The sequence below is a fragment of the Apodemus sylvaticus genome, chromosome 5 (genome assembly GCF_947179515.1).
Source record: "Apodemus sylvaticus chromosome 5, mApoSyl1.1, whole genome shotgun sequence".
Taxonomy (NCBI): domain Eukaryota; kingdom Metazoa; phylum Chordata; class Mammalia; order Rodentia; family Muridae; genus Apodemus; species Apodemus sylvaticus.
Window position 1 is genome coordinate 148,659,818 of NC_067476.1, and position 288,358 is coordinate 148,948,175.

The window sequence follows — 288,358 nt, forward strand, 5'->3', positions numbered from 1 at the left end:
AGCGGGACTCAGGAGCTTAATGCGGTTGCACTGTGTCGGGTGGTACTCATGACACCTTCAAATGGTGATCTGGGTGGGAGGTAGCTAGGTATCTTACTGTGACAAAATAACTCTGATAAAAGCAATTTAAAGAGGAAAAGGTTTTTATTTTGCCTTGTGAGTTCCAGGGCAATAGAGTCTAGGCAGCAGAGACCCCATTCCATTGTCACAAAGGAAGCTGGGAGAGATGTTGGGTGAGACTAGACACCCTCAGACATTGCTCTATTTCCTTGGCAAAGCTCCACCCCGAAACGTTCCATAACATCCCCAACAGCATCACCAACACACATTTGAGTACATGAGCCCACGAGGGACATTTCTCATTCAAAACCACAGCAGCCGCCTTTGTCAGAAATCAAATCGCTGTGGGATTTATTCTGGGTCTCGGGTTGATCTGTGTGGCTGGGTTTTCAGCACTGTGTTGTTTCGCTGCTATGTCTCTGTAGTACACACTGAGTTCAGGCATTGGGATGTGTCCATTATTATTGCTAACCCCCCATCAGGATTGCTTTGGCTACTCGACTATTTAGTTTTTCCACATGAATTTTACCATTGTTATTTCTATTTCTGTGAAGAACATCATTTTAAGTTTGGTGGGAATTGCACTGAATCTGTAGATCGCTCTTGGCGACAGTAATTTTTACAACATTAGATCCGCCGATCCGTGAGTGTGAGCAATCTCTCCACCTCATGAGTCTTCAGTTTCTTTATTTAGCATCAGTAACATTTCATTGTAGAGGCCTTTCACTTCCTTGGGCAAGTTTATGTTTTCTTATGCAAATGGGCTTATTTTCTTTATTTCTTATTAATGTGTTTATTGTTGGTATATAAAATTTTATTGATTTTCTTTCTCCCCCCCCCCCCCCCCAGATAGGGTTTCTCTGTGTAGCCCTGGCTGTCCTGGAACTTACTCTGTAGACCAGGCTGGCTTCGAACTCAGAAATCTGCCTGCCTCTGCCTCCCAAGTGCTAGGATTAAAGGCGTGTGCCACCACCGCCCAGCAGGGGGATTATTTTCATACGTTGACGTTGTATCTTTCTACTCTGCTGAACATAGTTTTCTAAGATCTTAGATCTTAGATCTGAGATCTAAGTGTGGGGATCACATCCTCTGTATAAAGGGATACTCTGAGTTCTTTCTTTTCTCTTTGTGTTCTTTCTGTTCCTTTCTCTTGTCTTATTGCTTTGGCTAAGAATCCTATGCTATTTTGAGTAAGAGTGGAGCGGGTGAATAGCTTTGTCATGTTCTCGATTTCAGTGGAAATGTCTCACAATTTTTTTTTTTAGTCTGCCTATATTATGTTGACATTTATTCTTTCTAGTTTCTTCAGGGCTTATATCCCGAAGGATGTTAAATTTAGCCAACGGCCTCCTCTGCACCCATTGAAGTGATCACGTGGTTTCTGTCTCTGAGTCTGTTTGTGTGTTCCATTGTATTGATTAATTTTACATGTTGAAACAATCTGAAAGGAAGCCAACTAGATCATAGTGTATGATTTATTTTGAATCTTACATGTTTTGGCATTTTTCACTGGGTCTTTGTACCATGTATATGCCTGATGCCTGTGGAGGGTCAGAAGAGGGCACTGGATTTCCTGGAACTGACGTGGATGACAATTTTGAACCCCAATGTGAGTACTGGAATTGAACCTGGGTCCTCTGGAAGAGCAGCCAGTGCTCTTAATTGCTGGGCCATTTCTCTAGCCCCAGTGTATGTTTTGTTGTTGTTGTTGTTTTTGCAAAAATGCATTGTCAACTTGAATTTGCAAGCATTTTATAAGGAATTTTTGTATCTATGTCCATCTGTGAAATTGGTGTGTTGTGGGATAACCTTCTGGTGCACTGTGTAAGGTTGTCTTCGTAGTATTCAAATGGTGATTTCTGTATTGGCAGAGAGTTGAGTACTGGCTGGCCTCTGGATAGCTCATCACCTGCCTCGGTATTTTGTAAACATATACCTCCCTCACTCTCTGATTGGCTTAAAGAAGGCAGGATAGGAAGGCAGAACTTCCTGGTAGAGAGAAAGGGACCGTGGGAAGACTCTGGCGCAGGGATTTTTCCCAGATTGACACGAAGGTGGAGGGAACAGGTGCTGGGACTGAGTGAGCATTTACGGGCCATGACGCGGCAGATGTGGACAGGAATATCCAGGCTGATTTAAGTTAGATGAGCTAGTTGGGAGATATCCAGCTGCAGTACCTTTTGTAAATAATAGGCTCCTGTGCCATTACCCGGGAGCTGGTGGAGAGAGTCTGGCGACAGCCTTTATCTTTTTGTTCTTGTGACTTTATCTCCTTTTGGTACCAGTTATAGTGGCTTTGCAGAATGACTTGCTAATATTTCCTTCCCTTTCTGTCTTGTGGAATACTTTCTGGAGTATTGTTCTTAATTATTCCCTAAAGGTCTGATAGAATTCAGCAGTGAATCCATCTGTTGTTGCTGACAGGTTGATTCTGCTGTTTTGATCTTCTTGTTTCATGTTTGTTTGCTTCAGATATTTTCATCTTTGGCTGAAGAGATGGCTCAGCAGTTAAGAACACTGACTGTTCTTCTGAAGGTCCTGAGTTCAAATTCCAGCAACCACATTGTGACTCACAACCATCCACAACAATATCTGATGCCCTCTTCTGGAGTGTCTGAAGACAGCTACAGTGTACTTACATATAATAAATAAGTGAATCTTTAAAAAAAGATATTTTCAATCTTTTTGGTTTAATCTTGGTGGGTTGTTTGTGTCTAGAAATGTATCCATTTTTTCTGGACTTCTAATACATTGGAATATGTTTTCAAAGTATTCTATAGTTATGCTCTGACATCTCTTGGTGTCCACTGTAACGTCTCCCCCTTTACTTTTAATTGTATTTATTTATTCATTTTGGGTCTTTGAGACAGATTCTCATGTGGCATAGACCAACTTCAAACTCAATTAAGACTCTTTAGATTCCTAATGCTTCTGCCTTTACTTCCAATTGTTGGGATAGAATAGATGAACTCCAAAATGCCCAGCTTCTAATTTTATTAGTTTGGCCTTTCCTTCTCTTTTATTTGGTTAATTTGGTTAAGAGTTTGTCAGTGTTCCTTATCTTTAAAAAAATAACTCTTTGTTCTTTTAGTTTCTGTTTCATTCATTTCTATTCTTGTCTTTGTCTTTATTTTCTCTGTCTACTAGTTTTAGGTTTGGCTTGTCTGTGGTTTTTGTTCTTTGTCTTCTGAAAAATGAGTTGAATTATTAGGTTGCTTATGTGAGTTCTTGCTGATTTTTAAAATGTTTTTATTACTACCTATTAATTATAGACAATAATGGATTTTGTTATTGCATTCTCATGCAGGTGTATAATGCATTTCTGTCATATCCATTCCCTGCTGGTCCCTCCAATTCCTGCTGGCCCTCCTCCTCTTTGCAATTAGGCCTGTTCTATTCTTGTGTGTGTGTGCATGAGTGACCAAGAGAGCAAGTGAGAGAGTTCCAGTGGTTTTCATAAAGTTGTTTAGAAGATCCTGATGAGAATTTGTTTATAGAAACATGGGTACTTTCCTGACACCTATGGCACTGAGGAAACTCTCTCTCTCTCTCTCTCTCTCTCTCTCTCTCTCCCCCTTCCTCCCTCCCTCCCCCCCCATCAACCAGCAACCAATCCTCAGGTAGGGGTGTGGCCCGTGACTCTTCCCTTTCACGAGAGGATGTGGGTGGGCCTGTCATCTGCAAATCTTTTGCAGGTAACTTCAAATGCTATGAGCTCAAGAGTGCAATAGCCGGGCCATGCTATTCCACACTACCCCTGCCTACCCCTCTCCCCAGTCTTTGCATTGCTTCTGCCCTTCCTTTTGTCCCTGAGGCTTGGAGGAGGTAATACAGATGAGCCATTTGTGGCTGGGCATGCAACAGTTACTTATTCTACACAGTTTGACCAGTCATGAGCCTCTTGCATTCATCCCTGGCAGCTGCAAAAAAGAAGTTTTTCCTGACAAAAGATGATAATTGCTCTAATTGATGGGGACAATATAGTTGTTTAAAAAAAGCAACTTGATAGCTACATTGTGTCTATTTAGGAAAAAAAAAAACACAAAACAAACCAAAAGCCAACCAACCAACCAAAAAACAAACACGACAAATAAACAAGCAAACAAAACCCAAACAAATCATCAGTAACTTCCCCACTAGTGCTATGGACTCCTTCCATAGAGATTTACGTCCATGTTTATAGAACCAGACTTTGAATTCCTTCCTGGAGACTAGGTAGCTAATCCAAGCGGAAAGTGGTTGGTTACCCCTGTAACAGATTTGCCACTATTGCAACAGTGTGTTCATGCTGCTGTTGTGGTATGAAAGTTTCACAGCTTAATACAATTGTTGATAACACCTCCCCAGCAGCCTTCACAGCCCTGTCATCATTATGAGTGCCAGTCCCCAGGGCGGAGGCTTCCGGAAAGGGTCCTACTTGTTTTCTCTGTATCCTATGACTCAAATGTGTGTGGCATCTTCAAAGCTCTTGATCTTTTGATGTAGGTTATCATCGATACAGACTTCTCTCTTAAAATCGCCCCTGTTATATCCCAAAGCTTCTCTGTTCATTTGCATTTGATTATGGGGATTTTAAACCCGATTTCTTCAGTATTCCGCCAAGCATTCTGGTGTGTACTGTTTATTTTCTGTGTTTGTGTACTTTCTCATAGATTGCCTTATTGTTGATTTATTACATTACCATTTGATAAGATATAAAGACTAATCTTTATATTTCTCAAGACTTAAGTTATGTCCTAGAATGCTATCTACTTCAGAGAAAGTTCCACAGGCTGCTGAGAAGGATGTACATTCTGCAGCTGTTGGATGAAATACTCTATAGATGTCTTTTAAATCCATCTTATCTGCATGTGAAACTTCTTAAGCCTTTTGAAAATAATTGTTAAGTTATTTTTCAGAGCCAGGCATAGTGATGCAAATCTTTAATCTCAGCACTTGGAAAGCAGAGGCAGGTAAATCTCTGTGACTTCCAGGATAGCCCTGGTTACACAGAAAGTTCTGGGATAGCCAGGGCTACATAGAGAGACTCTGTCTCAACTCCCCAGCATGCTCAGAAACTCCTAAATGCTGGATATTAACTTTAAAAATCCTTGCTGATTTGATAAGCAAAAGGAGTTTTCTCAGTATTTTAAATTGTATTTCTGATGTGATTAGCTCTTTAGAAAAATGTATGTGTCACATGCTAGCTTTAGTTTTTGCTTTTTAATTTATTATTATTATGTTGTATGTTGATGTATGCGTGGGATGTATACATGGCATGGCGCATATGTGTAGGCAGAGGACTTCATGAAGCTGGTTCTCTGCCTCCATTTTTGCACAGATTCCAGGTAAAGGTTGTCGGATTTCCCCTGCAAGTGCCTTTACCCAGAGAGCTAGCTCACTGCCCCTCCCCCCAGTTTTTATTATTATTAACTAATAATAAAATATCTTTATGGGCTATGGTGCTATGTCTCTGGTACTTTCCTACCTTACAGACTGATCAACTCAGAGTACTTAGGTATATATCGTCTTAAACGTTTATTATCCTTCATGTTGAGAACATTCAAAATCTTCCCAAGCACTTTTGAATTAAATTGCATAACAATTAAATGCGTACTGTTTCTCTCACTGAGTGACAGAACAGCAGGACTTGTGCCTCTCAGGTGGCCATGAATCTGTCCTCAGTGACAAATTTCTTCATGTCTGTTAGTTACTTTTATTTTCTTCTGCAGGCTGAGTGTCCTGTCCTCTGTTCCTTGGGGACATTGACAGTGGAATGATGTCTTCTTGGTTTTGATGGAGAAGAAATGCTAGACATTATGTCTTTGTTATATGGCAAATACTTTTTTTTGAATTCACGTTTTGTTCACAGTGGCTCCTGCTCTACGGAAGGTTGGCATAGTGATGTTGAGTGTGCTCTTTCCCCATTGGGAGCATCTCCTGAGCTTTCTTACTCAGAGTGCCTTTCTTTCCTGGTTGCAGAAAAAGATTGCTCTATATTTTATTCTAGTTTCCATGTCTTAATTAAAATAATAATTCTTTGATTCTTTAGGGATTTATTTTGATATGTGGTGGGAGGCCTTGGATTTTTTTTCCTGCCCCAAACTGCGAATGAATTGTTCCTACATCCTTAATTGGGCATCTCACAAAACTTCCCATTAATTTAAATGCCACTTTAATCGATACTAAATTCTAACATGCACTGGGGTGTGTCTGCAGGCTTTTTACTCTTTCATAGTGATGTCTCTTCGTCTACATTGTTTTTTTAGTAATTATTATTTTACAGCCCATTTCATAGCTGGTAGATAAAATATATTATTTATGTTTGTGAAAAATTTATTATTCACTATGCTCATTTCTCCATTCATAGTTTAGACTCAGGTTTTTATAAATTTCAGTATGTTGCTAGCTGAGCTCTAATTGCAATTCCATTAAGCTTGCACATGACTCTGAGAGAATCAATAGTTTGTAGCGCTCTTTCACCATTCATGTGTAGGTGTGTTATGTAACTGCTCAGGACTCACTTAGAACTCTGCAGTCTAGACTTGCTGCAAATGCTTCTGCATGGATCTCAGAGACTGTACTCCTAGGGAGAAGATCAGTCAGTCTGTCCATCTATCCATCTGTCCATTAGTCCATTCATTATCTATTTGTCATCTATTTACCTATCACGTATTTATAATCTATCATCTAAGTATGTATCAATAATCAATCATCCATTTGTCATCTGGTCATCATCTATTGATCATGTATTATGCATTCATCTATCATGTATCAACCAATTATCTATCATCTAGCTATTAATAAAATATCATGTAGTATCTATCTACCTATAATCTATCAGTAAACTTTATTATCATTGATCTATTATATATCATCTACATATCTATCAATCTGTAGATCAATTATTTATCTATCTATCTGTCATCTATCTATCTATTTATCTATCTATCTATCTATCTATCTACCATTACAGTTATTTAGTTATTTACAGCTGGTATCATTTGGAGAAATTCTGCCTTTGGGGAGGGGGATACTTGGCAATGTGCAGAGATAGCTTTATCTGTCACAGCTGGAGACCAGCAACTGGTATTTGATGGACAGAGGCTTATGATGTTACTAAACATCTTACAGTGACCAGGACAATGGCTATATGAGGCTGTCCTCTGATGTCCACACAATGGCCAAAGCATGCATGTACCCATATGCACACACGTGAGCAGGGGCACACATACACACTCATATACAAACACACACATTTGGCTTAATCTTCCTCCACTGGTGGGTATTGTGTTGATTTAGTTTATGGCAACTGAGAATAATGCTGCTGTGAACATGGACATAGAAATACCTTCCCGAGGGCTGGGGAGGTGGCTCAGCAGTTAAAGCCTTGGCTACGTGAATGTGAGAACCAGAGTTACGATCCTGGCACCCCTGTGAAAGCCAGACATGGCCCGCCACACACCCGCGGTCCCAGCACTGAATGGGGCAGAGACAAGAGAACACTTTCTGTTTGCTGGCTTCCAGCTTAGCTGAAAAGAGGAGTGTGAGGCTTGGTAGGAGAGACCTTGCCTCAAAGGAACAAGGAAGGGGTGTTCAGTAGGAAGCCTGATGCTGTTCTGTAGTCTCTGTGCACACACAAGTACACATATGCACATACTGCATACAAACAAATCCTTCCCTCTTCTCTCCCTCATCCTCTGCATCTCTCAGAGGCATGCTTTGGGCAACTTGCATGCATGATGGGGAGCATTACTTGGGTACACAGCAATTCTGGGTTCAATACTCCAAGGAACCACAGCACCATTTCCACCTGCAGAGCTCACAGGCTCTGGCTTCTCTACATCTCCAGGGCCTGTTTATTACCCCTGCCTAACTGTAACTTTCTGCATCACGCTGGCCATCTTTCCAAGTGTGTATGGTGCAGTCTTTTATCATTCCTGTAGAAACGCCTGTTCAAGCCCGTTCCTTTCGGAATCTGACTTTTTCTGACTCAGGTGCTCTTTATTACGTCTGTTTGTTTGTTTGCTGTGGAGGGCACTCGTGCCAAGCTGGGCATATGGAGGTCAGAGGACACCCTGGGAGTCAGTTCTCTCCTCCCACTCGGTGGCTCCTGGGGATTGAACTCAGGCTGTCTGGCTTTCAGACAGGTAACCCTACCCTCTGAGCCATCTCACTAGCCCAAGTTCTAAGCTTTTGAACCTGAACCTTAAAGTCTCGCCCTGCTTGGGCTGAGACTGTAGCCCTGCAGTAGGGTACTTCCTAGGATGTATGATACCCTAGACTCAATTTCAGTACTGCCAAAAAAAAAAATCACAACAAAACAAAAGACAAACAGAAACCCCCCACAAAGCAGAGTAAAATAAAACGACAGAATGGTGTGTATATATCATGTTGTCTTTTCCTTTTTATTGAATTTTTTTAAAAAAAGATTTATTTATTTATTTATTTGTTTTACACTGTAGCTGTCTTCAGACACACCAGAAGAGAGCATCAGATCCCATTACAGATGGTTGTGAGCCACCATGTGATTGCTGGGACTTGAACTCAGGACCTCCAGAAGAGCAGTCGGTGCTCTTAACCGCTGAGCCATCTCTACTGCCCTTGAGTTGTTTCCTTATGCTTCGTTTTAACTGCTGGGTAGTGCTCTGTGACGTATACATATCTCTACTCATCCTCACTATTGGTACTCGAGGGTTTCCGTGTTCATTAGGACAGAGCCTCACTGAGGGTCCTTGCTTGTTTCTGTGGATCCATTTTTAAGCAGTCATGATGTAATTTTTCCATAGCCAGTCTGAGTTCTCTAGAAGGACAGTACTGTCTCAGAGAAAAACAATCTTTTTGTTCTCTCAAGGGTTTTGAGTCCAACCTGTTTCCGGTCATTCACTCTGCTTAGAAATTTAAGAACAATGGCACACGGCCGTGGGGACAATGACTATCCTTATTTTGTCAGTGACATTGATGAGCTAGCCTTCTGAATTTGTTTGGGTTGCCTGGTCTGGCCTTTAGGGTTGAGATAAATGTTATTTTTCATATTTTAAGGTATGATCTCTTTGTGTTTGAGTTTGTTTGAATGATTTTTTTTAAATATAGATTAATGCCATCATAGGGTTTTCTTTTTCTGGATTATTATAGTAACAACTTCTTATTATTTAGTTTGGAGATGAGCAGGTGGGTACTCAGACCCACTTGGCCTGGGGAGGTCACTAGGTAAAGTAGGCTGGCCTTGAACCTGTAGTGCCCTCCTGACTCCCCTGAAGGGGGCGGGGTTAGAGACGTGTGTCACTCACCTGCACAAGTAAACTTTTACTACCCTAGCAACCTTGCGGTTCTGAATGGATCCTTCTGGTAACTGGCTGCAGAGCTGTATTGCTCATGTTTTCTTTTGTGCTTTTGTACACGGTAGACATTAATGATGATTGGCTTAGATGAGTCATCTCTGACTTAAGTCAGAGTGACAGGATTTTTCCTTTTTTTTTTTTTTTTTTTTTTTAGAGACAGGGTTTCTCTGTGTAGCCCTGGCTGTCCTGGAACTCACTCTGTAGGCCAGGCTGGCCTCGGACTCAGAAATCTGCCTGCCTCTGCCTCCCAATGGGATTAAAGGCTGTGCCACCACCTCCCAATTTTTCTTTTCTTTTTTTTTTTAAAGAGGACATTATTGAGATAATTTGCATTTAGTGAAATGCACAAGCCTTAAGCATATGGCATGATGAATTTAGACAATATGCACAGCATAGTATTTACCACTAAAGCAAGACACGGAGTGGTTTTACAGAGCCGGGAAGCTCCCTTCTGGCTCTTCCACTCATCCTCTAGAAATCATTTCTCCATGGGATGGGGAAATGGCTCAGTGGATAAAGTACTTGTATACCAGGACCAGAATTTGGATTCTTAGAAACCATGAAAATGTGGGTGGGTTTGGTAGTCCCTGTGTCATCCCAGTACTTGGGAAGCAGAGACGGGGCAAGCTGGGCAAACTGGCTAGCTAGACTAGCAGACACTCATGTACCCATACACGTTTGAACACACATACACATGTGTGCACACATCATGCGTGTATTCCTAAGAGAAACATTGACCATTTCTCTGATTTCTCTCAACAGGAATTTGTTGCTCAAGAGCATCGTGCAAATGGCGACTGTTCAATCGCTCTCTGTGATTGGCTTCTTCCATTCCACATGGCTTTAAGATGTCTTCAGAGCATCATGTCAATAGTCTGTTTAGCTTTGTGAAATGAGCGGATCAGATTTTTCACCTTGTGTTTTTTTTTTTTTTTAAACTCTCTGAAGGCTTTTCTCACGTGGAAATAATTTGCTGTGTGTAAGGCTGAGAAAACTCATCCAGGAACTTACAGGAGGTGGGAGCCACCAGTGAAGACATCTTTTAGCCGGTTCCTTTATACTGTCCCTCTGGGTGGGACTTCTCTATCCAGGTTTGTTATTAAGACAAATTTTGGTATGTGATATCTTTTGTTTGTTTTTTGTTTTTTGGAGACAAGGTTTCTCTGTGTAGCCCTGGCTGTCCTGGAACTCACTCTGTAGACCAGGCTGGCATCGAATTCAGAAATCCACCTGCCTCTGCCTCCCAAGTGCTGGAATTAAAGGCATGCACCACCACTGTCTAGCGGTATGTGATATCTTTCCAGAAAATAATCCATCCCATTGCGCTTTTGAGATTATAGGCATACAACATATGCTGAGTCTTCTCAGAGTGTTTAAGATTTCTTTATTTTATGAATGAGTACACTGTAGCTGTCTTCAGATGCAGAAGACAGACCCAGAAGAGGTCCCATTACAGATAGTTGTGAGCCACCATGTGGTTGCTGGGAATTGAACTCAGGACCTCTGGAAGAGTGGTCAGTGCACTTATCCGATGAGCCATCTCTCCAGCCCTCTCAGAGTGTTAAGAACTATATAGTTTTCTTTTTTACATTTATAACATTTATGCTTCCCTTAACAATACATGCAGGGTTTTTTTAAATGAACTCTGAAATTTATGTAATTCTACTTTTTAGTGACTATTATATACTATATATTACAAACCAATATGATTACTATCAGTGATGTGTGCTCTATGCCCCCTCCATACATGATCCTAAAGTTATTGCTTTTATATCTCTCTCTCTCTGTGTGTGTGTGTGCATGTAAATTAGTTTCAGAAGCCAACCTCAGATGTTGGTCCTTGCTTTTCGCCTTGTTTGAGACTGGGTTTCTTTGTCTCTCACCTCTAGATTATCTGGATTCTGAATGCTCTCCTGTCTCTGTCTCATCTTGCTATAGGAGCGCTGAGATTATAAATGTGTACTACTGTACCCAGCGTTACATGAGTTCTGGGGATCCAAATTCAGGTTCTCATAAGTCTTCCAACAAGACTTTCATCAGACCCTAGTGCTACTTTTATTGGCACATGCCTTTAATCCCAGCACTTGGGAGGCAGACGGATTTCTTAAGTTCAAGGCCAGTCTGGTCTACAGAGTGAGTTCAGGACAGCCAGGGCTACACAGAGAAACTCTGTCTTGAAAAAGCAAAAATAAATAAATAAATATAAAAATAAAAACATCAGGAATAGCAGGCTGCTATTCCTTCTGGAAGTTCTGATGGATACTCTTCTTGCTGTATCTGTTCATGCACATGTGTCTGCATGCACATGCATGTGTGCTTACGCACACACACATACATGCCCCTGTGTGTATTCACAGGGCCAGAGGTCAACTTCAGGTTCATTCCTCTGGAGTCTTCCACCTTTGTTTTGAAACAGGGTCACTTTAGTGGGACCTGAGGGTACCTGAGTAGGTTGGGCTGACTGGTGTTGCCAGTGCACGCCACCACACCCAGCGTCCATGATCGTGCTGGAGAGGAACTCAGCTCTCCCTGCCTCAGTGACATTTACTTGCTGAGGAATCTCCAGCCCCGGCTCTCGCCTGCCTGCTCATCCCTCTGTGCTTGCGGATCCAGACTCTGCTCTCCGAGTCTCTTAGTTTTCAGCTTCTTCTCTCTGGAAATTTCCATCTTTTGTATACTTCTATTTTCTTTATAGCGTTAGTTTTCGTTTTGGTTTTGGTTAGTGTACAAGGTGACAGCTTCCACAGTTCATTTTCACACATACTCTGTTGTGTTGATGCTCTTACCCCCTCCCGGTCCCACCCTATCGGGATCATCCCCCCTCTTCCTCCTCTAACCTCTCTGTTTTCAGGTCATGTGGATTCTGTTTCTGTCTTGTCTTACCCCAGCCCTTAAGACCTGTTCCCAGTTCATGCTCCCCTTTCTAGTCTCAAAACCTACTGCCCCCAATATACACATATAAAAAAAAATAAGGTCTAGACTCTACATGTGGGAGGAAGCATGTGACATTTGCCTTTCCAAGCCTGAGATACTTTACTGAAAATAGTAATTTCCAGGCCCATCCATTTCCCTGTAAATGTCACAGTTTCATTTTTCTTTATGACTAGATAAAATTCTATCACATATATATGTACCATGTTTTTTTTCTCGTCCATTTATCTGTTGGTGTGCACCTAGGTTGGTTCCATTTCCTGGCTAATGTGAATATTGCATAGTTATTATGATTATCATATTTGGTGTTCTTTGAGACAGGGTCTTGTTATTATAGCCTAGGCTGGCCTTTAACTTGAAGTCCCTTTGCCTTCATTTCCAAAATGCTGAGATTACCATGATGGCTTACTTTAATCTTTTATAGAAAGATTAAAAAACAGTTTAAAAATATTGGTTATTTTAATTTTTCATTACAAAAGCACATGAATAAAAACCCCTTTTAAAATCATACCCATTAAGCCAGCCTCAGAATGACACAGACATTGTATATTTTGTCTCACATGTGGTCCCTAGACTTTCTAAAGCTACATACAATCCTGTGTGTATCTGTGATGTGAAAGTAGAAACGAGATTATCTAGAGGAACAAAGGAGACTAACCAGGGGGGAAGATGCGGATGGGGAGAGCAAGGTGGGGGGGAAGCGTGGGGAAACATGCTCAGTGTGGAGACTAATGGGGGGGGAGGTGGTGGGTGGGGAGAGAGAGCAATGGGTGTGTGTGTGGGGGGGGGGGAAACATGTTTATTGTGAAGTGTTTTCTTACAGAAAAAAGTCTTTATGCATCCAAGCTCCGTGTACAATGAATATACAGAATGGAAAGTAAAAAGAGAAAAAGAAAAAAATATTTTTAGTTGTTTTGTCTGAATTAGGATTCAAATAAAGCTCCCACATTCGCTGGATTGTATCTTGTAGCTCTTTCTTGGCTTTTGAGTCACTGGGGGAAGCCACACCTTTGTTCCCAATGCTTCTTCTATTTAAAAATAAATGAATGAGCTTGTGGACGCGGATCAGCAAGTAAGGCCTTACTACACACGGCAGAAGTCTGGGGTTTGGGTCCCGAGAGCCCACTTATAAATGCCAGGTGGGCATGGGAGAGCTTGCAGGTGATTCCAGCTTTGGAAGGCGGAGGCAGGGGTCCTTGGAGCAAGCTGTATCAGGAGTTGGCGTGTTGACAAGCCCTGGGTTGGGCTGACCAACCCTGCTTCAAAGAAGAGAGCAAGGATGATTGAGGAGGATTCATGGCATTAATCTTGAACACCCCCCCCCCCCACACACACACAGGAACTTACTGAGAAACAGTAAAATAAATACAAAGGCAGAAAACAGGAGAGAAAAAGACCAGAAAATGAGTGGAACAGAGTAAGAGCTTCAGGACACAGACAAGAGCAGCTGAAGGATGAGGATGTGTAAAATCGAGTGGGGAGCATCACAGACATCGTTTCGGGAGGATGTGCAGAGGGGTGTGGCCCCAGCAAATGCTTGGTGAAATAGAGCCACACCAGTGTTGCCTGTATGTCAGCAGGGGTTGGGGGGAGGTATGCATGTATGTGCACACGCATGCGTGTACCTGTGTGGGCTTGATGTAGGACACGGGTATCCTGCTCTATCGCCACCTGCCTCATTTCTCCAAGGCAACACGGTATGTTGCCAAACCTGGGGTTTGCTCTTTTTTTTCTGGCTGGTCTGGCTGGTCGGTAAACTGCAGAGATTCCCCTGTCTCCAAATCTCCAGGGCTGCGGTTACAGGTTCACTCTGCTGTGCTTGGCCTTTTACATGGGTGCTTGGCATTTGGCTTTCATTCTGGCGCAGGACGGGCTGTTAGCCACCGAGCCATCTCCCTCTTCTCCCATGCCTTTGAAAAGTTTTGTTTGTTTGTTTGTTTTGGTTTTCAATAAGGATCATATGTCTGAAATTTTGGCTTACTTAGAAGAAACTCAGTGTCAAGGCTGTGCAGAGCGAGTTAGCTGGTGACTTGCATATTGCCTGGTTGCAAAGCAAGAGACTCCCACCTTGTGTGATAACAGAACAGGAACAGATGGGCCCCCGCGGAAAGCCTGTCAGTAGAAACATAGCAGCCCACTCTTGAAAGTGTGAAGAAGGAAAACGTATTACTTACTATATAGTTCCTTCCTTTCTTTTTTTCTTTCTTTCTGTTTGTTTTGTTTTTTGTTTTTTGTTTCTTTTGAGACTGGGCTTCTTTGTCTAGCTCTGGCTGTCCTGGAACTCTGTAGACCAGGCTAGCCTCAAACTCAGAGATCTACCTGCCTCTGCCTCCTCTGCCTCCCAAGTGCTGAAATTAAAGGCGCATACCACCACAGTCCGGCTGTATTAGTTACTTTTCTGTTTCTGTGATAAAACACCATGACTAAGGCAATTTACAGTAGGAAAGCTTTATGTGGGCTTACGGTTTCAGAAGAATGAGGGTCTGTCACCATCACGGTGTGGAAGCACAACAGCAGACTGGTATGGCTGTAGGAGCAGAAGCCGGAGAGCGCACTTCTTGAGTTGCAAGCACAAAGCAAGGGAACAAACGAAATGGCATGGGTGGTTAAAGTCTCCAGGCCTGCCTCCAACAAGGTCAAAGTCCCTAAGCTCAAACAGCACCACCAAGCAGCCCGTCTTCAAAGCATATAGAAGGAAAACACATTACTTACTATATTAGTCTGTCTGTCTTTACTTCTTTGTTTTGTTTTGTTTTTGCATTTGATTTTTTTCAAGACAGGGTTTCTCTGTGTAGCCCTGGCTGTCCTGGAACTCACTCTGTAGACCAGGCTGGCCTCGAACTCAGAAACCCACCTGCCTCTGCCTCCCAGAATCCTGGGATTACAGGCATGTGTTACCACCCCCCGGCTCTGTCTTAACTTCTTTCTGTTGTTTTATTTATATTTTTCGAGACAGGGTTTCTCTGTACAGTCCTCGCTGTCCTGGAATTCACTCCATAGACCAGGCTGGCTTTGAACTCAGAGATCCACCTGCCTCTGCCTCCTAAGTACTGGGACCAAATGCTCAAATGAGTAAGAATATGGGGGGCATTTATCATTCAAACTACAACACTTATGACAAATTTATTACTTATTATATTAGTGTTTTTGAGACAGGTTTCATTGTGTAGCCCAGGCATAATTTTCCCACCTCAGCTTCTTGATTACTGTATTAAATTTGTTTTGGGAGTTATGTAATTTGTAAGGCACTATCCCTAAGGTGAATGATTATTCAATTAGTTTGTGTGTGTGTGTGTGTGTCTTTATGCATGTATATATGTATGTGTGTGTATGTATGTGTGTATCTATATGTGTTTGCATGTATATGTGTGTATTTGCATGTGTGTATGTGTGTGTACATGCATGTGTGTATGTATGTATATGTGTACTTGTGTGTACAGGTGTACCTTCACATGTGTGCATACTTGAGGGCTCAGAGACTGATGCTAAGTGTCTTTTTCAATCATTCTCCACTCTTTTGAGACAAGCTCTCTCATTTATGCAGCTAGATATCTGGCTACTGAGTCCCAGAGTCCTGTTTGTCTCCACACTCAGAGCTAGGACCACTGGAGAATTTAACTAAACTCAGCATTTTTACACCAGTGCTCAGAATTGAACCGAGGTCTGTATGTCCACCCAGAAACCACTTTACCAACTGTACCATCTCCCCAAAGCCTCAATTAACTTTAACAACAAAACGTGCAAGGCAGACAATGAGCTCAGAGAGCTTAAGCGACCTGTCTTAAGTTCAGAATTTGCCAAAGCTGGGATTTGGATGGAAGTCTCTGGTTCTTCTGGCCTGGCTCTCATGGTCACCTCATGGTCACAGGATGGACGGAAGATGAGGTGACGATCACAGGGAGTGACCTGTGCCAGCTGAGTCTTCACTGTGTTTAGTGACACTTTCCTAACAGCTACTCGGCAGTTTCTTCACACCAATCACTTGCCAGCCTTGGCTGTGTGGCCTCCCCTCTTGGCAAAGCAGCAGGGAAGTGTGGTATTTTAACGGGGTATGTCGAGAGGTACCAATGTTCTGTTGGGAAGCAGATTGGAGTGGGTGCCCGGGTATCTCTGTGGAAGGCGGGGGCCAAAGCAGGCAGTATGTGCTAACCAGATACTGTTTACACGGATAGCTAAGTCTCCTTTCTCTTGGCTTCGGAGGCTGTGAATTATTTTCCTGGAATGGGATCAAGCTTTCAACATAATGCATGCATTTAATATTTAAATACCATGAGTTAGCTGGCTTTTTTTTTTTCTCTCTCCCCAAGTCAAGATTATGAGGATGAGATCAAATCTTGTTAAGATATAATCTGAGTTGCTTTGCTAATAAAAATAAATTAATAGGGGTCTGGGGAGATGGCTCAGTTAGTAAAGTGCTCACTGTACAAGTATGATAGCCTGAGTTTAGTTCTCCAGCACCTATGCGAAAGGCGGGTGTGGCTGTGTGCACCCGTGTACACAGCTTCACTGGGGAAGTGGAGACTGGAGGATCCTGGGAGTTCATTGCTCAGCCATTCTAGCCGAATCAGTGAGCTCCAGATTCAGTAAGAGATTGTCAATCAAAAAATAAGGTGGAGGATTGGGAAGATGGCTAAGTAGGCGAAGTGCTAGCTATACAGGCCTGAGAAGCTGAGTTTGGATCCACAGTATAGGTGGCAGTGCACACCTGTAATCCTAGCACTGGGAAATAGAGACAGGAGGATGCCAAGGACTTGGGGGCATCTAGTCTAGCCAATCAGTGAGCTCTGGGTTGAATGAGAGAATCTGTCTCAAAAAATAAGATGGAGGTAAGAGGAAGATGTAGGCTTAAGCGTCTCAGCACCTACTTTAATTATTGTTCTCTAACGCTTCAACCTCCCCTCTAGCCCATGACCCACCGGAAGTAGGGGAAAAAGGTTAATAGGAAACGGGGGTTGCAGACCTATTTAGAAATAGTTCTTTGTGGTAATTCCAGTCTTCGCTGTCAGCAGTCCGGTCTATTCACAAACATCTAACATGAGTCAGTAGCAGTGGCTTGATCTAGAAGCAACCACAAGGCTCTGCCAATCTGCATGAGTCTGCGGAAGCAGCAAGAGGCAGCTAGAAGGTCTATGCCTTTCTCTCTACAAAGCCAGAATAAGCGAGGATCAGTGAGGAAAGCAGGGCTAGCCAAAGCAAGAGTGTCATCGGAGAAGCCCAGCGAAGACCAGCAAAGAGTTGCAAGGTAAACCAATGCAAGAGCATTGCCCACTGTCTCTTGGGTTATATTTACACTTTTCCAAACATCATGTGTCCTCGAAAGCATCTACTCTAGCAAAACATCACATGCCCTTTCACCAGGCAGCATCTAGCAGAATACCACATGTCTATTCTCAGCAAAACATCGTCTCTTAAGACAGTTTCTAGAAAAACATCACATGACACAGATGAATCTCCAATGAAACCAGAAATTCCCACTTCAGGAGACACTTGATATTGACCTCTGGCATGCACACTTGTAGACACATGTATGTACTCCTCCACACATGCCAAAGGGATGGTGTTTAGTTTTTAAAAACCTCCCTACAAGTGGTTACCTGTCAGTTTCCAGACTTTTCTTTCCTTCTCATTCTAAACTCATGACTTCAACCGCCGTCACTTCTGATGGACCCTTCAGCCCACAGGATGCTGGAGAGAACCTCTAGTTAGAACTACTCATGCTGCAGAAGGGGAAACTGAGGCTCAGGGAGTCAGGGAACTCTCTGATAAATACTAAGTCCTTTTACCCTCCTGGTTTTTCTAAAGCTGGGATTTAGATAGAAGCCTCTGGATGCTTTAGCCCTGTCCTTTGAGATGGAAGTCTCTGTCCTTCACGGTCACTTCAAGGCCAGAGAATGTCTGCAGCATGAGATGAAAGTCACAGATATGCAGAACTAAAGTCAAAAGATAGTGTGAGCCAGCCCAGCCTGTACTGTGTGTAGTGACACATCCCTGAAGTCCACCCAGCAGTTCTGATGCGGTTACCTCAGAAGGCCTGGGTTTCCTTAGAATCTCCATTCAAACGTTGGCAGAAGCCTTTGTTCAATTCTAGAAAGGAAGAAGTGAGCTTAGCTAGAGAGGTCACCAGCCAGAGGGCATGGCACCGCCTTGTACAGCCCTTGTAGAGGATGCTCCAACAACTCTACTTACACTTTCTGAGCCCACACCCCCTCACTTCAGAGAAGGAAAAGAGAGGGGGGAGGGGAATGGAGGTAAGGAGGGAAGGAGGGAGGGAGGGAGATGGGAGAACAGGGAAGGAGAAAACAGTCTTTAATCCCAGCACTTGGGAGGCAGAGGCTGGCAGACCTCTGTGAATTCAAGGCCAGTCTGTCTACAGAGTGAGTTCCAGAACAGCCAGAGCTACATAGATGAACCCTGTCTCTATAAAACAAAACAAAAGTAAACAAAAAGAAAACCTTTTCTGTATTGTCAGGCGTCCTTGGGGATTGCACCTATTGAATCCTTATTGCTTCCCCTTTACCTCTCTTTGGAGCAGATGTCAAATCATGCATCTAAGACTTACTGATGAGGGCATGGAGGACAAATCTAGACTCTGTCGTGAAGCTTCATGGTCTAAGGAAGGCTAAGTCCCTCTTGGTGAATGGCTTGGGTTTTGGAAAAATGTAACAAACCTTGTTGGAGCCAGAACTTTCTTTTTGAAAATTGTTTTTAACTTTGCCACACATGTGCCTGTGCCAAGGTGTGTGGGTGGAGGTCAGTGGACAGCTTTTGGGAGTTGGTTCTATCCTTCACAATGTGTATTCTGGGAGGCAAACTTGGCCATTAGATTCGGTAACAAGTATCATCACCTGCTTGGCTGTCCCACTGGCCCTGAACCTAGAACTTTCCGCAGGTAGGTTCAACTGTGTGGAAGGAAGCTTGGTTAGTCTTCAGGCGGTGGAGACTCTAAAACCACAATCCATAAGAATGCCTACAGGGCTTCCCCAGGGTGCTGGATAGCTTTCTGTCATCTTGACATAAGTTAGAGTCACCTGAGAGGAGGGAACCCCAGTTGAGAAAATGCCACCATAGGCTCCTGCTGTAGGCAAGCCTGTTGGGCATTTCCTTAATTAGTGATAGATGGAAGATGACCCAGCCTATTTTAGATGGTGCCAGGCTTGGCTGGTGGTTTTGGGTGCTAGAAGAAAGCAGGCTGAGCAAGCCATGAGGAGCAAGTCAGTAAAGTCAGTAAGCAGCATTCCTCCATGTTTTTTTTTTTTTTGTTTTGTTTTGTTTTGTTTTTTTTTTTTTTTTTTTTTTTTTTTTTGCATCAGTTCCTGACCTGAATTCCTGGGCGGACTTTTCTCAGTGATGGACTGTTGTTGCCGCCAGTGGCCACAGACTGTTACCTGGAAGTACAAACTAAAACAAATAAAACAACATAACTCCAAACTCTTTCCTCCCTGAGTTGCTTTTGGTCACTGTTTTTATCATGGAAAGAGAACCCTATTAAAGACACCCAGCTTATTTGTGTAGTTAGCGTATGAAACATTTCCACATGTGTCCTGAGTCGTCTCCGTGGTCAGACTGGGCAAAGGCTGGGGGCCAGACATGGAGTCTGCTCTGTCTTATTCACAGCAGTACACTACTACAGGGGTGGCAACCAGTGTTGGTTGAGTTGAAACCCAGAGGGTCCTCCTGCCTCAGGCAACTTAGCTCAATCACCTGCTTTGACAGGAAGAAGGGAAGAGCTCAGGTCATATTACAAGGCCAAGAGGTTTCAAGAAACCCAAATACCCACCCCCACCCCAGCTCCACCCCTACCCCCACTGCACCCCCACCGCACCCCATAGCATACAGGATTGACTGAAGCATTCCATCAGCCTGCACTTGCAGAAGCTTGGGGGCTGGGGCGAGGAGAGAGCAATGTTGTCACTTTAATTGCATTGGCATAAATATTTGATATTCAATAAATTAGATCTGGAGCAGGGAAAACATTCTTGCAAATGGATTTTTTACCTGGAGCCCAGCCCCATTAGCAGAGGAGAGGAGGGCAGCCTGCCCCGGGGCCGGTAATTAACTCAAGTGGAGCAGAACTAAGCATTTCTGACAGCCTTCCTGGTCTAGAATTAACTGTCATCTCAGAGGGAAAAAGAAACTGTATTGTCACATTAAGGTTTTCGCAAGGCTCCACCGCCACTGCTGGGCTGGGCTCCATCTCCTCCTGATGCCCTAAGATGTGTTTTCATCATTAGAGACAAGTTTAAAAGCGACTAATGATGTATTTTATATCCACGTACCTGAATCACAGACTTCACCAAAAGAGAAGACATTAGCATGGTAATTCAATTTTTTTCCCTCCCTTTTGGCAGATGTAATGAAACAAGATGCGGTGAATGCCGTTAGAAGTCACAACACTGTGATATTTGAAGATAGCACCGTCTGGATTTCTTTCCCCTCCTCTCTGTATCAGGACTTGCCTATAATGAGCAATAGCTCAACCCGTGTCTGTCTTCGCTATCTCCCCCTAACCCCTCCCCCACCCAGCGTTTATGAAAGTAGCAATTGCTTCTGAGAAAGAGAAAACCGCTGGAGCTTGAAGCCCCTGCTAGAAGCCACTGCTTGCCTCAGTCTGTGGAAACCCAGACACTAGAAATTGGAGTTTGGCCACATTTTGCCTTGCCAATGTGTGCTCAGGAGTTTTATTTTTATAAGGTTGGAGAGTTCTCTGAGAGACTGAGCATACGGGCTGGAGAGGGATGGCTGCATGCCTCTGTGTGTGTGTGTGTGTGTGTGTGTGTGTGTGTGTGTGTGTGTGAGAGAGAGAGAGAGAGAGAGAGAGAGAGAGAGAGAGAGAGAGAGCTGGGGCAGGTGTGAGTTGTGCAGCTGTTTACACAGGCTACACATACCTGAGACTCCTGGGTTCTGCCCCTTTCCTTAGTTATTGGCACCATTTCCCTTCTGAGTCTCTGGACGGTCTCCTTTCTTTCTATCTGGCTGGCACTCACCTTGACCTGGACACTGCCTTCTGTCTGTCTTACTCCCTGTGCCGTGATCCCCCCCTGCCCCCCCCCCCAGCTTTCTTCCTGGTGTGAAGCAGTGACCCTGACCCCTCCCACCAGCTTTCTTCCCAGCACCCTAACCATGGCCCCCTGACCTTGGCTGCTCAACATAATCTTGAGATCTTGTGCTGAATAAACCAGAACACACATTGTGGGGTCTAGTCAGTTTGGATGCTCTTTTGGGTGACTTCCCCTTTGAGTCTTGGAAAACACCAAGCTTGGCCATACCCCTTGGTTTTCTTCTGCACCTCAGCTCTTCCCCTGTTTAACTTCCAGAATCCTCTAAGATGCACTGACATGTCACATTCTCTGTGAAACCTTCCCTAACTCCTGTAGTCTGAATTATGAGTATTTATCCATCCATTCACCCAATCATCCATCCAGCTATCTATTCATTGATCCATCCATCCAATCTCCATCCACCCACCCAACCATTCATCCATCCATCCATCCATCTACCCGTATCCATCCATCTATCCATCCACCCACCCACCCAACCATTCATCCATCCATCTATCCACACATTCATCCATCAACTCATCCATCCATTCATCCATCCATCCATCCATACATACATACATACATACATACATACATACATCTCTTCAGCAAGTACTGAGTGCTTTCTGGTATCTTGTTTTGGGTCATGGAGACAATTTAGCAAAAAGAGATTTGAGGAGTCTCTGCATGGCTCAGAGAAATGGGAAAGGGTCTCTAGAGAAAATGGAATTTGTGAGTGATCTGAAGGTGTGCAGGAGGTAACCATAGTAGGGGTGATGGCAGATAAAGGGTTAAGTTGGGTCACGGGGGGGGGGGGGGGGAGGGGAAGGCTAGAGAGCAGGAAGGAGTGAGATTCTGTTGGCTCCTTGCAGCATGTTGTATCTGCAAACAGAGGTTACTCAGTATGCATTAGTGCAGTGAAAGGCCAGGGCTAAAGGGCTATGGGAGTCTGTGGAGCACAGTGGATGAAAAATCAGAGGGTAGAGGTGACAACAAGGAGTCTCCTTGTGCTTCCCAGAGCACATAGGTAAAAAGGAAGCAGAGCTCAAGAGGAAGTAAGTACTCCCATTCCCCAGATGCAGAAAATGGGGCTCTAACCGGCTAGCGAGTATATCCATCAGGAAATTGGCAGGGCTGGGATGAACACAGGCAGGGCTCTGGAGTACACATGTTCAGTCGATGAACCATGCAGCCTTGGCCCGAGCTACTGCTTAACCGGAGCTGGATGCTCCTGTGTGCTCTCTCTCAGCAGCCAAGCTGTGGCTTAGGTCTAACTCCCTGGGGTATAGGAGACTGGAGGACCAGGGAGAACTGAAGAAAGATCTGAATTTGCAATAACATTCAAGAGAGAAATAGGAAATAATTTTTAAAAGGGAGTTCAGAGTCTATTAAGAATAACACGAGCGAGCCTTCTACATTGAGGAATGCAAGGCCTCTGAGCCACTGAGCCTTTTTTGAGTGCTGAGCCGGGGAGATGACAGCCAGTGCAGCCTTGAGTCCCGGTGCCTCCTTCCGAGGCTGCTACCTATGCCCTCAGGCTTTGGAAGTATCTTAGATGCCTTGCCCCTCATCTTGGCGTTTTAATAAGCTTTCAGCTACACGTGATAAAAAGCACCCGTCTAAGCATTCAGCGTCACAACTGGCTCTTTTTTACATTAATTAATTGATTAATTAATTAATTTTTTACACTCCATATTTTATGCCCCCCCCCATCTACCCTCTGACTGTTCCACATCCCATACCTCCTCCCCACACCTTTGGCTCCTCATGGATGTCCCCTCCCACCCCACCTGACCTCTAAACTCCCTGGGGCCTCCAGTCTCTTGAGGGTTAGGTGCATTATCTGAATGAACACCGTTGTTGAATTAGGGAAGGCTGAAAGAAGCTGAGGAGAAGGGCGACTCTGTAGGAGGACCAGCAGTCTCAATTAATCCAGACCCCCCCTTGCATCTCTCATCAAACAACTGACTTTTTAAACAGTAAATCCTGTTTTTAAAAATATTGCAAAGGGCCAGGTGGTGGTGGCATGGCGTGTGCCTTTAATCCCAGCACTTGGGAGGCAGAGACAGGTGGATTTCTGAGTTCAAGGCCAGCCTGGTCTACAGAGTGAGTTCCAGGATAGCCGGAGCTACACAGAGAAATCCTGTCTTGAAAAACCAAATATATATATATTGCAAAGGTAGTCCTGAGTTCTCATGTTCTCTACACCTGATTTTCTCTGATGTTAACATCTCTCATCACAATACTACACATGCACGGACTCGTGGTTAGGAGTAGAATTCCAGACTGCATTTGGATTTCACTAACTTTTCCATGCACGTCTGTCTGCTCCGGGATCCCAGGCTGCATTCGGTTCTCTTGACTTCTTGTCTTCTCTGGGACAGTTCTCACTCTTTTCCTATTTGTTGTGATCTCAACAGCCATTTTTGCCAAGTGTATCTCGATTGGTGGTTAACTGGAGTTTTGTTTGAGATTTGACTGGAATTACATGGGTTATTGGGAGTAGACACAGACGTCTGAAGCACATGGTGTCCACATGACTTCTGCTGGGAATCCAGAGCACTTCGTATATGTCCATGTGTGTGCATACATGTGTGTGTGTCGGTGCCCATGTATACCAGTTAGTTTTTGTTATCAACTTGAAACGAGTCACTTGGGAAGGAGTGATCTCAACTGCAGAGTTGCCTCTGTCAGATCAGCCTCTGAGGTGTTTTCTGGACTGCTCACTGACAGAGCAGCCCAGTGTGGGCAGTGACACCCAGGCAGGTGGCCCTGGCTTGTATAAGAAGGGTGAGCAGCGGGGTTCTGATTTAAGTTCCTGCCTTGAGTTCCTGCCCTGACTGACCTGGAAGTATACAATGAAATAAATGCTTGTCTCCCCCAGTTGTGTTTGGTCATTGTTTTTATCCTAATAACAGAAACCTAAAAAGAACTGTGTGCAGTGTGTGAGGCTGTATATGGTGACCCAAGGACAACCTTGGGTGTTGTTCCTCAATCACGATCTCTCTCTCTCTCTCTTTCTTTTTCCTTCTTTCCTTCTTTTTTTCCCTCTTTCCTTTCTTTCTAAAAAGATTTTTTTTTTACTTTTATTTTATGTGTATAAATGTTTTGCCTGCATGAATATCTTGTGCACCACCTGCATGCAGTGCCTGAGGAGGCCAGAAGAGAGCCTTGGGTCCTCTGGGGCTGGAGTTACAAATGGCTATTAGCTGCCACGTGGGTGCTGGGCATTGAACCAATGCTATTAACCACTGAGCCGGGCCCTTGGTTTTGCTTACTTGCTTGCTGGCTTTGAGTCAGGGTCACACTCTGTAGCCTAGGTTGGTGTTTTCAGGTCCCTCTGGTTTGAGTGCTGGGATTACAGGCGTGTGTTATCATGTCAGATTTACCTTGTTTTCTGAGACAGGTAGGCAAGGCTGGCTAACCAGAGAGCCCTAGGGATCCATCCACTTCTGTTTCCCAGTGCTGGGATTGCAGGCCCACGCCAACATATTCAACTTTCATGTGCATTCTGGAGGTTGCAAGGCAAACGCTTTACGGGTTGGAATGCTCCTTAGCTCTGGTTTTGGTTTTTCAGAAGCTAGGTAGCTCTGACTGACCTCAAGCTTTCAGTCCTCCTGCTTCCCCCTCCCATCAGCACGCCCAGTCGGATGACACTGACAAAACTGCGTATGCCTGCATACCATCAAAGCACGATAAAGAAGATTTCCAGCTTTATCCAGAAAGGTTGTAGAATCTTCCTAGACTTCCCACGTGTTTCTCCCCACCCAGTCTCCGCCCCTGCACAGATAACTGCTGTGTACCTTTCTGTCAGTTTGAATGGCCTTGATTGTGGGTGGGCTGCATGGGAGGAGGAATCACACACACACACACACACACACACACACACACACACACACACACCCTATCGTTCACCTGCTGTTTTGGTTCTCTCGACTTTTGAACAGCAGAGTGCTTTTGAGACACACCCCAAGCTGATGGACACATGGGTGGACTCCGCCCTGTCAGGGCTGTTACAGATGGACCTGCCTAATACATTCCTGTGCACTCTCTCTGTGGACATTTTGTGTTCTTTTGGTTCGGAGAGCCCAAGAGGTGGGGGAAACTTTCACCTCCTCTCTTTAGCTCTCCTCCCTCTCGCTCCTGAAGACTTTCTAAAAATACCTGCCTTTGCGCTCTCTGCAAATGGATGACGGAAGAATAAAAGCCTTTAAGGGAGCAGAGGAAAAAGCTCTTGCCAGGAGCTGGACGTTTTGTGCATCAGCGCATCTCATCTCAGGCCCCTGATAGTGGCACAGTCCAGGTCCCTGTGTCCATTCTGTCCCCCTCACTGGTCTGAGCGCCTCCATTCCTTACTCCTGCCTACCCCAAGCCCTTTGCCATGCTTTCCAAAGGTCTTCCCCAAAACAGTAGTCAACCCCAACCAGCCATATGGCATGGAGCCCCCCCCAAAGCTTTCTTCCCTCTTAGGAAACCCCCCCCCAAACACTCACTGCAGCTCTGCCCACCAGCCTGCCCACCCTCCACACCCCCAGGCTCATCCCAGCTTTAGTGTCTGCATTGGCTTGTTCCTCTCCCAGGAAGACGTGTGTGGCACACTCTGGCTCTTCAGGACTCGACTCTGCTGTCTCTCTGTGGAGGCCTTCCTTCCCGACCACAGTCCAGGCGTCAGTCCCTCTCCTTCCTGTCTGCTCCCCCTCCACACCACTGCTTTCTGTTCTATGGGCTTTTTCTGAACTTTTCAAATATGGAGTATTATACAATATGTAATTATTAATCCCTGGTTGTATCTCCTGCCATACTGCTTCCCTCCTTCCTTTACCTTAGATTCATTCTGTAATCTGTCTGTCTCTCTTGCCTATCCCCACCCCACTCCTTTGGCAAGCTAGGAATGGACCATGGCTTTGCACATGTTATTTAAGAGCTCTGTCCCTGAATCCCATCCTCAGCCCCGTGCCTGGCTACTTTCATGCTCCCAGAGCCCAACCAAGGCAGAACACAGTTGGACCCATTCCTTTCTGTGACTCCTACTAGTCTATCACACAGCGGTAACACACTTCACCCATTAACAAACAGCTCCACTCTTGGCCTCTCATGAGCTTGCTGCTTTGGGTATGTTTGTTTGGATTCTCTTGGCTGTGCACATAGGATGAGGCTCCTTGGTCACACAGCAGTTCTAGGTTTAGCCTTTGGAGTGACCTCCAACGTGCCTCCAAAGCAGCTGCGAGGTTCTGCATTCCGACCGCCAGCCTGTGCTCCTGTTGGGAGGATGCATCCTCGCATCCTCGCATCCTCACATCCTCGGTGGCGGCGGCGACATTTGTTATTTTCCATCCTGTTTTCTGCCACCGGAGTGGCTGAAACTGTTTCTCACTGAGCTATGGGCTATGTTTCCCTCACGACTCGTGGTGTTAGCCATCTTTTCAAATGTGCTTCCTGGCCATTGTAGAAATGCTCATTGGAATCTTATGTTCATTTTAAAATCAGACTGCCGATCCTTTTGGTTTCTAGTTATAAAGCTTTCAAGTATTCTAAATATTTGTCCCTATCAGATATGACTTACAAATATCTTTTCCTATTTTGTAGGATTATGTTGTTCTATTTTAGATAGAAACCCTGAAAACATGGGTTATAAATCTTTCTGAAGTCTAATTTTAATTTATTTATTTTAATTGAAAAAAATTATACAATATATTCTGATCACATCTTTCCTCTCCCTCAACTCCTCCCAGATCCTCCCCACCTCCCCACCCAGAACACAAAACCAGAAAACAAAACCAGAAAACAAAATATATAAGCAAAACACCCAGAAAGAAAACAAAATTCCCAAACAAAGAAATATGCGAAGTCTAATTTTTTTAAAAAAATACATTACTTGTACATATGTTCTTTCTTTTAAAAAGAAGATTTATTTTAAAATGTTATTTCTATGTGTCTGAAGAAAGACTTCAGATCCTCTAGAGATGGAGTTCCAAGTGGTTGTGAACTCCTGTGTGGAACTCAGCTCCTCTGGAGGAAGAGTGCATGATCCTGACTGCTTCCATGTTGTCTCTAAGAAACTGTTGTCTCGTCCAAGGTTATACAGACTTATGTTTAACTTTCCTCTAAGAGTTATAACTTACAGCTCTTGTCCACTTCAAATTAATTTCTTAGACATAGAAAAGCAGGGGCTTAGCTTCATCCTTTTGTTGGCTATCAAATGATCTTGGCTTCTTTTGTTAGAAAAGATTGTTTTCAGGCTGGAGATGGCTTAGACGGTAAAGGCTATTGCCACCAAGCCTGATAATCTGAGTTTGATATCAGAACCCACATGGAGGAAGGGGAGAACCAGCTCCTATTAGCTGTCATTTGACCTACATATGTGTATTGTGGCATCACACATACACATACGTGCACGGCTTACCACAGTAATTCCATTCCCAAGGGACCCAGTGCCTTCTCTGGTACTTTGCAGGTGTACACGCACACATACACACACACACACACACACACACACACACACACTCATAAATAAACAAATGAATAAATCTCAAAGGTTAGCCTTATCACTTTACAGGATTCGGCAGATAGGCTAGTCATGACAGTTCTCTCAGAGTTGAGCTCTGAAAGCACTGGCTTGCTCCAGAGTTTCCAGTGTCTGTTGCTCTCTTTGAAATTCAGCTTTTTAAAAGATAAATTACAGGACTTGGGGAGATGGCTCAGTTGCAAGCACGAGAACCTAAATTCAGATCCCCCAGCACACACACACACACATACACACACACACACACACACACACACACACAGAGCCAACCACCATGGTGGCATGTAACCATAGTTCCAGTTCTTAGTGCCCAAGAGGGAAGTAGAGACAGGAGATGCCTGGAGCTCCTTGGCCAGCCAGCTTTGCTAGGTCAGTCCAACGAGAGAGCCTGTCTCCAAAACAAATAAAAGAAAGGTGACCTCTGGCCTTCACGTGCACCTCCATACACGTGCATACATACCTACACAGACATGGGCACTGTACACATGAATGCACCCATTAACATGTGCACACACACACAGACACACACACACACACACACACAGGCTCACACATGTACACACATACCAGCACTTGCTGAGCTGGTCTTTGGTCTTTTGTTATAGCAACCCGAGTGGGCTTGAGATACAGGCAGGGTCATATATATATATATATGTGTGTGTGTGTGTGTGTGTATATGTATGAGTATATACATATATGTATGTATGTATGTATGTATGTATGTATGTATGTATTGGCACATGAGGCACATGTGCATGCCACAGCAGGTGTGTAGAGCTCAGAGGACAATCTTCAGGGGTTGATTGTCCCCCTTTACCATGTGGGTTCTATGGACTGTACTCAGGGGTCACCAGGCCTGGTGGGAGGCACCCTTACTCACAGAAAGCTGTCCCAGACTCACCCTCTCTAGTTACCCCAATTCTGGTGCGTGTGCAAGGTCTAGGGGGCTGTGAGTACAGCTCGATAGCAGAGAGAGAGAGCCTTCCTCGCTGTGCCGCCAGCTCTGCCCCGTCTATTTGGGTAAGAGCAGCTTGGGATCAATTATAGATGAGGCTCTGCAGGAGAGGAGTAAGAGGGCTGTTGTCTACTTTGAAAAATTAATGGGAGCTGATTAATACAGAGCGCAGACCCTTCTTCCTCAACACAGAGAAGCTGTGGTCTGGGCAGGAGCTCAGGTGAGGTAGCACACTGCGTGTCTGTGTCCTGTGGGGTTTCACTCTAGACTCCTCTGGAGGAATCTGCCTCATTGACCCACAAGGATGCTAAAGCCCGTCAGCCCCGAACAGTTTGCCCAAAGAACAGTAAAGTGAGGGTGCTCACTTATTACCATTTTTGTTTGTTTGTTTTGTTTTGTTTTGTTTTTTGCTTTTCGAGACAGGGTTTCTCTGTGTAGCTCTGGCTGTCCTGGAACTCATTCTGTAGACCAGGCTGGCCTCGAACTCAGAAATCCACCTGCCTCTGCCTCTCAAGTGCTGGGATTAAAGGTGTGTGCCACCACTGCCTGGCATCACTTATTACCACTTTTAATTTACAACGTTTAATATGAAAAATTTAAGCATTTACACAAGTTGATACATAAATATAATTTAATTTTTTTGAGACAAAGTCTGAAGCAAATGAGGCTGTCCTCAAATTAACTATGTATCTGAGGCAAGCCTTGAACTTGTAATCCCCCTGAGTGCTGAGACTGTAGATGTGCACCATCACATCCAGCTTTGGATCGTGTGTGTGTGTGTGTGTGTGTGTGTGTATGTATTTGTACCTGAGAACTTGTATCTGCTCCCCACTCTGGTCCCAGCCCTGGCTGTAGAGAGAGATAGCAGAAAGGGCTAGGTGGCTGGCGATCAGGGATGAGCTAAAGATTCAGTCACTATTGGATCATTGGGCTCAGCAAAGAGCCAGTTCCCAACCCATCCGACTTCCTGTCAAGAGATCCTCAGAAATGCTTCATCCTGTCACCTGACCTCTCGAGTGTCTTCAGTGACAGAGAACCCACTACCACAGCAGCGGCAAATCCACAGGGGGAGCCTCCATTGCTTGGAAGCTCTGTTCCCACTGAGGGACTCTGGTAAGACTCCCGTGATGACAAAGGCTTAGGCTGGAGTGGAGATTGCTGGGTTGGCATTGCTATGGGTAAGCCTGTCTCCAGTAGGAAGGGGTTGTCCCTGCTTCCACTCCGTGTATATGTCTGTGGTGTGTGTTTGTGGATGTGTATGCTTTTGTGCAAGCAGGTGTCTGTGTGTGTGTGTGTGTGTGTGTGTGTGCGCGCGTGCGCACACACACAGACACACAGACACACACACCTGTGAAGGTCATAGGTCAATATCAGGTGCCCCTTCAGTTGCCCCCCACTTTAGCTTCCATGGTTGTGTCTCTCACTGAACCTGGAACTCACTAATTTGACTAGAATGGCCACCCGGTGATCTCTAGGGATCCTCCTGTCTGTGCCTTGGGGACGTTTTTTTTACACGGGGTGGTAGGAACCGAACTCGGGTCTTCTTGCTTATGTGGTAATTTACCACCTAAGCATCTTCCCAGAACTCCTGTGTCCTTCTGACTTACCATTCTAAGTTTTTCACCTGCTGGGAATCAAACCTAGAGCCTTGCCCATGTTAGGGAAATGCTCTACTACCAAGCCCATATGAGGTAAGTACTCTACTACTGAGCCCATACTAGGTAAGTACTCTACTACCAAGCCCATATGAGGTAAGTACTCTACTACTGAGCCCATACTAAGCAAGTACTCTACTACTGACCCCATATGAGGTAAGTACTCTACTACTGAGCTGCAGCCCCCCTTTCTCTAAGAACACGCTTTAAGGCCTTGGAGAAACCGAGGTCCTGGTTCCAGTGGGGACATCACTCTCCCCCGTGGAGTTCACTCCAGCTTCTCAGCTGGCTGGCTCCCTTGAAGTGTTCCTTGGGATCTGGCTCTCTGTGTGGAGCCTGACCCCAAGACCCACCTCCAAGGCAGCCCTCAGTCTGCAGGCTGTGGCAGCCGGATCCTTATGCTGGGTCCTCCCATTCTGTGACATCAGCCCATCCGACCCAGACTAGCCTCCGACTTTGTGAAGAATTTGAAACTGCGATCCGTGAGGCTTTGTCTCGTGTCTCGAGCATCTTTCAGATTAGTGGGGCCTCATGGCTGGAAGAGCATGGGAGGACATGGTGGGCCCCTTCCCTTCAACTCCAGCTGGGTGGTTGAGGGCAAGCTGGAGCCCAGGAAGCCTTTTTGGTTTGGAGATGACTAATCTGGCTCCGGCCTGAGAATAATTCCAGTCTGGCTGGCTGGACGGCCCGTTTCCATGGTGACGGTTGTTATTGGTAACTGAATAAGCATCTCGGAGAACAGCTCTGGAGGTGATGGCTTTCCCTTCCAGTTGGAATTGAGAGGAGCCAGGCTTGTGCTGACGGTCCTCTGCATGGACTCGCTGCTGCAGTGTGAGGTCTGGCAAGTCGACGACGCCACCTTTCCATGCCCCCCTGAATTCTGCCTCCACAGAAGAAGGCACAGGGCAACTTGCTCTCTATTTTCTAGTGTCTTCAGAGATGCTGAGGAACACAGAGACAGCCAGAACTTGAACCCTGACATGGCTGGTCCTGAATTGCTTGCTATGTTGCTCCCCTGCCTCTGTCCTCATGCACACGCACGCACACGCACACACACACACACACACACACACACACAGAGCCTCATCAGACCCTCCCCAGTGACACTGTCAGCCTGCTTAATTGTGTGTGGGGACAGTTAGCATATCCCATAGTGACTCCTAGGCCAGAGGCTATGCTAGAAACGGCTAGTCAGGGAGACTCCCTTTGATGAGGCGGCCCCATAGTTATCAGGGAAGCAGGGCTGAGAGATCTGATGGCCTGGTCCTTTCTCAAATTCCTTGTGGCCCCCTCTACATTTCTTCTCCCTCCCAGTGAAATGGACCAGTGCCTGGAAGGGAAGCCAGACATGAGGTGGAAGGCCTCTGGCCATGGTGCTAACTCTTCTCCCTCTCCCACCTCCCGGTCTCTTTTTCTCCGTTCCTCACTCCCTTCTTCTCTCCCTCTCCCGTCCTTTCTCTCCTCTCCTCTTACTCTGCAAAAAATCATTTGAGCCCCGTCTCTCCTTGCCGCTTTTCCTGTGAACTTTGCTGGAATATCTGTCAGGTTCTGAAGCCATGCTGCCGGCTATGGGGAGTGGCAGCAGAGAGCCTATACTTCAGTTCTTGAAGGTCCTATGGCAGCAAAAAAGAAGCTGTGTGGGGCTGGCCGGCCACCTACATTCAGCCTGTAGTACCCTTCTTTGGATGGGCATTCATCTGGATCTGTTTCAATGGCTTCTGGTGGACCTGTCGCCTCCTTCCACTGTGAAACTGCCTCTCCTGGGCTCTGGGATCCTATGGGGTTCTCCTTTGTCTCTTAGCTGTCCCTTCCTGTCTCCATGGGCTTCTTTTTCTCCCTGGATGTGATTGTTGGGGTGGCCCCAAGCTTGGCCCCAGGTGGCACTACCAATGGCACCTTATTTCAGTTCTTACCTAGTCTGCAGCAACTCAGAGGGAACTTGCCAGCTCCCACCTCTGCTCCAGGCTGTCGACCTGTGTCACTAGGGACCATATCACAGCTCCTAGATGACCCCAAGGCATCTGAAGTCCATTAATAATTGAACACCTTCCTCGAGCCTCCACAGACTCCTGTGTTAAAAGCATTGCTCCTGGGTGTAGTGCTAGTAGGCGTGAAGGGACCTTTAGAAGACAAGGCCCAGTGGGAGGTCTTTAAGTCATTGGAGGCATGTTCTTGAAGGCAATCATGGGACTTTGCCTGGTGCTTTATCTCGCTTCTTGGCCAGGGCAGGTGAATTTTTTTCCCACCACACTAATGATGGAATGATGGTGTTTATCTTCACTGCGGACTGCAGAGCGATGGGACAATGATTGTGGCATCGAGTCAGAATAAGTTAGTTATCTGTTGTTTGGTTATGGTGACAGAAAGCTGATTCACCAAACCTTCTCTTCCCGCTGTCTCTCATTTCCTGCCTTGGGGACAGAGCTGCCCTTGCAATGGTCAAGGCAAGTGCCTTAATAAGGGTTTCATTGCTGTGAACTTTTTTTTTTAATTACAGTAGTGTCCTGCCAGACCTACTCAAACCGCCACAGCAGGAATGGGGGCTCTTCCTCAGACTTTCTCTTCCTCACTCCTACAACTAATCCTTCACCAATACCTGCTAGTTCTCTCTGGAGAGACCTTCGGCTCTTCCCCTATGCTCACGCCTTTGCGACACTGCCTCAGTCTGCGTGGCGGGTGCTTGCTTGGAATGGTTATGCAGCCTCTGCAGTCTGGGACCACTGACACTGTAGTTAGAATGTCTTTAAAGTTCAAACAGAGCTCCCAGCCTCTGCTCTCCTGTGTGTGTACCTCCCACACGCCGCTCTGCTTCCGTGGGGGAAGGACTGTGGTGGTTTTTAAGATATGGAGGCAGATGTGTCCACTGCTTTCAGTTAAGACAGGAACCATTTCAACTCGGGGAGCAGGGCAGCCATGATCCCGTGTGGCTCGTGGGGTGGAATCAGCAAAGTCTTCCCCTGGGTCCAAAGCTCATAGGGCTGTCCTGACTGCATTCCCTCCTGTTCCTGTGGATCAGATGTGAGGGAGGCCCTGTGTGGGTCTCTGGTGTGTTAGTATTTAGGAAGAACCTCTTTGGGTAAGGGGCGTGGTGTGAGGGCAGGCAAAGCCCTTGATGGGTAGGGATTCTCTGACCTCTCTGCTTTTATACTGTACTGAATAGGTGCCCAGTTAAAGCCTGCCCACCTCTGTGGGTCTCTATGTAACCACAGCTGAAGGTCAGCAGGGGGCTCATGAATGGCTCTGTGATGCAAACACCAGAGAGAGGGATGCCATCAGAAAATTAACAGATGACAACCTCCACACGTTCAATTTCTAACCCCCTTGAAAGGATCTTTAGGCATCTAATTGACACATTTCAAGAGACACACTGACTAGTTAGACATCAATTGACACCCTTATTAAATATCAATTAGCACATTCCCTAACTTGATATTTAATTAGCTTGCCGGAGCTGTTCTTTTAAGGGCCAATTAAACGCCTGGAGTATTCGTACATGCTGATCCCACTGCTAGGCAATTGCCCGCAAATCCTCATCCTAAGTCCTTCGAAGCAGGCTTCCAAATACACGCCACGACCAACAGCCAGAATTTTAAGATTGATCATTGAACAGCTAACAAGCCGTGTTCTCACCCATAATTATGAATAAAAGTCACAAACAGTTCTTAGACTGTGGTTAACTATATTTCCTGATTGTAGAAACTGTTAAGACAAACAATCCAGGCCCTGGCCTCCAGGCAGAGCTGTGATTCCTTTAATTGCAGTAATATAAAGTATATATACCTATCATAGACTAAAATTCCCAGTAGAGGACACCATGAGGTCACCGGGACAGAGCCACAGGAAGCAATCATAATGGCCCATGGGTTGGGATGAAGTGGGGTAATTCATCAAAGAGGGATGGTACACAGGGGAACATTGTTTTCTGCTGTCCAAGGATGTCTTGTGGACTAGTTTAGATTAACTTCAGACCATAGCTTAGCCTGTGGTTATTACAGGGTTCATATGATAATGATTCGTGACTTACCAGAGCCTCAGTCATGGGCAGAAGTTACTGGAGGTGGTAAGGTCCTTGTTACCAACAGGGTGTGGGAAGAAGCTAAAGGCCTGTGTCAGTCCCTAGGGAAGTAGGCTCTGCTCCCAGGATTTATGCCTAGGGACTTGCATTCATGATTCCTCTGACTGGAAGGCTTTGCTATGCTAGACCCACTGTGTGCTTTTACTATTGCTCTACCTACTGTGTGGTTTTACCATTGCTAGACCTACTGTGTGCTTTACCATTGCTAGACCTACTGTGTGCTTTTTACCATTGCTAGACCCACTGTGTGCTTTTACCATTGCTATACCTACTGTGTGGTGTTACCATTGCTAGACCTACTGTGTGCCTTACCATTGCTGTACCTACTGTTTGTTTTTACCATTACCATCACCTCTCAGAGAAGACTCCTTAGATCACGCACTCAGGGTGAGGTCCATTATATTCCACCCACCAACTTCAGATTCTTAGGTGTGTGATAAGCCACACAACAGACAGTAACAGATCAGACAAGAATACTGTCTTCTTTTTTCCCCTGCTAGACTAGCAGCGTAGCCCCGAGGACATGGGCAGGAGAATAGGATTTAGGGTTAAAATACCCACAGTGCTCCCAGTCCTAACCTATATTTAACAGGCCTAATTTTGTATGAATAGTGTCTATTAAATAATTAACATCCCTGAAAATAGTCTGGGCTCTTTTATGCCTTTTTATTCCTGGAACATCAAACCCTTTCAGATCATCATTAATTAAGACTCTTGATGTCCCCCAGAGGTAGCCAGACACCTGCAGAAACTTGGTAATTGGTTTTGAAACCCGAGACAGTCTGCATTTCAGAGTCTGCCTGATTCCAGGGCCGCTGAGGCAGTGGGTAAAGGGCTTAGCAGGAAAGATACAGGCATGGGTCTCTTGGACCGCTGGCGCCAGCCACGCACCGCCCATGTGTACGCCCTTCTGTCCACTCTCACACCCGTGCCACCTGACCTTGTGACAGATGGAATCCTCTCCCTCTGCACATGGAAAACATCGGTTGCTCAAATCCTTCTTTCTTCAGAAGTCTACCAGCTCTGCCTGATCCACATCGAAAAACATTCCCACACACCCGGGTCTGGATGGGGATTCACCCTAGGCTTAGTTTTATTTTTATTTTATGAGAGAGGTCTCACTGTAGAACTTTGGCTGCCTCAAAACTCATGATCCACCTCCCGCGCCTCCCAAGGGGTGAGCTTGTAGGTGTGTGCACCACGGACAGTTCTGGGTGAGCTTGTAGGTGTGTACACAGAGCATAGTTCTGGGCTGCTTTATAACTAGCTTGGCTGATGTTTTTGAAGCCGGTTTAGCTGCAGTGTTCCAGGAGGGAATTGAGGGTCTGCTGATCTGGCATCTGAGGGACGACTGAGGCTGAGCTCCAGAGAAATTTCAAGTTGTCCAGTTGCTGAAAGTTTCTGTTGGTGTCTTTATTATCATCATCATCATCATCATCACCACCACCACCACCATCACCACCACCACCATTATTATTTTTATTATTTTATTTTGAATTATATAGAGAAATCTCTCTCCTACATCAGTGTGCATACACATCACATTGTAACTGTCGAGATCAGGAGACACCTTGCCACAGTCCTTTCCTACCATGCAGGTTCAAACTCAGGTTATCAAACTTGGTAGCAAGCGCCTTCACCCACTGAGATACCTTTCTTGCACCTGTCATTTTGTGTCAATTTTGTTTGGTCTTGATATAGATCCTGGATACTTTAGAACCTGTGATCCTCCTGCCTCAGTGTGCTAAGTGCTGGGGTTACAGTGTGTGCCATCACCCCGGGCAGTGAGCTTTTTCACGTTTTCATACCCCTCAAGGCCTGCATGACAACCACCCCTGCCATTCATTAATTCAACTAACATTTACTGAGCACCTACTATGAACATTGTGCAGTTTAAGGCACTGGAACCTTGGTGGTGACATAGAGAAGCTCATCAGAAAGTGACCTCCCACTACTCTTGAGATGTGATCCAGGTTTTATTTGGGGGGGCAGTCTTTAGCCAACAGTGTCCAGGGAAGGCCTTTCTGAGGGAGACATTTAGGGTGTTCGAGTGTGAGGAAGGTGTGCACTAAGGTTTAGAGGGAAGGAAGGCTTACTCTGCATATGGAACCGAAAACCTACATTCATGACTGAGTGTGGAGAGTTGGATACCTGAGCCCAAAGGAGGCCGGGCAGGAGGAGCAAGGAGGGCATCATAGTCTGAGGAGAAAAAGAGAATTCCTTCAGAAGGGAAGAAAGACAGGGTCGGGGGTGAGGCAGCCTCAGCCTGATACGAGCGTGTACTCTTTGTATATCTGTGAGAAAATAGCTGATAAAACCAAGGAGAAACACATCTCCCCACCCCTCTCAGCTCACAGTTTCAGAGGGCTCTGGCCATCATGGGGGTGGGAGTTGGTAGGTCATCTCATGTGGTGGCAGGAAATAGAGAGGGAGACAGGAAGTATCCAAAGTTAGTTCTCCCCAGCAGCCCGCTCTCAGAACCCTCTTCCTCAAGCTGGGTTTCCAGACACCCTCCCCAGCCCCTCCCCCGTAAACCAGCACTGTGGTGGTTATGTTAAAGTAATTAAGTCTTCAGGCCGGCAGACTCTTTAAAGGTTGTGTTTCAAAGTTTGCATACCGCAGAGATGTTTTTCTTCTGTACCTTAAAAAAAGGAAGAGGCATGTGATTAATTTGTTTTGAATTAATCACCTAACACGTCGCACAGTTTGTTGACAAACATCAGTGAGTGACAGCATCTCTGAGAAGGAAATGCATAGGGGATTGCGGATTGGCATTTAATCGCGTCGCGTTCCAGGCGAGTGAGTGCTTTGTGCCTGAAATAAAGTCTTTGGCTTATTGACTAATTTCGAGAGTTTGTTCCAAGTCAACCTTAGATCGGCCGATCGGAAGGATCTGTTTAAGGAGCGCACAGTGAGACCAGTAGGCCCCTCCCCCGTCCTGCTCTTGAAATGCCAGGCCGTGTCATGTCCGTTGCTGTCTCTTCCCTTGCAGTTGGACTTTGAGGGGGAGAGGAATCTGGAATGTTTTATAAGGACTCTGATCAGAAGGCTTCCACAAAAGGCAGGCTCAGCGAGTCATCTTCCCAGACGCGCTCATTAGCACGCACTTCCACGTCCTCGTGCTCAGGCTCCCTGTCCTCAACCCGCCCTGGCCCTGTGCGCGGATGTAAATGAAACAGGGAACAAGAACAAATGTGAACACGCTGAACTGTCACCGACGACGCCCTACAAACGGCAACAGAGTCACAGCAGCGGCAAGGATTGTTCGGTGTTCTAGTGAAGCTGGTATCGGCTGTGGTGACAAGGACGGCAAAGGCTGTTAGAAGCGCTAATGCTAGGTGTGTGTGAGAGTTGGCCCAGAGAGAGGGCTTTCCACCTGACCCGCTGTGTGGCCAGGAGCAAATTGCTCACCCCTCTTGTGCTTCATCCTCTTCCCTCATCTGTCTCCCACATCTGCTCTGAGGTGAACTCAAGTTTTGTCACGCCAAGTGGTTAGAGTGTCTTTAAGCATTTGAAAAAAAACCGTTAGTATGGAAAGTCATTTGGGGACTGGGGAGATGGCTCAGTGGGTAAAGTGCTTGCTGTGCAAAGCAGGGGGATCTGAGTTCAGATCCCAGCACCCATGTAAGAAGCTGGGTGTGACGGCCGTGCTGGGGATACTGAGACAGGAGGATCACCACCATCATTATGGTCATGGTTAGTTATGGAAGCCTTCACTGAGGAAATGGCTTTGTGGTGAACTATGAAAGAAGATTCAGCAGCAGTTAGACAACAGCAGAGAGGACAAGCATTCTTGTACATAAGCCTTGTGTGTGTGTGTGTGTGTGTATGGTGTGGTGTGGTGGTGGTGGTGGTGGTGGTGGTGGTGGTGGTGGTGGTGTGTGTGTATGTGTGTGTGTGTGTTTAGGGGGTGAGGGGTGGGCAGGATGATGGGGGGGGGATTTGATTCGAGTAAGGCCAGAGAGACAGGCTGGAGCTTCTGCAGGGAGATCTATGCTCTTGGGATGGGTTTCCATCCCAAGAGCAGGAATTGACAATGAAGAGTTTGAGTAGACAGGAACAACATCTGCTTAGCAGTATGAAGGCTCCACTAGTAGCTGTAGAAGCTGATGATGGTGAGGTAAAGGTGGAGGTAGGAGTCTAGAGAACATGGTGAAGAAGCTAAGAGGTGGACCCCACAGGAGTTGGGAATGTGAGGTGGCCAGTCAGGAGCGTTTCGGTTGCTTTTCCAGTTACTGTGATAAAATAATCTGATCAAAGCTATTTAAGAGGGAACGTCTATTCTGGCTCAGGGCTCCAGGTTACACTCATGGCACCGAGTCACGGTGGCAGGAACTTGAGGGAGCTGGCCATGTCACATCCACAGTCAAGAAGGCAGAGAGTCACCAACCCAGGCCTGCTGCTGCTTGGTTTCCTTCCTTCATTCACACAGCACCTAGGGAATGGTGCCGCCCACAGTGGGCAGGTCTTCACACCTCACTGAACAAGATCAAGATAATCCCTGACAGGGACAGGCGTGCCCAGAGGCCCATTTCCTAGATGACTCTATATTCTGTCAAGTTGACAACACTAACCATTGCAGTGAGGGAGAGGAGGAAGGCCATGGCAGTGCTTCTCTGTTTGGCTGCTTACCCACTAGGTGGATTGTTTAGCACCTGGGTGCAAGGGTGGTGGGGGATGGGTCGCTTCACCGCTCTGAGCTTCAGCTTTGTCATCAGTGACCCTAGCCTTTGTGAACACACGTGGAAGAGCAGTCAGCAAGCACATGGCCTCTTCCTCTAAGCTCACAGGGGCAGCTGCGCCTCTGCTGTTGAGGCCTTTGGCAGAGCGGAATGGAGTCTTCACACATCTCTGCATCTCCTTTTCCTTAACTCTGAAGTAAGACCAGAACCAGTTGCCCACAGGTTCTTGTGACCCAGCAAGAGGATGAAGTGGGGGGCTTTATGTGGAACCAGGCAAGCCTGAGTGTGTGGGACATTTCCTCTTTCCATGTTCTCTTGTCTGTTACATGCCCTCACATATACAGCCATGTGTGCGCAACATACATGAACACACTCCAGCCAATTTCATATCCCAACATGTATGCACCCACAAAGATTCACAGTATCCAAGTCCACACACCCACTAGACAGGCAAAAGGAGACTTGGCTCGGAACTGAACATTGTTAAATTCTATAGGAATGTTCCTGTCGGGTTAGGGGATTAGCTTAGTTAGTAAGGTGCTTATTGCACAATTATGAGGATCCGAGTTTGATTTCAGCACCCGTGAGAAAGCCTCTATCCACATAAACACTCATGTTCGCATTTATAAACATATACACACCCCACACAAAGCATGAAAATATTAACCACAGGGTCTTTTTTTGTTGTTTTAACTTTTTCTTCCAATAAGCTAGGCTGTTGACGGCCTAGCCTATTTGACTCTTGGATTGACAGCTGTCAGATCTTTCTCTCATGCCTGACTGCCTGGACTAAGGAGCTGGTTGCCAATCTAGCAACTCCTCCTTTGATGACCTACTAGAGGGTTGTTCTTTGAATGCTTAATGGGCCCATTGGGAAGACCTCTCCTCAGTACTTTGTAGGACACGTGCCTTAACCGCAGCTGCTGGTGAAGTCAAAGCAGCTGCTTCAGGAAACCTTGCTCCAGTCAGGGCTGCTCTAGGCAACTCGTGCCGGCTTTGGAAGACTCCATGCTAGGCCCGTCTAACCTGGAGACCTAGAGGCCACTGTTCACTGGGCAGTCGTCCACACTCAGGATGAAAGGGGACACTTCCCAGTGCTTAGCCAAAGGCCTGCGGCTGGTGCGCTGTGAAGCTTGTGACTGGGTCATTTCCAAGTGCCTTGGTTTCTCCTTTTTTAATGTGATAAAATATCCTGACAGATTTCCTGTCAGCTGCTGGAGCTCTCTGTAATACAGCTATGCCCTTTGATTAGTAGTTTCCCCATTTTCTTTGTATTTTAATTTCTTTGAGGACTATGTTTCTGTGACTAAAGGTTATGAGTATGCACAGCTGGAAGTTGAATTTGTCAGAGCGTTTTGGTGACTTTTGGGTTCTGTGCCATATCTAGCAAGACTTTTCTTGTGTAATATTATAAAACTATTTACTTGAATTTTTAAAAATACCTTTAGGGATGATGCTCTAATTCTGTTGCGGTTTATCTTTATAGAAGACATGGGAAAGAGATTCAACTTATTGTCCAGTATTTTTCTTCTTCCCTAGTTTTCTTGTTCAGTGAGAAATTGTTCACAAGAAATTTAATGCTTCCCTGGTGAATGAGGCAGTACCCCTGCATCCCGGAACCCCACTGTCTTCAGAACTCTTCCTGTGGGTTATAGGTTTATTGCTCTGTCCATTCGTCAGTAACCAGGTATTCATTGTTGTAGTAACGAATATGTTAGTAAAATTTGTGATATTAAATATTTTTTAAAAATTTTGACAAAAGCAACTTAAAGGAGAAAGTTTGCACTGACTCTACCAGAGGGGTTACAGCGGAAGGCACGGAGGCAGGAACGTGAGGGTGGCCCATCACAACGCGCATCGGCAGACCGGAAATAGGGAGAGAACAGGAAGTGTGGCCAGGCTGTAAAACGTCAAAGCCCGCCTACTAGTGACATACTCGCTCTGGCAAGGCTCTGCTTTCAAGTTTTTTTCTTTCTTTTCTTCATTAACTTATTTACTCACTTTACATCCCGATCGCACGCAGTTCCCCCCTCACAGTCCTTCCCCATACCCCCTCCCCTTCTCCTCTGGGAAGGGGGAGGTCCCCTCTGGGTACCAATCAAGTCACTGCAGGACTAGGCACATCCTCTCCCACTGACGCTAGACAAGGCAACCCAGTTAGGGGAACAGGATCCACGGGCAGGCAACAGAGTCAGGGTAAGGCCCCGCTCCAGGTGTTGGGGGAGGACCCGCATGGAAAACGAGCTGTACATCTACTACAGATGGTCTGCTTTCTAATTTAAAAAATGTTTATTTTTCTTTTAATTGCACGTAAATGTGTGTGTGTGTGAGAGGGGTGTGGGATATGCACATGTGCGTGCAGGTACTTGGCAGAGGCCAGAGGTATGCATCAGATTCCCCGGAGATGAAGTTAGGGAGTTGTGAGCAGCCCCACTGTAGGCGCTGAAAGCCAAACTTGGGTCCTCTGCAAAAGCAGTGCCTGCTCTCAACTGCTGAAGGCTCCACTTTCTAAAGATTTCATTATCTTCCCATACAGAGCCACTTGCTGGAGGCCGGGTGTTCAAGTACATGAGCCTCTGGGGGGTACATTTCACTTTTAAACCCTAACTTCAAGGATTGTGTTTAATACACATGTGCGGTATGTGATTGGTGGATCCAGAGCTGCGCATATGTGGATTGTGATCGGTGGACCCAGCATGTGTGGGTTGTGATTGGTGAACCCAGAGTTGTGTGCCCGTACATGCGGTTTGTGATTGGTGGATTCAGAGCAGCGCGTATACGTGCAGCTTGTGATTGGTGGGATTAGAATCTACGTACCTTTGGCTATAGAGGCAGACTGTTTTCGATTAGTCAGGAAGCTTCTTTCCTATGTAGAATTCCCACGTTGTAACATTAGGTCCACTAAAGGCATCTCCTGGGTAGTCTCTGCTTGGCTTGTGTTGTCAGCCTGAGAAATCTAGAATCCTTGGGAGATGAACGACTCTCTGGGCACATCTGTGAGGGGTTATCTCGAATGGTCCAAGGTTAGGGTCTCAAATGTCTGTGAGGGATTATCTTGATTACTTAACCGTGGGTGGAACCATTTCCTGGGCAGGGGACCCTGGTCTGTGTGACGAGGAGACGGCTAGCTGAACACGCATTCTTCCCTCTCTGCTTCTTGTCCTCGGATGCAGTATGACCAGGAGTCTGAGCTCCCCACGTGGCTCCCCTTCATGATGAACCACAGCCTTAACCCGTGAGCCAGAACAAGTCCAGTCTTCCTTAGTCCCGTTCATCAAAGCTTTTATCACAGTGACAGGGAATGATGAAGACAGTCTCTGCCTACTGCAGGTACAGGTCTGTACCTGGGTAGAGCAGGCGGGGCTAGCTGCGGAAAGAGCAGCTGCTGATTGGCAACAGTGGTGAACAGGCGGCTAAAGTTCCAGATTTGGTCAAAGAATTCTAGACAGAGTTACATATTAAACAAAACAAATCAATCAACCAAACAAACAAAAAATCAAAAACAAAAAAAAAATCAACCATCTTAGTTACTTTTCTATTGCTGTGGTAAATCACCATGACCAAGACAACTTAGAAATCAAAGTGTTTCATTTTGAGCTTACAGTTTCAGGGAGTTAGAGACTAAGACCATCACTGGGAAGAAGGCAGCAGTCAGGCAGGTATGGTGCTGGAGCAGCAGCTGACAGCTCACAGTTTGATCTATAAGCATGAAACAGATCTCTCTTTCCCTCCCTCCTAACCTGGGAATGGTGGTGTCTTTTAACATTTCAAAGCCCGCCCCCAGTGGTAACACCTCCTTCAACAAGGCCACACCTTTTAGTCCTTCCCCCAAAGAACCTATAGGGGCCATTCCCTTTCAAACTCCCCCCCCCCCCCCCCCGGGGAACCCTTAGATTTACAGTGGGAGACAGCTGAAGAATTCCAGACAGCAAAGAAGACAGTATACAGGCAGGACCATGGTGCAAGCCTTGGTTGTCAGGAGATTTCAGACAGCCACCAAGGGCTAAAGCATTCCGGATCCCGATATCAACACTCAGAAGCCCTGAGAGGAGCTGTGGGTGTGGGCATTTTAAGTCTAGAAGAATAAGACCCTGCCTGAGCAGGAAGCCACAGGCTGGGGATGCTGGAGCTACTAACTAGTCTCCAGTTCTCAAGGCTTAGAGCCTGAATCCCCAGGGTTTGGAAGCTCAGCTGAACAGTCTTTGGAAGTCAAGGCCCTCAACACTAACGGACTTTCTCTTTTCTTATCAGTGATTCCTTTCTGGGCAGAATGAAAAGAACCCCCAGCTAGCCAACTGTGGCAAAAAGAAAAACTCTAGTGTGGAAAACTCTAGGGCAACAGCCTGGTGTTTATTGAAGTCGGATGCTTACCAAATCCAGAACTTTACAATTTCAGCAACTCCATTAAAAACATACAACGGAATGTGAAATGGATTTTTTTTTTTGCACCACATTCTATTTATTGCGACACATTTAAAATATCCTCACTTCAGCATGCAATCCGAGTAGAAATTTATTAATGAGATCTTTTCTGCTCTTGTATTTTGGTAGTGTCTTAGACATCTCCTGTATATTTTACCCTGATGCTACCCACAATCCAAGTGTTTAAAAACGAGTGGTTATCAGGGCTGGAGAGATGGCTCGGTGGTTAAGAGCACTGATTGCTCTTCGGAGGTCCTGAGTTCAAATTTCAGCACCCACATGGTAGCTCACAACCATCTAGAATGAGATCTGATGCCCTCTTCTGGTGTGTCCAAAGATAGCTACAGTGTACTCACATATAATAAATAAATAAATAAATAAATAAATAAATATTTAAAAGATAAATAACGAGTGGTTATCATATTTGACAGCATTTGCTGTGTGGTCTGAACCTGGATTTCACTAAGACCCAGTGACATGATCTGGGGAATGCATCCTGCTTACAAAGGTTGTCCACTCCCTCATCATGTACATGTGTGAGACATGCAGGTTCTGCTCTCTGCAAAGTGGCCCCAGCCGGTCTCCTGGAAGAGATCCTGCCCTTTCCCTCAAGCGAGGATGGCTGCACAGCTTCTAACCTGGTCTAGGAGTGTCAGTGACATCACTAGGTTCGTGGTGGGGAGTCCCAGCAATCTGTCCCTTTTCTTCCAACTCACAGAGTAGTCTGAAACCAGAAGTCAGGACAGGCTGAGGTGGGTGGGGTAGCGCTGTGCTTCCCTAGGGAATATAGGAGAGGCAGACATCGTAATGGGGTCAGTGAAATCATTCTGCCTGATTCTGGCATCAGTTGCTGTGGTCAGAGTTCACTGGCAGTGGACAGATGACTCAGATCCCACCCCGTTCTAGCTGTGACCGAGTCCCGCTAATCAGCTGCCACCATCTTCTCTTCAAGGCTAATGATGAGGTAATGAGTCTGCTAGAAAAGTGGGTCAGAGGCCCATTAACTCTTGCTCACCTGTGGCTGTAAGCCTGCTTCACTGGACGGGTTCCAGGATAGCGGAGATCTGGAAGGTGGGACCCTTTGAGAATTAGGTTGGAAGACCCAGCCTTGCAACTCTGTGAATCCGGAGTATATAGGTGAAACCGGAGCGCTCCCCCACCCCCACAACTTCCTGGACTTTCATCTCTTACTCCTTTGCCAGGCCCTTGGATAGGAGGCTAGCTGTCAGCTATGTAGTTAATAGGCTAGATATGACTTCACTTAATCTTCTTGGCCTCCCCATGGTGGAGGCTGTGCTGCAACTGCCCCATTTTACAGATCAGGACACTGAGGCTTGGCAAGGAGAAGGAACCCACTCCGAGGGCATCTGATGTTTGCACCTTGCAGACTGCAGCCCTTACTCCTCCCCGACAGCTTTTATCTGCATGGGTAAGGGGTCAGATTGAGGGGGTCAGAGGCAAGGTCATTTAGACCTTTGTGCATCCTGCCCCAAAGGCACTTCTCAGGTGGTGACAAACCCCTTTCTCTCTCCTCATAGACACACAGCTGGCGTCCTGGCATGGTCCAGGGAGTTGGGTGAACAGGAGGCATCGGCATGCTTAGGGGAAACTGAGGTGTTCTGTTTCGTGTGTAAGGATTCTGGGGGTGAAGACATACATAAAAACAGGCAGCTGATAGTCTTCCTCATGCTCCCATTCTGCTCTCCTGGCCTCACAGCATCTGTAGACCGGAGGGAACATCCAGTGAGTCCAGACAGTGGCTTCCTAAGCTGCTCACCTTGACCCAGACCTGTAACACCGCACCCATTTTACTGATAAGGAACTAAAACTCGGGGCTCTGGCAGCATCACCTGAAACCGCACAGAGGTGGCAGAGACCTAGAGATCCATTATCTCCAAGGACTCCTGAGAGGTGTAATGCAGGCAGGCAGGCCGGGTGCTCACAGGAAAGCAAGCTGGCCAGTGAGCTGGCGAATTCTGGGATGCTGCTAACTGATTCACTGGTTCCCGGCCCATCAAGCTGGTCAGGGCATCTGTGAAATGTACACTGGTCAGAGGTTGCAAAAGCAAATGTCTATGAGGGACCCAGGAGACAAAATATAGACATGGCCTATTGATGGAGAAGACATGTTGTGAGCAGCAGGGCCTGGACCCTGGAGAGAGGCTGTCCCGGCTAAGGGTCGCTCTGTGCCAGGTGTGTTGGCTACATACGGTGTTGTCATGGTTACATACAGCATCATCATGAGCACAGCATCTGACACATAACTTGAGGCAGGAAATGTTTATGTTGGCTCATGTTTTCAGAGGGTTCGGCTCATCATGACAGAGAACGTATGGTGGGGAAACTCAATGTATGGGAGCAGGAGTGTGTGCAGGAGCGGGAGTGTGTGCAGGAGCGGGAGTGTGTGCAGGAGCAGGGGAGGGGTGACAGATGGGTGGATGAAGAGAGAAGGAAGAAGAGGAAGAGAAGGAGGAGGAGAAAGGAAGAGGGGAGGGGAAGAGAGAAAAGAAAAGAAAAGAAAAGAAAAGAAAAGAAAAGAAAAGAAAAGAAAAGGAGAGAAATCTAGAGAAAGCTAAAGATTTGCATGTGGTTGTACACACAAAGGGAGAGGAGAGGGAGAAGGACAGAAACAAAGACACAGACAGAGACACAGAGACACAGACAGAGACTGAGTATCACCTTCCAAGGGCCACCAGCCAAGGCCTGCCTCTAAAGGCCCCACAGCCTCCCCAGATAGTGCCACCAGATAGTGCCACCAGATGTGGACAAACCATGTGGGGTCCATCTCAGCTCTAAACCCAGCAATAGAGCTGGATCCCAGGAGCAGAGGCAGATTCACCATCGCTGGCGGCTCTTAGCAGCAAGTGCAAGTTTAGATTTTCATGGAGGAGGTATTGGATTGTAGAGTTAAGGGTGAGGGAGGTTTTGAGGCCTCCAGGACCCCTGATCTTTTGCACTCTTCAAGGCCAAAGATTCCTGTCTGAGCTCAGGATGGCTTCTCCGAGTATATCTGTTCAATCATCTTTATTATAATTTATACCATTGTGTAATATATATGCGTGAGTGTGGGCACGTGTGTACAACATGTGTCTGGAGTTGGTTCTGCCCTTCCACTTTGGTACACACGCTTACATGCAGACAAAACAGCCATACGTAGAACAAAGAAACAAAAGTTAAAAATATCTGCTCTGAGTGGCTTTTACCTGAAGTACCTGTATCCTGATGCTGGAAAGGAGGATTCCCCAGGTTTCCTGGCCAGACAGCCTAGCCTAATCAGCGAGCTCCGGGTCCAGTGGGACACTCTGCCTCAAAAGATACAGTGAAGAGTGACTGAGGAAGGAGAAGACCATTGTTCAGGCTTACACAAACACACATATACACATGAACATATACACATGTACTCACATACATATATGCACACATGCATGCATATGCACATGTGAACACACACACGTGAACACACATGCCCACATGTGTACACACACGTGAACACACATGCCCACATGTGTACACACATGCCCACATACATGTGCACATGTGTATGCACATGCACACATGTGCACTCACAAGCATACAGATGTTAAGAACAGATTGAGTAATTGATTTTCTTGTTTATTAGCATACTAAGCAGCAGGCTAGGATCAGGCCTGATTCATCTGAGTTCGGAGGCAGCGATGAGTGTACACAATCTTTTGAGGACCAGCAGTGACTGTTCCGTGGTGTGACAATATCTAGTTTCTTGCAGAGACTAATCTAGGGCACTGCTGGTGGGGTAGCTGTTGACATCTACTCCAAGGGCAGGCTGATTTGCAGTTAGATGTTAGTGAAGGGACAGCGGTATTCCTTTGTATTCTTTGAGTTCACCAGCCTCTCCTGTAAGATCTCTTGTTATGGATGAAGTTAGTGGTGATCCGGGAAGGGGGTGAGCCCTGGGGTTTGGAGCACAGAGAAGTGCTGATGACCCGCATGTCCTCCATGATTAAAGTGAGGGCAGCGGTAGCTGATCCCCAGCCCAGGCCTTGGCTATAAAGATGAAAACCGCGACGGGCTGCCCTTTCTTCCCCCTTGCACTAGCGAGTCCCAGAACGTCCTTTCTCAGGGAGACCAAATATAAACAACTGGGGATTATCTTGGGAACAAGATGTTTGTTTGCTTTTTAAAATTGCAGACATGGCAAAGCGCTGAGGCCCACAACTGCAATTAATAATAATTTTGGTCAAGTTCTCCGAGGATGAAGCTATAGCTCAATATTGGAGTCCTATCTTTTTCTTGTTTTGTGTGTTCAGGTGACATAGGACGTTTTTTTTATTTCACCTTGAGTCATAGGGATTTGTACGTCTTTGCTGCCCTAGGATCTACAAACAATATATGCTTCATTTAAAAAAAATTCAAAATTTCCAGAAAGGACAGTCAGTCGGAAACAAGGACATAATATGCCGAATCTGTAGTTTCTGGGCATGCGTTGCATCACAATCATCACGCTCTTCTTTGCTGAACAGCATTTGGAGAAAACACTCTACAGAGTCTAGGGATGTGACTCAGTCAGTAGAGCACTTGCTTAGCAGGCATGAAGCCCTAGGTTCAAACGCTGGTACTGCATAAAAGGGCTATGGTGATGCTGGTCTATAATTCTAGGAGGATCAGTCACCCAAGGTCATCCTCACTATATAGCAAATTAAAGGACAGCTTTGGAAACATGAGACCCTGTCTCAAAAAACAAAATCATTCTGTAGCTGGCACCTTTCACTTAAGATGGCAGAAATCTTGTGTTTACGCATGTTTCACCTTTGCAAGTAAAACATGCATTTCCAGAGGAATAATGTTGGGCTACATTAATCTTCATGGAGCTAATACCTTGCAATAATTTATATATAACCATGGATTGCTGACTAAATAAATGCACATATGAATTTGTTTTAGAAAAACATCTCATAAGCACCCTTCTGCTCTCATTGATCAATATGCCATTGTTTCTAGGTGACACAGGTCGTTGTTTACTTCACCGCGAGTTGTAGGAATTTGTATGACTTGACCGCCCTGGGATCTACAAACAGTGTGTGCTTAGTTTCCCCTTCTTGCTCCCGGCTCTGTCCTCTCGTCCCCTCCCCCTCCCCATTCCCTTCCCTGCTTTCTCCATGTGCTCCTGGCCGCCTCTACTTCTCTACTCTCTCTACTTCTCTCTGCCTCTATTACCCTCTTAACTCTCCTCCCCATGCCCTAAATAAACTCTATTCTTACCAAAAAAAAAAAAAAAAAAAAAAAGGAAAGGAAAGGAAAGAGAGAAGTCACAGGATGTGACAAGCTTTCTTAATGATGTTTCCAATGCTTCCATCTCATTTTTGTTTTGGACCAATCAACCTGTTTTTTTCTTTGTCTTACATATTCTTTAAACTCTGAGTAAGTCCTATCTTGAGTGGCAATTGTCATGTCGCCCTTTATACCAAACTTAACCTCTCCGCAAAAAGATCTTCCCTGGTCTGCCACTAGTATTGATTATGTTATTTGTTTGTCACTTTTAAGCACACTTTAGTCTACAAGAATCAAATCCATTTGAAATACACCAATGGTACTTCCCCATTCTTTCTACCAAACTATCCTAACATCTTTTGGATGTTTTATTATTTTATGTTGTGTGCTTTGGTGGGAGGGAGTTGGGGGGGTGCTGGTGCATGCATGTGAACATGCAGGTGCTCCCTCCCATGTATGTGCATGTAATCATGTGGGTACCCCTCCTATGTGTGTGCATGTAAACATATAGGTGCACCCCCATGTGTGTGTATGTAGACATATAGGTGCACCCCCATGTGTGTGTATGTAAATATATAGGTGCACCCCCATGTGTGTGCATGTAGACATATATGTGCACCCCCATGTGTGTGCATGTAGACATATAGGTGCACCCCCATGTGTGTGCATGTAGACATATAGGTGCACCCCCATGTGTGTGTATGTAGACATATAGGTGCACCCCATGTGTGTGTATGTAAACATATAGGTGCACCCCCATGTGTGTGTATGTAGACATATAGGTGCACCCCCGTGTGTGTATGTAGACATATAGGTGTACCCCCATGTGTGTGTATGTAAACATATAGGTGCACCCCCATATGTGTGTGCAGAGGCCAGAACAGGCCATCAGGTGTCTTCCTCTATCCCTCTCTGCCTTAGAGCCTTGAAGCCGGAGCTCTCACTGGATTGGAAGCTTGCCATTTTTGGTGGGCTGGCGGTCAGCAAGCTCTTGGGATCTCCTGGCTCTGCTATCTGCCCTACCACCTTCTTATAGGCATATATAGCCATGATGGGCTTTTTTTTAATGGGGATTTGGACTCAAAGTCTTAAGTCTGCAGAATAAACATTCTTAGCAACTGAACCATCTCTCCAGCCTTTCAGGGAACGTTTTAAAGGGCATTTTGTCCTAAATAATTTCAATCTTACGGAAAAGTTTCCAGAACAATATAAAAACATTCCCACCTCCCCATTCCATTATTATTTTTCTGACTCTGGAAGGCAAGCTGCAGACATAAGAGCCCACCCCATCGGCTCTACACACCGCAGTGTGCATTTCCTCACACAAAGCAAGCCCGTTCTCTTCAGAACCACCGCACACAGCCCTCCAAAGGAGGCTTACATCCAATCAAGCACCAGTGTCTAAGCCACAGGAACCGTTCAACTGTGCCTTCTCTTCCTTCAAATACGGAATTATCCCCAAGGATTGCCACTGTGTCTTGCCCTTTCTCACTTGGGGGACATTTCCTGCATTCTTCCTGTCTTGTGAATCCTCCACTGTCTTGAAGGAGGTATAGGTCTCCCATTCTCAAGCATGGCCCTCAGCATGGGACTTTCTGTTTCCTTCCACCCAGATGCAGGCTGCTTTTCCTGGATTCAGAGATCAAGGGTCCCGTGAGCCCCTTCGTGCCATTATCATGTCAGGAGACACATGGTGGCCCACTTGCCTGCAGGTGTTAACCCTGATGATGCAGCCAGGCTGGCATCTCTTAGCCTCCGTTTCCCTTTTGTAATTGACACATCTGTCATAGGCAGGTGTTCAGAGGTGATGCTGACGTCTGCCCTTGTTAAATCTCTTCGGGGACTCCTGCTGAGGAGCTGCTTTTGAGATGGTTGCCAAGTGCTGACTCCCTGCTCCCGTCATGCCTTCTATCTGTTGTTTACTTGTCTACCGCACAGCAAAGCTTTTCCAGTGTGTGTGTGCATGCATGTGTGTACATGCACATGTGTATTTCTATCAGCGAGAGTTCATACATGTCTACTTTATAATCTATTCTCCTCCTTATCTGTTTGATGCTCACATGTTACAGATTTGGCCCTTCTAGAACACAGTGGCTTCTATGTCCTAGCAGGACTTCCATCTTTCATCAGGCACATCCTAGCTCTCTGGCACCAAGAGATTATCAAGAGTCATCTTCTCATCTTGCCTTTTCTGCCTCTGCCTTGGAATCAGCCGTCCCTTTGAGGAGACATAGTTTTATTTTCCGGATCTTTAAAACTAAGGTCTGGGCACCCAGTCTGCTTGCCATCCCTGAGGGGCTGGCGCATCTATGCTTATGTGTGCCCACAGATGTGCGCTCACACATCTCCATCCATCAGTTATCCCTGCGTCCATTCACGTGTGCATGTTATAGAACTCCAGCTCGCACCAGTGTCTCCTATGCTGACCCAGAAGCCCCATTATTAATTGCTTAACCTCATTTTTTTTTGTTTTTTGGATTTTTTTTTCAAGACAGAGTTTCTCTGTATAGCCCTGGCTGTTCTGGAACTCACTCTGTAGACCAGGCTGGCCTCGAACTCAGAAATCCGCCTGCCTCTGTCTCCCAGAGTGCTGGGATTACAGGCATGCACCACCACTGCTGGGCTATCCTCATTTTTTATTTGTAAATTTCTCCTCAGGTCCATAAGGCTGCACGTATGAAGAGTTTACCTTTTGACTATTCCATTCAATATATTTGTGTTGTGGTAGATGGCTGGAAGTTTAAACTGCAGCAGACAAACCTCAGATGAGGAGAAATATTGTGAGATGGACATGTTTGCCTTTTGTTTTGGAGATGTAGTCTGACTCCGTAGCTCAGGTTGCTATTGAATTTGTGGCAATCCTCCTGCCTCAGCCTCCTAAGTGCTAAGACAAACACGAGTCACCATACTCCACTAAAATTCTTTATCACTGGTGGCAAACTCGAGCATCTTGTCACGTTGGCTCTCAGTTCTGTGGCCTGTGCACATATTCCATTCTTGGTTCTCTGAGTAGTTTAGCCATTTTCTTACTGCACTTAGTACAAAAGAGATTTTGAATCTTGCTCATATGCTACCTTTTGTCTTTAATTTTGATTATAGTATTTGTTGACATTTTAATATCTGCTTAGCATATCCAAGGTCCTGGGTTCAACCTCTTACAATGCCTCCCAAAACTCACATATAAACTCAAAATAAAACATATTTTTAGAGTGTTGTAATTCCATTTTTAAAAAGATGTATTCATTTTTTAAAATGTGTATGAGTGTTTTGTTTGCATAAATGCCTGTGCACCACATCTATGCCTGCAGCCTGTGAAGGTCAGAAGAGGGAGGCAGCTACCCTAGAACGGGAGTTACAGTTTGGGGTTGCTGTGTGAGTCCTGGGAACTGAACCTGGGTCTCTGGAAGAGCATCCTATGTCTTTAACTGTAGATCTGTCTCTCTAGCTCCATTTCAGGTAATTTGAAAAGGAACCTCTTAGGATAATCTGCTCATTTGATGCTGTATTTCAGAAGTGGCTGTAATGAATATTTGGGGTGCATTTGTAACTCACTCCATCTCCGCATTGTCTCATTAATGCTCTGACAGCTCACTGAAACAGGTGTCATTATGCCCATTTCCTCGTGAATGTCACTCCTCTGCGGCAGGCAGGATGCTGCGGACCAGATCTGGTGACTCTGAGTTCTGCATTTTTCCCAGTGTTGCACACTCCCTTTCAACAAATGAAATAATAACCTCCTCACATGCTGTAGAGGGCATTTGTCAAGGAAATTGAATTCTACAAGACACTTCTCGCCATATCTACTCTAGCTAAGGGCATAGTTAATTGAACTTAATTGTAACGACTACCCAGAGTCTTTAAGTTTTATGATTATTTTTTTCCCATCTTGCTGTTAAGGAACTGCAAAATAACAATCTCACCAGCATTAAAAGCAGGTGCTGTTAGAATTGTAATTATGAACAAACAGGGGTTCCCTCCCCTGCCTGCTGTGAATGGAAAAGAGAAATCTAGCAAACCTGTACCTCGTCATGGTTTGAGTTTTCAGCCTGTCCCTTTTTCCTTTTCAAATGTGAGACTGGACAGTCAGGATCCACAGAGGCAAAAATGCAATGATTCTAGCTCAGTTATGAACCAGGAGCAAATTACCCAGTTACCCTGGGCTTCTCCTCCTTTGGCAGAGAATGAAAAGAATAGAGTTACAAACTTTCCCTGCCTTCCAGCTTTCGTGTTCAGGAAGTCAAGATCTGGGAACGGATCCCAGGCTGTAGCTCAGGTCTGGGGTGTGTGCTATCATTAGGTGGCACTGGGCAAGTGACTTCCTCTCTCAGTTTGTCCAAAGAACATTGCTAAGATAAGTGTACATTTTATCCCTATATCCAAGGAATGCAGGGGACTGTGGGAGGGAATCTGAAAGGCCAAGCTGGGCCTTCCATGGTAGAACTCTGGGGAAAGGTTAGGTCTGCAAAAACTGTTTATTGTCAATAATATTCTGAGATAGCCCTTCTCATATAGCTTCCAGAAGGATATTCCTCTAGGTGAACATTGTTAGAAACAAAGCTGTATGCCTTTACACATCCTTTAGGCTTGTATGAAATGGAAATCACATGCGTATGCATAAGCAACAGGTTTCATTTCGTGTAAGGCAGTGGATAATTTTAGTGGTGTGAAGGAACCATCCTTATGCATATTGGTACGACCCAGTGGCAGTGTAAGGACACGGGGTGGTGGGACCATTGATGATGGCCCCATTGATGATGCCCCATTGATGATGACCCCATTGAAGATGGCCCCATTGAAGATGGCCCCATTGATGATGGTCCCATTGATGATGGCCCCATGTGAGCATGCCCCTTTAGGCTATTTGTCTTCTGGGGTCCCCTCACGGCTCTCATGCCCAGTGTTCTTGCTCCCCCTTGCACTGAGGGCCTGTTCAAGGCTCTGAGAAAGGTCTGAAGCACAGTGAGCTTTAGAGGATGCTTTCCAGAGCGCATCCTACTTTGCTTTTTGTTGCTGTGATAAAGGACATGAGCAGAAAGAGCATGAGGAGGGAAAAGGTTTCACAAGGCATTTTTGGGTCACACTCCATTACTAAGGGAGTCAGAGCAGAGAATCAAGGAAGAGTAAGTAGAAAGCTCAGAGGAGTGCAGCCTGGTGTCCTCCATCTATCCGTCTGTCTGTCTGTCTGTCTGTCTGAGCTTTTCTAATATGTCCCAGACCAGCCTGACTAAAGATGCAAGCTGGACCCTCTCCCGTCACTTAGCAATCAGCACCGTGATCCATTGATCAGTCTGATCTAGGCAATTCTCATTGAGATTTCTTCTTCCCGAGTGACTCTTAGTTGTCTCCAGTTGACAATAAAAATTAATCAGGAAAGCCAGGCAGTGGTGGGACATGCCTTTAATCACAGCACTTGGGAGGCAGAGGCAGGTGGATTTCTAAGTTCAAGGCCAGCCTGGCGTACAAAGTGAGTTCCAGGACAGCCAGGGCTACACAAAACCCTGTCTCGGAAAAAAAAACCAAAAAAAAAAAAAAAAAAAAAAAAAATCAGGAAAACACACTTCTTGCCAACTTTGTCACACAAACCCATCATTGTTAAACTTCAGCCTTTCCTTCCTTGCTTGTCCTCAAGATATCATGTTAATATCGTGATATAAAATATAGCACAACTTTATAAATCCCACACTCTTTAAAAACATTCCAATGTTAAAAGTTTCGGGCTATCTACAAATCCAGAGTCACTCAACTGTGTGAGTTTGTGTCAAAGTAAAAACAGACTATGTACTCTTTATTCCCAAAAGGGAAGAACAGGGACACAGGAGCAATCCCATTAAAGCAAATCCCTAAATCAAGCAGCGTAAAAGGCCTGGTGTGTGTCATCTGAGACCCACCCCTCTGGCTCAAAGGCATAGGCATCTCCACTTCCTCAGATCTGCCACTCACACGTAGCCTGTCCTCTAGGCTCAAGCTGGTTCTACTCCACACCTGCTGCTGTCCTAGGCGGGCATGCCAGGGTCCCGGTATCTCCCATAACCTGGGCACTCTACTGGAAATGAGATGGCACCTTCACTAACTGGCTTTCCTGGCCTCTCTTCAGTGGCTCCAGTCCTGTCACATGATGCCAAACCTCTGCTTCTCTCCCAGAAGCTTTCATGTCACTGAAACAAGCACCCATAGGAGATGCTCACACAGTACCAAGTTCAGCTACCAGCTCGATACACAGCTTTGTCCAGCTCCTGAACCACGGCTTCTTGGTGCTGAGAAACCGCTTCCCAGACTATCTCCCTTTAATGATGATGATCTCTTTTTGATCATAACTGGTTCTTTAGCCCCAGCTTACCAGTATCCATTGCTCTAGTGATAGAGACATGGGTTTCAATTCCACAGATAGATGTTAATCCATAATACAGCATAAATTACCCCAATAGATTCTTGACTTCTGAAACTTTGCAAGCCCTGCTTCCATTTTCTGCATTTCCTTCAGTATTGTTTTCTTTTAAACTCCCACCAGAACAGCCCATGAAGTGCTGAGCACCCCAACTGCTTTTTCAGCCCTAAGTTTCAAACACTTCTCTGATCCTCCCACCAAAACAGCAAGGTCAGTCTCGTCCGCTGTAGCTGTGGTCCAAGTCCTGGTTCCAGTTTCTGTTCTCATTTGCTTGCTGGTGCTATCATAAACACCACAACCAAAAGCAACTTGGAATGAGAAGTGTTTCCTTTAGCTTACACTTCCAGGTACAGTCTCCCATGGAGGGAAAGCAGGGAGTAGGGAGGGAGTGTTCCTTTATGGTTTCTGTTCAGTTCCTGATAACGCTCCTGCCCTGACCTCTCTTAGCGATAGACAATGCCCCAGAAGTATATATTGAAACCATTTTCTTCCCCAAGTTGCTTTTGATTATGGTGTTTATCCCAGCCACAGAAAGCAGGCAGACACTCTACAGCAGTGGCTTCTTTTTCCATGAAACTCCTTGTTTCCACAATGGCACCCAGGACACCAGAGAGCCACAAATTCTGATCCATCAATCTTCCCCAGCTTCTCCATTCAATTGGTACCCTGCCTGGTCCCGGCTCTGCCCCGCAAATGGTCCAACACAATTAGCATGGCCCCGAATCTTTCCCGGACTCAGTTTCTCCAGGAAGGAAGAAAAAAAAATAAAAGGACAGAAAGTTAAAATGAGTCAAGTATTGCATGGACTCCTTCCCTTGGATTTAAGGGACATGCAGCCTCTCAGAATCAGGAATTCCACACCAGCCATATTGGATTAACTCCAGTTCTGTTTCTCAGCTTCGTCTTCTCTGTAGATGGGCACATCCCCCATTCTGCGTGGCTTTATTCTTCTCTAAAATGGGTTAACGCTCTTTAGGAGATGGACGAAGGCCACAGACAGTTTGTTACAAAGCAAGTGATGTGTGTGAGCCACCAAGGCTTCCTCCCTCCCTCAGTCCCGCCTCACCTTGCTGAGTGCTGCCCACCCCGCTGTATTTTTCCACCCTGGCAGCTGCTCCTCCTCCACACGTGAACATTGTTTGGGAATCCAGGCTGCAAGATACAAGATGCGAGCTGAGCGGCCAGTTGCAAACCCGTCAGCTCCCCCAGCTTCCGTCGCTGGCCTACAAATGTCACGTTCATCCAAATAGCAATTTCAGGGCAAGCTTATTTCCTGATTTGTTGGCGCTTCTGAAAAATTAAATGGAGAGAACATTGATGTTCCAAGGAACACACTGAACTGATCGCAGAAGCAGCCAGCTCGTCCCATCCCCCAACACCCTAAACAAGACGCCCCACACCTGCTACCGTGTGTGTTCTTTCCCCCAAAGCAGAGGTGGTCAGATTCTCAAGTCTGGGCCAGAGTTTCTGTCCTCTGTCCCCTCCTTCACTTCCATCTGGAACTGGGTGCCTCAGGAGAAGCTGAGTGCCAAGGGACTGGGGTGACAGTAAAGGCACGTGTGAGGACTGGGTTCATTTCTTCAACCTTTGTATAAAAAGGTAGGTGTGGCTGCACACACCTGCGTCCCAGTGCTGGGGAAACAGAGAGGAGGAATCCTGGGCTCACTGGCTGGCCAGTTTAGCCTTATGAGTAAGAAGCTCTATTTCAAAATATACGTGAACCCCATCAGAAAGGATACTCAAGGTCGACCTCTAACCTCCACAAACATAAAGGTGCATGCACACCCACTGCCACACATGAACACACACACATTCACACTCACACGCAATAATCTGTAAGCGTCAGTTCAACAAACCTCAACCAAGTCCACATTCCTAGAATGACCATAAGAAGCAATGCAAAGAAACATTTCCAGCCCACTCCCATCCCCAGCCATAGCTCCTTAAATCCAGAAACAGCACAGCCACCCAGAAGCACAGAGTGAGGATAGAAATAGTCCGGACAGGAGTTAGCAAACGTTACAGTGTTGCCGTGTTTGCTTTGGTCCGTAGTCATTTGCCACACTCCCCTCCCCCACACTTCCTGCTCATTCTCTTATAAGGAAACAATAAGAGTCTTTTAAAGGAAGGAAATATAACAGGTACAATTGGAGCAACCCTTATCCCAATCCCCAAAGGCAACCGCTGTCAGTCCCGTGTTTGACTGGAAACATGTCTCCCCCATATTTGAAGACTTACTGCATCCTGTATGCTTGGGAATAGTGTGCAGTGAGGCCGGGCAGGCTCTTGATATTTGCATAAAATAATGCATAGAATATGTGTCTCTTTGCAAAATAGCTTTACTCAATGTGCACACTTTAAGATGTATTCACCGTCTTACGAGTAGATACAGACCATTTACCTTCATATACCGTCCTAATGTAGGGATGTTTTAAAATTCGCTCTGTCACTGCTAAGTATTTCCATTGTTTCCTCTTTCCTTGTGTTACGGGCTGAACAGCAATTGTTTCCCCGACTCCAAGTGGTGGGGCTATTTTTGAAGGGTCTGGAAATTTTAGGAGGTGAGGTCTTGACGGGTCACTGGGAGTGTACCTTTAAAGATTACACTAGGGAGTGGCAAGATAACTTAGCAGTTAAAAGCACTTAAGCTCTTCCAGAGAAGCCCAGTTCAGTTTCCAGAGTCTACATTAGATGCCTCACAACTCCTTGTAATGCCAGTTCCTGGGAGTCCTGACTCTTTATCTCTTTATGCACCTGTGCATACACAAACACACACACACACACACACACACACACACACACATCTGGTTCCTTCTTTCCTCTCTGCTTCACATTAACTGTGAAGGGAGGAACCTCCCCTGCCACATGCTCCCACCACCATGATGTTCTGCCCAAGCGCAGGGGACAAAGAAGACCTATGCTGAGCCCTCTGAGCCCATGAGCACACATGAGACCAACTTTCCTGAAGTCAGTCTCTCCAATGGGTTAGTCATTGTGATGAAACCATTAACTAGTACATGTCGAATGCTGTCAGCACTGTGGTGAAGAGCCTTGAGTTTTTACAAAGTATCGCACAAGGCTCACTTGTACCTGACAGCGAAACCACGAAACCATGGGATGTGCATATCACTAGATGGTGCTATTCTCAGCTCCCACCTTTCCCCCTTTTGTTTGTGTTTCCATCTTTGGATGGGATTTTATTTGCCTCATTCTAACATGGCACAATGTTCAGCTTTAATTGCCAACTTGACACAACCTAGAATCTCTTTGGAAGAGAATATTAGGGACTACCCACACTGGGTTGGCCTGTGGGCATATCTGTTGGAGATTGCCTTAATTTAATTGATGTGGGAAGACACAGCCCACAGTGGGTGGTTCCACTCCCTAGGCATCAGTGGAATAGGGGTTCGAGTGGTGATGTCCTGAACTGTACAAGAATAGAGAAATTGAGCTGAGCAAGAATTTAAGCAATTGAACATGTATGCATTTTTTCTGCTTTGTGGGTGTGTCTGACCAGCTAACTCATTGGCCCTTCTAACTCATTGCCTTTCTTCTACAAAGTGATGGATTGTAGCATTGCATTGTAACTAAAATAACTTCTTTCTCCTCTAAATTACTTTTTTTTTCCAGGCTAGTTTACAGCAACAGAAATGAAATTAGGACCTGTAAAGAGATCTCCTTGTTGATTCCCCAAACTTTACATTTTGCCCTGTGTCTTATAGCCTTGGAATCTTCCTACTAGAATTTACTAGAAGCCAGTAAGTGTGTGTGTGTGTGTGTGTGTGTGTGTGTGTGTGTGTGTGTGTTCGATGACTTAGAGAAAGATTTAGAAACCTACAAAACCAGAAGAACTATGGGCAGGAGACTTTAATGTTTTAATAAAATCCCTTTTTAAAAAATGGGCAAACATGGTAAATATTCTAAGTGACTAAATTATCATGTAAAAAGAGACTTGACCTTGACGAGATCCAATGAATGCAAATTAAAACAACACTCAGGCATTATCCCTTGTGTATCACTGTAGAAAAATAATTACAATTTTATAATATCTGTTACAGTAAAGGTGTCAGGAAAGAGGTACTATTTCAAGAAACATTTTACAAAGAAAACTTGAAGGCAGACTTGCATGCCTTAAATGTTAATTCAAAGGCTATTTTCAATCTAGACTGAAACAGGCAGAGTGGTGTTTGTTTTGTTTATCCTGTAGCTCAGGCTGGTCTCAACTGTGTTTTGTTTATTGTATAGCTTAGGCTGGCCTGATTTCACAGAAGAAATAGTCCATATACCTTTAAGACCATTTACAGACAAACTCAAGATCAGGGTTTGTTTCCCACTGGAATTATCTTCAGGATTTTCATTCTGTTGTGTTTTGCCCAAAAGTCTGATTTCCTTACCACTTTATCAGAAGCTAGACTCAACCAAATATATCAACACTTTAAAACAAACATGTAGTGCTCCAAAGCTTTGAGATTGTGTGGAAGAGACCTTGCAGTCTGGGTTGATGGCCCTGGTCCTCAAATGGCACCCGGGAGAAACCACAGAAGTGGGAGATGCTGGGGATTTGAGAGACCCAAAGCTCTTATGACCCTCTGGAGAGCACAAGGGAGCTGCAGTGTGTGTATGTCCATTTGTCTATATTCTGTCCATGCACACTCATGTAAACTGGAGGGTAAGGGCTAGGCAGACTCAAGGCAACGACAGAGAGGGGGAACAGAGGATCCTCAGCCCTGTTGCTTACTAACACCATTAGAAGTTTAAAATAAAATACTTGCAGCCAATGACAGCGACACAGAGGAGAAAGTCCCTCCTGCTGGAACATTCCTGCGTGCAATTTACTCTTTCCTTTGCAGAGTTTCACAGTGTAGCCCAGGTTGGATGGGCATTCATTATATATGTCAGGCTGGCCTCCACTGTCCCAAATGACGAGGTTAGAGGTATGTGTTATCACACCTGGATGGAACTCATTTTCAGATGTTTCAGCAGAAGAACACACACACACACACACACACACACACACACACACACAGGTGGGGGTTGCTAGTAAATGTAGTTTTTGATGAATCCATGGAGAACTCATTACAGTATTTTAAACTGTGCTTTGTGGATTCATCTCTTTCTTTTCTCTCCAAGCACATGGTTTATAAGACCAGCACCCACACATAGATCTGTAAGTCTCCCAGGCACTGTGATTTACTTCAGCGATGCGAGGTTTACACGTGACTGCAGCAGAACCAGGTGGGAACCCACTGGGTTGGTGGGAAGCCTTTGGTTCTGCCTTCTTCTGAAATGCCTTGGTGTGGTGTGGTCTCTGGCTCCCACTTCCCCACAGAATCTGGATTCAGCAGCTCAAGTCTCCATTGTCAATGGACTGTCCAAATGCTGTGCTGAAGTGACAGTCAGAGACCATGCTGTGGCATTTCTGAAGGAGCAGCATACGAGGAGGAGCTGACGTGTTCTGTGGTATGCCAGCTCCTCTACCTCCACGCCCATTCCGCTGCTTAACTGAAATCCATCTGAAAATATGTGGGCAGAGGCTGGACCCTGGAGTCTCACATCTACCCTTCACCAGAGCAGCTGGTGACTCATGGAAACATGAACTCACAGGTCAAAATGCCTAGACCCCATAGCAGAATGTCACTTGTGTAGACAGACAATAAAGAGAAGATGCCTTTTCTGTGGCAGAATTTTTAAGAACTGAATTTATGGATTCAGTTCTAAATCATGATTGAAATGGGAATGATTTTAAACATATGAAGAAAAATGGAAAGTTATTGAGAAGGCAAGTGGAACATTAGGTATGAGAAGTGTAATATGTAAAGTAGGCAAGAGATGGATCAATGGCAAGATGGAAACAGCTGAGGGACAGATGACTGAAATGGAAGATCAGGTTAAGGAAATCTCCCGAGAGATCACAGGAAGTGATAAAAAGGAAGAAAAAAATTCATTAGTGCTTTGAAATAGGAAAGATAGAAGTGGTAATATTTAAACAACAAGATCAATGCAGTAGCTCTTACTTGTAATCCCAGGAAACCGAGGCAGGAGGATTGCCAGTCTGAGACCAATTTGGACATCTACCGAGGCTGTCTCTAAATCAGAATAAAACATAAGAAACAGTTAAAAAAACACTGAAGATGCAGCTTTCAACAATCAAAGGCTGCAGTCGTCAGCTTAGAAAGGCTTATGGGATTTCATATGCATTCTACACCACCATTAAGGACGGAAAAGACAAATTCTAACTGGTGTTTGGATGGAAGTAGACTGCCAACAAACAATAACCACAGTATTAAGAGGACTTTACAGGGCTGAAGAGAAGGCTCTGTGGTTAAGAGCACTGACTGAGTCCTGAGTTCAAATCCCAGCAACCACATGGTGGCTCACAACCATCCGTAATGAAATCTAACGCTCTCTTCAGCTGCGTCTGAAGACAGCTACAGTGTACTTACATATAACTAAATATAAATCTTTAAGCCAGAGTGAGCGGGGTTGACCAGAGCAAACAGAAGTCCTGAATTCAAATTCCTAGCAACCACATGATGGCTCACAACCTTCAGTACAGCTACAGTGCACTCATATACATAAAATAAATGAATGAATGAATAAATAAATAAATAATTTTTTTTAAAAAGACGACCCTAGAAGTAATATGGAAAATAAAAGAGACCCCATATGGATATTGTCAAATTTAAGAAATAAAGGTAAATTAACTTGAGTATGGATCAGTTTAAAACTTATTTTATTGTTGTCGATGTTGTTGTTGTTGTTATTGTTGTTGTATGCCCATGTGGCACAGTGCACACAAAGAAGTCAGGAAACAACTTTGTGGAGTTTGATTTCTCCTTCTATCTTCTCCTAGATTCTGGAGATCAAACTTGTCAGGCCTGTGTGGCAATCACCCTTACCTGCCAAGTCTCCTCACTGGCCGTGAGTGTGGATGTAAGTGACATCTAAAAGAAGGCAAACACATTTAACGTTTGAAACAACAAGAGGAATTTTCCTTTATCCAGAAGAAAGTATAAAAGGAAATAGGAAACCCTTATAAGTGTAAAATGTGAAACATATTCTAATATAACATTAATTGCAACACATATAAATACATTTAAGTCCCTAGTGAAAGATGCAAATGTCTCCAAATAAAATTTTTGTTTGGCCTGCTTTGGTTTGAGATAATGTTTCACTGACCGTGTGGTCAGTTGCTTTGTGGCTTTGTCACTCTTAAATTCATGATCTTCCTGCCTCAGCTTGCTGGATGCTGGTATTACAGGTATGTGTCGCCATTCCCAGCTTCAGGTTAAATTTTTTAGAAGGAAGAGACACTTTTTTGATAAGGCACAAAAAGACAAAGACATTGAAAATATGTAGATTCTAGGCCAATATCAAAAGAGATCTAAGATGCCTAACTTTAATACACAGCAGGGTAGCACTGAATGTGTAATCCAGTAAACACATCAGTTTTTAAGGACAAAAGGAACAACCACAGAAAATGTAACCCATACAAACAAATATGCATCTAAAAACACACACACTAAAGATATATAAAGCAATAAATGATAGGGCTACAGAGAGAGGATCATAATTCCTCATTTATAGTTGAATCTTTATTATATTTTTCTATTATATCAATGAGGTAGTCTATAAAAAGAATCAGAAATATTTTTAAACATCATTTCTCCTAATGTCCTGAAATTTTATACTTCATCCTGGGCCTGTGTTTATCCATGGGTACCAGTGGTCTTCTGCCTTGTTGAGTCCTTTTGGGCAAGACTTGTTTTGTGGCTGGTAGACTCTCTCTATTCTCTCTGTAATGCCTTTTATTTGGGTGGCTTCTAATGATGACTTTTCTACTTACCTTCTCTTGCCTGGATTCTAGATCCTTGTCTTTTTAATCTCCTTTCTGGAGATTTCCTCTTCTATATTTTCCGAGCCAGCTGCCAACTTTTAAAAAATTCCTCCTATCATATTTTTAACTTGAAGAGTACTTTCTTTTCAGATCTCAGAATATTGCTTTTCTTAAAATAGAATCCCGTTCTTATTCCGTGTTTGCAATACCTCATTCCTCGGAGGAAACTAATACTCTTTTAAAAAGAGAGCTCCTTCTCTAAGCATATCTGTTCTCTGAACAGGCCTGGGTCAGCCCTGAATGCCAGCGCAAAAACATGAACAAAGCATGAATGTTCCTCCTACAACGGTGTAGATTACAAGTTCAGTGCATACACTGATGAGCTATGATCGCTGTGCTGGAAGGACATTTTCTCCTGGAAATTCTAGAGGAGATTTCATCCTTGCTTTTAGAGATTGCCTACATTCCTTGTCTTGTCCCATCTTATGTCTGTTTCCAAGGCCAACAGTGTATCTCTGTGTCTTGTCTCTAGCTGTCCCTTCTCTCCACAGGACAGCAAAGCAAGAGTCAGGGGTTTGTTGGGATCTCCAGGGCAGTACTGTGCAGTGCATCTCAAAAATCAACTAACTTGACTTGTGTTGTAGTCATAAGCTCACGGACATGCTGTGTGTCATAGCATACTGGTTCTCAGGATCAGAGCACAGACTTTTGGGAAGGAACACAGTCTACTTGACATAAGCATCTTAATTTTGTTCTGTTGCTCCCGTGTCTTCACGTGAGAAGTTTGCCTCAAAGGCCAGGCTGTTTTTAGACAGCGGCTTGTATCAGAGAAGATTCCTGGAAACCCCCATAAACAAGAACGAAGGTGATCACCTATGTTACTAGAGGTTCAAGGACTGCTCTTTGCTTTGTAGCCCCCCCCCCCATGTCTGAAGCTCAGGGTCTTTCCTGGGAATGAGGGATCCCCTGTAGACTCTTACAGCCTTTTGCGTGGAGAAGGAAGATCTGCTCATGTTAAAAAAAAAATACAAACCAGATGGAGAAGATACATGAGCAGTTCAAGACCCAAAATGTTGACCCAGCTTTCCCAGGTCTATCAGCAATGCCTGGTGTCCCTTGTTCAGAGACTAAACATTCTATTCTGTCTTCTACTAGGATGTAAAGACTCGGGGTGGAGGGAAGGGACAACTATTTCTTAAACAGATCCCCAGTCATTCCTTGAGTGCTTGGTCAAATCTTCTTGATTCCTAGACAGCAATGAACAAGGTAGCTGACTCCTTAGTGTAAATTCAGCCTGTTCTCAGGTTTATCCTTCTTTGAGTTAAAGCTAAACTCTCCAAGTTCTCCCTTGCTCCTTCCTTGTCTCCATTTCCACTTGAGGGACTTGAGATGTGTTTGTGTTTGAATCTGTATTTTGACTCTCAGACATTTTAATCTCAATAACCCATTATGTCAGGCCATGTTTTTGGTTGTTTAATTTGTCCTGATGGCGAATGTGCTTGGTTTCCACAGACAACCATTTCCTGTATTGATTTTAAAGCGAGCTTTAAAAGGCTTGTTTACAAAGGCACCTGACACTTGCAATGGAGAAGTGATACCTTCAGGAATAATTACTAAATCTGTGTCAAATGTCTCTGCCTTCCCCATGCACCGGCTCTGTCAGCTGACATCTTTAATCACCGCAAACTGGCATTGATCGTGGCCACTTTGGGCTGATGTTTATTCGTCAAAGAAAGACTTTTGTTTGAAATAGAGAAACCGAGAGTGCATTTCCATAATATGAGAGATTATTTCAGGGATAGTCTTTTTCTGAAAATTTTGGAAGTGTGTAACATTTGGAGTAAGTTCCTTAAGTTTTTTAAAAGTTAATTTTTACTGGCCATTGTTGGCCCTTATCTCTCCATTCCAGGAGCATAGGCACTGTATATATATATTTGGTGTGGGCATAGTATGTATTTGAGCATGCATGTTTTTGTATGTATGGGGGTACATGTGTGTATTCACGTGGATCTGGAGGTCTTGATTGTGCCCACGTTGTCTATTGAGGAAGAGTCTCTCTCTCTGGACCCCAAGCGAACAGATTTCAGTCTGCCTCGATAGCCATCTTGCCCTGAGGATCTTCGTCCTCTGCCTTGTAAATGCTAGTCTTACAGGGAGCTGTCACATCTGCCTGGTTTCTATGGTGGCTTTGGCCATATGAACCCCAGGTCTTATGTTTTTATAGCAAGCACTTTATCCATCAAGCCATCTCTCCACCTAAGTGTTGAAGTTCTAAATATCAATTATATTGATGCCTCTCCCTGTTCTGCCTCTGGTATTGATATCTCCCATGATCTTCAGTTTGCACATTCACTTGGAGACTCTGGAGCAGCAACTGATATCTAATGGGAACCTCGAACTTAGCAATGTCCAACCTAGAGTGCAGAACTGTTGGCTGGCATCCTCCTGTTCCCAGAACCGATTCCTCCTTCAGTCCCTAGCTTGGTTAGGCTCAAAACTTACTGCTCATGTTGAAACATCTAAGAGTTCTAATTATTCTCTTTTCCTCAGCAACTGCTGAACTCCTTCATCCCACATTCTGTCAGCCTCTCATACGTAACCTCCTCTAAGACTCTCCTCATCCTCTCTCCCACTCTTGCTCTCTTAAAGCCTTAAAACCTGCCTTCCAGCATCTCCCCTTGGTTCCATAAAGCCTGTTCTCTTCTGCACAGCATTAGTTGTAGGGATTCTTTGGAAACCTAAACTCTTCACTCAGATGTTTCCATTGGGTTCTCTCCCCCTGGACCATGTGTCCTGCAACAATTGCCCTTCAGTCTTCAGTGGGTCATCGGGACTTTTACTGAATATGTATCCCAACCACACAACCCAGGCTGGGTGACCTCTGAAGTTGCTGGTCCTTGACTGACTTCTGGTAGCTGTGACATTCAGAGGTACCATTCAGAAGGCATTCGGACTCACAGTCAGGCCCCTGGCTTCTCTTTCCTTGGAAAGGCTCTCCGTAGAGCATTGGCACACGTGGTTTTCTTTCCCATTGGCTCTCCTCACGTCTCCCTCCTTCATTTTGTTCACATGTGTCCTCAGATGCCACAGTTCTAACCCTTCTTCTGTACACACAGGCACCAGTCCCTCGGAAACCCTCCTCTTCTGCCCTTTTCTTCTTAGCACTGACCGTCTCCGGAGAGTGCGTCTGCTAGAGCTCACACATTATGCTACTTCTTATTCCTGATTTCTGTTGGTACTCCCACTACAAGATCGGCCTCAAGAAGGTGTTCTATGATCCATAACAATCTGTTAGATGAACGGATGGACACGTGCTCCTGTGGAAGCCCCCGTTCTCCATCTGGTGGAGGAGGGCCTGGCTCTCTGCTTCCTCTCTTCAGCCTCCCCATTTCTTTCCCCACTGCCTCCCTGACATCTCGACTCTGACAGTCGGACATGCTCTCCCTTTACCTCAGCGCCTTGTTACTTCCGGCTCAGTTGAAGATTCTGCATCAGCTTTAGTCATTTTTAATATTAGTTTTTCACGGTAAAAAAAAACCTCAATAATTATAATTTCTTCTCTAATCGAATGTTTCCTAGGTTTCACTTTTTTTTTTTAAACTTGAAGCTTAAATTGTTCTTTCAGGAAATAGTTTTTGTCAGATGATGATTGAGTATGTGTGTGTGTGTGTGTGTGTATGTGAGAGAGAGAGAGAGACAGACAGACAGACACACACACACACAGAGACACAGAGATAGGCAGACACACACAGAGACAGAGAGGGAGACACACATAGAGAGACAGACACACACACAGAGACAGAGACACACACAGAGACAGAGAGAGGGAGACACACAGAGACAGAGAGAGGGAGACACACAGAGACAAACACATACACAGAGAGACAGAAACACACACAAAGACAGACAGACACACACAGAGACAGAGACAGAGGAGACATACACACACACACAGAGAGAGAGAGAGACAGAGAGAGAGAGAGAGAAAGAGAGAGAGAAAGAGAGAGAGAAAGAGAGAGAGAGAAGTATAGAAGTTGTGCCAGCATCACACAAAATCCCAAGGCAAATGACGGGAGGATTATTGGTCAGGAGCAATATTATTATTTCTTTAACACCTGCTAAGGTAGCCAAGAGGAGATTTCAGAGATGAAGCGGAGGAAAGGCTACAGACCTCACAGAATGGTGTGGTTCCAAGGTGCTTTCCAACATCATGTGTAAGGAACTTTTTCCCTAAATATATTTACTAATGTCATTTAAGGTGGGGCCTGAGGGAAATAAGTAAAGCTAGTGGAGGCCATGATAGACCCATGATAGACTTAGAAAAGGAGCAAACACCTGAGTTAGCCTGTGGACACAGTGTGAAGCTCTCCCGATACCACCACATGCTCTTAGATGCCCAGCTCCAGAACCGTAAGAGAGAAATCTTTGTTTATATAAAGTGTTCTCCACAGCATTCTACTTCCCCTTCTGCTGCAGTAATAAAACATTTTGGCCAAAAGCAGCTAAGTGAGAAAAGGCTTTATTTGGTTGGCTTTTACTTCCGGGTCACAGCCCAGAAGTGTGTGACCCAAGGTCATTCCCCGGGACCCATGTGGGAGCAGGAGAGAACAGTCACCTGCAAGTTGACCACTGGCCTTCACACGTGCTTCTTGGTGACATCCATTCCCCCAGTAAATAAACGCAAGAAAAATAGTTTCAAACTGAAATGTTTGTGTCACAGAGACCACCGTGAGAGCGAACATAGAAGCCAGAGATTCAGATGAGCAGATACAGTGCTTCCCAGGCAAGCACAAGACCTGAGTTCAGATCCTTGGCAGCCACATGCAAATGCAGGACATGCTTGTCATCTCAGTGCTGAGGGTGGAGAGTGAGGACAGACAGACCCAGGGGACTAAAGGTTCAGCCCAGCGAGCTGATGCGGGCCCCGAGTTCCAGATTCAGTGAGAGAAAATAAGATGGAAGCAACAGAGGAAGCTATCCGACACTGACCTCTGGCCTCACATGTGCATGCACAGGCACATATATATATTTGTATACCACACATAAATACACACACCACATACAAATGCAGTTCAAAAACAAAGTAGGGGTATATAGCATGGGAGAAAAATATATCTGATGAGGAACTTGTAACTAGAATATATAACAAGCCCCTCCGTTTCAACTCCATGCAAAGGGTATTAAGATTCATTTATCCTAGCCGGGCGTGGTGGCACACACCTGTAATCCCACCACTTGGGGGGCAGAGGCAGGCAGATTTCTGAGTTTCAGGTCAGCCTGGTCTACAGAGTGAGTTCCAGGACAGCCAATGCTACATGGAGAAACCCTGTCTCGAAAAAAAACCAAAAGAAGAAGAAGAAGAAGAAGAAGAAGAAGAAGAAGAAGAAGAAGAAGAAGAAGAAGAAGAAGAAGAAGAAGAAGAAGAAAGATTCATTTGCCCTGTATGCAGGTATTGATAGAGGTTTACAGCGGGTAGAAACGTCAGCCCTCCATCCTCCCCATCATTGTTCCTGTCAGCTCAGAGCTCAGATTTCTCCCTCTCCACTCCAGATTTCTGTTGCTGCTCTCTCCTTTCTCATCTGACCCAAGACTGTGCAGTCAGGGGTGTGGCTGTGCAGGTGAACAAGTGGGAACTGCTATGATCCAGTCGGTGCTAGACGATGTGTTGATTGACACGCAGGGCTCAGGCTACATGGGAGTGTGTAGGGACAAAGAGTGAGAATTTAGGAAATGTCCCCGCAGTGTCTGGGCTTCTGTCTGTCTTCCACAGCTGTCCCTGTGAATCTCAACAACTAAACAGCTTTCTCCCCCACCCTCCACCCCCCACCCCCAACCTCCAAATCAAATCCAAGAGCCTGGATTTACATTTTCAAGTATATGGGCAATTCCAGTGTGACCCAAAACAAGAATCTCTGGGCTGTCTTTTATGATGCCCCAGTTAACAGTTTTTCCTCTTTACATTTTTCCAGCACCACAGCCTAGGGCAAGTCAGAACCACAGCAAACCCAATGAGCTTCTTAGGTTCTTAGGCTAACAGTCACAAAGACCTCACAGCCAGAGAAGACACAAGTGTCCCATAATTAGAGTCCGGGGTCTGTTCCTGGGGCTCACTTGTTCTATAACAATGGCCTTGCTCAGCCCTGGACCACCAGGCCTACCCAGCTCAGCCCCTCCACATTCCAATCTCCTGAGAGAAGACTCTCCTCTCCTCTCAGCTTTAACCCTCTCCTGCCAAGACTCCAAGGGCCAGGGCTGAGGTTGAGGAGCCAGGAAGAAGTGGGAACAGACTCCAGGGGTGAGTGGCTGTTTGGGGATAGCCTGCACTTAGCACTTAAAGCGAATTAATTTCTTAGGATCTGGCAAAAAACAACTTAAGGGCAGGGGCATAGTCATCCATCCCCCTGGGGATTCTGGGTGGGCTCAGGGTTTGAGAGGCACCGAACAATCCTTACTTCCTTCAGATGGAGTTGGCTGCAAGGGCAGGGGCTTCCTCCTGAACATATCTGTCACTCAGCCCATCACAGGAGCTTCCTGTCCGGATGAGTGACCCAGTCCCAGGAGGCAGTATGTGTCTGTGACAATAAATCACAGGGCATTCTAAAGCCCAGGTCAGATCTTGGCTAAACTCTGCCCTTGCCCCCTCCCTTCTCACCCCTGCCTCCATTCTAAATCTTAATAGTGGCGGGGGGGGGGGATTTTGAAGATGCTTGATGCTTGGGGACCTTCTCCTGCTCCTGCACTCCATGGCTGCTGTGCCCCCACTAACCTGCCACATCTCTCTCTCCTGATAGTGGCATCTGAGAGATGTCCTGCCATTGGCCTGCTACAGCCAAGTGCTACTTTAGCAGAGTCCTTCTCCCAGTGTCCTGCCTTCTCCATCTTGGCCTACTTTATTTCCCTGCTTCTTTCCCTCCATGGTTTTCATTAGCGCTTGTAATCTTGCTCACCTGGTACAAGCCCAAGTATGGCATGGTTTCTTTTCTGTCAGTGCCTGGCCTTCTATCTAAAATGGTGCGGAATGTGTTATAAATGCTCTCCCCAGCCCCTCTCTCTGTGTATATATACATCTCTCTCTCTCTCTCTCTCTCTCTCTCTCTCTCATACACACACACACACACACACACACCACCTACCTCCCACATCAATCATTAATCAAGAAACTGGAGGATAGGTTTACACACAGACAGGTTGGCTAAAACCAACACACAAAGAAATAAGGTGGGATGTTGTTAAACATCCAGATCTTAAGGAAGACTTAGTCTAGGAAGGATGCACAGTCCACCTGGTTTTGAGTTCAAGTCCTCCCATGCTTGAGACTCTGTGCACACTAAGCAAATGTTCTTGTGCTATAGCACTGCCCTCGGTTAGAATGCTCCATGTGGATCTGTGGGAAACTTAACAAACTGACTATGAATCTGAAAGAACAGAAAGGAATCGCCCGAAACATGACCTTGAGTGACATTTGCTTGACCTACTTAGCAAGTTAGGTGGTATTGGAAAAGGATACAATTGAAAGTCAGGGACCTGGTGTTAGGTGTGGACTGTTCGGGGTACTTACTCAGTGGTGATGAAGGTGGAGCCTGCATCTGAGGAGGAAACAGATAAGTTGCTCACTAATTTATATTTAGAATTTAAATTGGCTAGCCATTTGGATAAAAGAAAAAAAAAGGAAGGAAGCTTTCTTGTCTCCCCCACAAAATAAACTTCAAATAGATCAAAGATGAAAAAGAAACAGAAATAACCCACACAGGGTAGAAGAAACAAAGGGGAATTATTTTAGTGATCTTCAGAAAAAAAGTAAAAACAGAAGGAAAAGATTGACAGATTAAATGGCACAAAAAGAGAACGCTTCTATAGTTGAAAAGAAGTCATAAGGTTAAAAGATCCGTACTACTGTGGAAGAAAACGGGATTTCCAATATGTACGAGTGGGTTAATAGCACCAATATTAAGTTTTGATTTGGAGATGGGAATAAAAATTGGGAGCTAAGTAAAAGAAACATGACATGTCCTCTGACCTCTGCATGTGTGCCATAAACCTCTGACACACAAAACAGTTAAATGGAGTGTAGCTGTTTTAGAAAGTAGTCTGTCCTCTATCTCCAGCCATCCTGCAGGTGTCTGCCTGCTTCTAACCTTCCCCCAGCCAGGCCAGGCTGATCTTACTTCCTAAGTACTAAGAATAGAACCTCCCCGCCCCCAAACATCCATGTGCAATACCCCCTTCTGATGGTCTCCTTTGGACTTGCTCGGCACCAGACAGAAGAAGCCACTGGAGCACCTGTCTTCCATCCATACTGGCTTCTGATCTGGAAGGAAGGGCTAGGACTAGTGGACAGGAAGAGGTGTCCAGTCAGAGGGTAGGATTGAGAGCAGGATTGAAAGGGGGGGGGGGGTGGAGCACACACTAAGCCTATAGTGTGGGAGGACAAGCCAAGCAGAACTGGGGTACCTGAAGGGATGCCTCCTTCCAGATCCTCCAGACCCCCAGTGTGCAATGATTAGTCCTCTTTACTACAAGAAAAAGTCCCTCAGACCAGCCAGCCAGCTCCCTGGGTAAAAGTACTGCCACTAAGCCTGATGACCTGAGTTCGATCCCCCAGCCCCTACCTGTATGGTTAGAGGGGAGAACTGGCTTTCGGCAAGTTACCCTTGGATCTCCACACATTCACACACAGACACAATGAAAATCATGCTAGAAAACAGAAGGGTCCCGCTTATCGTTTGATTTTCAAGAAATCATGTAATGCACAAAGCCCATCTCGAGACATTATTTCTTCTCTGTTTCCTTCATTTATTAATAACGGTGACTTTTCTGGGAACTCATTCCAAGCCGTGCCACTTGCTCTCAGCACCGGGATCCTGTTCATGTGTGTTCGTGGGTTTTACCACGGTAGGAGAAACGCTTGGATTTAGAACAGAAAACCACAATTAACAGGCTTTTCTGCCAACTCTAATCTGCTGCTTTTCAGGGAGGTCACAGGAACCTGGAGTGTGGGACTCAGATTTATAGAGCCCCATGTGGGCCAGGCAGTGTGCCAGACATCAGTAATAGGGTCCTGACCATAACTGTGCCTTTGTTAATTTAATATAAGACCCAAACACGGGGCCACACAGAGTCCAAAATGAAACTGCCTTTGGACCAACCCAGTCTATTTCAAAGCTGTTGAAATCTACTGCCTTTTGGAATTTTATTTCTGGTACTCAGCAAAACAGCAACAAACCCCACAAAGGGGCAGGTTGGAATCCTACTATAAATGCAACTATTTACTCTTCTGCAACTTTGTAAGAATTCCAGTGTGTGTGTGTGTGTGTGTGTGTGTGTGTGAACACGTACCAGCCCAGGCGGGGGTGGGGTGGGGGGGTAGGAGGATATTTTCCAGGTCCTAGCTTCTGGACAGATAAAAATGTAACAAACAAGGAAAGGAGTAGATTTTAAAAGACCTTAACCAATCTACACTTTGTTACAGAGTTTCTGAGCAATAACAGAAGCATTCCAGACCCAGCCTGGCCAAGTCCCAGCCCTAGAGAATAAGGGCCCCTCCTCCAAGAAGTCATTGAAAGAAATCCAAAAGTCTAACCTGATGTTCTCATACCCCCTCTGTCTACTTGGGAACAAACTTGTGCTGTGCTGAGCTGAGCTGAGCTGTGCTGTGGTCTTCCCTGAAGAGTGCAGACATCTCTGCGAGTTCTGGAGACAGTAGTTTTCATGTAGGGGACTGGACAAGGCAGCTCTGGACAAAGGAACAAATATGCCCCGGAGGCTAGGCCTCAGGGAGATGAGCTGAAAGGAGGAGAATGGTTTCAGGCAGTGCTTGATAAGATAATCTGAATCTATTCCCAGAGACTCATTCATACATCATACAAAGGGCCAACAGACACATACTTAGGTGTGCCAGGTTCTATGCTGGCCCCTAGAAACAGTTTGTGGCTTCAACATGATTCTGCCTAAGTCAGAACTTGCTGCCTTAGCTTCTACCACATCGCTAAATCAGAGAGAGAAACTTGAAGTAATTCTATTGGGCTTGATGGAGCAAAGGGTAAAGGGCAAAAGGCAAAGGGCAAAGGGCTCCTCCTGCCTCATTCTGCAAGCAATAGCCATGGAAGCCCATGCTTCTGGATGCTAAACAGAGGCTGCAGGTCAGACTTGGGGCTATTTTCTACCTGTGAGTTCAAAGAACCTAAGGCTAGAAATCAGGGTGCTGGTCTCCCAGTCTTGCAATCATGGGACTATATATACACCTGTTTGTCTTTGGTTTCAGCCTTGGGGCTGGGGTGGGTGTAGGTCCAAGGAGAGATGAAACATGAGCTCCCAGATCTTGTTTGGGAAGCCTGCTTTGAGCAAAACCCTTATGCTGTAGGGTCCAGAGGCTACCAAGGGCCAGCAGCATCTAAGACCCATTTCCACAGCAGGGCCCGTCTGCTTGTTAAAACTGAGAGCCTGTTTTCTCACTCATGGCTGCAACTTTAGGAAATTTGATTAAGACTGGGATCCTCATTCCTCTTCCAGGGAGACCTCACAGTGGGTGCTTTTGTTTGCAGGAGCAGGAGTGGGCCCCTCTGTGGGGGTTTTGTACGGCAAGTAGCACACAGTGAAAGAGAGGAGAAGAAAAACAAAAAAGAAATAGGAAGCCAACTTTGATTCAAAGAGGGCAATCGTAGGGGACAGTCTCCCCACGGCAGGCTGTCAACAGCTGAGGCACCACTGGGCCAGTGGCCGCTCAGACAGGGGGGACGTGGGCTCCTTTGTTAGAATGGACTGAATAGGATGTCCCTGCACCCAGACCTGGCCTCCCGGCTAACAAAGGGCCCCTTTGTCACCCTGGGCAAAGAGTGCTGCTGAGGTTGCCACAGCAACTCAGGGACACAGACTTAATGTGTGAGTGACATTTCAGATGGGAAGCGGGCATTCAAAAATTCAAATTTCTTTATGTAGAGTGGTCTCCTTTCCTGGGTATCTTAAAGGGGCTACAGAGCAAACAAAAGCAGAAATAAGGTAACATGTAATATGCCAGCCGAACCCAGAACAGAACATCCCACTTTCTTTCTGCGCTCTCCTTTCTGAACGAGAAAACTGAGTGAAAGTTTTGTTGCAGACATTGTTGGGGGCCTCGGTGACCTCTCGGTTTCCTATCCAAAGGGTAACTGGACACCGTTAACGGGGTGAATTTGAAAAGAGCATCGTGTAGAATTCCAGCCTGTGGACGTGGGATATGTGTTCATTCTTCCTGCCAGACCATGGGTTAGTATCTTCCTTAGTGGCTAAGAGGTGGAGTCTAAGATGTGCTCATCCAAGCAGTGAGTGGACAAGGATACCTGATGTAACTAGTTCCTGTTAGTAGATACTCTAGAGGTGCCGGGCGATGCGATAAGAAAAGGCAAAGACTAATAGTGATGTGTTGCATGCTTGAAAGTTGCTGAGATTAGATCTGAAATGTTCTCACTATTAAAAAGAGCTCTATAAAGGTACGAGGGCATGAGATTTATCTACCTATCTACCTACCTACCTATTTATCTATCTATCTATCTATCTATCTATCTATCTATCTATCTATCTATCTACCTACCTACCTATCTTTCTATGTGTATGTCTGTATACATACATATGTATGTATATATATATGTCTGTATATATATGTCTTTCTCTATATATATGTTACAAATATATGCAATATATGTATATATCCCAATCAAACTTGGAGGAAGTTAAAAGAAAGACAAAGTGAAGAAATAATTAGAAAAGAAGAGGAGTCGATCTCTTTTTCCAAGGTGATCATGATATTCCATATAGAAAATAAGAGAGAAATGACAGCAAAAAGGATGAGAATAAATAAAGCTTGGCAAGTTTCCTGGATACAGGATAAACACCCAACACTTCTATATTCTTGTATATGAATAGAAAAATTAAAAGACAGTTGTGTTTTGAATATTTCAGACCTTGAGTTCATTTAATAATGAAGTGTAATTCTAACTGAAACACTGACCCTTTTGTTTCTCAAACTATCTAAGAAAGATTAGACAGATGCAGGGAGTCTTAGGACTCCACAAGGAATACTTTGTATTTCCTAGTACAGCAGGTTGGCCACTCTGTGCTTCTGTTCTGTATTTCAAGAAGTATTAGAAGTAGGATCTACTTCCTGGGGTGATTGACAAGATTGGCAGAGGACGTGGACCTACAGAACTCCTACACACACACACACACACACACACACACACACACGCCCAGGCACAGGGCAAGCAGGACTTCCTGGCTGCTACTGGTGCTTTGTATTTTCCTCTAGATACTATGTGGCCATTTCTAATTTTTTTTTTTTTATATTTAGTTTTGCTGATTCCTTTCCCACATGGTAACACACAGCCAGGCATTAACATCCGATTTTGCAGATGTGAGAGCTGAGAGGGTGAGAGTGTTGGCTTAAGTCAAGCAGGGAGTTGAGCAGAGATCAGGGTTTGAATCCAGTACTCCAGGTTCTTTGTTTTGTGTTCTCTGTAGTGGGCTGAAGAAGTGACCTTGTGCCAAAGTCTTTGCCATATGCATCAGCCCATTTGGTCTTTTGCCCAGTAGACATTGTTGACAGAGGCCACAAGCTGGCTTGGCCACTTGTCAGAAACAATGAACAGATAGAAGTATTGTTGGCCCTCATCGGGGAGTAGTGTCCAGGGCTCTAGCAATGCCCAACTGCCTCCCTCGGATAATAAGTGCGCACTTCGAGAAAGTTCCTGAGGGGATGTTCTTTTGCATAGGTACAGAGATCAGAATTCCACTTCCGGGTTGCACATCCCCAAGCCCTGGGGTTTATACTCTTGGCTTATACTCTGCCAAATGGACCCTGCCATTGGCATTCCAGCGTGCCATCCAACTTCTGCCTCTTGAGTCCTACAACTGTTTACCTTCAGGATAGCTCTGCTGCAAGTTCTTCACATGTAGTTGCCAGGATAAGCTGCCTGGGAAAGAATTTTGTCTTAATCCCAGTTATTAGGGCTTGCTAAGACCCCAGGTCCTTGTCCCTTGAATGGATAATTCTGTGGCGTATTTGTGCTCCTCTGTCTTCCCGAGACCCTCAGTGGAGTTCAGACCCGATTGTTCAGAGTAATGCACTTTTTCTTGACACTTATTTCTCTTGGATCTTCTTCTTCCTCTACCGTGTGTCCTGGAATCACTGTTTAGTACACTCCCGGCACCAGGATCCTTGGCTCAGACACTTCCTATCTCTTGGCTTTTGGAAGACTCTCCATAGGATGGGGGAGGTTTTCTCTATGGAGCCCTATTTTCTGACGACCAGGTCAGCATAATATGTTCTACTATACTCATGCTGAGGTTAGGTCTTAGGTATGTTTGCTTCAGGGAAGCAAGATGGGGACCAGTGCTTAAATGTGACTCCCTTCGCTGCCTTCTGTCTCCTGGAATTTATAAAAAAACACCAACAACAATCAAACAGGGGCTTATCCTCCTCTTCCTCCTCCTCCTCCTCCTCTTCCTCCTCTTCTTCCTCCTTCTTCTCTTCCTCCTCCTCCTTCTTCTCTTTCTCCTCCTCCTCCTTCTTCTCTTTCTCTTTCTTCTCCTCCCCTCTTCCTCTTGTGTGTGTGTGTGTGTGTGTGTGTGTGTGTGTAAGAAGGTCCTCAAAGACTCCATCTCAAGCATCTTGCCTATGTCAGCCCCTGTATTAGACACAGTCACCAAAGTGGGGGGAACCATTGTTCCTCTGCTGGAGAAGCTCACAAGGCACACTGTTGTCACGGTTTGGCAAAGTGGGCACTGTTGGTACTGTGTATAAACAGTTCTTAGAACAGTTAGAACCTCACAGTAGTCACCCAGCAAACAAGTTAAACTGGGTCTTAAAAAATGAGTTAAGTTTCGCTACTTTTTTTTTTAATGGATGAAGCAAAAGAAAATAGAGTTAAATATCATCTTGCCTTTTAAAGTCAGGGTCTCACTGTGAAGCCTTGGCTGTCCTAGAACTCACTCTGTAAGCCAAGCTAGCTTCACATTCACAGAGATCTGCCTGCTCTGCTTCCCGAGTTCCTGTCTCTTACACTTGCAGCCTGAAGCAACCCCTACCACTTTGGGTAAAGTGAATCACATGGTCATACTCAAATTAAAAAGCAAAGAGAGATTCAGTCAATCCTACTACATGCTTGAAAGAAGGAAGATTCTACAGCATACCTAAAGCCTCCCAGCACTGAGCGCCTAGGTCCTGTGCCACCATTGCTTTCTAAGATGTCGGCCATGTTGAATGGGAGTCATAACATTCCCTGGGTGAAGGAGCTGTGGATGGAGTAAGACTCATTGTCCTTTGGGGAATCCTATGGGCATTACCCATGTCTCTTTTTTTCAATCTGATGCTTTGCTTCCTGGGGTCTCACAAACCCTGCAGGGACGGTCCTGTCTAGGATTAATCAATCCCTATCCCTACAGAACATGATTTGCCTATAGGCATACTTTTCAAAAGCAAACTAACAACCTAGCGTCCTTGCTTCCAACCTCCCTTTCCCCTGGCTACCTGTACTCAGAGTCACTATTTACCTGCTCAGATTACCCAGGGACCAGGTACTGGCCAACTAGGAATAGGCCCAAACCCCTATTGATCCACTGACAGTATTCAAACCAGTCAGCCCTAAACCGGTAGAATCAATGATAAAAGTCCTTACGAACAGTCTACTCTCTTCCTTCCCAACTGATACTCATGCTTCCCTGGAGGGTCCCCCACATATCTCTAACACAGTGTTCTCTCTCCTCTCAGGAACCATATGAGACTGCTGTCATTTTAATAATACCCATCTCCTGTTGTCCTGATCATATCTAAATAATAATAAAACATGCTCAAATACATCTGCATGTTGACCGGCAGCAAAAGAAACTGGAAGCTGGAAGATTCATAAAGAGACTCCCCCAGTCCTGAGCTGCTGTAGGCGAGGGACAGCCGAGCTGGCCTGCGTCAGCTTGGCCATTCTCTCTCAGCTTCCTACTGAAGTTAACAGGAAGAGAGGAGGTTTCAAGGTCCAGTCTTATCCTGAAGCGAACAAACATGACTGTGGTGTTCCTTGGAGGGGGTGGGGCGCCCTATCTGACCAGGCAACAGAATAAGATAAGGCCATTACGATAAAGCCAAGCTCAGGGAGCTGGCTGTCTTCCCTGGTAAGCTTCACCCCAGACTTCTCCGTGTCCTCTTGGTGTCTTCCTTCTCTGGGAAGGACTGACAGGAGTGACTGCTGCTGGCAGATTCCAGAGAAGTCACAACAGTTTGGCTCCTAGGAGCCTTCAAACCATGGTAAACTTTGTTGACTTTTTTTTTTTTTTTTTTTTTGCTAGAGTTGATGAGACCAAGAGAGCCAGAGCGTGGAGGAGAGACTCGGGGTTAGCTGTACCTTTGGGTCTGCCATCAGCTCTTGGGTATGAAGCATCCCCCATGGACCTCATGTGGCACTCTTATCTCCTGACCTCAAAGGGCAAGATTTGTCAAGATTCTCTCTCTCTCATTCTCTCTCTCTCTCTCTCTCTCTCTCTCTCTCTCTCCAGAGATATTCATAAAATACAAAGCAAAGAAAAATGAAACACACATACACGTGCACACACACACACACACACACACACAAGTAGAGCAAGCACACAGTTCCTGGTGAGTATTGATTCTTCTGTGCTCAGAAGGGAGAGTACGTTGGGTGCTGGTGGCTGCTTCTCTCAGATTTTATTTTTCTGATACTGGCCAGTGAGACAAGACAAGAAAAAGCAAGGAAACATACAAGGATTGGAACTTAGGAGCAAACTTTTATTTTATTTACAGACAGGACAGAGCATAGCTCTAAGGTTTTTACAAGCCAAAGAATCCAAGTACAAATGGTTAGAGTTAGTGAATTTGGCAATATTTCTGGTTTTTGGAATATCATGTAAAACTGTATTTCTAGTATGTTCCAGGTCTATATGGTTGAGAAACAACCTCAAATTTTTGTAGCTTAAAACAGCAATATGCATTTATAATCTATCGGTCATGGCAACTGAACATCTTATCATCTATCTATCTATCTATCTATCTATCTATCTATCTATCTATCTATCTACCTACATACCTACCAATCACCTATTTATCGAGACAGGGTCTCCCTATGTAGCCCTGGTGGCCTTGGGACTCACTTTGTAGATCAGGCTGGACTTGAACTCACAGAGATCCTGCCTGTGTCTTCATTCCAAGAGCTAAACATTTTGGGTTCAAGAAAGACCATAATCTTTTCAGAGCTTCTCTGATAATTCCAGACCTCTTACATGGTAGCTCTCAGCTCCAAACAGGAGCCGGCTGGGAAGCCAAGCAGGTGAGACTGTGTTAGCTTTAATGAACCAGCCTCGGAAGTCACAGTAGTCACTAAGAGCCACTCACCAGAATCAGCCTTTTCTAAGAGGGAGGATATTAGACCCTACTCCTTGGGAGGAGTGACAGAGGATTTGTGCAGGTGTTAGAAAGCCTTGACCATCATATTAACAAACAAAATAAATAATTGATAATAGCATAAAAAAGGACAAAAACCCAAGTTGCAAACCTAATAAAAGATGTGCCAAGTTTTCACATACAGAACATCGATGGGAGATCACGTAAAGGAACCTGAAATAAGTGGGTGTACCATGTTCATGGATGAAAATAATGCACACAGAAAACACCCTCTCCATCCAAATTGGCATAGCGATTCGATGTGAGAACAATGACAACCTCAGCTGATTTTTACTAAGTTACAAAGGTCAGTAGCCAAGGTAGTCTTAAAGAGCAAAGTGTGTGGACTTATTCTGTGAGACATTAAGATTTATTACAAAGCTGAAGAAATCCAGCAGGCTAATGGCACAAGGAGAGAAAAGTAAACAGGTCAGAGAGAGCACAGAAGCCATCCACGTGCATATGTGATGGCTTGATTTGTGATACAGCAATGCAAAGGTGTGTGTGTGTGTGTGTGTTTCAGTGACTATTGCCAGGTTAGTTGGGTATCCAGATCTGGGAGAGACAGAGAGAAAGAGAGGGAAAAAAGGTGAGAGGTTTGTGGGAAATTCCTTTTTGATAAGGCTGAGCCTGGTGTTTCTAGAAAACAATGACTGAAGTTTATTTAGAAACTCTTTCCTGTCTGGTTGTAATTTCCCTCTGCTGTTCTCTGACCTTCGCCGGAAGCCCAGTTCCCATACTGATCTTGCGGTGCCTGGATTTCATGGTTGTTGCAGTCCTCACTCCTGGCCAGGACCAGCCAAGTCCAAGAAGCAGTACAGAGCATGAGTTAGTCTCAAGCTGTCTCCTAAGTGGGCAAGAGGCTCAAGCTCTTTTCTCCAGTTGTTCTTCCCAGACAGGCCTCAAATGTATTCCAGAACGGGAAGCCAGGAACTGGATGGGGGTGGGGTGAGGGGAAGGAGTAGAAGGCAGACCCTGACAGTTCTTCCAGCCAGCAGGTGTCTATGGAATAAGGGTGTTGTCACAGACGGACGGCAAGGGGCAGATTCACACTGCTTCTCTAGGATCCAAAAAGCTTTGGATGATGGCTAAGTGTACTGGGCTTCTGAGCCTTCCTGTGCTTAACCACTAAGGGGGAGGGGACTTTCCACAGTCTCCATCCACGCGCTTTCAGTTCTGGATGCTCTCCCTTTCTGATGCCTCGATTTCCTCACATATAAAATTAACCTTTATGCACTTTGTTACCCCGTTGTTCCCTCTCTGAATATCTCAGATCAGCTTGAGGTGTGTGTGTGTGTGTGTGTGTGTGTGTGTGTTTGGGGGGGGGGGCAGGGGACTATTCTAAGACCCAGGTAAGGCAAGGGGCCCAGGCCGACAGGTAAGATAGTACCCATCTCCAGTTGGGTGCTCCTTCAACCACTTCCTACTTGCCCTGCAAGCCGGGTGGGGATTGATACTGTACCCAATATTTGGGGCTGGGAATGTCCCATTTCTGGACAGGGTAGCTTAGAGATTTCTGTCTCCTTTCGCTCTTGGTGACAAAAGGCGGGACAGGAAAGGTCCACTTGGACTGGCAACTAACTCTAGGGGCGGAGGGCTGGGCGTAGACCAGGGCGACCGGGGGCCCCCTCGCCCTCGGCGGCTCCCGAGGCCGGAACAATAGCGCTTGCGGGCGAGGCGGGGGAGGGCGTGGCGGGAGGGCGTAGCTCCCCTCCGGGCGCCGCCCCCCGGCCCGCCCCCCGCGCTCGCACACGGGCTCGCATAGGGCTCCCACGGCCGCCCGCCCAGGCACTGCCCGCGGGAGCCGCCGCCGCCGCCGCCGCGCCCGCCATGGACGTCCGCCTGTATCCCTCGGCGCCCGCGGTAGGTGCGCGGCCCGGGGCCGAGCCGGCCGGCCTGGCACACCTGGACTACTACCACTGCGGCAAGGTAGGCGACAAGGTAGCCTAGGGGTCCCGGGCTGGAGCGTGGGGGCAGGAGTCATCTCGTGGCTGCGGACGTAGGCACTCTGAGGGCGCACACGGGGACACGCACACAACAGCCCGGACGACGGGCACGTGCCACTCACACCGCTACCCTCGCGGTCACACACACGCCCGGAGTTGTAGCTCACGGGCAGAAGTCAGCCCGACAGCTTCCCATAAGACGACCGAGTGACACACTCACCCACGCTTCGCATTCATTCACAAGCCGACGCGCAGCCGACTCTCTGTCACCAAGCCAGGCGGCACCACACACAGCCTTCACCGTCCCACATAAGTCACAGTGCCAGTCATTTATCCCCAACCACACTGAGCCTCTCGCCCACGTACATGGCTACGCTAACATACAAGTCACCTCATCTATCCACACTCATACACAACGCTGCTACTCACACTCCTATCTGCTGTCACATCCAGTGACAACGACAACGGGGAAACAGCCACACAAAGAAGTAGCTCCGACAGTCACAGCTCAGACCCACAATGACCCACAAGTGCACACGGTCGGTCACCCAGATCCATCCCCTGGAAGAGAAGCCTCAGCTACAAATTGCCCTGACGGCCACCCGGGCACACCCGGGCACACCCAAGGGCAGTCACAGGCTCCAGCACCCTTCACTGCTCGCTCCTACCCCTTGGTCGTCCATACTCGCGCGTCGGGGTTTGAACTTCTTGGTGCTGAGAATTAATTAGGCCGTTCACTAATTGGCCTTCATTACCCCATGGCGCCTAGGATTCTATGCAGGTGCCGTCCAATCAAGGCCTGTCCCTTCCCTGGATCGGGGAGCTAGCGTCCCTCCAGGCTGGGCCCTCCCCACCATTTTTCTAGGCTCTCTGTCCTCAACTCCATCCAGGGCCCCACAGCGCGGCGCCTAGGGGAGGCTGTGCCTGGATCCCGGGACTGGAGGCGTCGGACCCCAGCTCCCCTTCGAGCCCAGCGGGCACGGTCAGGGGCAGCGACGCTGTCTGAGTCCCCTTCCCTAGCAGGGAAAGGAACTTTGAAACTTAGTTCGGACGCCAGATGGTCGATGCGTCCCCGGGTCTGTGCGTCGGTCGGGGTCAGGCTGGAGCCGAGCGCGGATTTTCGTCACTCGGAGCCCGGATTGAACAGCGCGCGTGGGTCTCCGGGCGGTCGGGACGCAGACGCGCGGGCTCCGCGGCGCTGCGTGGTGAGTGCGCATCGGAGTGGCTGGATCCATGGCCCTCTGGGGGTCTGTCCCCTTCCCTACAGGCTGTCCGCCCAGCCCCCGGTTGCGGGGATGTTGCCGGGATACTGCAGGAGCCGAGCGTCCGGCAGATCGCTGGGCCTCCGGGGCTGGGCCTCAGCAAGTGCATCCTCAGGGCCCTAAGGGAGCGGCTGCCGCCCGGAGCCCTCAGCACTTCGCCCTGGTCCGGGCGGCGCGGGCCACGCAGGCGGGGGTGGAGGGGGCGTCCAAGGGCGGAGGTGGGCGGTGCGCGTCTCTCGGAGGGGGAGAGCAGATTATCTTTTGTGCGCTGATCCGCAAAGTTGGAAGCCTGAGGGGGGTGAGGGGGAGAATGGTGCCTTAGAGAGAAGGCGGGTTCCGGAGCCGCTTCCAGTGTTGATGGTGGGAAAATGGATTAAAAACAGCCAGTGGAGTTTTACAAGAAGCTGAAGGAAGGGTCGGCAGGTCATCTTCTGCCCTTGGCTTTGTTTAAAATATCGAATGGGGTTCACCTTCTGGTTTAGAGGCCGCGGTGAAGATTGGGGATTTATGCCTTAAAGTCTGGGTACCCTGGCTGGGGGGGCGGGGTAGGGTAGCTGGAAGAGGTGTTTTGGAAGTGAAGTATCTGCAAACCCCACCAGAGTGGGGCTAGACTGTATCCCGCTGCCGCCTTTGGGAAGTAGGACTCTGCCGAGCCTCGCCCCCCCTCCCGCCATTGCCCCCCTCCCCCGCCACCGCTTTATTCGGAAGCTTTAGAAACCTCTGACTCAGCATCAGAACCTCCGAGGTTGCAACCTGCTGGGAAGGGCGCAGAAGTGGAGGATGGAGATTTTGTTTTCCACCTGTGCTCTAGGACCCTGGCCTGGCCTGCAGCTGAGGAAGTTTGGAGCGAGCATAGCGAGGGTGGGAATTCACCAGAATGTTTGAAAGGAAGGTGCCAAACATGGCCTTAGATGTGAGACCTGCGGTTCAGTCCTTCAGGCTGAGGTAATGGGGCACCTGGCTCAGCCTGAATCCAGAATCCTGTCTGTGGCCTTCTGTGCTGCTTCTTAAGGTTCACTGGGACCAGGAACTCTTTTTTTTGGGGGGGGGGGTCTGACACCAGAAACTGATGGTTGTGGAGAAGAAAATGTCCAGGCTTCAAGCTCTCTTACAGTGGCTCACTATCATACTTGGAGACCTATGGTGTAACAGTCACTCTGGGGCAGTGTGTGTGTGTGTGTGTGTGTGTGTGTGTGTGTGTGTGAGCGCCTGTGTTGGGAGGTGCTGTAAAATAGGTTATAGAGCCAGGACACAGCCCACACACTGGGGACTCTGTTCCTGGAGCCAGGACAAGAGGCTTGTCTCTCAAGCATTTGCCCAAACGATGTCAGACAACAGTGGGGCAGTTGACCTGGAAGGGCCCTTGGCGACGGTCCCCTTGGCGACCATCCCCTTGGTGACTGTCCCTTAGCAATCCTCCACACCGAGATTCCTAGCCTCTTTAAATCAAAGTCATGAGCGCTAGCCGTTCTTCTGCTGGGTTTTTGTTTGAGAAAACACACAATGATAAGAGGCCGTTGTGGCTTCATTTTAGCTTCAAAATATTTGGGTAATTTATTGATTACAGAACATTAGCATGCATTAGAAAATGGTTTACTAGGTATAAAGCAAGCATGTTATTTAAAAAAACAACAGAGCTTGGGAAGCACAGGGGTTCCTGGCTTCTGGCGTGGAGGATCTGGGATCCTGTGAAGGGAACTATTGATCCCTTTGCTTCACAGAAGGCAAAACTAAGTCAGGGAGCAGCTTCCCCCGGGGTTATGGAGCAGGTGAAAGGCAGAGAGGAGGTTGAATCTAAGTTTCTCAGTTCATAGCAGGGCAGTCGTCTGGCCTCCTTGTGAGTCTCTCCCGTTCTGTCGTGGTTTGGGGACTGGGAAATCTATGTTCCATCCACAGAGGATTGAATTGCTTCCATTCAGTTTTGGAAGGCTGGAAGCTCCCAACTCCAAAGCTAAGGCAGACTGGTACCAAGAGGTCACAGGGACAGGGCAAGCCTGGCTTCTTAGCTCCATATGTGGCTTTGTGAACTAAAGATGATCTCAATCTCCTTTTAAAAAATCAAAATGCAGGTATGTGCAGGCATTCCAGTCATAGATCAACCCGAGGCTCTCTCCTGTCTACTGTGTGTGTCCTCGCCCTGGCAACAGGCCCCTTTACCTGCTGAGTCGCCTGTAGGCTTTCTAGTTCTCTGTTGATACATAGTATGACCTAACAGAAGAAAATGTAAATGATCTTTGTCAGATATAAACACCCATGAAACCACTAATCCAGACTAGATAGAGAATATTTCCATTAGACCCCCAAAAGACCCATGTTCCCTTCCTAGTGAACACCCCATCATCGCCCCAGTGGCAAATTCTTACCTGATTTTTGTTCCCCATGGTTTTTTTTCTGTTCTATTGAGGACTGTGGACTCTATTTGAGCCCAGCATGTCATATGCAGCATGGGAATTTAGATATGGCTTCTTTTTTAAAGCTCCATCTGTTTTTCGCATTCATCTTTTATGTGTATGTGTGTATGTGTATGTGTGTGTGTGTGTGTGTGTGTGTGTGTGTGTGTGGTTTATTCCACTTTGTCATTGAGTGATATTGCATTATGTAAATACAACACAACTGGTTACCTTACCTGCGGATGGGATGGGCATTTGGGTTTGTTTCCAGTTTGGGGACATTGCAAATAAAGCTACCATGAATGTTCCTCTACAAGTCTTTTTTTTTTCAGGGAGAACAAATTGTCTGTTATCACTGAGCCTTGGTACCCTCTTTAAATTTTTTCTTTGAGATGTATTTATTTTTGTTTTATGAATATGGGTTCTGTTTTGTTTTTGTTTTTTGCTGGCCTGTATGTGTGTGCAGGATGAGCATGCAGTGCCCATCATGCCCAGAAGAGGGCATCAGATCCCCCTGGAACTGGAGTTACAGATGGTTGTGAGCCCCAATAAGGGTGATGGAAAGGAAACCTAGGTCCTTTAGAAGGGCAGTCAGTGCTCCAGGCCCACCCTCACTCCCACCATGTATCCTCTGGAAGATGTTGTCTACTTCTGAGATTCAGGACACAGGAGAGAGGGATGCAGGCTAGGATAGTTCTTGGCCCAAACCAGCTACTGATTAGTTGGTGGTAATATTAACCATCTGCCACCTACCCCAGCCAGAGGCTTAACCTCTCTGTTCTAGCATCCGTTTCCCCTGTTTGATACACACTAAAGGTCAACCTGGGTGCCACTCTCTGTGGGGCACTCTGTGGCCAACAACATCTCTCTTTCTCCAGGATCTCTCAATAGCTAGTACTGCTTGGGATGTGGGATGCTCTAACATCTGTCCATCAACAAATATTTACGGATCACTGTTTTGTGCTGGACCTTTTCTAGATTAGCAAAGTTATGGCAATGAACAAATTGTTGCTCTCAAAGCTTATCTGTCTGTCTGTCTACAGATAAAAAAACAGTATTATGATTAATAGGTCACTAGATATTCTCTGGATATGAAGTAGAGAAGATGGTTAAGATGAGTCAAGCTCTGGGACTTCGTTGCAATTGTGGGTGTGCATGTGTGTGTGTGTGTGTGTGTGTGTGTGTGTTTTCGCTAGTGCATGCACATGTGTAGGTCAGAAGTTGACACAGGATGTTGTCATAGTTAGGGTTAGTTCTTGTCAATGTTGTACAAACTTAGACCTCAGAAGAAGTACTCTCATTTGAGGAACTGATTCTATGAGATTGGCCCATGGGCATGTCTGCTGGGTATTTTCTTGAGCACTGATTGACTCAGTAGGGTCCAGCCCACTGTGGGCAGTGCCATCTCTAGGCGGGTGGGTCTGGAGCAGCCGTATAAGAAAGCTGTCTGAGCAAGCCAACTGGGAAACAGTCGGTAAGCAGTGTTCGTTCACGGCTTCTGCCTCAGTTCCTGGCCCCAGGTTCCTGCCCTGGCTTCCCTCAATGGTAGGCTGTAACCTGTAAGCTAAATAAACCCTTCCCTCCTCAAGCTGCTTTTGATCGTGGTGTTTGCCATAGCAACAGAAAGCACAATTGAACAGGTGTCTTCCTTTATGTATATTAAGACCAGTTTCTCATGGAGCTTGGAATGCAACATTTTAGCTAGACTGGCTGGCCAACAATCTTCTAGGATCCACCTGGCTCCAGCCCACCAGCACTGGATTAGAGACATACCGCTTTTACAGGGTTCTGGGGATCCGAAGTTGGGTGTCCATGCTTGTGCTGCAAGCATGTTACCCACCGAGCCCTCCCCGCAGCCTGTTTTGCAGTATTAAAGTGGGAGGTTGACAGCAGACCTCTGAAACTTTGAAAATGTATGTACACAGTGAGAGTTGCTTGATAATTTTTTCAAAGCATTATAATTTTATCCATGTGTATGTCTGTATGTCTGCATGCGTGCATGCACACATGTATACAGATGCCTATGGAGGCTAGAAGAGGGTATTGGATCTTCTGGAGCTAGAGTTGCAGGCGGTTGTGGGCAAAAGCAGCTTCCTGGACCACACTCCCAGGGGTTTTGATTCATGTAGTCCTGGTGGGCGGGCCCTGGGGAATTTGTACGTCTAGTAAGCCCCCATGTGATGCTACAGCAGGTCACATGTTCGAGACCACGGTGTAGTGGTGCTTGCTTGTTTGTGTACAGTTCTGCGTGGGTTCCTGGCAGGCGGGAACTGTGCTCAGCACTTGGCACGGTGCCTTCTCATAATGGCTCTGTAAGTAAGTGGTAGTGGGTGAGTTATTTTGCTCACCACCCACATAGCTCTGGGTATAGCATCGGGTAAGGATGGGGACTAGGAAAGCTTGGTTATAAAGGACTGGAGGCTCCCTTTGGCAAAACCCACAAAGTGGAGGTTACTTCCTGTGATGGTTTGCATATGCTCAGCCCAGGGAGTGGCACTGTCAGAAGGTGTGGCCTTGTTGGAGTGGGTGTGTCACTGTGCTCAGGGGCTTTAAGACCCTCATCCTAGCTGCCTGGAAGTCAGTCTTCTCATAGCAGCCTTCAGATGAAGATGTAGAACTCTCAGCACCTCCTGCACCATGCCTGCCTGGATGCTGCCGTGTTCCCACCTTGATGATAATGGACTGAACCTCTTAACCCGTAAGCCAGACCCAATTAAATGTCCTTTACAAGATTTGCTTTGATCATGGTGTCTGTTCACAGCAGTAAAACCCTAACTAAGACACTTCCTATTCTGGACTTGGGGTACCTGAGGCCTTTATAGCATCTGTGTGTGTGTGTGTGTGTGTGTGTGTGTGTGTGTGTGTGTGTGTGTATAGGGTGAAATTTGTATGGCTTTCTTCTGCAGGGGACAAGGGACAGTGGTGGGTCCTATTCTAGGAGCCCTGGACTGGCTGGGATTAAGGGGCTCTGTCAGGAGGCCAGATTCTCTGCTGGAGAGCTCTTTACTTGCAGATTTAGAGTTTCTTTTGCTGTCAAGAGGCACCGTGACCACAGCAACTCCTATAAAGGGAAACATTTAATTGGGGCTGGCTTATAGTTCAGAGGTTCAGTCATTATCATCATGGTGGGGTATGGCTGCTTACAGGCAGACATGGTGCTGGAGGAGCCAAAGATTCTACATACTGATCAGCAGGCAGCAGAAGGAAACTACGAGACATGCTGAGCATACCTTGAGCATAGGAGAACTCAAATCCCACTTCCACAGTAACACACGTCCTACATCAAGGCCACACCTATTCCAACAAGGCCACGCCTCCTAATAGTGCCACTCTTTATAAGCCAAGCATTCAAACACATATGAGTCTCTAGGGGCCATTCCTATTCTAACCACTACACTGCCCATCAGAGGGTCCTCCCAGGTCAAGCTTTTGCATGTCAGGAGCAGCAGTCCAGGCTGCCACCTCAGTCTCTTGAGTGACTTTGAACATGTCACTAGCTTTCCCTGGGGTTTCTGCTCCCCTGTGTACAAAAGAGAATCGGGTCAGCGACCATCACCCCTTCAAGACAGTGTGGTGTGAGATATAATGAAGTGAAAGGCTGGGGTGTCCTGTATGATTGTGACACATGGAAGGATCCTCCCCCAGGGGTATGGAGATGATGCTTTTTGAAGAGTTTATTTGTCAGCTTTTCGTTGTTATACAAAAATACCTGAGGCAGGATAACTTTGTGAGGGGTGATCATGGGTTTCAGGCCAGCCTCTGCTACATAAACAAACTTGGTCTCAAAAACAAACAAACAAACAAACAAACAGGAAGCTAAAAGATTTAAACAAAATAAAGGAGTAGATTTAGCCTATCATCTTGGTGGCCGGAAGTCCATGGAGCACAGCGTGGGCCATCTTAATGTTGCCTCACTCACGGCAAAGACACCAGTGGCCGGAACAGGCATGGGAACGAATGACCGATTCCATTTCCAACCAGAGCCACGGGGCTGGGAGAGGCAGGGCTTGCTGCTGTTAAAACATCTGTCTCCTGAGAACCTCTGAAGATCCTAGAGACCAACATCTTGGCTAAGTAAAGAACTCCCACTGGGCCTTTTGAGGGGGTCTTGAGATGTTGTCCCTGGGGTAAGAAAGGACTCTTGTTTCAGAGTGTGCCTGGCAGATAAGTGATCAGTAGACATTTGCTCTTGACGTGAGCAGATGAATGAATCGGGGCGGGGAAAGAGGCTGCCCAGTTGTCCCCTGTGCTAGAAGAAGTCAGCACCAAACTCTGAAGACTGTGGTGAGTGCCTGGAGTCAAGAGCAGGACCAGGGCCAAGTGTCTGAGTGACGGGGACTGGTGCTGTCCCGTGAGCCAGCCTGGGCCTGGTAGGTAGGTAGGTAGAGCAGCTGGCAGCAATGGAGCACTTGAGTCTGTGCGCCCTGCACAGGTTCCCACAGATGCTCTGCTGTGTGGCTGCCTGTCGCTTCTGTGCGTCGTCTCTTTCACTTCCTTGGTTTTTTAGAGTCCCAGGATTGATGCTGAGTGTGAGTCAGCTGTGGAATGCAGTGGACCCAGGCTTACGGCACAGTGCCCCCACCAGCGGTATGGGTGGGTTACTCAGTGGTCCGGTCTCTTCCTCTGTCAGATGGTGAATCAATATCTTCCTCATGAAGGAGGGTCGGAGATCACGGTACTCAGTACAGACAGATACATGTCTGCTTCCATTTGCTAAGAACAGGGCACTAAAGGTCAGTATTAGAAAGCAGTTCTCTTGCCCTCGGAAGGGTGGGGCGTGGCTTTGCTGCCAACATCCTTTCCCTCCTTTAGGTGGGAGAGAAAACAAGGGGAGTGGTGCTTGGGACGTTCATTGGCTCATCCTGGTGACCTTGGGCACTCAGTTTAGCCACTCCAGGCCTGCTTTCCTGGATGCGCACGAGCTTTGGTGTGAGGTATTCAGCTCCAAGATGAAACTGACATTCTTGTCCTCCGTCCTGAGCCTCAGAGCTTCAGGTCTGGGTTCACACTCTGCCCCATCAGGAGTCCTCTCTAGTAGGAATGTTCTCACCCAGCGCTATGACCTACAGCAGATGCTGTGCATGGTCCCCACCTGAGACAACTGTAGCTCCAGAGCTGGGTGGCTTCTGTCCGTCTGTCAGTCACACCCATGACCAACTTCTTTCTCTGCCCAACCACGGCTTCCTCTCCTTAGGGGTGTATCCGATCTTCCCGCAACATAAATCTTCCATGGGTGACTTTCCAATTCAGATTATGTTTTCATGAAAAGCAGATAAACCCAAGGTGAAGAAAACTCTCAGAAAACTGTCAGGGAGTTTCAGGAGGCCACCTGACTGCCCAGGCTAGGGCTATGTACCCCAGGCCTATAAGACAGGCCCAGAGCAGACAGGTGATAGTCTCCCCAGTCTCTAGGCTAGAACTGAGTGGTCCCCTCACAGCAGCTCCCTACAGCATGATTGGCGCCACCCTCTTGTCAACAGTACGAGCTTCCGGCTGCTTCCCAGGTTTACCTACTCAGATGCTTGAAATGGAGCCCAGTGATCTGAATAGCTGTGTGGTCCAGCCACTGGGCCAATGTTTGAGAGGCAGAATGCCCCAGACACAGGGGGGAGATCAAACATAAGTCATTTGGCTTTCCTATCATCAGAGGACCAAGAAACCATCAGAGGTGAGTCAGAATTTGGGAAAGTGACACCTCTGTCCCTCTACACCCATCCATACTCAAAACCAAGTAGACTAGTGGGTAGCATGTGGGTGTCTCTGACCCCTGCAGGCGGGCCTCCCCATGGGAGTTGACAGGTCCCCTGAGGTGCTTTTCCCTCTGCCTGGAACACTCCCACCTCTGTCTATGCTACCCGCCCCCACCTAGTTCCCCTTCCATTTAAGACTCATCTATATGACATTTTACGAAAGGCCAAGGGCTATCACTGCCCCTGACAATTGTGTGTGTGATCCTTGGTCTACATTCAGAGTCAGTAAATAGCAGATTCACACAGTCTTTCATCTGGTAAATTCAACTTTCTCATTGAGTTAGTTGGTGAGCATTCAGGTTTGAGCTGGATTTCCAGCACCGGGGTGCACAGTAGGCACTCTATAAAAGCCCATTGTACACCCGAGAAACACAGCAATACACACTGTACAACCACAATCTTCCTGCTCACTCTAGAAGGCACCAGAAGTCCCAGTCACACCGTAGCAAGTTTTAAGCATCAAGGTAATTGATCAAAATTTATCACCCTGTGCTACACAACATCTCCTCGCTAAGATATAAAATTACCATTTACCATGACTCATTAAGTTAATAATTACCGACCATATGTTTTTATTGCTTCTCCCAAGCCAAGGTGATAAATCACCCTGTGGGTTTGGGTCTGTGTAAATACAATGGCTGCCAACAGTGCAGATACGGGATTTACAGATGAGAACACACAAGACTGAAATATTGAACTGAAAACACAGCCCCACCCGCGATCCTCCCAGCCCCTCCTGCTGTCTCTGAGTTCCCAGGCCCATGTTTCTCCACCAGGGCACAGTTTTAGAATATTCTTGGTGGTCAAAGCTTTTGGGAGGGGTTGCTTCTGGCATCTAGCAGGTCAGGGCCAGGGATGCTACTTCAAGTCTTATAATGTACAGGGAAAGCTCCCTCACAGTGTATGATCTGGTCCAGCGTGCCTGCCGTGTGCTGACTGAGGGAGCCCGTGTTCTAGACCAGCAGTGACTTCTCCCATGATTCTGATTTGCATCTGTGGTCACTTGTACCATGCCTGTTCTTTTCATCTGAGCTTCACAGCAAAAAATAAAGTATTGCTGTCTTTCGCCGTAGGCTGGCCCAAGCCAGTGATTACAGCTTCGGGCTGATGCATGGGTCCCTCCATTTGCCCTGGTCTCAGCCTCCACTGCCTCTCTTGGGTCTTGAATTTGGTAAGGATAGCTTTTTCAGGGGCCGTGGGTTCCATGGTCCTCAGGGCTCCCAGGCCATGTGCCAGTCTTTCCTTTGGCTTCTTTATTTCCAGCAGTGTCTCAGTGTTTCTCATGGTCACCCCCTTCCTGTTGCCTCCTGGGCTCTTACGGACTAATCGCATTTTCCCGTAAATGGATCTGTATGTGAATATTCATGTATTATGAAGATGTATATGTATATGATGTATATGTGTAGGTAGGTAGTTTTTTTCCTTTTTTTTCTTTTGTCATACTTTTGGGGTTCAGAAGCATGGGGAGAAGGTGAAGGTAAGTTCAGTTGCTGCCTGGAGTACCTAGTCCCTGCTTAGTGAGTTTTGTTTGAATTTTTGTGGGATTTCAAAGAGACACATAGCATAGAAATAAGCCCAGATGACCCTTTGCCATTTGTAGGCGGAGACTGGCCCAAATGGCTGGCATACCGCAGGTGGCAGAGGAACCAGGGTTTGTCCTTTTCTCTGTGGGTGGCCTCCACATGAAGCTGCCTCCAGAGAGGTATGGACACACGTGTTCACGTCGTGTGCATATGAATACGTACTCGTGAGCGTGCAAGGGGCCTGTGTGCTGCCTGCCTCTTGCTCTCCCCTTGGGAGAGCTTTCTCCGGTGGGGGTCTGGCATCTCCATCTGGGCCGCCTGCCTTAGGTCTCAACTTCAGGGTTCATTTGCCAGTAGGTCGGCTGCGTATTACAGCTAATTAAAGCATGCTTATCTTGAAGTTGGGTCTCATTTTCAGAATGATTCAAAAAACTTGTTGGAAATGATTCTGATTCCATAGTTAACCCCAGGTCGATCTCATGCATAAATCTCACTACTGCACTGGATTGTGTTTTGGCCACAGGCCCTGGGCTTCAAGGCTTGCTTCTTTATTCTGAAAACATTTGCTGACAGTTCTGTGGGCAATTTCAGGAGCCCCAATGCTTCCTGTGTTCTCTCCACCCACTGGGGAGGTGAGTTAACTTTTAATGCAGAGCCAGGTGGTGGGTCACATGACTGCATCGATGACGTGTCTGGGTTCACAGCTTGGCGCTTAGATGCTGGGTGACCTTGAGCCTGTATCCCAGCCTCTCTGAACTTATTTTCCCCATACCACACTCTCACCTCCTGTGGGTGTTAAGATCTCTGGGCGATCAGATCAGTTGTTTTCTAGCTCATTGCTGCTGCTTGGAACTGCTCAGGTCAAGTGGACCTTAGGAGAGTAGGGAGTATCATCTCCATCACAGAATTTACATCTTCAGTAGAGAATCTGAGAAGCCTGCTTCTCACTGTCACTCCCCCAGGAAGCCTCTTGGAGTCGGATCACAGGTTCGGACTTAACTCAGGAGACCAACCCAAGTGAGACATCTGACACTAGAGAGTCCCGGAAGCATTTGGAATGCGAACTGCAGCCTGTTCCTCTCCACAGGAGGCGCTCTTGCAGCTGTCTGTCCTTGTGGGGGCCCAGCTATGGCAGGACCAGAATCTTCTCTGTGCCATCCCCTCCCTCCCTCCCTCTGCGTTTTGGTCCAGGCAGTTCAGAGGAACAAGTGTATCAATGGCAGGTGGTTTGAGAGCCGCCCTGTCCTCAAAGCTGTTTCTCTATAATAGCCACATGTCCTTCAGCTGTCAGGGTCCCCACAGGGGACATTGCAGTGTAATTATCATTGTGCTCAGGAAATCCCAAAGTATGGCTTCTTTATCAGCTATTAGGCATCTGTGCATAGTTTCTCCCTGTCTAGGTAAAGTCATTAGACAGAGTAATTTTTTTTTTAAACATAGAGCAAGCACGTTGACTGAGAATGGACCAGGAGCATCTAACCTCCGGCGGGCTTGCAACCAGTGCACAGGATAGGTATCTCTTGCAGCAGGAGGTGGACTGCTGGTCCTTTAACTGTATTTACTGTCTCATTCACCCAAGGTTGGTGGTGTGGGGTGTGTGTGTGTGTGTGTGTGTGTGTGTGTGTGTGTACACTAGCATGTATATATGTGTGTGGGGTTACAGGAACATGTGGGTGCATGGAAACCAGAGAACAACACTGGGTGTCTTCCCTAATTGCTTTCCACCTTATCTTTTTGAGACATGGTCTCTCACTGAATCTGGGTCTAGCTGGTCAGAAAGTCTCAGGAACCACTCCTGTTTCCCTCCCCTCCGTGTTGGGATTGCAGGTGTTCCTGGCTCTTTGCATGGGTGCTAGGGATCGAACTCAGATCCTCACACTTGCATGGCAGATGCTTTATCCCAGAGCCACCTCTGTCTCCTTTGGGGGTTAAAAGGAAGTCTTCAGGATGCTAATAGTACATTGCACACTGCACATTTTCCGGTTGAGCTCTATAAGACATACATACATGCACATAAACATGTACATGTGAATAACATATACACACGAACACACATATACACATAAATATTTCATACACATGAAAACCCAACATACATGAATGCATGCATACACATGAACAAAAATACATGGACACATATCACACATGTATGTATTTCGCATACATTGCCCAAGAAATATGCTTTCTCACCTGGAGTCACTCCTGGAATACAACAGTTTGTAAGAGTCAGTTCACTTATGCTCTGCATTCATTCCAACATCCAAAAGCCATATCCAGTCCGCTGTGTCCACAGCTTTGTGGCAGGTGGCAGGGACAATCATATGTGTTCCCTGTCCTGCAGGAGCTTCTGTCTTATCAGGTACATGACAAGATTGATTTTGAATGTGCGTGGTAAACATTACATATAGCTAAGGATACCGTGGGCTCACCAGGCCAGGCTGGAGACTGAAGGTGAGGGTTTTGCAGACCAGGGGATGCCTGCCCGCCCTGGACAGGGATCAGAGCCTGGGTGGTTATTCCAAGTAGAAGGACCAACAGATGTGAAGGCGCAGAACTGATGTCAGGGGGTGAGGCTGGAGCCGGTAAAGCTAGTCATTGTTTCTGGGCCTCAGTTTTCCCATCTCCAAAATGGACGTAGCAGTGTCTGCCTGCTTATGGAGCTAAGATAAGGTAAGAACTCACGGTTGGTTATGGTTGGTTAAGGCCTGGCGGAGTTGACCCGAGTTCCCTTTTCCAATCTAGCTGCAGGTGCCCGAGGGCCAGACTTTGATTTTAACCAAGATAAGAACCAGATAATAGAAAGAGCCTCAGCTTTGTTGCGACACTTCTGGGAGTAGCTTTCTGCCTTGCAGATGGAGCCCTAGGCTGTGGCAGAGGCTTCCTGGGTCATTTCTCCCAGGATCATGGAAGCATAGCTGGGCTTTCTTAACGCCTTGATGGTTGCTTTTTGTTGTTTTATTTTTGTTTGATTGTTTTGTTCTGTTAGCAACAGAGTTTCTCTGTGTAGTCCTGGCTATCCTGGAACTCACTGTGTAGACCAGGCTGACCTCAAACTCACAGAGATCCTCCTGCCTTGTTGTTAGCAATAAGTCACCACCCTATTGGTTCAGGTGTCCCCAGGACTGTTGTCTCTCTAGTGGCAGGCCTGCCCTGCCTGCTGGTGTTCTGCCCACTCACATCTTCTTCCCTCTCCCTCTCCCTCTCCCTCTCCCTCTCCCTCTCCCTCTCCCTCTCCCTCTCTCCCTTTCCCTCTCTCCCTTTCCCTCTCTCCCTCTCCCTCTCCCTCCCTCTCCCTCCCTCCCTCCCCCTCCCTCCCTCCCCCTCCCTCCCCCTCCCCCTCCCTCTCTCTCCCTCTCCCTTTCCCTCTCTCCCTCTCCTTCTCCCTCCCTTCCCCTCCCCCCCTCCCTCCATCTCTCTCTCCCCTCCCCTCCCCTCCTTCCCCTCCCCCTCCCCTCCCTCTCCTCCCCCCCTCCCCCTCCCCTCCCTCTCCTTCTCCCTCCCTCTCCCTCCTCCCTCCCTCCCCCTCCCTCCTTCCCCCTCCCTCCCCCTCCCTCCTTCCCCTCCCTCCCCTCTTTCCCTCCCCCTCCCTCCCCTCCCTCCCTCTCCCTCCCTCTCCCTCCCTCTCCCTCCCCTCCCTCCCCTCCTCTTCCCTCCCTCTCCCTCTCCCTCTCTCTCTCTCCCTCTCCCTCTCCCTCTCCCTCTCCCTCTCCCTCTCCCTCTCCCTCTCCCTCTCCCTCTCCCTCTCCCTCTCCCTCTCCCTCTCCCTCTCCCTCTCCCTCTCCCTCTCCTGTCTTTTTGAAAGGCGGCTGTGCCATTACATCCCAGACAGGGAACTTCAGCTCTCAACGCAGTTTAGAGACATTTTCTGTTCAGTGACTGGATGTTGCATCCTGGGAGGGCGATGGAATCTTTGTGGAGGACTTTCCACTGCGGAATCAGACCCGTCTCTTCTGAGTGGAGAAATGAGTTATGGTGTCTTCTCAGATCTCTGTTTAAAACCTCTCAGTGCGGCTCACCTTTGGTCTGCCAGTCCCCATGTGGTCTAGCCACTGGGTGCTTTTCGGACCTCACTCTCAACCACTTGGCATTAAGCCCCAGGCTCCAGGCTCCGCACTGGGGACTTGGTGAGTGTCAGCCTCTGTCCTGGCTGTTCTCACACCACTGGGTCTGGAATGTTCCAACCTGCATCCTTACATGGAGAATGGTGCTCTCCACTCCCTTTGGCCTAAGCTCTAGCCTCTTGTCATGTTCTAGTTCCTGACATGGCCACCCTCTTCCCTATCCTTGCCTCTAGTATATTCCTTTGGGGGCGTAATGTATCTGTGGAATTATTCGATCATTTCCGCCTTAGCGAGGAAACAATGAAACAGTGAGAGTAAGTTTATTTGGCTCATGTGTGGAGCAACACCTAGGACCTGTCTTGATGTTTGCTATGGAAGGAAGGAAGAAGGAAGGAAGGAAGGAAGGAAGGAAGGAAGGAAGGAAGGAAGGAAGGAAGGAAGGAAGGAAGGAAGAGAGGAAAGAGGTAGTTGTTTTCCAGAAACGCCCCCCCCCCACACACACAATATATATATGTTTCCAAGAATAATCTTATTCAGCTTCTCCAGGCCTTCCTTACCTCCTTGCTGTAAGCTATGCCCAGGGCTGGCAAGTACTGACAAGGACGGAACCTCTGGTATGATCCCACCAGGGACATCTCCAGCTGAGATGTCCTCCAGGGAGGAATGTGGGAAAGCCAGTCAGGCGGGCTGAAGGTGGAGACCCTTAGCATCTGCTCTGAATTCAAGCTTGACCTCCAAGGCAAGGGCCAGCAGACCCAGCCCCATCTCCCAGCCAAGGTGACCTTGGCTTTGCCCGAAGGGGCTCGTCAGTCCCTGATGCTTGGACTGGAGGATCTGGGACAGGCACAGTCAGCCTGGCCTTCAGAGATAAGGGAATTTGTCTTTGGCTTGGGAACATTTCTGTTGAGCAAGCAAGACTCATGGGTGCTCTCTGTCCAGAGAAGACAGCTCCCCATTTCTTTATTAAACCAGAAACCATGAACATGGTATTTCCTACTCCAAATCACCAGGGAATCATCCGTCCCCAGCCTACTTAAGATTCCAGAACACTGCTCGTGTTGGCCCTTTGTCTCTTTAGTATTCAATGCTGTCAATGAGGCTACCTCATCCTGGTCTATCAGAGATACCCCACTCCTGTTTTTCTCTGGGAGCACCATGTCATTTACTCTGTCATGTCAGTGAATCCAGTCCCTCCCTTTCATCCCTTCCCCCTTCCTGCCCCACCCCCAGGAAAGCAGCTTCATGGAGGACTCTGAGGAGCTGTGTCAGTTGGTAGAGCATCTAGCATGCACAAAGCCTGCGGCCCTGTCCCCAGCACCGTCTATATACCATGGAGGGTGGTGTCCACTTGTAGTCTCAGCACTTGGGATGTGGAAGTAGGGGGATCAGACGTTCATGGTCATCCTTGGCTAAACAGTGAGTTTGTTACCAAACTGAGCTACACAAGCCTGTGTCTTAACAAAAACAAAAACAAACAAACAAACAAACAAAAAAAAAGAAGAGCACACGTCATATTTACGGCTCCTGATTTTGTTGGTATGTTATTTCTCTGTATGATGGTATATGCACATATAAGTAGGTATGTAGATGGTCGGTTCCCACCTTCCATGTGGTGTGACTCAGGGTCTCTTTGCTGTTTGCTACTGCTGGCCTATAAGCTTCCCAGGATTCCCCTCCTGTCTTCCATCTCACACCTTAGGAGCACAGGGCAGGGGCTGGGGGGCTTGAAGATGGGGAATTGCTGACGCACACTCCTGTGCCCAGCTTTTACATGGGTTCTGAGGATTCAAACTCAGGTCTCCTAGCTTTCTCAGGAAGCATTTATACCCTCTGGCCCTCTTCCCAGCCTCTGGCATGCTATTTCCAAAAGGGTTCACTCTTTTTGCCAGCATCAGGAGGAGGTGCTCTTATCCTGCCCTTACCACACAGCTCATTATCTTCTGTCAGACCTTCAGTTGTACAGATACCTCCTGCCCAGTCTGCCTAACACACAGACCCGTCTGCCTAACACGCAGACCCTGAGGTCTTTTCGATGTGGAATTATCCGCCCATCAATGCAGATTTTAGCGAAGAGCGATGTTTGCCATTGTGGTCGGATCTGTTGTTTTTTAAATGCCTGGGGTAATATCCTCAATCAGAGGGCAAATAGAAGAAGGGAAAAGTGGTAATAAAAAATGAATTAGGGTGATTAGCAAAGGTGAGTGCTTCCCTCCTCAGGCGACAGGCAGAGTTGTCAGAGCTTTGCAGGGTGGCTCCTGTCCAAACACGCAGCTGGATTAAGGCAACCTCCAGGCTGGCCCTGGGGTCTGCTCTGCATATAGGATTCTGGTATTGCATTTAGTTCTGCAAAGGTCACTGATACCTCTTGGAGGGGGATCAACCCCTGGTGGGTTGGAGCGGGGTCTCCAAAGAGGGGTTGCTTCCCCCCTTCCCCCATCTCCATCTCTGGCCCAGCTGAGGACCTACCTCTTCCTTTGGAGCAGAGACTCCTGGGGGGCCTGGTCTCTGCAAGAAGGAGGCAAAGGTTTTAATTGACTAATGCAAACATAATGGAGGGGTCCTGAGAACTAAGGGGCTCAGTGTCCCTAGGTGGGGCTTTGGTGGGCCAGTACAGAAGGTTGGGCCTCAAGGGAGGGGGAAGGGGGTTATACATTGCATTTTAGAGGGCACCAGAACTAGCTGGGTTAGTCCCTCTATGGCTGAAAAGAAGCAGAATTCTGGGAAGCGAGGAAGGTGCAGTGTTGGGATTTGCGGCCACATACGGTAAAAGGCGCCATGTACGCAGAGCAGGGTTGGCTAATATTCATGTCAGGTCACAGTTCCCCACAGTAGGACGACAACATCAGGTCCCCAAAGATTCTGCATCGCAGAGATCTGGATCAGTACTTCCCAACCTTCCTAATACTGCGACCCTTTAATAAAGTCCCTCATATTGTGGAGGACACCTCCCCCCACAACCATAAAATTATTTTGCTGCTACTTCACAACTTTTAATCTTGGCACTGTTACGAATCATAAATATCTGATATTTGACCCCCTCTCCAAAGGGATTGCAACCCACAGGTTGAGAGCCACTGATCTAGGAGTTGCCGAAGGGCCCACCAGAGCACTTGATTCCAGAGCATGTTGAAATGCCTGGAATCAGCTCAACCAAAGGATTCTGAGAGAAGGCACAGATGAGAACTCTCAGTAAAAGGGCTGTGGCTTCTGCTTGAGCCACATTTTGGCTCGATCCTCACATCCTCCAGAGATCTGCCAGTGCCGACATCGTTAGGGTCGAGGTTACGGATGTGCACTGCCATGTGCCGAGCTTCTCATGCAGGTGCGGTCTTAGTTAGGGTTTTAGTTGGGTGCTGTGCACAGACACCACGACCAACGTAAGTTTTATAAAAGACAACATTTCATTGGGGCTGGCTCACAGGTTCAGAGGTTCAGTCCATTGTCATCAAGGCAGAAGCATGGCAGCATCCAGGCAGGCATGGTGCTGGAGGAGCTGAGAGGGTCTAAGTCTATATCCAAAGGTAGTCAGGAGCAGACTGGGCATGCGCGGGTATCTAGAAGGAGGAGCTCCAAGCCCATCCCCACAGAGACACACTTCTTCCAACAAGGCCACACCTTCTAATAGCGCCACTCCCTGGGATGAGCCTATATACACACGCCCCTTACAGGTGCTTAGGTTTGAAGTGAGGTGTTGGTGCGTGAGTGTGCTTAACATCTCATTCCCAAGCCGCTCTACTAAGGGGTTGTGCTCAGGTATGCAGAGCTTTCTATCCACTCAAAGGACAAGGGGAACTGATGGGAAAGGGCGCTGGAGAACCTGGGCAATACAAGCCAGGGTTGCAGAGTCGCAAGGCAGTGGGACCGAGTATGGTTAGAGCTCCATCTGGAGCTGTGTCCAGCTCTGGCCTTGAGGACAGCGGGACTCATAAATGCTTTTAAGTGGGAGCAGTGGGTGCTGGATCCACTTTTCTATATGTCCCCTGCAAGAGAACTGACTGGCATGGCGAACAGAGAGGGTTTTGAAGATGCATGCGCCAGCGTGATCGGGTGTGGTGACCTGCGGCAATAGGCTTCGTGGGAAGAGGCATCCAGGGCTCACCCAGACCCAGTGGGGCCTGGGCTGGAGATAGAACCCCAGAAGCACGAGGCCGCTTCAGTCACTTCCCCACGTGTGATCCGTTCAATGGGAAGCTCGCAGCTTCTCGGCACTTACAGGTGCCGACAGAGACATCACAATATTGTGAAATTAGACGCCCGGAGCTGACTTCATTACCAGCTTACCTGGCGTCGTAGCAGCAGCCGCCTTAGCATCGACAGTTGGGTGTGACGGAGCTAAAATTGAACTTGGCAATTACCGCTCCTGAGAGGTTCTCGAGGCTGTGAAAGGAAGGCTCCATGGAAATCAACCCTGATAATCATGGGGTTTAAAATTAGGCCGTTACTATTAAGGCTGCGCCATGCACAGAGGCTTCGTGAGTCAAGGGACAGGGCTGGGGCGGGTTTGGGCAGCCTGAGGTACCTTGGGCGCACCTGCTCTGATGTTTGTTTTCCCAATTAGTTCCAGTGCTCAAGGGCTGCTGGTGTTTGCCGCATGGGTTGCCACCTCTCCCGCCTCTGCTTCCTTAGCCTTCGTGTTTTCTCTAGACTTGCAAGGGGCTTTCCTGAGTCTCTCAGTGGGACGTGATCCAGGGAGGGCTCCACTCTGGATTCCTGCTCAGAGAAAAGAGCCCTGTGACAAGGCTGAAGGCTCCTTAGCCCTTTATGGGATTGGTTTTCTGAAGCACTCTCTCCCTCTCCATTTCCTTCTCCTTGTCTGTCTCTCTGTCTGTCCGTCCGTCCATCCATCCGTCTGTCTGTCTGTCTGTCTGTCTGTGTGTGTTTTGGGGAATCTGGTCCAACTCAGGTCCTCATGTTTGCAAAGCAAACACTTTACTGACTGAGCCATCTCCCCAGTGCCGTTTGTGAAGTTTCTGTGGACCGTAGTTCATTCTGTTCCCGTTTAGGAGATGAAGACAGCTCAGGGCCCATGTGTGCTCATGAATGGTTTCTAGTGGATTGTGGGAAATCACTGTAGAGTGGCCTGGCTGCATGATAGATTCTTGTGAAAGGAAAGACAGAAGTTCAAGGCTGCTTTGAGCCTAGGCTTTCTCACCTGTATGACAGACTTGTGCTGTGCAGGTGTCAGGGAGAGAGCGCCTCTTATTGGAGATGTCATTCTTAATGGTAATCTTTATGAACCACCTATTTTGTGCCAAGCACCAGACCAGACTCTTCCCATAGTCAACACCTGCTTTACCTTCTAAACTCAGGGGAAAGCTATTGTTCCTGTCACATTAGTGCATGAAGGATCAGAGAGGTATTTGAACAAGAAGACATAGGGCCAGAATTCCAACTCAGGTGAACTGGCCCAGGAACCTGGCCATAGTACCTTCACTCTGGAGATGAACCCCCCATCCCTCCCTCCTCCACCCCCCCACCACACACACACACAGAGTGAGGGAGAGAGAGAGGGAAAGAGAGACAGAGACAAAGACAGAGACAGAGAGAGAGAGATTGCGTGAGCTGTCTCTAGGGCTCTAGAGAGGAAGGCAGAAATGGAAATGTCTTCCCGGCAGGCCATAGCCCCTCCACAGGAAGCTGACTCATCTCTTTGTGTCTCTGTTTTGAACCATAGCCATCCAACAGCCGAGTAATCCGAAAACAAAGTCTATCAAACAAAAACTGGTAATCTGAAACAAAAATCCTGGGGGCGTCCAGGTGCAGGGCTCCTCCCTAGTTCCGAGCCAGCTGCAGCTCCTCCAGCCTGCCCTGGGTACCCTGGCCATGTGTTGATCAATGCTATGAAAAGAGCAATGGTCCTGGAATGGAGTTGACCCCCCTCCCCGCCCCCATTCTGAGGTTCACTTTGTCAAGCAAACTTCAGCACCCAGCCTGCCGTGATAGGGGGTTACCCACCCCAGCCCTGCCCAGCCCTGTTGCTGGCACACTCAAAAGTGTGTAAACTGTGACTGGGAAGCTCACCATCACCTTTGTTTCTGGGTGGGACCACACTCTGTCTCTTGCCTCCCAGCCCAGGTGGGAGAACTCGGCCCAGAGACCCTATGCTGGCCTCTGCCGTGCAGAGTGATGCCTGCCCCTGCACATGGATTGGCAGGAGGGGGGTTCACGATTGGAGGAAGGGTATAGAGACTTCCAGGACTTGTTCCAGATCAACCTCCTTCGGTCTCTTCAAATCATCTACGTTCTCTAACCAGACTGTCCCTGATTTAGGATGGTTAAACCTAAGATTTGGGGTTTCTGTTTATAATCATGCAAAAGCAACCAGGATTGGTGGCTCATATCTTTAATACCAGCACTTGAGAAATGAACACAGAATTGTGAATTTGAGACCAGCCTGGGCTACAGAATGAGACCCTGTCTCAAAACAAACGAATATCAAAACCAAACCAAAGCCAAGCAAGAATGTGTCACAGCAGTGTGCACCAGGAAGGAGGCTGAGGATGATCCTAATGACCTGTCAGTGCAGCAGTCAGTCACCTGAGCTACTCAACTGTGGTGTCTGTAAGTGTCCCGCACTTGTTTGAGATGGGCTGGGCTGATGGCATCTGGAGTAGGGTTTTGAGATGGGATAGTTTCAGCTTGCCGTGGGACTTACCAAGATGTAACTCTGTAAGTCAAGGAGTACCTGTGTTCCCAGACTCTGCTCCTTGTTCAAATCCCTCTGAGTGTGCATGCATGTGTGTGCGTGTGTGCACAGAGGACAGCTGGAAGTGTTGTTCCCCAGGTCTGTCTGGATTTGTGGTTGTGTGCCTTCTCTGTTTTGAGGGCCTACCAGCTATTAGGCCTTGTCTAGGAGCTGGGCCTAGAGATCACGTAGACAGACCCAAGCTTCTCAGCGATCAGAGTCTCTTGGGGAAGTCACACAGTAAATACAGGAACATACTTGGCACAAGTAAAGAAGAATGCTTCATGGAAGATGGTCTTATGCTAGAGAAAAGAGGAGCTCCTCAGGGAGGGAGATCTTGGCAGGTTTGGAAGGGTGGGCCAGGCTGGGGAAGAGCATTGCAGGAAGCAGGAACAGCAAGAGAAAGGTGCAGACATAGAAGCTACAGCTGTCCATTCCCCTCCTTCACTGTAGCTCCCTCCCGCTCTGGGCACTGACTACTTTACCCTCTGGCTTTGCTGTGTCCCGGTCCTTGCCTGCCACTTAGCTGACCACTGATAGGTTTTGACTAGTGGGATTCTCCAGTTCTCTTCTTTCTTGGGCCTGGGAACCCTGTTGGCTTCCATAGCATCTCAGCTTCTGTTGCTCCGGCATGTCTCCTCAAATGTCCCATCAGTGTGGTAGCACCAAGTTCATGGCATCTAGTAAATACTACTCTCCCCATTCTATAGATAGAGAAATCGAGGCCCTAGGGAGTCAGCTGTCCCAGCCGGCTGAGCTAGAATTCGAACCCAGCTCCCTCCATCACAGGGCTCTAATTTAGCTGTGTTTACATGAAAGCTGATGAGATCACGAGGCAATCCCTAGGTCCTGGGGCCTACAGATTCAAGCCTCATTGCCTCATAAAGGGTGACATTGGCCTCTTGGCCTCACCTCAGCAAGGATGATTCCAGAGAGAGACTTTCACGTTTGTATTTTAAGTTACATATGCAACATTTTCTTGTGCAGAAGGAAAAACAAAAACAAAGCGGCAACTGAGACTCTTCCTCCTATTCATTGGATGACCACAGCTAACAGCCTGGTGCCCTTGACAATGTAAATTCAAGTGCATGTGCCTCTACTGCAATTCATGCATGTACACACACACACACACACACACACACGTGCACACAATAAAAAACGTGAACACGTGTGAACATGCACGCATGTGCTTGAGAGCATACCCTCCCCCTCCCACATACAGAGTTCATATTTTTATAAAAACAGAACCACGGCCTTGGCTTTCTCTCCCAACCAGTTCCAAATTGTCCCTGCAGACAAGCTCCTTCCACTCTGGTGCGTGAAAATGGATGTGTCTAGCGTATTCAGTCAGTGCTGGCTTCAGACAGTCATCCTGCCTCAGGTCTGTGTAACGAGCAGCATCCTCTGGTGTGCCTGTGTGCGGGATGCAGGTATCTCCGCGGCATGGATGCTTAGGAGTCTAATTGCTGAATGAAAGGCGTGCAGATTTTACACCTTGACAGGCGCTGACAATTTGCCTTCTGAAGGGCTTCCTGTGCAGGGGCTTCTCCCAGGCAGCATGCTTCTAAAGCCAGGGGTGATGGAGCTGGACTGTGTGTGGGGGCTGCCTCCTCATCTGCTCCCCAAGACCTTGGTGGGCCCAAATTGGGATAGAAGATGGATTTGGATCAAAGAGGTTAAATAACAGGTTTTCCTGTTTCACCTTGTAGGAACGGGATGGGGGGCGGGGGTGCCGGGCCTCCAGCCAATAGAGGACCAAGAGTTGTCGGGAGGGCTTATAAAGCTGCTATTTCTGGCATTTTTTCTCTTTCTGTGCTGATTATGCAGCAGCATCTCACAGAGGCTGTCGCTGGCGCGTTCTCTCGCCGCCTGGGCTTCTGTGGAATGAGGCTCAGGCTGCTCACGAGACACTGGTGCATTGCAGGTGCGTCTCTGCAGAAGGTAAGCAGCGGTGCCTGCTGCTTCAAGGGGTGAAGGTGTTCAGGCTGGCCCCGGAGGGCAAGATGGGTGATGCTGGATCCTGGGCGGGGTCAGGCAGGGACCAGTGCCTGCCTGCTGTGTTCTGCCGTGAGGATGCTGTGCGGGGGCCCAAGGGCCTGGATGTGGTTCTTCCTCTCTGATAAGAAATTCTACGTGTGGCTGGCCTTGTCTCAGCTAAGTCGGATTAGCCACCAGTCTTGATGCCCAGGGCACTCAGGAAGCATTCATTCATTCATTCATTCATTCATCCATTCTTTTATTCATACATATATATTCATTCGTCTTGCATTCAGTTCACATATAGCAGGCCTAGCCAGGTGTAGGTGTTTGTGGGAGTGGAGTCGGGGGAGGTCTAATGGATTTAGACAAGAAACAGAACAGGGATGGCGACACCCATGATGTGTAAGGGCCCAGAAGAAGACACTGGGCTGGGAGTGGGAGAGGTCTTCTGAGCAAGGGTCAGGGATGAGGCACAGCTAGGGACAAGTGAGGAAGCAATCGCAGCTCTCCCCTCCTTTCCTCTCATCAGGTGAGGCTGTGGGAAATGGCCAGCTGGGATCGCCATGGCCACCCTTTTGGAGGAGGGGCGCAGTGACAAAGGAAGGAGGGGTAAGCGGTGTAGCAGGTGAAAGAGGCTCTTGTTAGTGGCATTTCCCAGCTGCCCCCGGGAGGTGGTTGGGAGGTGGTTGGCAGAGAGGACAGTGATTGCTGTATCTAGATCAGAGGCCCGATTCTTCTGGCCCTCTCATTTCCTGTAGCCATTGTAGGAGATCTGGCCCCACGCACGTGCATTCCAGAAACGGAAGCTGACAGCTCTTACCCATGTTCCCTTATGTGGAACATTAAGGGAACAGAGAGAAAGACCAGGAACCAGAATCCTTCATGCCTCCTGAGAGACTCCTTCCTAATCCCCATAGAGCCATAAAGAACTGCCTGAGACAGCGGGCCCAGCACTGTCCAGGGGAGACCACACAGCCAGCTGGCCAAGGGAGGAACAGCTATGGGTGCCTGCCAAGCCCAGCTTCATCCTGGGTAGTCTGGGCTCCTCAAACTGTCTGAGACTCGGTGTCTGCACCCGCAAACTGGGTGCCAGCACCTTCTCTTGGATGGTGTGTTCACATGCATGTTCACCCACACAGCCATGTTCATGTTGTTCACACTTTGCCTAGGAGCTAGAAGGGCCATCATCCATGCTGAATGGGTAGATGAATGACCCAGAGCAGCTGGGCTGGGGAGGAGGCCAGGATGCCTGGTAGGACCCCCCCACCCCCCGTGCTCTAGTGCTCACGTGTGACAGTGGAGATTCCCCTGTGTCTAGAGTGGAAGGGGCTGTGCTCTGTGTGGAGCTGTCTGAGAAAATTGCTCTGGTCACCCCCATGGCTTCCTTGAAGGCTGCTAGGCAACCTGGTCTTCCCGCCTTACAGGGACAGGCAGCCAAATGACCAGCTGCTGACGGTCACCTGGGTGTGGGGAGTCTGGGCTGGATGCAGGGAATGACCTAGGAAGGGCGGGTGTGGCTGGAGAATTGTCAGTCCGTGCAGACCTACTGTCAGGGACAGAGACTGAATATAGATCTAGGACTCGGCTTGGAGCAGGTCTCTGTCCCACCGGGTCACCGTGTGACCTCAGGCAGGTCACTCTACCTCTCTAACCATACAGAATGGCAGGTTACAGGATGAGACAGGATGTGCTATGCCTGGCATGGTGTTGTGTTTTGTAGACAAAATGCCACCCCTTCCTAGGGAAGGGATCCAGGGAGCTTTGGATGGGACTCAGTGTCTCCTGAAGACTGGCCTTAGGTAGGTTCCCACTGAAGGCTTACGGGAAGAAGGAAGGTGGCTGGAGTGTAGACGCCAATCGTTGTGTCAACCCTGGCAGGCTTCTCAGAAATAATTCCCGCTGGTCCCACCAGCTGCTCATGCTCTACCATGCTGGCAGGCACGAGTAGGAGGGGCATTGCTAGGGAGGGCTTCCTCGTGAAGATTAGCTGCCTGCCTGAGACTCACCGGGTCCCCAGTGCCTCTCCCAGCTGCCTTCTCGAGGAACCAACCTACCCTTACTGAGATCAGGTACCGAAATGGGGTGTCATTGGAGGAGGCAGCTCAGACACAGCTGTGGCTATCTCTGTGACCCCAGAGGGGCCTGGGAAAACAATCACAGGTGGGTGACTTCCTGCCTCTCTTGGGGTCTGGGAGCCATTTCCGTGGAGGTCATCCTGCATGCCCACCCCTGGTGAGTATCTGTTGAGTTCATCATTGGGCTAGCAATAAGGGGTGAAGGCTTCCATTTTTCTCGCTAGGAGATCCCCGCTAATCTCTTACCTCTGAGGAACTCATAAAGGCTGTGAGCGCAGACTTCAGCACCCACACTCTGGAGGGCTCATTCTAAGGAGACAAGGCTAGGAATAGCCTTTTCTTTTACCCTTACCATGCTCACCCATCTTAGTAACTGTGACTGCCCACTGGAAACTGAGGCACAGACCTGGACGCAGCATGGGCCCCTCCCTACCCTACTCTAACTCACTGCTCCAGGCTGCTGGCTGCCCCTTCAAAGCTTGGCCGTCTGCCACCGGGTGACTTCACGCGCCTCCTGCCTTTAACTTTCCCATTAGGATCTGCAGCTGGCTCAGCGGACTGCTTGATGAACTTGCCCTTCCCAGAGACTCCTGGCGGCCGCTGGCTGCTTCTCCTCACCACTGCGCATCCCAAAGCTCTCCTGCCAGCCTGGGGCTCCTCCACCTCCAAGCTTCCTCTGGGATCCTGACACTCCCTAAAGCCCCTTCCCCAGCAGGACCATCCTGCCTCCCATTTCCTAATCTTCGGGCCCCTGAGTCCACAGTGGGTTTCATGTAGCTGTGTGGCCTTGGACAAGCCACCGACCCTCTCTGAGCTTGTAGTGCTATGAGGATTAACAAGATGCCATGTTTCACATGCCTCTTCTACTTGCTAGGCACAGTTATCCCTCTAGGACACTTGAGACATTTAAATGACCCCTCCGTTTGTTCTAGGCAGAGAAAACCTGAAGAGGGGCCGGGCACATTGGCCCTGGGTGCCCCACATGGGAGAAGGTGCCATAGGTCCCTAAACAGGGGCAAAAATAGCAGCCACCAGGGCACCCTGTGATACGGAAGCCACAGAAAAAGCCGCAGGCCAAGCGGATGTCAGCAGCCTGGAGGCTGACGTGCTGGCGAAGCAGCCCTCACCTGCCCTTGCCTGCTCCTCAGACCACAGCATCAGATAAGCATGTGGAAAGGGTGCTGGCTTCCTTTCTGGGGAGGGTAATCGCAGTGCCATCTGTGGGAGTGCTTCACCCCCATCATCTCTCTCTGCTCCCTGCTCCTGCCTGCTCTGCCACATCGATGTCCCCTTGCTGACCAAGGTGACACCTGTGCACTCCCTCGTGAAGGCGTTTGGACTGGCCGCTGGGCAGAATGGATGTCCCAAGCCACTGCAGTCTTAGCAGCCTCCCTCCCCTCCTACCGCTGTCCGTCCCCCTAAAAGTCCAGTTTGACTAGCTGAAAGGGAATTCCTCCTGATAGTGTCACCTGCTCACCGCCTTCCTTCCACCTGTGGGCAGCCCTCCAGTGTGCTGTGCGAGCCACTTGTCTCTGAATATTGATGGCTTCTCTGCCACAGGACGGGAAGCTCCGGTGACGTTTGTTCACAGCTAATCCCTAGACACCCCACACAGGGCCTGGCACAAAGTAGATACTCAATAAATAATCTTTCAGTTCATGGACACACATGAAGAACCATCAAGTCTCTCAGGAGAGGCTGAAGCTGAATTCAGTGGGGCTTTTAGGGGTTTTAGGGCTGAGAGATGGACTCGTCATCTTTAGAGACTCTTGCATTATAATTTTATTGTCTCCATCAGAAGTCTCTGCTGGCACTGAAGTGACAGATGTCTGGGTTCAGAGAGTGTTCTGGATACCCACGTGGCGCCTTGCAAAGGTTCAGTCTTAGAGTTGTTATGAGTTTGACTTTATCCATTTGCTTTTGGGTGAGGGTCTTGCTGTGTAGCCCAGGTTAACTTCAAACTCTCCCTTCTGCCTCAGCCCTCATGTGCTCACATCACAGGCTTGACACTGTGCCTGGCTCTTGAGTTTGTCTTTGGGTCCACTCTCCCGGCTCGAATCCCAGCCATCCCACATCCCGGCTGTGTGGCCAGCACCTCTGCATCTGTATTTTAGTCTCCTTGCCTGTTCAGTGAGCAATGATTCTGACCTGGATTGCACAGTTTGCAGTTTGTCAGCTCCATGGAGTCCTTGCCTTGTAGCAGACGGTCAGTGGCTGTATTAGTCAGCTTAGGCTGGGTTATGCTACTGTAACAAGCAGACCCGATCCTCAGTCATTTATCACAAGGATAAGTTATTGATCTTTTTAGTATTATATGCATTCCATTACCCTCTCTCACCCCTCCCAGTCCTTCTCCATCTCAGCGAGTAGGAGGGTATATTTTTGTGCCTCCCAAATGTTTCACGGCAATTAGCAGATAATTAAGTCTTGGTTTCTGCTCCATGGAGTCACCCAGGGCTAAGGTTAAGTCTCATCTCCCTCTAGAGACCTGCTGCTCCTTCAGAGCCAGCCTGGAGTGCCCGTATTTGCTGTTCTGCACTTCCACAAGAAAAGACCATTTGTTTCTGCATCTAGACCATTGGTCTAAACCAGCACCATCATATGGCGAACAAAGCCAGGGTCCCCATGCTGAGAGAGGAGGAAAGGAAGTCTATCGTGGTGGGCACGTCCTGCCTGCCTGTCTCCAGGCAGAGTCAGGTTGGCTGAAAGCTATCCTTAATACATCCATGTCCTAATCCCTGAGACCTGACTGCCATCTTGTGTGGCAAATAAAGATAAAGATGTCAAGTTGAGGGATTGTCCTGGGTTCCCTGGTGGCCCAGAGTCATTTGAGGTAACTGTTACAAGGGGTGCAGCAGAGCATCTGAGACTGTTCGTGATGCCAGAAGAGAAGCTGGTGTCCTTTGAAGGTGATGAAAGGGGTCATAGGCCAAGGGACACAGGTGGTCACTGGAAGCCAGGGATGCAAGAAATGCATTTTCCCTTGGAGTCTCTGGAGCTCCTGCCCTGACGTTGTCTGAAGCCCGGAAAGATTAACTTGGGACTTCTGGCTTCCAGAACTGTGAGACAATAAATTGCGTGGGTTTTTATTATTATTGTTGTTGTTGTTGTTTTATTTTTATTTTTGTCATTGCTACTTAGTTTGTTTTGCTTCTGTTAGTTTGTGGGTTTGGCAGTGCCTGGGACAGGACCCAGGGCCTTGTACACTAAACAAACATTCCACCTCTGAGCCCCAGCCAGTCTGTGTGGTTTTACATGCGTCCGTTCACAGAGGTTTGTTTGGGCAGCCACAAGGAGCTAATGTATCACTTCAAATCAGAAAGTATTAGCAAAACCCAATGCCTAGAAACCTCCACTGCTCTGACAGGACAGAGCCTTCTGATCTGCCCCTTCACCCTCACAGTGGTCTGGGTCCCCTATTCTGCCTGGTATTTTAACCTCTTAGGGGGAATACATGGAGTTATGGTGAAAGGTGACAGCCAGAACATGTTCAGAGCCCAGCTCAGCCTCTCAGAGCCTGTGAGCACACTTCTTATCTTCCCGGCTCTGTCCCCACCTGCACAGTGAGCATTTGGGCGAATGGTCCCCTAGCAAGGGACTGTCTCCCAGCAAGGGACTAACACAGATATAATGGTACTTGATTCAGCACAACCCTCCTTTCTCTGAAACCTCTGATGGGCAGAAGGAGCAGCGGGCCTCTGTGAGCAAACCTTATTTTGTAAATAGACTGCTGGCTTGTTTGGCCCTCAAACCTGGCCTGATGGGCTCAAGGCTCAACTCTGCGTAATACCGCCCCACTTATGTAAATATTCCCAGTTCGACAGCACAGATGCATTTGGCAGCATGTGTCACCCCCCGCTGTTGCTTTTCTGGAAGCCGACCAAGCAAAATCTGAATTCTGGGTGGCATGGGTTCTAGACGCCCTGCTCCTTCCATCCCTGCAGAGCCCGGGACCTCATTTCTCCCCCATTTCCCCAGTTTCCTGCATCCTCTCTGTCACCTGGGGCTGAACTGTGTTCTGCTAGCTTAGGGCAGAGGTTAAAACTTGGGGCAGGAAGAGCCCACACATGCACACATTTCTGCTATGAATTGAAAAGGACAATATCCTTTTCTTTTGCATTGTCAGAAAAAGAAATCAAAAGGAAGTGTGTGGCCAAGGAGAGGAAATTAGGGTTTGCCACCAGCGTGAGTCACTCCTTTTCTGACTTCTGAGTAGGCCTTTACCCTTGCTCATTCACCCCGAGCTCCTCAGTGCCAGACTCTGGAATTCTGGGGACTACTGGGGACATGGCGATTTTTATGCTGGCTACAGACTTTCTGTTCTGGCCATCAGTGTACACTTCTCCTGGGGAGTCATGGCTGTTCATCTAATGCTTCTTCTCCTTCTTCTTCTTCTTCTTCTTCTTCTTCTTCTTTTTCTTCTTCTTCTTCTTCTTCTTCTTCTTCTTCTTCTTCTTCTTCTTCTTCTTCTTCTTCTTCTTCTTCTTCTTCTTCTTCTTCTTCTTTTTCTTCTCCTCCTCCTCCTCCTCCTCTTCTTCTATCACTGCTGGTATGTGTGCCTGCGCTCACGTGTGTGTGTGTGTGTGTGTGTGTGTGTGTGTTTTGAAATGCTCCCCACCATTTTCAGACAGGGTCTTTCACCAAACTGGCCCTCACCATTTGGCAAGGCTAGCCAGGGGGCTCCAGGCACCTGCCTGTGTCTGTCTCCCCAGACATGGGATTATAGGCATGCACTGCCACAGCCAGCTATTTTTGTGGTTTCTAGGGATCAAACTCAGGTCCTCATGTTTCTAAGCACTTTGCCAAGGCACTGAGCCATCCTCCAGCCTCTGATCACTGGTGCTTTATCCAGGGTTTCTTCTGTGTGCAAAGGAGACTTGGACTCTTCTCCTGGCCCCACTCAGGACCACAGCCACTTCTGCTCATTCACGGACAGTTCTTCTGTCCTTCAGAGAAAGCTCAGATGCTGGCTTTCTCTGTCCCTTCTCCCACTACAGCCCTGTTGCCCCCTTCTCTCAGCTTTCCTGTCTCCCTGCACTTCTGCCCTCCCTGCCTATCTCCCCCACCCCTGAATGGACTATTCTTTCTCTTTTCACTCACAGACCTGGGGATGGCTCATCCCCAACCCTCCCTCTTGTCTCACGCCTTTTCCCGCCCTCACCTGTCTCTTTATGCTTACATCTACCTCCTTCTTGCCTAGCCCCTGTCAGGTCTCCATCAAGCCTGTCACTCACTCTGATTTGAACTCCTGCTCCAGAACCCATTGTTGGGCAAAGGCTGCCTGTGCCTCACCCAGTAGCCAAGGGTGTCCTTGAGGCAGTTGGGTAGCACGAGGAGGGAATGACTTCAGATACAGATTGGGGTCTTGGGTACTGTCTCCTGCTGTCTGACCATTTGGCGACCACCATATTTCTTTCCAGTCAGCTAAAGCTATTTCGTGTGTGATGTGAAACAGGTTAGTTCCACACTTGCCAGTTTGGGTCCCGTGTGCATCTTCATTGCTGTTGAATCAAGCATATGTTTTTGCCAGGCATCTCTTTCTTGGAATGTTGCCTGCCAGGTGACTTTCCTGTTTGAATCTCACATCTTTTTGTCTCTCAGCATCTTGCATTCTGTTGAAGGTGACGGAGCCATTTCTACCTCGTATATATTAACAGTCTCGTCGTTGGTGCTGATATTTTCTTAGTCTGATGTCCTTTTCATTTCAGTTTTATTGTGCTTCCTTCCACCGAAGATATTAATGTGTGTATATTTGAGCCTGTCAATCTCTCCTTCCATGATTGCTTCAAGTCACCCCTCCTCTGTGGATCTGATAAACATTGTGTTCTCTCCTCTGATTGTTTCCCTCCAGTGTAGCTTTCTGTACTTAACTCTTAACCTGTCTGCAGTGCTTAAGGATGGTGGCTTGCGTGGTTATCTACTTCAGTGTCCCCATAACAGGACGAGCCTGATGTCTTGCGTTTATTAAATAATTGGTCTTTATCTCTTTGTTTCCAAAAGGAAAGACAAAATAAAGTAGTTGCCCCGAGTGTGACCTTTAGCAGTTATGAGTTGGTTTTGCCACAGTCCATTTGTGTGACCCCGCAGCTTGCAGATGACAGTCTGCTGTTTTCTCCTCTGAGGAATGTGATGGTGCTATCTTGCTCCCTGAGCTGTTGCAAAAGGTCGCCATGGCTCCTGGCACAGAGGGAATGCCCCCAACGCCTGACGCCTCCTCATCTCGCTAGGACTAACATTACAAATTTGTTCCTCTGTTTTAATGTCATTATTCAGGGACTGGGAAATGCTTCCTGGTTCAGTTGACAAAGTGCTTGCCGTGCAGTCATGAAGTCCTGAGTTCAAATCCTCAGCACCCATTAAAAAAAAAAATAGGTGTGTTGGTCCGCACCTGGATCTCTAGCACTGAAGAGACAGAGATGGGGGACCCTAGGGGACTTCCTGGCAACCTAGTTTCAGTCAGAGTCTTTGTCTCAAACACTAAGGAAGGAAGCAGTTAAGGGAGACATCCAATCCCCACCACGCACACACAAGCATGAGTACATGCACACTTGTTCTTTTTTTTAAATTTGTTAAGATTATTTTATTTTACATGTATGATTGTCTTGCCTATATGAGCACATGGGCATCACACATGTGCTGGTCCCTCCAGAGGTCATGGCATTGGTTCCACACACATGTTCTCTCATGTATGTGACTACCTCCTTGACTTTGCGAGCCACTCTGCAAAAATGTCTCACCCTCTCACCAAAGCAGACTCCTTGTCACCATTCTGTGAATATTGCGGAAGTTGTCTCGGGTTCTCCTTGGGGATGGTTGGTCCCATCTCTCCCATTCGCACTGGAAACCACCTCAGTGATGTGGAGGTAGTCATCTTTCCCTAACGCACACACAGAGAGAGACACGCACACCAGGTGTCTCACCCCACCCCAAGTGGCATACCTCTGGCTCACTCCAACTTGCTACCTGGCAGGTGTACATCACTTGTATTTCTGTGGCCAGTCCTCAGCCTGGTACCTCCTTATTTCTAAGGGTTAGCATGTTCTGTAGCCCTGGGCTCCCCTGGAGATCCGTTCTGTGTTTCAGGTGCCCCTTACAGCTTCACCTGGCTTATAATGTCACAAGTGCTCAGGCCAAGGCTTGGGAGAAGCCTTTGAGCTCTGACAGTAACTGGGTCATATCTGGATCATTCTGGAGGCTCAGGTGTGTGTGTGTGTGTGTGTGTGTGTGTGTGTGTGTGTGTGTGTGAAACACCAGTGTGGTGGCGATAACTCTTCATATGATATTGCCAGTAGCCAAGGGACATCTACCAGCCTTATCTTTGGTTTACCTAGTGGAATGCAGAGAAGTTTTAATCATCTTATGATTTCACCTAAGCCAAGTTGTGTCGTTGTGAAGAGAGATTAGAGTAACTCCTAGGTATAACCTATGCTATAGAGGACAGTTTACAGCTCTGTTTGGGTTTTTGTTTGTTTGTTTGTTTGTTTGTTTTGAGGGAGAAAAGGCATATTAAGACAGTCTCCAGCCCCATGGCTTCCTTGGGGCTCCAGGAGAGAGCTGAGATCTGGGGCATAAGGGTTCAGTGCTAAAGAACAGAAGGGTGGCCCCTAGCCTAGAACATTTTCTGCATGAAGGGATTTGTTTGTATATGGTCTTACTGTGTATCCTCGGCTGCCCTTGAACTCAAGATCCTCCTGCCTCAGGCTTTCTAAGAGTAGGACTGCTGCTGTATGCTACCATGCCTGCTTCCAACCCCATCTTACAGGGGAGGAATCTGAGGTTAGGAGAAGCAAGATCTTTGCTCATAGCCACACAGCAGCCAAGTGAAGAGCCTGGACTTGAACCCGGGTCTGCAGGCTTTTAGAGGATGCAGCCAATATCCTCTCTAGCTGGTGGTAGTCCAAAGGCAGATAGCAACCCAGCACTTAACTATCTATCAGCAGTATTTACACACATGCCGTCCTCTGTGGGTGCTGGAATGAGGGAAATGAGTCTGGAACTTTGTATTTACCCTCTTTGGGGTTAGGCGCACAAGTGGCAGGTTCAGGTGACCCAGAAAAGCCTTTCTAGGTCAAATTTCAAAAGACTTTCTCCCTCTCCCTTTTTAAAACCACCCCGCGATCCAACACTCAGCACTGTCTTGACATATTTCCCTTCCAACAACGCCAGCCCTTTGTGGCATGATTGAGGGGCTTGTTTTGCAGCACTGGGCAGAAAATATCTTCCAGATCATCTGCCATTCATTGTCTCGCCCCCCCCCCCACACACACACACACAGTGTCCCACCCGACACAGGGCTCTTGTGGCTTTTAGTTAATTGTCTCTGGCAAGAATCTGTTCTGGGACTTGTTCCCAACCGCACAGAAGATATATCATTGTCAGGCACAAATATTGGCAGTTCTGGGCAGCCTAGGGCTCTAGGCTGCTAACCACAGCCGGCCTCCAGGGAACGACGGGCCAAGAACACAGAAAAGGCTTAGCCTGCTCGTTGGAGCATGAGCTCTGAGTTCAAACCACGAATCTCCCATTTCCTATCTGTGCAGCCTTGGACAAGTGTGTTTCACATCCTTAGACTCTAGTTCCTTCCCCGTGGAACGGCAGCCTGGATTATGGCTACTTACCTTCTGGGTTTCAGAAGATCAAATGAGTTATTGTGGGCACATCCATGCAGCAAGCTCTACGTCACTGTTGTGCAAGTTACTTAATGTGCACACATGATCTGCCCAGTTCTTTCCAAGACAGACATTCATCCTGCCTGCTCCTGCCTCACCCTGGCGATGGCTTTGGGTGAAGGAGGAGCCCTAGATCTGATAACTGGCCCACTTGAAAACAGCATTTGGCTCCCTGCTCTGAGCTGGGACATCTCCTCAAGGCCATCTTGGCTCCAGAGCCTCCTTGGGACAGGCTGTACATGCCCCACAACAGGGCCCTCCTTCCTGGCTTCCCTGAAGCACTTCACAGTAAGCACCCACCTGTACCTGGGCCCTAGATGTTGAGAAAACGCTGGCTTTTAGTATAAGTTCTCTACGTGTGTGTGTGTGTGTGTGTGTGTGCGCGCGCGCGCGCGCGTGTGTATTAAATATAAAATCGCTTTGTGGGGTTTGGGAGGGTCTTGTCACCCTGACCTCCAGTGTCTGAATGTGTACCACTTAGGAGCCTCTGCACCTCTACCTGCCTGGTGATCCCTGGCAGCCCTGCAAGGATGGGTCCCCATTCTTCAGTCCTCTTCAGATAGGAAGGAGAAGGGATCTTAAGGGTCTACCAAAGGGCCCGGAGAGTTTGTTTAGTCTTTCCAGACACAGATAAAGACACAGAGAAAGCAAAAGTTCTTCTCTATAGCCACACGATGAACTCGGTACTTACAACACTCCAGTCCAATAGATATTTTACTTTATCAATGTCCCCAGCATGTGGGGGCAGACAGTCTGGCCTAGGCATGGCTTCTGGAGGGACTGTGTAGGTATGTCCCACATAAGCCCAGGCTGGATGATGGTAAGCCCAGGCTGGATGGTTGGGCTGGCTTGCAGATTGCCAAGTGCTTTGAGTTCTACTTCAAGGTATTTTGAGTCTTAGTAGACATGGTGGGGTAGTGCATGTCTATAATCCCAGCACTTAGGATGTCAAGGCAGAAGGATTGTTGTGAGTTCAAGGCCAGCATGGGCTAATTTATAAGACCCTGTCCAGAAATTAAGAAACAAAAAGTTAGACTCTTCTTCAGGGTTTGACAGAAAAGGATCCGGCCAGTGTCATACGGGGGTCTTGAGTGAAGGGGGGCAGGGCCAGTGCTGAGGAGCATGGGTACAAGCTGCACAGTGGGGGATGGGTGAGACAGGGTTAGGGGATCTCTAGTTTTCCTTTCCCCCCACCCCGCCCCCCAGCGAGGCTCATTGGTACTTGCCTAGGCTGGACCAGGGAGATGCTAGGGACACAGCTGGGACCAGCTGGGCACACATATGTTAGGATTCTCATGGGGATCCAGGCAGAAGGCCACAAAGTCGTGAGCCCCGTCTGATGGGTTCTCAGCCCTGCCCCTTGGCCAACCTCATCTGGCCACACCCTGACCTACTTCCCAACCCTGGCCCCCCGCAGCCTCAGCCAGGCCCGCAGCCCCCCTTGGCACTGTTCCCCCTCGCAGCGGCCAAATGAAAATGTTTGTTGAAAACAACATGTGCATAATTAAAGCTTAATGAGCGCTTGTCTGTTTGGAATGTGCAATTAGATTTATAATCGGGGATGGGAGCGCACTCCAAACGGCTTTAAATGGAGCCGAGAGAGAGGATAATTTTTGCCATAAATCTGCGGTAATGTACTCGATGTGCAAGTTACCGGAGGCAGCCCCAGGCCACCGTGCTGTACCCGCTGGGCAGCTGCAGCTGACTGTGGTGCTGTGGTTGGACCTGCCAGTGACTTCGGAGGAGGCTTTTCCTTGTTAGCTCTGGAGCAGCCACCTGCGCGCCGAGAGATCTGTAACTGAGCCCACTGGGGGAGAGGAGGCCTTCTGCTGAGTCTGCTGCTCCTGCCCCAGGATGACCTGGTCAGGCAAGACCCCTCAGAGGAACTCACCCTGTCCTGAACATGGCAGCAAGGGGAGCCCTGGGGTACACCATGGTCCTCAACTTTGTTTCTTGCTGTGTGCCCCGGAACTTAGAGCACGTCATAGGCTTCAGTGAGCGTTTGTCGAATGACTGAATGGTTCTGGGTCGGGTTCTTGTTTTTTTGCAAGTCTTTCTGCATGAGCCTCGGTTTCCCCATATTGGCCATTGCTGACACAGAGTTTCCCCTGACAGCCCTGGTTTGGGGAAGATGATGGCTGGTCCAGAATCTAGATCAGCCTGGTCAAGCAGAAAAGGGATGTAGGTGGGGCTGGGTTTCAACTCTGTGGCAAAGCATCTGAACAGTATGTAGAAGTCCCTGGCTTCCATCTCCAATTCAAGGGAAGCATAAATAAATAGATTATAAAACAAACCACATGATATGCTTTTGAATATCCTTGTAACCACATACTAAGGAAGTAAAACAGAGACAGGCAAAATTAACTTTAATGGTATCTTTTGGTGACCTAGGTCAGCTAAAGGATCTTTTCTATATGTAATCAGTATAACATTATTCGTGAAGTATTGGACATTCATACTGTTCTTATGTCTTTGAGATCTGGTGTATATTAAATACTCAAACACCTTGGTGTGGAAAAGCCACACTTCTAGGAGGCTGGTGGAGAGACCTAGTGTCCCTGTCTGTGAGGAAGAGATGGAATCCACCTCCCAGAGGAGCCTGGTACCTGGTAGCACTCATCTCTGACTACCGTGGTGACTGTAGCCACCACACTATGTCTCGATGATTTCTATTGACTAAAACAAATGTTACTAACTTCTGTGAGCAGTGGGAACAAGGATCCTCCCAGCGCCCAGAGCTGCAGGCTTGCCCCGTGAGGCTATTCCTAGACTTTCTTTTTATGGCCAAGACTTTGCCTCTCCTCATGAATCAAGAAAACTTTAGGCTGAAGCTGGTGAGGTCACCTGCCCACAATTCTTGCATGACATTGAGGTGGGAAACCTGTGTGAACATTTTTTTCCCCAAGACTTTTTTAATTAGCATATATTAATGGTGTATGATAATGTAATATTAATGACATATAATAACGAGTTACGAGATGATATTTTCATAAGCACACATGTGTTTCTGATCATGTTTACTCCCCATTAATCTTTCATCTTCCTTCCATGCTTGCAAACCCCTCCCTCTTTCTTCTCTCCTTCCAGGCCTTTTTTCCCCCCTCTGGTGAACTGAGGAGTTTGATTAGGGTCACAGAAAGTGAGCTTTCCCATAGTCTAGCCTTCAGACTCAGCCTGGATCTCACAGCTGTGTGATCATAAGCACAGCCCCTAACCTCTCTGGGCCTCTGTTAGAGTGTTGGATTTCCAGACTGAGTACCATAAGAATGCCCAGCACTGTGAAGAGCAGGGGCACCCATCAGGAGATAGGCAATTGATTACAGGGAAATTGATGACTGATGTTTCAGGAGCAAAACATAAGTTATTATGGGGTGGGGTATGAATCGCCTCATAGCCACACCTTCTTACAGGTTTTATGTCAGGTTGTATGCTGCAGGCAGAGTTAGGGACATTTTTCCATGCATAGACTTCCAGGTGGGTGGCCCTCCACAGAACTCGACCATGTCATTGAGCTAGGTGTGTCCACCGCTTCCTCTGAACCACAAGACAGGGCTGCAAGCAGCTTCCATGATTTTACTGATGTCCCATACCCATTTTCCAGACGAGGAACAGGAGACACAGCCATCAGTTAAAAGGAAATATCGCAGGAGAGTGGAGAATGCAGTCTGCCCAGCATTTGAACCCTGGTAGCCTAGCATCTGTGTCTGGATAAACTCTAATTGTACTGTTCCACATGGTGGCAGGCTCAAGCCCGAGGGTTCCCTTAGTTAGGCCAACTCCGATCCTCTCCCATCTGTAAATGTCTCTTTCCCCTCGCCTGCCTGCTGAATCTTCCCTGTGATACCCGGCTCTCTGCAGAGCCCAGATCACAGCTGACACACTCTTGTCAACTGAGCTCAACTTTGTCCCTGCAGGCTGAGAGTTGTCGCCCGCTGCAGCCAGCCTGGCAGCAGCTGAGAGCTGCTTTGAGCATTTCTCTTCAGATCGCTGCAGGTGCATCACCCAGTGCCTTGCAACTGGCTGGGCCGAGGGCTGTGCATCCTTCCCCTTTGACCTGTGTCTCTGTGCCGAGCGGAGGATCAGCAGTTTCTTCACAGTTGTGTCTTCAGTATCTCAGCTTAAGGCTCAGGATTAAAAGCACTGGTTGGCTCTGGGCAAGCTTCCAACTACCCCGAATCTCACTTTGTTCATCGCTATAGTGGGGCTGCTTGTGGCGACTTTGCTATTTCTAGGGAGTTCTAATGAGATGCCCAGGCGTCGCTCCAGGTCTGGAAAGCTGGTCACTGCGCATGCTCATGGCAATCTGGAGGTCATGTTCCTGCTCTTTGCCCTGTCTATTCCTATGTCTGAGCCCTGCCTAAGAGCTTCTGTTGAGAAGCCATCCTTCCTACTTGACTTCCCTTGCTATCCCTGTCCTGGTCCCTGTCATGGCCATCAAAGAAAGCATTATTGCTTGAGGCTGCAATGGGAGCTATGTTCACTGCCTTAACTTCAGACTTACAAGTCAGGCTGAGACTAGTATTTATGCTCAGAGAAGCATGGGCTAAGATAATTAGAACGAGGACCTGTTTGGGCTGGCAATGTGACGCAGCTGTGGCGAGGCTGTTGAAGTAGGATGTTATTGGTCCCTTGGCTTTCATAGGCTGCCCAATGCAAAGCTGTCCCTGGCGATCAGGATGGGCTGTGAGCTAGTCTGTGGTCCCCTGTTATGGCTTAGAGCTGGGGCTAGGGCGTAGCTGGCCATTTATCATCCAAACGGCTGGGAAAAGGCCAGAAGGTAAAGAGCCATCACTTTCCCACTGGACTGGTGGCTTCTGGAAGGCAGAGCCATGTTTGATCACTGGACCTGCCTGATATCTAGTGCACCATTTGCACACAGTAGGCACGCAACCACCCCTCAGTACCCTCTGAACTCCTGTGCTTCGAGTGATTTCTGTTTTCTCTTTCCTGGGAGGATGGGCAGCTCCTGGCATTTGGGGGCTGCTCTGAAGCACACAGTAGGGATTTAGGAACTCATTGTTGGTACATGATACAAAAATGGCCCTGGCTAGCCTCACTCGGCTTCAAAGACTTAAACCAGGACCAAAAAAATGGGGGAAGGGCAGTCATGGGAGCATGGGGGTCAAAGAGTAGGCTCCGACCGTGAATTGGAGGGAAGCGCTGAGCCTTTCCAGACTGGAGGAAAGGGAACCAGAATGGGTGAGCCATATGAAAGTAGGGAAGACTGGGAGAGTCAGGGGCATGCCGGATAGCGTCAGCTTTTCAATGACATAGGGGACAATGTTATCAGTGGGCTGCGGGGCTGGGACTGATCAAGGGGTACCAGTGAACTAACTACAAAGTTAGGAAGCAGTTATTAAGCAACTGTCAGAAATAGTTAACATTTTTCAACAGTGTATTATAGATATCAACTGCTACTGGATATCTGATTACTATTGGATATCTGATAACAGATACCAGAATTGTCATGAGGTAAAAATAACTCCTTTTTAGTCTGCGCGTGGGTGTATGCATGCTCAAACACATGGGGATGTTTGTATGGGCCCACAGGCACATATTTGTATGTGTGTGCCTATGGGGTCTTCCTCCATTTGCTCTCCATTTTAATTATTTGAGGCAGAGTCTTTGGAGCTAGAGCTCACTGCTTTGTCTAGTCTCACTTTCTCTGAACATCCCCTGCCTCCACCTTCCAAACACTGCGGTTAGAGGTGGACTTCCTCACTAGTTTAGCATCTGCAGAATTTGCATTGGTTCTGTGGCTCCGATCTCTGTCACTTACACTTGCTTGGCAAGTGCTGTATCCACTGAGACATTTTCCCAGCCCTGGCTGCTGTTTTCTAGGTAAAGGAACCAAGATATGAGAAGTGAGGTCCAAGGTCACCCAGATGATACACAGAAGTGGTGCTCAGATTCCAAAGTCTGTACTGCCACCAAAGCGTTCACAGTTGGAAAGAACTGAGCTCAAAGCTGATCTTATCTAAAGGGAGGTTTTCAGGTGGACTCAAAAGTGTGAATTTTTTAGTGCAAGACCATTGGGTAGAGCAGGTTGCCAGATGACCTTCAAGGAAACAGAAGTTAGAAAGAATCAGAATTCAGGGGGCTGAGAAAAAGAAGAGAGTGCTCTGGGTTGATGATGAGGTAGGAGCCAGGAGACAGACACCAGAGATCCCCACAGCATATGGTGTGTGTGTGTGTGTGTGTGTGTGTGTGTGTGTTGTTTAGAAGCCAAGCAGTGGGGACAAAGGACCCCCCACTGATCTGCCTGACAATGCCAGATTAGTAGAGGAACTGAGCAGAGTGCTTTTGTGGGTGATCAGATTGGGGAAGATTGTGTCAGAGTCCCCAAGGGATATGGAGCTGGGCCCGTGTGATGGTGATATGTTACGGTTAGAGAGTGCTAGAGAGTCAGTCCATGCCCATGAGGTCAGTGTGGAGGTATTTTATTTGAAATGCTCATGAGCCAAGTGGGAAAATTGGGGTGACTTGGCTAAAGACGAGTGCCCGAGAGGTGGTGACACAGCAACTGTGAGGACATAATCTTGTTCTGGGACAGGACAGAGGGAGAAGGAAATACCAGACCCACTTACCAACCCTCTACCAATCCATTCATGGGCTGAGTCTATTTCCTCCCAGGCACCCAGACACCCACCCACATCTCATGCATCCTAGACCCCCTCACCTCAATTTGTTTATCTTATCTGCCATCCCAATCATTTTCATATACCTGCCTTTTCATACTCAGCCATTTTATTGTATCCACTCATTCATCACCCTCTCTCTTGACTCATCCACGCACCCCAACCCCATCTACCCATCCTCATCACACACACACACACACACACACACACACACACACACACACACACACACGCAGGCAGCATCCTTGTTATCCCTTCACCTCACTAAGGAACTACCTTATCAACAACAAATAGCTTAATGTTGCTCGTATGCTGAGACCACGTTATAAATATGCTAACTTGTTAAAATACATCATCCAAACGAATCTCAACTGTTCTTAAATTACAACTGCTAGAAAATGTAAATTGCACGTGTGGCTCACAGTTAGGGTTCATGTTGTTTCCGTTGGGCAGCAAAATTTATGCTATCTGTCATCAGTCCATGTATCCCCCTCCAACTAGCCACCCATCCATCCATCCACTCATCCATCCATCCACTCATGTAGCTGCCTGTCCATCATTCATTCATTACTCTGTATCAATTGATCATCATGAGATCTGTCTATCCATACATCTATGGATCCATTGATCTGCTCATCATTCTTTGGTTTCTTCATCTATCTATATCTGTGCATGCACACATCCATCCATACCTACATGTATCCATTTATACATACATACATACATACATATGTATATCCATACATCCATCCCTCCATACATACATGCATCCATCCATATGTACATCAATGCATCCATCCATATGTACATCAATGCATCCTTCCTTCCTTTCATCCCATACATACATATGTACATACATACATACATTTATACATATGTACATCCATCCATCCTTCCTTCCATCCATCTATACATACATATATATTCATTCGTCACTGCATCTAGTCATCCATCCATTCATTCATCCATCCATCCATCCATCCATCCATCCATTAATCACCATCCTTAAATCTCTGCCTTAATCCATCATTCATTAGCTCCTATACTAATCCACCCATCCTTTATCAGCCCCGCCTCTGCTGATCCACCTGTCTATCACCCATTCCCCATTCATTTGTTCCTGCATCAGTCCCTCCACTGTTTTCCTCCCTTCTCTCATCTGCTCACTTCCCATGTGTCTCCATCTCATAGCACACATCTGTGAGAGATGGATATTTTTATCTCTTGTGAGTCATAGGCAGTAGGTCGGAAGAATGGGGAAGGTAAGGCTTACATGGAAGGAACTTGCCTACGGTGGAACAGATGGCGCTAGGCTCTCTCTGTCAGATCAGGGATCCTCATTTTTCATGTTGGCTGCTTTTTCGTTAGGTATCTTTTAAGATAAAAACAATCCTTTGGGGGAAGCACGATGTGCTTAGGTTTGGGGGTGGTGGTGAGTAGCTTTGCAATAGAGGCCTAAGAGCTCCTGTCCCTGAGGCGGCCACACAGTATGGAGCGAGTCAGCCCCTTTAGAAGCGTCTGGGAACCTATCCCTGGTGGCTGACATGAAAGGGTTATCCCTACACATTCGATATTTGCAAAGAAAAAAAAAAAGAAAAAAAAGTGGGTTCTTTCAGAATCCAAAACTCATTTCCATGACAAAACTCTTGGGAAGAGAAGATGAAGGGCCTGGCTTTTGCAGAACAATCTTCCAGCTGTAATGAGGGCTGAAGATGGCAGTAGAGAAGGGATTATAATTAGAATATGAAATGGGGGAAAATTAATCTATTCCAGGCAACGGTAAGAGGATGTTCTGACGTCTCATAGCGATTCTTCGGCTGTTGTCCCCCCTGTGTTTCTTCTGCGCGTTTTAAAGCACACAGGAGATTGTGCAGTGTGAACAATGACTCTTGGCATCCGGGAAACTGTGAGGTGTGCACAGGGTTTCCACCCGTGGGCTGTCACTGAGTGTGTGTCTCTGGGAATATGAAATGTGTGCTTGTGTTCACACGTACGTGAGTTCCAGCAAACACTTGCAGGTGCGTGGAGTTTTTCTGCATCTGGCATCCGCTCCTGTCCTGTGTGTGTTTTGGGGACTGTGTGCCAGCTTCTCCCAGTCTGAGAATGTACCCTGTACCTGTGCTCTGTGGTTGAGTTGTGCATGACACTGGTCCACACAAGCCCGGTTTGCGGCATGTGTGTGTCCGTACCCTCTGCTTACTTCAGCATGCCCGGGATGGTGGAGGAGATGCGAGTACTTTCCAGCTGGTCTATGAACACTTGAACACGTGAAGGAAGGTGGCCCTGCTCTCTCTGAGGGAACGGGTAGTTCTGTGACCTTTCCTTAGCTTATTCATTCTTTTTTCCAGAAAGGGTCCTCCTCAAGGAGGAGAGCAGGAAGAAGCCTCAGCCCTTGTTCCTGGAGGCCAAGGAAGTGGAAGACACCCCCCCCCCCCCCGCCGCCCCAAGTTCTTGGGGACTACCCCTCCCTTTCTCCCTGGATCCCAGGTCTCTGCCCAGTACAGATTTGACAGAGGTGGGCAGACAGCCAGTGTCCCTGTTCACAGCTGTTCAGCCCAGTGTACTTCAGAACACTGTGAGATAGCCAAGACTCTCCAGATTGAGGCAGAGGGAACAGAGTGAGGCTCTCAGGGAGCAGTCCATGAACCAAGTCCTTCCTCTGTGCCAAAGCAAACTTCACTCTAGACTGTGACAGCTCTTTCCTACACATCACTTGAGTTCATAGATGCATGAATGAGTGAACGAGTCTATTCCTGAGATTCTCTGGTAACCTCACAGGAGTTCACTGCCCTGAAACCTCTTGGCAAACTCTCCAGCAGGGCTTCCTGTGTAAGGCCATCATCTACTGTCCACTCTGGGCGACTCTTCCCTCTCCCGAGTCTCCAACACACTTGTCAAGCATCTGCTGTGTCTAGGGCCCTGGGCCAAATGTTGATGGCATGGAAGGATCTAGAAAAGCCTTGGTTCCTGTGTACGGGGAGGTTGGGGCATGATTGGGAAGGAAGCAGGCAAACCAAACAAGATGACACTGTGTGGTCTCCTGCCCATGGCGTGACCTACCCTCTCCTCACGTTTCCTTGGCTTTTAATGGGAGAAAGGATGCTGATCATTGGACCACTGAGATCCTTCGTAGAAAGCATGTCACTCGGGATGACTCAGGCACAGTCATTCATTCATCACATTTTTTTGTCACTTGCCCACTGTATATAAAAAAAGGGGGACATTGTCCAGTCTGGTTTCTTGTTCCATGCCGTTATGTATTATTAACTTATACTACCCTGTTTAGTTGCTGTTGTCAAAAAATGACTCAGCTCGCTGGTTAAGCACAGCTTGAAGTCCTGTGTGGAGGGGAAGCCAGCCTGAGCAGCATCCGCGGCAAATGAAGGAATGATAGAGGGCTAGAAGGTTACAGGCTGTGGAAAAGAGAGGAGGTGGCAGTGGGGGAGGTTGGCTCTCTGAGCCCACAGAGGTGGGACTTGCCTCCTGGAAGGCTGCTGCACACAGTTCTGAGGGAAGGGCTTGGACAGACATCTACACGGCCGAGGGAGCGTGGAGTTCTACATCATGCCTCTGCACAACTGTACTCATGAAAATTAGTGTCACGGAGAAACTCATACCCCGGTTCAGTGACTAATGCAGCCATGTTGAAATGGGAAAGAGAGAGAGTGTATCAGGCTGTAGGCTCAGATAATTGAGGGTCCATGTCACCTTCTTACTGTGGGATTCTGGGGACTGGCAGAAGCAATTATGTTCTCATATATAGAGACTTTTCAAGGTGTGTTTCCATCAGAGAAAATGAGACACAAAACAATAATCAGAGTGTTGTAATTTGGAAGACGAAATAAGTGCAGACGTAGCCCTCAGCAGGTGCAACCCGCCAGACTCTGGCCCCTGGCCCAGTGGAGGCCATCTTGCTCAGACGGCTGTGCTTCCTTGTGTCCCCTAAGGGCAGGTCACAGCAATGGCTAGTTGTTGTAGACAGTGGAAGGCCGTCATCCCTTGCTTCATGCTGAGACTGACCCCTGTGTGCATGTGTGCAGTTCACGTCTCAGAGCTGTGATGGGCTGAAGCTGATGTGAGGGTTCTCCTTCAGCGCTGGCCAGTGTCCATACAGGTTAACCCTCAAACCGAGCTCACTCAAAAGCGCGTGCATGCCTCGGTCTCTGTGGCGCTGGGGAATGCTATAAAAATACCTCTCTTCAGGAAAAGGAACTATCTGCTGGCATGTGTAGAAAACTGCCCTAAACCATCCTAGGATGAGGGGACCACTGTCCTCTCCTCGTTTCACACATGAGGAGTTTCAGAAGTTGGGACACTGACTGACACTCACTCATGGGTAGCTGCTGCCAGGGCCCATGTCTCGCCCTCTGTGCCTGTTCCCCATGCCGGGCAGTTCTTCCAGATTCCAGAAGAGGCAGATTCTCCAATACAGGATTGTGGTCCCCGTCGGAGGCAGAGACAAAGCCACTTAGGGTAGGAAGGTTGTAGAGGGCTTCTCTGAGGCAGGCTGTCATTGATCCAAGCCAATGCACCTCAAGGTCCTTCCCTGGCACGTGGGGGTCCAGCTTCAGCTGATTGCCTCAGTCACGTTGCATAGAAGAGGCATTTGTATACTGGCAGGGGTGGGCAGCTCAGTGCCTGTCAAGGTAGCCTGCTGTGACAGCCGACAGACAAGTGCCAACAGCAGAAGACACTGCCTGTCTTTGTCCTGTGTGTGATTGATGGTCCTGATCTGGGCTTTCAAGGGTGGCAGGACAGGGGCTACCGGCCATGCTGGATCTCAGCCTTCCCTATCCTGGGCTCTAATCCCCTTTGGCTCAGCAGAGTCCCCTGACATCCTTGGGCCATAGGTCTGGTTCCCTCCAGGAACACTGTAATGAGAACCACTTCTGTCTCTTTGTTCTAGTTTGATGGTGACAGTGCCTACGTGGGGATGAGTGACGGAAATCCAGAGCTCCTGTCAACCAGCCAGGTGAGTACCCAGCCCCCGCCCCATCCCTGAGGGCGTCTGAGCCTTGGACTGGTGGAGCCTAGATGCTGCTGGTGTTGAGGTAGTGGGGCTGCAGTTGCATGGCCTAATACTATTCTCTCCATGTTCAAAATATCAGTTGAGTCCTTACAGAGGGACAGTTAAACCAGAACTGCAGTGCTAGCTGTCAGTGAAGTCCTTGGCTACTCTTGACCTACAGTGGGCACCATGGAGAACTTACGCACTCCAAGCATGTTGCCCACATTTCCTGTGCGAGGCACAGGTTTCATGTTCATGACAGTGAGTTCAGGTGTCGCATGGTCTCTGCCACTGCCTTCCTCCTACTCAGCACTTGTGGGGACACCCAGGGAGAGTGTCTACACACAAGTGAAGAGACTCACACGGAATCAGTTATCTGAAGTCACTGAGGAGGCTTGTGGGTGTGGCCCAAAGGGCAGAGGGCAAAGTTATCCTGGAAGGTCCTCTTCAGCAATCCAGACCTCTGGGGCCATAGACGGAATCAGATTTTCTACAGAAAAGAGAAAGTTAACATTTCACTACAGCAGTTAAGCATCCTCGCTACAGACGGTGACCAGAAAAGGGGGTCCTTACTGTAGACAGTGACAACAGAGAGAATGGTACCCTAAGGCAGGAGAGCCTGCAGGATGGCAACAGCTAATGATGCTGGATGGGACCAAGGGTTTTCCCAGCTGCTGGGGACCTTGAAGAGCTGTAGAGCAAACCTGGCCCTGCTCTTACTTCTGCCTTCTGTCTTAGCAACTAAAATTGGGTCCCCCCTCCCCATCCCACCCAGCCATCATGATAGGCTCACATCTTCTGGCCTATCACAACAAGCCTATTAACTCACAGGCATAGGCACTGTGCCTTATTCTGTGGCAGGCCCCATGCAGCCATCAATGAGTAAGATGTGGGCCTGTGGCCCATGGAGAACTCTGCTAGTGAGGTAGATGATGCAGTCCAAGTGGCAAGGATGCTGATCCTGGGGAGCCTTGCCCCACCCCTTCTCTGGCCTTCCCTATGTGAGCAATATGCTGCTGCCATCACAAAGCTGCTGTTACTGTTGCTGTATCGTGTGCCAGCCTGCAGGAATGGGGAGCAAGACTCCAGGTCCTGGAGGTGTCCTGGTGACAAGGCTCGGTTGTCCAGAATCAGTTTGTCATCCCAGGAGGTCCAAGCTTTCTCTGAGCCTCTGTGATTCATCCCAAGTCCACACTGATCTTTGGAGCAGGCTACACTCTGAAGTCAAAACCAACCTCTCACTTCCTTAGAGAGCTCTTTGTGACTTCCAGTTCTGAGCTGGGGCCAGGGTTGTCTCCCATGGCACCAGTTTGTCTTCATTTCTGTCTCTTGTCACTGTGTGTGGTCATCTGCCACATTTGTGATACCTTAGATGGTGCCTGATCTCCACACAAGACCTTGATCTCCGTAGCAGAAGGCTGTGGTCCCTGAACTCCACATCCTCCACGGAGTTGAGGGTGTAACCCAGAAAGCACTGCAGGAATTCTGGTGTGATATGTGAACTTGACCTCTTTGTTTATCCTTTGAACCTCACTGTCCCTAACAGGAGAGCAGGATAGTTAGACTTCTCATGAATTCTTCTAGATCTTTTTGCTGTCACCAAAGGGTCTGCCTAACATAAAAGAGACATGAGGATCTGGGTATAGTGATACCCGCCTGAGCTCCCAGCACTTGGAGGCTGAGGCAGGAAGATAGTTAAGTTTGAGACTAGTATTGGTTACCTAGTGCATACACATCAATATTCTATATAATGATAATAATAATAAATGATTAATAATTAATAATAATAGTAGTAGTGGTAATTAGTAGTGGTAGTAGTGGTGGTAATTAGAATCCTGTGAGAGTAAGTTCAGCCAGTTGCATAAGCCAAATTTAATATCAACAACTTGGCAAATGTAGCCTTGAAAATTTCTCATAGTATATCTTTTCCTTTCTGCAAAACAAGGACCTCACAATACAGTAGCTAAAACTACAAATATGTCGGTACTTTGTGGTTGTATTAGTAGTCTGCGGCTATTCAAATGGTAGAGGACATGTTCCCAGAGTAGCAAATCCAGAAGCAAATCCAGAAGCTGTCCAGACATGGTACTGGTCTATCAGCTCCTTCCATTGGTCCAAGCTAGACACAAAAAGTATAGAGTCAAGCAACGGGAACAAGAAGCCAGCTCTTGAAAAGAAAACTATAAGATACTGGAGTCCTTTTATAAATGGCCATGTGGGAAACAGAGGATATGAAGCTTATGCTGACCTTGCTAATGAGTTAACTCAGGCTCCTCAGGATGCTGGCCTCCAGCCTTTCTTTAATGGCAAGAGATGGCCAGGAATTTCTCTCTTTTCCCTGGAGTCTATATGTGTGCTTACACACACACACACACACACACACACACACACACACACACTTCCTTTCACAGGGTGTTGTCTTATCAGCTGTAGGAAATGTACTGCCCCAGTTAATGTAGGACTCATGTGAATATGAAAAAATGAAAGTCTTGGAGACCAGAAGATGTTATATATCTTATAAGTATGTTTGCATCCAGGTCCAACCAAGCAGCAAGATTCACTGGGCACCTTACGATTCAAAGGCCTTGGATCTGAGCCGGAAGCCATTTCTAGCAAACCCTAGCTTCTAATATGCTTCAAGCAGCAATCTTAGGACTTGACCTGATAGAGACCAGTTCTCTCCTGACTGAGAGCAGACCCAGAGCTACAGGGATCTGTATGTCTGGGCTGTATAATCTGGGAAGAAGGGGAGTCTATCTGGAAAAGGCTAAAGCTCTCACAGACCTGGACTCGTGATCCTAGCTCCCCTGTGCCCAGTATGGGTCAGATGTCTCTATGCAAGGGATGTTAAGCTTCCTTCTAATAGGAAGAGTGACACCTGCCCCTTGGGATCCTGGGAGAAGTAAATGAGGCAGAGTTATGGGTCCTGCTGACACTGTATCAGAGTCCCTTCAACAATCTAAGGTACCCAGGTCCAGCTGCTGTGGCCGTTGACTGCTGACTTACCTAGAAAATTAGCCTCTGACGGACAAATGGGTCACTCTGCAGATGCGCTCCCCCTCCCCATGTAACCGGCATGGAGGCTGTATTTGGGCCAGACTACAACCTTCCCTTTTACTCATTCTCTAAGCTCCACACTCCTTCCCGCGCCGAGTCTCTCAGAGACGTCTCATCTCAGGCTGACTTTGGGTGAATCTAGACTAAGAACCTACGCAAACCCCAGTGTTCAGAGAAGCCAGCCATGACTTATCTCTATTGTCTTATTCCCGTAAATAATGTTCTGGCCACACAAGATGAGCGTCTGGTCAACTCTGTGTCAATGCAAGCATCGCTTCCTCTGTGGGAATCCCCTAGACATCTTGGCCCAACAAATAATGTCTGTCCCTTCCAGGTACTGCAAATGGTAGTGCGTCACTGTGCCTTTCTGGATGTGGGTAGTTTTCCGATTTTATGGTTATAAATAAGATTTACACAAAAGTTCTTAGGGGTTTTCCTAAAAATTGGTGTGCACACTCAGGCACTCACGAATACACGTGTATGTGTATACATGCCTCTGAGAAGGAAAGAGAGAGACAGAGATAGAGAGAGAAAGAGAGACAGAGGAGACAGAAACGGGGCAAATGGGTTGAGATTGATGACATGAGGTTTGCTAAAGCTCTCAGTAGCAGGAGTGGACACAGGGAGACTGAGGTCGGGTATACTTTAGGCAAATGAAAGATCCTTGATTATACTAGACACAGAAGAAATGGAGACACATGGATGGTCTGAGACATGATTTTGGAAATCAAGCTATCTGATTTTGAGACTTCCAGATGCAGAGAAAGAAGGGAGGAAGAGAGATGAGCGACTCCCAGGGTGTAGCCTGACTGTGCCACCTTCTGCCTTGGGGAAGGGCAGGCTTGAGGAGATGGGACTTTGGGCATTTGATATTTGAGAGGCCCCTTTAAAAGCAGTTAGGTGGCTGTCTAAGTCTGGAGCCATCGTGTAAACTGAATTCTCAGCCTGTGGATCAAAGCCACAAGAGGATAAGTGAAACTTAGGAAAAGAGAGTGCACCCGCCATTTTTGTTTTGACATAGAGTCTTTCTGTGGCCTTCCATAGAGCCTTAGAAGCCATAGGCAGAGCGTTTTGAGGAAGAAAGATTAGCAAAAGATGGTGTTGAATCCACAGCCCCTTCCTGCCCAGAGATGATAACATTAAAATCAGGCAGAGTAGCACAGAACTCTGGAGGCAGAGGAAAGAGGATTATACATTCAAGGTAGTATTCAGCTGAATAGCAATTCAAGGTCAGCCTGGGCGACACAAAACTGTCCTGAAAAATTTAAAGGCAGATTTTTAATCAATTAAAGATTTAAATCAACCGAGAGAAATCATAAGTGAACAAATAAAGCCACCTTTAATACACTTTCCATTTTGGAGAAGGAAGACACTTCTATTGGAAACTAGAAGAAAAGGTTTTAAAAAAAAAAACTAGATCACAAACTTACTTGAAATGAGAATACCAGAACACCAGAGTGGAGATGCAGGTGGGAAACTGGGCAAGAATACTCGCAGTTGAGGACCAACTTCCTTAATCCATAAAGACTTACGAGAAATCAATTCAAAACCACAGCGCAGAAGGGAAGGAGATCTGAGCCAATCCTTTACGGAAAGAAAATGCACAAAAGAAAAACCAAAGTTTCTATTTTTTTCATCTATCTGGCTGAAAACAAATCCCAAGGCTTGATGGCACATTCCAGCAGAGTCCTTCAGGAAAACATATTTTATACATTGTTGCAGAGTGTAGACTGGTCCTCATAGCTATGTATTAGAAGCCTCCTTCCAGTAGGGGGCAGTGTAGGATGCCCAGTATAGGCAGAAAAAGGCAGAAACTGTGATCTAAAGTTTTTGTGTCACATAGTTCCTTTTGCCTATATTGTTTTCTTGCTGAGCCTCGGTTTTCCCATTAATAATCAGGAGAGGGTGTGGTGTTTGACATCCCCCCTACACACACACACACACACATACACACACACACAGAAAATGGACTAGAGAAAAGGCTCAGCAGTTAAGAGCTCTTGGTTGCTCTTGCGGAGGATTTCTGGTTCAAGTCCCAGCACCTACAAGATGGCTCACAGCCATCTGTAACTCCAGTTGCACAGAATTTGATGTCCTTACCTTCTTATGATGAGGGCACCAGGCATGCAGGTGGTGTAAAGCCATATGTGATGGCAAAATAGTCTCACACACACACACACACACATACACAAAAACATTAAAAATTATTGATGGCAATAGTATTTAACATTTGATGAGTGTTCCTGGGCTTAGGCACTGGAGTCAAAGGTCTTCTTTACACACTACCCTGTTAGTTAGGCACAGCTGTCCGCCATCTAACAGGTGAGGAAAACGCCTCCGTGGTTGAGGTTTTGTGAAGCCAAACCACTTCCCAGTAAATGCCCGGGTAGGCAGGAGGCCCTCCCGCCAGGGTTGAACTCTGAGGCTGTACGCTTAGTCACTCTGGCTTCCGAGTCTGTGTACATTGCAAAGGGCAAAGATGACACGGCTCTTACTGCTTTAATTAAAACTGGGGTGAAGGCTCGCGATTCAGATTAAAATGAAATTGTGTTTCACCCGCTGCGGTGCAGGGAAGGCAACGGCTGCGATTACGCCCGAGATTACAAACAATCAAAGAGAAAAGGGCTTTTGCAACCATTTCCTGTTGAAGCCACAAGCATCACACTTTAAAAATAATTACGGCTGTGTTATTGGAACATGATTCATGAATTCTGAATAAATATGAGGGGCCCCGAAAGGAAAAAGGCTTCCAGACCGTAGATTTGCTTTGGATCTGATGAAATTTAATGTCATCTCCCAGCTGGAGAGTAAAATGCAGGGAGGAAGTGAGGCCCCACCCTATGTACAGGGAGAAAATGGAGTGCGTGTCACAGGGAGCTGATGTGCACATACCCTTCCAAAGCACAGGCTCAGAAAAATGCATGAGTCTCCAGGATTCATTGAAGAAAACTGCAGAGAGCTGGTACTTACATCTCTCCAGTCTTAATTTTGCATCCCGGTGGCTAAAAATACATTTACATTAATGCTCTAGATTCCTGCCTGTGAGATGTCTCAATAGGAGACATTAGGGGACCTGTTTAGTGGGGGGACTTGGGCTATATTCATCTAGGCTCCCCGTCATAAAGATATTTCTCATACAATGCAGTCAGTGTTTACAGCCTATAGTTTGTTTCCTTCCAACTATTACAAGCAAAATTGAATCCCAGGAAGCATTCACTCTTTCAAAATGGGGGTGGAAACAATGAAAGGAGGTGGGGTGGGTGGGGGAGGGGCTGGCAGTGGCTTGGTAATGTAATTCCAAGGGTTTTCATAAAACGGAGCCCCTCCCCCTCTCCCATCCCATCTCAAAATGACTATGCCCTGTATGTAGGGCCTGGCTTTTTACCTGGCTCTTTTTAAAGAGCTCCTGGATATATACACGTGCTCACTGCTGTGTGTGAGCTGACCCTATGAACAAGAGAAACATGGCCACATATAGCAACCACCTAGAATGGCATTGGCCTCTAAGCTTCTGCAGGCTGAGGAGCCTGGGTCTAATCTCTGTGTAGCCTCTCTCGCTCTGTGCCACGGGTCAGGTGGTTTGCTCTCCCCAGGCCCTAGTCTTCTATATCTGTGAGTGGGCACCTCTGAGGAACTTTCCAGGTTATCTCCTGTCACCTGGAGATTTTCTTCCTCTACTACATGGCCAGAAATAACCAGGAGGGACAATGTCTGTCTGTCCTGCTGGTAGGTCCTTCAATATGTGTCTAAGTCATACCAATTCAGAAAAGACCCGTACATGAGATCAGTCAATGGCTTTGAGACTGTTGTCAAGTCAAGTGAGACGACAGTAAGAAATGTTGGTGAGATGGGCTCATCAGGGTGCTAACATGAAAACTGTGGGCTTTGATAAATTAACTGGGTTTTCCAAGACTCCACTGCATCTTTAGAAGTCGCTCAGGGGGATGTGGATAAGAGTAACTAAGATGCATTGGTACCCAGAGAGTATATTCCAGCGTCTGGGCACACAGCAGACAGAGGTTAGAGGGGAGTATTAGTAAAGTTCCCATGCTGCTGAGGTTGCAGCTGCCCCAAATAGGTCCAGATCGGGCATCAGGAAGATGAGCCAAGGGTGCTCACTTATTTCGTGAAAATCAGATCAGGATAGGCATTGAAATTAGAAAGATTTTAGTAGAAAAAAAAAAAAAGAAAGATTTTAGTGAAATTATCTTGCTTTCAGATGTGCCAAGGAAGTCCCTAGAAAAATCACAAAACTAGTAAAAGATGCCTCCTGATCTTTTCTAGCCCACTGGAGATATGCGCCCCTTCCTACCTCTGCCACGTGACTGCCTGGTCTGCCTAGATTTCTGTCTCACAACTCACAAGGGCACTTATAGTGGATCTGCCTTTCATACACTCCAAGCCAGAGGCTCTGATGGGAAGGAAGGCCCAGGAGTGAGGTTGTGCCTCAGCCAGGCCTGGTGTTTCTCTCCTGTCAACTCCCCAGAAAGGGTGGAGCCCAGTGGGCAGTCTATCCTGTGTGCTCCCGTGGCTTCCCAGTTCTGCATGTGTGACCTTGACCGGGTTCATTGGCCTCGTTTGGTCTCACTTTGCCCTTCTGTGAAATAGGAGTATTAATATTTAGCCTGTAGAGTAGTTAAAGAGACCCGCAAAGCAATCTGGGATAGCTTGCTCGTGTGTGCCTGTAGTGAGCCCTCTCCTCGGATAAAGCTAATTTGCAGTTTAGACATGAGCAGCAGTGAGGGAGGCAGGGGAGAGTTTGCTCCTCTCTTTTGGATGTTTTTGCTAGGACTGCGGCATGGTGACTTATTAAAGCTTATGTTCGGGGTAAACAGAAATTCAGCTCTGAGACCCTTAAGCCAGAGTAGTGCCCCGGGCTGCAGAAGTGCATCTGTTTGCTTCATGGCAGAATCTATGCTTATGAACACCTATGGGCAGCTAGCATGATGTGAGGAAGGTGACTCACAGGACTGGGGAGTTGGGGAACTAGAAAGGGAATAGGGTCTGGGTCCTACAGAGGAGTCTAGAGCATGCTGGGAAGGATGGGGCAGGAGGTCTGAGAGGCAGTTCTACTTTGCATCATGAGATGGGCTGGTCCCATAAGAAATACACTTTAAAGAGCTCGGAGAGGCTCAGGGGACTTGAGACTTGACTCTGCGTTACTCTCAGCTGTCCACTGTGCTGAGAACATGACAGACTTTGCTGCTGGATACGTTTGTGTCATGAGTGACCGTTGAGTAGTTTTAACCTTGATGCTACCCAGCAAGCAGTTATTGAAGGACACAACAGAACAGCCAAGAAAGGCAAAAGGGGCATTTTAAAGTTTATAAATTCCTGCGTGTGCAGACACACCACACACACACACACACACCACACACACACACACATACCACACACACACACACCACACACACACACCACACACACACACACACACACACACACACACACACACACACACCAAAAATAGAGAAAAGACAGAAAGTACAAAAATCTGGAGGACCTGACATGCTTAGGCAGTGCTGTGTCAACTGGTACAACCACTTTAGAAAATCCTTTCTCAGTATCAATGGCTCAGCGTGTAGCCCTGTGGCCAGCAGTTCAGCTCTACAAGCGCATCCCTGAGGTCACCAAAAGGTGCATCAAGAATGTCCTGTCCACAGCAACGTTTCTCGTAAAGGCACAAAGGTGATTGATTGGGCTTGGTGGTACATGGCTGAAATCCCAGCTACTTGGGTGACTGAGGCAGGAGGATTGAAAGTTCAAGGCCAGCTTGGGCATTTTAAAGAGGAGTCATAGCTGAGCTGAGGAGGACTGAGGTGTCCTTATGAGTGGCTGCCATGTAGGACGTTTTGCTTTGCACCATGAAGTGGCTCTAGTTAAATTCCTCCAAGAAAACGGAACTTGAAGGTCCTGTCACAAAATCAGAATTAGGAAAGGGTAGAGGACTGCTGCTTCATGAGAGAACATTCATCTGGTGTGCAGGAGACCCTGGGCTCAGTCCCAGGCAATGTAAAACAAAATAAAACAACAAAACAAAACAACCTAAAATAAATTAAAATTAAAGTACAAAACTGGCAATAATCCAAACATCTATTGTGGGGAGGCTGGGTGAATGACAGGAAGACTAGTCTGCCCAGGACATGATTTGCAGCGATGGCAATGAATGGTTGTGACAATATGCAATACTATGGTTGGCTGTCAGAAGCACATTGAGCAAATAGGGCCAGAGCCAGATGACAAAACAGATCATCCTGGTGGAGGCCACTGACACAGAGCACGCGAACTTATCCAGGGTCGTGGAAAAGTGAACTCTGGTTCTCCTTAGAGCTCTGGTTCTCAGCCTTTCTAGCACTGGGACCCTTTAGCACTGGGATCCTGCGGCTGTGGTGACCCCCAACCATAAAATTATTTTCATTGCTACTTGATAACTGTAATTGTGCTACTGTTATGAACCATAATGTAAATATCTGTGTTTTTCAATGGTCTTAGGTGACCACCCCTGTGAAAGGGGCAAACAACCCCATCCCCAAAAGGATGTGACACACAGTTTGAGAACCACTGCCTTAGCTGGTCTGTGTTGGTTTGTATATGCTCGACCCAGGGAGTGGTGATATTAGAAGGAGTGGCCCTGTTGGAGTAGGTGTGTCTCTGTGGGCGTGGGCTTTAAGACCCTCATCCTAGCTGCCTGGGAGCCAGTACTCTCCTAGCAGCCTTCAGATGAAGATGTAGAACTCTCAGCTCCTCCTGCACCATACCTGCCTGGATGCTACCATGCTCCCACCTTGATGATAATGGACTGAACCTCTGAACCTGTAAACCAGTCCCAGTTAAATGTTGTCTAAGAGTTGCCTTGGTGATGGTGTCTGTTCACAGAAGTAAAACCCTGACTACGACAGGGTTTGTAAGGACAAAGGGACTTTGAGGGTCAGGAGGCAGGGGTGGCTAGGAGATTCTCTTTCTTCCCTTGAGCTGGTTGTAGATACACACACTGTGAAGTTTTATTGATGGTTTGCTGGTGATTTGCTAACTTTTCTGTTGGTCTCCTGTGTGTCAATAGAAAGGAACCACATAGTCAAGACATTGTATTCTTATGGTTGTCTCTTTTAGATGGAGAACATTTATAGTATTTTGCTAAATCATATATAAGTAAAGGCACCAAATTACATTTTCTTGATTAGCAAGTGAAACATGGGGTAACACTCTTCTTGGGTTCTTCTTGGGTTCTTCTTGGGTTCTTTCTTTTGGTTTTTGGTTTGCTTTTTTTTTTCCAAGACAGGGTTTCTCTGTGTAGCTGTCCCAGAACTCACTCTGTAGACCAGGCTGGTCTCAAACTCAGAAATATGCCTGCCTCTGCCTCCTAAGTACTGGGATTAAAGCCGTGCGCCACCACCGCCTGGCCCTCTTCTTGGGTTCTTTCAATCATTTGTCCTCTGGATGCTCCAGTGGTCCTGTCCACAAGGATGCCGGTGATGGTTAGTGGTAAAGAACACTTTGCTGTGTTGTCCTGTCATGGGTCTTTAATCAAGGTCTTTGGCATTCATGCGTGCGTGTGCATGTGCATTTGTGTGTGTGTGTGTGTGTGTGTGTGTGTGATGTATCGCTGTGTTTGTGCTTGTTTGTGTTTGGGGGAATGTGAGCATCACATTGCATTTGCGGAGGTTGGAGGACACCTTTCAGTTAGCATCCCCTGTCTTTGCACCTCATGTGGGACAGGACCACTTTGCCGCTGTGTGAACCAGGATCACTGGCTTTTAAGCTTCCAAAGTCTCCTGTCTCTGTGTCTCATCCCTAGTATACTAGGATGACACTCACACATTTACATGGGGTCTGGAGATTTGAACTCAAGTTGTCAGGTTTGTGTTGCAGGAGTTCTTAACCATGAAGCCAAGTCCACAGCCTTTGTCATCTAATCTGACTTTCCATGCTGGGTCACATGTCCCTGCTAATGTCTACAGAGGGGTGTCACATACTACCTTCCTACCTCAGGTGTCACTGAAGTCCACTTTGCATTCACGGTCATCTGGAAGGGAAGAATATATAGATTTGAGACAAACACAAGTTAAAGGTCTGTTTGGGGTAGGAAATAAATGCTTCAGTGTACCTCTGTTCAGCAACACCTACCTGGTGCTTCAGGTGTGCTATCAGGAGGTGTGAGAAGTGACGCTTTTAAGAGAAACTTGCCCTTCAAGTTTCATTCAGGTGTCTCTATGTGTAGATCCTGGCCATAATATGGAAGGGAAAGGCTTGGTCATTTATATCTTGGGTAATGTGTTCCCACTGGGAGCCAGGCTGGACTCGCTCATACAGTTTGCCTAACCTCCTGGGAGGGAGATTTTGTTTAGCTACCTGATGTGAGGTCTGTGAGGTCTGACATGGCTCCAGCAATGGCTTGCCCCAGGGAAGCAGACAACATGAGCTTCCCCAGAGCTTCCTGACAGCACTGGGCTGTGGACTATATGTCCATCTATATGAACAGAGCTTTAAGAGATGTTCAGATCACAGTTGTCCCTAAGTCTGTGTATGTGTGTAATGGGGTTTGGTGATGATGTACTATAGACTTGGAAGGTCTGGCTGATAGAATATTTGAGGATGTTTGTAGAAGTTTCTCTAGGCCAGGTGCACGCATGCACATGGACACACACACACATGCACACACACACCTATATAGAGAAACACTTGTGCACAAATATGAGCACATTTGCACACACGCACATATAGTCATAGTCACCCACAAGCACCTCTCCACAGGACAATTACACAACCTACAGTGCTTTGGTTTCCTCAGAGAAACGGAGTCCATGGTCATGTGTGGTCGGGGCTGCGTTGAGCAGGGCTTACCGACGTGTGCTTCACACACACAGGGGTTGAGATTCTCAGTTTCACTTGCTCAGTGGCTGCCTCCCTTCTAACCTGTGACTTTCTGGACACACGGCCTCTAGGAAGAGCTGAGCTAAGGGCTGGTGAGTGTGTGAGAGAGACAGCCACTCCCACAGGCCCACTGGTTCAGATGCCAATGAGGATTTCTCTCACCAGTGGATCTATGAAGGGACTTATGCCATTCATTAGACATGCCGCTTACAGAGGTGGGTGCGTGCAAGTGTGCCCAGACTCAACACACAGGAGGGTAGGTTTGGCTATAGTTTGAGGACTCTAGATTGGGCCGGAACAAGAGTTCTGTCAATGTCTCTAACCAATCCATTCACCCTCCCCTCCTCTCTCCTTCCCTCCCTCTCTTCCTTCCTTCTTTCTTTTGACAAGTTCTTACTTAGCACAAACTAAGCCTCAAGCTCCTTGTGTAGCTGAGACTGAGTCCCCCACATCCATCTCCTAAATGCTAGGGCTACAGTTCTGCACTGCCACACCCAACTTGGCTCTAAGTAGCTGCACTTTATTCTGTGACTCTCAGAAAGTGCTTCTTCCTCTCTGAGGTCAAGGCCTCTCCAGCCGGACAGTGATGAAGCTAGACTTTGAACCACTGCCTGTCTGGCAAAGTTTGTGCTGTTGATGCCTCGGGCTATAGTGCCCACGGGGTACCTGGACCAGCAGCACCCCAGAGTTTGTCAGCTCCCGCCACCTCCAGAGAGTCAGAGTGCATTTCAAGGTCTCTATTGTGTGCGCAGTACTGACCTAGAAGCATGATATGAAGAGCACTGCCTGCCCCAGCTGTTAGGCAGGTAGAGGGCGCCTATACCCGGGGGTGTCTAGGCTGGGTTGAAACAGATCTGTACTATGGGGCAGTTAAAAATGGAAGAAAAGGAGGTGCCTGTGAAGACACAGCATAGAAACACAGGAGAATACGCAAGGAGACCCAAGTCCCGTGTTTATAAAGAGTTAGAACTACATAGTCATTAAGAATACAAGTCCTAGGCTAATATGGGCATTTAAATGAGACCTTGGTGGCGGAAGACTGGAGACGTAGCTGGTTGTAGATTTACTAAGTGCCCCAGTACCACAGTGTCACAAAAACAGAGCTGGTGACATGGCTCAGTGCTTAGCATGCAAGCAAGAGGACAGGAGTTCAGGTCCCCAGAACCTATATAAAAGTTGAATGGGCCTGGCGGTGGTGGCGCACCCCTGTAATCTCAGTATTCTGGGAGGCAGAGGCAGGCAGATTTCTGAGTTCAAGGCCAGCCTGGTCTACAGAGTGAGCTCCAGGAGTGAGGAAACCCTGTCTCGAAAAAATCCACAATAAACCAAAAAACAAACAAACAAACAAACAAACAAAAAACAAAAAAACAAAAAAACAAAAAAAAAAACTTGAATGGGCATGGTTGCCCCGCCTAGAATTTTAGCCCCTGAAGGTAGAGACTGCGGATTCCCCAAACAAGCAGACTAGTGAGATAAGCCATATGGGTGAGCTCTGGGCTTGACTGAGAAATCCTGCCTCATTGAATAAGATGAAGGGGGAAGTGGGCATGGCTTTCCGACCTCACACAGGGATGCTCCCGTACATGTATAAACATGAGTGCATGCATGCCTGCACATACACTACACACAGAGATGCCTGCAGAGCAACATATTTTAATAAGACTATTTAATAAGAGAATGCACACTCACAAGCCAGGTTCTTTTATTTATTTGTTTGTTTGTTTGTTTGTTTGTTTGTTTTTAAAGCCAACACAAACCTCTCCCTGCCAGTTCAGGATTTTGGCATGGCTCAGCTGGGTGCTTCTGGTTCAAGGTCTCTGGGGAGGTTTAAGATGACTGTCAGGGCTGTGGGCTATTGAGAGAGTGCCGCTGAGCTCAGAAGGAGAACCATCTCCAGGTCCTTTTGATGGCCGTTCCCACAGCCAGTTCCCCCGAGCTGACTGTCAGGTTGGTCCCTGGCTCTGTTTCAGGCTCTAACCCCATAATGAGGATCGTGTAGTCAGAGCGTGGGGCCCAGGTTACAGGAGACTCGGGCCTTTATCTATTCTTTTCAGAGTTTGCCCGCTGTGATGGTCCTACTCTGGCAAAGCCCAGTCAATGAGCAAGCATCAGCTGGGCAGGAGTCGAGAGGAGCAATGGCTAGGGGTCTGAGCAGAGGGGCTAGAGGTGCCCATCCTCGGCAGGGCCTGTGGCTGGTGTCAGTGGAGGTTATATCGTCTGGTCCAAGCACCCTCAATGGCAGGTTAGTGCAGGGACCTAGATCGGAAGGTATCCAACCTTACAGGGTGCCAGCACTCCTGGTGTGGGCATCTGCCTGGCCTAGCCTCCCTCAGGGCACACACAGGAGCCTTGCTCTGAGAACTCCGCCGGCAGCTTTACTCTGGTGCTGGCTAGGCACATTTTTAAAGATAAAGAGCTACTTCTGTGGTTTCCAAAAGGCAGGGATGGAAAAGGAAAAGAAAAAAAAAACCCGCAAAGAGACATAATAGACATTTTTCTGGAAGCTATTTTAGCACAGAAAGGGCTAGAAAGCCTGCTCATCAGTTTTAAACTGCTTTCAAAAGCAGCTCTGCCCAGGTCTACCTACATACCTACAAGCCAGGCGCAGGAACGGGAGTGGTGTCTTTGTTAAAAACCCCCAAGCCAGCTCCCCCCACCTTTTTTTTCCCTTACAGGCAATATTGTTGAGGCTTAGAAAGGGGCAGTGACTTGGCCAAGGTCATAGAGCCATTCCTGGCACTCATGAAAAGGTGATTTTTAAGATGACTATGGACAAGAGATGCCCAGGGCCCAAATTAGAATTCCCTGCAGCTCCTCTCAGGGCAAAGCTGATTGGCAGCTTCGCTTGCTTCTGAGAACACACTGCAAGTCACTGGTCCTCATTTGTACAGATCTCCGTTCAAATACTTACTGATGCTGGTCAGGATGGCACAAGCCTTTAATCCTGCCTGGCACTCAGGAGGCAGAGGCAGCCGGTTCTCTGAGGCCAGCCAGAGCTCCCGAATGAGACACTTGCTCACTAAGTGCCCACTATGTGGTGGGGCAGTGGAGCAGCTGCTGAGACGCAGCCCTGGGTGCTCCTTCTCCCTCAGGTGCTCCTCCCTCAGCCAGCCAACAATGGCCAGTCTGAAGCATACAGAGGCAAACAAGACACTGCTTTGAAAGATGGAAGGCAAAGACAGAGTCAGAGGTTATCCTCTGACCTACACACTCACGCACAAGACTGTGCACAGGTATAGTCTCATCTTGTCACAGATCAGTTTGACCGATGCAGGTCCTGATCTATTCCACAGTGGGCAGGCCAGAGCATGAAGCTACCTCAAGGCCCTCCAGTTGGTCTCTAGACTCATGCTGAGGAAGGAAAGCACCTTTGCTGATACTTAAGGAATGTGTGAGGGTCAGGCGAAGTTACACATGGGGCCCGGCAGTCTTAGTAACTAGCTTCCTGTTCATTCAGCATAGATTCTGGACTTTTCCTAAAGGCCCAGCATGGCTCTGGGTCCTTAAGGTTCAACACAGAACAGACAGACACAGCTCCAGCCCTTCCGGACTCTTCACTTAAGTATAAGAGCTACACAATGATCAGGAGGAACCCAGAGAGAGTAAGAAATGTCGTGAAGGAAGAAGCAGTGGCTTCAAGGGAAGGAAAACCCCAGTGGGGAGCTGAACTGATCCTGGGCCTGTCACCTACAAGACAAGGAGCCAACCATGCAGACATGACTCTCGAGTAAGGTGACAGAAAGGGAAGGCCCCTGGAGTGTTAGCTGCCAGCAATGCTGTTCCATCCATGGCAGTGAAGGGTTTTATAGGAGCTGGAGGCTGGGGATAGTTGGCTCCAGATCTTGCTGGCTCCCTGTAAGGTTTCACCCTGTATCCTAAATGTGAGAGGGATGTCGACAGATAGGAGTAGCATGGTTGGATTTATAAGTAAATCTGTTGTCCAGGTTGGATTTATAAGTAAAGCTCTGTCTGCTAGGCAGAGAGGAACAAGGAGAGGTGAGAGGCCATGGAGGAGCTATTATAGATGTCCCGGGGAAGTGGTGACCAGTTGACTCAGGGTGGACGGCTACCTAGTAGATGGATCATAGTTGGGGTGGTGTGATATAGTGACATGTAGATCCAGCAGGACTTTGGAGCTCACTGGAGTAGGTAGAGTGGAGGGACAAAGGGGGACGGATGGCATCATACTCTCGGTTTTTGGGCGTGGGCCATCAAGTAGAGGAACAGTGAGAGAGGAACACACTTGGTGGGAACGGGGACCGGAAGGACCTCAGTTATGGATATATTGGCCTTCCTTATTGGTTAGGACCCAGGTCAGTAAACCATGGCCTACGGGCCAGATCTAGCCCTCCATATGCCTTCTGTAAATAAAGCTTTATTGGAACACATCCACACTCAGTACTTTCAGTATCATCTATGGCTGTTTTCGTGCCACAGTATCCAAGTTGAATAGTCGTTGCAAATATTTATTAGCTGGACCTTTGCAGAAAAACTTTGCTGAGCCCTCTTCTAGGACACCTAAGTACAATTCCCGAGAGGCAGGTGAATATGCGATTATAACAATGTTAGTCAGATAGGAGCTGTAGAAATGGCTTCATGGTGAAGAGCACAGGCTGCTTTTCTAGAGGACCCAAGTTTGATTCTGAGCTCCTACAACTCCCTATAATTCCAGTTCCAGAGAAGCTAGTGCCCTCTTATGACCCTGACAGATGCTGAACACATATGGTGCCCATACATACAAGCAAAACAGTTTTGTACATAAAAAATAAAAACAGAAACTGTTATTCAAACAGACAAGTGAACAAGCAATTCTGTTCCCAGCCATGGAAATGAGAGTTCTTCTCTTCAGAATGGGGGCTTCCTTTTCAGACTGCTTCACCTCATTCCAAAGCTGGGGCCCCCAGATTACCCAAGCCATCTGAGTGCTGGGACTATGTCCTCCCTACAAAGAAAGCCCCAAATCCCACCACCAGCACCCCGTCTCTTCAGAGGCCTTTCTTCTCCTGAGGTAAATCACCCAGGAGTCCCCCTGAACCCTTGAGTCTGGTCATTTCCTGAGCCAGGACTCACAGTGCTTTCAGGTTCCTTCCTATATAGAGCATTAGTAAGCAAAGCTCACGAGTCGTTTCTGTCTTTCCCAACGCAAGCACGACCGGGCTAGGCACTGCTGTGAAGTAGCTGTGATTGACAGCGTCTGAGGGAGGTGGACACACTCCCCTGGATGGTGCTACTCAACTCTGAGTGAGGTTCTTCCAGTGAACAAAGGGTTAACAGAGTGCCATGTTTGCGTAGTAGTTTCCTGTTCTCACTGGGTTAATGTATGATACAGGCCTTATGTCTGTCTGTCTGTCTGTCTGTCTGTCTGTCTGTCTTTGAAGAAGCCTGTTGAGTGCAGGAAGGTGGCAGGCATAATCACTCTGACTCTCTGAAGTAGCTCAGAGCTCCATGTTTGATGTGCCATGAAACACCAGTCGGAAAGATTCTATTGAGCATCTCTGGGGCGGGTGACACAGGAGTGTTATCTATCAAAGATGAGCAACTTGACTCAGGCATTACGGACATATGCATGCGTGACAAAACTGTGGGCTTTTAAACCTCATGAAAACATAGCGAAATGGTTAAGGGTTGGGATCTGCACTCTGGTTGATGGAGTTTGGGTAAGACCATTTTCCTTGCTGGAAACACATCAGAATGGTGAATTGTGCTACCATCCTTCAGTTGGGACACACCTTCAGGCCGCAGGGTTTTCTCTGTAAAATGGTGGGATGGCAGATGGCCACATAAGCTAAAGCCCAATCCAGGGTGAATTTAAAGAGAAAGAAAACACCATTAAATGTTACTCTGTTGAGTGGGTTCGCTCTGTCAGTTTGACACAGCCTACAGCTTCCCGAGAAGGAAGTCTCGATTGGCATCTGGCCCAGATCAGAGTGGTCCATGGGCGTGTCCGTGGGGAACCGTCTTAATTGTTATCTGATGTGGGAAGGTCCAGCCCACTGTGAGCGGCACCATTCCCTAGGCTGCCTGAGAAAACTAAGCTGAACATGGGCCTGAGTGAACGAGAAGGCAGCATCCCTCCATCCGTTCCTCGTCAGGTTCAGGCTTGAGTTCCTGTCTTGGCTTCCCTCAGCGACGGTCTGCAACTCATAAGCTGAAATAAGCTCTTTTTCTCCCCTAAGATGTTTTTGGTTGGTGTGTTTTCTACAGCCAGAAAAAGGAAACTAGGATACCCACACAGGCCTGACAGAGACTAAGCCAGCATCCCACAGAGATCCCTGTGTGTCTGTGTTACTGAGACCCAGTTTGAAGCTGCCAAGCATTGGTTCTGTTTAGGTGTCCATTGGCAGATGAATGGATATACAGTGTTTTTTTTTCAGGAATCCTCCAGTCCTCACGGACCCCAGCACAGTGGCTACAGATGCATGTAGCTATGTCTAACTTTTTACATGGGTGTGATGGATCCGAACTCAGGTCCTTGTGTTTGTGCAGCAAGCCCCTGATACATTGAGCCATCTCTTTGGCCCCTGGTTAATTTTTTTTTTGTTACTTTTTCTCAGGAAACTAACTATATCATACATTTCTTATCTAAGATGTGGTTTCTGTTTCATTTTTCTTTTATCTATTGACCATTGCTTTATTTAGTTTTTCTGTTTCTACCTTCTTCAACGGAGTGCTGAATACATTGGGTTTTGCCTTTCTTATCTTCTAAGAAAGTTATTTAAGAAAAAGGTATAAATTTCCCATGTTCATAACTCAGCTTTTGTTAAGGTAATGTTTTTATAATTTTAATCAGAAGAGGGTGCTGGATCCCAGGAACTACTGGTTAGGGATGGTTGTAAGCCTCCAAGTGAGTGCTGAAAACCTAATCTGGGTTTTCTGCAAGATCAAGATGTGCTCTAACCACTGAGCAATCTTCCTGTCTTCCTTATTAATTTGTTCCTGGTTGTCTTGTCAGATCCTGATGAGATGTGTTAAAATGTCTTACTTTGTTTATGGTTTTGGCCTGTTTTTCTCCCCTGTTGTGACATTTGTTTATTTTGTATTGTTTGTTTAAATGGGGTCTTACATAGCCCAGGCTAGCCTTTGGAATTTACAATGCCCAGCCCCCTAAATGCTGGGAATTCAAACATGTGTCAACCCTTCCCGATTTAGTTTTATACTTTATTGGCTTTTAGCATTTTGTACTCCTGTAGTTTATCAGTGCTCATGAAAGTTTTTAATCTGTCACTTCTTTGTAGATGGTGCCATTTGTCAGCAAATGTCTTCCTCTAAGTCTCTTTACTATGTCTTGCTCTGAACTTGTCCTTAATTTGCTGTTAATTGTGCCATGTTACTTTTCATTTGCCTGACGACATCTGTTTATTCTTAACTGTTCCTGTCATTTTATTTGGAGTGTGTCGGTTATGAATGTTATCTGCTAGACACATTTGTTTAAAAGCGAAATCTGGAGTTTTATCTCTTGGGAGGCCAGTTGAGATTCTGAGCGCTCGGTACAGCTGCTGATGCTTATCTAACCACTGCCATTTCTAATGTTCTTTCTGAGTGCCATTATAGTTCATTCCTAGATCAGACTGTGGTTTAATCAAGTTCTGTTGTTGTTGTCGTTGTCTGTTCTGTTGTTGTGTTCCTTCAGTGGTGTGGACTTTCTGCTTTCCCAAATTATAAGAGATGTCAATAAATGAACTTGGCAAAGGACCATGGAAATATCAATTATTTTTCTATAAACCAACAATGAATGACCCTTCCCCCCCCATGAGGAAGTCTTTCCACAGGCAATAGCACCCAGAAATAGAAGATTAAAGGAATAAATTTAACCAAGGATGTGAAAGAGTTATAAATATGGAAAGCTATAAAACCCCCACGGAAAGGAACTAAAGACGTGCACAGCACAGGAAGGCTGCCCTGTGTGTGGCCATTACAAGATAGCACGAATGCCTAAGAAACCTACCTGTTAGTACAGTTCCTGTAAGATTTGTTCCTACCTTTTGTTTTAGTTTGCTTTCTCTGTCGCTGTGATAAAAACCAAGACCAAAAGCAGCTCCGGGAGGAAAGGTTTATATGGCTTACAACCTCAGCTTACACTCCACAGCTGAGGAAAGCCAGGGTAGATAGGATGCAAGCAAGAACTGAAGAAGAAAATGTGGAGGAAGGCTGCCTACTGGCTTGCTCCCCCTGGCTCACACTCAGCTATGTTTCTCGTACAACCCAGGACTACATGCGTAGGAGTGACACCACCCACAGTGGGCTGGTTCTTCCCACATCAATCATCAACAATCCAGACAACGGCCCACAGGTATGGCCACAGGCCAATCTGGTCTGGGCAATCCCTCAGTTGAGAGCCCCTCTTCCCGGGTGGCTGTTGGTTGTGTTAAGGTGACAATTAAAAGCTAACCAGGACGCCTTTATTTCAGAAATGGAAAAAATAGGTCTGAAAATCCATTGTTATTTCCAAGGGCTCTGGGTAGCACCAATCATCTTAAAAGAGGGTCGAGTTATAGGACTCACAGTTGCTAATTTCTTTAAGTACAAGTAACAAGGTCTTGGCCTAAGGACATGTAGATGAGTGGAATAAACTTGACAGTCCGAGTTAAACTCCTGCACCCATGGCACACTGAGTGTCGGCAGCAGTTCCTGGACCATTTCAATGGAAAGAGAAGTCTCTTCACCAAATGATATCGGGGCAACTGAACAATCACATGCAAAATAATAATGCAGTTGGACTCTTATCTCATGCCACATGCCTCCAGCATCTAATGTCCTGAATGTGACATTAGAGCAACAGAAAAGGGATGAGCTTTATATCATCCAAGTTAAAGTAGAGTGACAGAAAGACAGACAACACAACCTGAACTAGGGACAAAAGACATGTCTCTAAAGCAGTGCTTCTCAACCTGCCAGTCACAACCCCTTTGGGAGGCTTGAATGACTCTTTCACAGGGGATGCGTATCAGATATCCTGCATGTCATATATTTACATTACAATTCATAACAGTAGCAAATTACAGTTATGAAGTAGCAACAAAATAATGTTATGGTTGGGGTCCACCACAACATGAGGAACTGTATTCATGGGTAGTATCATTAGGAAGGTTGAGAACGACTGGTCTAAAAATTCAGATGACCACATGGTCTTCAGGAAAACACAAACCAAAGTCACAGAAAATATTACTATATCCACTAGGATTGTTATCACAGAAACATTAAAAATTGTGGCACCGAGGATGTGGGGACAGTGAAACTCTCAGTGGGACCGTAATGATCTACAACCACTGTGGAAAGTTCCTTGACCAGTTCTCAAAAATCAAACAGAACCTCCACATGGCCTAGCAGTTCCTCGCCTGTGTATGTATGAAAAAGACACTCAAACAAATATATGCACACAATTATTCATGGCCTGCCCTACTCACAGTAGCCAAAGATAGAAAGAGACTTGATGCTGTCAGCGGATAAAGAAACAAATTGTGGCAGATCCATAGTGGACCGTCTTAGAGCCTTGATAAAGAGTGAAGCTCTGATACATTATAAATCTCAAGACACGTCTCTGCTAAATGAACATTATGTAAAATGTATTCTAAGTAGAATAGAGATGTTCTTGAAAAACATAATGCAAAGTAAAAGAAGCTGGATTCCATTTACATTAAAACGGGCAGAATAGATAAATTTTTAGAGACAGAGTCAAAATAAGCGTCCATTCACAGTTGGGGCAGGGCAAGGGGAGCAGGGAGAGGAAGCGTAATGGGAATACTGACTTACTGTGAGATGATGAAGACAGTTAAGAACCAGACAGAGCTGGCATTGGACCTTGGTACCATGGTAGCTGATATCTGTGGCCTCAGTAAATTTTAGTCATTGAAACAAATATATCCAAGCTTCGGATTTCCTTGCAGTCTAAACGATGCTTTGGGGGCAGTCACCTCTCCCAGTAAACTCTGGATTGGGAGGTAGAGGCAGGAGAATGAGAAATCCAGGGTCACCCTCAGTTATGTGGTAAAGTCAAGGCTACATGAGACCCTTACCATATAAAACAATATAAAATGAAATAAAAAGAATAAAATAAGATTCCTAATGCTAGACTTTAAGATCCCTCCTTCCAGAGATTTGTAGGGGTGGTCAGCTTTCTTCTGACCCTATAGGCCCTAGGTTAGTAGAATGGGTTCACACTCTTCCCTTCCTCGACCAGGGCCATGAGAAATACATCTGACAGTCTTTCTGTGTGCTCCAGAGCTCTTAGGACTCTTAGAGGCCGCTCTCTGGATATTCATGAGGCCCCCATAGTGAGGAGCAGTCTTGACGGGCTGCAGATCGCTTGCACAGTAGGCTCTGGAATAGGGTCTGCACCAGGTGACCTAGTGTCGGGGGATGCTGGCTTCAGGCTCATGAAGCCCAACCCAGAATCTTCTGCTTCCACTTCTGACACTTCCTTCACTCTCTGAACTCCTCTCTCCCTGACTGAAAAGCAACAGTGGTAGATGTGTCTTTTCACACTAGACGTGTTGACGGGCACGCGGTGGGGACTCGGTGTAAATCAGCCCCAGGACAAGCTGGCTTGTGCTCAATGCTTGCGATCTGACTACACCCCAAGGAGGCAAGTGTGTGCTTGCGTGCTTATTTTTAAGTGTGTTAATTGCTTCTTTAGAGGAATTGTCATAATCGTGTTATTTCAATATTTTGATACAACACATGCTGATTTTTCTAAAAGGCTTCTGGTCGATTGGGTGCGTTCCAGAGCCTGGAGGTTTGGGTTTGGATTAAAAAGGATGGAGTTCTGTGGTCATTTGGCATTCCCTGGCATCCTTTCCTGGGTCAGTACCAGCTCTGGATGCTGGAGGGCAGGGAGGGAGAGAGCATCGATAGCATGAGTTAAAAGTCCGAGGGATGGCTGTCTTCAGGGAACGGCAAATGTGGGAACCTGGGTGAGGCTTGAACCTGGAGCCTGGCGTGGTCCATATGGTGAGATCACTTATGTACTGTAACTGAGTTCTTTCTAGGTGTTAGTCACTCACTGCTCTTGGTACTGGGAACAAAGAGACTTAACTCAAGCCTTCATGGGGCCCGGGGCATTGGGGGAGGGATACACACACACACACACACACACACACACACACACACACACACACACAAGCTGAAGGTAAAAATGAGTCACAAATGGTTAAAGGAGGTACTGAGCACTATGGAAGACTTGTGAAAGTACCAATGTCCAAAGGTGGACTGGGCAGTTGAGACGGCCACTCTGAACAGAAAGGCAGGCCAGGGGACTTTGCACTCTGGAGTAATGTGATATCTATGGTTTGTTCCATCCCAAGACACTTGGCCCTCAACCCTTCTTGGTAGTAAGACTGAAGACAGACACTGACTCACACAGTACATGGAGTGGTCTGTGGCACACGGGTTAAGGGATCCAGCAGTGGGGATGTTGAGCTGCTAGTACCCGTGTCTTTGGAGAGATCCCTTAATGTGGACTTTCACCAAGAGCAGCAAGGGTGTCAGCTCTGAGCCAGCACTGGCCGGGCCATGTGAGGGAGGACTTACAGGGTAATGTTTGAGACTACGGCCTTGAACACAAAGGCAGTGGGGTTAACAGGTGTGTACTTGAAGGGATCTAAACAAGCACAGCCGCACATCCATGGAGCATTGCTAACAGTGGAAAAGTTACTGAACCAGCCTCGATGGTAGATAAGGAAAACTCAGTATATCTATTAGCTTATATATATATATATATATATATATATATATATATATATATATATATATATATATATCAGTATAGATAGACACACAGTAGTTTTACTTGCCCATAAACAGTGAAGTGATGTCATTGGCAGAGAAAACATTGGCAGTCGAACACATTGTGTAAAATATACACACTTGTATATACATATTGTATATACATATATGTATATACATATATATACATACATATATATACATACATATACACACACACACATACATATGCATGCATACAGAAGAGGGGCTGAGCTATGGAAGGAAAGGACTCAGTAACGTACGATGATACACCTCTGAAAATGTCATAACAAAACCTATGGTTTTTTTCCCCACTAACTAAAACGTTAGCAATAATGACAAAGCTGGGGGAGCTGCATGGGAAGTGGGAGTGGCTCCGGGGGATGATGCTCTTTAGAGATCATCTGGCTACGGGAGGGAGCAGAGGGATAAGAGAAGGCTGGCATCATTGTCCACCACGGCGGGGAGGTGGGAGTGGAGTGGGAAGATTTTAAAGGTATTTTAGAGTAGCTCTGTTGGAATTGGGAGGTGAGTGGAGGGGAGGGTCAGGTTTGAGGATGGAAGGTGATGTCATCTAGTGCAGTCAGAGGACACAGGTGCAAGGTAAGGGACAGGAACGTTATATATTGCTATGTCCGGCTGCAGTGCTCAGGGAAGCAGCAAGAATGGAGAATGAATGTGACACCCAGGGGGCTTTGAACATGAGGTTTGTTGAGGCCACATGGAAGGCAGTGTAAGGGGAAAGAGAAGAGAGTTTGTTGACCACAACAAACTCTAACATGGGAAGAAAGCCAAGGGAAGATAGCGCGGGTAGCCGTGGCCACCTCTTCCAGATTTCCAGACACCTTACCCATCTGTGTGGTAACTCCACAATTGCCCTGCAGAGGGAGCCAGTGAGCGCAAGGCAATGTTGGATGGCAGTTTTCCCAGGCCATCATAAGGTCCTTCACCGGTGTCTGAGGAACACAAGGAACATGCCACATGTCCCGGCTCTGTCATAGCTCCACTCAAACCTCCCTATACTCATGGCTCCATCCACCAGTCTTTGAGAATCAGGCAGGGTGCTAGACTTGCAGGGAAGAAGTGTTTAGTTGTCATGCTGGATTCCCAGAGCAATACAAAATAAGCCGTGCCCTTCCTCCCTCCACCCTTACTCTGCCTGGGGAAAGCGCCCAGGACCACACAGGCGCTGAGTAAGCACTGACGCGGAGCCGACTCCCCCGCCCATGTGCTACTGTGCCTCAGGCCTTGCTTTCCTTCTCTGCACATTCGTGTTGATGAAGGTTTTCTCTCTCCACAAATGCCTTGGTGTCCTTCTGGAATACCTCTGCCCCATTAAAGCAGAATCCATGACATCCGCCTATCCTTTGTGTCTGTGATTTCTCATTGCCTGTCTCTGGTGGATCATGGGTAATTTCTTCAGCTCTGTCCTCCAGTTCACATAGCCGTCTTCTGTTGGCTCTCATCTCCAGAGTAGAGAGAGAGGGGACTAACTTCCTAGGCTGATAACAAAGCCAGGTATCGGCAGGACAGACAGGAAGACTGAAGCTAATCTCACGCATGCACCCCGCGTGGCAGTCCTAACCAACCAGGTCCAACACTGAATGACATGAAAGGTGGATCAGAATCAGTGGGGTTTGTTCTAGGGGTGCGGGGTGCGGGGTGCGGGGTGTGGGGTGTAGGGTGTGGGGTGCGGGGTGTGGGGTGCGGGGTGTGGGGTGTAGGGTGCGGGGTGTGGGGTGCGGGGTGTGGGGTGCGGGGTGTGGGGTGCAGGGTGTGGGGTGCGGGGTGCGGGGTGCAGGGTGTGGGGTGCGGGGTGTGGGGTGCGGGGTGTGGGGTGCAGGGTGTGGGGTGCAGGGTGTGGGGTGCGGGGTGTGGGGTGCGGGGTGTGGGGTGCGGGGTGTGGGGTGCGGGGTGTGGGGTGTTCAGCAAGCCTGTGACCCCAGCACTCAGGGGATTGAGACAGGAGGATTGCTAAGAGCTCAGAGCCAGCATGGGCTACAGAGTGATTCCGTTCTCAATAGGAAGGGAAGGATGGAGGAAGTGGAATAGAGAGGGAGGTGAGTCTGTTATCAGCCTAACTAGGTGAAAGGGAGAAGGGCATTGGAGTTTCTCAGTAGATGCAGGGGAAATAGTTTGGTGCAGTTAAAATTTACAAAAATCGGAGCCACCGAAATGTCTCAGGGGTTGAAAGATCTTTCCACCAAGCCTGATGATCTGAGCTCAATACCCAGAAGCGACACAGGGGAAGGAACCCCACAGGTTGTCTTCTGACCTCCACATGTGCACCATGACAAATACAAACACACACAAACGTGCACATACGTGCACATACATGCACATACAAATAAATGTAATTAATATTTTGAAACCCATGTACAAGTTTTAAAAGTCCACTCACCCCGACTATTGTGGAGTCCCCTCCACCTACTGAAGCATACATGTGCTGTAAAGCCAGGGCCCAAAGTACAAACTCACCGTGGCCTACGGTAAAACCTGGGACAAGGAGAAAGGCAAATGTAGTGCCCACCATGTCTACTAGCTTGTCCTGGGGTCCCCGGCCAGCCCACGAGGGTGGTAAACTAACTGGATGGAGGGGGCCTCTTAGCTGCTAATCTGTTCTACTCACTGGGATAAGGACCAAGAGCATCCTGGCTACCCGGGATGCCTAGGGGAAAACTCTGGCTGTCCGGAGCTCCAGTCCCCAGTTTCTCTGCTCACCTTGTATGATCTTTCCCCTTGGACCAGGTCCCCTCTGTAAGGGTGGCTGAGGGAGCTCTCAGGTGGCTCTCGGGTGGGCTGTGGGCCAGATGTGCTGGGAAATCAGGAGAAGGTACAGGGAAGGCCCTTCCAGGAGTCCAGGCTCTGGTCTGCAGAGCCTCAGTGGAAGGAAGATTAAGGAGCTGAGCAGGCAACTGAGTCAGGTCACTAGGCTCTCTGCCTTGCGTTGGGGCTATCTCTCTGCCAAGGGGTTGCCATTTTTTCCAAGGCTGCTGTTGCTGATGCTATTGAATACTTTCTGTGGTTTGGAGGCACTGACCCCGCCCCCCTGCCCCTCTGTTGTTTTCAGACCTATAACAGCCAGGGTGAGAGTAATGAAGACTATGAGATTCCTCCTATAACACCTCCCAATCTCCCTGAGCCATCCCTCCTGCATCTGGGGGACCACGAAGCCGGCTACCACTCGCTGTGTCACGGCCTTGCGCCCAACGGACTGCTCCCCGCCTACTCGTACCAGGCGATGGATCTCCCGGCCATCATGGTGTCCAACATGCTGGCCCAGGATGGCCACCTGCTGTCAGGCCAGCTGCCCACGGTGAGTCTGTCTCCCCCATGAGCCCCATGGCTCCAGCAAGGGAGGGCTTGAGGGGAGCTGGTGGCGAGGCTGAGCCAAGCTGCTCTCTATGGGGATGGCATGGAGAGAAACGGTTCCGTCCGCAGCTCTGTTTGTGGCAACCTGGGACAGATGTTGTTGGTTGTTAATAGTATAATCTAAATTTTATTTCCGGCAGATTTATTGAGATACCCATGCCATCAGTTCACACACATAGATTGGATAATGGCAATCCATTGGAAATGTTTTCATCCATCCCCTCCCTCCGGGAGGGGCCTTACTCTCGTTAGTTACTGCTCCCAACCACCACGCTCAACCCTTGGTCCAAGACAACTACTATTATTTTTCCTTTGTTTTGCTTTGTTTCAAAATACTTTGTCGTCCTGGCTAACAGGCAACTCACTATGTAGCCCAGGCTGGCCCACTGGCTCTGTTTTTGAAGTCCTGGAATTGCAGGTATATACCACCACACCCACTTATCAGAGGTTACCTTCTGCCTCTGTCTGTTTGCCTGTTCTGGGTATTTTATATAAGTAGCCAGGGAGGAGGGTTACCAAGCTGAAATTCAAGGGGAGGTGAAAGATAGCAGGCAGACAGAGGCAGGGAAGGATTTCCAGAGCACAGGGCCGCTTGGCAAAGCATTTGCAAAGGGAAGCAGCAAAGGGCTTGTGATGCGGTGGAGTCGGCCTGGGATTCCTTTGTTATGGGGCTGGAGAGTGAGAACCTGTAGCCAGCAGAGCCTGGAGCCCAGAGCTCAGGACGGCCCTGAACCCCGTGATGAGTGGGTTATGTGTTTTTAGCACGTGTCTGAACTATTAAGTCCTACCGGAAGTCAGCAGAAGAGACACTTAAGGGACTTCCAGCACCATTCTTTTTTTTTTTATTGAATATATTCTTCATTTACATTTCAAATGTTATACCCTTTCCCAGTTTCCCTCCTTCCAGAACCCCCCCAACCCATTCTCCCACCCCCTGCCTCCAAGAATATGCCCATCCACCCAACCCACTCCCACCTCTCCCCCCTCCATTTCCCCACACTGTGGGATCTATTGAGCCTTAACAGGACCAAGGACCTCTCCTCCCACTGATGCCCGACAAGACACTCCTCTGCCACTTTTGGTTGGAACCATGAGTACCCCTTGGTTGATGGCTTAGTCCCTGGGAATCCTGTAGTGTCTGGTTGGCTGACAGCATCGTTCTTCCCATGGGACTGCAAAAACCCTTCAGCTCCTCCAGTCCTCCCTCCAACTCCTCCATTGGGGACCCCATGCTCAGTCCAATGGTTGGCTGCTGGCATCTGCCTGTGTCCAGCACCATTCTTAGTCAACTGTGCTTCATGTTTCTCTTTCCGCCTATCCCTTCATAGTTAATGGTAGAATTAAAATTCTTACATCCATGGCTTGGGTAATGGGAACATGCGCACTAAAGACTGACTCAGTTAGACCAAGGCTTCAGGATGTATCTTGGCAGGATCTGGACTGGTGGATGGCTCTGTGCCCCCACCCTGTGGTCCCCATCTCCACACAGCAGTCCTGTGGCTGCTGGCAGCTACCACACTTGTGGGACGTGAATAAGTCATATAAGGAGAACCCTGGCGAGGACTGACTGGCTGGACCAACCACTGGACCTCTAAGCGGAGGCAATGCTCTAGTGTGTCAGATTGGGCTAACAAGCTCTCCTGAGGCGGACGGTCAGGATGCTCACTCAGCTTCTCTGTCAGAGTCACATGATATTGACTGGATCATGTTTGCTCCCACAATGGCTGCCTAGAAACCACAACCCAGTTTGTAGCCATATATAAGCAGAGGCAAGAAGACCATGAGTTCATGAACAGGCCAAACTAAACTGCATAGCGAGACCTCGTTAATACTTAATTAAGAACTCATGGAAGTGGATGCTACACTCTCCGGGAATCCTGATGATTTTTTTACCCCCGTAAGAAGGCAGGAGTCCAGTTTCCTCTTCCACCTCTCTGACTGTCAGACCCCACAGTCATATGCCCTTGCCAACATGAGGACCTAAGTTCGAGCCCTCAGAACCTGTACTAAAAATAAAGGTCAGCGTGGTGGCATATCTTAGACTGAGGCTTGCTGCTCAGACAGCCACACCTACTAGGAAAGTTTCAAGCTCACGGGAGACCCTGTCCAAAGCACAAAGCGGGCGGCACCCCTGGTTGTCTCCTGGCCTTCACCCATCCATACCGTGGCTAGTCTCCCGGTGCCCTTCCCAGGCTTTGGCTCTGTTCAGTACAAGGCCCGCTGTTGGCTATCACAGACCTCCCCTAGCTCCCCTTGGAAATGATCGCTTAGGAGAGCTCTATGCAAACCAGTCCTTTGCTGATTTCTCTACAGCGGATACATATTTCGGATGCTTCTCAAATTCTGAGCTCTTCGTTACTCTGGAACTGCAGGGGTTCGTTCGATTTTATATTCCTTATTTGCTTAATGAAAGATAAGCCTGACTTTATTACTCAGGGTAGAGTCTTCATCCCCCCCATCCCCCTCCCCCGCCAGCCAAATGGGAAAGCCAGATAACACTTGCTGGGACCGGAGGGTTAGGAGGCAAGGGGCCTTGACTATGGATCTTTTGAATTCATGAGAACTGCCAGGGAAAGGGTGTGTGGGTGTGAGGTGCGTGTCATTTGTGTGAAGCAGGATTGTGAGAGCACCTGCTGGGTGTCTAGCAGCCTGCCCAGGGGACTGTAAAGGCTTTCTCACAGTATGTTCCTCTCAACTGAGAAGGACAGGGAGGTAGGATGGAGGCTGGGGGGTGGGGGAAGCACTGTGCTTCCCCTCTCCATGGCTGCTCTAGCAAATCACCACAAACCTGCGGCAGCAGAGTACAACCATGTACAGCCCTCAAGGTCCAAAATCAGCACCTCACGATGAAATCAAGGTTCTGGGAAGTCAAGCTTCCCCAGCAGGCTCTGGGGTGTCCGTCCATACCTCCGCTAGCTTCTAGACTCTAGAGGCTTCCCTGGCTTGTGGCTGTGTCTCTCCTTGAACTCTGGCTTCTCCTCTATCAGGGATAGCCCCACTGCCCTTCTCATGGACACTTATGGTGGAATTTCATCTACAACAATCTCCCGATGTTGTGATGCTGAGCCTGGACTTCCTCTGCAAAGACCATTTGCTTCTGTTACGTTACAGGTTGTGAGGATTATAGCTTAGTATTTTTTAATGTGTGTGTGCGCGCTCATGTGTGTGCATGCGTGTGTGGCGTGTGCCCGTGCACGCATGTGTGTGTGCCATGGCACACCTGTGAAGGTCAGAGGACAACTTGCAGCAGTCAGTTCTCACCTTCCTCCACGTGGGTCTCAGGGCTCAAACTCTTGTCAGACTTAGCAGCAAGTGGCTTTACCCTCTGAGCCCTCTCACCGGCCCATGGCTAGATGATATCTTTAGTTAGGGGCGTGGCATTTTCCCACGTGCCTGCTGTGCTTGAGGACCTTCTAGGTGTCAGGCATTGCTACAGGCTCTGGGAATCCCGAGAGACTCTTTGCTGTGAAGGACTCAGACCCTGGAGGGGTGGTATTATGAGGTGCCATGGACGCAGGGATTGTGGTATCCTGGTCTTTCGTCTCCCTGGCTCCAGATGTGGCCCTTTTTTTACTCTCGCACTCCCATCATGCTTTGCCACCCCCAACAGAGGTCCAAAGCCACATACCCCTTCACCTCCCCCCACCCTTAGCCCGCTTCCCAGGTTTAGAATTGAACTTTCAGACCCCTGAGCCAAAATAGTCCTTGCTTAACTTTGTGAGCACTCAGGGAGGTTGTTATATTGCTGCAAAGCCGATGGAATGCTGTTCAGTTAGCAGTGAGGGTCTGTGTACCGGAAGAGACCCCTGACTCAAATGAGGGTGGCAATAGCTTCATATATGGGGCCACTGGCCTTTGTGGAGTGGGAATGTGATAACGGCATCACTAACAACACTGACTGGGGTCTTGAGGGTTGGTGGAGCTCAGCAAAGCACAGCAGAGCAGACGACTCTTGGAACTGCCTAAGTCCTCCTGTGAGGAACGGGGCATGAGACAGACCTGTACTTTGTGAATGAAAATGCTACCTAGTTCTCAAGTCAGACCCTAGAAGTCACACCCTCCCAAGTCCCTGCATCTACCTCCCTGTTCTACCAGTGGGGTAAAGGATGGCACAGCCAGGCTGCAGGTAGTACAGAGGAGGACACCCAGTGCCCTCCGAAAGGCCATCTCTGCAGAAGTAGATGAGATTTTGATCTTTGGTGGCCATTTCATAAATGCCAAGACCCCCGTAGCTCTGACCCCACCCATAGCTCTGACCTCAGAGGCCATCAGTCCCTTCTGGTTCCCTCCTGGATTGCTATATCTCACTCCATCCCTTCTCCTGGAGCTGCCAGGATTATGTACAGCACTGGAACCAGACCCTCTTTACAAAATTAAATATGCTCAGGGCTTTCTCCCTCAACTTCCACGTCTTAACTGATTAAACATTCATTTCCAAGACAAAAAGAGTCAATTTAGTATGAAAGCTATATTTTGCCGGTTTAATTTAAAGCGCCGTACCTCCATCTGACCTCTATTTTCATAACTCAATAATTTTATCCTATGTTGATTGTTTCATTTTGAGCGAGATATTGTATTTATAAATCAGTCTCTAAAATGCCCAAAGAAAGTCGGAGGGTGGAATTTATTAAGCTTCTCTCGGAATCTGAGATGACTTCTGCTGGAATTGTCTGGGAAACAGAGTTCAGGGTTGCTGTGTGCTGAGAGGATGGGGGTCTGCCAGGAAGGGGCGGGACTTGATGTTCTACCTGGAGGAAAAATCCAGCCCCAGGGAACCAGAACTGCATGGATGGGGTAGGGAGGGGGCACGGAATGGGAGGGGGAGGGGGCAGGCGCGCGGGAGGTGGGGTAGGGGGTGGGGGGTGGGGGGACAGGGGAGCAGAATCACAATGGAGTCTGGTGGTCAGGAATCTGGGGCTTTCCCATGCTGCACCCTTAGAGCACTGGAATGGTGTGGTCCCCTCTCAGTACAGGGGCAGGACAGCAGTCACTCAAACATTCCCCTCTCATCTTTGAGGCCTCTGTGTTCTGGTCCTTGGTGGTGTGGAGGCTGGGGGTTGATGCTTGGTGTCCTTAATCACTGTCCACTTTGTAAGTTACATATTTGTTTGTTTATATGGAAGGGTTTGCATGTATGTCTGTGCACCATGTCTGTGTGGTGCCCTTGGAGGCCAGAAGAGGATGTGAGATCCCCTAGGACTAGACAGAGAGACGGTTGTGAGTCGCCACGTAGGTGCTGAGAATCAAATGGAGGTCCTTTGGAAGAGCAGCCAGCGCTCTCAACCTCTGAGCTCGCTGATTGGCTAGCTGGGTTGGTCAGTGTACTGGGGAGCCTCCCATCTCTGCCTTCAAGCACTAAAACGAAAGGCACAGAGAGTCCCAGCTTTTTATGCGGGTGTCAGGGATACAAATTCAGGTCTTCGCACACTTTTTGCCCACAAAGTCATTTTTCCAGCCCCTGCTTTGAGTCTTGTTGGATTTCTTGGGACTTAAGGCGAGTCAGTCCTCCCTCAGCCTCAGCTTTCCCTTCACTAGACTGGGCTTAGAATCCCAGCTTTGGCGAAATGACGTAACTAACTGCCTTGCCAGCTTTACTGTGCCAGACAAGCATGTGGGTAGGAGGTGGTAGACTTCCCAGTGCCCCTGTTGTGTCCATAAAAAGATAAAGAGGTGTGAGGGAGGTATGGGGGAAGGGGTGCCTCAGTAGGCCTATTCAGAGGGATCCCTGAGGGACCCCTGAGGGACCAGCCACACACGGTCTAGTATAAAAGAGAGTTTATTTAGGGCGGGGTGGAGGATGGGCGTGGGGCGGGACTTAAGAGAGTAGTAGAGGTAGAGAAAGGCAGAGAGAAGGTGAAGGACCTTTGCAGGCCAGTATCATTCAGTAGTCGTTAGAGGAGGGACTGAAACCTACTTTCACTTGACCCGCTTGCTTTAGAGTCTCTCATGAGAGAGCCTACACACAGCCTTGGGTTGGGCTACCTGGGAATGGTGAGTCTCAACTGCGGGTCCTTCATAGACCTTCTAACACTCCTCTGCTCCAGCCACTGTATGCCATTCCCGCCCCTGTTCCCTCCTGCTCACTGCTCCTCTGGTGCTGTCCCCAGACTCAGTCTACCCTCTTGGACGGATTGACACACAGGAAATCTCCCTCAGAGTCTGAGGTGCAACGACCAAAGATCTCCAACTCAAACTTTTGTCCCCAACATTTCTTAATGACACGGCAGTAAGGCCAACCGATTGTTTTTATTATTCTTTCTTAAAATGATTCATTTGTTTTATTTTATGCACATTGATGTTTTGTGTGCATGAGTGTCTGTGTGAAGGTGTCTGAAGTCCTGGAGCTGGAGTTACAGACAGTGGTGAGCTGCCATAGGGGTTGGCGGGAATTTGAACCCGGGTCCTCTGGAAGAGCAGCCAGTGCTCTTAAGCTCTGGACCATCTCTCCAGCCCTGTTTTGTATTAATAGGTGAATGTTTTCATTTTGAGCTCACATAGTGCCTCCGTGATTTCTTTTTTGTTTGTTTGTTTATGAGACAGGGTTTCTCTGTGTAGCCCTGACTGTCCTGGAACTCACTCTGTAGACCAGACTGGCCTCGAACTCAGAAATCTGCCTGCCTCTGCCTCCTAAGTGCTGGGACTAAAGGCGTGTGCCACCACTGCCCGACTTACCTCCGTGATTTCTGAGGTCAGCTAGACATTTGTCTCAGCCCAGTGTCTGGACTGTCTTCCCTCTCAGCACCTGGCTGGAACCAATTGGGGTATCTTAGCTATGAGTCTCTTATCACCAGGAACCTAAAGAAAGAATGGGCCCCAGGGTAGAAAATCTCAAACTTCTTATTAGCTGCCAATCCTTTGGCCAAAGCCAGTCACAAGGCCAACCCAGAGAGCCAAGCGCCAGAGCAGTAGACCCACTTCTGGACAGAGCGGGAGTCATGTGGAAGGAGAGAACTCAAGAGACAGGATGGTGGCCATTGGTGTAACCTGATGTGGTTAGTTTTAACTGCCAAATTGATTCAACCTGAAATCACCAGGGAGGAGAAGTTCAGTTGGGAAACTGTCTAGACCAGGTTGGCCAGTGCATAGCTGTGGGGATTGTCTTGATGGTTAATTGATGTGGGGAGACCCAACCCTTTGTGGGCACCATCATTCCCTAGAGAGCAAGCAGGCAGCATGGGGACATTCATTTCTCCCTGTTTGTAATTGAGGTGAGATTAGCTTCTCAAGTTCCTGCTTTAACTTCCCTGAAATGATAGACTGTGGCCCGGTATTATAAACTCCTTTCTTCCCTAACTTACTTCTTAAAAGCATTGCCCTGGTTTGGATTTTTGCTACCTTGGTACAAGCTAGAGTAATTTGGGAAGATGGGACCTCAATTGGAAAATGCCCGCACCAATTGGCCTTCAGGGAAGCCCATGGGACATACATGTATTTATTTATTTATTTATTTATTTATTTATTTATTTATTTATTTATTTATTTATTTATGATGTAGGAAGGCCCCGGCTACTGTGAGTGGATTCACCCCTAGGCAGGGCATCCTGGATGTTAACAGAAAGCAGGCTAGTGAGTCAGGAGGAGCGAGCCAGTAAACAGCGCCCCACAATGGCTTCTGCTTCAGTTCCCATCTCCAGGTTCCTATCCCTGACATTCGTGGATAGTAAAACTATAAACTGTAAAATGACACAAACCCTTTCCTCACCAAGTCAGAAACCTAACAAAGACAGATTATCTTTCTATCTATCTATCCATCTATCAGTCTGTTTGGAGAGAGAGAAAGAGAAAGAAAGAGACTTTCTGTCTGTCTGTCCTTCAGAAGACAACTTAAAGCAATCAATTCCCTCTCCTTCCTCCATGTAGGACCTGGGAATCAAATTTGGGTCATACAGCTTGGAAGCCTGCTGCTATACCCGTTGGGCTATCCTGCCTCTGCCCCCCTACCCCTACCCCAGCACCCCCACCAACCTCGCAATGCTCCTACCCACCCACCCCCAGGCCACAGTTACTTTTTGTCAGGACAGTTTTTATCACATGGCCACAGAGCCTACTCATTGTCGATATCTTGTTTTCTTGAGTTTTTTTAAATTTTTAATTTATTTTATGTGAGTACACTGTAGCTGTCTTCAGACACACCAGAAGAGGGCATCAGATCCCATTACAGATGGTTGTGAGCCACCATGTGGTTGCTGGGATTTGAACTCAGGACCTCCGGAAGAACAGTCAGTGCTCTTAGGCTCTGAGCCATCTCTCCAGCCCCTAAGTTACTGTGCTTAGAAAAGCACTCCGCTTGCTGGGTGTGAGTAGATGCTACCTCATCTCTAGGTTCAGCCAGCCTGGCCTGCTGCGTGTCAGCTTGGCTGTGGCAAGTGTCTGGGAAGGCCAAGTGGGAGGCCCTTGAAGGCTAAAGATGGGGCGGAGGCAGTCCGGGGTTGGCAGGGTGTCATGATGTCATTCAGGCCTTGGCATTTAAAACCAACACCAGTGACAGCTCTGCTTCTTGCTGAAAGAAAAGAACAAGGGCCCAAGAAACAACTTGTCTTAGCTCCGTGACCAGGGGAGGCATTGATCACAGTAAACACGGGCATGGGGTGGGGGGATGTTTTTGCCTCCTGTCAGAGGGGAGTGGAAGGAAGACCGATTTCCAAAATGGGCTCTGGCTGGACAGAAACAGGGCAACTCAGAGGCCGCATGTTTTCTTGTTACGAACTGGAGTCTGGGTGCAGTGCCCCTCCCCCACCTTTTTTCAGAAGCCATGAGCCAAAGAAATGTGTCTTTTTACATTTTATAAAACTCAGAGAAAAAAAATGGCTTTAAACAGCTTTTACTCCCCTGCTATAATTATTTATTTTCAAACACTCCTGCAGGGGACTGCTCCGTCTTCTTATCCCAGACTCCTTTTGCTCATAAATGAACCATCACTTCAATAAATCATTATGAAAACAGAGACTAACACCGGCTCTGAGAGGTTGAAAGATTTATGTAACACATTTATGTCTCCCATTTTCTCATTCTGGTACTCCGCTGCAAAAGCTAAGCTAATAAAAGCTGCTATTAATATTTCTTGTTGCCTAGCAACCCGAGAGCGGGAGTAATAGCTTGGGCTAGAAAAATAGATGACCGATAAGGAAAAATTCAATTCTTTTATTATCTCAGGGGAAATGCCCTTTTACTGGAACATTATGATGTACGAGTGTGAAGTTGAACACAAAAGATTTGTGTGTGTGAGTGTGTGTGAGTGTGTGTTTCTATTTTTAATGAACATCATTTTACCTCCCCTTACTCTTTCTGGGCACTTTTGTTTTCCTTTGCACCCCCACCACCCGATCGCTCATGCTTAATTTAGCTACTAGTGTAGTTAAGAATCTGTCAGTGTTTCTTTTTTTAGTTTAAAAATGGTTTTTGCAAAGGTTTACAACTTGGTCATAAAAATTCACTTCCCGTTAGGACCCAGAGCAGTGATAAGCCAGCGTCTGGAGCTAGCGTCTCCACAAATGATCACATTGGTTGAGAGATAAGATTCATGGATTTCTTTTCTCCCCAAGAAGGAAGGACGGTCAGAATGGAATAAAGTATGTTTCTTTCTTTCTTTCTTTTTTCTTTCTCTCTCTCTCTCTCTCTCTCTCTCTCTCTCTCTCTCTCTCTCTTTCTTTCTTTCTTTCTTTTTTTTTTTTTTTGCCTGCATGGAAGTTTTCTTTGGAATCCACGGATGCTAGCTCTTCTGAGAATGGTTTGCCCCAAAGTTTGGGACTGTGTTTAGTGAAGGCAAGGTTGGAGCACAGTCATTTATTGAGCACGATTTGCTGTATAAAGTTTGGCCACATTGCCTCTCCTCATTTGTCTGAGGTAGAAGGGGAGGCTTGGAAAGGCTGAGGGCTCATTAGCTGAGTAAAGTAGCAGGGTGTGCGGTGAGGTCTTCTCACGTGTGGACTTTCTCAAGCGTGAGCACGCCACTGATTTGTTGGGCAGGTCAGTTCTCAGCAGAGGAGGGCTGTCCTGTGGACGGCCTGGTGACTGCGCTCTCAATTCCCACCATTCAGTACACCCCACTCCCAAATCTGTGTCACTTCTTTTTTGTTGTTTGTTTGTTTGTTTGTTTTTGAGACATAGTTTCTCTGTATAGCCCTGGCTGTCCTGGAACTCACTCTGTAGACCAGGCTGGCCTCAGAACTTAGAAATCCACCTGTCTCTGCCTCCCAAGTGCTGGGATTAAAGGTGTGTACTACCACTGCCCTGCGAATGATATATTCTTGCCTTTCCCAATTGCAGACCACAGGGGAGTCTTATGAGCAGAAAGAATTGTGCATAACAGTTCCCAGTTAGAAATGATCTTTGCCACCCAAGGGACATTCAGCAATGTATAGAAAGTGTGTGAGTGGGTATATTTGTGCATGCGTGTGAGTGCAGGTATATGAGTGTGTGTGTATGTGTGTGTATGTGTGGGGGGGCATGCGTGCACATGTGTGTGTGTGTGTGTGTGTGTGTGTGTGTGTGTGTGTGTGTCTGGGCATGCACATGTGCCATGGCATGCAGGTGGCAGTTAGGACATAACTTGCAAGAACTGGCTCTCACTGTCTGCCACATGGTTCCCAGATAGCAAACTTATGCTGCTAGACATGAAAGAATGTATCATTTCTCCACTGCAATAATTTTAAAGATTAAAGTCAACAGAGCAACATAGACAGTGTACCAGGCACCCTGGAAAAGGTGGGGGCAGGCTGTACACATGGAAGGAGCCACTGTCTGATTCTAGGCTACATGGGACAGCCTGAGCTAAGCCTGCATTGTACCTTCTCCAGTACAGGCTTCTGGTAGTGGGGAGCTAGCTATCCCTGTCTGGTCAGCACTGGGTGAGTGGAAAGGGGACTTGATTGCCCAGTGTCGCCTAGCTGGACAAAGAGAGCTGGAACCGGAAGCCAGGCGTCGGAGTCCAAGCTAGCTGCTCTTGGCACCCTTTGTTTGTTTGTTTGTTTGTTGAGACGGGGTTTCTCTGTGTAGCCCTGGCTGTCCTGGAACTCACTCTATAGACCAGGCTGGCCTTGAACTCAGAAATCCACCTGCCTCTGCCTCCCAAGTGCTGGGATTAAAGGCGTGTGCAACCACGCCCGGCTGCCCTTGGCACTCTTTTAGATGGGTTGGGCTGGCTCTTTGTCGCTTTCGGGGTTGTCCCCAAGCCATGAGAGATGTAAAGGCACTCGGGGGTGTTCCCACTCTGAGGTAGGGACACAAGCAGCATCCCTGACTTCAGCTGCCATCTGCTTGACCCTCCCTGTGGCTGGTTCACTTCAGCCTCACAACCCCCATAACAGGCATGAGCTAGTGAGGACCAGTCACCTCCCAGCCAAGAGCAGGCCGCCATAGCCGGCCCTCGGGGCACAGCTCATGAGCATACGGTCCCAAGTTTTGTGGCCTATGGGGCACACAGAACATACTTTGGCCAAGTATCTTCTGAGGAAGTGTCTCCATGTGGACGAGTTAATTTTCTGTAGTTGTGGTCAGCTAATTGGTTTACCACTTACTGTATGCTTGGCCCTGTTATCCTTTCATATTTGATATTTCCTTTAATCTTCTACTCTGGGGAGGAAGTGCTCCCATATACATACACATATACACATACACATACATACACACATATACACATACATGTACACATACATATACACATATACACATACACATATAATGAGATGACAAAGCATAAAGAAAGAAAAGACTTAGCCAAGGCTAGACAGCTATCAAAATGGGATGTCAAGGGTTCTAGGCAACAACCTCTTGGTGAGAGAATGGAGACTAAGTCAAGACTGAGGCCTGCTTTATGTGCTTAGAAGCCTTTCAGGCTCCTATAGTTATGGGGAACATGAGATACTCAGAGCTAGACTTCCCCTGGTACTCCAAGCCCAGCAGTCATGTTAGAGGCCTAGATGAGAGTCTGGAGGACACCTGCTGAGACTTACCGGGCTTTGTGTCCTTGAGAAAGAAAGAATTGGGTGGGGACACAGGTAGGAGTGAGGCCAGAGAGATGGCTCTACTGTTTAGAAAGGGGGAGGGGCTTTCCAAAAAAGCCTGAGTTTGATTGCCAGCACCCACACCAGGCAGCTCACAACTGCTTGTAACTACACTCAGGAAGAGGAGCGTCCATTTTGATCTTCTTGATTCCACCATCACCCTCCCCACACATGACATGCACTCTCACTCACACATAACTAATAAAATAAGGACAAGTATTAAAATAAAAAAAGCAAGTGTGGTGGTGATGCACACCTTAAACCCCAGCACTTAGAAAACAGAGGCAGGGGGATCTCTGTGAGTCCAAAGTCTGTAGCAAGTTTCCAGGACAGACAAAGCTATGCAATGAGACCCAGGCTTAAAACAAACAAACGAACAGCAAAAACAACAAAAAATGAAACAAACGCAAAACTAAACTAAAAATCTAGACCAGGGATGCATGGATTGTGGCAGAAGCAGAGACTTATTAAGAGACTAGTCCTGATTGTGGACGAGGGCCAGAAGGTAGGAACAGTTGGGAACTCAATGGCATTGGGCCAAGACAATCTCGCCCTTTTATGGGTCTTGTCCGTAGTCAGGCCCCGCCCCTGTCATCTGATTGCCTCCTACTCTTCCTGGGCATGCTCTGATCCTCAGGGTAGCCTGGGAAAGGAGAGGTTTCTAGATATTTTATCTGCTGTTATCCTTGTTAATCTCAATGTCCCTTTCTCCCGGCACTCTTCTCCTGCCACAGTGGCAGGGAAGGCTTCCTGGATGTGGTGACTTTAGGACTGGACCTCCTTGGGGACAGAGACAAGACAGCAGCAAACGCTGGAGAAAAACTTGGCCCTGGAGGGATCTCTCTGTTCACTCCCAATTTCCATCCCTCCTGCCAGGACTGTGATGTTTTACGGTTGCTTAGCCGCCCTCTGGAACCGACCCCTCCACCCCCTGCCAGGCTGCTAATCGGAGCTGTGACCCCCTGGCCTTGGTGTGTGCAGAGGCCAGGTGTTTAACAGTCTTCCAGGCAAGAAGCCAAGCTCCACAGCTGAGCGTGAGCTGAGAGAATCCCGAGGAAAGCGCAGCGACATTCGTCAGCCGTAGTTCCGATATTACTGTGTCTAATGGCTCTCTCCTCCGAGCGCATATTGAGTACCATGTTTGGGAAAATGAGGTTTTAATGTACCATCGGCATAGCTGAGAAGCCATCGAGGCCTCCGCAGAGTGTCAGGATCGCATAAAACTTGAGATTTATGGGAGTCGTTCCCCACCCTGCTCCGGCTGGATAATAAAAAGTCTGGCTCACGTGTTCTTTCTCTCAGCTGTGGCTTTGACCATTTAGAACTTCGAGGAGTCTTTATAAAAGACAGCCAGACAGGCAAAACTCATCTAAATAGCAGAGCTCCGGGAGGGAGCTTGGTGCTCCCTGGAAGACCCCGGATGCACATCTCCAGGAGAATCTGCCTGTTGGAGGCTGGGGCATACCAGCAGAGGTGCTGTGGCCAGGCTGTGGTGGTGACGGCAAGTGCCATGCTCTTCATTGGAAACCCAAAGCTCTGCTGTCCCTGCTTTTCCTGGACAGTGATCTTGGGCATGTCTCCCATCCATCCCTTAGCTCTGAGTGAGATAGAATTGATACGTCTGAAACTCCAGCACCTGGGAAGTGGAGGCAGAAGGGTCCAGAGCTGAAGGCCAGCCTGAGCCACATGAGACCCTGTTTGTTTGTTTATCTGTTTGCTTGCTTGCTTAATTAAGGCCAGGAGGTATAGCTCCATGAGCAGAGTGCTAACAGGCACTGGGGTCCTCGGTTCAAGCCCTAACGTGAATAAACTGGGCATGGTGGTACATACCTGTATCCCAGGCACTTTGGAGATAGAGACAGGAAAATCAGAAGTTCAAGGTCATCCTTGGCTCCATAGTGAATTCAAGGCCAGCCTGGGCTATGTGAGACCCGTGTCAAAACAGACAAACAAGCGAGATGGAGCTGCTATTACACCCTCCACGGTGGCAGTGAGAGTCCAGTGGGCTGAAGAATGTTCCCAACTCCTGCCTAGCTTTTACAGTGGAGGCTTGTGGGTGTCTCAAGGTTCGTGGAATGAATAAATGAGTGAATGAATGAATGAATGGATGGATGGATTTGGAAACATCCATAAACGTCAGTGCTGCCTACATCATCACTGAGAAGTAAGCTAGTGACCCTGTTGCCTTTATTGGTTCTGTCTGTATGCCAAAAACAGGTACCAAAGCCAGGGGTCAGGAAACCTGTGCCCACTTCCTGCCCCTGTGGACAGTAAGAGATCACCTATGAGGCAGGTCACTTCCCCACTGGTCACAGTCATTCTTATGCTGAATGGACATTACCTTTGGGACTAAGTGGCCCAAAGGAGTTTGTAAGACACTGTTGTCCCCAGGGCTATAGCTTAGGGTCAAGGGTCAGGAAGAGTTCCAAAGGGCTAGACAGGAGGACTCTAGAGCAGATGCTGTGAGGAGTGGTCACCCAACTACCTGAGCTCAGTCAGTGTTTAGCCTCTCTGGGCCAGTTTCCTCGTGGGATTGCGAGATGTTCTAGGTGGCATCTGGGTCAGGACTGAAGGGTTCTGCCTGGTCCCTCAGGAAACTCTGGGGTATGAATTAGACCACAGCACTTCTGGGGTCTGTGAGTTCCTCTTAATGACAAGCTGGTAGGGGGTGAGCTGGTACAGATTGCCCTCGGCAAGAGATTCCCCCAGGAGTTAGGAATCTAGAGTTGGCTGCAATTTTGTTATATCCACAAGTTAAGACAGAGGCAATCTGATGCCGTCATACTGATTTGTACCGTTCAGACACACAACTTGAACGTCCATCTATTTAAATGCTTCTGTCCTTCCTTGCAGCTTTGGGTGAGTCCCGATATGCCTGTGTGTGTGTGTGTGTGTACAGGCACCTAGCCGAATATCTTTTGACTTGGAGTCTTTACACATGTCCACCGTGTGTCTGTGATGAGGACTTTTCAGTTCTAAGTTTTTCATCTGTCATTAGGAAACCAGTATGGTGGGAAAAGCAAGACTTGATGCCTGCTCTGGGCTTTCCCTGTCCCCTAAGGGTGCTGTACAAGTGGCAGGAGTCTGAGCCTTCAAATGCTCTGTGTGAAGTTTATCTTTGTGTGGCCATCTCAGGTTCCAGCTTCGTAAAACCTGAGCTTTGGAAGCTCCGTGATAAGGTCTCGTTGTCTGCAGGGAAGGCCAGGGTGGGAGCTCCATCCTTTGAGTTTCCAAAGCAGCGAGTATAAGTTCACTTCACAGAGACGATGCCAATCGCAGGAGGGTTTGGCTCACCATGTGATGACTGTGGTTTGCCCTTGGCGTGAGGCTGATCCGCATAGTTTTAGAAACTCCTCATTTTTTTCAGCGTTACTTGTGACATTTGTGGAGATCAATCCAGAGTATATTCACTGCACTTTGAGATGATCAAACAGGGTTCCTTTCTTCAAGTATGGAGCTAATGGAATTGTAGATTCCCAGTATTTACGTGTCCTCCTTTGTACACGTGTGCTTTTGAATATGGCCTAGACCTCATTCAGGATCTTTAACATTTTATAGTAAGATAGGCATGTAGCTAAGAGGAGCAGTGTGTGTGTGTGTGTGTGTGTGTGTGTGTGTGTGTGTGTAGAAACCATTGGTTAACACCAGTCCTTTTGAATTGCTCTCCAACTTTTAAAAAAATATTGTATTTTCATGTATTTTGTGTAAGGAAAGTGCGGTTTGTCTTTTGCTACTTTATAGATTCTTTCTCCCACTCTTCTCCATCCCACCACACTTTTAACCCCTAACACTAAATAGGAAATAAAGGATAGATAAGAAAGGAAAGAGATCCCTTAATCAAATCAGTGGTCGGAAAGTGGGCAGCGTTATCATTAGGTCACTTCCTGCTGATTAGGAGCATGGAGTCCCTTGGGGGCAAGTTTGACATTTGAAGTCAGGATATCCAATTTCTTCTTGTTATTGTTTCTTCTACTACTTAACCTGCAACCAACAACCCACCACATCTCTCTGGGCCCTAGCATACTCTCTTAAAAAGTCCCCAGAATTCCCAACATCACACAATTGCAGAAACTTTCTGCAGGCAGAAAAATCACACACACACACACACACACACACACACACACACACACGAGCATGAGGCAAACCACAGTCAGCTGCTGTGGACAGTCTGAAGCAGTCCCGTATCCCAGATTAAAATCAAACTTATTCTTACAATACTTCTGTATTTTTTACAGATACCAAAATTCCAAAATTGTCACTGCATACGCGTCAGTAGTACAGAAGCATGCAAGTTAGAGGACAGCTTGCAGGAATATGTTTTCTTCTTCTTTCTTGTGGTTTTGGGGATTGAACACGGGTCATCATGCCTGGTGGAAACTGCCTTCACTCTCTGACCCTCCTCACTGGCCCTCCCCCTTATCTGTCTGTCTGTCTGTCTGTCTCACTGAACCCGGAGCTCACTGATTCAGTTAGAATGTCCCCTCCTGTCTTGGCCTCCCTCCAGTATCTGGAGGGGAGGCATGCACCTCAGCTCCTGGTTTTTTCTATGGATGCTGGGGATTGAACTCAGTACCTCAGGTACTTTACCAACTGAGCTATCTCCACAGGCCTAGTTGCTGTTGTTGCTGTTACTGTTATTGCTTTTGTTGTTGTTGTTGTTTTATGGACAGCTTTCTCATACCTTTGTAGTAGGCTTAGACCAGCTTCATGAGACAGTTGATGATGCTAGGATCTTCAGCTACCAGGACTGGTTGTCGGTGGCTTTATCGTTTGCAGCTCTCATTACTGTTACAACCCAGCACTTTCCTAAGATGGTATGTTTCTAATTTCTTCTCTTCCGGAGCTCTCTCCATTACTGGTTCTTCTTTATTTTATTTTATTTTATTTTATTTTATTTTATTTTATTTTAAGAAGTGACCATCAGAATTATGTTTGGATTCTATTATTTTTCTTTGTCTTAATGTAGTCATTCCCCCCTTTATGTTTATTAATAAACCCCCTTCTGCAGCAGTTTAAATTTTTCATTTTCGATCCTCATGTCCTTTGTTCATTTACTTTTATTGTTTATTGTTTAATAATAAAGGTTATGGCAGTACATATTTTTTCTGAATATGGTCTTGGCTGGCTGTACCGTATAAATTTTGCAATGAAGTGTGCTTACGTCTTTTTCTCCTTCCTTCCCTAGACGTAGCTTTGTGGATTTTATTAAAATGCCATGTTTTCATTGTTTTAAAAATTAAAGAAGAAAGAAAATCTATTAAAACCATGCCACTACCCACAAATAATTTATCAACCTAGCCATTTGCTAAGTATCTTTTCAGTCATTTTCAGGCTTTAGACTCGCAGGGAACCAACAAAAGGCAGGCATGCCTTCCTGTATTTTCTGGCCTGTTTTTATCAGAGTCGTCCTGTGACCCACCAGTTCTCTGTGTCCTGTAGGACAGACGTGCCTCCATGTGTGTGATTGTGGATTGTGGATGTCTTAGTCACTGGTCTTCTGCTGTGAAGAGATACCATGACCATGACAACTCTTGTAAAAGAAAACATCTACTGGGGCCTGGGGGGGGGGGTCCTCATGGCCAGAAGCAGACAGGCATGGCACTGGGGCAGTAGGTGAGAGCTTTCCGTGCATAGACAGGAGGGAGAGGGAGACGGAGGAGGAGAGGAGGGGAAGGAAGGGGAGGGGAGGGGAAGGGAGGGGAGGGGAGGGGAGGGGAGGGGAGGGGGAGACAGAGACTGGGCCTGGTATGGGTTTTTGAAACCTCAAAACTCACTTCTAGTGACACACCTCCTACAACAAGATCACACCTCCTAAACCCTCTCAAACAACTCCACTCCCCGGTGACTCAGTAAGTATTTAAATATATGAACCAGTTGGGCAACTAAGCATTCAAAGATATGAGCCAACAGGGGCCCTTTTCATTCAAACCACCACAGTGCCCTCTTTTTAGTAGGGTGCATCGTATTTCACAGTTTGACATTCCCTCGTGAACTTGACTTAAACAAATCTTTGTACATATGTGTGTGTGGGGGGGGGGGATTGTGCCCGTGCCATAGTTCGTGCACAGAGGTTGGAGAACAACCTCAGGTGTCCAACCTTGCCTTCCATCTTGTCGTTTGTCACTGCGGACACCAGGCCAGCTGACCTGCAAGCTCCTGGGGACAGTCTCCTTGGGACAATCTCTTTTCTGCCTTCTATCTTGTCATGAGAGCCCTGAGAGTACAGACATGGGGCTCTGGGGATGGGTCCTTGTGCTTGCACAGTAGGCCCTTGACTTGCTGAGCTGTGTTTCCAGCCTGAAACCTTGACTCTTTGATCTGTTTCTGACTCGTCTCTGTATAAGCTCAAGATGGGCCCCACAGAAGTCATGAAAGCAGCTTTTGAGGCTGAAGTCCTGGAAGAAGGAGGGTCTGGTCTAGAGAAGTCCCTTCCAGTGGGAGTCAAGCTGTACGTTGACCTACACACATGGAGATCTGCAGCGGGGTGAGACCGTGGAGTCTGCCCCATCTTATGCATGGGGTGAGCTGTTCTACCCCATGCCAGCCTGGCCGTAGGCTGGGGATGAGTGACCCCTTGAGATCAGCAGCTCCTGTTGGCTGAGAGGTGTTCTCTAGGGAAGAGGCGACTAGCTGTCACTTCTAGCAGTAGCTGGAGGTAGAGTGCTGAGCTCTTCTGGACACGTCTGCTGCTGCTGCTGCCGCCGCCTCAGGAAGTCCTCACTGGAGCAGTTTGTATCCCAGGAAATATTTGGCAATGATACAGGGTTTTTTTTAAACAATTATATTCACTCTCTCTCTCTGTGTCTCTTTCAGTCTCTCTCTCTCTCTCTCTCTCTCTCTCTCTCTCTCTCTCTCTCTCTCTCTCTCTCTCTCTCTCTTTCTGTGTGTGTGTGTGTGTATGTATATTCCATAGGAGGTCGGAGGACAATGTACACCAGTTACTTCTCTCCTTCCACCACGTGGAACCCAGGGATTGAAGTAAAGACTGCCAGGCTTGGTGGTCAGCGCCTTTACCCCCGAGTCATCTCGCTGGCCCTGTAGATGGTGAATCAGCCCAGAGCCTCGTACTGGCAACACACCGTTCCACCACTAAGCTCTTATCTACATTCTACCCTTTATTTGAGACAGAATCTGACCAAGTCACCCAGGCTAGTCTTGAACTTGCAAAACTCCTACATCATCTTCCTGAGCTCCTGAGGTGATAGATCTGCACTCCCAGGCCTGACTTAGAGATATGGCTTGATTGTCGTAACTGGAGTTGGCAGAGGCCGTGGGTGATGCTAGTGATCTTCCCCACGCTAAGCAAGTGCTCGGCCATCGATCTCTATGACCAGCTCAACTTGTCATTTCCATAAGTGTGGAACTTTGAAGTTCCTTGCAATAGCTGTCTGGCTTTCCTCTTCTCCAGTTCTGCATCCTGTATCCCTTGGTTTTCATTCAAGTCTCTCCCGCAACCGCCTTTGTTTTGGTTTCTCAAGGCTCCGTGTTACCTTTGACACCACTGACTACCTTCTCATCTTTGCCCAAACACTCACTCCATTAGCTCCCAGGACATGCTCTCTGGTTTGGCTCTCCTTCTCTCGTCGCTGTCCGTGGGGTCCACTAGACATACAGGAGGCCCCGGGCTCAGACCGAGGCTTCTCTCTTATCTCCACTTGAGTACATCGTGATCTCAGCAGGAGTTTTGGCTATGAATGTCCTATGTGTGCTGATAACCTCCATGTTTTAGTCCCACATATCTCTCCAAGTGTCTAAATCTCCGTGGCCCAAGGCCTGGCAGTTGGTCTGCCCGTGACCGTCCGTTCTCCCTGCCCCGCCGCGCCCGGTCGCAAGGCTCCCTTCCTGTGCCAGCGTGCGCCTGACTGCAGCCTCTTTGTTCATCTGTTGCCTTTGCCCTCGGCACTCATCCAGGCCGCCTGCTCGCCTGCTCACACACCGCTCTCCCATCTTAGAGGGATGTCCCTCTCAGCTCGAGGCCTTGGTTGGCCACCCTTCCCAAGATCGCCTCCCACCCCACCTCACACTTCTTTCTCATCTTCCTGCCTGATCTTCTTCTGTGGCATTTAGCACTGTTTGGAAGACAGCACACTTAGAGATGGGCTTTGTGTGGCTTTGGTCTTCCTCATGGGAATACAGGACCCTGAGAGCAGGAAGCTGGTCTCTCTTCCTGACTGCCCCAGAGCCCAGTACAGGGGCGCATGCCATAACAGTTTGCCACAAGTCTGAATGGGTGGCAGGCTAGAAGGCAGGCATCTTTTGTAGTCATTGCCAAGTAACTAGTTAGTAAGGTCGGTGGGGAGGACCAGGGAAGCTAAAGTGTCTAGGCATGTCTTCCTATTCGCCACTATGTCATCCGCACCGTTTGATTCTTACACAGCCATCTGAGGTGATCCCACTCCACAGGGAAGGCACCCGAGGAGGCGTCTAGGGTGTCGTGGCTTGGGAGGCCCTAAAGCATGTGACAGGAGCGGGGGAAGGAGGAATAGCTCAGGTTTTGAAGGACCGCAGGTAACCTGTTGCCTGGATGAGCATCATGTAACCTAGCAACATCCGGCCACTGACCATGGATGCTGGGAGCCAGCGACTGCTTCATCCACCTGCTGAGCCTTGTCCCGCAGGCCAGGTCTTCTCCCCAGATAGCCTCTGCTACTTAATTTGTGGCCATTTATTGTGCCTATTTATTTAGGCAGCAGGATTCACCCCAGAACGCTGAGTCCTGCCTGTGCCCGGGATCTACTATGTGACTTGAGGACACTCTTTACCCTCCACAGCTCTGGGCTTCCCTCCGCCCTCTTTGAGGGGTGAAGCAGCTGACCCCCTCCCCTCCCCCCCCTCTCCCCGTAGCCTCCTGTGTCCTATGACTCCCTCCCTCCTGCCTCCCCCACTTCCACTCTTCAGACAGAGCTTAACCAGGCAGTGCACTCTTCTTTCCTCGAGAGTTCATAAAAACACGCAAACACAGGCGACGATACAAAATATTGAGCGTCGAGGCAGTAAAACACGGCACTGTGTGTTGTGTCGATTGAATATTCATGAGCTGACTGTTTAAATTACAGTTCACAACTGTTGCCGGGGCCTGATGAATAATTTAAGCAAGGGTGGCCAAAGAGATTTCAACACTGCATTAGCAGACTGCTTGGGATCAGCCACAGAGAATTTATAATTAGCTCAGAATACCCGGTAATAAATTCTTTGGAAAGATGGTTTTAATTAGCGCACGTGCTAATTTAGAACGTAGCCTGTTTGGTGTGAAGGTGGAGGGGGAGATGACTCTGGCCTTTCCCTGGGCTTCCCTGTCATGTTAGGGTCTCACCTCTGCCAGGGAGCACTGAGTGGGGCAGAGCCCACCGTGAGCCCACCCTGAGCCCACCACTGAGCTCTGAAGACCCACCCCTTGATTCTCTCCTGCTCCGGTATCCTGCATCCTGGCTCAGACATCGCTATCAGGGACCAGCAGGTGCAGCTGCCTTTAAACTGGTCTTCTGCCTGGGTATCTCCTGTTCCCCGTTCATGCTCCTGGGGTAGGCAGTGGAACCTTCCTAAGTACAGATATGGCTCCATCTCTGCCCTTAATCCAGGGACATGACGTCAGAGGATGCTGCTGGCTGATGTGGGGCAGTGGCTAGGAACGCAGGCTGAGTGGAGTGTGACTGACGGAGAGAGCCACATAGGTAATGTCGAGGAGCACATGTTCCCTGAGGGATTACCAGGGAGGAGCAAAATCCAGCTGCGACGTCCCCATAGCTGAGCATGCATCCACTCAAATGAAGGTGTGGTGACACGTGTGACAAAGTCCCTGAAAGGCATGACAGGGTGCGTGAGGGGAATCACGGAGCCCAGACTTAGGTAGAAGAGTCAGGGCCTCCCGGGGGCAAGAACATTAGAGCTGAGCTTTAAAAAACTAAGGAGGAATCTGGAGAGATGGCTCAGCAGTTAGGAGCAATGGCTCCCCTTCCGGAGGACTGGAGTTCAATCCCCGGCACCCACGTGGTGACTCACAACCATCGGTAGCTCTAGTCTTTGGAGATCCAACACCCTATTCTGCGCCCTCTTCTGGCCTCTGTTGGCATTGCATGAGTATGGTACACAAACATGCAGACAAAACTTACCCATTTGTGCAAAATAATAAAATAACTTTAAAAGTTTTTTCAGGTTTTTTTTTTTTTTGAGATAAGGCTTCCCTGGGTAGCCTTGGCTGTCCTGTAACTTGCTCAATTCAGACCAGCCAGGCTGGTCTTGAACTCAGAGATCCTCCTGCCTCTACCTCCTGAGTACTGTATACAAACTCTCAAGTTTAGAAACATGTAAAAATCTCATGTAGACAGGTCATTTTTTATTATCAGTACCCACTACCACCACTCGTGGCAAAGGACAGCTGGTTCTTCTTCCTCAGATCATCCGTGCCCATCAAATCTGCCCCTGGAGCCTCTTGACCCCACCTCTCATTTATTAAGCTGAGCACAGGAGGCCCCTGAGCTGTTCTTAGCTCCTCCCAGGATTCCCTGTTCCTCAGTGATCTGCCCCCTTTGACTCCTCCAGCTTTATTTCCCACTGTGACTCCAGAGAGCAAGAGTAAGAGAGAGCCCTCAGCACCTGTGTCTCTTGAAATGTCTCTGAACATCAATCAACACACACACACACACACACACACACACACACATCTTCTACGATCACAGTAGTTCTGACATGGCTACTCATTGACTGTTCAACAGTTCCCTCCCATTTTTCAAAGACACAGAAAGATAAGTCACGAAGATTAATCAAAGCAAGACAGGTGGCTCTGCTGGCTTCCTGTGGTGTAAAGAGAGGAGCCGTACCTTGTGGACAATGTTGTAACCAGGGGCGAGGAGACACGGTCAGGCCGGCCAACCCACACCAGCAGCCCCTTCTGCTCTCCATAATGAGAAAAGCTGATGTAAGGCTCAGACTCACTAGGTACAAGCCAGCTCCTGCCTCAGACAGACTACACACAGGGAACAGCGGACCTCGTATGCCTGGGGGAGGTACCTTGCCATCTGCCTAAGCCTCAGCAGCTCTGGGGCTGGGGTCATTAAAGGGGCTGCCCGAGGGTGCAGTTTTGAGTCAAGGTCACGGTGCCACTGCCCACTTCCCTATAGTAGCCGGTCAGACTTTGACACCTTCCAGAAGCCCCAGACCAGCCTCGTGGACCGCGTTGGCTGTGGTCACATCCTTATTCCATTCACTTTGGCTTCTGCTTTCCCACAGCAATCAAACCACCCTGGTTAGAGACCCTGGCAGCCTCTGGTGTGTCAAATCCATCGCTATGTGCTATGTGCCTGACAGACTGGCTAGCCACTCCCTTCTTCCAGAAACTTCCTTTTCTGTTCCTCTGTGTGGCTCGTTGCTACCCACATGTGCCCCCTTGTATGTCTCCTCTCTTGTGTCTCTCCCGGCTGACTGACTCTCTAACCCACCCCTTCTAGCAGAGTCTGCGAAAGTCAGTTCAACTCACCCCACCACTGTTGCCTGCTCTTAGCAGCCAACCTGGTCTACTGGACACCTGCAGTTCCTCAGGACTCAGGCGTGACATTCAGGGCTCACTAGTCCTACCCTGCCTGGCCCTCGAGCTCTTCCTTACCCCAACCCCGCTCCTCCCTCCCACTGTCCACTACTCAGTGCAGGGCCCTGTTGGGCTACTAGTCTGGCTTGGGCGCTCTGCCTTACTACCTTTTGGGTGAGTGTGGAGCAGGGTGTGGAGTTGACTCCAGGAGGCCAGTGTCACTGTGCTTGTCACCCTAACTCCCCGGGCTCCACACAGTGCCTGTTACAGATCAAATGATACGTCCAGACATGATGCTGTCCTACATGCAGCAGTGGGTGTGGGACAAGCACTTGGGGGGGGGGGGGTGACAGATATGAGAAGACATAGAAAACCAGGACGCTCCTCAGGCTCCTACCTCTAGAACACATGCCTGGCTTTCACTTGTCACATGAACACATGTCTTCACACCCTACTGGGTGCTGGCCGGTATTCGGGGATCAAAGCGAAGGTCTAAACTGGGTGTAGTTTACATGAGGGTGACAAATAACCGAATAAATATTCCACACACTGTTAGCAGGTGCTTTGGAGAGAAGACAGCAGCAGGCTAAGGGGTTGGGAGTTTCTGTCCGCTCTCCAGGGTACACTGGGGACACAGGTTGTAGCACAAGGTTGCTTGGCCAGGAAAAGCCTCCTGGGGAACTTGAGGCTTGAACCAGGCCTCCCAGTTGGAGGAAGAAAGCAGGGTGAGAACTCCTCTCCGCGGGGAAGAGCACTGCAGACTGAGGCTCCTTAACAGGCTGTCCACAGCCAGCGTGAGTGACTTTGGAAGTGGCCGCTCTGTATTCTGAGCTTTCCTGTTGCTTTAGCTTGTAGTCCAGTTATAACAACCAAAAAAAAAAAGTCAACAAATCCCCCCAGGGCACAAAAATGCACTCCTTTCTACACTGCTCCAGAAGCAAGAGCCCACTTGAATATTCAAGGGACAGTAATGAAGAGGGCAGGGTAAAAGGAGGGGGGGGCAGAGAGTAAGGAGGGAGGCCAGAGAGGTACCAGGCTTTGGGGGTTAAGGCAGTGGTGGGGACTGTAGCTTAGGCAGGACTTTGGATCTTGGTTTCGGATCAAGTAGAGAGCTAGTTTGGGCTCCATAAGGAGGCCCGAAACCCAAAGATGGAAGCCAAGGGCCAGGCAGGCCCCCATTACAACCTCAACAGAAACCTCTCATCCCCAGCGGAGCCTGCCAAGCAGCTCAGCTGCCTGTTTGCAAACCTTTCTTCAAAGACAAAAACAGCCCTGAAGGGGACAAATGGCTTGCGATTCACAACCTCCCTGCTGGGCCTTCATATTCATAACAAGATGATCAGTCTAACTGGGAATGGGCTGTTGCTTTAAAGGATAAATTAGTGAGACTCTTAACTCAATAATTAAAACTATGATGGCGCTTGGCCTGCAGGGATAATGTACTATTATTATAGTCGTTTGTTTCAATTAAATGCTTGCTGGTTTTACAATAGCAGCTGGGCACCTGTGCTCTGGAGTAATAACTCTGAACAAGACATCTACATTTCAGGAGGAATTTGTCAGCCTGCAAAGGATCTCCCGCCAAGCATGAAAGTTTATTAGAAATACTTGCCAACGAGGCTTGCCAGCAAGGGGCAGGCAGCACTGGGGGAAGCTTGCTATTGGCTCGCTCTCTCTCTCTCTCTCTCTCTCTCTCTCTCTCTCTGGCGCAAGGTGTGTGTGTGTGTGTGTGTGTGTGTTTGAAAGGGGGCTAGTTTTCAAACATTTGGCTCCTTAAGCCAATAGATACTTCAAACAGCAGAATGGTGAAAGGTGATGTTGGTGACTTAAGACTAATTGTGACATCCCATAGCAGTGATTCCAAGGATGACAGGCTAAAAGGCTGACCCACCCCAATATATCAACATCAAAGCATGCTGGGTATCCATGAGTATGTCACTTACACAGCACGAGTGTCCTCTTAGATGCGGTTAAGCAGATGAGACCTTGGCTGGCAGGGGGCTGTGGGCAGTCAGACCGTCCTGGTAACAGACCCATCAAGGAGACACGATCTTTAAACCCCACCCGGCATTATATAAACACCCACAAAAAGGGATGTAGCCACGGGATGGGGCAGCCATCAGCAAAGGCAGTTCTTAGAGATGAGTATGAACCGGCTGTTAGAAGCCAGCATGCCCAGCAACAGGGAAACAGAGTGCCAAGGTTCCGAAGTAGCCTTGGCCACGTGCCAGAGCACTCCCTACCAGGACCACCCACGGTCGATTTCCAAGACAGGCTATAACTTGAGGTCAGAGCTAGACCCCAGCAATGGCCAGGACAAGGCTCAGCCCAGGGAGAGTTCGTAGCAGGTGTTTGCTCTCTGATGAGGGGCAGGGGGATAGACTGAGGATTACAGCTAAGGTCACAAGCCTGGAAGCTACCCAGACCTTGGTGTGAATCTTAGCACTAAATGACCTTGAACAGTGACTGTCCGTTCTATGTCTGCATTGCTACATCTGTAAAGTACAGGTTATCAGCAGACTCTCCTTCTTCCGGGACAGGGTGAGGATTCAGTGTGATGAGCAGGCTGCTGCCTAGCGAACGGCACTGCCAAGTGAAGTGTACATCGAGGTACCACTGTTACTTTTATCAGTGGTGTTCAATTAATAAGGAGGTTGGCACTATACAGACATGAGCTAAAGGCCCTCAGGTCTTCTTATTGGCACACAGCCCCAGCCAGTCACTTGCCTGCCGCCTGTCTTTCTACTACAGCAGCTCAGTTAGGCAGTTGCAACAGATCCCATTTGGTTCTGGAAGCCCAAAATATTTAATATTTGACCATTCACAGGAACTTGCCAGGTCCTGGTAAAAACCAATGCAATGTGCAGCACCAGTCCTGGGTGGGGCTTCATATGATTGTGTATAGCATGAGAGAAGTCTCCCTCCTGGATACTCTCCCCAACTCCCAGAGCCTCGTTCAAACTCACAACACAAGCGAGTTCATGGGAGAGGAAGAGGGAAACTTCTAGATGGGATGCTTGTTTGATTTGCGGTGTAGAACATTGCCTCTTTTGGATCCACACAGCTCCCTGCCCTGAAGGGCAGGCTCGGTATCACCCCATTTCCCTGTCAGAGCTGCTGGGGTTTGTGTGGGCACAGTCAGAGGATGCAGGCAACAGACAGGTGGAGTTCTGACTGTCTCCTTCCTAGTGGTGGGATTCTGAGACAGTCACCTGAGTCCAGGCTCCACCACCCCAAGTTTCAGTGGCTTCAGAGTAAGTTGGGAGGAGCACGTGTGTCCATCAGAGAGTTATTCACAAGCTCCCCGTAGCCCTCTGTGCATGGTTCCTGCACAGAGATGGTGCACACATGCCCACGCATGCGCGATGGGACCACAAACAATGCTTTCTAATCCAGTGCTAAGCATGGCATAGCACCGATTGTGACCGCTTTCTCCAGACAAAGGTTCTAATGTTGGTTGCTACCAGAGACTGTCAACGGTTATAAAATAAAATGCTAGCCAGTGGCTTCTAGCCCCATTTTGGTTTCTGCCGCGGCTCAGAATTTAAGGAACTTTAGAACCCACTTGCACCCAGGAAAGGGCTTATGTGACAGAATTTAACAAGAAAGGAGCGTCTGTAGCTTACGTGAGGGAAAACAAGGGGCAGCTCACTCCCTTGTTCTCCTCTGAGGGGAAACAGGCTGGGATTCGGTTCTGTGGATTGGCAGAAGCTGAGAAGAGGTGTGATTTCTCCATGTCCCTAGTGGGGGTATGCTCAGCACCTAGCACACTCCATGGAGACTGCAGCTGGGCATGTGTGAAAAGCTCTCCCGGCACTCCTCAACCCTGAGAATGTATTAAGTCTAATTATGTTTGCGAGGCTACCACCTCCCTCCAGCTCCTCTGCCTGGGCCTGCAGGAGAGGGTGCAGCTGCAGCTACCGGCTAGCCATATGTTTGCCTGTGCAAGCAGAAGGGGACCTCATGCTGTGACTAACATCCCCTCAACAAGGGTGGGCCTGGCCAGGCCCTCACCCTGATGAAGGTCTCCGCACAGTGAGCTACCACGGGCCCAGAGCAGGATCTGGGAGAGGGACAGCTGAAGAGTGCTGGGACTGCTTTGGGCAATGAGTGGAGTTCAGGAAGGTGTATGACAGAGGAAAGCTCTTATCCAGAGAGAAGTCCTCATGACCCACCCCAGAGAGTTCTGCCTCAGGCAAGCCACAGTGGGATCTGCAGCTGGGCAGGCCTGGGGATTGCTCTGCAGTTCCTATATAGCCAGTGAGCCTCTCTAAGTAAGGAGACAGGTGCCAGTGTCCTGACACGGAGAGACAATGACATTGGCATGAGACAAGGGCTCAGGCCTGACCACTGCAAAGCCTCTGGCCCCAGACATTCTCAAGTGGCAGGCCTCTAATTGGGAGCATCCTTTTCACTTTGGGGAGTTACGATTGAGTTCATGACGTGCCCTAGAAAGTTTTGGATGCTTGGTGACCATGCTCAGGTCTTATTGGTTTGTAGCGACATACTGTCCCTGTAGAAAGTTCCATGCCCCTGACCAACTGTGAGGCCTTCCTCCCTAGTGCTTAGCACTGAAACCAGGCCAACTCAGAAGCCCCGAAAGGCCTGCCTGCCAGTGTTTGTGGACAGAGCCATGTGCCAAGCAGGAGCGAGCTCTGTGGTGAGATGGACATCTTGCCAGATGTGCTGTTTGCTGGGCTCCACACAGCCTTTTCAGGAATGTTAAGGGAACCCCTGAACGATTATGGAAATCTCTAGGTATAAACGGAATGTGTTACAACACATAGTCAGTGGCGGACAGGGTGGGGGTGGGGGTGCCTGGTAGGCCAGGGTACCTGGTAGGCCCCGAGAAATCACACCATGCGACAGACCTGATATAAGGGAGGTTTATTTGGGGGAAGGGAGGGGAATGAGGAAGGGGTAGAAGCAGACAGACGGTGAGCAGAGCCATGAGGGCAGAGAAGGGGAGACAGAGGAGGACAGAAAGAAAGTGGGGGCAGCCAGAGAAAAGGCAGAGGGCAGTGAGCAGTCTTTTTATACACAACTCTGTGCTCCGCCCACACCTGGCAGCAGGTAAGGGCGGCAAGTGATGACCTAAGCGTTGCTAGGTCCCCGGGAGGAGCCTAGTCAAACTGTCCACATCACAGGAAGTTCAGAGTCAGGAGAGCGTGTGTTCAGTACCCGTGAGTGACACTTGCATTTAAGGACCAGAGCAGCTTCAGACTCTGAGACCAAATGACACAGCAGTGACCAATAGGAAAAGGCCAACGGCTGGGGGAGGGGGTAGGGAGGGGAGGTTCTTCTGAACTCCAAACTTACCACCACGGCAAGGATGGTGGTAGAAAGTGCCACTCATCTGAAGAAGTAGAAAATGCCTTGCTCTAAGGAATCTATGAAGTATCTGTAACATTAAGAACCTTTAATCTGTGGGTATAAATCGTGGGGCATTTTTTTTTTAATTTCAAAGAACCTTTAGAGGTTAAAAAGTCATTATTGAGGCTGGGTGATGGATCAGTTGATACAGTACTTACCTTGCAGCACAAGGACCTGATTTCCAACCCTAGAACCAATAGTTAAAAGAAGAAGAAGCTGGGTGTGGTAGTGATGTGTGCTTAGAGTCCCAGAGCAGGGAGGTAGAGACAGGTGAATCTTGGCCAGCTAGGCCTCATTAGCCTGTGAGAGGCCCTCTCTCTGTATTCAAGATGGACAACATCTGACACATAACCCCTGAAGTTGCCCTCTAGTCTCTATATGTACCCTCCCCACAAGCACATATACACGCATGCACATGAATATATACATGCAGGTACATGCATGTACACCAAGCTGTCACTTAAAATTCAGATCCACCTGGGAGAGCATGAGGCAAATGAAAACTCATTTGCATCTATGTTTTGAGTTCCTGGCTGTCTTGGAATTCTCTAGAAGACCATCCTGGCTTCAGACTCTGGAGATCAGCCTGCTTCTGCTTCCCAGGGGCTAAGGTTAAAGGTATGTGTCACCATTTCCTAGTGTGGTGAACAGTTTTAAAGCGAGAGTAAAGGGTCAAAGGACCTGGTGCATACATCTTAGAAAGGTGGCTTGTGGGGCGGAGAAGCATGTGAGAGATTTGGAACTCACCGTGGAAGAATGGCCAAAAGTGCTTGGTGTGTCAAGGGGCAGGCAAGGGACATTTGGGAAGGAGGAAATGGAGGCTGTTTCCATGTCTGTGGCTTTTGTAGCTACAGAAACAATGATACCAGGTGCTGTTTCGGTAAATTTTGGGCAAGATTTAGGGAGAAATAAGGCTTCCCTTCCTATGAAGCCAGATTTTTATGTTTCTGGGAAGGGGCTGCCAATCACGTGGCTGAATATAGAGTCTGGAGCTAGCCTGGAGATCTTGGCATCATCTTGTTGAAATCGTTCATGATATGTAGCACGGCCAGCTAAGCCATGGAGATGCCAGCCACTTCCGCAGAACCCATCCCACTTGAGTTGGGTATTCAACTTTGACAAACCTCTGTCATCCAGGGCTTTACAAGCCCTTGTGCATCACCCAGGCTTTTGACAGGATAGATGCTGCAGAAGCCAGTTCAGCTCTCTCTCATCTCTTTCTCGGAAATCACCTCCATGCTGTTGCCTTCATTCTACCACACTTAACACGCCAGAACCACACATTTTACACGTGGATTTAAAGGTATGGGGCTGCCCGTGTCCGTGGGTTACTCTCATTCATTCACCCACACAGGGGCGTGAGGCTCCAGTCATTCACTGACTCTGAGAAGAATTCCTTTATCTGAATAAGCCATGTCCACTTCCCTCAGCCTGGTAAGCCTTCAAAATAGTTCCAGTTGTTCTGGAGTTTAAAATTCTTTACTGTACAGCTTTCTAACAGGAACACAGTGACTCTCCTACAAGTATAACATGCAAACATATTAAAACCACATTTAACTGGTTATTAATGAGGAAGTCAGTAAGATATTACACTGAGATCAGATTAGAATCTGAAAAATAGAATCTGAAAAATTAAGCAATCAGGGAATGCTAAAATAAATTAACTAAAAACTAGAAAGCTGGTTGATATCATAGAGCAATTGAATTTGATGATTAGAATGATTTATTTATGTATTTATTTGTTTGTTTGGGGTTTTTTTTTGTTTTTGGGGGGTTTTTTTATTTGTTTTGTTTTTTCGAGACAGGGTTTCTCTGTGTAGCCCTGGAACTCACTCTGTAGACCAGGCTGGCCTCAAACTCAGAAATCCACCAGCCTCTGCCTCCCAAGTGCTGGGATTAAAGGCGTGCACCACCACCGCCCGGCTTTATTTGTGTTTTAATGGATAAGAATCAGTTGTTTTCCACCTGACACTCATCCACTATTGATATTCCAGTTTGGATCTTAAAAAAAAATCTTTCAAAGACCCATTAACAGAAAAATGGATAGTAAAATGTGGTATGTTCATACAACGGACTATTATTCAACCTTAAAAAGGGAAAGAAATTCTGACTCATGCTACAATGTGTATGAATCTTGAGGTCACTGTGCTAAGTGTAATAAGACAATCACAAAGGGAGACTTATATGGTGTGATTCCCTTTATTCAAGGTACTTATGGTAAAATCAATAGGAGATGGGGAAATGGTTCTGTTGGTAAGTTTTTGCTGCACAGGCTTGAGGACCTGAGTTCAAATCCCCAGCCACAAGTGGGTGTGTCTGTGAGTAGCAGAGATGGGCTAACCACCGAGGTTTGCTGTCAGTCCACCTAGCTCCAGATGCAGTGAGAAACACCATCTCAAGAAAATGTGAGGAGAGCAATAGAGCAGGGTGCCCAGCGCCCTCCTCTGGCCTTGAGGTGCAAGCATCCCCATATGCTTGTGTGCATACGTCCTGTGTGCACAGAGACCACATACAAAGAAAGGAGAATCGTGGTTTCCAGGGACTCAGGCAAGACAGGAGTGGGATGCTGTTATTTAATATAGGTAAAGATACTTCTGTAGATGGATGGTAATGATGGAGGCATGGTGTATGCATAGCACTGAGATGTATGTGTAAAAATGGTTGCATCCGTGCAGGTGAGTTGGCTCAGATGATGAAGACACCTGTAGAGAGATCCTAGCAACCGACCTTGACCCCACCCCCCCCACCCCCGGGCCCACACAAAGGTTAAAAAAGAAGAACCGACCTCACAAAGCCACCCTTTGATCACGACATGCACACTGTGGTATATTCATGTACACACAGCCTACATAAACACAACAGTAAGAAAATTGCTACAAGAAAAACTTACATATTTTGCCACAATACAATCTTAAATGAATTCAAAAAGAATCAGTTGCAATAACTCATTTCCCCCCACAATTTACAAGGTTGCAGAATTAGAATAGCGTAGTCAGTGTCAGAGGGGACATTCAGATAGAAACAGATAACCTCAGAGGTCCAGAGGGCAATGCCCAGCAGAACGTCAAAGGGACATTCATTTGTCTCTGTGGACATCTTTCACAGTTCTTCCTGCAGTGGGCGTGGCCTCATGTGTGGGCTAGGGAGGATTGCTCGGTCCCAGGGGGTGTGTGCTGTGATCTGCTGGGGATCGTGTGCTCATTTACTAAGGGTTAAAGGTCGTTGGTTTTGTTTTAGGTTTGGGTTTGTTTCCGAGAGAGTTTCTAGCCTAGAGTTTCTAGCCTTTGAACTCCATATACGGCTGAGGATGACCTTGAGCTTCTGATCTTCCTGCCACGGCCTCCTGAGTGTTGGGGTAACAGACAAGCACACAAAATCCAGTTTATAAGGAGCTGGGGATCAAACCCAGGACATTGTGCCACGTCCCATCCTTCCTAAGAGCTGAACTCTGCTGCTGTCCACACCCACCAGTCCATACCACGTGGCCTAACTGACTTACGGCTAGTGTTCTGCCTCACCAGTGATCAGACTTAGACTATTTCCCATGTAGGGCATTTACAAAATAATAATGATAATGATAATAATAATAATACGATGATGATGATGATAGTAGTAGTAGTAGTAGTAGTAATAATTTAAGTACCTTTAATTTATCAAACATGAGCAAGATAATAAGTCACAAAGTCAGGAATATGGGGTTGAAGAATAGCTGAGAAGAAAAATGTAGCATGCCTTAACAAACTACAGCCAGTTTTCACTGGAAGAAATCATGCCAATTTCTTGTTTAAAACTTAAAAGCTAGGCATGGTGGTGCACACCTATAATTCAAGAGGCTGAGGTGGAAGGATAGAGAGTTTAAGGTTGCCTGGACTGTACGGTAATACCCTCCCTAAAAGAAGAACAAACAAACAAAAATCCGCAAAAAAAGAAACAGCATGCCCACATTTTAGGGTGGGGACGATGCTTAGAGACTTAAAACTCGCCACTCTTTAAGGAAGTTGGCTTGCTAAGCCTATACTTCGGGTTTCTGATTAATGCGCTAACGCAGATCCCGATGCATTGAGAATGGTTTGTGGACCAGCCTTTGCCCATGTGCCATTTGCATGATGTGCATCTGAAACCATACAGGATGAGAGCAAAACCGTATGGAAACCATGACAATGGCCGATTGAGAAGGATGGAAGGCAGAGACAGTCACGGGAGCATAGATGCTTTCATGAATAAGGAGCAGCCTTCACAAAGACAGAGCATTCTGGGATGGCTAAGCACGAGGCTTCACTGAAGAAAACCTGTTTACACCAAATGCGGTGGAAAACTGATGGAAACACACATGGGAGGGATGGAGGGCTTTAGCTCAGTTTTCTCAGTCACACAGCTGACGTCAAAACAGTACCTTCAATAGACATGGAGATTTTTTTTGCCCACAGTGAATATTATTTCAATTACTTTTTTTTTTTCAGTGCTAGGACTTGAACCCAGGGCCTCATGCATGCACGCAGGGTAAGGAAGCACTCTACCCTGAGCCACACTTTCAACCCCAAGCCTACATTATTTTAGTTTTAGGTGAAAAAAAAAATTGCAAGACATGGTTCTGTCCTAAGGGAAGCCTTGGCGTGTTCCAAAAACGAAACTCTAGGATTCATGTTCCCCGACCACGATGACAATAGGACACATTCCATTAAAAAGCTCTTTCCAAATAGCCTGAGAGTAAAAGACAAAACCCACTCTTCAGTTTTGAGAAACATGCCCAGTGCATAGCTCAGATTCTCCTCAAGGAAAGCATCCCCTGTGGAGAGCAGAGCTGCCCCATCTCAACACACAGAAGTCTTTGCTTTGGGGGCAAAGATGGAGGGCAGCCACCCCACTTACTGTAGAGTTTAACAGCTTCCTCTGCCAATACCTCCAGGAGACAGGAGCATGCCCCAGTGGTGAGACGGAAATGTCTTTGTAGACACCTTCAGATGTTCCCTCCTGAAGTGGCTCCTGTCTGAACCCTTGACCTAGATCTAGATGGTTCTGTACCAAACAAGGCCAACTTGCAATAAATTGCTTAATTTGAAAACGCTGTATCAAAAAAAATAATAACTCGTGAACACATGAAGTGACTATTACAGGATAAGAGGTCAGGGTTCGGGAAGGATCAGGGAAGCTGCTGGATTGAATTTTTAATAGAAGAACTGCTTCCTTCTTCTGCTGCCCACAGACACTGACACATGGTGCACAGACTTACGTGACAGTACTATATCCATACACAAAAACCTTTAAAACTCTTAAAATAATAACAGTAAGCATAGTGAGGCTGGAGAAATGGCTTGGCAAGTAAAAGGCCCTCCCCTTCAAAGGTCAACCTCTGACCTTTGCACCTTTATTTGTAAACATATACACACCTACATACCCACACATATGTACATACAAGCAAAGATTTTTTTTTAATTATGGCTTCGTTGTGGAAAACAAAGATTTAATATTTTCCCACCATCTTTAGTACATCTTTGTATTCTGTGTGTGTGTGGTGGGGGGGGGTGTTTAGGATGTTTGATATTTTTTTGAATTGGTATTTAAGTTGCTGAAGTCTTTCCTAAGAAGTCGTTCAGTGAATTTTGGCTGAGGGTTAGAGCAGGATTTCCAACCATGTCTGAGATGATGCTAAGTAGACTTCTGCCAGTCTGAGCTATGTACTGAAGCCAAGCAGAGTTTCAGCATAGACGATTTGAACTCAAACTATCGATCAACTCTGAGACACGTTGAAGATGTTCTCCATCCTGCGTCCCAGAGCTCAGCCAAGATTTAATTCTTCGTGCAAACGTGAATAAGCACATCCGCTTCGTCAGTATGCGCATTTGCCTGCGTCTTCATGTGTATCAAAGGCTTGCTTTCAAATAACTTCCCCAACAGTTTCTCAGCAGTAAGTGTTTGATTTGCATGCTTATTTTATTCTGCTGTAAACCCCAAGCCATGTCAAAGTTTCTTGGGTGATAAAAGGGTCACACGTTTTAGTTGGTTTTTTTTGTTTTTGTTTTTTGTTTTGTTTTGTTTTGTTTTGTTTTGTTTTGTTTTTGAGACAGGATTTCTCTGTGTAGCGCTGGCTGTCCTGGAACTCACTTTGTAGACCAGGCTGGCCTTGAACTCAGAAATCCACCTGCCTCTGCCCCCCCCAAATGCTGGGATTAAAGGCGTGCCCCACCACCGCCCAGCTGAGTCACACATTTTAAAGTCTTGGCTAGTCAAGCTCATGTGATTTTAGAGAACCAAAATGCAGACAAGTATCTGGAGAATACGACCGTTCCTAGCCAGTAACCGGCACCTACTGCGTCATGGCCACAACCTGTCAAAGTACATTTGGGAGGACTTTGGAACAGGTAAAGATTTGATGATATCTGGGTTCCAAAGAAAGCCTTAACAAATTCTCAGAAGTACAAACGGCACACAGTATGGACATTCACCGTTTTTGTCCATAGACGAAGCAAAGAGAAGCAAAATTAGCTGCTTAGAACTCGCTGGAGTCCTCTTTAAAACTCTTTTTGTCAAAGAAAAAAATTAAAGAATGAACTACCTACACACAAGAGAGATCAGTAACAAAAGTCTTAGAGAATGCTCTTTGGGACTGCGGAGATGGCCCCACCATTAGGAAGCCATTTGGATGCTAGAGATCCGAACAGTGGTCCTACTAGGTGCCCCCTCTTATACGCATGCTAGAGATCTGAGCAGTGGTCCTAGTAGGTACTCCTTTTACATGTGTGCTAGGGATCTGAACAGTGGTCCTACTAGGTGCTCCCTCTTATATGCATGCTAGGGATCCCAACAGTGGTTCTAATGCTCACACAACATGAACTCTACCCAGTGAGCCATTTCCCCAACCCCTAAACATTATCAACCGTAAAACAAGGGAAATAAACAAGTTTTGAAATATAATTCAAAATTGAGAGAGAATCAACAATCTTTACAAGCCAGCAGGAGGGGTTAACAAAGATAAAATTAGATGTTAAATCATTAGAGATCAGGGGAGAAGGGATCATTTCGAGATCTCATCTGTCTGTGATAGAATCTCACTACGTTGCCCGGGCTACTCTGGGATTACAGGCATGTGCCGCCATGTCTCACGAGAGCCGATTCTTCTAAAGAGAAGTTTTAAAACCCCATAAAATAACAAGCCTATTTGCTGCTTAATGAAGAAAAAGGCTGAGAGCATGCAGGCATTTGCCATTAGAAATCAGACAGAGCAACTAATAAATGCAGAGGAAATAAAAATAATTCTAAGAATGTTCATGGGGGGGGTCCATGAAGCATGCATTGATACTGTGTGTGTTTGGGTCACGAGTACACACTGTTCTAATCCCATGTTCAGTGTGAGATTGCTCCCGTGTGGAAAATGGTTGGTCTTCTTGTATCCCAGAAGTAACCAATAGGGGGAAAAGAGGAATAAAGTCAGGAAGAAAATGACTGCCATATAGGGAAAACCTGGTAAATGACAGCCAGAGATTTATTCATCCGATGTATTGAAAAGACTTTGATGATATAAGACTTACTTTATCCTTGAGTAGGCGTGGTCCTTAATCGTGGAAGGTAATTTGATTACGCAGCCTACAGATGAAGAAACTGAGGCCTGCTGAGGTCAGACTTGGCCAGAGTCAAGCACCCGGCAAGGGTCCGGGTTTCCGGAGTCTGGGTTCTTTGCCGTTCATTGTTGCCCAGCAAACAGGGCAGATCTGTGTTCACTTGTGGAGCTTGTGTCATGAGACATCCATTCACAGCTGGACCAAACTCCTGTGTGGGCGGCATGCCAACCAACGGCCCGCGCAGGGCAGACTCCAACAGCCTGAGAACATGCTGAGAGGGCAAACTGCTGGGGATTGGGGGGGGGGTCTGCATCATGCAGAGGTCAGGGGAGCCTGGAATGCCTGCCACCTTGAAATTCCCCTATGGGGGTCACTGTGGGAAGCACAGCCCAGCATGGAAATGCCCCCTTGCCACCTCTCACCCAGATGTCCCTTCCTGAGAGGTGGGTGTGGCATTTGTTGAGGCAGAGCCTTCTAACACAATTACTTTGTCCTCTCTCAGATCCAGGAAATGGTCCACTCGGAGGTAGCTGCCTATGACTCAGGCCGGCCAGGGCCCCTGCTGGGCCGCCCGGCGATGCTGGCCAGCCACATGAGTGCCCTCAGCCAGTCCCAGCTCATCTCCCAGATGGGCATCCGGAGTAGCATTGCCCACAGCTCCCCATCACCCCCGGGGAGCAAGTCAGCGACCCCCTCTCCATCCAGTTCCACACAGGAGGAGGAATCAGATGCCCATTTCAAGGTGCGTGATGTGGTGCTGTGGAAGGGCGTGGCTTCAAGGTGCCTCTCTGGTGAAGAGGGGACTCTGCCGGGCCATGGCCAGCATTTAATCTTTGCTGGGTACCATGTGGATTTCTGGTCAGAGAGTTGACACCTGAGCCCTCAGGACATCAGGCTGTGACTGCTAAATCTACTGGAGACCACCCCCACCTCCAGGCACAGTGGAGCCCTGAAGAGATTCAGGGCCCAGTCACAGTGTCCATGACAGGAGGCCCCCAGTGGCTGGACCTTCTTATTCTTGCAAAAGGTTCATCCAGTGCACATAAGGTTCATCCAGTGCACATAAGGCCACTTCATTGTCGAAGAGAATGGACCCTTGGTTTCTCATTTCATTTTCTGAGACAGGGTCTTAATCTCTCAATCCTCCTGCCTCAGCTTCCCGAGTACAACAACTACTGGTATGCACTGCCACGCGTGGCTTTGGGCCTTTGTTGGCTTTATTATTCATTGTTGATCAGGAGACTTTGGAAAGTCTGCAGAAACAGATGTTACCATGGGGAGAGAGGAGATGCTAGAAAAACAGAAAAGGGTTTGTTTACGGTTTGGAATGATAGAAATACAGATGGTTTCTGCCCTTAGAAAGTCCCAGAATACTGCTTTTGATGCTGCCCAGGGCACTGGCTGGCTTCATTGGCAAGTTAGCATTCTTAGATCAATGGTCTCCAGGGACTATCAATTCTCTGAATGGACATACATGTGGGTCCTTGCTAAAGAGTTAAACGTACACCTCAGGCAGCCACACAGTGTGCATGAGCATCTGTCTGTCCATCTGTCTGTCCGTCTGTCTGTCTGCCTGTCTGTGTGTACCTCTGGGTCCCTCTGACCCTCTGACCTCTGCGTCTCTGTGTTGTTCATTGTGTCTGTTTCCTTGTATTTCTCCATCTATGTGCCTCTGTCTATTTCCATCAACGGGTACATGTGCATAAGGCTGCCTGTTGTCTGTATTCACGTGTTCATGTATGTCTGTGTGTGTGTGTGTGTGTGTGTGTTGCCACCCTCCTCTAAGTGTATGACAATGTATTCTAAGCTGCCTAGGTATGAACCCCTGGTAGGCCAGCCCAGTCGCTGCTTGGGGGAGAACGGGGCTGGTCTGAGGTAAACTGCTGAGGTAATGGGCCCCAGGTTAGCTAGGGTCCCCTTAGTCAGGAAGCCCTTGGTTTCTGTGGTTTACTGGCTCCTCTCATCTGGCAGATCTCTGGAGAGAAGAGACCCTCAGCGGACCCAGGCAAAAAGGCCAAGAATCCAAAGAAGAAGAAGAAGAAGGACCCCAACGAGCCACAGAAACCGGTGTCGGCCTACGCTCTCTTCTTCAGAGACACTCAGGCTGCCATCAAGGGGCAGAATCCCAGTGCCACCTTTGGGGATGTGTCCAAAATAGTGGCCTCCATGTGGGACAGCCTGGGGGAAGAGCAGAAACAGGTGAGCCTTGGTCCCCTTCTGACCCGTCCCTGACATCCCTGACGCTGGGCCCTGGAACCAAGGCTGTGTCATGTCAGGCTCAGCCCCTGGAACTTGAGGCTTCTGCAAGGAGCTCTCTGCTGTGTTTGCTTGTCTGTAAGCTGTGGGACTGAGGGACAGAGTTCCTTCGGCTCCCCCATGGCTCCCGGCACTGTGCATACTGCCTTCACTGCCATCCACAAACCAGGGAGCATCACCATCCACATTCTACAGTCTGTCAGCTCTGACCTGTCTGCTCCACTAGCCGTGGTCTCTCTGAAGGCCTCCAGGTAGCCAGGAGCAGAGCTAGCTTATTGCAGTTGGAAATGCATTACAGCTACTTACCTCAGACTGTCTGACTACCTAACCACATCGAGCCTCTGCTTCCCTGTCTACCGAGTACCATGCATGTAGCATGCCTAGACTATGCACCGCCATGGAGACCCCTCCCTCTCTCACCTTATTTCATCCTTACAATGCTCCAGAGCATCACCATCTGTCTTAATCAGGGTTTCTATTCCTGCACAAACATCATGACCAAGAAGCAAGTTGGGGAGGAAAGGGTTTATTCAGTTTACACTTCTACATTGTTGTTCATCACCAAAGGAAGTCAGGACTGGAACTCAAGCAGGTCAGGAAGCAGGAGCTGATGCAGAGGCCTTGGAGGGATGTTTCTTACTGGCTTGCTTCCCCTGGCTTGCTCAGCCTGCTCTCTTATAGAACCCAAGAATACCAGCCCGGGGATGGCACCACCCATAATGGGCCCTCCCCACTTGATCAATCATTGAGAAAATGCCTTACAGCTGGATCTCATGGAGGCATTTCCTCAAGGGAGACTCCTTTCTCTGTGATAACTCCAGCCTGTGTCAAGTTGACACACAAAACCAGCCAGTACACCACCCATTACCTCTTTTGATAGGAAGAAGGGGAGGCAACATGAGGCTAAGTAACTAACTAAGGTCTCCATTGTAATACCAGCATCAGGGTTTGTTCAGGCCTATGGAACCGAGAAAGTCAGCTGGGATGCTGGGATAAGAGATAGAAGCCCAGGAAGCAGATGAGTGAGTGTAAAACCACGGTGGTGCTGTGGGTCGTGGGCACGCCCGGGGCTATCTTAATTAGGGTTTTATTTCTGTGAATAGGCACCATGACCGCAGCAACTCTTTTTTTTTTTAAGATTTATTTATTTTATTTATATGAGTATACTGTAGCTGTCTTCAGACACACCAGAAGAGGGCATTGGATAGCATTACAGATGGTCGTGAGCCACCATGTGGTTGCTGGGAATTGAACTCAGGACCTCTGGAAGAGCAGTAGGTGCTCTTAACCGCTGAGCCATCTCTCCAACCCATAGCAATTCTTATAAAGGCAAACATTTAATTGGGGCTGGCTTACAGTTTCAGAGATTCAGTCCATTATCATCATGGTGGGACACATGGCAGCCTGCGGGCTGACACGGTGCTGGAGGAGCCGAGAGTTCTACATCTTGATCAGAAGGCAGCCAGGGAGAGACAGGATGATTTTTCATAGTATAGCTTGAGCATTTAAGACCCCAAAGCCCAAACTGCAGTGACATACTTTCTCAAACAAGGCCACATCTTTTAATAGTGCCACTCCCTATGGTCCAAGCATTCAAATGCCTGAGTCTATGGGGGCCAAACCTATTCAAACTATCGCAGGGGGCAAAATGAGAGGAAAGGTCTCAGCCCTGGGATGGGCTCCAAGGTGAGACTGAAGGCTGCGCTCCCTCCGTGGCAGGAGAGCCACCGTGCTGACAAAGTCCAGGAAGGGAGTGACAAACACATGATATTGGGACTTCAGGGGAACCAAACTCTAATGGTGCAGTCTCACACAGTGTGATAGAACTACAGAAGTGGGGGCCAAGCAGGCCTTTGAGGACAGGAGAGAAGTACATGCAGAGGGAACCACTGAAATGTTAGCACAGAGGGGCCAGTTCAGCTGCAGGCAGGCAAGGACGGGTAACCTGTCGGGTCCTCAGCTGGCAGGAGAGATCAGAGATATGAGAACAGGCAGATTGGAAAGTGGAGGGTGTAGGGGGGACTCCTTGGGATTCTGACTCTGTGGGGGGAAGTGGAGATGCTGTCCACAGGCGTGGGAAACACAGTACAGTAACAAGCTGGAGCCAGAGACACGGATCACGGATGTGAGCAAGGTGCAGCCTATTCGGGTAGAGACTTTATGGACTAGTCTAGGGTCGGTGGTTTAGGAGACAGTCTCAGACCTGCTGGAAAGAAGTGGGACATGAGACAGCAGAAAGCAGAAGACTCTGTCAGAGAATTCCCACCATGGGTGATAGGAACTCTGGAGCCAACACAGACCTTGTCTTTGACAGCCCATCGGAGCTACAAGGGTGCCGGACGACTCCCGGCCTTGTTAGCCATTGGTTGAGAGCGACTCCAGGAGAACAATTCCTCCCTCATTTCTGGTCTTACGCATGAGGCAGATCAGGGTCTTGCTCTTTGCCCGGGACTTTGCTGTTGGCTTGGATGCTGTGCGTGTTCCCACTGCAGTGGGGAGAGCCAGGGACACTGCCAGCTTCCACTCTGAGACTTTCGTGCTGTGGGTTGGGCTGGGCTCAACATGGCGGTTTACCCGCTGCCCTTGATGAGAGCTGTTTAACTTCTGCAATCAGCTGCAGCACACGGAGTAACTCTTCAGGAAGATGGATGTGTGGGTCTTGTGTGGTCTCATGATCCCACAGGCTAGCCCAGTGTCTCAGCCACTGTTTTACCGGTGTTAAAACATGACCAAGGCACCTCCTATAAAAGAAAGTAGTTCACTGAGAGCTTGCTTACAGTTTCAGAGGCTTCGTCTGTTATCGTCACGACAGAGAGCATGGGGGCAGGCAGGCATGATGCTGGGGAAGTAACTGAGAGATGTATCCTGATCTGTAAGCAGAGAGGAGGGGGGTGGACAGAAAGACAGACACAGAGAGACAGAGAGATACAGAGGCAGAAAGACAGAGAAAGACAGAAAGACGGAGAGACAGACAGCTATTTTGGGCCTGGCATGGGCTTTAGAAACCTCAAAGTGACACACTCCTTCCAACAAGGCCACACTCACCCCACCAGGGCCACACCTTTCAATCCTTCTAAAATAGTTCCACTCCATGGTGACTATGTACTCAAGTATAGTAGCCTACGGAAGCTATTCTCATTCAAACCAGGCTAGTTCCTCCGGAGTCTAAGCACTTTTCAAGTCTCCAGCATCAATTTATGCTCGTACCACTAGCCAAATAGTCCCAAGGCTCAGTCCCAAGGCATCGTAGTAGAGATCTATTTAAAAGGCGTGCACAAGAGGGACTGTAAAACACACTAGGGCCATTCTGCAGTCATATAAACCTAGGTCTAATGCTAATAGTAGCAATCACAGCAACTATGAGTAGGAGCGGGGCTTGTGTCAGCATTAAGGTGCTGTCATAGCACTAGGTCAAAGAGGGGCTTCTGGGTGACTTGTCTCTCCGTAATCACATGTGCCAACATCATGCTAACGAACCAGTGTGTAACCTATCCTCTATCCTCCCGGCGTGATGCTCTCAGAAGAGCTGGGCCAGTGGGCGACTGATCCAGCCACTGACCCCGCCACCCTTCATCCGTGCATGGCCCCGAAACCCCTGCTTGTCACCCCAGCCTCTGCACTGAGGCTCCTCTGTGACATTTCCTCCAGAGTTGCCCATGTCTCGGATCTTTCAGGCGTATAAGAGGAAGACCGAAGCTGCCAAGAAGGATTACCTGAAAGCCTTGGCGGCCTACAGAGCTAGCCTGGTGTCCAAGGTAACACAATCCCCGGGCAAGGCCCCGCTGAGAGTCACTGGAGAGATAGTGTGAAGCCTGGGACCGCTAGGAACAGCGGGTACCACAGAGAGTTGTACCTGTGCGTCACACTGGGGAGCGCCTCCAGGGTGGCAGGCTGTATGTGTAGCTCCGCATTCCATTGAGTTCCTTTAGCAAGAAGGTCCAGCACGCAGGGGCCTCAGCAGTGAGCGTGGGATTGGCCATTTGAGTGGCTGTTATCGACCCAGCTTTGCTGACTTCACTCCTGACCACGCCCCCTGCCACCCCTGACCACGCCCCCTGCCTCTTTCTGTTCACACCAGAAGCACAGAGGCAAGGAAGGTGTGGGTCTGAGGCCAAAAAGGAGGCAGGGTCTTTTCCTGGAGGTCATCACAGGGAAATAACAGCCTGGTTGGGTGGTAAAGGGCCCAGCAGGTGCTTACAAAGTGGGGGCTGGGGAGGGGACTGTCTGGGAGGCTGGGAGCACCATTAACAGAGCATGACTCTTCCCTGGCAATGGTCTCGCTGAGGGGGTGGGGGGGTGGGGGGCGTGGGAACAGTGAGATGGTACACGGGGTGGGGGGTCAGGGGAGCGGAGCCTACGGCTTATTCGTTTACACCCTGCCCCTTAGCGTGCCCTTGAGCCATTCAGAGGCCTCGAAGGCTTCAGACCTACTGATGGGCAGTCCAGATTCTAACATCCCTCCCTCATTTATCCCTGGCTTCCGTCTTTCTCCAGAGCCCCCCAGACCAAGGCGAGGCCAAGAACGCTCAGGCCAACCCACCAGCCAAGATGCTTCCACCCAAGCAGCCCATGTACGCCATGCCCAACCTGGCTTCCTTCCTGACGCCCTCCGACCTGCAGGCCTTCCGCAGCGGAGCCTCTCCTGCCAGCCTTGCCAGGACGCTGGGCTCCAAGGCCCTGCTGCCAGGCCTCAGCACATCCCCGCCCCCACCTGCCTTCCCCCTCAGCCCCTCACTGCACCAGCAACTGCCACTGCCCCCCCACGCACAGGGCACCCTCCTCAGCCCCCCTCTCAGCATGTCCCCAGCCCCGCAGCCTCCTGTCCTGCCTGCCCCCATGGCACTCCAGGTGCAGCTGGCAATGAGCCCCTCACCTCCAGGGCCACAGGTAAGCAGGACCAAGTCACAGCTTCCTGTGATTCTCACCAAAAGGGAAGGCAGCTGGGGAGTTCATGTACCTGCCAGGTCACTCGCCAACTATGCAACCTCTCTGAGACTCAGTTTCTAGTTCTCTGAAATGGGTCTAAAACCCCTGCCTGGAGAGACATTGTCTCTCTCATGTACTTGACTCATTGCTTAGCTATAAGCCTTGTTCCAGAACCTTTTCTTAGCCTCCTACTTAAACTTCTCAACCCAAGGTACTGACACCACAGCGACCTCTGCCAGATTTCCCAACTCCTATCTCTCTCCAAAGTCCAAGCCTCCAGCGATAGTTCCACAAATGGCTCCAAGACACGCATGCAACCCAGTGACTCCATTTTACAGATTGGGAAACTGAGGCCCAGTAAAGAACGCAAAGGCGAAGTCACCCCCAACTCAGCTCAAACGGGTTGAATTTGTGTTTTCACTCTTTGTTTCCCCCTTTGTTGCACTAGGGATGGCCCGCAGGGGCTCACACACGCTAGGCAGATACTCCATTGCTGAGGCACACAGTCCAGATTGAATCACCCCAAAGATGCTCTACTAAGGAGAGGCGGGAGGAGGCAGAGCGGCCACCCTGTGTGGCCTAGGGAATGTCTCTGAAGCGTAGACACACGAAGACCGTGCCAGCTGCCAGCGAGGCCTCCCCTCCTCTCCCCTCTGCTCACCACCTCTCTTTCCCCTGCAGGACTTCCCACACATCTCTGACTTCTCCAGTGGTTCCAGCTCCCGCTCACCTGGCCCATCCAACCCTTCCAGCAGCGGAGACTGGGATGGGAGCTACCCCAGTGGGGAGCGCGGCCTCGGCACCTGCAGGTCAGTCCTCCCCAGACCCCCTTCGCTGGACATTCCTGATAAGGGCCAGGAGGACGGGGACCCTGGGGAGGGGGTGGGGTGTGAAGTAGTCACTGTCAGCCCTGCCTGTGGATACTTAGAGTATAAGGAACAACACTGGGCAAACAAAGCCCCCGGGGCTGGGAGGGTGCAGCCAAGAGGCCATTTGGGAAACAGACTGACCTTGGTTCGGGCCTTTTCTCCTATAGAGAGTGAGGCATGGGTATTTAGCAGACTGCGTCTTCCTCCATCACCAGGCAGTGTGTCCCCATCTCTGGCCTTGCAGCCTGGGCTCCTCACTCTGCCCAGCCTGCTACTGCTCCTGGCACTGCGTGTACCTGCCTGCCCTGGCTTCCATCTCTGACCTAGGGCAACCCTTTATAGGTGCACAGACTCGGGTGGGCAGTGACTCCCTTCATAACCAAACAGGCCCAGGCTGTCCTCCGGCCCTTCCCTTTCCAAGAGTCAGGGGCCCAGGAGGAATAGGTTCTCTGCATGTGAACTTCCTATGCCTAGCCCTTCTTCCCCCATTGAGGATGGGTTGATCCACAACCGCCTGTTCTAGCTTTTCTTGTTAAATGTGGAGTCGTCCTATGTAGACCAGGCTAGTTTTGAACTCACGATCCTCCTGCCTCATCCTCCCACAGGTAGGTGTCACCATATCCGGTTAGTCCCCTGCTGTATTCTAAAGACAGAAAGGTGCCTGTAATTCTGTTTGACATGTACACATGATGATGTTGTGATTAAAAGCAGGCAGGGCGGAGGTGCTTGGGATGTATCTCAACTCTTGGTTGAGTGTTTGCCTAGAGTGCTTGAAGGCCTGGCTTTGATTCCCCAACACCACCTAAACCTGGTGTGGTGACACACACCTAGAGCCCCAGGACCTAGGCTGGAGGGTAGGATGTAAGCAGGAGAATCAAGAGTTCTAGGTCATCCTCAACTACATCACAAGTTCAAGGCCAGCCTGAGATACATACTTTTATGTCTCCGAAAGCAAAATAACGCAAAAGACATTAATCAGACTTTTCCTAGATGGTCCCTAGTTGGAAGTCAAGATGCTTGGTGGAAACTCCCTCCTTCTACTCTAGAAGACAGCTGATTAGAGCGAGGGTCACAGGGCCAGCTGGGCTCCAGTAGCTGACAGCCCCTACTCTCTCCTGCAGCCTGCTCCTCAGGGATAAATCGCTCTACCTCACCTAATCCCGCCTCCCCTCCCTCCCTGAGGCTCTCCGGAGGGCACTGCTCCAAACAGGAAGGGCTGACCACAGGAAAGAGGCCATGGCAGCAGGCAGGGTGACCGGCCAGCGAGAGCAGTGACACACCTATGCCCCAGGGCTGAGTCTCTCCCTCGACCTCCCACCAGACTCTGCAGAGGCAGCCCACCGCCCACCGCCAGCCCAAAGAACCTGCAGGAACCTTCTGCCCGCTGACCTGCTTGCTCCAGGGTAGCTGTGGATCCCGCTCCTTGGCCTGCACACAGTCCCCTGCGTCTGGACTTCTGGCCCCAGCCCAAGCTCACCAGGCTGCCCCCTTCGAGGTTGCTTAGCAACAGACACCCACCCCTGATGCTGGGCCAGCCACAGGTGTGCCCTCTGTGTACACAAAGATGCTGAAACTCATGCTGTGGGTTCCGTGTAAGTAGTTCACTGTTTTAGAGCTGTGCTGAAGACATCTGTAAGATTATTTTGTGGGGAGAAAGAAAGTTTCCTTTAAGGTTAAAAAGAATTTTATAAGACCTTTGGCACATTGTTTTGGGTTTTGTTTTTTTTTTTTTTAAGTTTTATCTTAAGGGAGACATGTGCACAAGGAACTGTCAAACTGATTCTAATCTGCACACGGGAGAGAGAATGGGAACTTTTAAGCCACACCCAAGGGCATTCCTCCTCCTCCTCCTCCTCCTCTTCTTCTTTTTCTTCTTCTTTTTCTTCTTCTTCCTCTTCTTCTTCTTCTTCTTCTTCTTCTTCTTCTTCTTCTTCTTCTTCTTCTTCTTCATCATCTTCTTCTTCTTTCTCCTCTTCCCCTTCTTCCTCTTCTTCCTCTTCCTCTTTTTCCCTTTCCTCCTCTTCTTTCTCATTTTTTTTTCCTTTTTTACTGATATATCCCCCTATTTAAAATTGCCAGCGACAATTTTGGTTATCTATTTATGAAGAAAAATTGAGAACAGCATTGTGGTTTCTCCTAACTTGTGTGTGTGGTTCCGGGGTTTGGGTTTGGTTTAGGCTTTGGTTCTCGTTGTCCGCAGCTGTCTCCTGGCCCCAGCAATGTCTGTCCTGGTGCCCCAGTGCTTCGCGCAGACCTCTTTGTAATAAAACTTCTGAAAAGTGGCAAGCAACCTGTGTCTCCCTGCACTTCTTCAGCCAGGCCAGATCACCAGCTTCCAACACCAGATAAGGAAATAACAAATAAAGGACATGGTATATCATTGTCCCTGACGACATAGATACAAAAACTTGCAATAAAGATTTTTAAATAGAATTCGAGAACACATTAAGGGCTGGCAAGTTGGTTCAGCTGGTAAAGGTGCCTGCTGCCAATGTGACAGTCTTGAGTTCGAGCCCCGGGACCCACAACGTGGAAGGAGAGATCTGATTCCTACAAGTTGTCCCCTGACCTCCACACACGAATAAATACAATTACATTATAACTTTAAAAAGAGATTTAAGAACACATTAGGAAAATTATACACCAAAAGGACAGCTTAACCTCCTGAACCAACTTGCCAGTCCTTAATGTGTTCTCGAATTCTATGACTGAGTTGGCTTCATTCCATGGCTGCAGATTGGTCCTGCATATAGGCCAGGCCTGGACTTGTAAAGTGTCATGTGGCGGTGGCTACACCAGCTTAGTGTCTCTCCTGAGGGCAGACTCCGAGCAAAGTCCTGCCCATCACTTCACCAGCACGAGGGTGTGTCTATGGGGAAAGAATGCCTGCCTGACCTCCGCTATGGTGTGGACAGAAGGAGATTCAAAACTCATCTTGTGGCACAAAGTAAATGCTCAGGAAATCTGTGTTGAAGGAATGGAGGCTGCCGTACCCAACAGTGTGAAGTTCCATGGGAGAACCAACCTCAGGCTTTCCAGGTAAGAGACTTAGCTCTCCAGTCACAGAAAAAACATTGATAGAATCCCAGGGGCTATCCCACCCAGAGTATCCTCAAATGTCAATACATTCTGGAAAACACTGGTGTTTAAATATTCACAATCAAATTTTGCATGATTTCACTGTGATGCTGGTGATATATCTTGGGATTTGTATCATTATAGACCCCAAACGGTCAGCCGGACCTCCACCATGTGAGGGCACAAAACAGGTGGCTGTGATTGGGAAGTTGGCCCTCCCTAGCGTCTTGGTCTTGCCAGCCTCCACAGCTGTGAGCAGAGATGCCTTTGGTGGTGAGCCCATCTCTGTACGTCCACTACGGTGGCTCAAATGGACCGAGACAGTTGGCACTCCCCTTAGTACCCAAGAGGCCAGCCCAGACATGCAAATGTTTGCCAGGATCCCGAGAGCCCACGACGCTTGGAATAGAGTGTTTGCCTAGCATGACAGACAACCTAGGTTCTATTCTCAGTTCCATGTAAAAAGAAATTTAAAAAAAAAAAAAGTGTCAGAGGCAAATTGGGAAGACTACACAGTGTGAACCCTAACATAGTGTCTGAGGAGAAAACAAATGGGTCAGAAGCATGGGCTCCTGGTGGTGATGAATGGGGGTCTAGGCACGGAGTTCCACCCCTCAGAAATACACACACAGTGTCACAGTGGGAGCCCTGGGGCAGGACCGCTTTGGTTGGTTGGTTGGTTGGTTGGTTGGTTGGTTGGCTTTTACCTTCCTTCAGTAAGCATGCTAGACCAGTGATTCCTTAACCCAAGCTCCCCAGCATCTGTCAAAGATGAAGCGAGGCCTCAAGGTAATAATTGTCACAAGCTGAAGTCTATGGGGAAGAACAGCAGGGAGGGGTGGGTAGCTCCTGTCACAGAGTGTGGAACAGCTCTTGGTTTGGTTCTCCAGGGTCTGACCCGGCTCTCTGAGGAAGGAGCGATCCCAGCTCTAGACCGAGGAACCCCTCATCTACATCACCCTAGAACCTCCTCATTCTCCCAGTGGGACACACAGATGATGCCGTAGTTGCGGCCTTGCTAAGAGCCAGTTCCTCTCCAGAGGGCCTGTTGTACTCCTCCTCGGAAAGAGAGGAGAGAGAGAGGAAAACTCAATCTAACTAAATAAATCACCACACAGTCGAGTCAGCACGGGCCCTCAGCGTGGAGCACAAGCCTTTCTTGAAGCTACGGTTTCCTTTCTGTGTAGAACTCATCAGTGCCATGGCCATGACTTCCACAGTCCTTGCTTTTACACCACTAGACCAACAAAGATAGTTCCAAACCAGCAGAGCCCGAGGCCAGCAAGGTGTGCACCCCCTTCCCTGTGGTGCCTGACTCCCGTGGCAAACATTTGCATGCCTGGGCTGGCCTCTTGGATACTGAGGGGAGTGCCGCCGACTGCCTCTGTCCATTTGAGCCACCGTAGTGGAGTACAGAGATGGGCTCACCACCAAAGGCATGTCTGCTCACAGCTGTGGAGGCTGGCAAGACCAAGATGCTGGGGAGGGCCAACTTCCCAGTCACAGACACCTGTCCCGTGCCCTCACATAGCAGAGGTCCGGCCAACAGTTTGGGGTCTATAACAGCACAAATCCCAACAATGAGGGCTTCATCTCTAGACCTAATAGTCTCCCATAACCTCCACATTCTATGACACTGGGGGCTGAGATTCCAACATAATAATAAATCTTGGAGGCAGGGATATGGGAGGCCCAAAATAGAGCGAATGTGGTTGATATCCTCCATGTCTCCTTTACTGGCCACATCCCTCCCCAAGTCAGGAGTGTCAACCGTTCCCACTCACAGTGACACTTTGTCCAAACAAGGGAAGGGAGCAAAGAATTCTCCAGAACCCCCACAGCTAATGCCTCAGCCAACGGAGAAGCCCCATGGTAGAGGCACCTTGAGCAGGGTCGCAGCATCTGGTCCTCATAGCTGCTGACCTACTGCACCCTCCCCCTCCCCTCTAAGACTCCAACTCAGCCACTCGCAATGTCAACCAGAACCTGAGGCCCTGTATGTTCCTCCCCAAGCAGATTCAGGATGCTCCCTGAGGTGATGGCCACAGTAGGGCCACGCCCAGAATGTCTATACTCCAGTTGTTTCTGCACATACAGATCTCAGCCTGTGAACAACGGCCCAAGCCTCACCCACTAGCTGGCTCCACCTCAGGAAGTGGCGGCCATTACAGCCCACTCCATTCTACAGTGATCATGGCCACACTCTGTAGAGCTCCCATTTGCCCTGGTGCGCTGCATCTCAGCCTCGGCATGAGCCAGGGACTCCCCGTAGCTATGCACCTTCCACAGCCAGGGCCAGTCTGTGGCTTGGACCTAAGAGCCACAGCCTGTCATTATCAAGGCCTTGATCTGCTGCAGGCAGTCTGCCCCACACTGTTTACCCTTCCCCACAGCCTGGAGGAGATCCCAGCAGGAGACAGTTACTTCTGCTGTCCTCCTTCCCCACAGGAGGGTAGAACAGGCCCTGAGATGGTCCAGTGACCTCTTCCTTCTGAAGGATCCCAAACGATTCTCCACATCAGAGTGTGGGCAACACACATGGAGAATGTTCAGAGTTCACAAGGCCCAAACTTAATCTGCTCGTTCATCAAGAATGTGAGTCTGAGAGCCACCACCCCACCTGTCTCCACTGGGCCCCAGGGACACAAGTCACAAAGGGATACCAATTTTGTGTCTAGTGGCTTCAGGAAATACAAACATTAACTAATTATAAAGTTGTAACTTTACATACCAAGTCACATATACAGAATATTAAAAACACCTCCTTGGGGAGGTGGCATTGGAGGTGTGCCCAAACCCGAGGTTAGGGTTAGGGGGTGATTGGTTTTGGTTACAGTTGGGTTTGGACTGGGCTTAGAGCAGGAGTAGGGGTAGGATTTGAGGTTGGAGTAGGGTTAAAGACTGGGGTCAAGGTTGGATTTGTTATAGTTGGGGCTATGGTTGCTTTAGGGTTGGGGTGGGATGAACAGGGTTGGTGTTGAGCTAGAAATGGATTTGTGTAATTGGTGCTGGAGTTAGTGCTGGGGGTTAATTAGATAGGAAGTTTGTTGGGGCCAGAGTTAGGTTCCATTGAAGGTACTGTTCGGATTGACACTTGGCTCCAACCTGCTGGGATTCCCAACTCCCAGACCGCAGCCTGCCTGTGCTCGGTGACGTCCGTGCTCATCCGGAGGAGCCCACGCTGCTACAGGAGGCTGGTCGGAACCATCAGTTACTCTCTGTTGAGATACAGTGCTTATACTCCACCCTGTGCCTCTGCACTCTCTTCTGAGGCCCAGGCCTTCCCTGGCTGCATGGTGGTGGTGTGGGCTGTGGCATCTGTGTCTGGTGTGAGAGCAGAGGTGTTAGGTGAGTAGAGGGCCTGAGTTGTGTGTGTGTGTGTGTGTGTGTGTGTGTGTGTTCTGATCACCATGGCGACACAGGACTACAGAGTGTCTCTGGGAATTCTTGCTCACTGTGCGTTTCTCCAGATTCCTTCCCCAAAGCTTGTGCATCCCACCAGTACTATTGTCCGTGGAACCAATGTGAATGTGTGAGTGTGTGTGCGTGTGAGTGTGTGTGTGTGTGTGAGTATGTGTGTGTACATATGAGTGTGTGTGAGAGTGTATGTGTAAGTTTGTGAGAGTATGTGTGAGTGTATTGTGTGAGTGTATGGGTGTGTACAAGTGAATGTATGTATAAGTGTATTTGTAAATGGTGTATGTGTATGAGTATATCGTGTATGTGTATGTATGTGTGAGTGTGTGTGCATGTATGAGTGTATGTGTATGAGAGTATGTGTGTGTATGTGTGTGAGTGTTTGTGTGTGTGAGTGTGTGAGTGTATGTGTGTGAGTATGTTTGTGAGTGTGTGAGAACATATGTGTGTGAGTGTATTCATGAGTATGTGTGTGTGTGTGAGCATGTGTGAGTATATGTATGTGGGAGTGTATGTGTGTGTGAGTATATATGAGTGTATGTTAGTGTGTGAGTGTGTGTATGTGTGTGAGTGTTTGTGCCCAGGTGGCATATGTGCATTTATATGTAACACTGTATTTGTAATGTTCATATCATTAGTATGTGTGTGGGCATTGTGTGTATATGGTGTTCATAGTAGTGCATGTATATGTACTCATGTGTGATAATATGCACAGCACCCAATACCACACAAATACATGCACCCACATGTACACCAAACCCACATGTGGATGCCTCAGACACAGAGCACAGAGCTCATGAGTGAATCACATACCAAATGCACACATAGCACAATATGTTTTCCACATGCAGACACCATGCAAAAGCAAAAAAGTCACACTCTTAAACTTGTATGCACACAGTATATATGCACATACTGCATACATAAACATGCCACCCACAAACAGCTCTTATATGCACATACAACAGACACAGAAGTATGTCTTACACACATTTGTCCACTGCATGCACGCAACATATACTACACAGCCTGCATCCTGGCTTACATGTTAATTCCTGTACTCGCTAACATGCAAATGATCTGCTCCTGGACATTGGAAAGAACTTACATGCAAAAAGAGCAGAGAGTGCTTCTGACTGCTTGGTCATCTTGCCAGCTTCACATCAGCAATAATTCAGTTCTGCTTTTCAATATGTCCAAAATTAATTAGCTCAAGTTCTCTAGGTGCTGGAGGTCAGCCGTTCAGACTAAGAGGCAGTGGGTGTACCCAGAATGGGTGAAGCCTGTGGGTTTGACCTTCCCGGGGAGATTTTGAGAATTTTCCAGAAAACCATTAGGAGAAGGGACTGGGCATGGTGGCCTAGGGACACCTTGTACACTGCCAGCATGTCCTCTACACAGTTGGACACACACACACACACAAACACTCACACACTCACACACAGTCATAGACACACACTCACAGATACACACACTATCTTACACACTCCATATACACTTGCACACACACATATACTCACACACTCACAAACACATACGTACACATATACTTCACTCATACGCTCATAATACACTCATATACCCATGCACACACACTCGCATGTCTACACACACTCACACACACTCATGTACATACACACATTCACACATTCACATTGGTTCCATGGACAATGGTATTGGGGGAATTCACAAGCTTTGGGGAAGGAATCTGGAGAAACGCACAGTAAACAAAGATTCCCAAAGATACTCTGCAGTCCTGCATCATCATGGTGATCTGAAGACACACACACACACACACACACACATACACTATGAACAAGAATGTCAGGCAGCCCTGCTGTCAATCTGGAGGTGAGGAGAGGCCCCTTAGAAGAGTAAACAGATAGATGGGCAGTGATGGTGCACGCCTTTATCCCAGAACTTGGAAGGCTAAGACATGTGGATGTCTGTGAGTTCAAGGCCAGCCTGAGCTACAGAGTGAGTTCCAGGACAGCCAGGGCTACAGAGTGAGATGCTGCTGTTCCCCCAAAAGATAAACATTAAATGTTATACTTGGTTTTCTTTTTTAATGAGTTAACCTTTTAAAAACTTGCATATATGTTGCATGAGGGCAGACTTGCAAACACAGCAGTGCGAGTGCTGAAAGGCACCATTCTGCTGCGCAGGTCGGACATGCAGCCCTGCGCCCTGAGCTATTTCTCCTGCCCCTTGGTTTTCTTTCCCTTGTCCATGATTTTTACTGCTTATAGTGAACTTGTATACAATTTAATAATATACAACGGAGAATTTTGTTAGTTTAGTTTTTTTATGATTTATTTATTATATGTAAGTACACTGTAGCTGTCTTCAGACACTCCAGAAGAGGGAGTCAGACCTTGTTACGTCACGTGGTTGCTGGAATTTGAACCCAGGACCTTTGGAAGAACAGTCGGTGCTCTTAACCGCTGAGCCATCTCTCCAGCCCTAGGTTTTTTTGTTTTAATTTTGATTCCTTTTTAAATTTTATGTATATGAATGCTGTATCTGCTTGTATGTTTGTGTACTGTGTGTGTGATTAGTGCCTTCAGAGGTCAGAAGGCGGCACTGGATCCCCGTGGAACTGGAGCTGCAGTTCTAAGCCTCCTCGTGGGTACTGGGAATCGAACCTGCATCTTTTGTAAGAACAAGTGCTCCTAACCTCTGAGCTATCTCTGCAGCGCCAGTTGTTTTTGTTTTGATGTTTGGTTTGTTTGTTTGTTTTGAGACAGTGTCTCACTATGTACGATTGCTGGCCCAGAACACACTATGTAGACCAGACCGGCATCAAACTCCCAGGGATCGACCTGTCTCTGCTTCTCTAGTGCTGGGATGAAGTGTTCGCCACCACACCTACCAGCTCAGTTTTACTATCGGTTAATTTGTGTTTCCATACATAGTTATGAAAACTATATAGAGCCTCCATTAGCCCTCCCCACTTCCTCTTTTCTTTTTCCTCTTCTCCTCCTCCCATTAGTGCCCCCATCCCCCTGGTTTCATCTCTACCTTCACGTCATATATCCATACATCATATTATGTCGCTATATGAAATTTAAGTAAAACAAATGAGAGAAAACAACTGCTAGCTGTCATGCGGAAATTGGCTTCAGTCGTTCAACATAACTGACTTCACCCGTGTGGACCACGGTGGTTCCCTGGCTGCAGCTGGGTCTCAGGTATTGCCAACGCCTCCTCTGTGGTTAACAAAGCCCTGCGCTTTTTCTCTGTATAACTGTGCCAATAAACTTACTGATCCAGAATGTAATGGTAAATTCAAGTGCCTCGGGATTGGGCAGGTAAATGTGAGCAGGGTGGCATACGAGAGGGCTTAGTGAAGAGTGTGGCTAAGTGGAGACGCTGCTCTGCCAAAAAAAAAGTATTACATCTAATATGCTTTAAGACATCTGCTAGCCACACAGAGAAAGAAAACCCCAAGCAGCTACAGCTGTCATCTAAGTGACCTCCACTGAAGACATGGTAAAAGGCAGATTTCGAAGTCAGGTGCACAGACCTGCTTTTGAATCTTGGGTTCTTATTTATTTTATTTTATATTACTTCATTTCGTGTGCATTGGTGTTTTGCCTGCATGTATGTCTGTGTGAGGGTGTCAAATCCCCTGGAACTGGAGTAACAGTACAGACTGTTGTAAGCTGTCATGTGGGTGCTGGGAATTGAACCTGGGTCCCCCAGAAGAGTAAATCTTGCATTCTTCTCTTCACCACACAGCACTGCCTCAAACCTCAGAACTGATGTGAGGAACATATAAAATCAAGCAGGTAGTGAGGATGATGGTTTTAGTTTTAAATCAGTGTCTTCTAGAGCAAGTCTGTTTTCATGTGTGGAGCAGTTGCGCCTCTTGGTGGTCAAAGTTAAGAACTGCACCTTAAATAAATAATCCGAATGCTAAATTGCACTCTGTGGGTAGAGCAATGCATTCGAATCCAGGTCTGAAATAAACAAAGTAAGTTACACAGGAAATTGAGCTCTACGCTTAGGGTCCATGTCCAAGACCTCTCCCAGCAATTACAGCCATCCTGAAGTGGCTCTGGCGACAGTTTAATGCCCCCTTGGTGTGCAGTTAAACCCTTACAAAGCACTCAATCTGCCAGGACAAATCTACCTAGGCCCTAGCACCTTGCCAGGCTCTGGGCACCTCTGGGCCCGCACTTCTTTCTGGTGGACAGGTGGAACAAAGGGGTACCCAGTTGGTTTGGTTTGTTTGGTTGGTTAGTTGGTTGGTTGGTTTGGAGGGTTGTTGTTGTTGTTGTTGTTGTTGTTGTTGTTGTTCCTTTCACTGGGCAGCAGTAGGAAGGAGCTACCCTGGCCTGGAGGCTGTAACCAACAAAAGAGTAGATCTTGCAGACTCCAGAAAGGTCACAGGAGTAAAATGTGCCATTAGATTGTAAGGGATGCCACCCAGATTTCTCTTTCAAGCAGAAAGGTAGGGCAGCGGGGTGGTCACCAAAAATAACATCTGCATGCCCACAATCAGACCAAGAAAGACTGAATTTACCATAGATCTCCTTTCCGGGAAGGAGGAACTTGAGGTCACTGGGGGTGCAGGGAGGATGGCGAGGCTTGCTTTACCGCTGGTTGCCTCTGGCCACTTGTCTATGTACCTGTGACTGCTGTGGCTGTCTGCAGAGTTCACGTCCCTCAGGAAGAGAGGGATCCTATGCATAACGCCTGACAGGGAGCTGGCAGCCCCTTCCAGGAGACAGAAAGCCAGAGGCCGACTGCAAGACCCCCAGAGAAGTCCCTCCCCCCTGTACTCTCCTCACAAGATCTAGACTCTTGTTTTCTCTTGCACACCGATGTTTGCTATAGCACTGTTCACAATTGCTGCCTTGTGGAAACATGCGAAGTCATAGCATGTGAAGGAAAACAGACACAACTGTAGACAATGCTAAGTGAATTAATCCAACTTTGGAAAGACAAACGCCAAGCTTTCTCTCATTTGCTGGTCCTAGATTTCTTTTAAACTAAATGTGTTCTTTGACAATTCATCAGTGTGTGTATGTGTGTGTGTGCATGTGAGTGTGTGTGAGTGTCTGTCCATGTGAGTGTGTATGTGTATAGTGTGTATATGTGTGTGAAAGTGTGTGTAAATGCCTATGTGTGAGTATATGAGTGTGTATGTGTGTGAGTGTGTGTGTGTGTATATTGTGAGAGTGTGTGTGAATGCATGTCTGGGTATATGCATGAGTGCATATGTGAGTGTGTATGAATGCATATGTATGTATGTATATGACTATATATGCATGTGTGTGAGTGTGCAAGCAGGTGTGAGTATGTGTCTGTGCATATGAGTGTGTGTGTATATGTGAGTGTATGTATGTGTAAGTGTGTATGTATGTGAGTGTGTATGTGTGTGAGTGTTTATATGTGTGTGTGAGTGTGTATGTGTGAGTGTGTATGTATGTGAGTGTGTATGTGTGTGAGTGTGTGTATGTGCATGTGTGTAAATGTGGGTGAGTGGGCCAATGCATGTGCTAGCACCATCCCTGGCCAGATGTATGATTTCCCATCCCCCTCCCCCCAGAAACTCACTCACACCCCTCCCCAGCCCATCCCCCTCCGCTCTACCATCACCTCCTCCCAGGCACCCACTGTGTGGGCTCTGTCACTGCAGCCTGGTGTTGCCATGGAGTCTGTCACCTCGCTGTCCATGCGTTTATGTCTGCTTCTCTCACCTGACACAGTGGCTTTCACACGAGTCCTGTCATCTCTCGTGGGTCCTCACTATCCCGGAGCAGATCCCCTAGTGATGGACAGAGATGTTTGTTTTCTGATTCGACTGTTGACAGCCCCGCGTGTTTCTGGGTTTTGGCAGCGATGCCCAGAGCCACTGTGAACATTCTTGCTCATGTCTTCTTGGACATATGTTTCCATTTATTTTGGGTAAATACGTGGGAGTGAGAATCCTGGATCATAGGGTGAGTACGTGTTTAACTTCAGCAGAAGCTGCCAAATTGTATTCCCGGGCAGGCAGACAATCTGGCCAACTGATTTCAACAGCCCGTCTCATCAGCCAGAACGAGCCACCAACTACCCTCCTTCTCAGAGACTGCACGACTAGTCTCTGGGCTTCTGGAGACTGGAGTGGCTTCAAGAGGCAGGCAGGGGCTGGTCAGAAGCAGAGGGTGAGATGCCCACGTGACCTGCCCACGTGACCCGCCCACGTGACGTGACCCGCCTCCCAGCAGCTCCTCAGTCCCCCTGCAGACCTCCCGGGGCCTGTATGCAGAGGGAGACTGCGATGTCCGAAATGTCTACTAGAAAGCTGGAGGGCAGAGCAGGACAGAGGTGAGGGAAGGTCATTAGGAACTGCTGTGGAAGCCAAGGAGAAGACCTGTCCCATTCCTGAACACCATGCCGTGGAGGGGGCAGACCCGGTCGCTGCCATGGACTTCCTATAACTTTTCTGATGGCTAACTCCCTAGAGCCAGAAGTGACCGTTTTCCCTTGGCCACGCCTCTATCCCAAGGCTCTCCCTGTCTGTATTCCCTGCCCTTCATCTACAGCCAGTGAAGGTTCAGGGTCAACCAGTTTCTTGATCCGAGTTTTAATAAACAGTCTTTAATGCGAGTAGATTGTGCAGGCTGCTGTCACTAAGAGACACTAAGAGTCGGGCCTGCAAGCATCCAGCGGGCAGCTAGTGACTAGCGGCGGGAGGGAAACTTGGCTTTGTCGCACAGGAGATGTTGCTCAGTTCCTAGAATGCTTGCCTAACAAGCAAGAACCCCCGCCCCCAGCACTTCAAACATGAAGTGTGGTGGTACCTGCCTGTAATCACAGCTCTGTGGAGGCAAAAGCTAAAGGTTCAACATCGTTGTTGGCTACAAAACCCTCCTGAGATGCCAGAAATCCCCACTAAAAGCAAAACAAGGAGATGAATAGGTGCTTAGTTAAAGGTGCTTGCCACAAAACCTGATGAACTGGGTCCAGTCCCCAGAACCCATAGCATGCATCACACACACACACACACACACACACACACACCTGTCTAGAAGCCATCTACCCTCAGCTGCCTTTTCTCTAGCCATGGCACCGACTCCTTTGTCCAGTGAGGCCGAGTGTTTAGGTGAGATGAATTCAGGCTCTTGTTCTGGTCCCAGCTTTCCATCCCCCTACATCTGTGGTACCTGGGCCACTCACCCCATCTCTCCAAGTCTCTGCCCATCTTTCTTTAAAACCAAGGAGTGTGGTTATCGCGTGGTTCTCTTGTGCTTGTGCCATGACTGCTATTATTAGAAGTGTTTTAGCACAAACACATTTTGCAGACTGGCCATCGCTGCCCCAAAGAAGGAAGTTGTCAGGGTGCAGAATTGGGAGCTGAAGCGGCAACCTGATTGGAGGTGGGTCTGTGAGCTGATCCACGCTGCCTACTCTTCTACCCCAGGAAAGGGAGAGGAGGGCTAGAAGGACAGGCAGAGAGGAGAGGAGGGAGGAGGGAGGAGGGAGGAGGGAGGAGGGAGGAGGGAGGAGGGAGGAGGGGTGTCTGCATCCACAGACACACTCAGCATGCGTTCTTCAGCGTGCTTTCAAGGTCTGTTGGCATTTTACCATTCCAGTGTTGGTTTTTATTTATACAGGCTCAAGGCAGATTTCCACAGACATCCGCCAAGCTTGGTGCCTCCAAAGATCATAACTGGGCTGCTGTCTCTCCACAGACAGCTTCCCTGTGGGTCTGAATCTGCTTGCTGCAGATTCCAAATGTGCCTTTATACTCCCCGGTCTCTCTCTTCTCTGCTGTAAGGCGAGTCCCCACCTTATAAAATACCTCAAATGACTCCAGAGCCACACAGGTCAGGGGATGATGGGTCAGGAACCAAGACTGAAACAAAAAAGACATCTGCCAGGCTGTATTCTATATCTAAGCCACCAGGGGTCGCCCATCTGGCTAGCCTTCCCCAACACAGTCTCTAGTGTTCCAGCGAGATCCCAGCAGTGGTCTTCCAGTATCCCAGAAACCCCAGCCAGTCTGCAGACCAAATGGCCATTGCCCGGGTACCCATTCCCTTCCCCTCTGTGAATTCTATCAAAGCCTTTGCAGGGTAAACAAATTCTGTCCCCATTCCCATTGGGACTGACCCTCCTGAGGTACCCTGCAGCCACCCCTCCTGGGAACCACGAGGCTATAGAGTTTTCACATCCTCTTCTCCATCCAGAATACATATGTGGTTCAAAGCAGCTCTCCTGTGAGGAAGGCTGCAGGGCAGGAGCTACTCTCCACGGTGAAAGGGAACAAGAAGGAGAGAAGGCACCCACAGCCAGTCAGCAGCAGTGCTGGGCAGCCAGAGCTCCTGGTGGCACATGGCACAGCTTGGGTGGTGACAGGCTCGGTCCTCTTGAGGTCTCCCTGGCTACCAGCCGTGGGGAACTTCAATTGACATTGCTTGTTTCCCCGCCAAGGAGGAGAACCTTCTCCCTCCAAGAACCTGCTGTGGGCAATCCAGGATGACGAGCCACGTCTTCCCCACCCCCCAGTCTCTGTGGAGGGTGAGATGGCCTTGGTATTCCCAATCAGACAGCCTGCAACTGCTTAGTGGATGCTCGAGTCACCTCTATGCCTTTGGGGCTCCTGGAGTCTCTACATCAAAAGGCAAGAGGGTGCTATCACACATAACACTGTGCGAGTCATGAGGTAAATATCTCTCAGCAGCTTTCTGTATCTGTGTGTGTGGTGTGTGGTGGTGGTGGTGGTGGTGGTGGTGTGTGTGTGTGCAGTGCACTTGCCTTGTGGATCACGCAGATGCCAGGGGTTGGCATCAAGATGTCTACCTCAATTGCCTCTCCATCCTATTTTCTGAGGCAGAGTCCCTCGTTCAAGATGGAGCGCGCCATTTCCGCTAAGCTGGCTGGACATGAATCCCCAAGAGATGGAGTTCCAGGTGTCCATCACCACGTTTCATGTTTGTGTGGATTCCGTCGCTCCAGACTCGGGTCCTCAGACTTGCACAGCACCTTACCCACTGAGCCAACCCTCCAGACCCTTCCAGTCCTTAATGTAACCCTAGCGGTAACCCCAGGAGGCAGGCAGGGCTGCCCCCACTTTATAGATGGGGCATTCTAAATGGAGGCTCCAGACATAATGTGTCTAGGCCAGGACCAGAGTCTAAGTGCCTCAGAGGACAGGCTCTTAGCTGCTGCCTTAGGCTAACCAGAGAAGCTTTTGGGGGGAGGGGGAAGACTACAAGAGATGTGTGCACGGTCCTGGGCCTCTTCTCCAGACTAGAAGCCCCCCGGCTACTCATCAGTGCTTTGTGGGAGCATCTTTTGAAACAGAATGTGAAGTAGTGGGACTGGCTACCTCCCAGTCTCTCCTCATGGTCTTCACCCAGCAGCCCCATCCCTCATCCAAGATCCACAAGCAGACACCACAGCGCAGCTGAACCTGTGAGCAGATGCAGATTTATTTTGGCACAGACTTGGCATCCTGAACCCTAATCCCTGAACCCATACCCTCTCTCCCCTAAACATCTCTGATAGCTCTGACAGTCACAGGCTTGTCCTCGGGGCTGGACCACACCCAGAGTACAGCAATGACCTCAGAACCAAGGCCTAGGGCCTGTCACTCCTGAGTAACCTCCACCCACCCCCCATTCCCTAGAATGCAGGAAAACCCAACCAGAGGTAAAGTCCTGCCTATGCCGGCAGGTACGGGAACATCTGCAGACTCCTCTCAGTAGAGAAGCCATTCCAACCAAGCCACCAAGCCCCCACGGCAGTGCTGGGAGCAGCCAGTGGGACTCTAGAGGAGAGGGTGCCCATGGGCTTAGAAGAAAAGGAAGCTGACCCCCGATATTCAGGTTCGAGGCTCCCCTGGGAGGATGCCCGACTTCCAGGCCCAAGTCCAAGAGGTCTGAAGAAATGAAGTCAGAAGATCAGCAGCTTCCTCCAGCTCAGCGTGGGTGCCGTCACCTCCTCTTCTTGAAACTTGAGCGGCCTGGAAACTCTTTTCCTCCGTCCTCCTGGGAATGGGGAACGACGAGTCCCGGGCCGCCATGCTGCGCCCAGCAAGCCCCAGGGCCCAGACACGCAGTGTGGTGCAAACTCCTTTAAGTGAGGTGCATGCGAGTAAACCTTTAGCCAAGCACGAATCATTGCTGCACAGGCTGCACCCAGCTAGAGCCCGGACTTGCTCCTGTCCCCCTGCATAATGCCTGTCTCTAGCCTCTGCCAGCGAATGTGCACCGGGGATACAGCTCTTGACTTCCGCAGACTTCTGTGCCATGCTCCCCCGATCCCACGGTGGCTTCGGTGGGGGACAGGGCTAAGCATAGGACATTGCGGTAGCTGTAGCTCTCAGGCCTGGAACTCCTACACGACGCCCAGGGAACATCCATGACCCTAAATGACCTCCAGCCTCAGGCTCCGACACACGCAAAAATCAGGAGCCATCACCAACATGCCTTGCCTTCTTAGCACCCCCACCCCAGACCCCTGCAGGTGGCTTCCCCTTAGCATCCCACCCCAGACCCCTGCAGGTGGCTTCCCCTTAGCACCCCACCCCAGACCCCTGCAGGCAGCTTCCCAGCCAAAGGCGCAGATGCTCAGATCATCCCCCCCCACTGGTCCTCGGCGATGCCAACTGAACTGGTCAGAGGATGCAGAGCATTGCATGTTGGTATATTCAACCGGGCTTCTCCGTTTCCTACGCTGCCCTCCAGAACTCTGCAAACTCTGAGCAGCATGGGCTGGGGCTGACTGCACTACCCAAGGGACTTCTGTACCCCTCGTCCTTCTGGGTGGCCTCAAGCCATCAGCCAGAGGACTAGATTGGGGGAGGTGGGATAGGGGGAAGAGAGAGAGATCTGTATTAATATCTTGCTTTTGTGATATCTCTCAAAACACACAAAGCCCAGGGAAGGGTGGCAGGGCAAGGTGGGGCAGGGCTGAGGACAGGTGCAGGAGCAAAGGGGGCGTGGGAGACCAGGGCCATCCCCCTAGGGCATCCTTTGCCCTGGAGGGTACCCAGACATTCTCTTCCTCTGGCACCCCGGCACCCAGCATGGGCTCACGGGAGGCCTCCTTAAATGTCCATGAGTGGGCGTGAGCAGGGCTTCAGGTCCACAGTCCCATCCTCCTGGGACACCTGCTTGGCCTTGCAGAAAGACAGGTCCTGGCATCCTCAGTGGAACTCCTGGCTCTGGATGGAGACAACACCAGTCATCAGATGGCACCCAAGGCTGAGTCACAAGAAGGGCAGGGATCAGGCTTCTGCTTTGCCAGGGTATCAGAGACAGGCCCTTGAGCCTCCCTCCTGTTCCCTGCTGGCCCTCCGATCCTGTCCCTTCCCTGCTCTTCTGGGGCACTCAGATTCTTTGGACCCCAAAGCCCTAAGTGCCTGAAGTAAAGGCCTGCAGGTATCCAGTGACTCAGAGAGCCTCCAGAGCTTAGCATTAGGCCCCACGAGGCTAACACTGCCGCTGGATATTAAACAGAGTCAGAACAAGGACTTCCCAGATCCTGGGGCTGCCTAGAAACCTCTACACCACACTAAGCCAGGATCGAAGCAGGAGATCTCTCAAGGAACCTCCTCGGGAGACAAGATGGAGTATGGCCAAGCTCCAGGCTCAGGTTGTAAGGTTTGTTCCAGCAGCAGGAACAGCCTCACACTAGTGAGGGCCACTGTCCTTTAGCCCGAGCCCAGATCTACCCTAGGAAGGAAACAGAGCCAACTAAGGGCATGTGGAGGGACAGGAAACTGAAGGTGGTGGCCGGGATGCAAGGGGTATCACGTCTGTGCACTAGGAGGGTGGGCTTTACCTAGCCACAAGATCATGCCCAGTAACAAGTACCAAGCCCCACCACCCTGGCTTCTGGCCGCATCCTCTAGCCATACCTGGTAGACGAGGGTCAAGTCAGGAGGTGAACGAATAGGATAGCCAGGCCGATGTTCAGCAGGATGACCATACAGATGAGGACAGTGTTGGGTACCTGAAGGCATGGGGAAAATCTGCCTGAGTCCCCAGGACCTCTAGACACCCCCACACCCCCAACAAGATTACAAAGCTGGGTAAAGAAGCCAGGGATTATGGAAGTATCTTCCTAAAAGCACCCCTGGTTTGTCCACAGTTGGACAAACCACAGTTGGTCTCTCTGTGTAGCCCTGGCTGCCCTGGAACTCACTCTATAGACCAGACTGGCCTCAGAAATCGGCCTCTGCCTCTGCCTCCCAGAGTACTGGGATGCCGAGTGGAGTCTGGAACTCTAGCTTTCGCTCTCTGCTGCTGAGTTTGGTTCCTGGACCCTAATAGAGGCCGGGGGGCTCAAGTCCTTTGGGATCTTCCTCCACCCTACCCCATCCCCACCCCTATCCCCAAACTTCCCTGCCTCGTCCTGAACAAAGTGGTGGCTAGTGAGCTTGCCCCCTAGACTCCGCACGTGCAGTCTGCAGCTCGGGCTCCCACTTGCCGCGGCTCCTCTGCCTTGTCACCTGTGCCCTCTGAGAGTCGGGCCACACTCAGTGTCCCACTGTCCTGAAGTTAGCCCCTGTCCTGTCATGTCCTGTCCTGCCTCCAGTCCCCCAAGTTACCCCCAACTCCACGCACGCACACAATCCCGCCTGAAGCTGCAAGCACCTCAACCGCTCGCCTCTGCCTGTAGCCTCACCTCCTCCACCTCCACCTCCGCCTCGGCCGCCTGCGCCACTTCCTTACGGCCCTTCTTCTTGGCACCCGCCTTACTCAGCCCCCGGGCCTCTGTCTTGCGCGCCTTGGCCTTGGGCTCGGCTTTGGAGACTATGGGCTTGGGCTCCAGAGTGGCGTGCTTGACGGGCACCGGACTTCGCGGCGCAGGGGGCTCCTCCTCTGGGACGGTGGCGGTGACGGGGGACGGGGGCGCCGAGTCGGATCGCGGGACCTCGGGCTCCGGCTCGGCCTCGTCCTCCAGGGGCGGAGGCTCGGGTGGCCCGGTGCGCACGGCGTAGCTGTGATAGCCGCGGTACATTGCCACCTCCGGCTCCCGCGAGGGCGCGGGCGGTGGCTGCAGCGCCTCGATGGGCATGTGCTCCGAGCTGGGGCGCGCGGGGCTGCGACGGCCGGCGCCATCCGACGGCGTGGCGGGCCGGCTGCCTTCTCCGCCGGGCTCCCCGTTCCAGGCGCCCGGACTCAGCAGGCCGTCCTTTGACGCTCCGGGCCGGGGCCTCTTGGGTTGCGGGGGCGTCCCGGCCGGAGACGGGGGTCCGACCTCCGGCTGCGGGGTCTCGCGCTCGTGCAGCTGCGGGCTTTCCCGGGGCCGCTCCGGGAGGCCAGCGCCTGGGCCCCGCTCCGGGGGCTCCAGCAGGCTCTCCGAGTTCTCCAGGATCTCCTGGAGCAGCCGACGCTTCTGATACTCCGGACCTGCAGGGGACAACAGAAAAAAGTAGGCTTTGAACTTACAGCCTGCTAGGCCACCCTGGGTAGCTAGCTCTAAGAGCTACGTTGCTTTATTCGGCCGCCAGTCACTGCATGGAGGATCAGACTGGTGGAGCAGACAGCTTTAATAATTCTGTGAGGTCGGTGAGATTGTGAATTCTGTTGCACAGAGGAAAAGGAGACCCAGAGAGGTTAAATAATTTGTCCAACATCACACAGCAAAGGGCCGACATGATGTGCTTATTGGTTTCTCTGCATCGTTATGTCAGAAAATAAAATGGACTTAATCTATTGGAAGGTTTTGTTTTGTTTTGTTTTGGCTTTTTGGTTTTTTTGTTTGTTTTGCAAAAGCCACTACTGCAATGGTCACCCAACGCAGGCTAGCGTCGTGCTTCTTGTGACCAGCAGGGGGCACACTGTGACCAGAAGATTCACCCGCTGCCTCACAAACAGGCTACTTTGAATAACGAGCTGTCACCTGAATGGTATTTCCGACGCACTTAGCGCGTCCCTCACTTATAACCCCTCCGATGCGCAAAACACCAATCTCTACGCTCAGCAGCGAGCTCAGCTCTGCCAAGCGCAGTCTGTGTCGTGGCCCCGAGTCTCTTTACTCAGTTCGCCCCCTGCTGCCGGTTGTACCATCTAGCTTCCTGAAAGCCACGCTATTCCATTTCCGTGTCTGTGCCTTTGAGTCTGCAGCCCCCCTCTTCTTGATCCATCTGCCCGAGCACCCAGCACTTCCGGTGCAGTAGTTCTCAGAGGGTCGTCTCAGATGCTCCATCACTTGCCCCGGACCTCACTGGGTGTGTCATTCGCGGATTCCACCCGGACCCATTGAACCAGGAGATCAAGAATGGGCACAGTTTGGGTCAAGTCAAATCCACAGACCTGACCTGGCTCCAGGGTCCCGGTCTGACCAATCAGGCCAACATTCATCCTCCTTATGAGATGCAGTTGCCAAGAGACATGGCCACTGCGGCCAACTGCGGCCATTACGTGCTCATAGTTCACGCCCCCAAAATGGGCACTATTCTTGTACCCATGTCCCAACCTTATACAACATCCCAAAGCTGATGAGTAACAGGTAAGGAGTTAAACATATGAATCCGTGCTATCATAGCCGGGCGGTGGTGGCGCACTCCTGTAATCCCAGCACTTGGGAGGCAGAGGCAGAGGCAGGCAGATTTCTGAGTTTGAGGCCAGCCTGGTTTACAGAGTGAGTTCCAGGACAGCCAGGGCTATACAGAGAAACCCTGTCTCGAAAAAAACAAAAAAACAAAAAACAAAAAAAAACAAAAAACAAAAAAAAGAAAGAAAAGAAAAGAAATGAAATCCGTGCTATCTAGTGCCTGTGTGACTCCTGATGCTGGGACCCAGCTGTATGTAGTCAGAGCCCAGCACTGTACCTGACACATGGGCAGTGCCTGATCGATTCTCCTCAAACTTTGGAAAGTTGCAGAGAGCCCTTTGACTTTCTCATGCACCAGAGACCTGCCCCTCATCCAGGCATCACCAGCTACCCCTCCCATCTATCTGTCTTATGCAGAATATAGTTAAGAGACAAACTGGGGGAGGGGCAGGGGTGTGTTCTGCTTATAGCTGGGAACCTCCGCTATATCGCCAGTTTTACATAAAGGCAAAGCTGTGTGCCCCCCTAAAATCACATCTCCTGTTGACATCCCAACCACAGGTTCCAAAATTCACAGGCATTCCACATAAGCGTCTCCACTGTGCTGCAAATGAAAGGCCCACCCTGGGTCTGCCCTGCCCACCCCATCCCTGCCTGCCCCTACCTGGCTGGTAGAAGTCTGGAGCGAGCTCCTTGGCCAACGTACGGGCAATGTTGGACTCCTGGTTGGCAGCCAGGGCAGCCTGTTCTGCTGCCTCGGCCTTGGCTTTGGCATGGCTTGTCCTAAGGAGACAATATGATGGGAGGTTTAGAATCTGGCCCTCTGCCCCCCCTCCCTAAGACACACCTTGGACAGAGATTCTCACTTGGAATGTCAATGAGTATTACACCCCTCTGGCCCAGACTACTGGGCATTCCCTAGCACAGTCCTCCCATCTCTAGGTGTGCACAGACTGCATTCCTCCAGCCTCCCTTGCAACTTGGTATAATCAGATAACTGCATCCTTCCCAGTGCATTCTGAGAAGACCTGAAGCTTGTTATTTCTAGGTCTGATCAATAAAGCCCTTATGCCAGTTTCGTTTTAATACCAAGTTGTCACCACAGCACAATGTGTTTTAGTCTCTTTCATTGCATAGATTCTCTCTCCATCTTTGGCCAACCAATGAAGCCTGTGGACTCCTTTTTCCAGACAATGTTTTATTTTGTTTTTGAAGCAGGGTCTCATTATATAGCTCTGAGCGGCTTGGAGTTTGTTTTGTAAGCCAGGCTGGCCTTGAACCTCCAGAGATCTACCTGCCTCTGCCTCTCAAGTGCTGGAAATAAAATCATGCATCATCACATCTGGCAGAGCATTTTGTTTTTAATTACACAAAATAAGAAGAGACAGGCACAATGGCTCAGCAGGGGAAATCGATTGCCAAGCAAGCCGGAAGGCGAGAGTTGAACCGTGTGAACCCACTTAAAGGTGGAAAAAGAAAGCTGGTGTCACAGAATTGTCCTGTGACCTCCGTGCAAACATGCGCACACACCATAAACACCCATCAATAATAAGATCAATAAGGTTTCAAAATACAGGAAGTGCACGGAGCTGTGAGGAGCTACAGCTGGGCTGACACTTAAGAAAATACTTAAAAGAACAAATCCATGTGGCTGGAGCGATGGCTCAGGGGCTAAAAGCACAGAACAGTTCTTCTAGGGGACCAAGTGCAGTCCCTGGCACCCACACCAGGTAGCTCACAACTGCCTTCAGGGGACCCTACAGCCTCTTTGGATTGTTTGGGCAACTGCATTCACATGCATATACCCAGACACGGACACACAATGATGAATCTTAAAGAAAATAAACAGAAGAACAAATTCATAATATAGCATATACCCTTTTTGTTTGCTTATTTACTTGTTGTTGTTTGTTTGCTTTTTGAGAGGGGGTTTTTCTATGTAGCCCTGGCTATCCTGGAACTCTCTATAGAGACCAAGCTGGCCTAGAACTCAGAGATCTGCCTGCCTCTGCCTCCTGAGTGCTGGGATTAAAGACACATATGTGCTTTTTCACCAACATTAAAAATATCTTTCAGGGGGTTGGAGAGATGGCTCAGCAGTTAAGAGCACGGACTGCTCTTCCAGAGGTCCTGGGTTCAATGCCCAGCAATCACATGGTGGCTCACAACCAGGTGTCATGGGATCTGGTGCCCTCTTCTGCCACATAGGCACACATGCAGGCATAGCACTCACATATATAAAAAAAAAAATCTTTTAAAATATATCTATCAGGTGTACTGACCATCACAATTTAGAAGTTTAAATGAGCGTAGCTGGATGTGATAGCTCAAATCTACAATCCTACCACTTGTGACATGGAAACCTGTGATTTCTACTGGAGACGGAGTCACAGATATGGCCGGGATCTCTATTGCTTGCCGCCTATTCTCAGAATGGAAGAAAATGTGGAGCTTCAGTTCACACGTGCATGGACGCTTTGTGTACCCCACCTGGTCCCTTAGCAGAACAATGCACTTGCCCTAGCTGCTGTGAGTACCAGCTGCCCGTGATTCCATGCTCCCCCAGACTATGCAGCCAGCAACACTACTGTGTTCCAAGTGAAAGTGCCACTTCCACAGACTCCCCCAGATGCTGGCTCATACCAGAGAGCCTCCACCAAACTGGATGATGCCAGCCCACTCCCTCTGTGACTGCCACAACCCCAAGGCACAATATCCCCTACAGTCCCCTGTGCTCAGACCAAACATGTCTGCAGCTGAGATCAGTCCTGCTTCAGCCCCTTCCTTTCCTGTGTATCTGCTGATGACTGCTTCCTCTCCACGAGTATTCTCTTAACTTGGGAATCACTACCACATGCAATGTTCTAGGGGTATGGACTTTCTAAACACTATTCACAGAATCGCTGGTGACCTACAAATTAAGAAATGCAGTAGAGATGCCAGGCGGTGGTGGTGCATGCCTTTAATCCCAGCACTTGGGAGGCAGAGGCAGGTGGATTTCTGAGTTCGAGGCCAGCCTGGTCTACAGAGTGAGTTCCAGGACAGCCAGGGCTATACAGAGAAACCCTTTCTCAAAATAAAAAAAATAAAAAATAAAAAAAATTTTAAAATTAAAAAAAAAACAAGAAATGCAGTAGAGGAGCTGAAGGGTTGGCTAGGCAGATAAGAACATTGGTGCTGGGTGTTGAACCCAGATCAAAATCCTCATGGTAGCTCACAACAATCATCTATAACTTGGGACTTGGGGTGCACTCTTCTGGCCTCTGTGGGTACTGCATGCCCATGGTGCACATACAAACACACACACACACACACACACACACACACACACACACACAGGCAAAACACCCATACATGTAACTAATAAAAATAGTTTATTAACAGAAATTCAGTAGCTGGGCAGTGGTGGCGCACACCTTTAATCCCAGAACTTGGAAGACAGAGGCAAGCAGATCTCTGAGTTTGAGGCCAGCCTGGTCTACAGAGGGAGTTTGAGGTCAGTCAGGGCTACGGAGAAACCTGGTATCCAAAAAACAAAAACACAAAAAGGGACCTAGCATGACAGCACTCCGGAAGACCCAACAAGAAACTGAAAGAGTCAGATGCAGATATTTGCACCCAGCCAATGGACAGAAGCAGCTGACCTCTGCTGTTGAATTAGGGAAGGCTGAATGAAGCTGAGGGAGACCCTGTAGGAGGACCAGCAGTCTCAATTAATCTGGACCCCTGAGATCTCTCAAACACTGGACCACCAAACAGGCAGCACACAACAGCTGATACGAGGCCCCTAGCACACATACAATAGAGGACTGTCCGGGTCTGTGTTCATTCAGAGACGATGAACCTAAACCTCAAGAGACTGGAGGCCCCAGGGAGTTTAGAGGTTAGATGGGGTGGGGGATAGGGACATCTATGTGGAGACAGGGGGAGGGGAGGAGGTATGGGATGTGGAACAGTCAGAGGGTTGACAGGGGTTGGCAGGGTAGGGAATAAAACATGCAGCACATAAAAAGAATTAATTAATAAAAAAGGAGAAGAAAAGAACAGAACAGAAATGCAGATGATGGGCAGGGAGGACTGCAGGAGGCATAGGGATACCACAAGAACACAGCCCACAAAATCAACTGTCTGACCTGGACCCAAGTGGGCTCATAGCAATCAGGGAGCCTGTATTAGCCTGACCTAGGTCCTCTGCATATATGTTATGTTTGTGCAGCTTGGCGTTCTTGTAGGAGTCCTGAGAGTAGGAGCTGGGCTCTCTCTGACTCTCCCGACTGCCTCTGGGACACTTTTTTTCCTACTGGGTTGCCTCATCTAGCCTTGAGGTGAGAATCTGTGCCTGGTCTTATTGTCACTTGTTATGTCATATTTGGTTGATGTCCCTGGAAGACATGCTCTTTTCTGAGGGGAGGGGAGGACCAGGAGGTTGGATCTGGGGAAAGGAGAGGTGGGGGCAGGGAGGGGAAACTGCAGTTGGCATACAATATATGAAAAAGTAAAACAAAAAAAAATTTTAAAAAAAAGAAAAGAGGGAGAGAGAGAGAGAGAGAGAGAGAGAGAGAGAGAGAGAGAGAGAGAGAGAGAGAGTTCAGTGGAGACCTGAGCCTGCCCGTGTGCAGAGGGAAGGCTCCCCTGCAGTCCTACACTGGAATGCTACAAGAACAAACTTTACACATCTGTCGTGTCACACTTGACATTGGAGAGATATTTGTCTCGGCTGTTGGCCTGGTCTCACATGACTAACAGAAGAACAATGCCTACCCCAGCCACAGCCCTGTTTACAGCAGGCCAGGCACTGCTCTGAAGAAGTTACGAGGGTAACTCAGTAATCATCAGAATGCCTTAGGAAGCTGGTACACTACCCCCTCCTTTTTAGGTAGGAGGAAACTGAGGCACAGGCGGGCTGATTAGCCTGCTGAGAGGCAGTCACGGGCTAGCAAGTCTGAGTGATTGAATTGGTGCTTTTGACCGTAATCCCAAATTCTGTGCACTTGATCAGTGCCCTGGAGCATGCCTTCAGACATGGCGGACACTGACCACCCAGGCCTCAGCTAAGGCAGCTCATCCCCAGCCATGTGACAGCAGAAATATCCGGTTACAACTGTGGGGTGTGCCTAGAAGGCCATATAGAATCCAAAGCGACAGAGTGTCTGTGGGGGTCAGCTGCTAGGGAGGGTCACGTTCCGTCAGTCAGGCCCAGGACTCAAGACTCGAAGAAACTCCACCCTGAGGCTGAGCCAGGGAGAAGGGACGGCACATATAAATTTGCTACTGTTATAAAATCATAACGTAAATATTTCGGGGAGATAGAAGTTTGTCAGAGGGTCTGAGACCCACAGGTGAGGACCACTGATATAGGGGCTTTGAAATAGGGAGAGAGCTAGCAAGTCTGAGCTGTTGAGCCTCTGCAGATGAGTTAATCCCTAAGAGGGGTGATAGACACGTGTTCGTTTATGTCAATCTCAAATGTGCAGTAGACCACAGGGAGAGTCCTCTTAAACTCCTATGAATGAGGTGTGTGTGTGTGTGTGTATGTGTGTGTGTGTGTGTGTGTGTGTGTGTGTTGGTTATATGCCGTGTAGACATAAAGGCACTTGTAGAGGCCAGAGATTCACATCTAGATACCTTCCTCCTCCTCTTCCTCTTCCTCCTCTCCCTCTTCCTGTTCCTCCTTTCTTCTCCTTCTTCTCCTTCTTCTCTTCCTCCTCTTCCTCCTCTCCCTCCTTCTCCTTCTCTTCCTCCTCCTCCTCTTCCTCCTCCTCCTCCTCCTTCTCCTTCTTCTCCTTTTTTTAAATTTTTTTATTCGATATAATTTATTTACATTTCAAATGATTTCCCTTTTCTAGCCCCCCGACTCCCCGAAAGTCCCGTAAGCCCCCTTCTCTTCCCCTGTCCTCCCACCCACCCCTTCCCACTTCCCCGTTCTGGTTTTGCCGAATACTGTTTCACTGAGTCTTTCCAGAACCAGGGGCCACTCCTCCTTTCTTCTTGTACCTCATTTGATGTGTGGATTATGTTTTGGGTATTCCAGTTTTCTAGGTTAATATCCACTTATTAGTGAGTGCATGCCATGATTCACCTTTTGAGTCTGGGTTACCTCACTTAGTATGATATTCTCTAGCTCCATCCATTTGCCTAAGAATTTCATGAACTGTTTCAACTGGAGGGCAGCATGCAGAAGAATGCGAATTGATCCATCCTTGTCTCCTTGTACTAAGCTCAAATCCAAATGGATCAAGGACCTCCACATAAAGCCAGACACTCTGAAGCTAATAGAAAAGAAACTGGGGAAGACCCTTGAGGACATCGATACAGGGAGAAATTTTCTGAATAGAACACCAATAGTGTATGCTCTAAGAGCAAGAATTGACAAATGGGACCTCATAAAATTACAAAGTTTCTGTAAGGCAAAGGACACCATCAAGAGGACAAATCGGCAACCAACAAATTGGGAAAAGATCTTCACCAATCCTACATCAGATAGAGGGCTAATATCCAATATATATAAAGAACTCAAGAAGTTAGACTCCAGAAAACCGAACAACCCTATTAAAAAATGGGGTACAGAGTTAAACAAAGAATTCTCACCTGAAGAACTTCGGATGGCGGAGAAGCATCTTAAAAAATGCTCAACTTCATTAGTCATTAGGGAAATGCAAATCAAAACAACCTTAAGATTTCATCTTACACCAGTCAGAATGGCTAAGATTAAAAATTCAGGAGACAGCAGGTGTTGGAGAGGGTGTGGAGAAAGAGGAACACTCCTCCACTGCTGGTGGGGTTGCAAATTGGTACAACCACTCTGGAAAGCAGTCTGGCGGTTCCTCCGAAAACTGGGCACCTCACTTCCAGAAGATCCTGCTATACCACTCCTGGGCATATACCCAGAAGACTCCCCACCATGTAATAAGGATACATGCTCTACTATGTTCATAGCAGCCCTATTTATAATTGCTAGATGCTGGAAAGAACCCAGGTATCCGTCAACAGAAGAGTGGATGCAAAAAATGTGGTATATCTACACAACGGAGTACTATTCAGCCTTCTTCTCCTTTTTGAGATATAGTCTCTCTCACTGAACCCAGAGCTTCCCATTTTGGCAGGACTGCTTAATCAGCAAATCTCCAGGACCTTCCGTGTCTCCAGCACATGCCCCCAATCCCACAATGCCCTGCAGATGTTATAGATCTGCATAACCAAGCCCAGCCAGTTCTGAGGATCGGAACTCAGGTTATGTGAAGAACCACCCACTGAGCCCGTTTGTTTTATTTTCTGTTTAAATATATGCTCCCCTTTCTAACCTTCAAAACTGCCCTGAGAGGTAGCTATTACGTAAGTGTAGTTGCTGAAGAAGGGGTTCGTGGCTCAAGGGAGGAAAGTGTAGCTAACACAAGGCAGTGAAGAACTCCATGGGCGTGGCTCCTTTGACACCCTGATCATTCTCGTAGAAGTTACTCCATCACCCCTCTTTCCAGAGAAGACAGAAGAAACCACCAGAGTTGTGCAGTGAGGATGTGAAGGCATTGTGGGATTGGAGTCCACGCCCTACTAACAGACTTGCCTTCCCTACCGTAAGGAAACATGGAGTCTGACCTCCAAGTCTCTCGGCCAGGCCCCGCCCCTTTGGCCAGGCCACACCCACTTATTGCCTTTTGCTTCGTTTGCGTTGTGACTGCCTCAGTCCTGTGGACAAGCACACTGGCATCCAGGTACACAAAATGACCCGGGAGCGGGGAGCGTCCCAGGTCATGGTGAAGGGGCAAGGCTTGGCGATTGGCGACTTCCAGCTTTGGATCTATGGGATCAGGCAAGGTGAGACAGTCAAATGCCAAAGAGTTCAGTAAACAGGACAAATCATGTTTATTTTAATTTTTTTGCTTTCTTTTCTTCCATTTTCCTGTGTGCCGTGTGCACATGTGCATGTATATATGACTTGCGTGTATGTGGGCACATGTGTGTGAGTTCATATGTGTGCTCATGTGTTGGGAATGATCCTCAACTGCTCTTCTACCTTACTCACGGAGACAGGGTCTCTCAACCAAACCAGAGTCCTGCCAGGCAGTTTGCTCCTGAGTCCAGTCTCCACAATCCGATGCTGGAGTTACAGGTAGGCGTGCTGCCACGCCCACTTGGCATTTACGTGGATGATGGGGACCAGGACCTCCAGCCCTCATGATTGTGCAGCAAGCGTTCTAACCATTGAGACACCCAGCCCCCCTAAATCACATTTTAATAAAATGTATTATTGTAAAATTGATGCACAAAAAAAGCCAGATAAGCAAATTAGGAAGAACATTTTGAATAAAGCCTAATTGGTCTCTGCACCCCCACCTTGTCCCAGTACAACCCCTCTGGGACCCCAGAGCTCTGTATACGGCTTTCTCTTTGTGCCTCAGTTTCTCCATCTGTAGGGTGAAAACCATAATCCTCTCCCTGTAGAGTTTCTGAGAAATGAAATGAGCAGCAGGTGGGAACTGTCCCCCACATTATGATGACAATCTAGACAGGTGACAACGGTGGTGGTTAAGGCTGGAAGATAGTTTTGACATCAGAACAGAGTGGTAGGTGAGTCACATCCTCCCCCCTCACCGGTCAGTCTGTCCGGTGTGTGAGAAAAAGCCGTGTGTTTTGGGGATACAGTTCTCTGGGAACCTGAAACCTCAGGTGGGTGGTGGAGAAAGGGAAATTCTAGGTCAAGCTTCCTGCTGAGAAGATGCCCTATTATGGTCATAAACGCTGAAGGACTCTCCTTTCTGATGCCTTGGGAAACTGGCAGCCCACACCCAGCGTCCTCGAGGATCCTGGGCACTGTCGCCAGGGCAGCCAGCATAGGTACAGGGATGGAAGTGGCCACACAGTCCCAGGCAGGAGGCCTGTGTGATGGCAGGAAGCATGCGGCCCTGTCCACTGCACACCCTGGCTGGCTGACCCTTCTCAGCCTTTCTCCCTGCACACACTAGTCTGGCGTCTCTGGCTCTCCAAGCCAGCCACACCCACTGCCTTCATCTTCCTTCCCCATCCTTGCCCTACATGTGTGTCCAGAGAATTTGTTTGTCCCTATACCTGAGGGCCTCCAACCATCTCTAAATGTAGCCCAGCTATGCTACGGAGCAGACTTTCAGGCTCCTCCACCAGAGGTGATTGATCTTTGGGGAATTACCAAGCGTAGCTTGAGGGTAGCTTTCACTGGGTGTACCAAACAACCCTAGAGTGAAAGATTGGTGGCACTGCTGTCTCCAGAAGGCCACAGCTGGGTACCACTCAGGGTGGGGCCCCTGCACAGGCCCCAGCATCATCACCGTCTGCGGATCATCAGAAATGTTCATTCTCCAGCTACACCGGAAACCTACTGATTCAGAATGGGAGTGGCCTACGCTCCCAACCCCCAAGCTCTACAGCCCCTCTGCTGCTGACTCCAGGTTGAGAAGCAAGTGTCTACAGAGCTGAGGGCAGCTCCCTTCTAGGCTGTCCCCGGCCTGCTGGTGAAGGTTAGGGTGAGAGCCTTGGATGGCTGTCTCTAAGCACCAATGATCCCCCCAGCCCGGGCTGTAATGGGAGACCCCACATGGACCCCGTATATCCAAAATGAGGCCTCTGGGTGAAGGTCTCCTAGGGCATTGCTGGGTCTGCAGGGGGGGAGGGAGGGGAGCAGTAACTGGGGCAAGGGGAGGGGCAGGGGGAAGATGCTCTTCTTCGTGGCTTTCGGATTATCTTTCAGCAGCTGGGTTAAAAATAAGGCTGGTAGTTCTGGAATGGTGCGGGGCCATCACTCAGCACAGCACCTTGGGGAGCACTCGGCCACTCCCACCCCGCTCCCTTTTCCCCATCGCTAGGCTCCTAGTTGCTTAATTAAAGCCAGCCTTTCCCCACTATTGCCCACACCACATATTAGTGGCTTCGAGGAGCCAAAGGGGGGGCGCAGTCTGACTCCAGGGCTTAGCGTGGTCTGCGGCCCAGACTGGAAGACCCTTCCCATCCCTCTACGCTCAAGGCCCACATCCAAGCTTTGGTCATTCACTTCCTACAACTTTGTGGTCTGTCTATTATGAAGCAGGCACAATTCTAGGCCCCCTCCAACACAACTGCTAAGAACTCCTGTTAAAGATTATGTAGGGCTCGGCCAAATACAGTCCATGGTCAAAGACAGCCCCTGACTGGTTTCGTACCAGCCCGGCTAAAAATGGTTATTTTATTAAGTGGTTGGGAGGGAAAAAAACCCAAAGGAGTAATATTTTCTAACACGTGAGAGTGGTCTTCGATTCAAATTTCGGTGTCTGTATAAAGTGTTAGTGGCATGCAGCCACCCTCATTCGTGTACTGTCTGGAGTTAGGTGGTTGCCATAGAGACGGTAGGATGAGCAGAACCAGAAGTATTTCCCTTCTGGTCTGTTAGAGACGAGTCTGCAGCCAGCCCTCTGTTCTCTGAGCGGAATGAAATGTTTCTTTTCCCCCTGAGACCCCCGATGCTCATTGGGCTATCTGTTGAGCACTTTGCACACTCAATCTGTGCAAATCTGGAATACGGGACCGGTATGAACACCGTGGGGTAGAGTCACCTCCAAGGGATGCAGCCGTCTTGCTCACCAGGTGTTCCTGGCATGTATGTACACTCAATAGCAGGAAGTAAGTTGTTGGGATAGTCAGCTAAGCGCCTGGGAGGAGGGCTCACTTGGTAAAGTGCTTGGTGACGCACTGCGCATGCAGGAGGACCTGAGTTTAGATTTCCTGGCACCCATATTAAAAACTATATATATTTTTTAACGTCAGCCCTGGTGAGGCATAGATGGATGAATTTGTGGGGCTCGCTGGCTGGGCACCCTAGCCAAATTGGTGAGTCCAGGTTCAGTGAGAGACCCTGTCTGTAAATAAATAACTATGGCAGGGTCTTCCCTTTCCACCTTAACTGGGGACTAAACCCAGGTCTCCAGATTTACAGCACAAGCATCTTCACTTGCTAAGCCAGCTAGCCAGCTTTTTTTGCTGTCTTACAGGTAGGTGCTCTTTGAAGCCCAAAAACTTCAAGTTGTAACGAGGTCGAATCCCCCTTTCCTTTTGTTATCTAGTCTTTTGGTGTCCTGTCTAAGAATGCTTGCACCTAAACCAAGTTCACGAAGACTTCCTTCTATGATCTCTTCTATGTGTGTTTGTAGTTTTTTTTTTTTCCTATTTAGAGACGTGAGGATTGCTTCTAATAAGGCGGGGGGGGGGGGGGGGGGGATAATGGATTCCGTCACTGTTTTCACAAGAGGGAAAACCAAGGAAGAGAGAAGTCAAGTCACTTTCCCAAAGTGAGAGTTGAGCCTTACATGGCCCCTGCTCTGGAAAGATGAAGAGTCTGGGGGGAGAGATATGACAAGGTGAGATGTCTCAAGAGCAGAATGAAGGGAAGATTGCTGGGAGGAGAGCGCCCCCTGGGAAGGCTACACAGCCATAGCTGGCATTTTTTTTTTAAAGATTTATTTATTATTATATGTTAAGTACACTGGAGCTGTCTTCAGATGCACCAGAAGAGGGCGTCAGATCTCTTTACGGATGGTTGTGAGCTACCATGTGGGTGCTGGGATTTGAACTCAGGACCTTTGGAAGAGCAGTCAGTGCTCTTACCTGCTGAGCCATCTCTCCAGCCCAGCTGGCATCTTATTATCTGTAATTATAATACGTAAACACAGATATAAGTTTATTTTCTCACATTCTAAATTTTAAAGATATAGCTTATAAATATTATATATCATAAAATAATACTATTAACTTGCTGCAGAAAACTTTGGAAAGCAAGTAGTTTTATAAAGGAAAAACCTGCTGCTCATATTTTAGTGCTTGGAGGTGTTAGAAGCAATACTGGGTTGCTTAAAATTCCTGTGCCTTGATTTTTTTCCATCTGTAAAATAGCAATATAAACAGCCCTGCAGTCGTAGCATAAAGTTCCTGAATTATACATCCAAGCAATGTACAGAAACCACTTGGAATGGGTGGACCCTGTTATGAGGATTAATCTCAGTTATTAACTTGGTGGGATCTAGACCCGCTCGGGAGACAAACCTCCTCTGAGCACACTTGTAGGAAAATCTCTTGTTTAGACTCATTGAGGTGAGGAAACCCGCCCACTATAGGCGGCACCATTCCCTAGGCTTAGGGTCCAGACTACTGAAAAAGAAGGAAGTGAGCTGTCCACTAGCATTCATCCGTGTCCTCCCCCAGCCTTTGAGTGGGGGTTTTTCGAACCTCTGGGCTAGCCACTATCTCTCAGCCCTTGAAGTTCTGGCCCTTTGTTCTCCATAGAACAATACAGCCTCCTGTTTATTACCTGGGAGCCTAGGCTAGCCAGCACCTGGTGCTAGCCTGGGGCGGAGCACTGGGATCAAGACCCACCGAACAGACCTACAGTTTCCCCGAATCAAGCAGGCTGCCCACTGAGCAGTGTGGAGACAACACACGCTGAGCCGATTCTTGACCTTGCAAGGAAGTGGCTCACCCTGATAACACTTAAATTGTCAGATCATCAAATAAACTCTGCACCTCAAACAGCAATTGTTGTCCTCTGGTGCCCGTTCTTTTTCACTGCCCCCCCACCCCATCTATCCCCAGCTTCTCTTCCAGGGACCCAGTTCACCTTAGCTGCGGGCAGCTACATTCACTATTCTCTGTCTCCTGACTATGGATGTGATATGACCTGTCACTTCGAGCTCCTGCTCCCTCTACTTCCCCTCCATGATGGCCTACACCCTCAAACTGTAAGCCAAAGTAAGCCCTTCCTCCCTCGAGTAGCATTTATCAGGATGTCTCATCACAGTGACTTGGAAAGTAACTAAGACACCAGGCCAGAGCAGATCTCGTGTAAGTTTTTGCAACCTTTGGATGTGGATGCATTCCATTTAAAGTGGGCATCATAGGTGGCATTGGGGGTGTGGGTTCAAGGTCTAAGTGATGCCTGCTCCCAGTCCTATGCAGAACTTCCCCACCGGGGAAGCTCATTCCAAATTCCCCCAGGATGAGGAAGGAGGATGCGTCCCCAGATGATTGTGTTTTATGTGGCAATGGTTTACTTACAAGAGAAACCTCCTGTACAGACTCTGCTCCAGTGAGGGAGTGGGAGGGTGAATGGAGATGCAGTCCTTCCAGCCTTAGATGCAAGAGTTGGCTCACTACATTCTGGCTACTTGTCCTATCGGGTGGCTGAAAATTAGTCTCAGATACCCAACTCCTGATCACAGGAACCTGTGACCATCCCCTTACACAGCAAACAGGCCTGGCAGATGCGAGATGGGGATTGGGTGGGGTTAGGTAGGACCTACATGTAATCACAGGTACAACAAGAGGCATACTAGGAAGAACTGACAGCAGGGAAGAATTGATGTATGGAGACTAGAGATGTACCCTAAGGATGCAGGAATAGCCATGAGCCAAGGGTCGGGGTTAGGATCATTTGAAGCTGGAAAGCAGTGTCTGGGCTCTCCTCCCAGAGCATGCAGTAAGAACCAACCCTGCTGACATCCGATGTTAGTCCGGTGACATTCCCGAAAGAACTTTCAGCTCCAGAAATAAGAGAAAGAACCTTTAGCCCTATATTTGTTGTCACTGGTTGTAGCAACAAGAGGAAGCTGCAACTACTAGGGTCACATTCATCTCTGAGACACCCCAGTTCCCTGGAGAATCTGGCATAGAACATATATGTAAACCTTGCAGCTAGAAAGAGCTGAGGGTTATCCAGTTGCCAAAGCATGCACATGGTTCAACCCCCGTCTCACAGTCTTTTGGACAACTACTGGTCCCATGGACCAGCCTTCAGTCAATCCTGAACAGCCAGCAACTGGAAATGGCCTTAAGCCAATCTCTTCCTCCAGGGGCATGGTGGGGACCCTGCATCCCTGCAGCCTGTCTGAGGGGCCCCAGAATGGGTGGCTGCTAGCAGGATCCCTCCCCTGGGGTGACTGGCCAGTGGGAGCCAGTAGTTATAGGTAAGACTGTGAGGCTGGGGTTGAGCCACACTTTGGCAACTGGAGAAGCCACAGCAGGGCATCAAGGGCCTGCAGGCCTGCCAGAGCTGGCTGTGCAGAAGACGGGGTCTTCAGGGGCCACTCAGGAAGCTTCCCTTCCAAAACAGTTCATTCATGGGCTGAGGGAATATATTCAGTTCATTCATGTATGTGTGTGTGTGTATATATACATATATACATACATATATATATGTGTGTGTATATATACATGCACACACACATATATATTCAGTTCATTCATGGGCTGCATTCATACAGAGGATGCTTGCCTAGAATGTGCCAAGCCTCAGTTTCCAACCCAAGCACCAAAGGGGGAAAAAAGTACACCTCCTTTTTTTTGTTTTGTTTTGGTTTTGGTTTTGCTTTTTTGGTTTTTGGGGGGGGGGGTGTTTTGTTTGTTTGTTTGAAAACAGGGTTTCTCTGTATAGCCCTGGCTGTCCTGGAACTCACTCTATAGACCAGGCTGGCCTCAAACTCAGAAATCCACCTGCCTCTGCCTCCCAAGTGCTGAGATTAAAGGCATGAGCCACCAACGCCCGCCTATTTTTTTTTAAAGGCGGAGCTTCTCTATGCGGTCCTGTAATTTGCTATGTAGACCAGGCTGACCTTGAGCTCAAAGAGATCCTGCCTCTGCCTTTCAAGTGCTAGGGTTAAAGTCATGCCGCCACACCTGGCCCATACTTCCAATTTTTAAATGACATCTTATAAATGACTAGAAAAAGTAACCCTTGAAGGGAGAGCATTCAGAAGGCACTACGCTAACAAACCAAAGGATGTGCTAGTTCAGGAGCCCACCCTCCTAGTGGGTCCATCCATCCCTTACTGGTTTGCTAACAGGGCTGTGAACACAAAGTCTTAACTGAGCCATCAAGGTTAAGATCACTCTATGATCATGTCCTGTGGATCCGAATCCCAGACACTCTCCCCACCACACCCTTCCTAGCTGTGTAACCTGCACAAATCACTTAACCTCTCCGTGAATTCACTACTCTTCTGAAAAAAAAAAAAATGAGGGTAACGGGCAGATTTCTCAGGTGACTCCCGAAGGCCACACTCTGGTCTCATTTCTTCTCTTCAGATGTGTGCTAAGTCTAGTGGTTTGCTCCAACAAACAAGATCTGCCCAAGCGATAGACATCGCTTAGATGTAAGTTTATGAAAACGCGTCACTCCTCTCTGGCTTGCAATCTGCACTAACAGGTGGGCAGGCTGGATAGCCAGACCACACACACCAACAGGAAAGGGGCGAGCCTGGAATTCCGTTGGGACTCCCACCAAAAGGAGAAGGGGGCTGGCCATATCTCAGAGGCTGAGTGCCTGCCTAGCTAGTCTGTGCAGCGAAGCCACACAATCACAAACAGGAGAGCCCCCTCAGGCTTACGTGCTGACTTAACGTGGTGCCTGGCAGGGCTGCCCTCCCACAAACCGTAGCTGCTACTTTTTTGCTGACAGGGTGCTTTGTCTCCTCAAGGGTTGAACTTGCCACCCTGGGGTGTCTGGGTCTGCTGGGGATCGTCTGCCTCAGAGCTTGCTGACTTAGCTGCGAGGGTGCTCAGCCTGCCCCACCCACCTGGTGAGGGCTGAGTTGTCAGACCATGGCATCCAACAGCCCCAAGTCAGCAGGCATCTCCTGCCTAAATAAGGACAAGGCGCCCAGGATCGCTTCCCTGAGCCCCAGGAATGTGACAGCTGAGCCCGCCCCGCTCAGCACCGCCCCAGTCTCCAGCCCCTCCCCAAGTGGAGCTCAGCTGTGACATTCCAACTTTCTCCAGAGCAGCCCCCAGTGGCACTGACCCCCGCCTCAGCCCCACCCCAGGGTGCATGGAAACTGATAAGGACTCTGGGAGGAATTCCAGGCAGTTCCCATTTGCTCCTGGAGCCTGGCAGCCGGGTCCCGGGCACCTCCACTGAGACCCTGCAGGAAGAGGCTCCTGCCCACAACCAGAAATCACAGTCCTGGTTCCAAAGGCTGTCCTCGTGACAAAACCAATGTGGGCCATGCCAGGCACCGGGCTCCAGAAGAGATGTTCACCATCACCGTCTCTCAGCCACAGAACCGATCACCAGCCATGATGAGTCCTTGTGTATGGGATGCTGGAAAGCAAGCCTACAACCACTGTGAGCAGCACACTGTCAGGGGACCTCTCCCGGACGTGCCTGCTGAGTGACAGTTTGAACAGAAAACCTCTGGTGACACATGACCTGGGTTCCAGCTGCCCCTCCTCCTTATTTTTTTTAATCACATTTATTTACTAGCTGATTGGCGTGTGTGCATGTGTGTGTGACCATGCCCATTATGAGTGCACGCATAAATGACTGCTCATGTGTGCTTGTCTAGAGGCAGGAGGACAGCCCTGGTTACCATGCTTCAGCTGCTGTCTACCTCTTTTGAGACAGGATGGCTCCCCAGCCTGGAGTTCCCCGAAGTAGGCTAGGCTGACTGGCCAGTGAGCCCCCGGGTGGGGGGAGGGGCATGTCTGTCACCTCTGTCCCCAAACTGGCACTACAAGTAAATTAACAAACCCTGTTGTTGCCAGGCAGTGATGGCCCCTTTAATCCCAGCACTTGGGAGGCAGAGGCAAGCAGATGTCTGAGTTTTTATTTCATGTGTGCAAGTCTGTTGCCTGTGTGTATATATGTACATGTACCACATGTGACCTGGTGCCCACAGAGGTCACAGAGGGCATCAGATCCCCTGGAACTGGAACTACAGATGGTTGTGAGCCACCATGTGGTTGCTGGGATTTGAACTCAGGACCTCTGGAAGAGCAGTCAGTGCTCTTCACCACTGAGCCACCACTCCAGCCCCTTGTTTTATTTCCTAATGTGGATTCTGAGGGCCCTCATCTTGAGTGGCAAGCACTCTGCTGTCTGGCCGTCTCCCCAGTCACAGAATCACCAGCTCACACCCTACTTCCTCCTAGCTCTGGGAGAAAGGAATAGGTTCAAACAGGTTGCATTACTTTCTGTGTTGTGGTCTCCCCTTTGTGAAACGGAAGAAACCCCAAAGTCTTTGTGTCTGAGGGAACCAGAGACCATCCGGGTACCTGAGACTATAAGCATCTGTAAGTGGCTATACCCAGAGCCAACCAGGATGCCCCAAGCCTAGGGCATACAGCACACCAGGAAGCCCACTGAGACGAGAGATGGCCCCGTCTCTCTCACAACTAAAACCCCTGCATCACTGAATACCCCACCCAACACACAGTAGGTATACAGCTATAGCAATAAACTTTACACCCGACATATAATAGGTGCATGCAAGGTGAGGTTTTGCTCTTAGTGTAACTATTTGGACTCGGATTTCCCCGGGAAGACCGACTGACCCACACAATGAAGGCATTTAAAACCAAAAAAAGTAAGGAATTTGATGCAGTAATTCAGAATCCTTGGCTGAGCCTTTTAAGAGGTTACAGGCCTGGGCCCGGGGTGGTAAAAATGAGCATGAGGCGTCCTACCAGGCCAAGACAGAGAAGCAACAGGTTTCGTGACCGGTGACTGACCAACCACGTGAGGAAGGATGTAGAGGCCTGAGATGCTATCAGGAAGCAGTGTGGCCTTGAGTAGACCTAAGGAACAAGTCAGGTGGGAGCAAGCAGTGGAGGGGGAGGGGGGAATAAGAGTGGGAGGGACAGTCAGAGTAAAACCTGAGAGGTGGACTGGAGGGGCCATGCTAGGATCCATGGGGGACGATGGCTAAGGACAGAGATTCAGGGACGAGGCACCAAAGTGCATCGCTGGTCCACCCCAGTCACTGAATCTCTGATTCCGTTCTATGGAAGGAACCTGGATTACCCTCAAAACCCAGTAAGACAAAATCTACACAGTTTTCCTCAATGACTAGGGCAATAACTCACTCAGTAAAGGCTCAGAGGTGGAGTGTGGGAGTTAGGGGTGTGGCTCAGAGGTGGAGTGTGGGAGTTAGGGGTGTGGCTCAGAGGTGGAGTGTGGGCTCTGGGGGCTTTTGGAAAGAATGCCTGCTGGGGAGTACCCCAGAGTTAATGAGAAGGCTGTATCCCCAATAATAAGACAGACAGAAGGAGAGTGTCTTTGAATTTCTATTCCAGCACAAACATCATGACCAAGAAGCAAGTTGGGGAGGAAAGGGTTTATTGAGCTTACACTTCCACGTTGCAGTTCATCACTAAAGGAGGTCAGGACTGGAACTCAAGCAGGTCAGGAAGCAGGAGCTGATGCAGAGGCCATGGAGGGATGTTTCTTACTGGCTTGCTTGCCCTGGCTTGCTCAGCCTGCTTTCTTATAGAACCCAAGAGCACCAGCCCAGAGATGCCACCACCCACAAGGGGTCCTCACCACTTGATTGAGAAAATGCCCCACAACTGGATCTCATGGAGGCACTTCCCCAACTGAAACTCCTTTCTCTGTGATAACTCCAGTCTGTGTCAAGTTGGCACACGAAACTAGCCAGTACACCAAGAAATGATGAGTTACTTGGGAGTGTAAAATAACCTGAGAAAGGCCTTTATTCACAAAAACACAGAAAGGTCTCCTAATATATGCAGTTTATAGAAGAAAAATCCAAAACTTAAAATGGTACATATGATAAGCAAAATTCATGTAAGGAAGAGGAAATTATGGGACTGGAGAAATGGCTCAGATCTTTCAGAGGATGGGAATTCGGTTTCCAGCACCCATATCAGGAGGCTCAGTCACAACTGTCTGTGACTCTAGGTCCAGGGGCTCAGAAGCCATCCATGGATACCTGCATACATGTGGGACACACACACACACACACATACACACACACACACACACACACACATACACACACACACACACACACACACACACACGTAAAAACAACAAAGACGGCAGGTGTATAAATATGCATTTGTTTGTAGCAAGTTGTACAGCACAAACTGCCTCTGTGCTCCACCCTCATCCATGCAGAAAAGAACTCAGAGGAGAGACACAAACCAGCGTGGCCTGTGACAAGATGCAAACATGGCCACAAGACAAAGGCAAGAAGAGATAGACTATGCTTAGGACCAAATGAATGTCACACACACACAAATTCTGAGGACCACTCAGTGTGGTTTCTGGTGTGTGTGTGTGTGTGTATACCTACCTGCTTCAATTGTCCCTTAAAAGGGGAACTAAGCTAAGGTAGAGGGCACCCAAGCCTCTAACAAGTCCCTTTCCAGAGGACCCACTCCATGGCATCTGCCCTCGACCTGGGGGTCAGAGTCTCATGCTCCCCATTTACCCCTGATCAAACTCATGTAGGGCCACAGCAAGCTCCGTGAGGTCAGAAGTCAGTTTAGACACTGGGTTGCTATGGCCTTGTGCTAATTCCCCTTCCCAGACAGGACCTTGTGACGCCAGGGAAGGGCACTTCAGCAGTTAGGTGAGAAGCTGGTGTGAGGGGTGATGGTTTGCCCTTTGATGGCTTTAGAGATGGGACCCTATGCAGCCCCTCCTGTCTGTGGTCCCACATCACATCCTCCTCAAGGTAGCAACAAAACAGGCTCTTTCTGGGGTGTCTATTAGGAGTGTGGAGCTCGGGGGGCGGCGAGGAGGTTGTGCAGAGAGCTTGCCCTGTGTTAGACTGTCTGACTCTGCAGTCAGAACCACCAGGAGGAAGATAAATGGTTATAATAATAAAGTGACGGTTGGTGGTGTGCCAGGCATGGTAGATAGAACTTTAGAAACTCTTTACACAACTTATTTCAATGTGCTTGTACAATACCTTTGGTGGTAAGCCCCAGATCCATTCCTACCACCTTCCACAGTTGAGAAAACTAATACTCCTGGAAAGAGCTTGCCCGGGAGCAAGTGGTTCCCAACCCCAAAGCCTGCACTCCTGAGCATAAATGCACCTCTACACAGAAAAGTGGGGCACTTCAAGGGAACTTAAAGCTAGGGACACAGAAGTCATGAGTACAGAAGTCTGGAGATGGGTTACGTCTAGATCTCGGCAGAGTCACTGGGCAGATGTTTGGACAGATGTTAGCAGCTCACCCATGTATCCTTTCTTCCCTGTAAGCAGAAGCTGTTGTACTCAGGGAAGGGTTGCATCTGGCTAAAATCACCTTTGCATCTGAATACAAAACACAGACTCCTAGGATAGGGTTAGCCCCAAGGTAGTGGGAGTGTGGGAGCTGCCAGGGGCAGAGGTTATGGTGTCTGACCTTTCTCTTCTCAACTCCAAGTGTGCTCTGGCCATATTTTAAGTATGAAGATAAAAGTTACTCTCTAGAGACAGCGGGAGAAAAGACAATGAAATGGGTCATTAAGGGTACACTAGAGTGACCACCAGCCACAGGAAAGGCACCACTGGTAGCCTCGAGGGCCCACCTGGCCCTCCAGATCTCAGGGGCAGAACCAGAACCTATAGGAAGAAGCCGCAGGAGTGAAGGAAGCCTCCTAGCCTAGCAGACCCCAGGGCCAAGGCATCCACAGTTGGTCTCAGCCGTGTCCAGCAGTGCTATGCTCTGGAGCCTGCAGAGGCAGAGGCAGTGAGTGGACTTGGGAGAGGTGGAGGGAAGGCATTCTGACTTTGGCTGGGGCAGCACTTGATGGCCTTGCATGCTTCAGTCATATACACCTTAGGGGGTGAGGAAATGAAAGACACAGTGACGTGTGCCCAGTTCTGCATGGCATACAGCGATGGCCTGCAGTGTCCTGCAAAGCCACACAAAGGCACTGCCCAACAATGTTCCCAGCAGTTAAAATGTTTTATATCTATGGCTGTACAAGATGGCAGCTGGCAAGCACTTGAAATGTGGCTACCACGCCTAGGGATTGGAACGTTTAATCAACTTAATTAAAATAGCCATGTGTGTGAACTAGGGTGATGACTTCGTTGGTAAAGTGCTTGCCCAGCAAGCATGGGGAACTGGCTTCAACCCTCATATGAAGGTCAGGAGTGGCAAATGCCCTTGATTCCAGAGAGAGGAAAGCAGAGATGGGCGGGTCCAGGGGCTCATGGGTCAGCCAGCCGAACTGACTGAGCCCGCTCCGGACCAGTGAATTATCCCGCCTCAAAAAAATAAGGCAGGGGCTGGAGAGATGGCTCGATGGGTAAGAACACCGACTGCTCTTCCAGCGGTCCTGAGTTCAATTCCCAGCAACCACATGGTGGTTCACAACCATCTGTGATGGGATCCGATGCCCTCTTCTGGTATGTCCGAAGATAGGGACAGTGTATTTGCATACATAAAATAAATAAATAAATCTTTTTTAAAAAATAAGGCAGACTGAGGAACTGTATTGTGTTCCACATGTTCATAGAACATGTACATCCACACATGTGCGCTCACATGATCATGCATCTTCTTACACACACACACACACACACACACAGAGCGAGCAGACATGTCTGCCATCTGTGTCCACCAACAGCCCCCACCTCTGATCTCTGCTTCTGCTCCTCCTTCTGTTTCACTCCAGCCACACGGGGTTTCCCTGCCTGCCTCCTTTCCAAGAGCCCACTGTTCCAGGCACACTCCTGTAGCACATCTATGATGCGCTTCCCTCTGCTCAGAGCCTGCTTTTCCCAAACTGCACACAGACTGACTCACTCCATCCCATGTACACCCTACATCCTTAACTGCTTTCTCTGGTGCAGTCCTCCCTGGTCACTAGGCTCCTTCTATAACAAAGAAGGAAGTCTCAGATCTTCAGGCTTTCTTGCCCAAGCTAGGCTCTCCATAAATGTGTTTGAAGGCTGAAGGGGGTGCAGAGGGTGCCTCTGCCCTGGAAGCCTTCTCCACTGCATGATGTTTGAGAGCTGCAGTCAACCTGCTTTTCGAAGCTTGTGCATGTGCCGCGTGCTGGTGTGCATAACACTGCAACTTCAAGCTGGGCAGGAGCTCAGAGCCTCCCCTAGCTAAGTGAGGCCTGATGGACAGGCTGGTGTTCGCAAGGGAGCAGTGAGGGGAAGGCGTTTCAGACTAACAGAAGCACACATCCGAAGAACCATGATCAGGGGAGAAGGTCATCCTTGAAGGAACTGTGTCTGAACCCAAGTAATGGGACATTAATGTGGGATGGGCCTGGTGGGGTAACCTGGAACCACAAAGGGAAGGCTCTAGAAATTCTAGAAATCTGTGATTTCCCCTATAGTGACATCTCTAGAATCTACACAGTGTCTCCTCTGCCTAGTCTTAATTTCTCCCACGGTAGTGGAGGACGGGTCTACGTGAAGTCAGACTCACCAGGCACTGTCACAGTCCCCTAAGCTCAGCTGTCCACTGTCTACCCAGAGCTTGCTTGGATGCAGTGGATGCTATAGGTATTTCTGTGACCGCACCCAAGTCCAAACCCAAACCAGAAGCGGGGTGATTTCTGACCCATGGAAGACTCAGTAAATGAGAAGCGGCACGGGGAAGGTCAGTATCCTCCATCAGAAGGAAAATCCTGGGGATCCCACTGTCTCAGACAAATCATCCATGTGATCTGAGGCGGTGACCCCATCACACGAGCTTGTGCTGCCCCTCTTCCCCGGCTCACCCTCCCACTCCCTCTATCTCCTTTGTCACATTATCTCCTAGATAAACTGCGTGCATCAAACCCCTACCTCAGGCCCCACCATCTATGGTACATAGATTAAGGGACCCATCAGTGTGCTCTCCAGAGTGGGCAGGCTGGCACTGGTGGGAATCGCTCTGGCTGCATTCAGCACCGAGAGGAAGGAAGACCCCAGAGGAGCCTTTAAGCAGACAGTGAGAGGGACAGGTAGTGGTATAGCTGAAAGAGGCCAGACTCAGGCTTGACAGGCTGAGGTGCTGCTGAGGCCTGGCTGGAAGAGCCAGTCTTGCCCCATGCCAGCCTTCTATCCCAGCCTGGCCCTGAGACCTGCTGCAAAGACTATTTTTAGAGCGCTGGGTGTTTGCTTGGAGGATTTGAGGCCTGGCTTTATTTTTAACTCCTCTCCCGTGGCAGGGCATGACTGCCCCAGACATAGGAAGGGAAGAGGAAGTCGGACCCAGCTTTGGAAGCCCAGCATGGCCAACGGCAGCAGGACTCATGGAGCCGAAGGAAGCCTGAAGCTGGAACTGGCTGGTCTCATCTACTCCGCTGCCTCAGTTCTGGGGAGGAAGGAGGGAGATAAAACGCCTTTGGCCTCTACTCACTAACCACCCACAGGACTCCGTGGCTGTGCAGAGAAGCCCCCAGCACCCCCTTACCTCCTGTCATCCTTCCATAACCCCAGGAGGCAAGACCACTGTTGTCCCCTTCTACAGATGAAGAAAATGAGGCAAGGGAGGAGGATAAAAACCCAGTTCCTCAGTGATCTTGGCTTATGGGGCCATTGGCTCCGCCAGGCTGAAGCGTGGCCGGGCAGCCAACACTTGCCCACGGCAACAGGGTAAACTTGACACCTACTGACCCCTTGAGCCAGGATGCTGTCTCCACCCAAGGATGAGAGGGCTAAGGTGGGGCGAGCGAACTTGAGGCTTGCCTGCGCCTGATGTTTTATGAGTTTATGCCGTTTTCCTCCTCAGTGAAAGACATAGTGTGGCTAACAAGAAGCTCTCCCGAGAGGAGGAAAGAGATAAACTCTTAGCATGGAGCCTGAACATGGGGTTTGATAGGTCGTGTCCTGGGCTTGTCACGTGGCTGGATATCTCTGGGTCCTCTTGCCAGCCCACAAGGCCACTTCTCTCCTGACCTTGAGCTTATGGAGGATGTGGGGAAGGGGAGCTTACAGAGAGAGACATGTAGGACCAGAGCCCAAGCCTCCAGACCCTGACTGTGACCGTGAGTTCTCAGGCTTTCCCCATACAGGAGCCACGGCACAGTTGTCTACACCCCTAATTCCAGCATCCTGGCATCTGGACCCTTCCAGTGCTGACCCCTGCATCCCCTGAGCTCAGCTGAGGCGCTAGGGCCAGGCCAAGCCTCCCTGGGAAGGAGAGACACCTGGGCATGTGCAGGGAAGGATGCTTTCCTCCTGGAGGTGTAGACAGCCAGCCTGTCCATTCTCTGCCTTTTCTAGTCAGGCTAAAAGATAAGGTAGAGAGGCCCTTTGGCTGTGCAGAGGCCTGGTCCACCGGGCTGGAGGTGGGGAGGCAAAGCCCCCCTTTCCACCACACAGGCCCCTGGCCTTTGTCCATAAGATCCCTTTATGTGCTCAGACACCAACTGAAGCTTCACAAGTGCATCTCTCTCCCATCTGCTCCTCACCTCAGTCCTCTGTGCTCAGACCTAGCCCACCACACACCCTGGCTAGGCCCCATCCCTTCCCAGGTCTCAGTTTCTCCATTGTGAACCTGGCACCCTGGGCTTCATTCTCCCCGAAGAGCCTTCCACTTGACTGGATTTTTCTGAGGACAGATTCAAACTGGATATTTGCCTGGGTTCTCTGCTCACTGAGCTTGGAAGGTCTCCCTGACACACACTGCCTCCTAACTCTCTGCCTCGAAGCCACAGCTGCCTCATGTAAATTTCGAGAATCCCACCCTGACAACTCAGGAAATTCCATCTACCACGGCCTTCAGACTCCGGGCGGCAGAGGGATTTTGTCCATCTGGTGACTCACAAAGGAGAGGCTCGGGGAATGGCAAGACTCTGAACCCGAGCCTTTCCGCCGCCGTTTCAACCCATTTCTGGGGAGGTTGATGCACCTCCTGACAGAAATGTCAGGAGACACGCCGCAGGGAAGACACCATACAGCTGTCTGTGGGAGGCTGAGAGTAATCCCTGAGGGCATGACACACGCGCTCATGTTCTCAAATAATTGACAAAGAAGTAAAAGGCGAAACACACAATGTTGGCAATGAGGTTGTGGGGCAGCGGGGAAGTGGGGGGGGGGGCAGGGTCCATCTGGTGAGAACCCCTTGGAGTTTATCAGGGATTCTGAGGGCAAGTACATTGCACACGGCTTGGCCCAGAAAGTCCTCTCCCTCTAGGTGCATAACCCACCCCTGAAACAAATGCTCTTAAAATATTTGTTAGATGTACAGGGGTGATATGGCCACTGCAGAGGGATATTTTGGGAGTGCACTTGCTTGTGCCAACCTACTCCATGGTACTGTGAACCTCACCAGGACAGTCCACTGCAGTGGCTCTCAGGAGGTGACACCTTGCTGGGACTCAGATGAGGTAGCTTTATACCTCAACGTGGATTTTTTTTTTAAGACAGAGTCTCATGTAGTCTAGGCTAGCCTCTCACTTATTCTGTAGCTGAGGATACCTTTGAACTTCTTTATCCTCCTGCTCTGACCTCCCGAGTGTTGCGACTGCAGGTGTGGACTGCCACGCCTGGCTTATGTGGTGCTGGGGATCAAACCCAAGGCTTCCTGCGTGTTCAGCAAACATTCTTGCATACCGGACAAGCCACACTACAGTTCAGGTCCAAAGACACTACATGGAAATTTCCAAAACAACAGATTCATGTTCACATGTTTTGACTAACTTCTATTATAGTCTCTAACTATAAGTATTCTGTTATACCTCTAATTGTTATTGAAAAATCTACTGCACCCAATTTAGAAATTAAATCTATTCAAGGTCCTTACATAGGAAAAATATTAGTGTATAAGGCTCATTAGTAAGCATGCTTGTTATGTCCTAGAGCATCTCCTATGGATAAGGGGACTTATATGGTTCCAATGGCCCCTCAGAGATGCTCGAACATCTCTGAGAAGTTTCCTAGGTGGACCATTCCCTTAACCACCCACTGTGAGCAAGGAGATGGGCTTAGAAGTGTTCACCACTGCCTCGGTTGGTGCTCATGGAGATATTAAATGTTTTCAGGCACCATGCAGAGAGATCTGGCTAGCTAAATCAGGGTGCCCAACAAATTATGAGGAGGTATCACATATCACTTGAAAATCTCCCAGAGCATCATGAAGGTAACCATCGTTATGAAAAAACAAAAGCAGACAAGAGCGGAGGGGTAAACAGAGAGATTTTCCAAGTGGACTCTTAACAGTGGTCCCTTCAGAGGCCACTGGGGCAAGAAAGGGAGTTTATTTATTATTCTGTCTGTCCTTAAATTTTAATGAGTATGCTATAGAACGATATTTAAGATGAGAAAAGATGGCTGGATAGATGGCCTCATCAGTAAACCACCTGCCCCCTGTTATGTATACATAACAACTGGATTGGGATTTGCAGCACCCACACAGAAGCCAGCCTGCGGCTGGGTGTGGAGGGCAGGCAGATCCCGGTCTCCCACTTAGATGTGGGCATTTAGTTGACAATGTGTCTGTCCCTGCTGCTTCCACTTTTCTTCTCTTGCGGCCTCCTCTAGGGCTCTTCCTTCCTCTCCACCCCTCCCCTGTTCTGGAACTAAGTTCTCTGACTTATCTAGAAAAGAACCTGAGAACTGGAATATTTATTATGTGACTCCATAGGAAACAATCTGACGTGTATAGGACCATTTAGTAAGACTGCATGCCAGAGAGGTTGATCCTGAATCTATCAGATTAAAATTCCTAGAAAGGTAGAAAATAGGAGAAAGAAAATACAGGAAACAAGTTAAACAGTAGTATTTAATCCCAGCACTTGGGAGGCAGAGGCAGGCAGATTTCTGAGTTCAAGGCCAGCCTGGTCTACAGAGCGGGTTCCAGGATAGCCAAGGCTACACAGAAAAACCCTGTCTTGAAAAACGGAAAAAAAAAAAAAAAATCCAGCTGACTGAGGTATACCTTTAATCACAGCGCTTGGGTGACAGAGGCAACCTTTGTGAGTTCAAGGCCAGCCTGGTTACATAGTGAGTTCCAGGACAGCCAAGACTGCATAGTAAGAATCTATCTCAAAAAAAAAAAAAAAAAAAAAAAAAACAGAGGTTTGGATTAGACAATGATTTCTCAGGCAGAGACTGAGAAAAGGTAGGTAAGTTGGATACAATCAAAGTTAAAAACCTGAGTGCTTCAAAGGGCGCCATCATGAAAGTGAGAACTTCATATACTAACTTTAAAAAAAAAAAAGCAGAAAGAGGTAAGGAGTAGAAGGGTTACAAGTTCAAGGCCACCCTGAGCAACCTAGTGAGATCTCATTACAAAATCAAATAAAGAAAGGGCTGAGGGTATAGCTCGATGGTAGAACACTTGCCTAGTGTAATAACTATTTCTGGTTGTCAACTTGACTGTAGCTGAAATGAACTATAATCCAGAATTGGAGGGCTCACCTGTGATCCAGATCTTGAGGCTGGAAGACAGAAGTTTAGGACCTGGACCTTGTCATGGAGATCTTGAGGCATAGTGGCCATGAAAAGCTTAGGTCCAGGAAAGGTGGTATATGCCTTTAATCCCAGGAGGCTGAGGCAAGGAGATCTCTGAGTTCAAGGCCAGCCTGGGACAAAGTATGTCCCAGATCCAGGCATGGTGGCACACACCTTTAATATGGACCATACCTTCTGCTGGAGACCTTACATAAGGACACTGGAAGAAGGAAGACTCACTCTTCACCTGCTTGTATTTACTTGACAGCACATCTGTTGGAACCTGCTTCTACAGCAGACCAGCTGAAACACCTAGCCTCATGGGATTGAGCAACTACTAGATTCTTGGACTTCCCATTCACAGTGGCCCATTGCTGGGTTAGTTGGATTACAGACTGTAAGTCATCACAATAAATTCCCTCAATATAGAGAGATATTTTATAAGTTCTATGACTCTAGAGAACCCTGACTAATATGCCTACTATGGGCCAAGCCCTGAGTTCAAGTCCTCGTGACAAGGTCAGGGGCAGGGAACGACCCACAGAATGGGAAAAATATGTGCAAATCACAAAAATTGTGCCTGACATTGAACCTGAGCTTATATTTGCATTTTAAACAAAAGCCTATGGGGGGAAAATGTGTCTGACAAGGGGCTTGTGTTCAGACTCTACAAAGAACCTTTACAGTTTAATAAAAAAGAAAACATACAACAGATGTGATGACTCATCTATAATCATAGCACCGACTGAGATGGGAGATTTACAAGTTCAAGGCCAGCCTGGGGCCTGTACAACAAGATCCTATCCCCAAAAGTCAGGGGTGGGGGGAGACCCCTATTAAAATGGAGAAATAGATATTTCTATTTCTTTAAAGATTTCTTTTATGTATATGAGTACACCGTAGCTGTGTTCAAACACACCAGTAGAGGGCATCTGATCCCATTACAGATGGTTGTGAGCCACCATTTTGTTGCTGGGAATTGAACTCAGGACCTCTGGAAGAGCAGTCAATGCTCTTAACCACTGAGCCATCTCTCCAGCCCCTAGATATTTCTTTTTTTGTTTGGTTGGTTTTGTTTTTTTTGTTTGTTTTTTGTTTTTTCGAGACAGGATTTCACTGTGTAGCCCTGGCTGTCCTGGAACTCACTCTACAGACCAGGCTAGCATAGAACTCAGAAATCTGCCTCTGCCTCCCAAGTGCTGGGATTAAAGGTGTGTGCCACCACTGCCCAGCAATATTTCTTTTAAGAAAGTATACAAAGAAGCAACAAGCTTCAGTAAGTCGACTAACTTCCTCAGGCATCCCAGAAAAGCTAATCAAAACCATGCTGAAACATTTCCTCACAACAGCTGGATGCAAAAACGCCCTGGCTAAAACCCGGAAGGACATCACTGGCATAGAACGGGAGTGGCCCATCTGGTAAGCGAGGGCACTGGAGTTCTGATAATGCTCTCACTTTTACATTTGTATTACATTTACAGTTTTGTTTTCTATGCATCATGCAGGGTGTGGGCGTTTGTGCTACAGCACTTGAGCTGAGGTCAGAGATCCACTTGAAAGAGTCCGTTCTCTCTTTCCACTGAGGGATCCAACTCAGGTCATCAAGCTTGGTGATGTAAACCCCAACCAACCCCATCTCTGAGAAGAAGCTCCACTTTTTTCGAGACCTGACCAGGGGCTAAACTCCAATCCCAGGAAGAAACCCACAAAGTCCACTTGAGCAAACATCCTATGGCAATTCCACTTTAGCGATAGCCAGTCAGGTTACAACAGCAGCTCCAAGGAACATATAGATAGCCTAAGACATCCTGCAGAGAACAGATAACCTAGCCATCCTGTTTGTCAGGTGGGTTGTCGCCATGTTTGGTTCCTGCAGATTACACCAGAAATGCAGTTTTTAAAATATTAACTTGCTGACCTGTATGGAAATTCCCCAAGCTTGCTGTAACCATGGTAAATGCCCCGCACCCCTAGACTCGAAGCTCTCACTTGTAGCCCACTGTGACAGTGACTGTGAGAGACCTTGCTTGCATAAGAGTTGGCTCCTCAGTGGTCTTTGGGGTCCCTGTGACTTAGACTTAACAGTGACCAGTGCCTTTCCCTGACAAGCAGTTTCAGCAGCCCAAAAGCCATTGCTCTTCAGAGGTACACTTAAAATACTTTCAGATAAATTATCTCGTGAACTGTATTTCAGTTCACATACCTTTAATCCCAACAGACTATTTCAGAAAAGCAAAACAACAACAAACCCCAAAAACTCCATGTATAAAAGATGAAGCAAAATGGCCATGGTACTAATGATTGACAAGCCAAAGAAGAAATAGTTCTTTACTATACTGGATTATTTTATATGTTCTTTTATAATTCAAAAAATATCAGGAGGAAAGATTTTATATTATTACCAAAGATTTTATATCAAATACAAACTTCCACTTTTTCTTGGAAAAAAAAATCAAGAACTGGGCTGGGGTACTGTGGCTAACTTGGTAGAATGCTGGCCCAGCACGCACAAGGCCCAGGTACCAAATAAACCTGGATGGTGGCAGATACTCATAGTTCCAGAAGGAGACAGGAACGTCAAAAAGTTAAGGCTATCCTCAGCAACATAGAGTGTGAGGCCAGCCTAGGCTACGCAAGACCTTGTCTCAAAAAATACTAATCATCAAGATTTGTGCCAATACTGATTCAATGAACCTTCAGGCTGAGCTAGGCAATGCCAGCCTTCCTATGGGGACATGAAGAGGCCAGGTTCCTATGCCCTAGCCAGTCAGGTACAAACCTGCTAATAAAACAAAATGCAATAAAACATAACACTTCCATAATACCTACATGGGCAACCTCAAGGGACTATGCCTACCTCCCTGTCCCTAGCATGCGATCCCATCCTAACAGGGCCTGACCCAGCTGCCTGGCTGCTCTCTACCCCCAGGCCACTCAGGGGACTCATCACTTCCTGCATATTCAAACCTTGAGGACACATCTCCCAAGTTACTCTACCTAGAATGAGTTTGTCTTTCCCCCTGAGAACTCCCAGCCGGAGGTGGCCACCTGCAGAGTCACCTGTAGCTTATCTGCCCCTCACCACCTTCCAGAAGCTGCCTTTGTTACCCATCCCCCGCAGCCCGTTTCTGCTCCTTCCTCCCTCTGTTCTAGCATCCATCACGTCCAGTCCTGGACTTCACCCACACACGCTGAATCTCTGGGGGATGCTGACCTCGACCATGCACTATGTGAACAATGATATAGCTCCAGCCTTGTTCAGAACAGAGGCATCAAACCCTGTGAAAGGACACCCAGTCATATGGACATCACACAGCAAAGAGGGGGCATTCTTGCACCAGGTCCTGTAAGCTTCGACCTCCAGTATGACTGACAGACTACTGAGAGTAGTCTGCTTGTGCTAACCCCAGATCCAAACCTGGGCCAATTAACAGCCCCAACTCCTAACCACTGTGCACATAAATTCAGTCTCTAACAAGCTACAAAGCCAGCACTCAACATAGGGTCTCCCAGAGGGCAGTTCTAGGAAAGGATGGAGGTCAAGGGACAGAAGAGCCAGTGTAGGAGTGTCATTCTGGTATACGTTCTTCTAAGTTGTTGGGGACTTCATCATGGGGCAGCTGAGAACGTTCCAGCACTGTCCCTTCCCCGCATGTGGGGGACACAGGAGAAGACATGCCTGGAGCCACAGCCAGAGCTCAGCAAACAGATGACTGTGGTCCCTGTCAGCCTTCTCCTTTGAGAGAGGAGGAAAGAGAGCGCTGGAAAGAAACCAGCAACAGGCAGTCAGGGCCCCACCCTCAGCCACGGGTCTGTGCTCCTTCCAGAGGGAACCATTAACCCTGGCGTGGAGTAGATGGGTGTGACAACCAGAGAAGCTGAGGCGGCTCCTCGCTTCCCTCCCCCACCCAGACCCGTGACCTTAAAAGGAGTTAGAAAAAGAACTCCCGGCCACAAAATCCAAAGGCCTGGATCCCTCGGTGTCCGAGGGCATGATGTCATACTTTCTGTGCCTCTGTTTCCCCATGTGGTCAGAGAATGGCTAGACTATCTCTGAGTGTGTGGATGGCTCTAAGACTCAGAGCAACACTACCCAATAAAAATGTGATGTAAAGAATTCCCATTCATAATTACATTGTTTCTAAACCTTTTAAAAAGTAAAAGGAAAGCCAGGTGGTGGTGGTGCACGCCTGTAATCCCAGCACTCTGGGAGGCAGAGGCAGGCAGATTTCTGAGTTCGAGGCCAGCCTGGTCTACAGAGTGAGTGCCAGGACTGCCAGGGCTACACAGAGAAACCCTGTATCGAAAAAACCAAATCCAAAAAAAAAAAAAAAAGTAAAAGGAAGTAGGTAGAGTTAATATCAGTGGTCTACTTTCCCCCTGACACAGTATATCTGAAATACAAGTCCTCCAACATGTAAGCAGTAGTGTGTATGCACAAGTATGTGCATCATATATGTGTGTGCACGTGGGTGCCAGGGGTCAGGCTCAGGTGTGGAGCAGCAGGAGCTGTCCAACATGGTTTTTTGAGACTGGCCCTCTCACTGGGACCTTAGTCAGGCTTGCTGAATAGCCCACGCTGTCTGCCCAGAGCCTCTAGGACTCTCTTCTGTCTACCTCCCCTGTGCTGGGATAAGTTCATGCAACCACAAAGTACGTTTGTGTGTGTGTGTGTGTGTGTGTGTGTGTGTGTGTGTGTGTGTGTTATGTGGGTACTGGAGATCAAACTCAACTCCTCGTGCTTGCACATTTATCAACTGAGCCATCTCTTGGCTCTTCCTAATTTATTTTTTTAAAAAAAAGTTGACATGCTTACTTTGACCAGGCAGTGGTGTAATCCCTGTAATCCCAGCACTCTGGGAGGCAGAGGCAGGCAGATTTCTGAGTTCGAGGCCAGCCTGGTCTACAGAGTGAGTTTCAGGACAGCCAGGGCTATACAGAGAAACCCTGTCTTGAAAAAACCAAATCCAAAAAACCAAAAAACACGCTTACTTTGCCTTCGTTTTTAGTAAGACTCTAAAATCCAGGATATATTTCCCACATGTCAGTTGGGAGTAAATGCATCTCACAGGCCCCAGAGTCTCACATGATAGGAGGCTAGCGCACAGAATGAGAGTCTAGAATATTTTTCTGTCCATCATCCATCTTAAAGGGGTGAGATGTGTTGGTACCCTCCCTTGGCCAGGGAGCGATGTCCTGGCTGCAGACTCTGAGCTTATGGGCATAACCAAGCCAGGAGCCAAGAGCTAGTGGCTACAGAAAACAGAAGCCCAGGCTTGCTGAGTCCTGGGAGCTGTTTCCGGTCTCTCCGCATCCAGCTTACGCACCAAAGCCCCAGGGAGGGGAGAAGCCTTCAAGGAAGATGCTACAATCCCGTTTCCTCCTAACCCAAAAACTCCCTTAATTGGAAATTCTGCTGGGCTTGAATTGGAGCCCAGGGCCACTCCCACTCAGGGTCTCAGGCTGCATATTCACCAAGTCTCCAGCTCTCCCCAGAGCTCCCCGTACATAGCTTACACAGTGTGCGACTGTGGGTACCAGATTCTCACTCCAGACACCCAGGCCAGCTGCAGGGTTTGGGGACCTTCTCAGTGATGGTACACACATTCAAATGCACAGGTGCTTGCAAGGACCAGGGCTAGGAACCTAAGAGAGTATGCAGTAGTATCTCTGTCTCATCAGGGACAGTTTGGGGAAAGCTGTCCTCGGCCAGAATTCATTGCTTGTCTTTAAAACTGAACATGTTGACTGACAGTGGTTTCCACTGCTGTAGCCTGGTCTACAGAGTGAGTCCAGGACAACCAGGGCTCCACAGAGAAACTCTGTCTCAAAAAACAAAACATCAAAAAATTACTGATGATTTTATAATTTATTAGTATGATTATAGCTCAGTGGTAGAGCACTTGCCTAGCATGCCATCTCTAGCACCACAAAACAAAAACAAAACAAAGAGTGTGTTATATGTAGAAGGGGGGATAAATATCCCATACAGACAGAATATCTTCAAATAATTTGTCCTGTTTCTAAAAGGTGAAGTTTCTGCTTGACTGTGAGCTGAACTTAATGTCTGAGCCCCAGAGAAAAGAATATAGAATGATCAACACTAAGTTTACTTTAGAGAGTCCCAGTAGGCACCACCTCTATCAGTCCTCCAGGCTAGGATCAGAAGTGCTGTTGTGTGGATGTCAGGTGCCCCGTGCGACGTGGGGGGGAGAGTGCTTATGTCTGCAGTCTACTCTGAGGTCCCCTCAGTCTGATTGTTAGAAAAAATATCAGACAAAGCCAAATGGAGGACAACATTCTGCAAAATACCTGACTTGGATGCCTCCATGACTGTGGCCTTCTGGAGAACTCCAAACAGGCTGAGAACCTCATCAGGGCTGACTAAGGAGTGACATGTAGCCCGGTGTCCTCAGGGGTGATGAGGGACAGCAGTGTCATGCAGCACAGTGTTCTAGGTGGGACCCTGCAACAGAATCTGGGCATTTGTAGGAAAACTAGAGAAATTCAAGTGATGTCTTGAGTTTAGTGGACAATATGTGCTGGTGTTGTATGTGTTTATGTGTTCATACACATGTATATGCAGGTGCTTTGACCCATGTACTTCTGTGTGCATGCGTGTGTGTGTGTGTGTGTGTGTGTGTGTGTGTGTGTGTGTGTGTGTGTGTGTGTGTGTGTATCAGCAGACAGCAGATGTTGTTCCTCAGTCACCACCTGCCTGCCTGGTCAGCAAGGCCCTGGAATGCGGGTCTCTACCTCCCAGCAGTGAGGCCATCACCCTGGCTTTTGTCCTTGCCTGTGTGGCGATCTGACGCAAACCCAGATCTGCACTCTGCTGAGCCATCCATCACCGCACCTCTTCTCGTCTGAGAAATGTGGTACGGACCTAAGAAGTCAGATTTGGTGGAAACAGATGCGAACTCTTTGCATCTCCTTGCAACTTTCATTTCTTAATATTTACTTTACTTTTAACAATGAGTGTGTGGGAGGCGTGTGCGTGTCTGCCGCAGCTCTGAGAGGACATGAGATCCCCTCAGGCTGCAGTGACAGGAGCTTCTGAGCTGCCTGATCTGGGTGCTGCAAACACAACATGGGTGCTGGCCCTTGGCAAGCACGGTATTCACTGAAGAGCTACCTCTTCAGGCCCCTCCTTGCAACTTTTCTAGAAAGTTAAAATTAACCCCAGAATAAATGTTTTGTTTTTTTTTCCAACAGTGTTTCCTGTACTTCATAAAAGCATTCATGTTGGACAATCAGCTGTATAGTCACCATTCATAGGCCTGGTCTGCCTCGGCCCATTTGTGCTGCTGATAGAAAGCTTCAGATGGCACAGTCTCTAACTGCAGGGTGCTGTTGGCTCCTAGCTCTGAAGACAACAAGTCAAAGCAAGTTCAGCCTCAGACAAGGCTGTTCTCTTTCATAAAGGTAACACGTACACTCCTGCCTTCGAAGGAGCTAAAGGCTGGATTGACAGAGGCAAACCAGGGTTTGGGAGCTCACTTAGTCTGTAAAACGCTTGTCACATAAACATGAGGGTCTTGAGTTTGAACTCCAGAACACATGAAAAAGGCCAGGCATGATGACTCGTGCTTATGATTCTAGCACTGGGAAGGCAAAATCAGGAGGATCCCCAGGGTGCTTTGGTAAGGCAGCAAGCAAATCCTGTTTTAAAAGACAGAGTGGAGAGATAGCTCCTGAGCAGGGTTAACCTCTAGTCTCCACATGCAGGCTGTCTGTACACATGTGCATGTATACACTACACACACACTCACACTGTCATACACACAGACACACACACAAGACACAAACACAAGCACACTGCCACACACAGACACACAAGCATACTCTGCCATATACAGATACGCATACATAGAGACACAAACACATACACACTCTCTCACACACAGAGAGACACACACTATCTCTCTCACACACAGACACACACTCTTTCAAACACACATATACACATACACACAAAGAGACGCACAGACACTCACACACTGTCACACACACAGACAAACACACACATAGACATACTGTCACACACACATGCATACTATCACACACAGAGACACACTGTCACACACACAGACATACACACTCTCACACACACACATTCACACTCTCACACACATACATACACATACAGTCTCACAGAAGCACACACAGACACATATAAACATACAAACACACAAACATACTCTCTCTCACACACACATACGTGCACACACACACACACGTGTGTGTGTGTGTGTGTGTGTGTGTGTGTGTGTGTGTGTGTGTGTGCACACACTGCAAACTCACACTTCTTTAATGGAATTACACCCACCCCTGAGAGCAAAGCCCTCATGACCCAATCACTTCTTAAAATTCCCAGCTCTTGACCCTGTTAATACTGCGATTACATTTCCCCTTGAGTTCACACAGGAGGAACATTCCAACCTTAGCAGCCTCTAACTGAGAAATCTTAAGAAAATGGACCTTAATTTCTTTCCTGTTTTAAAGCACTGCTGGGCATTCACAATGATTTGAAGTTTAAGGCTGTGCAGGTTAAAGCTTTGCAATTGGAAGGCCTGGACTTAAGACTTTTCCTGCTTGCTTTCTTCACGATATTGGGCACTGTTATGTTTTGAAATGGAGATGTCCCCACGGGCTCATGTTTTAAAGATTTGTTTATTTATTATTTTATGTGTACATGCATGCACCTGATTATAAACATACGCTATATTCATACATGAACCTGCAGAGGTCAGAAGAGGATGTCATATCCCTTGGAACTAGACTTGAAGGCAGTCATGAGTGCTGGGACCCAAACCCGGGTCCTCTGCCAGAACAGTGAGCACTCTGAATGGCTGCGCCGCCTCTCCAGCCCCCACGCCCATGTTTTAAAAGCCTGTTCTCTGGCTGGTGTCTCTATTTTGGAAAGCATTGGAGGCGGGGCCTAAGTGGTAAAAGGTCATTAGGTGCAGGTCACTCTTAACCCACTTCCTGTTTCACTCTCAGCTTCCGGGTCCACACAGGAGCAGCCGGTGCCTCTGCCACACACTCCAGCCACCGTGAACTGAGTCTCTCTGCCAGGACCCAAAAAATAAGGGATGCAGGCATTTTGTATTCTCTGGGCCTCAGCTTCGCCTCTGTCAAATAAGCGACTATTGGTATTATTGGGCCTGTACTTGGTGTTCAGCACTGTCGTAGCTATGATAATGAACCTTCCAGATTCTGTCTCAGGACCCAAGGGCTTCCTCCTCCCACCCTAGCTGCTTGGAGAACCACAGACTACCAGATCTCTCTAGGGATTAGCCTGGGCTAAAGGGGGCTGTCCAGTCTCCAGCCGAGCTCCTTTCTGGAGAGGAGTCTGCATTCCAGACAGAGGGTCTGACTTCTTCATTCCAAGTTGGGATGACTTTGACAGTCATCCCTCCACAGAGCACGCCGTGTGGTTGATGGAAGCCTCTCTGCCAGCCCCATCCTGGTTCTTCCCTTCTCTAGAGTGTTGATCCTAAGATCTAAGAGTGCTCCCCACGAACATCCTCCACACCCCACCCCGCACTCAGATCTCCATCTGAGTGTCTGCTTCCGGGCAAGACTCACCAAGAGGACTGCACCTGCACTGGTTCTCTCAGCCCTCAGAACAGCCCTGTTTGCTCAGATGAAGTTATCAAGCTTTGAGAAGAAAACAAAACTAGCCAAAGAAGGACAATCAAGACACAGTGACACCATACGGGGAGACGCACACCTTCTGGGTTCGTGCTAGACAAAGCTCCTTATTGCTTGAAGCCTCGTCTAGCTGGTCTAAAATAGCACAAGTGCGCTTGCAAGGCGGCTAAAGGCGTGGGAGGCGCATCCAATTGTTCAACACACACTTAAACATTGTTTAAGACAACGGGAGACCTCAATCTGCTCTGCGATGAGAAGACATTGGGGACAGACTGTAGACGGTGGGGGGCGGGGTGAGTGGGTGAAAGGGCGCCTGGATACACAGGTGGGAGACTGGCTAGGTGCACAGGGTTGGGTGAACGGGTAATGCTTACCCACCCCACCATGCAATCAGTGTAATGGTTGGATGGAAGTATGGTTAGGCGTGGATGTGGCTAGATGGCCAGCTGGTGGCAGGGTCATTGAGGGAGTGGGAGTGGATAACCCTTTGAATGAAAGTGTGGCTGGGTGGCTGAAAAAATGGCAGTAGCTGGAGGCAATGGCGGGTGAGCGGACAGACTCACTCATTCCTGTTTTCACGAAGGATGGATGGCATGGTTGGGTGAATAGAGATGTTTGGTGGGTGAGGGATGGGTAAGTGGGCGAATAGATGTGTGAGTAGTTGCATTCATGATGTGGTAGGAGATCAGACAGCCAGGGGAGTGAAAAGGGATGGGAGATTGGCTAGCGGATGAGGGTGGGTGTGGCCGTGTGGGCGGTTATTTTGCTCCGGTGGATAGTAAAGAGATTGGGAGGCAGGAAGTGTTTGGGGTAGGTAAAAGGGTTAGGTGAATGGAGGAGTTGTTTGAGTGTCACAGTTGTGAAGGGATTGGAGGGATGTCTGGGTGGATGACTGCTAGGCTTGCTAAATGAATGCATCACTGAATGAATGAATGAATGTCTAGATGGGTGACAGCATGGTGGCCGAGTGATTGCATGGTGGGGTGGACAAGCACTGAGTGGAGTGGGTGACATGGGGATGGGGGATGGGGAATGGAGGACGGGGGGTGGGGGATGGGGGATGGGGGATGGGGGATGGGGGATGGGGGACGGGGGATGGCCCGCTGAGACATGGCTATAGACGGGTTATGTGAGAAAAAGATCTGCTTAGGGTTGGATTAGGGTAGATGGCAGCCGCTGAGTGAATGAGTGAGGGTGATGTTCTAGCGTGTAGCTAGATAACCAGAGGCATGGGTGACTCGCACAGTAGAGAAATGCTGGACCAGACTTGGCTCGGGACCTCCTAGGCTGTCTGTCTCCATCGGGCACCTACCTGGAGGCGGCGATCTCGGCCTTCTGGCGCGCGATGGCTGCTGCGCGCTGCGCGCCCTCGACCCCATGCTCCACCTTCTGGCGGACCTTGCTGCTCTTGAGCGGCAGCACGCGGCGCTTGGTGCCCTTGACCAGCACATTGTGGCGGTACTTGCCCTCCTCGCGGTGGCCGTCGGGCAGCGTGGTGCGACCATAGCCGTGGCGCAGGTTGTCCAGCCACTCGCCCTCGTAGCGCAGGCCGCTGGATCGCTCGCTCACGCCGAAGCCAGAGCGCTTGTCGTTCTTCCATTCGCCCATATAGGTCTCCGTGGTGGTGGCGTCGATGTCGGCATCGAAGGGCGCAGCCGCGTCGTCGGGGCCCTCGGCGCCCTCGGCTAGGCTGCCGGTGGATGCAGCATCGCTGGCTCCGGAGCTCAGCTCGCTCTTGAGGAAGCTCAAGCGGCTACGCTGGCTGCCCAGCGACGTGCGTGACTCGGAGCGTCGCAGTCGACCCAGCAGTGTGCCACGCGTGAACAGCCCTTGGGGACGCGCAGCCTCGGCCGTGGCCAGCAGACTGAGCGCGAAGCCACCGCGCGGCACCGGGGGCGAGGGTAGCGTGGGCCCGTCTGCCGCCGGTGAGTCCGGAGCCACCGTACCGTTGCTGTGTTCGCTGCGCAGCGAGGACAGAGAAGTGCGCAGGGGAGAACGCACCACCACTGCCATCCCGTAGGGCACGCTTTGGCGCACTCCGTAGCCATGGCGCATGCCATTGGTGAATTGGCCTTGGTAGGTCCCTGCGGGGCAGAAAAAGAGAGCTGTGTCAATTAAATGGTGAGGACTTGGTAATTCCCCAGCCAACGTGGACAAGAAGGGGTGGGGCCTGAAAAGAGCAGAGGCCACTAGGGACGAGTAGTGCATGCTCCTGTGCGTATCTGGAGTGGCCTCAGTAGGCTACAGGCAGGCCAGCAGAGTGCTGTGACCTAGGTGTGGGCGAGGCAGGACAGCACAAGACAGGTTGGCCATCAGTGGGACAGAATGCATCTGCTCTGTGTACCTGAAATACAAGTATGCCGGAGCTCATAGGAGTCAGAGGCGGAGGTGTGGCCATCACCACTAGTAGTGGGAACCTCAAGTGTCCAGTGAGTTGTGTGAGCCAGAGAGTCAGGATGAAACTGTGTGGATTAGTGCTGGAATCTGCCGGATGTTAGAAACACTCTCACGGTGGGAACATGCTAAGTCACAGGTATGCAGCAGAGTGTGAAGTTCGTGGATTAGTATGTTACACTGTAGTTATCTGAGCAGGTCAAGCTGTGAACTCAAGTTGAGTGATGGGTAGAAAGGATATCTCTGGGCAGCACTGTGTGGAAGACTGGTGCAAGGCAGATAGATACTGTTTGAGAGTGTTGGGAAAGGCCCAATGGTGTTATCTAACCCAAGGCTGTGGTGCAGTCCTGGGTCAGAACTGCATGGGAAGGCAGGATTGAGTGATCCTGCAAAACCATCAGGGGGCCGAAGTGGGAAGGGGTGTGGCCAAGCTAAGACCCCACTGGTACATAGAATGAATAAATGACTGTCCTATTGCCCAAGGTGATGTGACTAGTGAGGTTGTGAACAGCTAAGACTGCAGGCGGCGTGAATGCTGGGAAGGTGTGTGTGTGTGTGTGTGTGTGTGTGTGTGTGTGTGTGTCTTTTGACTACATGAGATCACCGGTGTGTGACGCAGTATGCACACAGGAAGCCAAGTGTTCGTGATCTCGTGAAAGTGACCTTATGAATGTGCATGGAGTTCTGAGAATAGGACGCTGCCTGAGTGTTCCACCACCCTAGGGCACTTGAAACAGTGAGTTGGGCTTGTGGGCATCAAATCGAAACCACCTAGCACTCAGATTGCTGGCATGTATGGACGCTGCCAGCAGCCAAGGGCCTGTGTGGACACCAGCCCGCCAACTCATGGAAATAAGTGCAAGGCAACAGTCCGCTCAAGTCTTGCACAAGTAGAGAGGCATATAGGCGCCAAAGACCGCCTCCACCCTTGCTGTGCGACTTTAGGCAACTAACCTGACCTCTCTGTTCTCAGCTTTCTTATCAGAAAGAGCGATTGATCGCCTCCTACTTCTCAGTGGTAAAGCTTAAAGAGTCTGTAACTCTGGAAAACTGAAGGAAAAGGTCCCTGATCCAGGTGTGGCCTGAGAAAGTTGTACTGGTGCTGAGGTCACCTGAGCTCTGTGAAGAAGCTGGCACCAAACTGTCATGAAGACTTTGTGTTTCATCCCTGCCCCACCAAGGAGCTCTCCCCAGGGCTCCGCCCCGAACTGGCTCCCAAACTGGCTTTGTCTTCACTGTGAGTGTCCGGCTGACCTCCAAAATATAATCTTCCCCCGCCCCCATTTCCAGATGTTAGCCTGGGGACAGATGTCCCCTAGATGTCACCATACACACACACACACACACACACACACACACACACACACACAACCTTAGTCTTTCTTATAGTAACACTGAATACCAGTCCTCTGGTCCACCTCTAGAGCTGTCATGAGTTCCAGTACGATGACATCAACGTCCACTGTCCTGAAGTGGCCAGTCAGAGCCTTTGCTGCATCTTAAGAGTCCCTCACACATCTTTGAGGTAAAGGTTTGGTACCCAGCATGGTACTATTCAGAGGTGGTGGAGCCTTTAAGAGGCGAGGCCTCGTCAGAGGCCATGGGGGTGTGTCCTTCCTCTCTCATTTCTTGAAGTGATCTAGCATTGCTCTCCCACCTGGGTGAACCTATCACACTGCAGACCTAAAAGCAAAAGGGCCAACAGATCATAGAATGAACATCCCCAAACCAGAGCCTCCAAAACCTACTCCAAGCTTTAAGAAAAGTAAGGAACTGCCCCTGTGACCTCAAAGCCCCTCCTCTTAAAGGCTCCACAACCAAAGCAGATGGCTTTTGTTTAGATAAATAAATAAAATTTAAGAAAATGATAGAAAAACAGACAGACAAATAAACAACAATGCCCAGCAGTGTTTTGCAAATATCCACCAGGAACCATGCGAGTGGTCCAGACTCCAGCTCCTTCTTAGCATCCTCATTGGACTGGGGATTGACTGGAGCTTCAGTTCTCAATCTCTGCCCGCAACTGGTCAGCTACTCAGAGGGGCTCTGTCCAGACATGCAGACGGATCGCCCCATTCTGCCCTTCTTATTCCAAGGAGAAGCTGAGGCCCTGGCGACCCACAAGACCCTCCTGAATTTTAGCCCCACCACTTCTCTGATCTCACCTCCCCCTCTGCTCTAGGCACAGAGGCCTCTTGGTTGTCCTTCTCCCAGACCAGCATGGGTCCTACCTCAGGAACTTCTGTGAGTGCCCTTCCCTCTGACCAGAGTGGTCTTCCTTACACAGCCCTGCTGTCGTCAAGCCTGCACTCCCACCAACAGTCCTGACAATGTTTTTTGAAGCAATGGCCTTCCCACAAGAAGTTTCTATCCCTCTCCTCAGCTCCAGTCTCCCTAGGAGCAAATACAAACAACAGAGCAGCTACAAAACCACACATTTCTTCTTTCCCTTTCCTTTCCTGTTCTTACTGTCTCTATAAGGGCAAGGATTCCTGCCTTTTTTTTTTTTTCTTTTTGGTTTTTCGACACAGGATTTCTCTGTGTAGCCCTGGCTGTCCTGGAACTCACTCTGTAGACCAGGCTGGCCTCAAACTCAGAAATCCGCCTGCCTCTGCCTGCCAAGTGCTGGGATTACAGGCGTGTATCACCCACCACTGCCCGGCAGATTCCTGCCTATTTTGTTTATTGCTTAGAAAAATGAGGATTAGGGACTCAATACAAAGGCATTGCACAGCCGAATAAAATGAGTCCACTCAACTTTTATTCCCTTTTTGCCTTATCTGGGGGCGGGGCGGGGAAACAAAATAAAACAAAACATCTTGACGGACAAAGTTCAGGTTTGGCAAGGATGAAAGATGCATGGGATGACAGAGCTCATACATCTTCAGAGCCCAAACTCCAGGCCTAGCTATACTCTTCCTGTTTCTCCAGAGAGGATGGGGAGGAGAGAGAAAACAGAAAGGACATGAACAGGGCAGAGAAGCCGGGAACGGGGACAGAGAAGACACCCAATCTCCAGGTTGGAGAAGGTTGTGAAATTGAATCCTGCAACCTACCTGTGGCTAAAATTTGGCCTGAGGTGGGCTGACAGGGCCCCTTTAAACCCAAGAAAACCTGAGACTGCAACAGAGAGCAACCCTTGGCCACCGATTAGAAATGAAACAGTCTGGCTATATTAGGAAACTTACAGGCATGCAGCAAGAGTCACCAACACCCAGGGGATATTGATAGTGACAGGGCCCTGGGAAGGGGGATAAGGGGACGGAAAGGCCATCTCCCTGTGTGTCTGAGACAGGGCTGGGCAGTCCTCCCTGGGGACAGGAGGCCCACTTCTGCAGAGGAAAGCTTCACCACAGTTATCTGGCTGAAGGCGCTCTGGGGGGTTGGGGTGGGGAGTGGGGCGTGGGGAGTGCAGGGGAGTCGTAGGATGGGGGTAGGGGAAGGGTGGAGAGGGGTGTTTCCTCAATGCCCCAGTGATCCACATAAGGCATTCCATTGTTTTAAGGGACCCACTGAGGTCTCCAACAACCTGGCATGGCCACCTCAGTTTGACCTGTTCTCTAGTCACTTTTCTTCCTACCCCAGAACCTTTGTCCTTGTTGTTTGCTACAGAGTCTTACTAGCGAGATGAGGCTGGCCTTGAACTCACAGAGATCCACCTCCCAGGTGTTGAAATTAAAGGCATGTACCACCTTCCTGCCCTCCCCCCAGTGATTTTGGGAGATTTTATTTATCTTTTGTTTTTGTTTTTGTTTTTGAGACAGGGTTTCTCTGTGTAGCCCTGGCTGTCCTGGAACTCACTCTGTAGACTGGCTGGCCTCAAACTCAGAAATCTGCCTGCCTCTGCCTCCCACATACTGGGATCAAAGGCGTGCGCCACCGTGCTGGACTTTTATTTATCTTTTATGGGTACACATTTATTGCCTGAATGTATGTACTGTGCACCATGTGCGGGCTGTGCCCATAGAGGCCAGAAGAGGATATCAAGTCCCCTGTGGTTGGAGTCACAGAGGGTTATGAGCTCTCATGAAGGTAGTAGGAATCAAACACTGGTCCTCTGGAAGAGCAGCGAGTGCACTTAACTGCTAAGCCATCTCTCCAACCTCCATTTGTTTTTTGAGACAGACTCTTGCATGATAGCCTAAGCTGGCTTGGAACTCACTGCATAGCCCAGTCTAAATTCAAACTCCTGGCAATCCTCCTGCCTCAGCCTCCAAGTTGTTGAGGTTACAGACATGAGCCGCACTGTCCCCAGCTCTTTCATTCTCTCTTGGCCCGTGCCTCTCCTCTCCCTCTCTCTCCCATGGCCATCTTTGACATTCAGATTTCAGCGTCCACATGAAACCATTCAGGGAGAGCTCTTGAAACCCTTCCTTGAGTGCTACCCCAGCCAGCCCCATCACCTTCTTCATGCTTTCCCCAAGTGCCACAAAGTGCCACGGTGATTGGTTCGCTATAAGCCTTTCCTCTCCTATGAGATGTTAGTATCCAGGCAGAAAGGAGCAGTGTCTAATTCATCCCCACTACAGTCCCAGTATCCTGCACAGTTCCCAGGCCCAAAGAGGTCACTGGCAAACACTGACGGATGACTATGTTTTCCTGACCACACTGTTACGTTGGCCTAGGAACAGGACCCACATCCCACTTCCTTCTCAACCCAGGATGAAAGAGGCACTAGAAGCAAGCGGTATTCAGCTCTAGATTCACCAGTACAAACCCCGGGGATGATGGTCACAGCCATCACAGCCAACACAGAACATGCAGTCCCGTCTCCTGGATAGACAGAGCCTGCATCCATCCCTCTCCCCACATTTGCTATTCTCAGTTGGTTTGGAATAATAGGAATTCCAGCCTTAACTCTGAGGGTTTCCCAAACCCTCGTTAGTTATGTAAGCCTGCAGAACCTTGTTTCTGACACTCTAAGAAGACGAGGTGATGAGCGTCATTGGCTGCTACTGAGGATGCATTTGTCAAAGATACACCAAAGATACATCAGAAATGCAGCAGTGACCCAAATTGTCTCTGCCCACAGGCATGTGGACTCCATGCCAGGGATAGACCAAAAGGCTTCTAACCTGGGATTCAACTAGTCTCTCTCTCTCTCTCTCTCTCTCTCTCTCTCTCTCTCTCTCTCTCTCACACACACACACACACACACACACACACACACACAGAGAGAGAGAGAGAGAGAGAGAGAGAGAGAGCAGTGGTCCAGAGGGGAGGTGAGAGTCAAGGTCTAGAGAGCTATAGAGTGGGGAAGGCAGTGGACTGAAGATTAAGAGAGGTACTTGGGAGGCAGTGGGGAGAGCCGGCACAAGGGTAGTGCTCTGTAAGGGTTGGTGGATGACAGGAAGTGTCCCTGAAGGCTTGCTCTTTTTGCCTCCATGCTGAGGATGGAACCCAGGTTGTGTGTTGCTGGTCACATGCCCTAGCGCTGAGCTACCCCTACCCACCAAAAGGCCAGCCTTTTGGCAGGTCAGAGTCTTTTCTCAGAAATACTGGCCCAGAAAGGATTAACTGTAAAGATGAACCGGAGCCAGGAAGGACAGAGAGAACCCAGGAAGAGATGGAGGCCAGCTCCCGCTTTCTGCCTCCCCGTGGTGGTTTCACATAAGAAGGTCTGCTTGGGCTCTATTCCCACCCACCACCAGGTCTCTGCACTTGTTCTTTCCTCTGCCAGACACAGCACGGCTCCCTGTCTGCTCAGCCCTTCTTCCTTCTGATCTCAGCACACACTACACTCTCAGGGAAGCCTTCTCCGATCTCTGGAGCAACCCACTTACCCCACTACCTTTCCCTTCCAGCTGCTTTCCACACTAACGCAGCCACTGCTGAACTCGGATCTCTGCTATTAGATCACATGTTCCTACGGGCAAGGCCACATCTGCCTTCCTACATACACACCCAACATATCACACGATGACGACTAGCGCAGAAGAGGCACTCAGCGGACACTCTCAAATTAATTGAAGGGCACACGGCCTTAGATGAAATTCTGAAGTCTCTCTCTTACCAAGAAGGAGAGCGTGACAGATCATCTTTTCAAGGCTCCTATGAGTCTTGCAAAGGTTATTGCAGAGATCTTCGCCTCTCCAGAAGTGTGAGCTTCCTTCACTTGATAGAAAATGCATGATTTGAATCTGAAGTGCTCCCTACAGGTTTATGTTTCCAGTGTGTGGTTCCTAGATATGGTGGTGCTATTGGGAAGGACAGCCTTTAGGAGGCGTATAGGGACTAGCTGGCAGAAATATGTCACTAGGGACAGGACTTGGGGTTGTTTTACCAGGTCCCCTAGTTCCTCCTCTCTGCTTTGAGGTCTACTGAGGAGCTGGAGTCTCCACTACTCTGAACTCCATCCCGTTCTGACCACAGTGATGGATGAAGCCCCCTGAAACCATGAGCCAAAGCAAACCGTCCAACCTTAAGTTGTCTCTGTCCGCCATTTCTCAAAGCAACCAAGAAAGTAACTGATACGGAAAAGTGACTGAAACAGGAGAATTCCTCGGAGGCGACATGTCCTACGAACACCAGGACATATCCGAGCAAACTGAGAGGGCTGGTGACCCTATCTCTGGCGACAAGGACACTGAGGCGACATGCTTGTGAGCCAACTCTTCAGGAAAAGCAAACACACTTTGATTTGCACCATTCTGAGGTGTAAATGCTCCTCTCCCTGGCTGGCCAAGCTATGTAGGGTTGAACACTTTGAAAATTTCCTAAAAACACGACCTCAGGGTTCTCACAAGCTAGTAAAAGCTGGCCCAGAGTCCGTGTTTAATATGGGGTCTCAGGTGGTTGGTTTCTACAAATGTGCCACTCACACAGCTACAGACAATCTGGTAGACATGAGAATCTATGAATAGTCATGGCTGGAGTGAAATTTAGGGAGCAGATCATCCTGTCTAAAAAAGCAAGGTACCTGACCACCTCTGTCCCACCCTGTGTCCACCACAGGCATTGTTCATCAACCACCATGCCATTGCTAACTGGCTCTCTACATCCCTTGCCACGTCTGCACACTGCCAGCAAGTTAATGTTGTATGGAATCAATCTGCTCTAAGGATAAGTGTGGCCACTGGGCATGGTGACTCTTGCCCAGTCCTAGCACTCTGGAGGCAGAGGCAGGAGGATCTCTGAGTTGGAGGCCAGCCTAGTCTATAGAGTTAAGTTCCAGGACAGCTAAGGTTACAAAAGAGAAACTGTCTCAAAAAACAAAAACAAAAACAAAAACAAAAACAAACAAAAAAGGATAAATGTGATCTTTGTTCTGCTTGCAAAAGGGAATCTCAAAAAGGCTCAGACAGACAATGAGCGACTTGCCCAAGACCACACAGCCAGGCAATAGTTCAACTGAGATAAAAACAAAAACAAAAAAACAAAACAAAAAAACAACAGATTCCCAGCTTCACTCACTCCTGTCTTATTGGTTTCAAGAGCTGGGTGTCCAAGAACAGGAAGAAACGAGGAAGGACCCTGAGCCTAGATTCTGGGAAATGTTGTTAGGATTTGAGTCTCAAATGTCCCCTACGACTCATGTGTTGGAACACCTAGTCCCTATGAGAATGTAATGTTAGAATCCAGCTGCCGCTCAGGCTGTAGCCCCTGAGGTAGCCTTTCCCTCCCATCTTGAGGCTCCTGGCAGGTACCCTGTGAAGGCAGTGCCTGTCAGTCCCTAGTTCCCAGACCTCCTGAAGTCAGTGGTTCTCACCAGAGAAGCAAGTGCACACACATCAAAGAGGGTAATGGTGGCCGCACATCCCACCTCCCGCCCATCCCTGACTCCTGCATGGGATTCAGAGAGTCTAGGTACCAGTTATTGAGACCTCTCCCATCCTCAGAAAGGAATAAGAGGCTCCCATTTCTGCCATGTGCGCCTGGACTTCCTGTCTTCAGAGCCCTCAGCATGTTCTCTGTCTCTGGTGCTCAGAGTCCCTGCCATGCTGTTGTCTGTCTGTCTGTCCATAGCATTAATAACTTTTCTAATAAGCCCCTTACTCCCCAGCAATCTCTCTCTCTGTGACCCTCTTGAGCACACCCCCTCCATCCCAAACCTTTCAGTCTCCAGCTGGCAGTGATGTTGTACTTTGGGGGGAGGGGGAGCTTGGTCAGTGGAGGCAGAGTTGCTAGAAGCAGGGCTCGCTTCTGCACACACACACACCAGCGGAGTTCCTACAGCCCTCTCCACCATAATGGACTGTTTCCTCTCAAACTGTGAGCTCCACCTCCCACCCTTTTAAAAAAAGCCACAAAACCCCAATCCTCCCTCAAGTTGCTTCTAAAGGGTGTTTTGACAGAGAGAAGTAACTACCACACCCTGGCCTCCTTTTGCACCTTGAAGATGTCTTATCTTGTCTACACAGTCATACCTTTCGTGTGTTGCCGAGGGACACATATACGCATTGCAAAGTATCCAAACGAGCATGGGGACAGATGCTCTGCTGTCTCCCCAGGCAACACTACTGCCAACAACCTAGGTCAGTCCCAGCCATTTGCTACACACAGTGCGTGCTCATGAGGTGGAGGGAAAGGCTGACCGTTCACCACTTGGCCATTGCTCCTGTCTCTGAGAATGAACAGAGTGAGGGGGAGGGCACTCAATAAATGCTTGCCAGATGGCTTTTGTGCCCTTAGCATGCCTGAGATTCGTTTCCATGTGAGGTGTAAGTGGCCGGCCTCCATATACTGTATCCCACAGGCTCTTGCATTTCGTTCAACAGTCCCTCTGCTTAGCTTCTGGCCAGTGTGGTGTTTCCCCCATAATGGTCCTGAGAGGCCCTGTTCTCTGCCTCACCTGCAAGGCTGGCACTGCAGTCCTTCCATCCATCAAAGTTTCCAAATCTATCAAAGCCCCACAGGCTCTGGTTTCCTGAGATCAACCATCAGACAGCTCTGAGCAGAAGCGCTGGCAGCATTGGTGACAGCTCCCAGGAGGAGAGTCAGGTTGCAGGCACAGATGCCAAGTCTCTTAGCCTTCAGAGCTCTGCCACTCCCACATGTAGGGCCGCTGCCCCGGATGACACCCCACAGCTCACACAAGAAGCTGAGGATTAACTCGGCAACACAGGCTGGGTGCTGACAGCCCAAGGTCTGTGGTCTGGGTGGAAGCCCCTTGGCCAGGTCTGGGTCAGCTCAGCACACCAAGGGTTGCCAACAACACAGAGGCTGTAGACTAGGGCTGACTTAGTATGCAGGGGAGTGGGGTCTGAGGGAGAGGAGAGGCGTTCAGAGGCAGCCCAGCCAACAACCATCAGACCCATGAGAATGTCCTAACAGGCATCTCTCACCTATGTGCTAGACATGCAGCAACTCCTGACCCTCACTCAGCTCATGGCCATTTCTTCTTGGTTTACACAAAACCTGGAACCATCACCACTGTCTACCCAGCCCGTGTGTGTGTGTGTGTGTGTGTGTGTGTGTGTGTGTTTTGCTCTTTCTCGCTCTCACTCCTCCCAATCACAATATCATCAAAAACCTACCAGTCCTCCCTTCTCAGTACCACATCTTGCCACCTTGGTGATGGTGGTCCAGGCCTCTGCCCTCCTCACCTACATCATGAATACTGCCTTAAACTCACGAATAGGCCTCAACACTGCCTTGGCCCCGGATAGCCTCATCTCCACCCTGGAACTAAAGCATCCTATGAAAGTAAAGCAAAGCCTGTCACTCTTCAGTTTTGGGATGCCAGCAAGACAACTCAGTGGATAAAGCTGCTTCCTGCCAAAATCGATGGTCTGAGTTCAGTCTCTGGGACCCACACAGTGCGACAGAAATGGCTCCAACACTCTGGCCTCCGGCATCCACACATGCACTGTGGTGCATGCACACAGACAGAAAATAAATATGTAAAATGGAATAAGAAAATCTTTAGTTTTATTCATTTATTCTTAAGGTCCTAAGAGTGGAAGGCCAACCACTGAACAACCTGTCCCTTTCATCGTCCCTGTTTTTCTCAGACTAAAGGCCACATTCAGGCAATGGCCTGCTCAACACTTCACAAAATGCCCCACACCCAGTTGCTTTCCTGGCAGTGACATTATATGAACGCCACGCCACACCCTTCTTTGCATACCCCATTGAGGGGACACACTGTTCATCTGCCCCGCCCACTGGGGGAAAGTTCCACCTGGGTGCTTGGTGAGGAAGGGTCTGTAAGAATTCCACCTTGAAAGTAAACAGTTGGACCACAGTGACTCCTGAACAGCATGTCCTGTAGGCTGTCTACACCTCAGACCTGACCGTGGCCCTCCCTCCACTCATGCATTCCTCAGGGTGGTCAGCTGTCATGCTTCCACAAGCAACAGGGAGAGCCCAGGAGGCTCGAGTGCCCTAGAGAGGCTTTGCGACTTGTTCTCCACCCACACGTGGTTCCTCCACCCTCAACCAATGCTTTGATAGGAAATAGAAGTCACCCGGGAGGGAAAGAGACCAGCCTTCCCTGCCTTCCCACTCTATGGCCCTGGCTAGAAGAGGGGCAGGAGGGGGAAAAAGACAGCTCTCTGGCTTATGGTAGGAAGCACCCTGCCCCCTTCACCCCACCTTCTCAGCAGAAGCCCTCAGAACTTGAGACTGGACATTCCTCACAAGGGTGTGGCCGGCCTAGCAGAGCTGGTCTGGAGAACAGCTGCTGGGGGCACAGAATTAGCAACCCCTGGAAACCAGCAAAGCTGAGTGAATCCCCAAGGCCTGCCTTGGACAGGGCACATCTGCTGCGACTCGGTCAATCGGATGCATGAGTCACGGAAGCTAGGCACAGAGAGGAAAGATTGTGTCCGCTTTCTCATGTCTTTCTCCCTCCCCAGAGTACCCAGATAACACCAAGAAGCCACTCAGACAGCAACTCAGCCCACTGTCACGTTGATCCCTGGCTGTGAACTGTGACATGAGATTCTTGAGATGAGGTTAAATTTTGCTGATTCCACATTTGAAACGGAGCCATGCTTGATATGGGTCCGTCTACCCTGGCAGGTCACAGCGCAGAACTGAGTCAATCACCGTCTTAGCTTATCAACCCTTCCAAATTCAAAGGCTGGTTTCTGTGTTCAAAAACATTGCTCCATAGATAAGCTATAATTCAAGCTGTCCAAGTTAATTCACCCTGAGGGATGTGGAGGGCACCATAAGGAGAAGATACAATCTTATTTTCATAGGTGCTGGGCATTACACTATAAAGGCTCTACGTTATCTCATCCCATTGTCTCAACCATACGTGAAGAGAAATTTTAAGCCTTGTGGTGGGAATAGAGAAATGGAACACCAGAGAGGTGATGTGATATCCACACAGTTAGCAAGCAACACAGCTGGAGTCTGAACATTCACCTAGGTGCGCTAAACCCCTCCCCCAAGAGCCTAAGCATGATGTGTCTCCCATCTATAGCTGGACTTTGGCTGCTTTGTGGGTTCTTCTCTCTTCCACCCTTTCATCTCCCAGACACGTGATAGGAGAGAAAAAAGGATAGATGGGGGATAGACTACTTTCTGCTGATTAGGGCGCCCAGTTCTTTGGGGCAAGTTTGATTTTCACCATCAGGATTTTCTCATTGTTTCTTCTTTGCACATGACTACTTAACAAATCACAACCAACAGTGACCAACAGTGACCAGTGATGACCAACAGCAACCAACCATCAACCCTCCAGGCTCCCGGAGCCCGAGCATTTATAAACCCTCTTAAAAATCCCCAGAATTACAAATATCACACAATCACAGAAACTATCTGCAGCAGGCAAAATCACACCCCTGCTAGAGCACGAGGCAAATCATAGTCAGCTGCTGTGGACAATCTGAAGCATCCCCCCCCACACACACACACACACACATACTTGGGATTAAAATGAAAACATAATATTCCTGTGTTTTTTAAAGAAACCAAAATTTTCACTACACCCATCAGATTCTCTTAGAATTTCTATACTTTGTTTCCAATCAAGACATTTTAAAATTAACAGTACTACTTGTACATCTGAAAGGCAAAAATTCCAGTAGACTTGAGGAATTTGTTGAACAAGGTAAGAGGATTTAAGGTCAACATGAAATAATTATATCTGCCGGGCGGTAGTGGTGCACGCCTTTAATACCAGCACTTGGGAGGCAGGGGCAGGCAGATTTCTGAGTTTGAGGCCAGCCTGGTCTACAAAGTTCAGGACAGCCAGGGCTACACGGAGAAACCCTGTCTCGGAAAAAAAAAATAATAAAATAAATAAATAAATAAATAAATAAATAAATAATTATATCAAGAATGGAGAGCTAGCTCAGCAAGTAAAAGTAAGAGCACTGACTGTTATTCCAGAGGACCAGAGTTCCATTCCCAGAACCTACATCAGGTGGCTCATAACCATCTGTAACTCCAACTCTAAAAGATCCAAAGCCTCTGGCCTCTGTGTGCTGTGCTCATTTGCATATATCCACATACTGACATAAAATAGCTCTTTAAAAAAATTAATTGGTTCCATAAACTAGTATCAAAAGGGTAAAAAAAATAAAATTTAAGATAACTGCTGGGGGTGGGGTGTGGTGCACACCTTTGATCCCAGCACCAGGGAGGCAGAGGCAGGCAGATCTCTATGAGTTCAAGGCCAGCCTGGTCTATAGAGAGAGTTCCAGGACAGCGGGGTAACACAGAGAAACCCTGTCTCAAAAAAGCAAAAACCAAGAACAACAACAAGGTTCTATTTACAGTGTCAATAAACAAACAAACAAACAAATAAATAAATACAGGGCTGGCAAGAAGGTGCAACAGCTTTAGGCATTTGCCAGGAAATCTGACAATCTATGTTCAATCCTTGAGACCCCAGGAAGTGGGAGGGGAGAACTGACTCCACACTGTCTCTCTGTGTGTACATGGTGGCACGTCTGTGCCCCCCACCCCAGCAAATTAAAAAATGCAGTGACAGTTTTATAAAACAAATGCATAGGCATACTATTTTTTTTAATGTAGGAATTGAAAATTTCAAAGCATTGGTGAGTGAACTTGAATAAGACATCAATAAGTAGATAATAAATAAATAAATAAATAAATAAATAAAAGGAGCAAGCTGGGTCCTGCGTGTAGCAGGTTGGGTTCTGCACTCGGCTGGCAAAGACATCTGAAATGGTCTCGTCTTCTCAGGGTTTGGTAATGATAATAAACGCACGTGGCAAACCGTCCCGAGAGCGTCACACAAGCCAGCTCATCACTGAATCCCCCAACAAGGTACAACAAGAAAGCAGTGGCATGGCCCAGAGAAAGAGAAATGAGGTGGAGGTTGGTTTGCATTCTCCATTTTCGTTGACGTGCACAGGTAGAGAATTGCAGTGTGTGTAAAATGCACATCTGGCTGTGGAGTAGCTGTCATGGAGATCTGAAAAGCACAGGCTAGGAAGACGTCTAAGTGACACGGTACGTGTAAGGCTCTTAGCACAGAGCCAGGTGCATGGCCAAGCCCGGTAAAGGGAGCCTGTTGTCATTCCTGCGGTCAGGGTGAGCTTTGCAAGCAGTAGGCCTTGCGGGTGTGGGGGAGCCTAATTAAAGGTCTCCTGTCAACATTTTGAAATCTGTGGGTGATTTTGAAGAGATCTGGAAAGATGCTTCAGTTGGGAAAGTCCTTGCTGTGTAAGAACAAGATCCTGAGTTTGGACCTCCAGGACATACAAATCCAGGTATAGGCAGAGGCACACGCCTGTTACCCTAGGCAGGCAGAGGTGCACGCCTGTAACCCTAGGCAGACAGAGGCACACATGCCTGTTACCCTAGGCAGACAGAGGCACACATGCCTGTAACCCTAGGCAGACAGAGGCACACGCCTGTTACCCTAGGCAGACAGAGGCACACGCCTGTTACCCTAGGAAGACAGAGGCACACACCTGTTAACCTAGGCAAACAGAGGCACACACCTGTAACCCTAGATAGCCTTGCTGAATCATGGCCTCTGCATTCAGATACAGACTCTGTCTCAAAAAACAAGGTGGGCAGAGACAGAGGAAGATACTTCCCATAAACCTACGGTCTCCATAAGTGCACAAACACCTACACACATACACACACACACACACACACAAACACCTACACACATACACACACACACACACACACACACACTATACACATACACACAGGCACAAAAAATCGGGGAGGGTTTGAAGGAGATGAGGATGGGTTTAGAACCCCCCAGAAGACTGAGCCATGCCTCTTGGGTGTGTATGTCTGTGGAGAGCATTTCCTGAGGATTAACTGAATGGGGGAGGTCCACCCTGAGTGTAGATGCACCAGCAGCTGGGGGCTAGGGGAGTAAAAGAAGAAAGGAGAAAGATGGGATATAGAGGAGGCTCTCCTTCCCTCTGCTCCCTGGCATGTGATGCAGTGAGCAGCCTTTCGGCCACATGTTCCCAGGCTGTAAATCCAGCACACCTTCCCTGCCATGATGAACTGAACCCTTTGGAACCATGTGGCAACATAAACTGCTTCTCCTTAAGCCACTTCTATTAGCTACCGTGGTCACCAAGTCATCAAAGTGGGTAACACGGAGTTCCACCCTTGCACTCACTGAGGGTCCAGCAGTCAGGACGATGATCCTGTCTATTTTCTGTCATTGTCTATCGTCTATCAAAATACTTTCTTTAAGAAAAGATTTATTTATCATTATATGTAAGTACACTGTCGCTGTCTTCAGACACTCGAGAAGAGAGCATCGGATCTCATTATGGATGGTTGTGAGCCACCATGTGGTTGCTGGGATTTGAACTCAGGACCTTTGGAAGAACAGTCAGTTCTCTTAACGTCTGAGCCATCTCTCCAGCCCCCAAAATGCTTTTTAATGACATAAAACACTTCGTTCTTGAAAATAAATTATATTCTATTTATTTATTTTATTAATTAGTTGATTGTATTACTTTATGTGCATGCCACGGCACGTGCGTGGAGCAGAGGCTAACTCGTGGGAGTCGTTCTCTCCTCCCACCGTGGCGAGTTCAGGGGATCGAGGACAGGCCCGTGAACAGGCACCTCTACCCACTCTATTTCACTGGCCCAGGGCATCTCAACTTAATTGCTATTTTCAAGCCCCATCTCTACTTCTCACTAACCAGAGACTCTTGATCTTTCTCAGCTTTCTTATCTGTAAAATGGGGTAATAACAAAACTTCCCATAAAGTAACATAGCTATGTCACATGCCCAGGAAAGCACCCAGCACACGGCAAACACTGCAAGGTCATTATTATTATTGTTAGTTTTATGGAAATCAGTGGACTTACGGGCCATCTTCCAACTGTATTCTTTATTTGCTTGTTTGAGACAGGGCCTCGGGTAGCCCAGGCTAGCCTCTAACTAGTTATATAGCCAAGGATAACCTTGAACTCCTAATCCTCTCACCTCCTCCCCCTGACTCTGGTATGACAGATGTGCACCACCACACCTGGCTCTGCTGAACGTCCTGGTTATTGGATTTATTTTTGGGTGAGATTGCTTTAAGAATCTGATGATTATCTGAGAAAACACCTCCCAGGGAAAGGACATGTTGTCTATGCACACACACATGGAGACACCCTACCGGTGCAGTGGCCCCGGGTCATGGGTTTTTAAAAAGCAAGGATCACAGCCCAGGAGCAGCTTTCACCCACAGTCACAGCACTTGGGAAGCTGAGGGCTTCAAAGACTGTCTCTGAAGCAAGGAGAGAGGGGTGGGGGTGGGGGGGAGGAGGAGGAGGAGGAGGAGGAGGGGGAGGGGGAGGAGGAGGAGAAAAGAGAAAGCCAGGGTCACAAATGGTCTTTCAAAGGCAAGTGTCTGTGTGTTTCCTGGTGGAAGCGGCCAGGTAGCCAAGCACTGAGTTCCTCCTTCCCGGGACCGTGCACCGTGCACCGTGCACCGGCTTTAAGTCAGCGGCTATTTTTAGCTTTACTTTATATGGCCAGGGAAGGAATGAAGGCTATAGCAGAGGAGGCGCCAGGAGGCTCCGGTCCAGGGGCCTTCCCCGCCCCCATCCCGTCCCAGGCCAGAGCTGAAGAACTGAACCTCCCATCAAAGCAAGACTGGGAAGAGAAGGCAGCAGGGTGGAGGTGGAAATGGCAGGACCTTCAAAGAACATTCTGGATTCTAGATAAGTTGCTTTAGAAGAGTGACTTTCGACCTTTTTTGGCCATGATACCTATTTTATCTTTTCTTTTTAAGACAGGGTTTCTCTGTGTAGCCCTGGATGTCCTGGACTCACTTTGTAGACCAGGCTGACCTCGAACTCACAGAGACCCAGCTGCCTCTGCCTCCCGAGCACTGGGATTACACCACACAGTGATGCATGTGTCTATGCGTTGCACTTCTGAACATACATATAGGTATACAGCAGTAACTGAGCTTTTTTCCAGGAAGTAACACTTCCTCTTGCTCTCCATGAAAGACCCAGTCACGTCTGCTCGAGATCTACCATTCTTTCTATTTGAAAGAAACTGTGGGTCCTGACCCACTAAATTGATCTACCAACAAACCAATTGGCACCTCCGGTCCGTAAAGCTGACCTTTGCTTTGGTTTAGTCATAGCAGACTACAGGGCAAGGCAGCTTCTCAATATCCAGGACAAGATGGATGCGAGTTTGAACGCTGCGTAGATGCACATGCTCAAGCTTCTGGCCTCCTGAATTTGCCGACTCTGTCCTTTCAATCAAAAGTGAAGCTCCGCCCCGCCCCGCCCCCACCACAGTGGACCTGCAGCGGGGCTTCGCTCACCTACTCCAGGAAGTCCTCCGTGTGAAGTCCCACCCTCACGCTCTAGTCCCTCACCTGGCTCTGCCTACTAGCACTGGTTGCTGGGCTAAGTGCAGCTCCTGTTATATTCCTGGCTCAGCCGTCCTGTTCTTTCTACATTTCGCAGTAAAGCATAGCACTTGCTTTACAGAACATAGTATACACATATTGAACGAGCTGATCACCTTAGTGGTAATCACAGCCACTCCCGTTCACTGCACGCTGTCGTTTATCAAATGGGAAACGGACAAGCGGGCTCAAAGGCTGGCTCGGCCTGGCTCATTTGCCTCTGAGCCTGAGGAGGATATGGGTTTAATCTTCAGGTCGTACACCGTGGAAAGAGAAAACCAACTCTCACAAGTTGTCTTCTGACCCCTACATATATGCTGTGGTGGTCACATACACCCTTCTCCTCCCCAATAAATGTAATAATGATATTTTTAAGTCACGTGAGAGATTAGAAGTGGTTCATCTCACAGATGGGGAAAGTAAGGCTCAGAAATAAATCCAGTGGGGCAGGGTCATAACCCCGGACTTGTCCAGCCCCCACCTGCTCCTAATCTTAACATCTTATTGGTCCGCATCCCTCTTGGTGCCATCCAGAAGAGGGCAAGGGGCAAGTCCTTAACAAACCCTCAGGGGACTGATGACAGCTTGATTAAAGACATTTTCCAAAGCAGCAGCCACGTCTAAATTTGGACGGTTACACCTTGTGTGCAGCTTGGAAGAAAGAGCCCACAAGATCTTCGGAGTCCCTGGATGTGGAGGCATCTGGAGGGAGAAGGCTGGGTAGAGCAGGGCGGCTGGTCTTCTGAGCACCTGGCCTTAAGAGCTCCCTGCACACCTGAGCTCAAACCCAGGACCCACAGATCAGGGTCAGTCAGCCTATGCCTGCAGTCCCAGCATGCACTCCTGCCTCATTCTCCAGCCTAAGCCTGGTCTCACCCCAGAGCCTTTGTGTCTCTACTTCCTGTTTGAAAAGCTCTCCTCCCTAGAACTCCAAACTCTACATTTGAGACTACTTCATACACTCTCTTCCTTCACTAAAGATAACCTTGAGAAATTATATATAAATATATATGTGTGTATATGTATACGCACACACACACACACACATATATATATATATAATTGCTTCTTCACTAAACGGGCTTCTAGAGGACCATGTCTGCTCCCTGCTCCAGTCCCTAGCACTAGATATGACACAATGGCAGGTGGTTACTGCTGTTGGCTTCAGGAGTGACAGGTTTCCTCCTTTTAGATGTGTTGGAGATCGGCCCATCATGCCCTGTGTTCACCTCACCCCAGGAATGTGTACCCCTGTGATTCACAGCCAAATAGCTCTCCAAGCCCTTGGAGACAGAGAAGAGAGATTGGAAGGGATATTTGGCACATTCCTGCCATGCACCTTTTTACATAGATTTTTACTGATACTCTCTCTATAAGCAGCCAAGGATTGTGCCCATTTTTATATCTGGGAAAACTGAGGCTTGCTCTCTACCCAACCTGCCATGCTCCCCACAACCATCTGCTGAGTCAAAGTGTACTGAGTTGGAGGCTTGGTGAGTAACTCAAGGACATCAGGATTTGTCCTCGGTTCATTCCCGTTCCATCCAGTTCTATAAGCTATTCTAGACGCACTCAGAAGCTGGGGAGACCTTGCTGAAGGCAGGTCCTCAACCCAGGCAGGAACCTAGCCTGCATCTCACACTGATCTCAGTGTGCTTCCTCCTGGGCAGGCTCACCCAGGGCACTGCTGCTGCCTAGCCCTGCTTCTGTGCTCCACCCTCAGAATGCCCTTTCCCCATACTCCGTCACGGCACAGAGGGATACATCCTAACTCCAACCTCCCACAAGTGGTTTCTTGTGCCAGGAATAATTATTTCCTAAAGAGCCACAACTTTGAGTCGCTCAGCACAGCAGGAAAGCGCCTTGGAAATATCCCAGTCAAAGAAGCCATGGGGCACAGCGTGCACGTCTATAATCCCAGTACTCTGGAGGCTGAGGTAGGGGGATTACAAGTTTAAAGCCAGCCTGAGCTATATTCTGTCTCAAAAAAAAAAAAAAAAAAAGACTACAGGAGTTGCTAACTGCTTTCTGCGAGAGTTAGCAGGTAAGTGAGACAACAGACAAATGTCTGGACGCCAGACAGAGGCATTCACTCTCACTTCGTGCTATATACAAAACAGGCAGAGTCCCTGACCAGTGATCTCTACAGTTTGCTCACTCCTCATCTCCTCCCTCCCTCCCGCCCTCCCTCCATCCATCCATCCCTTTGTCCCTTCCTCTCTCCCTTCCTTCCTTCCTTGTCAGAGTTACACTATGTTGACAAGCTGTTATAAAATGATCCTCCTGCCTCAGCCTTCCAAGTAGCTGAAAGCGACACTTTCCGGTGAGCCTGTTAAAACAGCCTTTGATGCTCACTGCGCTGGTCGGAGGTCTGATGAGCCCTGAACTGCACCTTTGCTGTGGGTCGGTGCTGGCACTACTTCCTCACTGCCCGTGCTGTGGGCAGTACTGATGCGCCAAGGGCCCCATTGTATGGATGAACAACTAAGGCCGAGGTGAGCAACAGGTCCCCGCCACACCCTGCAGGTAAGGTAAGGTATCTGCACTGCTGTTTCCCAGGGCTCTTTTGCCTCAGAAAACTCCTCTTTATCTTATGGCATTCTCTGAGCCTCTTTAAGTCCCCTCTCTGCGGGGACATCTCCTACTCTTGTGATCACACCTCCCTCACCAAATATCTAGCTCAGGAGTCCTCTTCTGAAAGCTTTTCCCCCCCGCCCCTCAGATGTGCCTGCTCGGTTTTTGTCACCATTCTCTATCTTGTCTGAGTGAGATAAGTTGGCCTGCCTGCCTATCTTTGAAGCCAGAGTCTATGTCCTTTTTCAATCTAATCATTCGTTCAATAGTGGACAAATAGGAGGTCCCACCAAAATATGCATTGAATAAGGCTGGGGATATAGAACAATTGTCTAGAAATATGTGCCGAATGAAAGAATGTATGAGTAAATGGAGAGATGGAGGGATGGAGGGATGAATAGACAGAAAGATGGACAGATGTATGGATGGATAAATGGATGGATGGATGGATGGATGGGTGGGTGGGTGGATGGGTAGATGGATGGATGAGTTGGTGGATGGATGGATAGATGGATAGATGAGTTGATGGATGGATGGATGGATGGATGGATGGATGGATGGATGGATGGATGAAGAATGGATGGGTTGGTAGATGGATGGATGGATGGATGGATGGATAGATGAAGAATGGATGGGTTGGTAGATGGATGGATGGATGGATGGATGGATGTACAGGTATATAGTTACTGGGTAAATGCAAGAAGATAGGTTGGAGGGTGGGATGAGTAAATAGGAGATAGATGGATGGGTGGATGAATGCTGGGTGGTTGAATGGATAGATGGATGGAGAAATGAATGAATAAACACTCTTATGATCTTTCCCGTGAAAACATTTCCATAGCAAAGTTAAGACCAGCCCCCAGTTCTGCTGAAACACAAGCTAAAATCTAGCTGTTTACACACCTCGAGAGTAAAGAGAAATGATTCCATCTTATTTGGTGTCTGATACGTGTACATCGGTAGGGCAGCCTTGCACGGTCCTTCCTGCCAGTCCTCAAGAATCGCTTGCTTTATTGCCCTACCTTTTCTGATAAGAAAATGGATACAGAGAGGCAGAGTAGCTTACGTAAAGTCACACAGGAAATATCACCTTAGACCATCTATTTCTTTGCTAACCACTCTGCTGTTTCCCACCGTCCCTTCAGACCCCACCCCCAAGCTCTGCGGGCTGAACTAGACTCACCTCCGTCTGCGTAGGTCTCCGTGCCATAGCCGTCCTGTAGGCCGTTATTCCAAGTGCCCTCATACTTGGCACCACTGTTTGTGCTCTGCCGGATTCCATAGCGCCCCTTAAAGCCATGCGTCCACTCCCCCTTGTAGAGCCAGCGCCCCTTGGTCTCTATGCCAAGCCCATGTCGTTTGCCCTGACTCCAATATCCCTCAAAGGTATTCCCACTGGGCCAGGTGTAGACGCCTGCCACTTCAAAGCCAAAATTCCAGGAGCCCGAGTATTCACCCTGGCCCTTGGGACCGGTGCACAGTCCGTGCCCATGTGCCTTTCCTCCTTCCCAGCCCCCACAATACGCCCCGCCATCATCAAAGTCAAAGCGGCCCCCGCTCATCTCATCCTCGCCCCTGACAACTCCTCCGTCCTCCAGCTTGGGAGTAGGGGTACCAGATGCTCTCTCTCCAGGCACCTTCAGGCTGAGTCCCTAGACTCACCACCAGGCTAGAGGTGGAAAAAAGCAAGATGCCAACAGAGGCAGAAGAAGCCCAAAGGCCAAGTCAGCAATGGGGGCGCTGGTCAGTGCCATGGCTGGGAGGTCCCCTCAGTCATCCCAACAAGGCAGCAACTTAAAAAGGAAGCCGACCAAAGAGACTCCAAGTTCCCACAAAGCGTCCCGGGTCCAGTTTCCATGGAGTCCGGTGTGCCCTCCTTAAAGAAAAGCAACGAAAAGGAGTTGAAGGGGTCCTGTCTTTTCCAAGAGGGGCAATCCCCGGTTTAGCAGCCCAGCCGAGGCTGAATTCCTGCCACCCACCCTGAAGCAGCCGCTGGCCCCCTTCTCATCCACCCCAGTGGGCGTGCGGCTCAGATCTCCCAGCTGCCCCGCCCCTTCTTCAGCCCTGCCTTCCTCCCAGGATAGAAAGGTCAGTGTTGCCCTAACAAGGCCATTGGATCTCAGAAGCTGCTCCCAAAATAACCCCCTGGCTGGCCCGGCCTCCTTCAGAGCCGGAGGGAGGGAGGGGGGCTTCCAATCCCTAGGCCTGCAGACCCAGGCAGTGGCCTGAGGGGGCTGAGCAGGAAATCTGAGAAGCAGCCTCACCACTTGGTGGCTTGCCTTCTTGTGGCTCAGAGCTGCCTCCCATCTAGAAGTCCCTAGGATTTGCAGGCAGGGAGAAGAGACTGAGACCAGCAAGACTGGCTTATCCAGGGCCACTACATATCCCCAGAATGCAGGGGGTGGCAGACATGGGGCCCTACCACTTAGAGCATGCCCTGGCAGGACCTGGGGCTTTGGTCCCTCTGCCAATCCCATTGAAGAATCCAGTGACCTACAGCGAAAGGAACGGAGGACGGTTGCACATACGCCTTTGAAAGCAGAACTCAGAATGAACAGAGAGGGTCTAACCACGATGCAATCATGAACAAGTTGGAATTCTGAGCTCACATTCCCACCCCAGCCCCAGCCCAGGAAACTGGGGAGACCCTGATAGAAGGAACCAGTTCAGGAGGCTGGGAAGATGGATCAGTGGATAAAGTACTTGTTGCGCAATCGATCCCCAGAACCCACAAGAAGGGGGTGGGGGGGGTGGGAGGCGCTTCCTCGACTGACAATCCTCAGCCAAGACCATGGCGTCTTCCTTGTCTTGGAGATTTATTTCTTCTTACTGGAAGTTTGGTAGAAACCTGGGTGCTGGAAATCTACCAAAGCCTTTCACTCCTGGTCCTAGAGCCTCTGAAACCTGGCCTCGTGGGCTCTTGGGGAGCTGGAGTAGAAGCAAGCTTGGGAAGGGGAATATTGCAAAAATAATGATCCTGAACATTTCTAAAAGGAATCTCACACCACCACAGCCTGTGTCAGGAGTACAGAAGGGGAGGAAAGTCTCTTTCCTGCTCATGGAAGTGTGTGTGTGTGTGTGTGTGTGTGTGTGTGTGTGTGTTCATAGCATGGCTGGAATGGAGAAAGGTTAGAAATCAACCCCTCCCCCCAAAGAAGAAATAAGGAAAAAAGGAAGAAAAGAAAAAAGCCGAGGTCCAAGGGAGCGCGAGACAGTTATCTGACTTCCACGTCTGTCTGACGCATTCCCAAGTCCCATGATGATTTTGGCCACTGCATGTCACTGCATTCATTTCCTTGTTTTAGAAATGGGCAGAGTGTGTTCTCTGCTTTCCACTCTACTGATAACAGTCCCTGCTAGTTGCTGCTTCTCGTGATTATGCAGTGCAGCCCCTGACCTCACAAAGTCCTTTTGGTCCACATTTCAGCACCAGCCTCCACACAAACCATCATCTGGCCAGGTGGCTGGCACCCTGTCCAGGTGGATGGACCTTCGGCCTGATCAGGCAGTTCCCCACTGAAAACACTTTCCCCGTTCTTTCCCAAACTCGTTCCAGATTGGCAGGCACGGGACAAGGAAATGGACCATCAAATAGAAAGGAGAGTGGCTGTCTCTGAGGGTCCGTCAATCACTACAGTGCTGATGGAGGTTAGCTGCATCCCAGGAGGGGATCTAGACATATATACACTTATCCCTGTTCACTCCTGGTAGCCCCCTGTGGTAGAGCCCTTCCAGAAGAATCACCTTCAATCACAAAAACACAGACTGCACAGTCCTTCCCAGACCAACGGAGTCCAGTCCTCATGGGAGAAGACCTAGGTGGCTACATTTGCAAGCATCTCTGGTTTTAAAACAGAATTTTATCTATTCATTTTTAAAAGGTGTACTTTTTTTTTTTTTTTTTTTTTTTGGATTTGGTTTTTGTCGAGACAGGGTTTCTCTGTGTAGCCCTGGCTGTCCTGGAACTCACTCTGTAGACCAGGCTGGCCTCGAACTCAGAAATCCTCCTGCCTCTGTCTCCCAGAGTGCTGGGATTACAGGCATGCGCCACCACCGCCTGGCCAAAGGTGTACTTTTTTTTTAAAAAAATATGTGTATGTGAGTACAGGTGGCCTGGAAGGCTGGATCCTCTAAAACTAGGAATTACATGATTGTGAACTACCTGGTGTGGATGCTGGGAACTTAACTAGAGTCCTTGGCAAGAACAGTACGCCTTCTTAAGCACAGAGCTCTCTCCAGTCCCTTATTTATTCCATATCCTGCTCCCCAGTGTGTGTGTGTGTGTGTGTGTGTGTGTGTGTGTGTGTGTATGTGTGTGTGTGTGTGTGAGAGAGAGAGAGAGAGAGAGAGAGAGAGAGAGAGAGAGAAAGAGAGAGAGAGCATATATGGAGGTCAGATGACAACTTGAGGGAATCCATTTTGTCCTTCCATCTTGTGAGTCTCAGGGGTCAAACTCAGGCCATCAGGCTTGGTAACAACGGCCATCTCACCAGGCCCATTGCGAATTTTTGAAAGGTTTCTTGATGACATCTATAGGTTTGCATGTTTACTTTATACAAGCAGCAGGTTTGAAAGTTAGATGTGTGTTCACATCCCAGTTCTGAGCTGTGCCTAGTGGTAGAGCTCCAGGTACTTAGAAACCTGGAATGCCAAGATCGGAAGATTTAAAGCTCAAACCTACTGGGCTCTATAATGAATGAGTTCCAAGCCACCTAATGTGACCTACCTCAAAATGAAAACGGAAGAGTGCTGGGGACAGAGCTTAGTGGCTATATGCTTGTATGGTAATGCGAGGTCCTGAGTTCAATCTCCACCATCAGAAGAATAAAAACAAACAAAAACACCTCGAAGTGGTGCCCAGATGAGCTAGCTTACAACTTTGGACTGATTGCCAAATCTCTCTAAACCAAGGTCCTGTTCTCCAGAAGTTGCCTGAGATTGATATTTGTATTAGGGATAATCACAACCTCTTGAAGTGACCAGGGGAAGAGTTACAAGAGTCTCTGCTGAAGAGGTTCATACTCAGGGCCTGGACAGGTGGCTCAGTGGCTATGAACACTTGTTGCTCTTGCCACGGACCCACATTTGGTTCTCAGCATCCACACCATCTGTAACTCCAGGGATCCAAGCCCATCTTCTAGGCTCTATGGGCACCAGGAAAGCACACAGTGCACAGATAGATATGCAGCTAGGCAAAATAGTCTCAAGTATTAAATAAATAAGGTTCATATTTTGAAGGCATTAAACACTTAAACAATACTGGCTATTATTACTACTCTCACACAACAAAATGCTTTTCAGACCATTGTAATTAATAAGAGAGTCACCAAAGAAAGACTAAATACTAAATACCTGACATTGAAGGACTCACCTTTTCACTCGGCCCTGTGGTTCGTCTACAGATAGAGCAGATCAGTAATAAAGGAGCACTTTGATTTTGTAAAACACAAAATTCAGATTTCAGAATCTGTCACTGGCCTTCCTGTATGGCCAGGGCTGAGCCCAACCCCTTTCCCACTCATTCTAATCCTGTGAAATTTGAGGAAAGTGTGCCCTCTTGTGGCTATGTGCATATTACAACTGCCTTTCCTTAGGAAAACAAAGTTCTTCAAAAAGTTTACTAAGCTCTTTTAATGAATTTAAACTGTTTTTAAAGATGTATGGCGTTGGAAAGATGGCTCAGAGGTTCAAAGCAATTGCTGCTCTTGCAAATAACCTAGATTTGGGTGCTACTACCGATGTAGCTCACAACCGTCTCTGTAACTCCAGTTCCAAAGGATCTGATGCCCTTAGGCACTCACTGTATGAATGTGGTACACATAAAGATTCAGACAAAACATTGACACATAAACTAAATCTTTGTAGGGAAAAAATCTATTTCTTGCCAAGATTTTTGCTACAGTCTGGTTCTCTATTGTCAAAGGCACTCACTCCTTTTCTCTACTTCCTTCCCAGGGAGCCCAGGATGGAGGGAACCTGCAAAGAGAAGAGGGGCACTGGACTTCTGAAGGCCTGGAGAGAGAAGGCCCATCTTCCTAAGAACCTTTTTGTATCCTGAGTGGGTCCACACACTTCCCAGATATGTGTGCAAAGCCAGGATTATCCTTGTTCTAATATAGAAACAGTATGTGTTTGTGTTCCACAGTGGTCCATCCAGGCCCGCTGCCGATGCTCCTCTGTAAGATTCTTCATGTTTGCAGCTGAGACCTTGTTAAAACTGCTTTTTCAGTTGACTTTTGAGTTTTCCTCTTTGGGAAGCCCACTGCCTCGCAGGCTCCTGCCCATTCCAACTACTGTACCTTGGGTGTCCTGGAACTTAATCCTGGTTTTTGAGACAAGTTGCACAATATTGTTCAGGCTGGTGCCTTGCACAATATTTCTCTGGCTGGTCCCTGAATTCCTGGGCTCAAATTCCTAAGTAGCAGAGCACAGTTGTCCATCATTGTGCCTAGCACTTACTTGTGTGTTTGTATGTGCACACTCCTATGTGTGAGTTTTACTACTTGGCTAAATCTCTGAACCCATCTCTTTAGTCAATTTTTAAAAAAAGATTTATTTTATGTAGGCGAGCATACATACATACTATCATTGTCTTCAGACACACTGGAAGAGGGCATCAGATTCCTTCCCAGATGGTTGTGAGCCACCATGTGGTTGCAGAGGACTGAACTCAGGACCTCTGCAAGAGTAGTCAGTGCTCTTAATAGCTGAGCCATTTCTCTAGCCCCTTTGCCAATTTTTAAATTACATCTATTTGTGTGTGTACGGGTGTAGGACACATAGCACATGGAGGCCAGAGGGCGGCTTTCAGGAGGTGGTTCTCTTCCATCATATGGGTCCCAAGGACGTAACTAAGGTCATTAGCCTTAGTGGCTAGCTCCTTTACCCTATGCCAGATGCCTGTTCCTCTAACTTCTGTATAGTCACTGCCTAGGTATTATTCTCTTACAGCTTTAAAAACAATCTACTTTTTCTAAAGTAAATTGTTTAGTTCAAATAGGTATTTCTAGCAGTTTCAGCCCCTCCCCCCCAATGAACAGAAAGCCCAGCATTCACACACATACTCCTTTATTTCTTCTACCGAAATATATTAGCATCATTTCTTAAAAATCCACACTTATAGCTCCTGTTTAGCTCACCAGCTGTGCCTCTCCTGACTTGAGTAACTAATGCAAGGATTCACTCAATTGCCCTACACATCTAATATACATTTCAGACAGGAAAACCAAATCCCCAATTCCCCCTACCAAATCTGCACCAGCTCTTAACTACTTAAAAGCTGTCAGAACAGTCTTCATTCCTATTTTCCTACACCCTAAATTAGGTCTCTCTTCTGTTCTACCTGTAAAACAATTCCAAGACATAGCTCCCGCACTGCTGGCTTTCCAGCCACCAAAGGCTACAAACTTCTCAATAATCCACTCAGTAGCCAGTGTTCGGGTCTCCATACCAGATGCCTGTAACCCCAGCATTTGAAGGCTAAGGCAGGAGTGAACCTAGGCTATCCAGGGAAACAGTGTGAGATTGGCTTCAAACTTCTCTCTTCATGTCTTCACCCTTCACACACCCAGCAAACCACAACCTCACTCACTAGGAGCCAAACTACCCATTGATTATTCACAAATTGACCCCACCCTGCACCTCTGACCTCACGGCTTTAGATTCTAGTGATTCTGCTGGTCAAGGGTACTTTAAGATTTATTTTTATATAAGCACACTATAGTTGTATTCAGAAACACCAGAATAGGGCATCAGATCTCATTAGGGATGGCTGTGAGCCACCATGTGTTTGCTGGGATTTGAACTCAGGACCTCTGGAAGAGCAGTCAATGCTCTTAACCTCTGAGCCATCTCTCCAGCCCCCAAGGGTACTTTCTTAATTGTCCACACAGCTCCCACTGACTCCTTCAGAGCCAATGTCACTTTACCACAGAAGCTTCTGCCTTAAATGCAATAGAAATCCCACTTCCCTTGACCTGTTCTCTTTTCCTAATCCATACCCACTATGATCCCCTTTCCCCCACAGAGCAGAACTTTGTTCTGCTCACTGTTGTATTCCCAGCACCTGCTACCAAGAAATACATCCCAGTGACCAATTGGTTAAGAAGTATCAAAATAGAAGCATGTGAAAACTAGGAGTCATTCTTCAGAATATGCACCCAAGGCCTTATATCATTACAGAACCTACTTTTGAGGACTTATGAAATCCACACCCCCATGATTTCTAGGCCCCTTGGCAAAGATCAAGTCACATCCACAAGTCAATGATCCCAGGAATATGAAATTTGTCCAATTGGATGTGCAGTTTAATTTTTAAACCCCAATATGCAATGTTTGAGACAACAGGATCTTGGCATATAACCTAGGCTGGACTTGAACTCAAACTACTCCTGTTTCTGCCTCCTGAGTGTTATGAGACCACACCCAAAAAGTTTGAGGATGAGTTTGAGGAATACAAATAATTTACAGCTTATTCCCACAAATCTGCAATGTCTATGCTCGGATCTGACCCCTTCAAGAAGTTATTAGGTCACTGGGACTTTGTCCTTTATAAAACAAAACAATTTTAAGAGACTTAGGACTGTCAGGCGGTGGTGGTGCACGCCTGTAATTCAAGCACTCTGGGAGGCAGAGGCAGGCAGATTTCTGAGTTCGAGGCCAGCCAGGTCTACAGAGTGAGTTCCAGGACAGCCAAGGCTACACAGAGAAACCCTGTCTCAAGGAAAAAAAAAAAAAAAAAGACAAGACAAAAACACTACCTGTTGGAATGGCATCTTTACAACCAAAAATACCCTAAGTGGCTCTGTGTAGTCTGGGTATCCTGGAGTTTGGACCTTTAGGAATATGAATGGTCCCTAGCTAAGAGGTACATGACTTACTGGTGATCACCTAACTTGTGATCTCCTGGAAAATACATGTAGATGTCTATGAAGTCAAACATTAGAGATATGCAAAGCAAACAATCCTATTCTCCTCGTCCTATCCTGGAAAAGCTGCCTTAAGATGAAAGTCCACATCCTGTCACCACCAGTGCCACGGTGACATCTTGCTCCTCACTCTAACAAGAGCCTTCTCCTTACCAGATGCATACTAAGCTAGCAGCTGTCTCCCAAAGCTTAGGTTTTAGACTTTTCTAGTAAAACTGTTTCTCACTTCCAAGTGAAAAGGACTCCTATGTAAAACCCAGATCCAGTCTTGAGTCAACTCTAAGGCCAATGAGGTACTTTTGTGAACAGTGAAGACTTACCCTGCTAACTGAATGAAACAAACTTCCTGGTATCTTTCATGGCTAAACATTTTTGTAATTTTAGTTGTGCATAATGTGAATTAAAACAGAAGCTACAAGGCACATATAAAATGTAAAAGCAGGCCAGGTATTGTGGCACAAGCCTTTAGTCCCAGCACTTATGAGGCAGAGGCAGACAGATCTGAGTTCAAGACCAGCATGGTCTACAGAGGGAATACCAGGCCAGGGCTACATAGGAACACACTACCTCAGGGAAGGAAGGAAGGAAAAAAAAAGGGGGGGGGGACCAAATCACCTGGAAAAGGAAAGAATTCATCCTTCTAGTTAATGTGAGTTTGAGCCATTTAACCAAACTTTGGAGAGGACTTTACAATGACTCACCAAAAGTGCTTATCAGTTTACATATGAAATCCTCCAGGGATTTTAGGGTGAGAGATAACATCTAAAACACATTGAGTGGCTTAAGACCTAAACTACAACTGACTGAAAGAAAAACATCAG

General features: G+C 48.3%; 2 protein-coding genes across 6 annotated transcripts; one reads left to right on the forward strand and one right to left on the reverse strand.

The window, feature by feature from the left end:
• Nucleotides 1–81,306: 81,306 nt before the first annotated feature.
• Tox2 (TOX high mobility group box family member 2) lies at nt 81,307–201,369 on the forward strand. 5 transcript variants are annotated; one of them, XM_052184197.1, is made up of 9 exons: nt 81,307–81,476; nt 127,433–127,498; nt 154,275–154,520; nt 191,531–191,770; nt 193,000–193,227; nt 196,959–197,039; nt 197,779–198,171; nt 198,892–199,019; nt 200,201–201,369. In XM_052184197.1, exons 1-9 carry the CDS (start codon nt 81,378–81,380, stop codon nt 200,235–200,237), a joined length of 1,518 nt encoding a protein of 505 aa, XP_052040157.1. In that variant the 5' UTR covers nt 81,307–81,377; the 3' UTR covers nt 200,238–201,369. The 5 variants fall into 5 exon arrangements, with proteins under 5 accessions (XP_052040157.1, XP_052040156.1, XP_052040155.1 ...); XM_052184196.1 differs by having other exon boundaries at nt 81,308–81,476; nt 200,401–201,369; XM_052184195.1 differs by lacking the exon at nt 81,307–81,476 and adding an exon at nt 82,374–82,698.
• Nucleotides 201,370–216,122: 14,753 nt separating this feature from the next.
• On the reverse strand, nt 216,123–280,629 carry Jph2 (junctophilin 2). The gene is made up of 6 exons (XM_052184199.1): nt 279,794–280,629; nt 258,180–258,951; nt 220,747–220,865; nt 218,208–218,935; nt 217,438–217,532; nt 216,123–216,741 (listed from the first exon to the last, which is right to left on the reverse strand). The coding sequence occupies exons 1-5, from the start codon at nt 280,170–280,172 to the stop codon at nt 217,452–217,454; spliced, it is 2,079 nt and encodes a 692-aa protein (XP_052040159.1). The 5' UTR covers nt 280,173–280,629; the 3' UTR covers nt 216,123–216,741; nt 217,438–217,451.
• Between the last annotated feature and the right edge of the window lie 7,729 nt (nt 280,630–288,358).

Bases quoted from the DNA above. Each gene is read 5' to 3' on its own strand.
- Jph2 (XM_052184199.1), bottom strand. From the start codon at position 280,172: ATGAGCGGGGGCCGCTTTGACTTTGATGATGGCGGGGCGTATTGTGGG. The intron at 258,952-279,793 runs GTGAGTCTAGTT...TCTGCCCCGCAG, and splicing joins GGAGACCTACGCAGACGGAG to GGACCTACCAAGGCCAATTC. The intron at 217,533-218,207 runs GTGAGGCTACAG...CCATGCCTTCAG, and splicing joins CGGAGGTGGAGGTGGAGGAG to GTACCCAACACTGTCCTCAT.
- Tox2 (XM_052184194.1), top strand. From the start codon at position 82,558: ATGCGTCCCCGGGTCTGTGCGTCGGTCGGGGTCAGGCTGGAGCCGAGC. The intron at 82,699-127,432 runs GTGAGTGCGCAT...TCTTTGTTCTAG, and splicing joins GGGCTCCGCGGCGCTGCGTG to TTTGATGGTGACAGTGCCTA. The intron at 193,228-196,958 runs GTGAGCCTTGGT...CGGATCTTTCAG, and splicing joins TGGGGGAAGAGCAGAAACAG to GCGTATAAGAGGAAGACCGA.